This window comes from Phyllobates terribilis, unplaced genomic scaffold (assembly GCF_046119375.1).
Source record: "Phyllobates terribilis strain yellow unplaced genomic scaffold, ASM4611937v1 Scaffold_1__5_contigs__length_1240528914, whole genome shotgun sequence".
NCBI classification, from domain to species: domain Eukaryota; kingdom Metazoa; phylum Chordata; class Amphibia; order Anura; family Dendrobatidae; genus Phyllobates; species Phyllobates terribilis.
Genome location: NW_027362761.1, coordinates 878921245 through 879209602, shown reverse-complemented (window position 1 = coordinate 879209602; position 288358 = coordinate 878921245).

Here is a 288358-nt window from a genome sequence, read left to right as displayed (position 1 = left end):
TTCAGTGGTTTTGTGCTCTAATTTTTGTGCATGTTGGTTTATTGTTTAATTGTTAATGGATGTTTTATATACATAGTCTCTCTCTTTTGTTTTATGCTGACCATGTGAGCGTTATTCCCTAATCATAAAAACTTTACCTCTAAATTTCTAGGATTAAACTGCCTTCGACTAGATTGTTTGAAACTATAATGCAAGATTTTTGTGGCATTAAAGATTTTACTGGCTGTATGGAATTGGATTTAAGATAAATTGGATATGTATTCATTATGAGGATATTTTATATTGATGGAATTTTATTTCCTGTCCTTGATATGATATGTATATATTATTGTGCAAATCATTTGGCATATGAAAAACTTTTGTATATGCTTTTGTGCACCTTGTCAGTTTGGAGCAAGCAAAATCTTTTCCATAGAAAACCACAATGATACAAGGTAAAACTAAAGTATATGAAGAGCATGGCAGGAAATGACTTTTCTTTTGAAATATGTATTTCATGTCAATGATTTATATGCATCTCTTGATTTACTTGAAAGAATTTTATTTACTCTGCGCTGGTAGAAAAACACTTATGCTCCAGATGTTGATTTATTTATTTCATCACATTAAATGCAGGAAATCACAAAGATCATAAAGACACAAACCCTCATTACTAAAAAGTGCTTAAATGGAACATACCAAAACATAGATGTCTGATCCAGCTACATCAAAAGGTAAATCTAGCTAAGCTTAGCTGTTTTGCCTGAAGTTTTTATTTCCAAAAGAGTGGGATTTAGTTAATGTGTTCCTGAGTTCTGTAATGTTGGTTTTTATTACTTTTTTTTGCATATAGATGCCATAAAGAATTCTTTACAATGTCTCTGGCATATGAGTGTTTCCCTCCAAACTTCCTAGAGCAGTTGATACCAAATGCAATAAATAAAGCATTAGTATTAGTAACAAAAAAAATGTGGTTGCGGCTAAATCCAGATATTTTCTTATATTTTATATACCCATTGGGAACTTGCCCAAATCAAGCAAAAGAACGTCCAGCAAAAACCTTGGATTACCCTTGAATGTGTTATAAAAAAGTAGAGATGAGTGGAACTTTAGAAATTCGAATTCGCTTAATATATCTCAAAATTTCCATTTGCAGGGAAAAAAATTTGAGCAAATTGCATACATAAAAAACTCTAATTGCCTGGAAAATATGTATTAAACACTGTGAGCTATCTTTTACAGTCAATTGAACACGTCTTGAGCTTTATAATGCAAACACAGCCTTTTTAATGTCCAAATAATTTACACCTATCTGATTGGGGAAAACAAATGTCAACCAGAGGTAACCAACAGCATATTTAACAGCACATTGTTGTATCAAACTTTTGGTTTACTTAAACTGTATAAACAGCCTAAAAATTATCCCTTTTGGGGAGCATATGCATACATTGTTGTTGTTTATAGACAGGTGTTAGAAACTAAAGAAGCCGTGGCTTTTTCATATGGTTGGATGCAACAATTATCCCTGTTGGGGAATATAAAGAGCCTTTTACTTTGCTAAATAAAGAATCGAGTTTTTTATAAGCTGTCCAAAAATTATCCCTTCAGTAGGGAGACAAAACAGGGGTACTGTACTGTTTTAAATGTGAAGACTTGCCTCTCAACCAGAAGTGAAAAAAATTATCCTTTTTTTTGTGGCCCACAACTGCTTCCCTAATCTCAAAATCATTAGGCAATTACAAAAAGTTTTAATCAAGCTATCAAAAAATTATCCCCTTATTTCTGGAGAAACAAAACAGAGGTACTGTTTTGAACGTGAAGAAGTTTCTGTCCATTTCAAACAATAGTCAGTGTTTGGGCATGGTGACAGCCACTGCACACTATGTACTGAGCTGTAACTGAAGCCACTACGGCTACCTCTCTGACTTAAATCTGGAGGCTGCTGGGAGGAATAAAGTTAATTTCCTCCTGGTATATGGGCTTTCAGTGCTGCAGCCATACAGTTTTAGAATGCTATTAACCTGAAGATTAACCCCTTATCTGCAGGTTCATAGCATTTGGGGCATGACTGGTTCCCCTTAAGTTTCAGGATTATGTTGTTTTTTCTCTTAAAAAAAAAGTTCACGTACCTTTACCAAATTGGATGGGACCAGGAATTCTATGTAGAATCATGTCCCAATAGCAAGTACATGTAATTGACTGCTGTACTCATGTAGCGTGTGCATGCGTCCAATATTAGAGTATTTGGAAAGATAAAAAAATAAGAGGCGCTCCCTGTGTAATACCATTGGCAACAGGTGAAGGTAAGTTGGATGGTTGATTGCTTACTTAATCAGGTTGTGCGCGACACAACCATGTAAGGAGTGATATATAATCCAATTGTGGCTGCTGCTCCGGCCACTGTAGGATAAAACAAGTAAAGGAAAGAGGAGTGTGGTGGATCCCAGACAATGCCACTTACTAGTGTGCAGAATATTAGAGTATTCAAACAATTAAGAGGGCTAAAAAATATATTTATAACAATGCACACAATAAGTAAACACTTGTGTTTAATTTTCAGAATTATGTAGTTTTTTTCTCTTTAAAAAAAGTCCATGTGTCTTGTAGGGATTGGTACTCACTCAGCCATGTTAGAGGTAGGCACAGGTTCACACAGTGATGCAGTCCGCAGGTTCAAACAAACTGGTAGTTTATTTAGTGTCCATAAACCCGTCAGGAAAGAAAATATAACTGCATCTTCCCGGAACACAAAGGTAAAACAAAACAAAACAAAACACAAAATAACCCGTCCATACAGCACTGCCTCAGCCGTTTAAATGAAGCTCTTTACTCTGCCTTCAGCAAGGTCTGAGCAGCACCTGCAAGCCTGCTCACCTTGCACAACACACAGCCAGACTGAGACAGGTGCAGCTGTCTTAAATCAAGCCTTTTAAGACCTGGACTGGAGCTACGAGAGCAGCTGATCCCCCCCCCAGCTCTTTCAGCTGCTTGTAAAACCCGGCCCTTTAATCGGGTCCATTAACTACCTCTCAGCACTATGTGTGCTGGAGCCTTCTTCTCCGAGTCCTACATCACCAAAGCTAGGCACCTTGGGGACACATACCTCCAGTCCACAACCTGTCTAGCTTACATACCCCCCCTGCCCGAATCCAGGGGGCTTGGCACCTTCTGCCACCATACAATAGGGCATCAGCATTCCCATGTTGTTTCCCAGGCCTATGCTCCACCTGGAAACTAAAATCTTGTAGGGCTAGGAACCACCTAGTTACTTGGACATTGTTCCCCTTCTTCTCTCGCATCCACCTCAGTGGGGCATGGTCCGACAGATAGCCAAACATTCTTTTTCCACTAAGGAGTAGTTCTTCTCACACGTGGACAGCTTCTGACATTACAGGGTGTTCCTCCCCATTAATCTCCTGGGACAAACTGCTCCGAGCCTGACATCCGATGAGTCCGTCTGGACCACGAACTCTTTGGAGAAATTGGGTGCCACCAAGACTGGCTGTTTACAGAGAGCCAGTTTTAATTCCTGGATGGACGCTTCAACTTCCTGGGACCACTTAGCCATAGCCGACTTCGTCCCTTTCAGAAGATCCGTCAGCGGGGCTGCTATCAGGGCAAAGTTAGGGACAAATCTTCGATAGTAGCCCACGATGCCTAGAAATGCCCTGACCTGCTTCTTCTAGAGGGGCTGTGGCGAGTTTAAGATCGCCTTGACCTTATTTATTTGTGATACTTGGCTTCCTCCATCCTCATAGCAAATTTCTTTGGGTTGATGGTAAAGCCAGCTTTCCTTACAGCATATGGCTTGCACTTTGCCAAGATGACTTTCCCAGTCCTGGCTGAATATGACAATGTCATGTAGGTAGGCCACTGTATACTTTTTTTGGGGTGCTAAGATCTGGTCCATGGCTCTCTGGAAGGGGGCTGGAGCTCCCTGCAACCCAAATGGCATTCTGACATATTGACAACATCCATATGGCATTGAGAAAGCCGTCTTCTCCTTGGCCTCTTTGGACAGGGGAAATTGCCAGTATCCTTTGGTGAGGTCCAGGGTGGTGATGTACCGAGCGGGTCCTAGCCTTTCAATAAGTTCAACCACCCTAGGCATTGGGTAGGCGTCGAACTTCGAAACCTCATTCAACTTCCAATAGTCGTTGCAAAACCGCCATTCTCAATCTGGTATCGACACCAAGACTATGGGACTAGACCAGCCACTCTTGGACTCTTCAATGACTCCCAGGTTAAGCTTCCGCCTCATTTCTTTTGAGATCACCTCCCTGCGGGCCTCTGGGATCCGGTACGGTTTTAGGTTGACGCGAATATGAGGCTCTGTGAGCTGAGTGAGTCCTGGCAACTCCGAAAACAGGTCTTCATTTCACTGTAGCAACTCTTTGCACTGTTGCTTTTGGGTACATGACAGCGACTCTGCCAACCTTCACATCGGCGTCAGCCTCAGCCACTAAACACGGAGCTTCCACGGGTTCCCTATCTCACCATGGCTTAATCAAGTTAACATGGTAAATTTGGTAGGGCTTCCTCTTCCCCGGATGGTGGATTTTATAGTTGACTTCCCCAACTTTCTCTGCCACCTCATAGGGGCCCTGCCACTTGGCCGTGAACTTGCTCTCCACTGTGTTTAAATGGGGAGAAGCATGTGGAAGCTTGGGGAACTTCCCTGTTGGCGAACAACAGATAGGGAAGCAGACAGTCTCAGTCTCGGCCATCCTTTTTCACTGCTTTTCTCAACATTGTCTTCTAGGTTTTGTTAAACCTCTCGACCAGTCCATCCGTCTGGGGATGGTACATGGAGGTTCTCAGTTGTGCAATCTGCAATGTCTTGCACAATTCCCTCATGACCTTCGACATAAATGGAGTTTCTCGGTCTGTTAGGATCTCCTTAGGCAACCCCATTCTGGAAAATATGTGGACTAACTCCCGGGCTATACACTGGCGGAGGAGTTTCATGGTGGTACGGCCTCCAGATACCGTGTAGCATAATCTAACACCACAACGATATACTGATGCCCTCGGGCGGACTTTACCAGGGACCCCATTAGATCCATTGCTATGCATTCGAATTGGACCATGATGACAGGTAGCGGTACTAGGGGACTGCAGAAGTGGGCCACCGGGGAGGTTAGCTGGCTTGTGGGGCAGGAATGACAATAACTCATTATTTCTCTGTGGCAACCTGGCCAGTAGAATCTCTGGAGGATCCGTTCCTGAGTCTTGTCTGCGCCAAGGTGATCACACAACACATGGGAATGAGCCGTGTCTAACACCCTGAGTCTATAGGGCCCAGGCATTAGCAACTGCTCTATTACCTCACCCCTTGGATTGGTTACTCTGTATAGCAAATCCCCATTCACAGCAAAATGAGGGAACCGACTGTCAGCCTCCAGCTCCTGAGGCACTCCATTTAACACAGTAACATTTTCAAATATCCCTTTCAGAGTTAAATCCCTGAGTTGGGCAGTTCCAAAGTTTCCCTCAGAAACCTCCTGCTCAGGGATATTGGCCTCTGGGGACGCTGCCTCATCCTCATCGCCCACAAACACACACATGGGAAACGCGTCTACTATGGTCTGCGGCAAGGTTTCCTTAGGGGTGATCTGGCTGTCGTCCGAGCAACCAGGTGTCCCCGCTTTCCCCCACATTCCCCAGAATAATGCAAAGTCATGTCGAATTATTATGGGATGTAATAAGTCCTTAACGACCCCCACTTCATGAGATGTGGTGCCACAGTCCGTGTTTACATCCACCCGGGCCACAGGATAATTTTTAGCGTCCCCATGGATACATCGGACACCCACCACCTTCCCAGGAACCAGTCGATGAGGGAGTGTGGCCCTTATCAGGCTCACCAAACTTCCTGAGTCCAATAGTCCAGACACTTGCGACCCGTTTACGGACACTGAGCATGTCTGAGGGCCCTCGCCATGTTGAGGAAAATAGGAGCAAAATAGGAGCAACGCCAGCCTATGTTGCAGTCCATTGGCTCAGAGTTCATGGGACACCGGGCGGCTATATGGCCAGGGGCATAACACCAACAGAGGTTGGAATGGGCTTGATTATCCAGCTGCGATTCAGCTGCCTCCGAGGACTTTGGACGAACACCCAGTGAAGATTTAGTCCTCTTCTTTTGGGAGCCCCAGAAAGGTGATCTAATCCCTGCTTGACCACCCAGGGAACCCTCTACCACCCGGTACCTCTCTACTAGGCGCACCAGCTCGTCTGCATTTTGGGGATCTCCCTGGGCAACCCAGTACTGAATTGGCTTCAGGAGAGAGTGGATAAACCGATCCATGACCACTCTCTCGACCATCTGGGCTGGGGAACAAGTCTCTGGCTGTAGCCACTTCTGTACCAGGTGCAGAAGATCAAACATTTGTGACCGAGGAGGTTTGTCCCTGTGGAAGTCCCAGAGGTGGACTCATTGTGCTTTGACTGCCAGGGTTACGCCCAGCCGCACCAGGATCTCAGCCTTAAGCTTGCTATACTTCTTAGCGTCCTGCAGGGCCAGATCAAAATATGCCTTCTGTGGTTCCCCGGTCAGATATGGAGCTAGAACCTCCGCCCACTGCTCCGGTGGTAGTCTCTCATGGTCCGCCAACCTCTCAAACACTGCCAGGAATGCCTTGACATCATCCCCCGGAGTCATCTTTTAAAATGCCCCTCTCATGGTTTTCCTCACCTGGGTCTCATTGCTTTGGCCTGGAGGTTGTGCTGCTTTTCTGACACGAAGGCCTCTGCCGGGAGCGTCATCTGTTCCTGCTGCTGTTGCTGCTGCTGCATCTGTTGCTGTTGAAGCTGGAACTGTTGTACTAACAATTTGTTGGTCTCTTGTTGAGCTTGCTGCTGATGCATATTCACCTGTATTAGTTGCTTTATCCTGCATGCTGCCTGACGAAGCTTGCTCGCTGGCGGCCTTCACCCAGGACATACATGTTTTCTTGCAGCAGTCACACTGCTCCTTGGGATTTGTGCCCGCATTCTCCACCAATTGTAGGGATTTGTACTCACTCATCCATGTTAGAGGTAGGCACAAGTTCACACAGTGATGCAGTCCACAGGTTCAAACAAACTGGTGGTTTATTTAGTGTCCATAAGACCATCAGGAAACAAAATATAACTGCCTCTTCCCGGCATAAAAAGGTATAACAAAACAAAACTCAAAATAACCAGTCCATACAGCACGGCCTCAGCCACTTAAATTAAGTTCTTTGCTCTGTCTTTAGCTAGGTCTGAGCAGCACCTGCAAGCCTGCTCACCTTGCACAACAGACAGCACACTGAAACAGGTGCAGGTGTCTTAAATCAAGCCTTCCAAGACCTGGACTGGAGATAAGTGAGCAGCTGATCCCCCCAGCTCTTTCAGCTGCTCGTAAAACCCGGCCCTTTAATCCTGGCACATTAACTACCTCTCAGCACTATGTGTGCTGGAGTCTGCTGCTCTGAGTCCTACATCACCGAAGCTTAGCACCTTGGGGACACATACCTCCCGTCCACAACTTGTCCAGCTGCAACCTTGCAGTCTTTATCAGATTGGATAGAACCAGGAAATCTAGTTAGAATCACTTCCCAATAGCAAGCACATGTAACTGGCTGCTCTATTCAGGTGGTGTTTGTACACATCTAATATTAGACTATGGGAGTAATGGAGCCTCAAAAATTATTTTAAACAATGTGCACACTTTGGTGGGTAAACATTTATGTTTAAGTTTCAGGATTTGGGAGATTTCTCTTTAAAAAATGATGGATCTGAAAACACAGGGATCGCACTTTCATTTGCAAACAGAAGCACAGCAACCCTTGAATTCAGATTTAGTTTCAAAATCTTCAATAAGTGGTTTAATATTTTACCTACTTCCCTTCTATGGTGTTACTGTGTGAAAAGAAGCAAACAAAAAAGCAGCTATCAATGTGCTGTCACTGCTGTAAATCACATACTGTATATATCAATGCACAGTCGCACACTGAATGATGCTGATGAGATGCTACAACAGTTCACTGTATATCTTGGATTTCTATTCCCAAACTGAGACTCTCACTCCCATGTTCATTCTGGTACATCAGCATTGAAGTAGTACACCATAAAAACATTAGGACTTTATGCCTATGCTGTGCTCTGAGCACCTATCCCTACACAGAACAGGCAAACAATATCGTTTCTTGACCAGCCTCTGTGTTTTATACTGCCTGTTATAGCCCCCCTGATTGGCTGTGCTACATAATGTGATCAAATTGTTGCAGGGTATTTTAGGGAAGCCACGCCAGATGCCATTTATCTTCACACTGAGTGTATAGCATGTATAAAATAACACTGGGTATTTTTTTTTTTAATTGCGAACCACAAATCGAATCACAAATTCCACTCAAACTTGATCCTACATGAATTGATCTGCTCATCTCTAAACAATATTCAGAAGGTTAATATTTTTCTTTTTGTATGCCTCTCAACCATGCAAAGAAAATAAACAGCTGTTTTATCACACTATGTAGTGAAGGGCAATCCATTTTTTGATTTGTTACATTTGAACTTTTAGATATTGTGCACCATATGTATGAATACTGCCTCTAGCCCAATGGAAGATAAAGGAGAGAAACAAATGGGTATATATAATATATCAGAAAATATTCTATTTTAACCCAATCATGGATCTATTAGAAAAAATTGGACCATCGAAGCAACCATACTACTGAGAAACAAGAGAAACACACTTTGAAATACGGTCAAGTATATCTTGGAAATATTTTTATTAAATTTTAATAAGGAAAGGGGATGAATCACAGAACACAGGAAATATTAAAAACAATGCGGTGGAGGGGCACCAATGGAGAGGGTGCAATAAATAACACAAGATAAGGTATATATAATTTCATTAGACATCCATCAATATAAGCTGCTAAATGATATTTATATGGATAAAGTGCAAGTGTCTAACGATATAATAAAGTACAAATACTGTATGATAATGTATAATGCCAAGTGGCTAATTTCTATAAGGCAAATGATGAATTTAAATAAATCAATAAAGTGAGATATAAACTAGTGTTGAGCAAGCATGCTCGACACTGCTCGTTACTCGCCCGAGCATCACGCTACTCGGGATGTTCGGCGAGCACCGAGCATTTCCGGGTTAATCGGGCGGGAGCTCGGGTCTCCGCCCTGCACGTTTGGCGCTCTTTACAGAGCCAATGAACATGCAGGGATTGCCAGCCAGTCACTGTAATGCCGCAGCCATGTTGCTTGTGGGCATTACAGTGATTGGCTGGCCGCACAGCATCACCTCTAGTATTTAAAACCGGGCGCCGCCATCTTGGACACAGTCGCTCCGGATCAGCCAGTGTAGGGTCAGTGCTGCTGAGTTAGGGAGAGATATATAGTGCGAAATAGGTAGTGTAGGGTCTCTAAAGCCTGCAAAATCAAACAAACGGTCCTTCTCAGGACAAATATCCATCCCAGATATCAGGCAGGCAGGCTGTATAGGAGACGCAGTGGTTATACCAGCAAACGCTGCATTACAGTCCTGTGTGCTCCTGTTGGTCAAATTGCTAGACTTATCACCCCGGCCTCAGAGGCCAGGAAAAATTATTTTTTTTTTCATCTAAATCCTGTTTTGTTTTTTTTTCCTCAGTCAGACAGTACAAATACCCATCTTATTAACCTTTTGGTATTTTTTTCCCCCTCCCAAAAAAAAGTGAGTGTGTCTGTGACTGTTCAGACACCAATATATCTGTTTAAAAGAGTCTGGTGTAGGCCAGAAAAATGAAACTGTGGTTTTGCAGTTCCACAGGTCAAATCTCTGTATTATCCTGTTTTTGGCATTTTTTGCCGTAAAAAAAAAACTGTAATAGTGTCTCCCTGACTGGTCAGACACCAATATATCTGTTTAAAAGAGTCTGGTGTACGCCACATGACTATAACTGCGGTTTTGCAGTTCCACAGATCAAATCTCTGTATTATCCTGGTTTTGGCATTTTTTGCCGTAAAAAAAAACTGTAATAGTGTCTCCGTGACTGGTCAGACACCAATATATCTGTTTAAAAGAGTCTGGTGTAGGCCAGAAAAATAGAACTGTGGTTTTGCAGTTCCACGGGTCAAATCTCTGTATTATCCTGTTTTTGGCATTTTTTGCCGTAAAAAAAAAACAGTAATAGTGTCTCCCTGACTGGTCAGACACCAATATATCTGTTTAAAACAGTCTGGTGTAGGCCAGAAAAATAGAACTGTGGTTTTGCAGTTCCACTGGTCAAATCTCTGTATTATCCTGTTTTTGGCATATTTTGCCGTAAAAAAAACTGTAATAGTGTCTCCATGACTGGTCAGACACCAATATATCTGTTTAAAAGAGTCTTGTGTACGCCACATAACTATAACTGTGGTTTTGCAGTTCCACTGGTCAAATCTCTGTATTATCCTGTTTTTGGCATTTTTTGCCATAAAAAAAAACTGTAATAGTGTCTCCCTGACTGTTTAGACACCAATATATCTGTTTAAAAGAGTCTGGTGTAGGCCAGAAAAATAGAACTGTGGTTTTGCAGTTCCACGGGTCAAATCTCTGTATTATCCTGTTTTTGGCATTTTTTGCCGTAAAAAAGACTGTAATAGTGTCTCCCTGACTGGTCAGACACCAATATATCTGTTTAAAAGAGTCTGGTGTAGGCCAGAAAAATAGAACTGTGGTTTTGCAGTTCCACAAGTCAAGTCTCTGTATTATCCTGTTTTTGGCATTTTTTGCCGTAAAAACAAACAGTAATAGTGTCTCCCTGACTGGTCAGACACCAACATATCTGAACAAAAGAGTCTGGTGTAGGCCAGAAAAATAGAACTGTGGTTTTGCAGTTCCACGTGTCAAATCTCTGTATTATCCTGTTTTGGGCATTTTTTGCCGTAAAAAAAAAACAGTAATAGTGTCTCCCTGACTGGTCAGACACCAATATATCTGTTTAAAAGAGTCTGGTGTAGGCCAGAAAAATAGAACTGTGGTTTTGCAGTTCCACGGGTCAAATCTCTGTATTATCCTGTTTTTGGCATTTTTTGCCGTAAAACAAACTATAATAGTGTTTCCCAGACTGGTCAGACACCAATATATCTGTTTAAATGAGTCTGGTGTAGGCCAGAACAATGGAACTGTGGTTTTGCAGTTACACGGGTCAAATCTCTGTATTATCCTGTTTTTGGCATTTTTTGCCGTAAAAAAACCCCAAAAAAACAGTAATAGTGTCTCCCTGACTGGTCAGACACCAATATATCTGTTTAAAAGAGTCTGGTGTACGCCACATAACTATAACTGTGGTTTCGCAGTTCCATGGTTCAAATCTCTGTATTATCCACTTTTGGGCCTTTTTTACATGAAAAAAAACAGTTTGAGTGTGTCGCTGACTGTTCAGCCCCAAATATATCTGTTTAAAAGAGTCTGGTGTAGGCCAGAAAAATAGAACTGTGGTTTTGCAGTTCCACGGGTCAAATCTTTGTATTATCCTGTTTTGGCATTTTCTGCCGTAAAAAAAACTGTAATAGTGTCTCCCTGACTGGTCAGACACCAATATATCTGTTTAAAAGAGTCTGGTGTAGGCCAGAAAAATAGAACTGTGGTTTTGCAGTTCCACGGGTCAGATCTCTGTATTATCCTGTTTTTGGCATTTTTTGCCATTAAAAAAAACAGTAATAGTGTCTCCCTGACTGGTCAGACACCAGTATATCTGTTTAAAAGAGTCTGGTGTAGGCCAGAAAAATAGAACTGTGGTTTTGCAGTTCCACGGGTAAAATCTCTGTATTATCCTGTTTTTGGCAATTTTTGCCGCAAAAAAAACCAGTAATAGTGTTTCCATGTCTGGTCAGACACCAATATATCTGTTTAAAAGAGTCTGGTGTAGGCCAGAAAAATAGAACTGTGGTTTTGAAGTTCCACGGTTCAAGTCTCTGTATTATCCAGCTTTTTGCCTGTTTTACGTAAAAAAAAAAAAAAAATAGTGTTTTCCTGTCTGTTCAGTCACAAATATATCTGTTTAAAAGATTCTGGTGTAGGCCAGGGAAATAGAACTGTGGTTTTCCTCTTCCACGGTTCTAATCTCCTTTTTATTACCCTTTTTCCATTGATAGTGCGAGTGTAAGCTATTTTACTTAATTTACAATGAGCAAGGTGCGAGGCTAGGGACGTGGAACTGGACGTTCTGGTGATGGTGCGTGTAGAGGAAGGGGCCGTGGCCAAGGTGAAAATGTGCCACAACCAACAGCCACATCTTCTCGCTCCCACTTCTTGACCGAATTACTAGGGAAGCACACTACAACACCAGTATTGCGAACTGATCAGTGTGAACAGGTTATTAATTGGATAGCAGATAATACTTCCAGTTACCTGGGCACCACCACCTCTGGTCTGTCTTTCACACGGTCAAGTTTTAGTAGCCGTGAGTCTCGACCGCATACTCCTCCTCACACTGATGCTCCTTCCTCCCACCTTGCCGAGTGTCGTCAGACAGCAGCTGATCCCACACTTGGACACTCTGAAGAGCTGTTTACTGGTCCATTTCCATATTTGTGCCCCTCGCCTGCTCCGCTTGAAGTGGTGGAAGAGGAGATCCCATGTTGCGATGCCTAAATATTTGAACAGCCATGGCCACAGGAAGTCGACGCTGGCAATTAGTCACAAGAGGTGGACAATGACGAGACACAATTTCCACGAAGTGAGGAGGAGGATCGTGGTGTGCAAGTGGAAGAGGAGGAGGTGGTGGATGATCTAGTAACTGACCCAACGTGGCAGGAGGACACGCAGAGCGAGGCCAGCAGCACACAGGGGGAGGGAGGCAGAGTACCCCAACAGGCAGGAAGAAGCAGTGTGGTGGCCGCACACAGAAGGGAGGCAACAGATCCCTGTAACACCAACACGAGGGACGTTGCCAGTACAATCGGTAGGTCTTCCAGAGTCTGGAATTTTTTTAAAGACTCTCCTGATAACCCCAAAAAGGCCATTTGTACCACCTGCCATGCCAGCATCAGCAGGGGTGACATAGCTACCAGCCTGACCACCACAAGCATGATCAGGCACATGGCAGCAAAGCACCCGACTTTGTGGGGCGAACGCCAGGGTCCACGACCAGTGTCAGCGGGTGTCACCACTGCTTCTTCCGCTGTTGTGCATGTAATAGAACCCCCTGTTGTGCGTGCAAGGCAATCCCCTGTCCATACTGCATGCCAAGATGCCCCCTCCTCTCAGTCTTCACTTGTTATGGCAGTTTCTCAATTAACAGCATCAGCGTCCACTTCCACATCCCACCGCATCGTTCAATTGTCCATATCCCAGAGCTTTGAACGAAAGCGCAAATTCGCAGCCAATGCCCCACAGGCCACAGTCCTAAATTCGCACATTTCACGACTGTTTGCATTGGAAATGCTGCCTTTTTGGCTGGTGGAGACGGGATCCTTCCGTAACCTTATGGCGGTGGCAGTCCCTCGGTACTCGGTCCCAAGCCGACACTATTTTGCCCGGTGTGCCATCCCCGCACTACACAAGCATGTTTCCCAAAACATCTGCCTGACAATGGACACATGGACAAGTGCTTGTGGCCAGGGATGGTACATCTCCCTGACGGCACACTGGGTAAACATAGTTGTAGCCGGGACCCAGTCGGACCTTGGGACAGAACACATCCTCCCCACACCGAGGATTGCGGGCCCTATGTCAGTCAGAGTTGCCCCCACAGTGTACAGCTCCTGCGCATCATCCTCCTCCTCCTCCTCATGTTCAGCCTCCATCTCAGATATCACCACATCAGTTACAAGCTGGAAGCACTGCAGTACTGCCTCAGCCAAGCGGCAACAGGCTGTGCTGAAACTCATAAGCTTAGGTCATAAACCTCACACTGCTTGTGAGTTGTGGACAGCTGTGAAAGAGCAGGCAGATCTGTGGCTGAGACTGCTGAACCTACAGTACATCCAGGCATGGTCGTGTGTGACAATGGCCGTAACCTGGTGGCGGCTCTGAGGCGAGGCGACATCACACACGTACCATGCCTGGCTCATGTGCTTAACCTCGTGGTTCAGCGGTTTCTTAAGTCATACCCTGAGTTTCCAGATCTGCTCGTCAAAGTACGCCACCTGTCAGCTTATTTTCGGAAGTCGGCTACAGCTTCCACCGCCCTTGCTTTGTTCCAGCAGCGTTTGCAGCTTCCGGCACACTGACTGGTGTGTGATGTCCCCAAACGTTGGAACTCTACCCTCCACATGTTGCAAAGGATTTGTGAGCAGAACAGAGCAGTTGTGGAGTACCAGCTGCAACAAGGCCGCCAATATTCAGGTCAGACTCCACACATAAGACCTCAGGAGTGGACCTGGATGTCTGACATATGTACCATCCTGACAAACTTTGAGAAGTCCACCAAGATGGTGAGTGGCGATGATGCCATCATTAGCGTCAGCATCCCACTTGTCTGTCTTTTGCAATGCTCTCTGCAGAGAATTAAAGAAGAGGCATTGCAGCCAGAGTATGATGAGATGGATCAAGAACCCGTAATGGGCGATTACACACAGCCCAGCCTCATCTGATACCAACGTGCATTGGGGGACAGTGAGGGAGAGGAAGAGGAGGAGGAAGAACAGGAGCTGGTATCATACGCTGTAGACGGTAGTGCCTGTACAACTGTCATACAGTCGGTTCAGCGTGGGTGGCCTGAGGACAGGGGGGGGGGAGGAGGAGGAGAGCATGGTCAGTCGTCATCTTGGTGAGGACACGGAAGTCTTGCCCATTACCAGTCTGGCACGCTTGGCTGACATTATGTTACGCTACCTTAACCGTGACCCTCACATTGCCAAAATGTTGGGTGACAGTCATTACTGGTTGATGACACTTTTAGACCCCCGCTACAAGGAGAACTTTCACTCTCTTATTCCTGAGGTGGAGAGGTCTACAAAAATGGGGCAGTACCAGAAGGCCCTTGCTGCAGAACTGTTAAAAAAATTCCCATCTGAACACGCTAGCGGCAGAGGTCACAGTTCGTTGACCAACCAAGGTGTACAGGCGAGAGAGACGCAACTCCAATCCAGCAGAGGCATGGGAACACTGTCAACTTTCTGGGAAAGTTTTTTGAGACCTGCCCAGCTTACAGGCCCTGAGGCGCGGGGTACTCTCACAAAGAGTGGAAAGTTTCAAAGGATGGTGAGGGAGTACCTTGCCGACCGTATCAGCGTCCTCCGTGATTTCTCTGTGCCTTTTAATTATTGGGTATCCAAGCAGGACACTTGGAATGAAATCGCTCTGTACGCCTTGGAGGTCCTGGCCTGCCCTGCCGCTAGCGTGTTATCGGAGCGTGTTTTAGTGCCGCTGGGGGAATTATAGCTGATAAGCGCACTCGCCTGTCAACTGACAATGCTGACAGGCTGACCCTTATCAAAATGAACAAGGGCTGGATTGGGCCAGACTTCTTATCACCACCAAATGACAGCAGAGTGACATAAAGTCAAATACACTATTATTTCGGGAGGTGTATTCCCATGCACCGCTTCACACCCACACATGGGTATACTCTTCCTCAATAAGGCTTTTTTTTGCTCTTCTCCTTATCCTCAGCCTCCACCACCACTATACCACCAGGGTGAGCGTGGTCCGTGTTGCCAGCATTGCAAGTTCCTCCGTCCTAATTTTTGAGAGCTTTTGCTTGGAAGGCATAGGCAAATACTATGGGAGACTCACTCCCCAATAATGGGAATAATGTTTTTAATATACTGTACTGCATGGCTCTTGTAAGGGGCATTAAAACCATCTTGTTAAATGACTCTGACCTCCACGTCTCTTCCAAGGGGCATTTAAACCGTCTTGTTAAGATACTGCAAACTCCACGTCTCTTCCAAGGGGCATTAAAACCATCTTGTTAAGCTAATGCGACCTTCACCACTTTTCCAAGGGGCATTAAAACCGTCTTGTTAAGCTACTGCGACCTCCACGTCTCTTCCAAGGGGCATTGAAACTGTCTTGTTAAGCTAATGCGACCTCCACCACTTTTTCAAGGCACATTAAAATCGTCTTGTTAAGCTACTGCGACCTCTACCACTTTTCCAAAGGGCATTAAATTTGTCTCGTTAAGCTACTGCGACCTCCACCACTTTTCCAAGGGGCATTAAAGCTGTCTTGTTAAGCTACTGTTACCTCCACGACTCTTCCAAGGGCATTAAAACCGTCTTGTTAAGCTACTGCGACATCCACCACTTCTCCAAGGGGCATTAAAACTGTCTTGTTAAGCAACTGTAACCTCCACCTCTCTTTCAAGGGGCATTTAAACCGTCTTTTTAAGCTACTGCAACCTCCACGTCTCTTCCAAGGGGCATAAAAACCGTCCTGTTAAGCTAATGCGACCTCCACCACTTTATCAAGGGCCATTAAAAGCATCTTGTTAAACTACTTCGATCTCCACGTTTCTTCCATGGGGCATTTAAACCGTCTTGTTAAGCTACTGCAACCTCCACGTCTCTTCCAAGGGGCATTAAAACCGTCTTGTTTAGCTAATGCAACTTCCACCACTTTTCCAAGGGGCATTAAAACCGTCTTGTTAAGCTACTGCGACCTCCACCACTTTTCCAAGGGGCATTAAAGCTGTCTTGTTAAGCTACTGCGACCTCCACCACTTTTCCAAGGGGCATTAATGCTGTCTTGTTAAGCTACTGTGACCTCCACCACTCCTCCAAGGGACATTAAATCCATCTTGATAAGCTACTGCAACATCCACCACTTCTCCAAGGGGCATTAAAACCATTTTTTTAAGCTACTGCAACCTCCACATCTCTTCCGAAGGGCATTAAAACCGTCTTGTTAAGCTAATGCGACTCTACCACTTTTCCAAGGGGCAGTAAAATCGTCTTGTTAAGCTACTGCGACCTCTACCACTTTTCCAAAGGGCATTAAAGTTGTCTTGTTAAGCTACTGCGACCTCCACCACTTTTCCAAGGGGCATTAAAGCTGTCTTGTTAAGCTACAGTGACCTCCACGACTCTTCCAAGGGGCATTAAAACCATCTTGTTAAGCTACTGCGACATCCACCACTTCTCCAAGGGGCATTAAAACCATCTTGTTAAGCTACTGTAACCTCCACCTCTCTTCCAAGGGGCATTTAAACCGTCTTGTTAAGCTACTGCCACCTCCACGTCTCTTCCAAGGGGCATTAAAACCATCTTGTTAAGCTAATGCGACCTCCACCACTTTATCAAGGGGCATTAAAATCATCTTGTTAAGCTACTTCGACCTCCACGTTTCTTCCATGCGGCATTGAAACCGTCTTGTTAAGCTACTGAAACCTCCGCGTCTCTTCCAAGGGGCATTAAAACCGTCTTGTTAAGCTAATGCGACCTCCACCACTTTTCCAAGGGGCATTAAAATCGTCTTGTTAAGCTACTGCGACCTCTACCACTTTTCCAAAGGGCATTAAAGTTGTCTCGTTAAGCTACTGCGACCTCCACCACTTTTCCAAGGGGCATTAATGCTGTCTTGTTAAGCTACTGTTACCTCCACGACTCTACCAAGGGCATTAAAACCATCTTCTTAAGCTACTGCGACATCCACCACTTCTCCAAGGGGCATTAAAACCGTTTTGTTAAGCAACTGTAACCTCCACCTCTCTTCCAAGGGGCATTTAAACCGTCTTGTTAAGCTACTGCAACCTCCAAGTCTCTTCCAAGGGGCATAAAAACCGTCCTGTTAAGCTAATGCGACCTCCACCACTTTATCAAGGGGCATTAAAACCATCTTGTTAAGCTACTTCGACCTCCACATTTCTTCCATGGGGCATTTAAACTGTCTTGTTAAGCTACTGCAACCTCCACGTCTCTTCCAAGGGGCATTAAAACCATCTTGTTAAGCTAATGCGACCTCCACCAGTTTTCCAAGGGGCATTAAAACTGTCTTGTTAAGCTACTGCGACCTCCACCACTTTTCCAAGGGGCAATAAAGCTGTCTTGTTAAGCTACTGTGACCTCCACCACTTTTCCAAGGGGCATTAATGCTGTCTTGTTAAGCTACTGTAACCTCCACCACTTCTCCAAGGGGCATTAAATCCGTCTTGTTAAGCTACTGCGACATCCACCACTTCTCCAAGGGGCATTAAAACCATTTTTTTAAATTACTGCAACCTCCACATCTCTTCTGAAGTGCATTAAAACCGTCTTGTTAAGCTAATGCGACCTCTACCACTTTTCCAAGGGGCATTAAAATTGTCTTGTTAAGCTACTGCGACCTCTACCACTTTTCCAAAGGGCATTAAAGTTGTCTTGTTAAGCTACTGCGACCTCCACCACTTTTCCAAGGGGCATTAAAGCTGTCTGGTTAAGCTTCTGTGACCTCCACGACTCTTCCAAGGGGCATTAAAACCATCTTGTTAAGCTACTGCGACATCCACCACTTCTCCAAGGGGCATTAAAACCATCTTGTTAAGTTACTGTAACCTCCACCTCTCTTCCAAGGGGCATTTAAACCGTCTTGTTAAGCTACTGCCACCTCCACGTCTCTTCCAAGGGGCATTAAAACCGTCTTGTTAAGCTAATGCGACCTCCACCACTTTATCAAGGGGCATTAAAACCATCTTGTTAAGCTACTTCGACCTCCACGTTTCTTCCATGCGGCATTGAAACCGTCTTGTTAAGCTACTGCAACCTCCACCTCTCTTCCAAGGAGCATTAAAACCATCTTGTTAAGCTAATGCGACCTCCACCACTTTTCCAAGGGGCATTAAAACCATCTTGTTAAGCTACTGCGACCTCCACCACTTTTCGAAGGGGCATTAAAGCTGTCTTGTTAAGCTACTGCGACCTCCACCACTTTTCCAAGGGGCATTAAAGCTGTCTTGTTAAGCTACTGTGACCTCCACCACTCCTCCAAGGGGCATTAAAACCGTCTTGTTAAGCTACTGCGACATCCACCACTTCTCCAAGGGGCATTAAAACCATCTTATTAAGCTACTACAACCTCCACATCTCTTCCAAAGGGCATTAAAACCATCTTGCTAAGCTAATGCGACCTCTACCACTTTATCAAGGGGCATTAAAAATGTCTTGATAAGCTACTGCGACCTTCACGTCTCTTTCAAGGGGCATTTAAACCATCTTGTTAAGCTACTGAAACCTCCACGTCTCTTCCAAGGGGCATTAAAACCGTCTTGTTAAACCACTCTGACCTCCACGTCTCTTCCAAGGGGCATTAAAACCGTCTTGTTAAGCTTCTGCGACCTCCACCACTTCTCCAAGGGGCATTAAAACCGTCTTATTAAGCTACTGTTACCTTCACCACCCTTCCAAGGGGCATTTAAACCGTCTTGTTAAGCTACTGCAACCTCCTCGTCTTCTCCAAGGGGCATTAAAACCGTCTTGTTAAGCTAATGCGACCTCCACCAGTTATCCAAGGGGCATTAAAGCTGTCTGGTTAAGCTACTGTGACCTCCACGACTCTTCCAAGGGGCATTAAAACCATCTTGTTAAGCTACTGCGACATCCACCACTTCTCCAAGGGGCATTAAAACCATCTTGTTAAGTTACTGTATCCTCCAACTCTCTTCCAAGGGGCATTTAAACCGTCTTGTTAAGCTACTGCCACCTCCACGTCTCTTCCAAGGGGCATTAAAACCGTCTTGTTAAGCTAATGCGACCTCCACCACTTTATCAAGGGGCATTAAAACCATCTTGTTAAGCTACTTCGACCTCCACGTTTCTTCCATGCGGCATTGAAACCGTCTTGTTAAGCTAATGCGACCTCCACCAGTTATCCAAGGGGCATTAAAACTGTCTTGTTAAGCTAATGCGACCTCCATGTCTCTTCCAAGGTGCCTTTAAACAGTCTTGTTAAGCTACTGCAACCTCCACGTCTCTTCGAAAGGACATTAAAACCGTCTTGTTAAGCTAATGCGACCTCCACCACTTCTCCAAGGGGCATTAAAACCATATTGTTAAGCTACTGCGACCTCCACCACTTTTCCAAGGGGCATTAAAGCTGTCTTGTTAAGCTACTGCCACCTCCACCGCTCCTCCAGGGGGCATTAAAACCGTCTTGTTAAACCACTCTAACCTCCACGTCTCTTCCAAGGGGCATTAAAACCATCTTATTAAGCTACAGCAACCTCCACATCTCTTCTAAAGGGCATTAAAACCATCTTGCTAAGCCAATGCGACGTCTACCACTTTATCAAGGGGCATTAAAAATGTCTTGATAAGCTACTGTGACCTTCACGTCTCTTTCAAGGGGTATTTAAACCGTCTTGTTAAGCTACTGAAACCTCCACGTCTCTTCCAAGGTGCATTTAAACAGTCTTGTTAAGCTACTGCAACCTCCACGTCTCTTCGAAAGGGCATTAAAACCGTCTTGTTAAGCTAATGCGACCTCCACCGCTTTTCCAAGGGGCATTAAAACCGTCTTGTTAAGCTACTGCGACCTCCACCACTTTTCCAAGGGACATTAAAGTTGTCTTGTTAAGCTACTGCGACCTCCACCACTTTTCCAAGGGGCATTAAAACTGTCTTGTTAAGATACTGTGACCTCCACCACTCTTAGAAGGGGCATTAAAACCGTCTTGTTAAGTAACTGCGACCTCCACGTCTTTTCCTAGGGGCATTAAAACCGTATTGTTAAGCTTATGCGATCTCCACCACTTTTCCAAGGCGCATTAAAACCGTCTTGTTAAGCTACTGCGACCTCCACCACTTTTCCAAGGGGAAATAAAGCTGTCTTGTTAAGATACTGTGACCCCCACCACTTTTCCAAGGGGCATTAAAGCTGTCTTGTTTAGCTACTGTGTCCTACACAACTCTTCCAAGGGGCATTAAAACCATCTTGTTAAGCTACTGCGACCTCAACCGCTCTTCCAAGGGGCATTAAAACTGTCTTGTTAAGATTCTGTGACCTCCACTGCTCTTCCAAGGGGAATTAAACCATCTTGTTAAGCTTCTGCGACCTCCACCACTTCTCCAAGGGGCATTAAATCCGTCTTGTTAAGCTACTGTAACCTCCACCACTCATCCAAGGGGCATTTAAACCATCTTGTTAAGCTACTGCAACCTCCACGTCTCTTCCAAGGGGCATTAAAACCGTCTTGTTAAGCGAATGCGACCTCCACCACTTTTCCAAGAGGCATTGAAAACGTCTTGCTAAGATACTGCGACCTCCACCACTTTTCCTCGGGGCATTAAAGCTGTCTTGTTAAGCTAGTGCGACCTGCACTACTTTTCCAAGGAGCATTAAAGCTGTCCTGTTAAGCTACTGTGACCTCCACCACTCTTCCAAGGGGCATTAAAACCGTCTTTTTAAGCTACTGTGACCTCCACCGCTCCTCCAAGGGGCATTAAAACCATTTTGTTAAACCACTCTGACCTCCACCTCTCTTCCAAGGGGCATTAAAATCGTCTTGTTAAGCTACTGCAACCTCCACGTCTCTTCCAAAGGGCATTATAACCGTCTTGTTAACCTAATGCGACTTCCACCACTTTTCCAAGGGGCATTAAAACCATCTTGTTAAGCTACTGCGACCTCCACCACTTTTCCAAGGGGCATTAAAACTGTCTTGCTAAGCTTCTGTGACCTCCACCACTCTTCCAAGGGGCATTAAAACCGTCTTGTTAAGCTACTGTGACCTCCACGTCTTTTCCAAGGGGCATTAAAACCGTCTTGTTAAGCTTATGCGACCTCCACCATATTTCCAAGAGGCATTAAAACCGTCTTGTTAAGCTACTGCGACCTCCACCACTTTTCCAAGGGGCATTAAAGCAGTCTTGTTAAGATACTGCAACCTCCACCACTTTTCCAAGGGACATTAAAGCTATCTTGTTAAGCTACTGTGACCTCCACAACTCTTGCAAGGGGCATTAAAACCGTCTTGTTAAGCTACTGCAACCTCCACCACTTTTCCCAGGGGCGTTGATATTGTCTTTTTATTCCACTGCGACCTCCACGTCTCTTCCAAGGGGCATTAAAACCGTCTTGTTAAGCTACTGCGACCTCCTCCACTTCTCCAAGGGACATTAAAACCATCTTGTTAAGCTACTGTAACCTCCACCACTCTTCCAAGGGGCATTTAATCCTTCTTGTTAAGCTACTGCAACCTCCTGGTCTCTTCCAAGGGGCATTAAAACCGTCTTGTTAAGCTAATGCGACCTACACCACTTTTCCAAGAGGCATTAAAACCATCTTGTTAAGCTACTGTGACCTCCACCACTTTTCCAAGGGGCATTAAAGCTGTCTTGTTAAACTACTGCGACCTCCACTATTTTTCCAAGGGGCATTAAAGCTGTCCTGTTAAGCTACTGTAACCTCCACCACTCTTCCAAGGGGCATTTAAACCGTCTTGTTATGCTACTGAAACCTCCTCGTCTTCTCCAAGGGGCATTAAAACTGTCTTGTTATGCTAATGCGACCTCCACCAGTTTTCCAAGGGGCATTAAAACAGTCTTGTTAAGCTACTGCAACCTCCACGTCTCTTCCAAATGGCATTAAAACCGTCTTGTTAAGCTAATGCGACCTCCACCACTTTTCCAAGGGGCATTAAAACAATCTTGTTAAGCTACTGCGACCTCCACCACTCTTCCAAGGGGCATTAAAACCATCTTGTTAAGCTACTGCGACCTCCACCGCTCCTCCAATGGGCATTAAAACCGTCTTGTTAAACCACTCTGACCTCCACGTCTCTTCCAAGGGGCATTAAAACTGTCTTGTTAAGCTTATGCGACCTCCACCACTCTTCCAAGGGGCATTTAAACCATCTTGTTAAGCTACTGCAACCTCCTCGTCTTCTCCAAGGGGCATTAAAACTATCTTATTAAGCTAATGTGACCTCCACCAGTTTTCCAAGGGGCATTAAAACCGTCTTGTTAACCTTCGTCCGGCTGAATAGGTACACTTGTAACTATTCCGTTTTAAAATTGCAATAACTTTTTTTCGAAAAGCCGTAGAGGGCTGAAATTTCGTCACATCTCTGCAGTTTTGGTCCAGAATATATTGGCCAAATTTCAATAAAATATCTCCACCCCATTCCTAGATAAGTGGTCGAGATATTTTTGCATCCATAACAAGCTGCATAGGTACAAATCTACCCTCATATATTTTGAATGAAGATAATACAAGGAAAAAAGAACAATTTTTTTTTTTTTAATGATAATGCTATTTTATTATTATAAACAAGTAAAAAAACTGTTCATTTACATTATAAAAGAAAATGTAAGAAACTTTTTTTTATTGATTTTCTTTGCAAGTAATGCATGTTGTCTTTGCTACCGAGTGTTCATCGCAAATGGGTTTCACACAAACCACACAAGACTTTCTAGTCTTACGTTGTTTTCGCCTCAGGTCTCGGCAGACATAGCAACTACCAACAACAGGGGAGGTTCCACGACTACCGTGAGGTATTTGAGGGCCAGCTGCTGCTTGCGATGCAACCAGAATGCATCGTCCAAGCACCATTTCTACTGCACCTCGAAGAAAATGGTTTCTCATCATCATTCGGTTTGTACTACGGTCTTCAATTGCAGGCATACACAGCTGATTTGCGAGATCTTTCAGGAACTTTCTTTGTTGATCCTTTGTCCTGAAGCTTGGATTGTGTTCTCTGTAGATGATGTAGGATGCTAACCCAGTGACGTCAATCATATTGTAGAAAAATGCCAGAGGCCAACGTAATGTTTGTCGTTTCACAGTGTACTCTCCCAACATTTTATCCATAACATCAACTCCGCCTTTTGTTTTGTTGTAGTATTTTATTATCTCTGGCTTGGCTGCTAGTGTCTCTTCAACTTCTCCCGTCATGTGCATAGATGATAGAAGCACGACTGATTTGTTCTTCTTTGGTACATATGAACAGACTGTTGCATCATGATTGTAGGCAAAATTTGTCGAGTTTACAGGCCTTTCTTTGGCAGGCTGCATGTTGCTAGTTAGGAACCTTTTGTTTTTTCTCACTGTACCAACTATTGTCATGTTCCAGGAGTTCAATACCTTAGCTAGTTCCATGGTTGTAAAGAAGTTATCGGTGGTGACATTTCTTCCAGAGCCTTTATACGAGCTCACTAGGTCCAATACTGTTCGTTCACCAATGTTTACTTGTCGAGGACCATCAGTTGGTTTCCCAGTGTAGAGCTGACCTTGTAATGGGTAGGCGTTTGACGAGTCACAAGCCCAGAAAATCTTTATGCCATATTTAGCTGGTTTTGAAGGTATATACTGGGTAAATTTAGTATGGCCTCTAAATGGAAATAATTGCTCGTCGACGGTGATACAATTATATGGCTTGTAGGCTCTCTCCAGATTTCTGTTCAGCATTGTCCAGATGTCCCGTATTGGTGCAGCTTTATCTGTTTGCACACGTTCTGCACGTGTATTTTCGTTGTCAAATCTGATAAATCTGAGTATCATCTTGAAGCGGTCACGAGACATGGCTGCACGTATAAGAGGCAGAGCAGCAACATTCCACATTTCCTCCAGATTCTCTTTGTTGTCTCTGTGCACACCAGCAGCAATCAGTATGCCCAAAAATGCATGGAGTTCAGTTTCAGTAAATTGCTTGAATGTTTTTTGTGGTGGCCTTTCAGAAGAATCAGGAAAACGTTGTACCAGTTCGTTGTTGTAAGCATCACAAACTCTCTTGGCCTTTCGATTCGTTTCTAATAATATGATTAATATGATGCCACACATCTCGGGAGTCATGATTGACTTGAATAGCTCTTTTGCTGTATACAGGTTGCTGATTGCTGCAGGGCCACCTCTTTGTCGTAGGACATTACGAGATTTTGTTTGTGCATTTGGCAGTGGATCACTACACCATTGAGTTTTATCCTTAGCAGTCCAAATGTCGCCTACACTTTGAGGCACAGACTCATCCTCAACACTTTCGTCTGAGTCGTATTCTTTTTCCTGCTCTATGACCATTTCTTGTTCAATGTCTGAATCTTCTTCAGTAACATCCACTTGTGGTACATAGTTTTCATCATCAGATGCAACATATGGTTCTTCCTCATGCTCAAAATCAGATTCTTCTAGCATTCGCATTATTTCGTCAGACGTAAATCTGTAAATATGAATAAATGAAAAATAAATAATTTTCCGAAATACTACACAATACTACATTATTGGCTTTTCACAAAATGATACTAACCTGCAAACATGTTTTCTTGGATTATGGCGGAAACTAGATCCAGCATCACTATCACTCATGATGACTTGGTAGATGAATTTTGGCTTCGTAATTTAGTTCAGTAACACGTGGCAAGTAGAATGAAACTCGATTCTAAAGTGCAGATAAAAAAGTTAATTATTTCTAGTGATAATTATTTTTACATGTCATTTATATATTATGTAAACCGTATACGGTTTCAGAATTTTCATTCCATCTTCGACTGTTTTTTCGACCAATAGGAAAATTGTAACAGAGCCACCATCTTTATTTTGTGCTGAATATAAGTAAAACATCGTAAAACAATATGTAGATACTAATTATTATCCATTTTTCGTATAAAAATCATACCTATAGTGATAAGTTTCATACAAAATATATGTAAGCCAAGTCCAGGCTCAAAGACAATTTCTGACTGTTATGTCCCCACATTAGGTGAATGAAGGTATAACTGGCTGTTAGATGCTGTGAGACTTTCCTACCTTTGTATCCAAGAAATTGAAGACTTCACAAGCCTAGAAATGTGTGTGCTCACAGCAATGAGATGAACAGCAAAATGGCTACTGAGAGGAGGGAGGCAGGAAGAGAAGTAGAAGCCACTCCCAGTTTGAATCAACTTAATTGACAGCAACATAAGTGAGCAGTAACAACACTGGCCAATAGATATCAGCATAACATTTGTAGCTGAATGAACTTTAGTTTCTGAAACCAAGTAAAGGAGAAAGTCTTCCCACAGTAGAGGTACAATTGTACCTCTGCAGCCTGTTAACGTTGTAAATTTATGCAGCCTGACGAAGGTTAAGCTACTGCGACCTCCACGTCTCTTCCGAGTGGCATTTAAACAGTCTTGTTAAGCTACTGCAACCTCCACGTCTCTTCCAAAGGGCATTAAAACCGTCTTGTTAAGCTAATGCGACCTCCACCACTTTTGCAAGGGGCATTAAAACCGTCTTGTTAAGCTACTGCGACCTCCACCACTTTTCCAAGGGGCATTAAAGCTGTTTTGTTAAGCTACTGTGACCTCCACCACTTTTCCAAGGGGCATTAAAACTGTCTTATTAAGCTACTGTGACCTCCACCACTCTTCCAAGGGGCTTTAAAACCATCTTGTTAAGCTACTGCGACCTCCACGTCTTTTCCAAGGGGCATTAAAACTGTCTTGTTAAGCTTATGCGACCTCCACCACTTTTCCAAGGGGCATTAAAACCGTCTTGTTAAGCTACTGCGACCTCCACCACTTTTCCAAGGGGCATTAAAGCTGTCATGTTAAGATACTGCGACCTCCACCACTTTTCCAAGGGGCATTAAAGCTGTCTTGTTAAGCTACTGTGACCTCCACAAATCTTCCAAGGGGCATTAAAACAATCTTGTTAAGCTACTGCAACTTCCACCGCTCTACCAAGGGGCATTAAAACCATCTTGTTAAGCTACTGCGACCTCCACAGCTCTTCCAAGGGGCATTAAAACCGTCTTGTTAAGCAAATGTGACCTCCACAACTTTTCCCAGGGGCATTGATATTGTCTTTTTATTCCACTGCGACCTCCACGTCTCTTCCAAGGGGCATTAAAACCATCTTGTTAACCTACTGCGACCTCCTCCACTTCTCCAAGGGGCATTAAAAGCGTCTTGTTAAGCTACTGTAACCGCCACCACTCTTCCAAGGGGCATTTAAACCGTCGTGTTAAGCTACTGCAACCTCCACGTCTCTTACAAGGGGCATTAAAACCATCTTGTTAAGCTAATGCGACCTCCACCACTTTTCCAAGAGGCATTAAAACCGTCTTGTTAAGCTACTGTGACCTCCACCACTTTTCCAAGGGGCATTAAAGCTTTCTTGTTAATCTACTGTGACCTCCACCACTCTTCCAAGGGGCATTAAAACCGTCTTATTAAGCTACTGTAACCTCCACCACTCTTTCAAGGGGCATTTAAACCGTCTTGTTATGCTACTGCAACCTCCTCGTCTTCTCCAAGGGGCATTAAAACCGTCTTGTTAAGCTAATGCAACCTCCACCAGTTTTCCAAGGGGCATTAAAACCATCTTGTTAAGCTAGTGTGACCTCCACGTTTCTTCCAAATGCAATTAAAACCGTCTTGTTAAGCTAATGCGACCTCCACCACTTTTCCAAGGGGCATTAAAACTGTCTTGTTAAGCTACTGCGACCTCTACCACTTTTCCAAGGGGCATTAAAGTTGTCTTGTTAAGCTACTGCGACCTACACCACTCTTCCAAGGGGCATTAAAACCGTCTTGTTAAGCTACTGTGATCTCCACGTCTTTTCCAAGGGGCATTAAAACCGTCTTGTTAAGCTTATGCGACCTCCACCACTTTTCCAAGGGGCATTAAAGCTGTCTTGTTAAGATACTGCGACCTCCACAACTTTTCCAAGGGGCATTAAAGCTGTCTTGTTAAGCTACTGCGACCTCCACCGCTCTTCCAAGGGGCATTAAAACCGTCTTGTTAAGCTAATGTGACCTCCACCACTTTTCCCAGGTGCATTTAAACCGTCTTGTTATGCTACTGCAACCTCCTCGTCTTCTCCAAGGGGCATTAAAACCGTCTTGTTAAGCTAATGCAACCTCCACCAGTTTTCCAAGGGGCATTAAAACCATCTTGTTAAGCTAGTGCGACCTCCACGTCTCTTCCAAATGCAATTAAAACCGTCTTGTTAAGCTAATGCGACCTCCACCACTTTTCCAAGGGGCATTAAAACTGTCTTGTTAAGCTACTGCGACCTCTACCACTTTTCCAAGGGGCATTAAAGTTGTCTTGTTAAGCTACTGCGACCTCCACCACTTTTCCAAGGGGCATAAAAACTGTCTTGCTAAGCTACTGTGACCTCCACCACTCTTCCAAGGGGCATTAAAACCGTCTTGTTAAGTTACTGTGATCTCCACGTCTTTTCCAAGGGGCTTTAAAACCGTCTTGTTAAGCTTATGCGACCTCCACCACTTTTCCAAGGGGCATTAAAGCTGTCTTGTTAAGATATTGCGACCTCCACCACTTTTCCAAGGGGCATTAAAGCTGTCTTGTTAAGCTACTGCGACCTCCACCGCTCTTCCAAGGGGCATTAAAACCGTCTTGTTAAGCTAATGTGACCTCCACCACTTTTCCCAGGGGCGTTGATATTGTCTTTTTATTCCACTGCGACCTCCACGTCTCTTCCAAGGGGCATTAAAACCGTCTTGTTAAGCTACTGCGACCTCCTCCACTTCTCCAAGGGGCATTAAAACAGTCTTGTTAAGCTACTGTAACCGCCACCACTCTTCCAAGGGGCATTTAAACCGTCTTGTTAAGCTACTGCAACCTCCACGTCTCTTACAAGGGGCATTAAAACCATATTGTTAAGCTAATGTGACCTCCACCACTTTTCCAAGAGGCATTAAAACCGTCTTGTTAAGCTACTGTGACCTCCACCACTTTTCCAAGGGGCATTAAAGCTGTCTTGTTAAGCTACTGTGACCTCCACCTCTTTTCCAAGGGGCATTAAAGCTGTCTTGTTAATCTACTGCGACCTCCACTACTTTTCCAAGGGGCTTTAAAGCTTTCCTGTTAATCTACTGTGACCTCCACCACTCTTCCAAGGGGCATTAAAACTGTCTTATTAAGCTACTGTAACCTCCACCACTCTTTCAAGGGGCATTTAAACCGTCTTGTTATGCTACTGCAACCTCCTCGTCTTCTCCAAGGGGCATTAAAACCGTCTTGTTAAGCTAATGCAACCTCCACCAGTTTTCCAAGGCGCATTAAAACCATCTTGTTAAGCTACTGCGACCTCCACGTCTCTTCGAAATGGCATTAAAACCGTCTTGTTAAGCTAATGCGACCTCCACCACTTTTCCAAGGGGCATTAAAACTGTCTTGTTAAGGTACTGCGAACTCCACCACTTTTCCAAGGGTTATTAAAGTTGTCTTGTTAAGCTACTGTGACCTCCACAACTCTTCCCAGGGGCATTAAAACTGTCTTGTTAAGCTACTGCGACCTCCATCGCTCTTCCAAGGGGCATTAAAACCATCTTGTTAAGCTACTGCGTCCTCCACCGCTCTTCCAAGGGGCATTAAAACCGTCTTGTTAAGCTAATGCGACCTCCACCACTTTTCCCAGGGGCGTTGATATTGTCTTTTTATTCCACTGCGACCTCCACGTCTTTTACAAGGGGCATTAAAACCGTCTTGTTAAGGTAATGCAACCTCCACCACTTTTCCCAGGGGCATTGATATTGTCTTTTTATTCCACTGCGACCTCCACATCTCTTCCAAGTAGCATTAAAACTGTCTTGTTAAGCTAATGCAACCTCCACCAGTTTTCCAAGGGGCATTAAAACCATCTTGTTAAGCTACTGCGACCTCCACGTGTCTTCCAAATGGCATTAAAACCGTCTTGTTAAGCTAATGCGACCTCCACCACTTTTCCAAGGGGCATTAAAACTGTCTTGTTAAGCTACTGCGACCTCCACCACTTTTCCAAGGGGCATTAAAGTTGTCTTGTTAAGCTTCTGTGACCTCCACAACTCTTCCCAGGGGCATTAAAACTGTCTTGTTAAGCTACTGCGGCCTCCACCACTCTTCCAAGGGGCATTAAAACCATCTTGTTAAGCTACTGCGACCTCCACCGCTCTTCCAAGGGGCATTAAAACAGTCTTGTTAAGCTAATGCGACCTCCACCACATTTCCCAGGGGCGTTGATATTGTCTTTTTATTCCACTGCGACCTCCACGTCTTTTACAAGGGGCATTAAAAGCGTCTTGTTAAGGTAATGCAACCTCCACCACTTTTCCCAGGGGCATTGATATTGTCTTTTTATTCCACTGCGACCTCCACGTCTCTTCCAAGGGGCATTAAAACCGTCTTGTTAAGCTACTTTGACCTCCACCACTCTAACAACAGGCATTAAAACCGTCTTGATAAGCTACTTTGACGTCCACAACTCTACCAAGGGGAATTAAAACCATCTTGATAAGCTACTGCGATCTCCACCACTTTTCCCAGGGGCATTGATATTGTCTTTTTATTCCACTGCGACCTCCACGTCTCTTCCAAGGGGCATTAAAACCATCTTGCTAAGCTACTGCGACCTCCACCACTTTTTCAAGGGGCATTGATATTGTCTTTTTATTCCACTGTGAACTCCACCATTCTTCCAACGGGCATTGCATTTCCTCCTAATTTTAGTCAGCTTTTGCTTTTCAATGCATAGGTGAAAACTAAAGGAGAACCAGTCCCCAATAATGGGTGGAAAGTTTTTAGTATGCTGTAATCCACGTCTGTTTCAAGGGGCATTGCAGTTCCTCATAATTTTTGGAAAGCCTTCCATTCACTGCTTAGTAGAGATGAGCGTTGTTCTACTCGAACTGTTCGCCAATCTCAAATTCGAGCTGTTTTGGGCGGTGTTCGAGCCGTTCGGCGAACACGAACAATTTGAGAAAAATTCGGCTGTTCGAGGTTATGTTCGATAACTGTTCGTGCACCAAAATCATAACTGGATTTTTTCTCAGTAATGATGAAAATTAATGTTAATACGCAGTTTGAGTGTACAGCGGGGTGGGGGGAGGGGCAGGGGATGGATCTATGCAGGAACAATGAAGATCTCCTTTTTTTTTTCTCTTTCCCGCATTTACAGTGGGGAGGTGCAATCTGTCAGCCTATCAGCAGCGCACACACGGAGCGAAGTGCTTTTTTTCACACAAGCAAGTGCATGTGTCATTGGCAGTGTATGTCACATGTCCTTGCCCTATAAGACCAAGCCATTTTCCCCGTCGCCACCATTTTCTCACTGCTGCAGCTGCGTGTTAGACGGCACCGCTGTTGCTGTGTGCGCTATACCTTGTTAATTTCAAGCCAATTTTCGCACAAATCTACAGATAGCTTGGGAGTAGGGAATAGTTGTGATTGCAGTCCTTTTAAGGACTAGGTTACAGCATTTCCTACGACAGGCAGGTCTGTGCTCTTAAATAGATAGATTGTGGGAGTAAAGACTAATTGTAATTGGAGTCCTTTTCAGGACTAGGTTACATCAGTTCCTATCAGTTTTTGCCAGGCAGGTCTGTGCCAGTGCTGTGCAAGTTTTTTTCACAGCATTTGGCTGAATCTAGCAAAGCTAATCCTTTTTGGCCTATTGCAGAGTGTGTTAGTCAGTGGAGTAGCCTATCTGTGTTGCAAGATATACCACCTGTGTATAGAATACCAATTTTTTTACTGCACCTAATGAAGTAAAATCTTTTGGGCATAGCATCATTCTATTAGTCCATCTATACTGACCTCCATCAGGTTGCAAATTGAATATAATTTTTTTCTGCATCCAGCTCTGAAAAAATATTGGGCTTCTAGCTGTGTGTGGGACTTGTTGTATTAGTCCATCTATACTGACCTCCATCAGGTTGCAAACTGAATATATTTTTTTCTGCATCTACCTCTGAAAAAATATTGGGCTTCTAGCTGTGTGTGGGACTTGTTCTATTAATCCATCTATACAGACCTCCATCAGGTTGCAAACTGAATATATTTTTTTCTGCATCTACCTCTGAAAAAATATTGGGCTTCTAGCTGTGTGTGGGACTTGTTCTATTAATCCATCTATACAGACCTCCATCAGGTTGCAAACTGAATATATTTTTTTCTGCATCTACCTCTGAAAAAATTTTGGGCTTCTAGCTGTGTGTGGGACTTGTTGTATTAGTCCATCTATACTGACCTCCATCAGGTTGCAAACTGAATATATTTTTTTCTGCATCTACCTCTGAAAAAATATTGGGCTTCTAGCTGTGTGTGGGACTTGTTCTATTAATCCATCTATACAGACCTCCATCAGGTTGCAAACTGAATATATTGTTTTCTGCATCTACCTCTGAAAAAATATTGGGCTTCTAGCTGTGTGTGGGACTTGTTCTATTAATCCATCTATACAGACCTCCATCAGGTTGCAAACTGAATATATTTTTTTCTGCATCTACCTCTGAAAAAATATTGGGCTTCTAGCTGTGTGTGGGACTTGTTGTATTAGTCCATCTATACTGACCTCCATCAGGTTGCAAACTGAATATATTTTTTTCTGCATCTACCTCTGAAAAAATATTGGGCTTCTAGCTGTGTGTGGGACTTGTTCTATTAATCCATCTATACAGACCTCCATCAGGTTGCAAACTGAATATATTTTTTTCTGCATCTACCTCTGAAAAAATATGTGGCCTTCTAGCAGTGTGTGGGACTTTCTCTATTAGTCCATCTATACTGACCTCCATCAGGTTGCAAACTGAATATAATTTTTTTCTGCATCTAGCTCTGAAAAAATATTTGGCCTTCTAGCAGTGTGTGGGACTTTCTCTATTAGTCCATCTATACTGACCTCCATCAGGTTGCAAATTAAAAATAATTTTTATCTGCATCTACAGTACCTCTGAAAAAATATTTGCGCTTCTAGCTGTGTGTGGGACTTGTTCTATTAGTCCATCTATACTGACCTCCATCAGGTTGCAAATTGAATATAATTTTTATCTGCATCTAGCTCTGAAAAAATATTTGGCCTTCTAGCAGTGTGTGGGACTTTCTCTATTAGTCCATCTATACTGACCTCCATCAGGTTGCAAATTAAAAATAATTTTTATCTGCATCTACAGTACCTCTGAAAAAATATTTGGGCTTCTAGCTGTGTGTGGGACTTGTTCTATTAGTCCATCTATACTGACCTCCATCAGGTTGCAAATTGAATATAATTTTTATCTGCATCTAGCTCTGAACAAATATTTGGCCTTCTAGCAGTGTGTGGGACTTTCTCTATTAGTCCATCTATACTGACCTCCATCAGGTTGCAAATTAAAAATAATTTTTATCTGCATCTAGCTCTGAAAAAATATTTGGCCTTCTAGCAGTGTGTGGGACTTTCTCTATTAGTCCATCTATACTGACCTCCATCAGGTTGCAAACTGAATATAATTTTTTCTGCATCTAGCTCTGAAAAAATATTTGGTCTTCTAGCAGTGTGTGGGACTTTCTCTATTAGTCCATCTATACTGACCTCCATCAGGTTGCAAATTAAAAATAATTTTTATCTTCATCTACAGTACCTCTGAAAAAATATTTGGGCTTCTAGCTGTGTGTGGGACTTGTTCTATTAGTCCATCTATACTGACCTCCATCAGGTTGCAAATTGAATATAATTTTTATCTGCATCTAGCTCTGAAAAAATATTTGGCCTTCTATCAGTGTGTGAGACTTTCTCTATTAGTCCATCTATACTGACCTCCATCAGGTTGCAAACTGAATATATATTTTTTCTGCATCTACCTCTGAAAAAATATTGGGCTTGTAGCTGTGTGTGGGACTTGTTCTATTAATCCATCTATACAGACCTCCATCAGGTTGCAAACTGAATAAAAAAATTTTCTGCATCTACCTCTGAAAAAATATTTGGGCTTCTAGCTGTGTGTGGGACTTGTTCTATTAGTCCATCTATACTGACCTCCATCAGGTTGCAAATTGAATATAATTTTTTTCTGCATCTAACCCAGCCAATAGTTTTGGCCTAATACCACAGTTTGGCCACTCAGCTCTGCTCGGTTCCCATCCATTGTTTTTTTGTGCAAACAACTCCAGAGTTGTGAATTAGTTAACCACCAAAATGAGTGGAAAAAGGCCTGCTGCTGGTGGAAAGGGGAATAGGCGTGTTGGGAAGGGGAAAAAAGGTTGTGTCCGTGGGGTAGGTGTTAAAACAACAGTAACATCTGCAGAAGAAAGACCATCTTCCAGCCAAACTAAAATGTCTACTTCTTTTAGCGGACAATGTGATAAGATCCCTTTCTTATGGCCATGCCAATCGCTACAAATTCCAGATGAGGCACAAAAACAGCAGGTGCTTCAACGGATATCAAGTGCTCCTTTAAGTGGGCTCTCCTCCACATCAACTTCAACATCACAAATACTCCAGTCCTCAAAGGTGTCACCCCAATCGCACTTGCTTCCTCACAGCTCCCAAATCTCCAGCTGCCCGTCTGAGTATGAGGTAGAACAGATGGTTGAGTCTGCAGAGCTGTTTACTCATACTATAGCCTGGGAATCAGAGGTCGACTCCAGCGCTTCTGTGAATCCAGACGAGGAAATGATCTGCACTGATGCCCAGAATCTTTATGAGTCGGATCCAGGACCAGACGCAGAAGGTTCTGACCATAATGTAGACCCTCATTCCCAAACTGTAACTCCTGTTGGTGGAGACAATGAGGAAGACGATGATAAGACTCAAATACCTGATTGGAGCGACAACTTTAGCTTTTTGTCAGGGCAGGAACAGGTTGGCTCTGAGGACGACGGGTGTGATAACGCACAGGGTGATGATGATGAGGTTGGAGATCCCACTTACTGTCAACCCACAGTCTGCCAAGAGATGAGGTCAGCAGAGGAGGTGGAGGAAGATGCTAGTGACGACGAGGTCAGGTTGCGCCTTCCTGGACAGAGACGTAGTACTGGAAGCACGTCAACAACTGCATCCTCAAACACAACTCTGCCTCTCACCACAAGTCGTGGTGGCTCTTCAGGTCGCATGGGTGCTAAGCCTTGCATAGCCTGGGCATTTTTTCAGATCGATAAAGATGACCCAACTCGTGTTATCTGTAACATTTGTCAGCAAAAGCTAAGTAGAGGCCAAAAAATACATAGTTTGAGTACTTCATGCATGAACCGGCACATGGACATGAAGCATAAGTTGCAGTGGGAAGCTCAGTGTGCTACAATGCGGCCTAGCCGGCCGGGCCAACCACCGTCTGCCATATCTTGTGCATCCGCGGCCTCTTCATCCTCTGTGACTGGGGGGACAGCAGTCACACCTGTTTTGGGGCGCAGACCTGCCACCTCTTTACCCGCAACAGCCAGCATGATTGGCAGGTCATCATTTTCTTTGGAGGTGGTAACACCAGCTGGTGTTGAGCGCTGTCCGACATCGATAGCACCACCTTTGGATCAAGGCAACCTAACATGTCCGCCTGCATCTTCCTCACAGACCGGCAGTTTGCCGGGGACACCCTTATCAACCCCGTCTAAGCACAATAGCCAGCCCTCGGTCCCTCAGATGTGGACAAGTAAAAGACCATTTCCTCCTAGCCATGAGAAAGCTAAGAGGTTGAATTTCACCATCTGCAAGCTCTTGGCTACAGAAATGCTGCCTTTCCGCCTGGTGGACACAGAGGATTTTCGAGACCTTATGTCCGTCGCAGTGCCCCAGTACCAGATGCCCAGTCGGCACTACTTCTCAAAGAAAGGTGTGCCTGCGCTCCACCAGCATGTCGCACACAACATCACCGCTTCTTTGAGAAACTCTGTGTGTGACAGGGTGCATTTCACCACAGACACTTGGACGAGTAGGCATGGACAGGGGCGTTACATGTCGCTGACTGGGCACTGGGTAACTATGGTGACAGCAGGACAAGGGGCTGCTGTCCAAGTCTTGCCATCCCCACGAGTTGTGCGTCAATCCTCTTTATGTCAAAGTTCCTCCACTGCTTCTGCCTCCTCAACCTCCTCTCGGTCTTCCACCTGCACCCAAAGCCTGTCTGGTCATGCCACAAGCTTTCTAACTGCGCAGAAGGGATCCTGCACACCTCCTTACTATGCTGGCAGCAGGGCTCAACGTCATCAGGCGGTTTTTACATTGAAATGTCTGGGAAATGTGAGTCACACAGCTGAGGAGTTGTGGTCAGCTCTGGAGAACCAATTTCATGAATGGTTGTCTCCACTGGACCTGAAACCAGGGAAGGCCGTGTGCGACAATGCTGCAAACCTGGGTGCGGCCCTTCGCCGGGGCAATGTCACACACGTGCCTTGTATGGCTCATGTGTTGAACCTGGTTGTCCAGCAATTTTTAGCCCACTATCCCAGACTAGATGGCCTTCTGCAGAGGGCACGGTCGCTGTGTGCTCACTTCCGCCGTTCGCATCCCGCAGCTCAGCGACTTACATCTCTACAGAAGTCGTTGGGCCTGCCACTTCACCGGCTAAAATGCGATGTGCCTACCCGGTGGAATTCAACTCTGCACATGTTGCAGCGACTGTGGCAGCACCGACATGCCCTGGTGCAATACGTTCTGACGTATAGCCTGGGCCAACGAGATCCAGAGGTGGGGCAAATCACGCTGGAGGAGTGGTCTCAGATCAGGGACCTATGCACCCTTCTGCACAGTTTTGAAATGGCGACGAAGATGTTTAGTGCTGACGATGCCATTATCAGCATGACTATTCCGGTGATTTACATGCTGGAGCACATGTTAAACAGAATTCGGAGTCAGGTGGTGGCACAAGAGGAGGTGGAGGAAGTAGAGGAGGAGGAGTTGTATGCGGAAGGGCTAACATCTGCAAGGTCCAGACGGTCGGCAGCACCAAGGCGGCAGGCATGTGAGGGTGGGGGAGATGGTTTTACCAGGGCGCATGGTAGCAGCCAACTAGTGAGGAAGGTGCAGAAGCCCAGGAAGAAGTGGAGGACGAACTGATGGAAGACTCATCAGATGAGGGAGACCTTGATCACATTTCTGTTGTGCGATAATGTAGACAGACTCACGTTCATAAAGATGAACAAATCATGGATCCGAAATGACTTTTCTACCCCTGTGTCATGCTGGGGAGAGTAAAAGCTTGATGATTGGTTAAAATCACCCTACCAACCGTTTTAAGCTTTCAAATTACTAATCATGTTTATCTGTATCTTGGCTGGAAAATAATTTGGGCTTTGTAGCAGTGTGCAGCACTGATTCTATTAGGCCATCTATAATAAGCTCCACCAGATTTAAAATTACTAATCATGTTTATCTGTATCTTGACTGGAAAATAATTTGGGCTTTGTAGCAGTGTGCAGCACTGATCCTATTAGGCCATCTATACTAAAGCTTCACCAGATTTAAAATTAATAATAATTTTTAGCTGCATCTAGCCCGGAAAATAATTTTGGGGCTCCGAGATGCGCAAGACACATAAGTGCCTTCTTGCTGCACTACCTTCAGCATGACCCTCATATTGTCAGAATTCGAAGTAATCATGACTACTGGGTTGCCACACTCTTAGATCCCCCAAACTTTTCGATCAACCTTTTCATTTTAATAAAGACCAAAAAAATGGTCATTTTTGAAATTATAAGCATTAGCAGGTTGTTAGAAACTGAAATCAAACAGTTTTCAACTCAAAACTTTATTCTAGGTGATGCTACATTTTCACATAGGACCCCTTGTTCGAAAGGAGCTTCTGAACTCTCTCGTCCATTGAATTTGTCAGGTTTTGGATGGTTTCTGCTTCAATTGTTTTGCATGAGGACAGAATACCCTCCCAGAGCTGTTGCTTAGATGTGAACTGCCTCCCGCCATCATAGACACTCCTTTTAATGATGCTCCAAAGGTTCTGAATGGGGTAGAGGTCAGGGGAGCATGGGGGTCACACCATAAGTTTGTCCCCTTTTATGCCAATATCAGCCAGAGATGCAGATGTTTTATGTGCAGCATGAGATGGTGCATTATCATGCAGAAAAATGATCTTGCTGTGAAATACACGGTTCTTCTTCTTGAACCATGGCAGGAAGTGCTGTTTGAGAAAATCCACATACATTATGGAGTTCATCTTTAGCGCCTTCAGGGATCCTAAAGGGGCCGACAATCTCTCTCCCCATGATTCCAGCCCAAAACATTACTCCACCTCCTCCTTGTTGGCGCTGTAGCCGTGTTTGCGTGGGGTGTCCATCAACCAGCCATCCTCCACTCCATCCATCTGGACCATCGAGCGCTGCACGGCACTCATCCGTGAACAAAACAGTTTTGAAATCAGTCTTCATGTAATGTTTGGCCCACTGGAGCCGTTTCTGCTTGTGTGAAGTGGATAGAGGAGGTCGACAGGATGGCGTATGCACAGCTGCAAACCTCTGAAGGACCCTGCATCTTGTTGTTCGGGGGACGTTGGAGGCACCAGCAGCTTCAAAAACTTGTCTGCTGCTATGACAAGGCTTTTTTGCCGCTGCTCTTTCAACCTGACGTAATTGCCTGTAGGAAAGAGTCCTCAATTTGCCCTTATCAGCACGCACACGTGTGTACTGTGAATCAGCTACATACTTCTTGATTGCCAAGACACTTCATCCTGATCATCGCACAATGTTGATTGTAGTCATGCCTTGACCTAAACACTCCACAATTTGTTGCTTCTCAGCAGCCGACACATCCTTTTTCTTTCCCATTTTGGCAGAAAATGTAGGCTGCTTAATAATGTGAGACAGCCTTCTTAAGTAGTCTTGCCTTTCATTGGACACACCTGCCAAACTAATTAGCACAGGTGTCTGCAATTGCTTACAGTGATATAAAGAGCCCTGACACACATCACAATCAATGAGTTTAACTGACAAACAAACAAATTCTTCCCTTATCACTCCTAAACACTTTTTGCATAATAATTTGGAACACAGTGTACATGTGTTTTTCCACAAAACACCAGTGGTTCACGTAGTGAATCTTACAGTTCTAACTTGCCAATCGTGGTCTTTATGGAGTTGTTCAATAAAGGGCCCAAAATTAAGATAACATAGATGGCAGAGGTCTCTATGAATAGGAATTCCTAAGTATTTGATACCCTGTGAGGGCCAGGCAAAGGGAAAGTTGGACTGGATGGAATCCTATATGGATTTGGGGAGGGAGACATCGAGGGCCTCAGACTTCGCTGCATTGATTTTAAAATTTGACCATGTAACAAAGTGATCTATTTCAGCCATAACAGCATGGATGGATATATGTGATTGAGTGATATATACTAGGACATCATCAGCAAATAGAGAGCACTTGTACTCGGTGCCTCCCACCTCAATCCACCTAATATTGGGGTTATGGCGAATTGATGAGAGCAGGTGCTCCGTCACTAGGATGTATAAGAGAGGGGACAGAGAACATCCCTGACTTGTCCCATTGGTGATTGTGAAAGGTGATGAAAATGTTCTGACGCGCCCCCTGGGCCTTGGGACACCCGGAGCCGGACCCTTTTTGGTGGAGGCTGGTGGTTGTAGTCTCCGTGGCGGCGACCAGGTTCCGTGGCTCAGGGCGGTCAAACCAGTGGCGGAACTATTTATGTGGTTTTGATGTTTAAATGTCCGACTACGCCACCCGTGGATTGCGGTCAGAGTGAACCGCCGCTCCAGGGCAGACCGCTGAGGCTGGTGTTGTGGGTGCAGCAGAGCGTAGCATAACTCCCCACGGGAGGAGTATAGCCTCAGGGCAGTGTATGCGGAGGATGAGGGTGATGGTGCAGGGCAGCAGCAGTAACGACACGGAGTCAGTGATGCAGTCCAGGGCCTTTACTCACAGTTCTTATTATCCAGACCACGTCTGCAGGTAACGGCTGCCCACGTCGTACTGTGCTCACCAGGTGAGGGGCTCAGACAACTCCCAGATAACTTTGGAGCGCTTCACAGAACCCCCTTTGTGTGTCCTTTGTCTGGCCTTTCTTACCAACCCTTCTGTCCGGCTGCCTCGGGCCTCCTCTTGGTAAACTTGGCGCCAGTTTCCCTGACCCTATGTGGTGCCTTCCTAGCGGGTGTAGCGAGGGGCTGCGCCACATAAAATGTCACAGCCTCCTGTTTCTAGCTGAGGGTCGTTTCCTGTCTCCACTAGTTTCGGGGACCGGTCTCCCCCTTTGGCCTGACCCCTCCACGCAGGTGGATTCGGGCGTGCGGTGGCACCCCTGGGATCCCTTCGTTCCTCGTTCCTGGAGCCTTCTCCGCTCCTCTTCCTTCCTTCTCCCTCTTCCAGGCCTGGGCCTCTGTTACTAGGCCCGCCTCCGGAGCAGAGCTCATGCAGAGCCCCTGCTCCCTGCCACTTCTGCTCAGACTTCTCTGCACTGAACTAAGATGGTGCCCACCTTTTATACTCCCTTCTCAATGCACCCAGGAACTGCTTCCTCCCTGCTCCTGCACTACAGGGTTCCCCTTCCTCAGTGTTCCCTCCCCCCACTCCAGCCAGGGACAGGGACTGTCGTGCCCATCCCAGGGGCATATTGGTCGCCCTGCCCCACGGCAATGTGGTGTAATGCATGCAGGTGTCGGGTCCTGATCCACACTACATCCTTACCTGAGAGTGAGATATCACACCTCTGGGTGAGGTGCAATACCTCTGTAGCAACCGAGCCCTCAGGGTGCTACAGTTCCATTTATCTTCAGCCTAGGTGACGTATTGCGATACAGGGCCGTGATTTTGGCTATAAAAGGGTCCCCTAGACCCCTACCCCAAGCTTTTTAAGAGAATCATATATGGCGTGCCAGGAGACTCTATGGAATGCTTTCTCAGCATCCAACGAGAGTATCTAATTACAAATTTTTAACTGCATCTAGCCCAGGAAATACTTTGTGCCTAGTAGCAGTGTCTGCTAGTCAGCGGATTATCCCGGCTGTTAAACAAGCTACACCACCTGTAGTTTGGACACTTCATTTTTTCAAAGGAAATTCTTCGGGACCACGGGATACTCAGTGAAGAGCATCAGGAGGCACCCCAAGGCATAGGGGCTGGGACTGGCAGTAGGATGCCTTGCGGTGGACAGCCGAGCTCGATCCTTATAAAAGCTTTTTAACTGCAGCAGCTTTAGTGGACGCTACTGGAGCTGGAATTACGCGGCTGCTGGCATGAGACTTGCCCTCCAATAGATCCTTGTAAATGGATTTAAAGTGTATTCATTCAAATTAGAGAGACAATTTAAATTAAAAAGCTTAGAGCTGCCTCCACCACGGGGGGGCTCGCTCGACCCACCAGCGGACAGGCACCAGTATTGGGAGAGGGGGGCTGGCCGTCAGGGTTCACCGCGGCTCTGGCACAAACCCGGCGACGCGGAGGTGGCACGGGCAGGAGCGGACTGAACGTGTCGGCTTCTCACTTTTTGGATTTTAGAAGGGCATGACATGCCTATATCTGTGTCTCCCCCTCCTTTTACTCCTCCACCTCTTTTCTTTTCGCATGACTATATGTACTTGTCACTTTTCCATGTGTTAGTTGTGTCTTCTGAGCAGTTTGTCAGCTTTTGGACACCTTTGAAGGTGTTTTCTATGTGTTTCTATGTGTTTTTGTTTGCCTGCCATTGGTTTTAACGGTGTTCGAAGGTGTTCGACGAACAGCTCGACGAACAGTTCGGCGAACACACGGGTGTTCGACGAACCGAACCGAACTCGAACACTACGGGGGTGGCTCAACACTACTGCTTAGGCCAACAATGCACAGGAGACCCAGCTGCTATAAATGGAAAAAATGGTTTAGTTAAGGTCCTCTGACCTCCATGTCACTTCCAAGGGGCATTGGAGTACCTCTAAATTTTTGGTAGGCATTGCACTCTATAACTGTGTAGCCGAACCTCTCCTTTTGGTACAGAAACATATCCTACTAGACATGTGTGGTTGACTGGCCTGATATTGATGTGAATGTTCCCTGTTCCTCCTGCTCTTTCTCCTTTGCCACCATCTCATCCATCATTCATCACCTGAAGCTTTGTTTTAACGGGAGTCATAGAAATGAGATAGTAGCAGGAAAACATCCAGCAATCCTCGGAGGAGGTAGGATATGCGCCAAAACGCTGACCACCTCAGGCCTAGCCGCTATTACATACATGCGCTTGCATTCCAAGAAAACAAAGCAGATGCTAACTTCTATCATCATCATAATGCTCCTCACCTTGGCACTCTCAACTCCCCTGATGGAAAAGCCAGGGCCCACCGGAGGAGTCTGGTTCTCTGGTGGGCTCGTCCAATGCTGCCCTAAAGCAGGCCGGGCTAAGAAAAGTGTGGGGGATGTTTCAAGAAGAAATAGGGGCGGCTGGGGACCGTTTATGGACACCCGGCCGCCCCCAGGCGGCTGGGGACTGTGTGTGGACACCCGGCCGCGGGGTGACTGGGGGCCGAGTATGGACACCCGGCCGCCTCCTGGAGGCTGGGAACCGAGCGTGGACAGCTGACCGCCGGGCAGCTGGAGACTGAGAATGGATACCAGGCCGCCGACGCAGCCATGACATGGTGGCCGGCGTCTGCTTCCACATGCCTAAAACGCCTAATTTCAAGTGCAAGCAAGCTAGCAGTATGGTATTGCAGCCTGGGGGTGGGTGGGTGGCAGTTTGCACACTTGCGCTTGAATTCCAAGAAAACAAAGCAGATGCTAACTTCTATCATCATCATCATGCTCCTCACCTTGGCACTTTCAACTCCCCTGATGGAGAAGCCAGGGCCCACCGGAGAAGTCTGGTTCTCTGGTGGGCTCATCCAATGCTGCTCTAAAGCAGGCCAGGCTAAGAAATGTGTGGGTGGATGTTCCAAGGAGAAATAGGGGTTGCTGGGGACCGTTTATGGACACCCGGCCGCCCCCAGGCGGCTGGGACCGAGCATGGACACCCGGCCGCCGGGCGCCTGGGGACTAAGTATGGATACCAGGCCGACGACACAGCCATGACATGGTGGCCGGCGTCTGCCTCCACATGCCTAAAAGGCCCAATTTCAAGTGCAAGCAAGATAGCAGTATGGTATTGCAGCCTGGGGGTGGGTGGGTGGCGGGTTGCACACTTACGCTTGCATTCCAAGAAAACAAAGCAGATGCTATCTTCTATCATCATCATCATGCTCCTCACCTTGGCACTCTCAACTCCCCTGATGGAGAAGCCAGGGCCCACCGGAGGAGTCTGGTTCTCTTGTGGGCTCGTCCAATGCTGCCCTAAAGCAGGCCAGGCTAAGAAAAGTGTGGGGGGATGATGTTCCAAGGAGAAATAGGGGCGACCGTTTATGGACACCCGGCCGCCCCCAGGCGGCTGTGGACCGTGCGTGGTCTCCCGGCCGCGGGGCAGCTGGGGACCAAGTTTGGACACCCGGCCGCCGGGCGGCTGGGGACTCAGTATGGATACCAGGCCGCCGATGCAGCTATGACATGGTGGCCGGCGTCTGCCTCCACATGCCTAAAAGGCCCAATTTCAAGTGCAAGCAAGCTACCAGTATGGTATTGCAGCCTGGGGGTGGGTGGGTGGCAGGTTGCACACTTATGCTTGCATTCCAAGAAAACAAAGCAGATGCTAACTTATATCATCATCATCATGCTCCTCACCTTGGCACTTTCAACTCCCCTGATGGAGAAGCCAGGGCCCACCGGAGGAGTCTGGTTCTCTTGTGGGCTCGTCCAATGCTGCCCTAAAGCAGGCCGGGCTAAGAAAAGTGTGGGGGTATGTTCCAAGGAGAAATAAGTGCGGCTGGGGCCCGTTTATGGACACCTGGCCACCCCCAGGCGGCTGGGGACCGAGTGTGGACACCCGGCCGTCCCTGGGCGGCTGGGGACCGAGCGTGGACACCCGGCCGCCGGGCGGCTTGGGATTGAGTATGGATACCTCACTGCCGAAGCAGCCATGAGGTAGTGGCCAGCTTCGGCCTCCTCCAAACTAAAAGGCCCCATTTCAAGTGCAAGCAAGCTAGCAGTATGGTATTGCAGCCTGGGGGTGGGTGGGTGGCAGAACTGCATACTTGCGCTTGCATTGCAAGGAATGGGGAAGGTACAATTGAACACTTCCCTGGGACAAGGACTTGCACGGGGATAGTTGCAAGTATGCATCTTCTGATGCGGAAAGAATCACTTCTGATGGGCACACTTTTAGGCAGTGACCTTGGTGTCAGAGATGCTTCCTGGGGTCTTCCCCATGCTGTTCCCATGTCTTTTCAGCACTGTATGCATGTGTCACACAGCACATGGCCAGATAAGATTGTAAAATGTTAAAATTACCTTTCCCGGTGAATGCATTTGTCACGGTTGAAAGCAATACAAAAGTGCAAAAATGCATAAAAAATGCTACTTGTGAACATAGCCCAAGGTGTGGAGGAGTATTTTTGTTTTTGGTTATTAATTTTACCTTATACACAAGTCTTTACCCTGGAAAGGAAGTTCGTTAACATATTTCACAGGAAAACCGTTTCAGTTTCGTTTTTGAATGTTTTATTGTGAGCCCGTTAAAGTGGCTTAATACCTCTGACCACGTTGTTGACAGCAGTGACCTGGGGGTCAGAAATACTTCCTGTGGCGATCCCCATGCTGTCCCCATGTCTTTTGAGCACTGTCACTATCGTTTTAGGCACTTTTTAGGCTTTCTACAGACTGCCGGTGGTGCCGCCGCTAAAATGCTCGGGTCTCCCATAGACTAACATTGGGCTCGTTGCTCGGGTCGAGCACTCGAGTATCACGGCGAGCTCGGCCCGAGCTTCGAGCATTTTAGTGATTGCTCAACAATAATATAAACCAATAAAATACCAGAAAGATGTATCTAGTGCACAGAAACGGCGATTAAAAATTAGAAACTATTATTGAAGTCCCTCTGTAGGTGGACTCTACAGGGGACCAGGTACAGCAGCCAAAATGTCCATGTCTATGATGCCCAACAGCTACTTACATCCACTATTTATAACAGCACCCTCCTCAATGGTGCACACCCCGACGTGCGTTTCCGCACATCTGCCTTTGTCAGGGGTTTATCCTGTATTTGGCAGTAGGGCCAACCTCATTTTCTACTATAAGAAAATTCTACAGATTATATAACAGCACAGACGTGAAAACAGTTACCTTCAATTTATACATAGCCATTTTGAGGTCAATTTAATTTCACAAAGGGTGTGTTTGCATTAAAAAACTTGAAATGTGTTAGGTGCTATCCTATGAGACCTTAGGGTGTTAAATATGTTTTTTCAGAGCAAATAAAGTACTTGTGACGTGCCAGATATCAATTTTTTGAGAAAAATTTGGTGAAGCTACCGAGTTAAAAAAAAAATTTGCTGAACTCTGGGTGGTAACCCTGTAACTTTGCTATAATGAACAACTTTCATGTGGCAAAATTAATAACACAGCATGTCAGATTAATTTAATTTGTAATTGAAAGTTGAAAACTACTATTATAAAATAATACTACTCAGCTTAAGTGAAAGATTTTTAGTGCAAATAATGAAAATTTATTAAAAGATCTCCTAAAAGAAAGGGTGAATACTGGACTGTCTTAAAGTCAGAAAGTGATCTGCTGAAAAATGTGTGCCATTTTGTGGCTTTGGTATTAATAAATGTATCTAAAAATTGTGGGCCATGTCCGGCTTGACGTAAGTCACATCCACTTTTTTCAGTACTTTTTACAAAAGAAAGGCCAAAAAAAACAAAAAAGTTACATTTTTGTGTAAAATTTTTGAGTGACATTATTTGTGACTCTTTAGGGACTGGTTTAAACTGTAGGTTATAGTGTGTACTCCCTGCAGTATCTATTCAATTTCCTAAAATGGTGTATAAGGTACCTTTTAGGGTATATTTACACACATGGACTTCTACATGCCCCATTTAGACAATGGGAGAGTACAGACTTTTTGGAAACAAATCTTTACTATGTGGATATACATTATAGATAATCTATTACCAGATTTTTGCCACCTAATCTGAGCACAGAAAAATGTATAAAGACCCTAATTCCAGCAATGTGTCACTTACGGGGATCCAAAAGTTTGATATTAATTAGCTATACCAGTGTGCACAGAGACCTCTTGTAACAATCCATATAGTTCATAGGAGGAGGTGCTCAGCTTCTATAGCAGAATAAGGTGCCAGAAAAAGCCACGAAGAAGCGGCACTCACCATTCCATAAAATAGTCCTTTATTCCATATCTCGGGACATAAAGTGGCAAGAAAAGGGAAGCAGGGAGAGTGGAGGACGAAGGCTCTACGGGTCCAGGTATCCAATATGGAATAAAGGACTATTTTATGGAACGGTGAGTGCCGCTTTTTCCTTTCTTTTTATGGCTTACTTACTGGGATGTTGGCTATAGTTTTAATAAAATCACTGGATTATCCACAAGGAGATCTTCACTAGAAGACTAATAAACCTGCTGTCATATAGTCTTCCTTATTAATGAGCTCTGTATAATCTTAACCCCCCCCACTGATTGGCTGACAATCAGTGAGGTGGGCGGGGTTATACAGAGCGCAGAATTCAGAGAACTGGTAAGTTTGCATCTGATTAAACAGATATTTTATCAAAATGGCAGCATATTTTATCAAAATGGCCAGTTAGTGACGCATCACTGGAATCAGGGTGTCTGCCCCTACATCATTCTGCTCTAAGATGGGGTAGCAAAAACCCGGTGACAGATTCCCTTGAATGGTTATACATCTAAGAGCTCCAGCAAGAGACGTTCATCCCGATTTATTCTACAGATTTTATGCCAGAAGGGTGTATTGGACATTTATATTTGGAGACAAATATAAATATGAGATTAAAATTCTAACAGTTTCATCACAATGCCAGAACATGGTGTGAATTTTTCTCTCTTCAATTAGAAGCAAGTGTTTGCTCTACAAAATGTTATAAGCTATTATATGTCCTGCACAACTAGTGCTCAAGCAGCAGAAATACAATATATAGTGCAGGGTCTGCTTCATCACAGAAGCTGACCGACTGCTGAATTAGTATTGCTTTCAGTCATTCTACACAGTAATTTCTGTCACATGATTCTGTGACCACATAATCATCATCAGCTGTTTATGTATAACTATATGTGTTATTTGTCCAGGCAGAGGTCACATAGTTGTATAACCTTATAATTATCAACAAGGCTCTTTACGCCCAGAAATCATGGATGATATTTTTTTCTAGAGAAATGTCCATATTTTCCTATTACAACGCTAACAGTTTAACCTTATATTCATGTCATGCCATATTATGGCTCTAATTTGCTTTTAGGGGAGAATACCTCTGTATATACGACATCCAGTGGTGCATTGCACATGTGGTACCATATGGAAGTCTGTATGCCACTGTGCAGCTTCTCTGCCATATACAAGAGGCCTCAGTTTACATTCCTATATATACAATATATTTATTTCCGTATTTAGAGTAATTATGACTAACAATAGACCAATGAACCAATAATTGTAATAACTATTGTCTAAATTAACAAATATGGTATACTGCCATTATTCACAATTTGCAATAAATGCATACACCACACTTGGAATTGAGAATGCAAATAAATATAAAGGAATTACTAATATTATGGACCTACCAGTGCAAATGCTTTGTTACCCTTAAGGACCAGAGCTTTTTCTGTTTTTGCTTTTTCGTTTTTTGCTCCCCTTGCTCCTGGAGACATAGCGTTTTTATTTTTTGCTCAATATGGCCATGTGAGGGCTTATTTTTTGTGGGACGAGTTGTACTTTTCAACGCCATTACTAGTTTTACCATATCGTGCACGGGAAAACGGGAAAAAAATTCCAAGTGCTGTAAAATTGCAAAAAAAGTGCAATACCACAGTTGTTTTTTTTTTTTTTTTTTACCACGTTCACTGAATGCTAAAACTGACCTACCATTCTTATTCTACAGGTCATTACGAGTTCATAGACACCAAACATGTATAGGTTCTTTTATATTTAAGTGGTGTAAAAAAATTCCAAAATTTTGTAAAAAAAAAAAAAAAAAATAGCGCCATTTTCCGAGACCTGTAACGTCTCCATTTTTCATGATCTGGGGCTGGGTGAGGGCTTATTTTTTGTGCGCCGGGCTGACGTGTTTATTGATAACATTTTGGGGTAGATCCGATGTTTTGATCGCCCGTTATTGCATTTTATTGCAATTTTGCGGTGACCAAAAAACGTAATTCTGGCGTTTAGAATTTTTTTCTCGTTACGCCGTTTACCGATCGGATTAATTCTCTTTTTATATCGATAGATCGGGCGATTCTGAACACGGCAATACCAAATATGTCTATGTAGGTTTTTTTTTTTATATATATATTTTATTTTGAATGGGGCAAAAGGGGGGTGATTTAAACTTTTATATTTTTTTAATTTTTTTTATATTTTTAAAAACTTTTTTTTTTCACTTTTTGCTTGCTTCAATAGTCTCCATAGGAGACTAGAAGCAGCACTTGTTTGATCGGCTCTGCTACATACAGGGGACGAGCAGATCCCCTGCATGCAGCAGAAATGGTCCTGTGCTATGAGCGCCGACCACTAGGTGGCGCTCATAGCGACCAGATCAGGACAACCACAGGCGTCTGCTGCAGACCCTGGGTTGTCATGCCCACCCATTGGTGACTCGCGATCACGTGACGGGGTCGCCGATGGGCGGGGCTTATGACTCGCTACCCGGAAGCGCGCGTTAAATGCCGCTGTCGGAGATTGACAGCGGCATTTAACATGTTAACAGCCGCGGGTGGATCGCGATTCCACCCGGGGCTGTTGCGGGCACATGTCAGCTGTAAGAATCAGCTGAGATGTGCTCGGTTCAGTGCGGGCTCAGTGCAGCAGCCCTCACTGAACCAGGGGATGCCAAATGTGCGTACTAATACGGTATGGGTTGCAAAGGGGTTAAAATATATGTATACAATATATCTCTACTGTCCAGAAGCCAAGTGTCTTTTAGCCATATCCTTCTTGTTCTCATCACGCTTCTGAAAACTCAGTGTGGACAAAACAGAATTCATAATTTTCCTCCATCTTACTTAACCCCTTTACCAGACCTTTCTAAACAATAAATGACATCACGCTTTCCCCTTTATCCATGAACATTGCCTGGGTGTAAACTTTTACTCTGCCTTGTCCTTGAAACCGCACATCCAAGCATTGACCACCTCCTGTCGTTTCCAATTCAAAAATATTTCCAGAATCTGTCCTTCCCTCAACTTTGAATCAACTAAAATGTTAGTGTATGCCCTCATCACCTCCCACCTAAACTATTGCAATATCTTCCTCTATGGTCTACCAAATAACACTGTCAGACCAGTCCAGCCTTACTTCCGCTGCCCAATTAATCCACGTCTTCCTTCACTACCCCTCTATCTCTCCCCTCTGTCAATGTCTTCACTGGTTTTCAATTAACCAGTGAATCCAGTTTAAATTACTAAATGACTTACAAGGCGGTCCATAATCTTTCTCCTCCATACATCTCCAAACGAATCTCGCAATACCTTCCCACACGTACTCTCCTCTGTCCTCGTATATTCCTCACCCAATCGTGCATGTACAAACTGGCAGAAAATGGTCACACACACGAAATAATTAAAAAAAAAATTGGATTTTTTTTGTAACATAGACAATAATAAAAAAAAAACTTTAAAAGTTTGGTATCAACATTACAATTGACCTAGAGTCATGTCGCCTTGTCATTTTTACTGCACAAATGAACATGTATAGACAAAACTCAAAAAATTATCACAAATTAGAATTTTTTTCACCATGTCACATCACTTGGAATTTTTTTTCCTGTAGTTCAATACATTGTATGTTAAAATGAATGGTGTCATCCAAAAAGTCAAACATCCTGCAAGAAACAAATCCTCATATGAAGGAAAATTAAAAAAGTTATTGCTCTTAGAAAATATTGCCAGTGAGAAATTAGGTTAAAAAGACGTACCTCATACATTATTCAGTTTTTTCCACAAATTAACATGCCTTTATTCCAAATAATCAACTTAAATATTTGAAATCATTCTCTTTTAACTGTTTGTATCTCATGTGTAAGGTTACCATTAGGCTTTCCTTATGCTCACCACATCTAGATTCTGGCAGACACCACAAGACTAAGAATGCTTTGGTTGAAGGGGTTGTCCGGTCCAAACTGATAAATCTGCAGTTACTCTGTGTGACTGCAAACTTATGAATCCCTTCAGCGCACCCACTGTGCACTGCGGGGATTTGCCAGTTTCAGACCTGGGATTGAAGGTTATGTATGCCTTATACCTACCACCGACCATATACCAAATGGCATTGTCACTAGATGGGATGCGGCTTTGGCTCAATGCAAGTGTATGAAGGGAGGCCGCACCAACTGGTCGGGGATATTTATAACATATACTGTACATACCCTTCGGTCCCGGGTAGACTTATCAGTTTGGACCAGACAACCCCTTTAAACCCATGCTACTCCAGGATTTAAATGGGTTGTACCATGAAGTAAAGTATATTTTCATCAACACATCTTGGAATAAATATAAACTCCACAATTGAATGTGTTTAAAAAAAAAAGCTCCTGTCCCAAGATAATCTTATAAATGTGCCCCAGTTTTATGGTTGTGTCTGCCCATGCAGAAACAGGTCGGATATACCACAGCTATTGGTCAGAGGAGGAAGCAAAAGACTAAACAGACATTACAGCACAGGATTTCTTTCAGGTAAAATATAGTTAAAAACAGGCAAGGAAATGTTTTACTCACAAAAAGAATCAGCTGTGATCCCCTGCTGTCCAGTCGGTACACTCTGTTTTGCTTCCTCCCCTGTCCAGGAGATGTGGTATGATCAGACTATGTTCCTGTATGGTCAGACACAGCCATTACACAGTACACAGCAGGGGCACATTTATAAGATTATCTCAGCACAGGAACATTTTTTTTAAACACATCCAATTATGGTGACCGGTCGGCAAACCATGTCCTATGAGGAACGGTTGCAGGATTTGGGAATGTTTAGCTTGCAAAAAAGAAGACTGAGAGGAGACTTAATAGCTGTCTACAAATATCTCAAGGGCTGTCACAGTGTAGAAGGATCATCTTTATTCTCATTTGCACAAGGAAAGACTAGAAGCAATGGGATGAAACTGAATGAGAGAAGATACAGATTAGATATTAGAAAAAACTTTTTGACAGGGTGATCAATGAGTGGAACAGGCTGCCACGAGAGGTGGTGAGTTCTCCTTCAATGGACGTCTTCAAACAGAGGCTGGACAGACATCTGTCTGAGATGGTTTAGTGAATCCTGCTTTGAGCAGGGGGTTGGACCAGATGACCCTGGAGGTCCCTTCCAACTCTACCATTCTATTATTCTATGAATTATGGATTTTATTATTCCAAGATATGTTGATGATTAAAATGTACTTTTATTTGTGGCACAACCCCTTTAAATAGCCACTCAAACTATGGGCACACAGAGTTTATCAAGGAGGTCTTGGAACAGAAACTTGCTATGTGCGCACGACTTTTTTAAGCGGATTTTGACTTGGAAACCACCTGAAAAGACTATCAACAAACGTTGAAAAGAATGAACATAACTCATTATATGTAAAAACGACTTTCTGTGCATATGTTCAGGCTTTTGAATGTATTGTAACCACTTCATGTTTCCAAAAATGGCAAGCAGATAAAAGAAGTCACATGCCCATTCTTCTGTAGTATTCCACTTGAAAAACTCCCTCTACTATACAATACAAAAGTCGATGGAAAAAGTCAAAAGACCCCCGGAAAATGACTGGACATTTTTTGGAGCATTTTGCCATTGTTTTTTCTTTAAAATACACTCCTCTTTCTTTATTATTCAATGGAGTGAAAAAAATAATAACTAGAAAATGACAATGAAAAAGACTTCACAGGAGACAAGGGAAAACCCTCCCAAAAACCACCAGCTGAAAAAAAGATCAGAAAAATGCTAAGGAAATTACCAAAAAAAGTTCAAACAAAAAACACTACAAGAAAAAAAAGCACCAGTGTTTCCTGAATTGCCTGCTGCTTGAAAAAGTCATTGTGTTTTTCTGAGTTTAAAAGATGTTGCGTGCACATAGCCACTGAGCAGTACCTCCTAGTTTTTTAAGAGGATTTGTACAGTTTCTGCTCAATGGCTAGGTGCACATGTAGTTTTTAGGAGGGCGGATACTGAGCTAAAACAGAGTAAAATTTCCAAATCCTTCAAATCTTAAAACTTTTCAAGAACTTTGAGTTTCCACTTAGTTTTTGCTGTGCAAACTCAGCAAAAAGACTGTGCTCATGGCCTAACTGTGTTAAAGATGTAGTGTGCACATACCCTAAGGAAATAGAGTTTCCTGAAGCAGTTTTGACTAGAAAACTCATGATTTTTGACAGTAAAAAAAAAATCTTATTGTAAATATGCCCTTATATGTCCTTCAAGAATGGACAGAGCAAAGCTAGGCATCTAAGCATATTAATGCTGATGACTAGTGATGAGTGAGCACTAAAATGCTCGGGTGCTCGTTGCTCGGGTCGAGCAAATTGGAATACTTGGGTGCTCAACCCGAGCAACGAGCCCAATGTAAGTCTATGGGAAACTCAAGCATTTTTCTGGTGGCCCACCCCCACCCGGAGGTCTGCAGAAGGCCTACAAATGGCCCTAATCGATGGGAACAGTGCTGGGAATAGCATGGGGCAGACTCCTGGAAGCATCTCTGACTCCCAGGTCACTGCTGTGAACAATGTTGTCAGGGTATTACTCCACTTTTACGGGCTCACAATAAAACGTACAAAACCTAAGCCAAAATGGATTTTCCTGGGAAAAATGTTAAGGAACATTCTTTCCAGGGTAATGACTTGCATATAAGGCAAAAAAAATAACCGAAAACATGATCAGATACGTCCATACAGTGCTGAAAAGGCATGGGAACAGCAGGGAGAAGACCCCTGGAAACATCTGTGACTCCCAGGTCACTGCCTAAAACTGTGGTCATCAGACGTGATCCTATATTACTGCGGTAATAATAAAGACATTTTTGGCAACGTGACAAATATTAAGCTCCATTTAAAATGGGTAAGGCACGTGGCAAGGGACGGGGAAGTGGACGTAATTGTGATGGTGCACGCAGAAGCCGAGGCTGTGGGCAAGATGAAACTGTGCCTGCTGAGGGAGCACAACAAATACCCACATCATGTCGAACTACTTTCCTGTCCCAATTTCTAGGGGACTGCGGAACACAACTTTTGAAGCCAAAGTAGTGTGAAAAGGTTGTTGCCTGGATAGTAGATAATGCTTCCAGTCAGTTTTCCACCACCACCCTGTCTTCCACACAGTACAGTCTAAGTAGCCGTGAGTCTGGACCACATTATTATTATTATTATTATAATAGCGCCATTTATTCCATGGCGCTTTCCATGTGAAAAAGGGGTATACACTGCAAAAACAATTACAATAATCTTGAACAAAAATGTGACGGCGACTAGTGCAGGAGAGGAGAGAACCAACCGTGAGGGCTCACAGTCTACACAGGATGGGTGAGGATACAGTAGGTGAGGGTAGAGCTGGTTGTGCAGCGGTATGGTGGAGCGAGGGATACTGCAGGATGTACGCTTGTCGGAAGAGGTGGGTCTTCAGGTTCCTTTTGAAGGTTTCAACAGTAGGCGAGAGTCTGATATGTTGGGGTAGAGAGTTCCAGAGTTGGGGGGAGGCACAGGAGAAATCTTGTATGCGATTGTGGGAAGAGAAGATCAGAGGGGAGTAGAGAAGGAGATCTTGTGAGGATCGGAGGTTGGTGCAGGTAAGTACAGGGAGACTAGGTCACAGATGTATGGAAGAGACAGGTTGGCGATAGCTTTGCATTCCAAGGTTAGGATTTTGAACTGGAGTCTCTGGGCAATGGGGAGCCAGTGAAGGGATTGACAGAGAGGAGAGGCCGAGGAATAGAGAAGGGACAGGTGGATTAGTCAGTCAGCAGAGTTAGGGTAGATTGGAGGGGTGCAAGACTGTTAGAAGGGAGGCCACAGGGCAGCAGGTTGCAGTAGTCAAGGCAGGAGATGATGAGGGCATCATCTAGTGTGTTTGCAGTGATTTTTTTTACTTGGAGTTGACATATTCCTCACCCTGATCCTCCTTCCTCCCACGATTCCGAGTGCCCTGAGACAACTAATCCCACACTTGGACACTCTGAAGAGCTGTTTTGTTCATCTTTCCATTTATAGATTCTGGCCTCTCGCCCGGTTCCCTTCAACAGGGGCAGCAGGAAATCGCATGTAGTGATGCCCAAATATTTCAGCAGCCATGGTCACACAAAGGTGACGATGAGAGAGTGCAATTACTGTTGCAAAAGGTGGATGATGATGAGACACAATGGACAAAAGTCAGGAGGAGGACCAGGGTGCGGAAGTGGAAGACAAGGTGGTGGACAATGAAGTCACTGACCCAGCCTGGCAAGGTGACATGCATAGCAAGGACAGCGCAGAGGGGGAGGGAGGCATAGCACCACAACAGGCAGGAACAAGCAGTGGGATGGCCACAGACACAAAGCGGACAACTGTTCCTCGGAACACCAACACGACGGAAGTTGCCAGTCCAACTGTTAGGTCTTCCAGAGTCTGGCTCTTTTTTTAAAGACTGTCCAGTTAACCCCAAAAAGGCCATTTGCAACATATGCCATGCCGGCATCAGCAGGGGCAACAAAACTAGCAGCCTGACCACCCCCAGCATGCTCAGGCACATGACAACAAAGCATCCAACTAGTTTGGGCGAACCCCAGGGTCCAGAAACAGTGACTTCGGGTGACACCACTGCCTGTTCCGCTGTTGTGAGTGCACGCCAATCCCCTGTCCATGGCACATGCGAAGATGACTCCTGCCCTGTGCAGATCTGACTGGGAGATTTCCTTACTTGGAGTTGGCATATTCCTCACAATGATCCTCATTCCTCCCACGATGCCGAGTGTCCAGAGACAACTCATCCCACACTTGGACAGTCCAAAGAGCTGTTCTGTTCATCTTTCCATTTATAGATTCTGGCCTCTGGCTCGGTCTGCTTCAAGTGGGGCAATAGAAGATCGCATGTAGCGATGCCCAAATATTTGAGCAGCCATGGTCACCCGAAGGTGACAGTGGGAAAGTGCAATAACTGTCTCAAGAGGTGAATGATGATGAGACACAATGGACAGAAAGTCAGGAAGAGGACCAGGGTATGTAAGTGTAAGATGAGGTAGTGAACGATGAAGTCGATGGAATGAGCGTCAGGGTCCAGAAACAGTGTCTGCGGGTAACACCACTGCCTCTTTCCCTGTTGTATGTGCACTCTGAGCCTCGGTCCATGATGCAAGCAAAGATGCCTTCCACCCTGCACCTATCATTGCACACTTGAAACCATCACTGTCAGCAACCATGTCCACGTCTTTGTCCCAGCACAGCGTTCAGTTGTCCCTACCCCAGTCCTTTGAATGAAAAGCGCAAATACGCAGCCACCCACCCACAGGCCACAATACTAAACTGACACATTTCTCGACTGCTTGCACTAGAAATTTAGCCTTTAAGGCTCATGGAGGCAGAAGCTTTCCGCAACCTTATGGCAGCGACTGTCCCTCGGTCCTCGGTCCTCAGCCGCCAATATTTCTCCTTGTGTCGTCCCCTCCTTATTCAAGCACGGGTCCCAGAACATTACCCGTTCCCTCACCAGCGCAGTTACTGGAAAGGACCACCTAACCACAGACACATGGAAAAGTGCTTGTGACCAGGGACAGTACATCTCACTGACGGCACACTGGGTTAATATTGTGGAAGCAAGGACCCAGTCGGACCCTGGGACAGAACACGTCTTCCCGACACATAGGATTGAGGGCCCTTGGCCAATCAAGCTTCAACACAATGTTCACAAGGAAGACAGCAACAGTGGTCAGTCTCCTAGACAACGAGCAAATTATTTATGATGATAGAGGCCACTATCTCCTTAGCTTGCTGCTGGTACTTTTCTGTGGGAATGAGCTTGGCTCCAACCAGCCTGGAATATTTCCAGTGAAATGTGGCATGCCCTGGTTTGGCATTAGCACCCAGTATCAGAAGCAAAGCCATCCACAATTTGCTTCTCAAGAATTTTATTTGGTAGACTGAGTGGCTGCCCATACCTTAGTTTCTCACCAAGAAGCTCAAGACACTGAGTGGCAGTAGTTGCAAGTTTCTCTATCATGTTAGATATCAGAGGGAGATCAGAGAGGGAAGCTTGGTGGCTCAGAGTTTAGCATTTGCAGTGCTGGGGTTCTGGGTTCAAATCCCACCAAGGACAACAGCTGCAAGGAGTTTGTATGTTCTACCCAGGTTTGCAGGGGTTTCCCTCAGGTTCTTCGGTTTCGTCCTCAGTAAAAAAGCAGCCATACAGTGTCTGGGAACCTTCACACAGACTTTTCTAAGCCAGAGCTGCTTCTCGGCAGGGTTGAACAGGCCCACCAGAGAACCAAAGAATTCTCCGGTGGGCATTGGCTTCTCCTTCAGGAGACTTCATAATGTAAACCTTGCAGGTCGTGATGATGATAGAGGCCACCATCTCCATAGCTTGCTGCTGGTACTTTTCTGTGGGAATGAGCTTGGCTCCAATCAGCCTGGGATATTTCCAGTGAATTATTGCATTCCATGGTATTAGCAGTGCACCCAGTACCAGAAGCGAAGCCATCCACAATTTCCTTCTCAGGAATTTTATTTGGTAGACTGAGTGGCTGCAAAAACATTAGTTTCTCACAAAGGAGCTGAAGACACTGCGTGGCAGTAGGTGCAAGTTTCTCCAGCATGACCTGTTTGTTATTGTTAAATATCAGAGGGAGAACAGAATTGGGCTTTGCCAAGGTGTCAGATTGCATCTTAAGTCTTATAGACCCTGCTCTTGGGGGCTTATATTCTATAGGATGGTGGGGAAGGAGACAGTAGGTTGGGGGGTTGCAGTAGCTCCAGTGTTGTTGAGGTGGCAGCGAGGTAATGGCAGGCTGTAGGCTGTCTTGAAGAGATGGGTTTTCAGGTTCCATCTGAAGGATCCGAATGTGATGGCTAATCGGATGTGTTGAGGCACAGAATTCCAGAAGATGGGGGATATTCGGGAGAAGTCTTGGAGTTGATTGGGTGAGGAACGAATAAGTGTAAAGGAGAGAAGTAGTTCTTGGGAGGACCGGAGATTACGTAAGGGAATATATCAGGAGATTAGTTCAGAGATGTACGGAGGAGAAAGATTATTGATGGCTTTGTAGGTCAGTGTTAGTAGTTTGAACTGGGTACGCTGAGCAATTGGGAGCCAGTGAAGGGATCTTGTAGATTGCAATCTTATAGATTGCAGGAGCCAGTCCACAGTAAAAAATCAGCCATAGAGTGTCCGGGAACCTTCACACAGACTTTTCTTAGCCAGAATATAATAATGTGAATATAATCAAAAAAATCAGGCTGTATTCTGCTAACAAGCAAATAGAGCAGTAAAATGGTGTACTCTGGATTGCTTTTTAAGCAAATAATCAGGATTAAAAGCAAAAAAAAAAAAAATAGCCCGGATATGTAGGGCTATATGGATATCTGTAACAGCAGCAGCTGCAGACAGAACGTGCAATGGACCCTATTGTGCTGTATACACTGTCCACAAACCCTGCCTGCCTAATCCTGCTATCAGGATTAATATATGCAGCTGGATTAGTCCTCAGAAGGACTGTTAGTTCAGATGGATATATATCTTGCTGTGGAATACCTATACCTAACTAATAAACCGCCAATTCTCTCCTAAGCTCAGCAGCATCTCTCCCTACACTGCCTGTTTCCGGGGTAGACTGTGATGAGCATGGCGGCGCCAGGTCTTATATACACCTGATGACGCTGTGCGGCCAGCCAATCACTGTAATGCCACAACCAACATGGCTATGGCATTACAGTGCATGGCAAGCAATTCCTGCATGTTCATTGACTCTCTAAAGAGCGCCAAACATGCGGGACGAGGACCCGAGCTCCCGCCCGAGCATCCCGAAAATGCTCGAGGAGCGTCGAGCATGTTGAGGAGTGAGATGCTCAGGCGAGGACCGAGCAGTGGCGAGCACGCCTGCTCATCACTACTGATGACTACTGATTGAACAACTTTCAGCCAAATTGACTTCTAAATATTCGTTAATGAGAAGCTGAATAAAAAGCATAACCTAAGAAATGTTACAGGATACATAAGTATAAAAAGTCATATAACTATGTTGTTGATCCAGATTTAACAAATATAATCCAGACTTACAGAACTTATCTTGTAGCCTGCACTATTATAAAAAAAGAAAAAACTTTCAGAAGAATATTTAAGTATTTTATCCTCAATGAGCCTAGACTAATTATACTGGGCAACTTTATTTCTCTTTTGTAACAAAGCTATTTACTGTACATACATTATTGTAAGGACCATTATCTTAAGAGCGCAGTCAGGCGGCTGTATAGCATGGACAACGATCACATCACAGTGCACAGACTGGCCGACGGCTCTCCTGACCAGAGCGTGACAGCAGCATAGAAATACATGCTAGGTCAAGAGAGCCAACGGCCAGTCTGTGCACTGATATGCGATCGTTGTCCATATTAAATGGCCGTCTGACTGCGCCTTAATACTTTCTACTAGGTGAATTTACACAAGGAGAATCTTCTGAGGGGTTGCGTGAATGTGATTTCACATTTCAAGTTATCAAGTTATCTGCGGATAAATACTATGGAGGACAGATATTAATTTCAAATATATGATTTTTTTTCTAAAACACCTGCGTCAAACGAAAGAAGCCTAAGGGTGTAAGAAGATTTAAGATTTTTGTATATATTTTTCTTTGAGGAAATATGTTAATATTATGTCACATGCACATGTTGATTCCACAGATGTGCTGTTATACTATCTGTTCAGTATTAACACCTAAGTGCACACATTGGATTACTAGCACAGCTGCTACTATGAAGTCGAAATCATTTTCTATTAACTTGTATATTTAACATTTTTTTCTGATTTCCTAAATGTCTAATTTTACTTTCTATATCTTTATTAAATCTGATCGACCAGTCAGCTGTATAAACGTGTAGTGTCTCTTAGCTCAACTAAATTCATTTTCTATTTATGTCATATACTAATGTGAATCACATAGTTTAATCCGAATAAACTGGTCTATGAGGAAATGCATCAATAAAGAAAACTAGCTATTGAACCCGTTCTACGCCCGGGTGGCGAGCATTTTTATTGGTATATGGTCTCCCATGCTGGTATGTGCTGCCCCCTTCCTTGTATTTGTGCTGCCCCCATCCTGTCCCCACCATCCAATCCTGATATGCGTGGCACCCCTCACCCCCAATCCTGGTATGCGTGGCACCCCTCACCCCCAATCCTGGTATGCGTGGCACCCCTCACCCCCAATCCTGGTATGCGTGGCACCCCTCACCCCCAATCCTGGTATAGGTGGCACCCCTCAACCCTATCCTGGTGTGTATGGTATCCCTCTTCCTGGTATGCATGGCACCCTATCCCTCACTCCCAATCCCGGTATGCGTGGCACCCCTCACCCCCAATCCCTGTATGCGTGACACCCCTCATCCTTATCCTGGTGTGTATGGTATCCCTCATCCTGGTATGCATGGTACCCCATCCCTCATCCCTATCCTGGTGTGTATGGTATCCCTCATCCTGGTATGCATGGCACCCCATCCCTCATTCCCAATCCTGGTATGCGTGGCACCCCTCACCCCCAATCCGGTATGCATGGCACTCCTCATCCCCAATCCCAGTATGCCTGGCACCCCTCATCCCCAATCCCGGTATGCGTGGCACCCGTTCACACCCAATCCCGGTATGCGTGGCACCCCTCAGCCCCAATCCCGTTAAGGGTGTCACCCCTCACCCTCAATCCCAGTATGCGTGGCACTCCTCACCCACAATCCCAGTATGCATGGCACCCCTCACCCTTCTATGCTTGGCACCCCTCACCCCGGTATGCGTGGCACCCCTCATCCCTATCCTGGTATGTATGGCACCCCTCATCACTAGCCTGGTGTGTATGGTATGCCTCATCCTGGTATGCATGGTACCCCATCCCTCATCCCGGTATGCATGGCACTCCATCCTTCATCCCCAATCCCGGTATGTGTGGCACCCCTCATCCCCAATCCCAGCATGCGTGGCACTCATCATCCCCAATCCCGGCATGCGTGGCACTCATCATCCCCAATCCCGGCTTGCGTGGCACCCCTCATCCCCAATCCCGGCATGCGTGGCACCCCTCATCCCCAATCCCGGCATGCATGGCACCCCTCATCCCCAATCCCGGCATGCGTGGCACCCCTCATCCCCAATCCTTGTATGTGTGGCACCCCTCATCCCCAATCCCGGTATGCATGGCACCCCTCATCCCCAATCCCGGTATGCATGGTCCCCTCACCCCCCAATCCTGGTATGCATGGTCCCCTCACCCCCCAATCCTGGTATGCATGGTCCCCTCACCCCCCAATCCTGGTATGCATGGTCCCCTCACCCCCCAATCCTGGTATGCGTGTTACCCCTCACCCCCCAATCCTGGTATGCGTGTTACCCCTCACCCCCCAATCCCGGCATGCGTGGCACTCATCATCCCCAATCCTGGCTTGCGTGGCACCCCTCATCCCCAATCCCGGCATGCATGGCACCCCTCATCCCAAATCCCGGCATGCGTGGCACCCCTCATCCCCAATCCTTGTATGTGTGGCACCCCTCATCCCCAATCCCGGTATGCATGGCACCCCTCATCCCCAATCCCGGTATGCATGGTCCCCTCACCCCCCAATCCTGGTATGCATGGTCCCCTCACCCCCCAATCCTGGTATGCATGGTCCCCTCACCCCCCAATCCTGGTATGCATGGTCCCCTCACCCCCCAATCCTGGTATGCGTGTTACCCCTCACCCCCCAATCCTGGTATGCGTGTTACCCCTCACCCCCCAATCCCGGCATGCGTGGCACTCATCATCCCCAATCCTGGCTTGCGTGGCACCCCTCATCCCCAATCCCGGCATGCATGGCACCCCTCATCCCAAATCCCGGCATGCGTGGCACCCCTCATCCCCAATCCTTGTATGTGTGGCACCCCTCATCCCCAATCCCGGTATGCGTGGCACCCCTCATCCCCAATCCCGGTATGCATGGTCCCCTCACCCCCAATCCTGGTATGCATGGTCCCCTCACCCCCAATCCTGGTATGCATGGTCCCCTCACCCCCCAATCCTGGTATGCGTGTTACCCCTCACCCCCCAATCCTGGTATGCGTGTTACCCCTCACCCCCCAATCCTGGTATGCGTGGCACCCCTCGCCCCCCAATCCTGGTATACGCGGCACCCCTCACCCCCCAATCCTGGTATGCGTGGCACCCCTCACCCCCCAAATCCTGGTATGCATGGCACCCCTCATGCACCAATCCTGGTATGCGTGGCACCCCTCACCCCCCAATCCTGGTATGCGTGGCACCCCCTCACCCCCCAATCCTGGTATGCGTGGCACCCCTCACCCCCCAATCCTGGTATGCGTGGCACCCCTCACCCCCCAATCCTGGTATGCATGGCACCCCTCACCCCCCAATCCTGGCATGCGTGGCACCCCTCACCCCCCAATCCTGGTATGCGTGGCACCCTTCACTGCCCAATCCTGGTATGCGTGGTACCCCTCACCCCCAATCCTGGTATGCGTGGTACCCCTCACCCCCAATCCTGCTATTTGTGGTACCCCTCACCCCCAATCCCAGTATGCATGGCACCCCTCACCCCTCTATGCTTGGCACCCCTCACCCCGGTATGCATGGCACCCCTCATCCCTATCCTGGTATGTATGGCACCCCTCATCACTAGCCTGGTGTGTATGGTATACCTCATCCTGGTATGCATGGTACCCCATCCCTCATCCCGGTATGCATGGCACTCCATCCCTCATCCCCAATCCCGGTATGTGTGGCACCCCTCATCCACAATCCTGGCATGCGTGGCACTCATCATCCCCAATCCCGGCTTGCGTGGCACCCCTCATCCCCAATCCCGGCATGCGTGGCACCCCTCATCCCCAATCCCGGCATGCATGGCACCCCTCATCCCCAATCCCGGCATGCGTGGCACCCCTCATCCCCAATCCTTGTATGTGTGGCACCCCTCATCCCCAATCCCGGTATGCGTGGCACCCCTCATCCCCAATCCCGCTATGCATGGTCCCCTCACCCCCAAATCCTGGTATGCATGGTCCCCTCACCCCCCAATCCTGGTATGCATGGTCCCCTCACCCCCCAATCCTGGTATGCGTGTTACCCCTCACCCCCCAATCCTGGTATGCGTGTTACCCCTCACCCCCCAATCCAGGTACGCGTGGCACCCTTCACCCCCCAATCCTGGTATGCGTGGCACCCCTCACCCCCCAAATCCTGGTATGCATGGCACCCCTCACGCACCAATCCTGGTATGCGTGGCACCCCTCACCCCCCAATCCTGGTATGCGTGGCACCCCCTCACCCCCCAATCCTGGTATGCGTGGCACCCCTCACCCCCCAATCCTGGTATGCGTGGCACCCCTCACCCCCCAATCCTGGTATGCGTGGCACCCTTCATTGCCCAATCCTGGTATGCGTGGTACCCCTCACCCCCAATCCTGGTATGTGTGGTACCCCTCACCCCCCAATCCTGGTAAAATAAACAGTTATACTCACCTTTCTTCTCTGTACTCCAGCGCTGCTGTGTCCTCTCTGCCGGAGGCCGGGGGAGGGGTGCGGCGCCGGAGCACCGCGCTGTCCGGCGCCATTTTTGCTGAAGACACCGCATATTATTCCTGTGCTTATTTCCTTGTGTTTTTATGTGTTTCATGTATATTTTAATAATGTCTAAGAAAGAAATATATTTTTACATTTATTCTCTGGGTAGTTCAACTTTCTTCTTTGGTTTAATGTTGTTCAGAGTTAAATGTGAGTGAGGCTTTTAGTTGCTTAGAGTTTATCTTGGGTTCCTTTGTTACCTTGCAGACAGGGCTGGACTGGACGTTGGGCAAATCTGCCTGGTGGTTCGTTCCGGCAGTTAGCCACATCGGCCTGCAAAACTTTTATCAATATCAATGTCCTCAGGATGGCCCGCTGTTTGTAGAAGAGACGGAGCCTGCAGTAGATGGGGAATCAGGATTGGGTGAGTATAATTTTTTAATTTATTATCATTATTATCATTATGGGGCCCGGGAGTCAGAGGGGTTGTGGTATAATTATATGGAGGGATATACTGTGGGGATCATCATATTCTGTATAGGGGGCATACCATATATAGGGGCTGTTGGAGGCTTTATACTACGTATACTATGGTAGTTATTTGGCCTCAAACTGTGTACAACGGGGCAGTGGGGCATAGTACTGGGTCTGTGGAGCCATTATACTGTATATAAAAGGCTATGAGATCCTCACACTGTGTATAGGGGCTATTGGCCCCCATACTGTGTATAATGGGGCTGTGGGGCATCATACTGTGTATAGGGGTCTATGGAATGCATTATTCTGTGAATAGGAGCTATGGGGCATCATATTATCTATAAGGGGCTAGGGGGCATCATAATGAGTATATGGGGTTATGGGCCATCATAATGTTTATACAGGGCTGTGGGACATCATACTTTGTAAAAGTGGCTATGGGGTCATCATACTGTGCATTTGGAGCTATGGGGAATTACACTGTGTAAGGGGCTATAGGGATATCCTACTGTGTATGCGAGACTGTAGAGTTATCAAGCTGTATATGAGGAGCTATGGGGGCATCATACTGTGTATGGGGTAGTTGCGTGGGACATCATACTCTGTATGGGGTAAGGAAATGTGGGGCCATCATACTTGTTTGGGGGACATCATATTGTGAATGAGTGGCTGTGGGGGTCATCTTACAATGTGGGGAGCGGTTGAGCCATTATACTGTGTATGGGAGACTGTAGTGGCCATCATTTTAAGAAAACACAATGGAGCAGTCATTATCATTATAGGAAAGCAAAGGGTTATCATTATTATAAGAAAGCAAAGGGAGTGGGGGCATATCTATTTTTATTATTAGGCGGTATAGGGTCACTAATATTATTATAGAAAGCATAGGACAATTATTATTACAAGGCAGCCCAGGGGGATATTACTATATGGGATACTGTATAACTGTAAGGGAAGCGTTCCCCTTATTCCCTTATATAATGTAAGCTTGTGAGTAGGACCCTCACTCTTTATGTAACAGATGAACTATTTAGTACTTTGTAATGTATTTATTATTTGTACATGACCCCGCTTAATTGAAGAGTGCTGCGGAATATGTTGTCACTATATAAATAAAATTATTATTATTGAAATTATTATTAAACAGCATTATTACTATGAGAAAGTACTAGGAACATTATTAGGTGTACAGATAATAGAATGTTACTATGTGGGGCACAAAAGGAGGGCACTATTACTATGAAGATCACAGATAAAGGAATCATTTTTGTCTGCCTTGTGAAAAAAGCTTTCAGACCTTCATTTACCAAAGAAAAAAGCAATTGAAACTCCTGTTTGCTCCTCCTGTGTATAAACACCAAGCAAGGCAGGCATCTGCTCTTAAAAATTGATAATTTCTTGATCGTTTTCACAATTTTTAAGTAGCCTAAAAATTCTGATACTTCAGTGTGTAGTTAAATATGCTGTTGCATACCAATGGTTACCTAATTTGGACATTAATAAGACTGTGTTTGCATTAAAGAGCTCAAAATTAGTTCAATACAGTCTTAGAAGAACTCTGAGTGTCATACACTATTTTCACGACACATTGATGCGTTGTTGTATAGTGATTCACAGTGAATTTATTCAAAGTGAATAAAATTTGGGTGGAAAATCTGTCAAAACCAGCAAATTCGAATTGTTCAATGGCACGATCATCTCTACTAGTCATCATAAAGAAATTGGACATAACACAACTGTGATTGCTCTTTGTAAATATGACGGAATTTTATTTTTCAGTTTGAGTACCTGTGAGGATCTGAGGTTGTTGGTTGTACATAATCACGAAGGCAGGGTAACGATGCAATACCAGGCAATACTCACCATCTCCCAACTTTTGGTTGGACCACAGAATTCGTATCTCCAGCCAGTATAGTTTGTAGTCACAGTCCACGCTCCTACAGACGACAGATAAAGCGATAGAAGCACAGGTATCCAGTAGCAATAGTCCTTAAGAAAATTCCATAGGACATCCATCCATGGTTCCAGGATCTCAGCCTAGATCCTATCCCTTCAATGTCATTCCACCAAATCCTCACTAAACATATGGCTTATTTCCCCCCCTCCCTGGGATCAGCTCCCTGAGCGGGCAGAAGTGTTCACACTCTCCCCCTAAAACATTTGTGTTCATAATCACCTGGGCAGGGTAACGACGCAACAATATTTTATTCCTTCCGTCCATGGTAATACAGCAATTCCAGGTAAATGGCCAAAATACAATTGTCTCAGTCCACAAGATCCCCTCCGCGGGATGGTAGTTCCACTACCTTTGTGCCAGGCAATACTCACTTTCTCCCAACTTTTGGTTGGACCACAGATTTCGTATCTCCAGACAGTATAGTCTGCAGTCACCTTCCATGCTCCTCCAGACGACAGATAAAATGATAAAAGCACAGGTATCCAGTAACAATAGTCCTTAAGAAAATTCCATAGGCCATCCATCCATGGTTTCAGGATCTCAGCCTAGATCCTATCCCTTCGGTGTCATTTCACCAACTCCTCACTAAACATGTGGCTTCTTTTTCTCCCTCCCTGGGATCAGCTCCCTGAGTGGGAAGAAGTGTTTACACTCTCCCCCTTAAACATTTGTGTAAACAATCACCTAGGCAGGGTAACGATGCAACAATATTTTATTCCTTCTGTCCATGGTAATACAGCAATTCCAGGTAAATGGCCAAAATACAATTGTCTCAGTCCACAAGATGCCCTCCCTGGGACGGTAGTTCCACTATCTTTGTACCAGGCAATACTCACTTTCTCCCAACTTTTGGTTGGATCACAGATTTTGTATCTCCAGCCAGTATAGTCTGTAGTCACAGTCCACGCTCCTCCAAATGACAGATAAAACGAGAGAAGCACAGGTATCCAGTAGCAATAGTCATTAAGAAAATTTAAATCCAAATGACAGATCCCACAACTGTAGCGCGTTTATACAGTCCAGTCGGTAACTGATAACCGAAACTCCATAGGCCATCCATGGCTCCAGGATCTCAGCCTAGATCCTATCCCTTCGATGTCATTCCACCAACTCCTCACTAAACATGTGGCTTCTTTTCCCCCCTCCCTGGGATCAGCTCCCTGAGTGGGTAGAAGTGTTCACACCCTCCCCCTTAAACATTTGCTTTTAGCTGAAATAATGAAGAATATTCCAGCAGCCCATCACTGGTGACTACATGTGGGACCCTCTGTGGTGACGGCCCCACTAGGTCACCATCCCCATTCACACAATAAGACTATTGGCTGTTAGAACAATGACTTGAGGCTCCTGAGAAACTAACGAGATTAAAGGAGTGATGGCTTTCCTTGATTACCAATCTTGGGTCTGGCCTTATATATGCAAGATCCAGCCTGCACGTCTTCCTCTGCTTACTGTCGCTAAATGGAAGCATTGATTCCTGAGGCTGAACTGATGAGCAAACAAATCACTAATAAAACACAGCAAGCAAATCACTAATAAAGCATAATAAAGAAATCACTAACAAAACACAATAATAAGATTGACGGAACCGGGCTCCGTGCTGGAAAAAGTCTGCATTCCTTAGAGCCGTGGACTATGATCTACTTGCATTGGTTCAATAGTCTTTAGAAGAAGACCAGCTCCTCACACTACCAATTATTAAGTGCCAAGGAATAAATATTGAAATATGATCACAGTACTTCTTGCTGTTTGATAAATCTGATGCATCTTTAGGCTGTCTAATTTAAAGCCCCCATACACCATAGATGGCTGTTTGACCATACGATGGTTGAGACATTTGTTTGTTCCCTTACACTATATATTGATCCCATACATAGGAGCGCTCACTCTGCAGAGCACTCCTGTGTTCTCTATGAGAGAGCCACTGTCAGACATCTCCAGTGGTGGCTTATCTTATGGAGAACAAGAGGATTGGCTGTAGAATATCGACTGTCCAAAATTGGATTTTTAACTCCCCAAATAATCTGTCTGGAGGCCCCCAAACACATTGGACTTCCGATTACAGCTAGTATGTCACTGACTTGATTTATGATGTTCTCAAAGGCCTGATGAAGCAACAGAAAAACTTGCTCCTGTGACAAAACAGGCAGAGAAATGTGTTACCTCACAGAATAAAGCAGTTGTGAAGCCCCGCTATGTCATCTGTATATTTTCTTATGCTTCCTCAATTTGCCAGGAGTTATGGTATGTGCAGACCATGAACTGAAGCTGCTTTTCAAGACTGGACTCAGCAAATAAGATACATAACAGGGGCAGATTTATAAGATTATCTCAGCACAGGAACATTTTTTAACACATTCAATTGGAGAAATTATAATTCCATGACCTATTGATTAAAATATACTTTGCTCATGGGAAAACCCCTTTTTCTTTTTCTGTGTATGAATAGTAATGGCAGAAACTGTAAAAATGTGCATCTATTCATGTATGTAGCTTTTTATCTATCTATTGATCTATAGTAATGGTAGTAATATGGCTACTGTATATGTTAGAATATATATTACACCGCAATATTTTCCAGTGGTTCAACTAAAATAATTATTAAACAAATGTGATCTAAATATGGTTCAGTAAAACTGTGGAAGATATACAGTAGTAATGTAGATGCTAAAGTTCAGACAATCTGAAATTGTCCTGCTTTTTGTTTGCATTGTTTTACATTCTAATGACCTAAATACCTCAGTACGTTTACCTGCAGTCCTATGTAATAAAAACAAATAACGTTGTTTTCTCCACGATTTGTGCCAAATGACCTTCTCCACATCTGTTTGTATGTACTTTTATATTGCTAAAGTTGTTTCACTTCTTTGGGAACTCAGTATTTTCTTTTAAATGTTGTTAAACAAATGATAGACAGATGCATTCTACAAATCAGGCGAATCACAGTAATGTCTTGATTAATCAAATTTGCCATTTTCACTTCCAATCACCTCAGCTTGTCTTATCTTTGGAAAATGGAGAGATGGGTTGGTAATGTTTACTTCCAGATCATTATCACTTATAACTTAGTGATTTAGCATGAATTGGACAACTAAACATTTTTGCATAAAACAATGTTTTAAGAAACTAAATTCTACATGAATAAATGAAAGTAGATAATCAATCCATTTCAGATACATAATGTTCTTCTTTGAAAGCATTCTCATACTTGTAGGACACTATACAGGTGAATCTCACTAAATTAGAATATCATCAAACAGTTAATTTATTTCAGTTCTTCAATACAAAATGTGAAATTCATATATTATATACAGTCATTACGAACAGAGTGATCTATTTCATGTGTTTATTTTTGTTAATGTTGATAATTATGACTTACAGTCAATGAAAACACAAAAGTCATTATCTCAGTAAATTTGAATAATTAACAAATTAACAAAAAACACCTGCGAAGGCTTCCTACATGTTTAAAAAGTTCCCTTAGTCTGTTTCAGTAGCCTGCACAATCATGGGGAAGAATGCTGACTTGACAGATGTCCAGAAGGCAGTCATTGACACACTAAGTAAATGCAAAGTAAATTTTGCATTTCATTTGGAAATCACAGTCCCAGAGTCTGGAGGAAGAGTGGAGAGGCACACAATACAAGTGGTTTGAGATCTAGTATGAAGCTTCCACAATCAGTGATGGTTTGGGAGCCATGTCATCTGCTGGTGCAGGTCCATGGTGTTTAATCAAGACCAAAGTCAGCGCAGCAGTCTACCAGGAAATTTTAGAGCACTTCATGCTTCCCTCTGCCGACAAGCTTTTTGGATATGGAAATTTCATTCTCCAGCTGGACTTGGCACCTGTCCACACTGCCAAAAGTACCAATACCTGGTTTAAAAACAACAGTATCGCTGTTCTTGATTGGCCAGCAAACTTGCCTGACCTTAACCCCATAGAGAATCTATGGGGTATTGTCAAGAGGAAGATGAGAGACACTAGACTCAACAATGCAGTTGAGCTGAAGGCTGCTATCAAAGCAACCTGGGCTTCCATAACACCTCAGCTGTGCCACAGGCTGATCGCCTCCATGCCACGCCGCATTGATGCAGTAATTGATGCAAAAGGAGCCCCGACCAAGTATTGAGAGCATTTACTGAACATACATTTCAGTAGGCCAACATTTCGGATTTGAAAAACATTTTTCAACCTGTTGTTATAAAGTATTCTAATTTATTGAGATAATGACTTCTGTGTTTCCATTCGCTGTAAGCCATAATTATCAACATTAACAGAAATAAACACTTGAAATAGATCACTCTGTAATGACTCTATATAATATATGATTTACACTTTTTGTTTTGAAGAACTGAAATAAATTAACTTTCTGATGATATTCTAATTTAGTGAGATGCATCTGTATGTATACAGGCTGTAGTGAAGCTTCTAATTTCATGTAATGTTGGTTCCATGCCTTTATTCACCAAGTAAATGATGCTACGGAATAACTATTAGGCACATTCATGGGAAACCACAACACTCACCTGGAAAATAATAGTACTTGGAATAAACCATATAAATAATTAGGTTTTTTTTAACAGAAAATACTTAAGATAGTAGCAATTTCCGCTAAGATTTTAAGTATTTTAAGTGTCTCTATAAAAATGTACTGTAGAGTTTCAGGTATTGACATATGTGGCCATCAATTTGAACTACTGTTAGCACTCATTAGCAGGGGCCATAATAGCTGTCCAAGGTGCTGATGCTCAGAGTTTTAAATAGAAAACGTGATGACATGATTATATACAGTACCTACAACAGAATTCTACTCTATATAGAATTTCATCTTCCATCTAAATAGCATGGCTATCTGAGTGTAGAGGGGCTGGTTGGCCATGGTCCACTCACATGAGAAACCGCCACTCCTAACTGCATTAGCCTTCATAGTATGTCAATGCAGGTTAACTTTGTGGTAGAGCAGAGAGTCAAGGTCTCCCTTCCCTACCATGCTCCTTTCTGTAGGCTGTAGCTCATTTAAGGCCTGCAGCTTACAGAGCAGCAGATGCATGCACAGGATGTCCAAATCCTGGAAGAGATGGCATGATTATGTAACCGAGTCACTCCGCTCACACTCATGGGCTCGTCAGGATCTGGGGTGAGATGAGTATATATGATTGTTTTTATTACTATAAATGGGGAGACTAAGGGGGCATTATAAATGTATGTTCAGGAACACAGAAAGCATTATTACTATACAAGGGGTGACTTGTTACTTTAAGTGGGGGGACTCTGGGGCTATTATTACTGTATGCGGAGTAGCTCCTGGGCCACTAATACTCTATGTGGGAGGCACTCAGGGGTCTTTATAACTATATGTACAGGAGCTCAAGGACATTATTATTATATGTAGGGAACTCAGGGAGCATTAATACTTTTGTTGAAGTATTCAGAGAATTGCTACCATATTTTTCGGACTATTGGACACACCAGACCATAAGACACACTAAAAACTTAGAAGAGGAAAATAGGAAAAAAAAAAGAATTTGAATGTGAAAATGGGGGTCTGTCTTATAGTCCAAATTTAGCCTACTGGAGGTGCAGTGGCGGTGGAGCAGGGTCACAGGAGGCAGGAGCAGGGTCATCACTTCAGGAAGCTGGCAGCGGCAGGAGTGGGATGATTCTGTGGACTCTGGGCTGGGAGGAGGGGCCATTGATCTCCAGGTGGTGGGCTTCAGGAAAATGTCAGCGGTGCGAGGCAGGAGCCAAGTCACCACTGTGCACATTGATCTCCTGGCAGTGGGTTTCAGGAACATGGAGCCGGCGCTGATTAAGATCTCAGCTTGTCATTAAGCATAGATCTAAATTTGCACATGAGCTGGTGCTATTTTCCTCAAGCTCACCGCCGGGAGATCAATAGCTCCTGCCTCGCACCGCCGAGACACCCCCTCCTCCCAGCCCAGGGCCCGCAGCATCACCCCACTCCTGCCACTGACGACTTCCTGCAGTGGCGACCCTGCCTCCTGCGACCCTGCCTCCTGCACCCCCATTTTCCTCCCAAATTTTTGGGGAAAAAAAGTCTGCCTTTTAGTCTGAAAAATATGGTAATTGCTAAGGGACACTCAGGGGTCATTATTAGTGTTGAGCAAGCACTAAAATGCTCGAGTGCTCGAAGCTCGGGCCGAGCTCACCGTGATACTCGGGAGACCCGAGTATTTTTGCGGCGGCACCCCCGGCAGTCTTTTAAAAGCCTAACAAGTGCCCAAAACGATAGTGACAGTGCTCAAATGACATGGGGACAGCATGGGGATCGCCCCAGGAAGCATTTCTGACCCCCAGGTCACTGCTGTCAACAACGTGGTCAGAGGTATTAAGGCACTTTTACGGGCTCACAATAAAACGTTTAAAAACGAAACTGACACGGTTTTCCTGTGAAATATGTTAAGGAAGTTCCTTTCCAGGGTAAAGACTTGTGTATAAGGTAAAATAAATAACCAAAAAAAAAAAATACTCCCCCACACCTTGGGCTATGTTCACAAGTAGCATTTTTTATGCGTTTCTGCACTTTTGTATTGCTTTCAACCGTGACAAACGCATTCACCGGGAAATGTAATTTTAACATTTTACAATCTTATCTGGCCATGTGCTGTGTGACACATGCATACAGTGCTGAAAAGACATGGGAACAGCATAAGGAAGACCCCTGGAAGCATCTCTGACACCCAGGTCACTGGCTAAAAGTGTGCCCATCAGAAGTGATCCTTGCCACATCAGAAGATGCAGACTTGCAACTATCCCCGTGCAAGTACTTGTCCCAGGGCAGTGTTCAATTGTACCTCCCCCATTCCTTGCAATGCAAGCGCAAATAAGCAGCCAACCAACCACCCATCCACCCGCAGGCTACAATACCATACTACTAGCTTTCACTTGAAATGGGGCCTTTTAGTTTGGAGGAGGCCGAAGCTGGCCACTACCTCATGGCTGCTTCAGCAGCGAGGTATCCATACTCAGTCCCCAGCCGCCCGGCGGCGGGGTGTCCACGCTCGGTCCCCAGCCGCCAGGGGGCGGCCGGGTGTCCATACTCGGTCACCAGCCGCCCCGCGGCCGGGTGTCCACACACGGTCCCCAGCCGCCGGGGGCAGCCGGGTGTCCATAAACGTTCCCCAGCCGCCCCTATTTCTCCTGCTACTTTCCCACACACTTTTCTTAGCCTGGCCTGCTTTAGGGCAGCATTGGATGAGCCCACCAGAGAACCAGACTCCTCCGGTGGGCCCTGGCTTCTCCATCAGGGGAGTTGAGAGTGCCAAGGTGAGGAGCATGATGATGATAGAAGTTAGCATCTGCTTTGTTTTCTTGGAATGCAAGCGTAAGTGTGAAACCTGACACCCACCCACCCCCAGGCTGCAATACCATACTGCTAGCTTGCTTGCGCTTGAAATTGGGCCTTTTAGGCATATGGAGGCAGACGCCGGCCACCATGTCATGGCTGCGTCGGCGGCCTGGTATCCATACTCAGTCCCCAGCCGCCCGGCGGTCGGGTGTCAACGCTCGGTCCCCAGCCGCCAGGGAGGAGCCGGGTGTCCATACTCGGTCCCCAGCCGCCCTGGGGCCGGGTGTCCACAAACGGTCCCCAGATGCCTGGGGGAGGCCGGGTGTCCATAAACGGTCCCCAGCCACCCCTATTTCTCCTGCTACTTTCCCACACACTTTTCTTAGCCTGGCCTGCTTTAGGGCAGCATTGGATGAACCCACCAGAGAACCAGACTCCTCCGGTGGGCCCTGGCTTCTCCATCAGGGGAGTTGAGAGTGCCAAGGTGAGGAGCATGATGATGATAGAAGTTAGCATCTGCTTTGTTTTCTTGGAACGCAAGCGTAAGTGTGAAATCTGACACCCACCCACCCCCAGGCTGCAATACCATACTGGTAGCTTGCTTGCACTTGAAATTGGGCCTTTTAGGCATGTGGAGGCAGACGCCGGCCACCATGTCATGGCTGCGTCGGCGGCCTGGTATCCATACTCAGTCCACAGCCGCCAGGTGGCCGCGTGTCCACGCTCGGTCCCCAGCCACCAGGGGGCGGCCGGGTGTCCATACTCTTTCCCCAGCCGCCCCGCGGCCAGGTGTCCACACACGGACCCCAGCTGCCTGGGGGCAGCCAGGTGTCCATAAACGGTCCCCAGTTGCCCCTATTTCTCCTGTTACCTTCACACACACTTTTCTTAGCCTGGCCTGCTTTAGGGCAGCATTGGACGAGCCCACCAGAGAACCAGACTCCTCGGTGGGCCCTGGCTTCTCCATCAGGGGTGATGAGAGTGCCAAGGTGAGGAGCATGATGATGATAGAAGTTAGCATCTGCTTTGCTTTCTTGGAATGCAAGCGTAAGTGTGCAACCTGCCACCCACCCCCAGGCTGCAATACCATACTGCTAGCTTGCTTGCACTTGAAATTGGGCCTTTTAGGCAAGTGGAGGCAGACGCCGGTGAGGAGCATGATGATGATAGAAGTTAGCATCTGCTTTGTTTTCTTGGAATGCAAGCGCATGTATGTAGTAGCGGCTAGGCCTGAGGTGGTCATCGTTTTGGCGCATATCCTACCTCCTCCGAGGATTGCTGGATGTTTTCCTGCTACTATCCCAGTTCTATGACTCCCGTTAAAACAAAGCTTCAGGTGATAAATGATGGATGAGGTGGTGGCAAAGGAGAAAGAGCAGGAGGAACAGGGACCATTCACATCAATATCAGGCCAGTCAACCACACATGTCTTGTAGGATATGTTTCTGTACCAAAAGGAAAGGTTCGGCTACACAGTTATAGGGCATACAGTGAGTGCAATGCCTACCAAAAATTTAGAGGTACTCCAATGCCCCTTGGAAGTGACATGGAAGTCAGAGGGCCTTAGCTAAACCATTTTTTCCATTTATAGCAACTGGGTCTCCTGTGCACTGTTGACCTAAGCAGTGAATGCAAGGCTTTCCAAAAATTATGAGGAACTGCAATGCCCCTTGAAACAGATGTGAATTACAGCGTACTAAAAACCTTCTACCCATTATTGGGGAGAGGGTCTCCCTTAGTGTTAGCCTATGCATTGAAAAGCAAAAGCTGACTAAAATTAGGAGGAAATTCAATGCCCGTTGGAAGAGTCGTGGAGGTCTCAGTACCTTAACAAGACAGTTTTAATGCCCCTTGGAAGAGACGTGGAGGTCGCAGTAGCTTAACAAGATGCTTTTAAGGCCCTTGGAAGAGACGTGGAGGTCGCAGTAGCTTAACAAGACGGTTTTAATGCCCCTTGAAAAAGTGGTGGAGGTCACAGTAGCTTAACAAGACGGTTTGAATGCCCCTTGGAAAAGTGGTGGAGGTCGCAGTAGCTTAACAAGATGGTTTTAATGCCCCTTACAAGAGCCATACAGTACAGCATCTTAAAAACTTTATTCCCATTATTGGGGACTGGGTCTCCCATAGTCTTTGCTTATGCCTTCCAAGCAAAAGCTGCCAAAAATTAGGACGGAGAAACTTGCAATGCCCCTTACAAGAGCCATGCAGTACAGCATATTACAAACATTATTCCCATTATTGGGGAGTGGGTCTCCCATAGTCGTTGCATATGCTTTCCAAGCAAAAGCTGGCAAAAATTAGGACGGAGGAACTTGCAATGCCCCTTACATGAGCCATGCAGTACAGCATATTAAAAACATTATTCCCATTATTGGGGAGTGGGTCTCCCATAATCTTTGCCTATGCCTTCCAAGCAAAGCTGCCAAAAATTAGGACGGAGGAACGTGCAATGCCCCTTACAAGAGCCATGCAGTACAGCATATTACAAACATTATTGACATTATTGGGGAGTGGGTCTCCCATAGTCTTTGCTTATGCCTTCCAAGCAAAAGCTGCCAAAAATTAGGAGGAAATGCAATGCCCATTCGAAGAGTCGTGGAGGTTAGAGTTATTTAAGAAGACGCTTTTAATGCCCCTCGGAAGAGACGTGGATGTCCCAGTAGCCTAACAAGACGGTTTTAATGCCCCTCGGAAGAGACGTGGAGGTCGCAGTAGCTTAACAAGATGGTTTTAATGCCCCTTGGAAAAGTACTGGAGGTCACAGTAGCTTTACAAGACGGTTTTAATGCCCCTTGGAAAAGTGGTGGAGGTCGCAGTATCTTAACAAGATGGTTTTAATGCCCCTTGGAAAAGTGGTGGAGGTCGCAGTAGCTTATCAAGACGGTTTTAATGCCCCTTGGAAGAGACATGGAGGTCCCAGTAGCTTAACAAGACGGTTTTAATGCCCCTCAGATGAGACGTGGAGGTCGCAGTAGTTTAACAAGACGGTTTTAATGCCCCTTGGAAAAGTGGTGGAGGTCGCAATAGCTTAACAAGACGGTTTTAATGCCCCTAGGAAAAGTGGTGGAGGTCGCAGTAGCTTAACAAGATGGTTTTAATGCCCCTCGGTAGAGACGTGGAGGTCTCTGTAGCTGAACAAGACGGTTTTAATGCCCCTTGGAAAAGTGGTGGAGGTCACAGTAGCTTAACAAGACGGTTTTAATGCCCCTCGGAAGAGACGTGGAGGTCCCAGTAGCTTAAAAAGATGGTTTTAATGCCCCTTGGAAAAGTGTTGAAGGTCGCAGTAGCTTAACAAGACGGTTTTAATGCCCCTTGGAAAAGTGGTGGAAGTCACAGTAGCTTAAAAAGACGGTTTTAATGCCCCTCGGTAGAGAAGTGGGGGTCGCAGTAGCTTAACAAGACTGTCTTAATACCCCTTGGAAAAGTGGTGGAGGTCACAATAGCTTAACATGACGGTTTTAATACCCCTTGGAAGAGAAGTGGAGGTCGCAGTAGCTTAACAAGACGGTTTTAATGCCCCTTGGAAAAGTGGTGGAGGTCACAGTAGCTTAACAAGACGGTTTGAATGCCCCTTGGAAAAGTGGTGGAGGTCGCAGTAGCTTAACAAGATGGTTTTAATGCCCCTTACAAGAGCCATACAGTACAGCATCTTAAAAACTTTATTCCCATTATTGGGGACTGGGTCTCCCATAGTCTTTGCTTATGCCTTCCAAGCAAAACCTGCCAAAAATTAGGACGGAGGAACTTGCAATGCCCCTTACAAGAGCCATGCAGTACAGCATATTAAAAACATTATTCCCATTATTGGGGAGTGGGTCTCCCATAGTCTTTGCCTATGCCTTCCAAGCAAAAGCTGCCAAAAATTAGGACGGAGGAACGTGCAATGCTCCTTACAAGAGCCATGCAGGACAGCATATTACAAACATTATTCACATTATTGGGGAGTGAGTCTCCCATAGTTTTTGCTTATGCCTTCCAAGCAAAAGCTGCCAAAAATTAGGAGGAAATGCAATGCCCGTTCGAAGAGTCGTGGAGGTTAGAGTTATTTAAAAAGACGCTTTTAATGCCCCTTGGAAGAGACGTGGAGGTCCCAGTAGCCTAACAAGACGGTTTTAATGCCCCTCGGAAGAGACGTGGAGGTCGCAGTAGCTTAATAAGACGGTTTTAATGCCCCTTGGAAAAGTGGTGGAGGTCACAGTAGCTTAACAAGACGGTTTTATTGCCCCTTGGAAGAGACGTGGAGGTTGCAGTAGCTTAACAAGACGGTGTTAATGCCCCTTGGAAAAATGGTGAAGGTCGCGGTAGCTTAACAATACGGTTTTAATGCCCCTTGGAAAAGTGGTGGAGGTCGCAGAAGCTTAACAAGACTGTTTTAATGCCCCTCGGATGAGACGTGGTGGTCCCCGTAGCTTAAGAAGACTGTTTTAATGCCCCTCGGAAGAGACGTGGAGGTCGCAGTAGCTTAAGAAGATGGTTTTAATGCCCCTTGTAAAAGTGGTGGAGGTCGCAGTAGCTTAACAAGACGGTTTAAATGCCCCTTGGAAGAGACGTGGAGGTCGCAGTAGCTTAACAAGACGGTTTTAATGCCCCTTGGAGAAGTGGTGGAGGTTGCAGTAGCTTAACAAGACGGTTTTAATGCGCCTTGGGAAAGTGGTGGAGGTCACAGTAGCTTAACAAGACGGTTTTAATGCCCCTCGGAAGAGACGTGGAGGTCGCAGTAGCTTAACAAGAAGGTTTTAATGCCCCTTGGAAATGTGGTGGAGGTCGCAGTAGCCTAACAAGATGGTTTTAATGCCCCTTGGAAAAGTGGTGGAGGTCGCAGTAGCTTATCAAGACGGTTTTAATGCCCCTTGGAAGAGACGTAGAGGTCCCAGTAGCTTAACAAGAAGGCTTTAATGCCCCTCGGAAGAGACATGGAGGTCGCAGTAGCTTAACAAGACGGTTTTAATGTCCCTTGGAAAAGTGGTGGAGGTCGCAGTAGCTTAACAAGATGGTTTTAATGTCCCTTGGAAAAGTGGTGGATGTCACAAGACGGTTTTAATGCCCCTCGAAAGAGCCATACAATACAGCATCTTAAAAATATTATTCCCATTATTGGGGAGTGGGACTCCCACAGTCTTTGCTTATGCCTTCCAAGCAAAAGCTGACAAAAATAAGGACGGAGGAACTTTCAATAATGGTAACACGGACCACGGTCACCCTGGTGGTATAGTGGTGGTGGAGGCTGAGGATAAGGAAAAGAACATAAAACAGCCGAAATGAGGAAGCGTATACCCATGTGTGGGTGTGAAGCGGTGCATGTGAATACACCTCCCGAAATAACACACTGGATTTGACTTTATGTTACTCTTCTGTCATTTGGTGGTGATGAGAAGTCTGGTCCAATCCAGCCCTTGTTCATTTTGATAAGAGTCAGCTTGTCAGCATTGTCAGTTGACAGGCGAGTGCGCTTATCAGTCATAATTCCCCCAGCGGCAGTAGAAACACTCTCCGATATCACGCTTGCGGCAGGGCAGGCCAGGACCTCCAAGGCGTACAGAGCGAGTTCATTCCAAGTGTCCATCTTGGATACCCAATAATTAAAAGGCACAGAGGAATCACTGAGGATGCTGGTACGGTCGGCAAGGTCCTCCCTCACCATCTTTTGAAGCTTTCCACTCCTTGTGAGAGTACCCCACGCCTCAGGGTCTGTCCGAAGGGAGGGTCTGAGAAAACTGTCCCAGAATGTTAACAGTGTTCCCCTGCCTCTGCTGGATTGGAGTTGCGTCTGTCTCGCATGTAGGACTTGGTTGGGCAACGAACTGTGACCTCTGCCGCTAGCGTGTTCAGATGGGAATTTTTTTTAACAGTTCTGCAGCAAGGGCCTTCTGGTACTGCCCCATTTTTGTAGACCTCTCCACCTCAGGAATAAAAGAGTGAAAGTTCTCCTTGTAGCGGGGGTCTAATAGTGTCACCAACCAGTAATGACTGTCACCCAACATTATGACAATGTGAGGGTCACGGTTAAGGCAGCGTAACATAAAGTCAGCCATGCGTGCCAGACTGGTAACGGTCAAGACTTCCGTGTCCTCACCAAGATGACGACTGACCATGCTCTCCTCCTCCTCCTCCACCCTGTCCTCAGGCCACCCACGCTGAACCGACGGTATGACAGTTGTACAGGTACTACCGTCTACAGCGCATGATACAAGCTCCTGTTCTTCCTCCTCCTCCTCCTCTCCCTCATTGTCCCCCAATGCACGTTGGGATGAGATGAGGCTGGGCTGTGTGTAATCGACCGCTACGGCTTCTTGATCCATCTCATCATACTCTGGCTGCAATGCCTCCTCTTTAATTCTCTGCAGAGAGCGTTGCAAAAGACAGACAAGTGGAATGCTGACGCTAATGATGGCGTCATCGCCACTCACCCTCTTGGTGGACTCCTCAAAGTTTGTCAAGATGGTACATATGTAAGACATCCAGGTCCACTCGTGAGGTCTTATGTGTAGAGTCTGACCTGAATATCGACGGCCTTGTTGCAGCTGGTACTCCACAACTGCTCTCTTCTGCTCACAAATCCTTTGCAACATGTGGAGGGTAGAGTTCCAACGTGTGGGGACATCACACACCAGTCGGTGTGACGGAAGCTGCAAACGCTGCTGCAACACAGCAAGGGCGGCGGAAGCTGTAGCCGACTTGCGAAAATGAGCTGACAGGCGGCGTACTTTGACGAGCAGATTTGGAAACTCGGGGTACGATTTAAGAAACCGCTGAACCACGAGGTTAAGCACATGAGCCAGGCATGGTACGTGTGTGATCTCGCCTCGCCTCAGAGCCGCCATTGTCACACACGACCATGCCTGGATGTAGGTTCAGTGGTCTCAGCCACAGATCTTCCTGCTCTTTCACAGCTGTCCACAACTCACAAGCAGTGTGAGGTTTCTCACCTAAGCTTATGAGTTTCAGCACAGCCTGTTGCCGCTTGGCGGAGGCAGTACTGCAGTGCTTCCATCTTGTAACTGATGGGGTGATATCTGAGATGGAGTCTGAACATGAGGAGGAGGAGGATGATGCGCAGGAGCTGTACACTGAGGGGGCAACTCTGACTGACATAGGGCCCGCAATCCTCGGCGTGGGGAGGATGTGTTCCATCCCAAGGTCCGACTGGGTCCCGGCTTCCACTATGTTTACCCAGTGTGCCATCAGGGAGATGTACCGTCCCTGGCCACAAGCACTTGTCCACGTTTCCGTGGACTCTCCCAGTAACTGCGTTGTTGAGGACACAGCAGATGTTTTGGGACACGTGCCTCTGTAGTGCGGGGATGGCACACCAGGCAAAATAGTGTCGGCTGGGGACTGAGTACCGAGGGACGGCCACCGCCATAAGGTTGCGGAAAAATTCCATCTACACCAGCCTAAAAGGCAGCATTTCCAATTCAAGGAGTCGTGAAATGTGAGAATTTAGGACTGTGGCCTGTGGGACATTAGCTGCGAATTTCCACTTTCGTTCAAAGGTCTGGGATACGGACAATTGAACGCTGCGGTGGGACGTGGACGTGGACGTTGATGCTGTTTCTTGAGAAACTGCCATAGCAAGTGAAGACTGAGAGGAGGGGGCATGTTTGTATGCAGTATGGACAGGGGATTGCCTTGCACACACAACAGGGGGTTCTATTGCACGCACAACAGCGGAAGAAGCAGTAGTGACACTCGCTGACACTGGTCATGGACCCTAGGGTTCACCCCACAATGTCGGGTGCTTTGCTGCCATGTGCCTGATCATGCTGCTGGTGGTCAGGCTGGTAGTTTTGTCACCCCTGCTGATGCTGGCATGGCAGCTGGTACAAATGGCCTTTTTGGGGTTATCAGCAGAGTCTTTAAAAAAAGCTCATCAAGAGAATGCCAAGAGTGTGCAAAGCAGTCATCAAAGCAAAAGGTGGCTACTTTGAAGAACCTAGAGTATAAGACATATTTTCAGTTGTTTCACACTTTTTTGTTAAGTATATAATTCCACATGTGTTAATTCATAGTTTTGATGCCTTCAGTGTGAATGTACAATTTTCATAGTCATGAAAATACAGAAAAATCTTTAAATGAGAAGGTGTGTCCAAACTTTTGGTCTGTACTGTATTTGTGTCTGAACAATCAGGGAGACACTATTACAGTTTTTTTTTTTACGGCAAAAAATGCCAAAAGCAGGATAATAGAGATTTTTTACCGTGTAACGGCGAAACCACAGTTATAATTTACTGGTGTATACCAGACTCTTCTAAACAGATATATTGGTGTCTGACCAATCAGGAGACACTATTACTGTTTTTCTTTACGGAAAAAATACCAAAAGCTGGATATTAGAAATTTTTTACTGTGGGACGGCAAAACCACAGTTATAATTTACTGGTGTATACCAGACTCTTTTAAACAGATATATTGGTATCTGAACAATCAGGAGACACTATTACTGCTTTTCTTTACGGAAAAAATACCAAAAGCTGGATAATAGAGATTTTTTGCTGTGGGACAGCAAAACCACAGTTATAATTTGCTGGTGTATACCAGACTCTTTTAAACAGATATATTGGTGTCTGAACAATCAGGAGACACTATTACTGTTTTTCTTTATGGAAAAAATACCAAAAAATAGAGATTTTTTACTGTGGGACGGCAAAACCACAGTTATAATTTAATGGTGTATACCAGACTCTTTTAAACAGATATATTGGTGTCTGAACAATCAGGAGACACTATTACTGTTTTTCTTTACGGCAAAAAATGCCAAAAGCAGGATAATACAGAGATTTGACCCGTGGAACTGCAAAACAACAGTTCTATTTCTCGGGCCTACACCAGACAATTTTCAACAGATATATTTGTGTCGTCTGAACATTCAGGAGACATTATTACTGTTTTTCTTTATGTCAAAAAATGGCAAAATCAGGATAATACAGAGATTTGACCCGTGGAACTGCAAAACCACGCTTCTATTTCTCGGGCCTACACCAGACTATTTTCAACAGATATATTTGTGTCTGAACAATCAGGAGACACTATTACTGTTTTTCTTTACGGCAAAAAATGCCAAAAGCAGGATAATACAGAGATTTGACCCGTGGAACTGCAAAGCCACACTTCTATTTCTCGGGCCTACACCAGACTGTTTTCAACAGATATATTTGTGTCTGAACAATCAGGGAGACACTATTACAGTTTTTTTTTTATGGCAAAAAATGCTAAAAGCAGGATAACAGAGATTTTTTACCGTAGAACAGCAAAACCACAGTTATAATTTACTGGTGTATACCAGACTTTTTTAAATATATATATTTGCGGCTGAACAGTGAGCGACACACTCAAACTGTTTTTTTTTAGGTACAAATGGCCCAAAAGTGGATAATACAGAGGTTTGAACCATGGAACTGCAAAACCACACTTCTGTTTCTCTGGCCAACATCAGACTATTTTAAACAGATATATTTGTGTCTGAACAATCAGGGAGACACTATTACAGTGTTTCTTTTAAGGCAAAAAATGCCAAAAGCAGGATAATAGAGATTTTTTACCGTGGAACATCAAAACCATAGTTATAATTTACTGGTGTATACCAGACTTTTTTAAATATATATATTTGCGGCTGAACAGTTAGCGACACACTCAAACTGTTTTTTTTAGGTAAAAATGGCCCAAAAGTGGATATTACAGAGGTTTGAACCGTGGAACTGCAAATCCACACTTCTGTTTCTCTGTCCTACACCAGACTATTTTAAACAGATATATTTGTGTCTGAACTGTCACAGAAACACTTTTTTTTTGGGGGGACGACGACACCAAAAGGTTAATAAGACGGGTATTTGTACAGTGTGAAGGAGGAAAAAAAAAGAGTATTTAGATGAAAAAAAAAAGGATTTTTCCTGGCCCCCCCAGGACCTGGAGCTAAGTCCAGAAATTTCAGCAACAGGAGCACACAGGACTGTAATGCAGCGTTTGCTAGTATAACCACTGCGCCTCCTATACAGCCTACCCACCTGCCTGATATCTGGGATGGAAATTTGTTTGATTTGGCAGGTTTTAGAGACCCTACACTACCTATTTCGCACTACATATCTCTCCCTAACTCAGCAGCACTGACCCTATACTGGCTGATCCGGAACGACTGTGTCCAAGATGGCGGCGCCCAATTTTAAATACTCGAGGTGACGCTGTGCGGCCAGCCAATCACGGTAATGCCTACAACCAACGTGGCTGCGGCATTACAGTGACTGGCTGGCAATCCCTGCTTGTTCATTGGCTCTGTAAAGAGTGCCAAACATGCAGGGCGGAGACCCGAGCTCCCGCCCGAATAACCCGGAAATGCTCGGTGCTCGCCGAATATCCCGAGTAGCGTGATGCTCGGGCGAGTACCGAGCAGTGTTGAGAATGTTCGCTCAACACTAGTCATTATTACTTTTTAGGGACACTAAGGAAACAATATTCATTTTTAAGAGGGCACTAAAAAGGTATTATTACATTATTGGGGAACTCAGGATATTATACCTATCAAAGTGACATGCAAGTGACCTTATTATTATTTTACTGAGGCAAAATGTGGAAACTTACTTTCAGTGCAATCACAGAGGCCATTAATATTTTTTATGGGTAATGTAGAGGCTATAAAGGGGGCATTTTATTATGTAAGGGACAATGATGGACATCATTACTATGTGAGACTCTAAGAAGTGTACTGTTACCATGCCACATAGCAGGTGAAGTAATAAGGACAAATACAGCAGCAGCAGGTACAGGATTGTGGTATCAGCAGGATGGGAAACTTATTCTGGTTGAGTACAAATGGGGGCAGTACTGGAAATGTGATAATGTGTGCGAGCTTGTTTTAAACTCTGCAGACAAGCCATAGCTGGACAAAATAGTTTTACTCATCTGGGCAAGATGGAAGAGATGGGAAAGGGAACAACTCCAATGAGAAAGAATTTTAATTGTAAGTCACTAACTATAACTGTACTGTAATCTCTTAATATGTTCTACAGCACTGATATTTACCACTATACGGTCTCTGTATGGTGGTATTATTGTTGATTATTGTCTAGTGACTTTTTTTTTCAGTAATAGCATATTAATATTCTGCAGTTCTCCTATACTCACTATGATTAGGGTGCTCCACCATAGTTGTAAACTTGGCTACCTAGGTTAGGGGTTTACTCAGGTGCACTTTGACCCCCAATTACCACCATAATAAACCCTTAGCTATATCTCGGAGTGCAATGTATTTATTAAGCTTCTGTCTTGCACAACAGGATATTTCTTTGGCAGATACATTGTAAAAAAAGCTGCTGCTATGATTTGCATAAAGATTTAGACTGTATTCTAGTATATAAAGGTAGGCAAGAATATTAAATGTACCCACTGTATATACATTGAATAGCAGTCGGCCAAATGGTCGCTCACCCTAAAGCTTCCTCTCCTGACTCCCCTGTAAACAGTAACACTCAACTCGACCAAGTGTTTCTGTGTTCTCTGAAAGACTGTTCTGGAGGAGGCTTATCGTCACACAGAGCAAAATAATTGTATCCGTAGAATTATATCCATAGCAACTGCCATCTCCTATCTCAGTAATGGGAAAGTATGTCTTCACTGGATACAGATTTTACCTCAGAATTGAGAAGTTTGATAATAACTGATCAATTCTGTCAGAGAAAGAAGCTAATTTATCTGATAAGACATATTACAAAGATAATTATTTTCATGTGTACTATTGATTTATGAAATAAAAATTAATATGATGGAACCCCTTAAGCCCCAGAGCATTTTCCGTTTTTGCATTTTCGTTTTTGCTCCCCTTGTTCCCAGAGCCATAGCGTTTTTATTTTTTGGTCAATATGGCCATGTGAGGGCTTATCTTTTGCAGGACGAGTTGTACTTTTCAACGCCATTACTAGTTTTACCATATCCTGTACGGGAAAACAGGAAAAAAATTCCAAGTGCGGTAAAATTGCAAAAAAAGTGCAATACCACAGTTGTTTTTTATTTATTTTTTTTACCACGTTCACTGAATGCTAAAACTGACCTGCCCTTCTTATTCTACAGTTCATTATGAGTTCATAGACGCCAAACATGTATAGGTTCTTTTATATTTAAGTGGTGAAAAAAAATTCCAAAATTTGGTAAAAAAAAAAAAAAAAAATAGTGCCATTTTCTAAGACCCGTAGCGTCTCCATTTTTCGTGATCTGGGGCTGGTTGATGGCTTATTTTTTGCGCACCTGGCTGAAGTTTTTATTGAAAACATTTGGGGTAGATCCGATGTTTTGATCGCCCGTTATTGCATTTTATTGCAATTTTGCGGCAACCAAAAAACGTAATTCTGGCGTTTAGAATTTTTTTCTCGTTACGCCGTTTACCGATCGGATTAATTCTTTTTTTATATTGATAGATTGGGCGATTCTGAATGCGGCGATACCAAATATGTGTATGTAGGGTTTTTTTTTTATATTTTATTTTGAATGGGGCGAAAGGGGGGTGATTTAAACTTTTATATTTTTTTTATTTTTTTTATATTTTTAAAAACTTTTATTTTTTATTTTTTGCTTGCTTCAATAGTCTCCATAGGAGACTAGAAGCAGCAACTGTCCGATCGCCTCTGCTACATACAGGGGACGAGCAGGTCCCCTGCATGCAGCAGAAATGGTCCTGTGCTATGAGCGTCGACCACTAGGTGGCGCTCATAGCGACAAGATCATGACAACCACAGGCATCTGCTGCAGACCCTGGGTTGTCATGCCCACACATCGGTGACCCGCGATCACGTGACGGGGTCGCCGGTGGGCGGGGCTTATGACGCGCTACCCGGAAGCGCGCGTTAAATGCCGCTGCCGGAGATTGACAGCGGCATTCAACATGTTAACAGCCGCGGGTGGATCGCGATTCCACCCGGGGCTGTTGCGAGCACATGTCAGCTGTAATAATCAGCTGACATGTGCTCCGTTCAGTGAGGGCTCAGCGCAGCAGCCCTCACTGAACCGGGGGTACGCAAATGTGCGTACTAATACGGCACCGGTAGTTAAGGGGTTAAACATTGTGGGAAGACGACTCACATTGCTGCAGTCGGAAGTAGACACAGGAACAGTTTTATCTGCAGGTTTATTTTGTCCGCATAAAGCATTACAGACTTCAGCAAAATAAACTCAGCCTTGCTGGCATAAAGGTATAACAAAAGATAAATGGTAACACAGTCCATATGTGTACGGCTTCGCCTGCACCAATTCGCAGCACCCTTCAGTTCCTTCTGAGCTGAGTTAAACAGCCTGGAGACTTGTCTCTCCAAACTCACACCCCCAGAAAAAAAACGGACTGAGCATTTAACCTTGCTCAGCCACACCCTGAGGGGGAGGTATGGTGAATGACTCCCTCCCATCTCTATGTCATTCACACAAAACCACTCCCTTCACAATCCTCTCCATTACCTAGGGGCGTCACCAAATGGCTTCATTACTCCAGATAAGCTAAGTAATCACTGTAATGCTTTGACTATAATGCTCTGACTATATTATTACCTGTCCCATCACTCCTGATGAACCTTGTGGTTGCCTTTTGTAAGTCTTTATGTTATAAATAATTTAAAAGATAAGTTATTAAAAGTTACATTTTATTAATGGCTAGAAGTACAGTTAATAGGTATAGGTAATACAGTGATCACCACTGACATTATACACAGGAGCTCTGCATATATTGCATAGAGTTGTGCTGTGTGTGGAGAGAGCTCCTGGGAAGGGAGGAGAGCCAGGCGAAGGTGACCGAGCGGACCGGGAGGACCAGTAGGAGGCGACCGGAGGACGAGCGCAAGAGAGCGCTGTGGCAGCGTGCAGTGCCGGCCAGCGGAGGGTGCCAGGTGGTGGTTACCAGGAGGTGATCAGGAGGACCGGTAAGAGGCGACCGGAGGGACAAGCGCGCTGTGATAGCGTGCAGCGTCCCTAGAGGAGGTGAGTGAGGGGCAGGAGGCCGCGATAAGCGGCCCTACTGAACCCAAGTGTGTACTGTACTGTATTGTATTTGTATCTGTATTGTAATTGTATTGTATTCCCTAGTCCATATTTAATTGATTACCCCCCCGTCCATATTTAAATTGATTCCCCTGAACACCCCCGTCCATATTTAACTGATCCCTCTGACCACATTAAATTGACCCCCCATCCTCATTTAATTGATCCCCGACCACCCCCCGTCCATATTAAAGTGATCCCCCTGACCACATTTAAATGATTGACCCCCCCAGCCCATAATTGATTGATCCCCCTTGTCCTATTTAATAGATTCCCCTTGTCCACTTTTACTCATCCCCAGTCCCTATCTATTTGCCTTATCCCCCACCATATTTAATTAACCCCTGTCCATAATTAATTGATTGATTCCCCAGACCACAATTAATTATTTCCCCAGTCCATATTTATTGATATTATTGATACTTATTGATCCCCAGTCCTTAGTTAATTGACCCACCGTCCATACCTATTTTTTTGCTTTACCCCCATCCTATTTAATTAAACCCCCTGTCCATAATTAATTGATTGAATCCCTAGTCCACAATTAATTATTTCCCCAGTCCATACTTATTGATCCCAGTCCATAGTTAATTGACACACCGTCCACACTTAATTAATCCACCTGACCCACTCAGCTGATCCCCCGTCCATACTTAATTGATACTTAATTGATCCCCCGTCCATACTTAACTGATCCCGCGCCGATATCTAATCGATACACTTGCACATCCCTAATTGATCCCCGTCCATACACCTATATATAAATAATTGTGTTTTGTACTTGTACATATATACTGACTGTATCCCCATATTTAGAATGACGTCCATGTTGGCCGGAGCCGTGCAGTGTACATCTTGCGCAATGTATGCATTCCCTGAGCTACCGCTCAGGGATCCATACTGCTGCGAGAGATGTGAGCATATCGTGCACTTGGAAGCCCAAATCCTGGATCTAAGTGCTCAGATAGCGGTACTGAGGAGCATCGACAACATGGAACGGAGTTTGCTGCTCACCGAGCAGACACTCAATGGGTCAACACTGGGGGTGGAGCTTAGTGGGGAAGCGCAGGCTGAACAGGCAGGGAGCTGGGTAACGGTTAGAAGGGATAGAGGGAAGAAGTATAGGAAGGCTGGTTCAGAACCGGCATTATTGGAGCACGACAGATCCTCTGACCGCCGGGGGAGTGTATGCTCCAGTAATGAGGGGGAGGGGGGAAGTGTAGGGCAGGCTAGACAGGTCCTGGTAGTGGGTGACTCTATTATTAGGGGGACAGACAGGGCAATCTGTCACAAAGACCGGGATCGCCGAACGGTGTGCTGCCTCCCTGGCGCTCGAGTCCGGCACATCGCGGATCGGGTTGACAGGTTACTGGGTGGGGCTGGCGAAGACTCAGCGGTCATGGTCCACATTGGCACCAATGACAAAGTGAGTGGTAGATGGAGGGTCCTTAAAAATGATTTCAGGGATCTAGGTAGGAAGCTTAGGGCAAGGACCTCCAAGGTAGTTTTCTCAGAAATACTACCAATCCCGCGAGCCACACAGGAGCGCCAACGGGAGGTTAGGGAGGTGAATAAGTGGCTAAAGAGTTGGTGCAAGGCAGAAGGGTTTGGGTTCATGGAGAACTGGGCCGACTTCGCTGTCGGCTACAGGCTCTACCGTAGGGACGGGCTGCACCTCAATGGGGAGGGTGCAGCGGTGCTGGGGAAGAAGATGGCTAATAGGTTGGAGGAGTTTTTAAACTAGAGACGGGGGGGGAAACCAAGGAAATAGGTGGGATGTGAGGCAAGCAAGGGGGAAGGGGAGAAGTGAATATAATGAGGGTGGAGAGGGGGGTGGGGATAGTACAGTTAGATCGTTAGAGAAGAATAGGATGCTAAATAACCCCAAAGTTTTATCTTGCATGCTGACCAACGCAAGAAGCCTGACCAATAAGGCGGATGAGCTGCGGGCGCTTATATCGGAGGAGAGGTATGACATCGTAGGTATAACAGAGACTTGGCTAGACGATAGCTACGACTGGGCGGTAAATTTAACAGATTATAGTTTATTTAGAAGGGACCGGAAACAGGGGAAGGGCGGAGGAGTCTGCTTATATGTAAAGTCACGTCTAAAGCCCAGACTAAGGGAAGATATAGGAGAGGGAGAAGAGGGGGTCGAGTCCATGTGGGTAGAGATAGAGGGGGCAAAAAAATAATAATAAAATATTACTGGGGGTCTGCTATAAGCCACCCAATATAACAGAGGAGAATGAGAAACTGCTATTAGGACAAATAGACAAAGTAGCAAAACATAATGAGGTGATTGTAATGGGGGACTTCAACTACCCGGATATTGACTGGGAAACAGAAACCTGTAGATCGCAGAAAGGAAAAAGGTTCTTGACAAATATCAAGGATAATTATCTCTCCCAACTAGTGCAGGAACCAACGAGAGGGAAGGCAGTGTTGGACTTAATATTGACTAATAGGCCTGATAGAATAACTGAGGTACAGATAGGGGGGCACCTAGGTAATAGCGATCATAATATTATCAATTTCAAAATGCCCTTCAGTAGGGTTATCAATAAGGGAACAACTAAAACATTAAACTTTAGGAGGGCGAAGTTTGATCAGCTGAAAGAAAACCTTCAACTTATAGACTGGGACAAAGTTCTTAATCAAGGAAATACGAATAGTAAATGGGAAACCTTCAAAAGAATTCTGAATACTCAGTGCGAGAGGTATATACCGTATGGGAATAAAAGGGCCAGAAATAAGAGGAAACCAATATGGTTGAATAAGAACGTAAAAGGGGCGTTAAATAGCAAAAAAGAGGCATTCAAGAGATTAAAACAGGAAAACAGCAAGGAGGCACTAATGTGTTACAAGGAAAAAACGAGAACCTGCAAAAAACAAATAAAAATAGCAAAGGAGGAAACAGAGAGACGTATTGCTAGGGAAAGTAGATCAAATCCCAAACTGTTCTTTACGTATATAAATAGTAAAAGGATTAAATCGAATAATATTGGACCGATAAAAAGTGATGAAGGCAAAATCATAGAGAAAGATGAGGATAAAGCTAATCTATTAAATAAATTTTTTTCGTCAACTTTCACAAAGGAAAAAGAACTAACAGGCGAAATGAGAAGTGACAAGCTTAATCCTCCACTAAGTATGACAAATCTAACCCAAGCTGGGGTACAGAAACGCCTCAGTAACATTAAAATAAACAAATCACCAGGACCTGATGGCATACACCCACGGGTACTAAGGGAACTAAGTAATGTGATAGACAGACCGTTATATCTTATATTTAAGGACTCTGTTGAGACTGGGTCTGTACCACTTGATTGGCGACAGGCGAATGTAGTGCCAATATTCAAAAAGGGAGCAAAAAGTGACGCCGGAAACTATCGGCCGGTGAGTCTGACGTCCGTTGTGGGCAAAATTTTTGAAGGCTTTATTAATGAGGCAATCATGGAGCATCTTGACGCTAATAATCTATTAACCCCGAACCAACATGGATTCATGAGGAATCGCTCCTGCCAAACAAACCTGATTGACTTCTACTAGGAGGTTAGCTCTCGAGTAGATCAGGGGGAACCAGTGGATGTCGTGTATCTCGACTTCTCAAAAGCGTTCGATAGCGTGCCACATAATAGGTTGGTATACAAAATGAGAATGATGGGGCTGGGGGAAAATGTCTGCAAGTGGGTAGCTAACTGGCTAAAGGATAGAAGGCAGAGGGTGGTTATAAATGGAATATACTCAGATTGGGTAAGCGTCACTAGTGGGGTACCACAGGGGTCTGTACTAGGCCCAATGTTATTTAATATCTTTATTAACGACATAGTCAACGGGATAAATAGTAAAATATCAATATTTGCAGATGACACAAAGTTATGTAAAACAATTAATACAAAAGAGGATAGTGAAGACCTTCAGAGGGATTTGGATAAGCTGGGTAGGTGGAGCATTAAATGGCAAATGAGGTTTAACGAGGAGAAATGTAAGGTCATACATATGGGAAGGAAAAATGGAAGTCACCAGTACTCACTGAATGGGAAATCATTGGGGAATTCAGAGATGGAGAAGGACTTGGGCATCTTGATTGATAGCAAAGTAAATTGGAGTGCCCAAAGTCAGGCCGCTGCTGTAAGGGCAAACAGGGTAATGGGATGTATCAGAAGAGGTATAGCTGCAAAGGATGAGAACATTGTTCTTCCACTGTACAAAGCACTGGTCAGACCACACTTGGAATACTGTGCTCAGTTATGGGCCCCAATATATAGAAAGGATATAAATGAGCTTGAAAAGGTACAAAGGAGGGCAACAAAATTAATAAAGGGAATGGAGGGACTGCAATACCCAGAGAGGTTGGCAAAACTAGGACTATTCAGCCTGGAAAAGAGAAGGTTGAGGGGGGACATAATAAATGTGTACAAATATGTTAGGGGACAGTATAGAGACCTTGCCCGGGATTTGTTCAAAAGGAGGGATATTACGGTAACAAGAGGGCACTCACTAAGACTGGAAGAGAAAAGGTTTCAGCACCAGCATAGGAAGGGGTTCTTTACGGTAAGAGCAGTGAGAATATGGAATTCACTGAGTGAGGAGACGGTAATGTCGGATTCACTACACCAGTTCAAGCGGGGACTGGATGCTTTTCTAGATACCAGGCAGATTTCTGCATATACTTAAAAATAGAATAAAATAGTAGGTTGATACAGGGATTTATTCTGACTGCTGGTTTCAGAGTCGGGAGGGAATTTTTCCTCAGGTGAAGATTGGCTAAATCATTTGGGGTTTTTGCCCTCCTCTGGATCAACTTTAGCAACTACAGAACTTACAGGTCGAACTTGATGGACGCAAGTCTTTATTCGGCTTTACAAACTATGTACTATGTATGTATAGTGTGCAGGTTATACAGTGATCACCAGTGACAATATACACAGGACCTCTGTATATGGTGTATAGTGTGCAGGTTATACAGTGATCACCAGTGTCATTATACACAGGAGCTCTGTATATAGTGTCAGTGTACAGGTAATACAGAGTCTCACCAGTGACATTATACATAGGAGCTTTGTATATAGTGTCAGTGTACAGATACACGGGAGCTCTGTATATAGTGTATACTGTGCTGATTATACAGTGATCACCAGTGACATTATACACAGGTGCTTTGTATATAGTGTCAGTGTACAGGTAATACAGTGATCACCAGTGACATTATACACTGGAGCTCTGTACATAGTATATACTGTATAGTGCTAGTGTACAGGTAATACACTGACTCACCATAGACGTCTATAGTTGAAAATATTCATCTTTGCTTTTCTTCATCCAGTGCAGACCGCCATCACTCCTTCCAGCCAAGACTCTGCAGAAAATAGCACTCAGTTATCTAGAGCACTGCTTCCCGAACACATTACCCAATTTTTCCATTTCTTCTACACAGCTGAATACAGATGTGCACCCACCATTAATATATAATTAGTTATTATGCAAACCACCATTCCAGATATAAATTGTAATCCACCAATCTGCCCCCACTAACTGTAAATAGCCACTTTCCCCACCTAATAATATATATAAATTAATTAGCACCTGAACTCTTTCCCCCAATTCAATATCATTCACTACATCCTCAACGCCCCCCACTCTGTACCTCCCACTCCCCTGATTCATTATATTTACATGCCCCTCCACCCCAATTCATTATGTCATGTCCTCTCTCTCTCCCACCCTCTATTCATTATCAACTACTCTTCCCCACCATCAATCTATCATTATTTACTGCCTCCCTCAATTAAATATCATTTACTGTCTCCCATCCCCCAGCTTCAATACATCATCATTTACTTCCCCACCCTCAAAATTTACCATTATTAGCTCTCCTCTAGTGATGAGCGAATGTGCTCGCCACTGCTCGATATTCACCTGAGCATCACGATGATCGACAAGCTTGGCGCTTGGCGAGAATTTCCGGGTTGCTCAGCGGGAATTGGGTCCCCTCCCTGAATGTTTGGCGCTCTTTAGAGAGACAATGAACATGCAGGGATTGCAATGCCATAGCCATGTTGCTTGTGGGCATTACAGTGATTGGCTGGCCACACAGCATCATCAGGTCTATATAAGACTTGGCGCCGCTATGCTCGTCACAGTCTATCCCGGAAACAGGCAGAGTAGGGAGAAGTGCTGCTGAGTCAGGGAGAGATTTGCTTGTTTAAAGTTAGTATAGGTGTTCCACAACATATATATATATATATATAGTTATATATATATATATCTATATCTGAACTAACAGTCCTTCTGCGGACTAATCCAGCTGCATATATTCAGTGGTGATAGCAGGAGTTAGGCAGGCAGGCAGTGTGTGTGGCAGACTGCAGTGCATATAGCGCAAGAGGGTCCATTGATCATCCTGTCTGCTGCTGTAATAATTACAAATATTTGTAAACATAGCCCCAGATATCAGGGGCCAGGACAAATTTTTTTTTATCTGGTTATTTGCATAGAAAGCAATCTAGAGTACACCATTTTTATGCTCCATTTGCTTGTTAGCACGGCAGAATTTGAACTGAACATGGAAAATATTGGCCTCCTTTTCCATTCTGTTGCAGTGTGTCGGTCAAGCTATTCACACTAGGTGTCTGTGAAGAATAGTATTAGTAAATTACAGGCCTGCAATTTAAAAACGTGGTTCTCTGTCAGACATAACACCTATAAGTGTGTTCCAAAATCAACCATTTCTTCCATTTTCATTTTGTTGCAGTGTGTCGGTCCAGCTATTCACACTAGGTCTTTGTGTAGAATAATATTAGTAAATTAAAGACCTGACATTTAAAACTGTGGTTCTCTATCAGACGTATCACAAATAATTGCATTCCAAAATCAGCCATTTCTCTTGAACGTGTAAAATATTGTCCTCCATTTAAAATGGGCAAGGTGCATGGCAAGGGACTGGGAAGTGGACGTGATGGTGATAGTGCATGCAGAGGCTGAGGCCAAGGACGTGGCCATGGGCAAGCTAAAATTTTGCCACAACAAACACCCACATCTTGTCGCTCGACCTTCCTGTCCCAATTACTAGGAGACCGCAATACACCACTATTGAACCCAGAGCAGTGTCAAAAGGTTGTTGGTTGGATAGCAGATAATGCTTCCAGTCACTATGCCACCACCACTACCACCCTGTCTTCCATACGGTCAAGTCTCAGTAGCCGTGAGTCTGGACCGCATATTCCTCACCCTGATCCTCCTTCCTCCCACCATGCCGAGTGCCCGGAGACAACTGATCCCACACTTGGATACTCAGAAGAGCTGTTCACTTTTCCATTTGTAGATTCAGGACTCTTGCCCGGCCAGCTTCAAGTGAGTCAAGAGGAGAACGCATGTAGCGATGTCCAAATATTTGAGCAGCCACGGTCACACGAAAGCAACAGTAGGAAAACACAATTAATGTCGCAAGAGGTGGTTGATGATAATGATGAGACACAATTGCCAGAAAGTCAGGAGGAGGACCAAGGTGCGGAAGTGGAAGACGAGGTGGTGGATGATATCGTAACTGACCCAACCTGACAGGGGGACATACAAAGTGAGGACAGCAGCACACAGGGGGAGGGAGGCGTAGCACAACAACAGGCAGGAAGAAGCAGGGTTGTGGCCGCAGACACAAGGCAGGAAAGCGTTCCTCGTACCTCCCGCCCTGCATGTGTCATTGCACACTCTCAACTAGTACCATCAGCAAGCACGTCCACGTCCTAGTCCCAGTGCAGCATTCAGTTGTCCCTACCCCAGTCCTTGGAAGGCAAGCGCAAATACGCAGCTAATGCCCCACAGGCCACACTACTAAATTCACACATTTCGCGAATGCTTGCGCTCGAAATGTTGCTTTTTAGGCTCATGGAAGCGGAAGCTTTCCACAACCTGATAGTGGCGGCTGTCCCTTGATACGCAGTCCCCAGCCGCCATTGTTTCTCCCGGTGTGCCGTCCCCGCATTACACGAGCATGTGTCCCACAACATTAGCCGTGCCCTCAACAACGCAATTACTGGGAAAGTCCACCTAACCATGGACACATGGATAAGTGCTTGGGGGCAGGGACAGTACATCTTGCTGACGGCACACTGGGCTAATATAGTGGAAGCTGGGACCCAGTCAGACCTTGGGACAGAACACGTCCTCCTGACGCCGAGGATTGCCGAGGATTGCGGGCCCTGGGTCAATCAGGGTTGCCCCCACAAAAAAATGTGACAAAGGTCACCTATAGCAGTACAAGTACCAATGTTCTTCAAACATTGAAGATCATTTACAAAATGCTATAATGAAAAACAAAATATGCTTTGAAAAAACTGTAAAAATATTTCAGTTGCTGTTGCCAACAATTAAACTAAATTCTAAGCAATAATTAGTCATTCTGAAGCTTAAAATGAACATTTCTTTGGCTCATTGTTTATACAAATATGACAAATATTTTACAATGATCAAACTTTAAATTATTAGGCTGTTTATTATGTTGATTTTAATAAAAAGTACCTGGGTGGCCAGACTCTAATTGTTATGATGAAGCCAAGAAAACCAATACGTAATGTCAAATTTCTAGCAATGACAGCCTAATATCAGTTAAACGGCAAGTCCTAGTTCTCTGCATAATGCCATGGGATTTTAAGACGTTCAGCAGATTCCAGGAACCCGTGTGGTCTGAAATGAGAGAAATTGGTATATAAATAGTAGTCAAGTTAGATTGGAATAAGAAGTGTGCACAACGCCTATCCCAATTTTATAAGAGAAGACTCAAAGCAGCTGAAGCTGAGACTGCTGAATTTAATTATCAAATATTACTGTTTTGTCTCCAAACATGTCCTAGTTTCTCTGAGTTTATTTTACTCATGTTATTGTAAGACCTTGAAACATTCCACATGAAAGGAAGTATTGGATACACGAATCTTGTTTTTCTATTCTTAAGCAGAAAAAAATTCGGCTATGCAGATTTTACTCTTATAAGGGATTAGACATGGCAAAAGTCATCTGTTTGGATGCATATTGCAAACATGAGGGCTTAGCAGAATAAAATTTATGGATTTAAATACTGCAAACTATTACACTCATATGTGCTTGGGATTTTCTTTCTGGGAAACATTAGGGACTTTGAGTACAGTTCTATCAAATAGAGATAATCACTTTAAAGATCAGATCTATGCTGGATGCAAATTTTCAGAAAATAGTAGCAAATTATCGTTAAGCAAATCAGAGCTATTTTGAAGCTATGTGATAGCATGCCATTGCAATGTAAGTCATTCTAATATAGCATTGGCTTCAAACTCCTTTCAGTATTATTTGACTACTTTTACTAAGGGTTAGTGTTGAGAGAGCACTAAAATGCTCGGGTGCTCGAAGCTCGGGCCGAGCTCACCGTGATACTCGGGTGCTCGACCCGAGCAACGAGCCCAATGTTAGTCTATGGGAGACCCGAGCATTTTTGCGGCAGCACCCCCGGCAGTCTGTAGAAAGCCTAAAAAGTGCCAAAAACAATAGTGACAGTGCTCAAATGACATGGGGACAGCATGGGGATCGCCCCAGGAAGCATTTCTGACCCCCAGGTCACTGCTATCAACAACGTGGTCAGAGGTATTAAGCCACTTTGACGGGCTCACAATAAAATGTTCAAAAACGAAACTGAAACTTCTTTCCTGTGAAATATGTTAAGGAACATCCTTTTCAGGGTAAAGACTTGTGTATAAGGTAAAATAAATAACCAAAAACAAAAATACTCCTACACACCTTGGGCTATGTTCACAAGTAGCATTTTTTATGCGTTTTTGCACTTTCGTATTGCTTTCAACCGAGACAAATGCATTCACCGGGAAATGTCATTTTAACATTTTACAACCTTATCTGGCCATGTGCTGTGTGACACATGCATACAGTGCTGAAAAGACATGGGAACAGCATGGGGAAGACCCCTGGAAGCATCTCTGACACCCAGGTCCCTGCCTAAAAGTGTGCCCATCAGAAGTGATCCTTGCCGCATCAGAAGATGCAGACTTGCAACTATCCCCGTGCAAGTCCTTGTCCCAGGGCAGTGTTTCAATTGTACCTCCCCCATTCCTTGCAATGCAGGCGCAAGTATGCAGCCTGCCACCCACCCACCCCAGGCTGCAATACTATACTGCTTGCTTGCACTTGAAATTGGGCCTTTTAGGAATGTGGAGGCGGAATCTGGCCAACACGTCATGGCTGCGTCGGTGGCCTGGTATGGCTCGGTCCTGAGCCGCCCCATGGCCGGGTGCCCACACACGGTCCCCAGCCGCCTGGGGGCGGCCGAGTGTCTATAAACGGTCCCCAGCCGCCCCTATTTGTCCCAGTGCGCGTTATACACAAGTGCGCATACCAAAGCATTACCTGTGCCCTCCCCAGTGCATTTAGTGGGAAGGACAGCCTAACCACAAACACGTGGACAAGTGAATGTGGCCAGGGATGGTCCATCTCACTGACGCCTTCACACTGGGTTAATATTGTGGAAGCCGGGACACAGTTGGACACTGGGATGCAACACGTCCTCTAGACATAGAAGATTGCAGGTCCTGGGTCAATCAGGCTTCAACACAAAGTTCAGAAGGTAGACAGCAGCAGTGGTCGGCCTCCTACACAACGAGTAAATTATTCATGATCATGAGGACATCCATCTCCTTAGCTTTCTGTTCCTTGGAATGCAAGAGCATGTATGTAGTAGCGGCTAGGCCTGAGGTGGTCAGCGTTTTGGCTCATATCCTACCTTCTCCGAGGATTGCTGGATGTTTTCCTGCTACTATCCCAGCCCAGTTCTATGACCCCCGTTAAAACAAAGCTTCAGGTGATGAATGATGGATGAGGTGGTGGTAAAGGAGAAAGAGCAGGAGGAACAGGGACCATTCACATCAATATCAGGCCAGTCAACCACACATATCTTGTAGGATATGTTTCTGTACCAAAAGGAGCTGTTCGGCTACACAGTTAAAGGGCATTCCTACCAAAAATTTCGAGGCACTCCAATGCCCCTTGGAAGTGACATGGAGGTCAGAGGGCCTTAAATAAACCATTTTTTTCCATTTATAGCAACTGGGTCTCCTGTACACTGTTGGCCTAAGCAGTGAATGGAAGGCTTTCCAAAAATTATGAGGAACTGCAATGCCCCTTGAAACAGACGTGGATTACAGGGTACTAAAAACCTTCTACCCATTATTGGGGAGTGGGTCTCCCTTAGTGTTAGCCTATGCATGGAAAAGCAAAAGCTGACTAAAATTAGGAGGAAATGCAATAACCGTTGGAAGAGTCGTGGAGGTTAGAAGTAATTAAAAACAACATTTCAATGCCCCTTGGAAGAGCTGTGGAGTTCAGAGTGGTTTAACAAGACGGTTTTAACACCCCTTGGAAGAGACGTGGAGGTCACAGTAGCTTAACAAGACGGTTTTAATGCCCCTTTGAAGAGACGTGGAGGTCAGAGTGGTTTAACAAGACGGTTTTAATGCCCCTTTGAAGTGACGTGGAGGTCACAGTAGCTTAAGAAGACGGTTTTAATGCCCCTTGGAAGAGACGTGGAGTTCAGAGTGGTTAAACAAGACGGTTTTAATGCCCCTTGGAAGAGACGTGGAGTTCAGAGTGGTTTAACAAGACGGTTTTAATGCCCCTTGGAAGAGACGTGGAGTTCAGAATGGTTTAACAAGACGGTTTTTATGCCCCTTGGAAGAGATGTGGAGGTCACAGTAGCTTAACAAAACGGTTTTAATGCCCCTTGGAAGAGACGTGGAGGTCACAGTAGCTTAACAAGATGGTTTTAATACCCCTTGGAAGAGACGTGGAGGTCACAGTAGCTTAACAAGATGGTTTTAATGCCCTTTGGAAGGCACGTGGAGGTCAGAGTGGTTTAACAAGATGGTTTTAATGCCCCTTGGAAAAGATGTGGAGGTCACAGTAGCTTAACAAGACGGTTTTAATGCCCTTTGGAAGAGACGTGGAGTTCAGAGTGGTTTAACAAGACGGTTTTAATGCCCCTTGGAAGAGACGTGGAGGTCAGAGTGGTTTAACAAGATGGTTTTAATGCCCCTTGGAAGAGACGAGGAGGTCACAGTAGCTTAACAAGACGGTTTTAATGCCCCTTACAAGAGCCATGCAGTACAGCATATTAAAAACATTATTCCCATTATTGGGGAGTGGGTCTCCCATAATCTTTGAGTATGCCTTCCAAGCAAAAACTGCCAAAAATAAGGACGGAGGAATTTGCAATGCCCCTTACAAGAGCCATGCAGTACAGCATATTAAAAACATTATTCCCATTATTGGGGAGTGGGTCTCCCATAGTCTTTGCCTATGCCTTCCAAGCAAAAGCTGCCAAAAATTAGGACAGAGGAACTTGCAATGCTGGCCACACGGACCAACGTCAGCCTGGTGGTATAGTGGTCGTGGAGGCTGAGGATAAGGAGAAGAGCAAAAAACAGCCTAAATGAGGAAGCGTATACCCATGTGTGTGTGTGAAGCGGTGCATGGGAATACACCTCCCAAAATAACACAGTGGATTTGACTTTATGTTACTCTGATGTCATTTGGTGGTGATGAGAAGTCTGGTCCAATCCAGCCCTTGTTCATTTTGATAAGAGTCAGCTTGTCAGCATTGTCAGTTGACAGGCGAGTGCGCTTATCAGTTATAATTCCCCCAGCGGCACTAAAAACACTCTCCGATATCACGCTAGCGGCAGGGCAGGCCAGGACCTCCAAGACGTACAGAACAAGTTCATTCCAAGTGTCCAGCTTGGATACCCAATAATTAAAAGGCACAGAGGAATCACGGAGGATATTGGTACGGTCGGCAAGGTACTCCCTCACCATCTTTTGAAACTTTCCACTCCTTGTGAGAGTACCCCGCGCCTCAGGGCCTGTAAGCTGGGTGTGTCTCAGAAAACTGTCCCAGAACGTTGACAGTGTTCCCCTGCTTCTGCTGGATTGGAGTTGCGCCTCTCTCGTCTGTACACCTTGGTTGGGCAACGAACTGTGACCTCTGCCGCTAGCGTGTTCAGATTGGAATTTTTTTAACAGTTCTGCAGCAAGGGCCTTCTGGTACTGCCCCATTTTTGTAGACCTCTCCACCTCAGGAATAAGAGAGTGTAAGTTCTCTTTGTAGCCGGGGTCTAAAAGTGTTACCAACCAGTAATGACAGTCACCCAACATTTTGACAATGCGAGGGTCACGGTTAAGGCAGAGTAACATAAAGTCAGACATGTGTGACAGACTGGTAATGGGCAAGACTTCTGTGTCCTCACCAAGATGATGACTGACCATGCTCTCCTCCTCCTCCTCCTCCCCCCTGTCCTCAGGCCACCCACGCTGAACCGACGGTATGACAGTTGTATAGGTACTACCGTCTACAGCGCATGATACAAGCTCCTGTTCTTCCTCCTCCTCCTCCTCTCCCTCATTGTCCCCCAATGCACGTTGGGATGAGATGAGGCTGGGCTGTGTGTAATCACCCGCTATGGCTTCTTGATTCATCTCATCATACTCTGGCTGCAATGCCTCCTCTTTAATTCTCTGCAGAGAGCATTGCAAAAGACAGACAAGTGGGATGCTGACGCTAATGATGGCGTCATCACCACTCACCATCTTGGTGGACTCCTCAAAGTTTGTCAGGATGGTACATATGTCAGACATCCATGTCCACTCCTGAGGTCTTATGTGTGGAGTCTGACCTGAATATCGACGGCCTTGTTGCAGCTGGTACTCCACAACTGCTCTGTTCTGCTCACAAATCCTTTGCAACATGTGGAGGGTAGAGTTCCAACGTGTGGGGACATCACACACCAGTCGGTATGCCGGAAGCTGCAAAAGCTGCTGCAACACAGCAAGGGCGGCGGAAGCTGTAGCCGACTTCCGAAAATGAGCTGACAGGCGGCGTACTTTGACGAGCAGATCTGGCAACTCGGAGTACGATTTAAGAAACCGCTGAACCACGAGGTTAAGCACATGAACCAGGCATGGTACGTGTGTGATCTCGCCTTGCCTCAGAGCCGCCACCAGGTTACGGCCATTGTCACACACGACCATGCCTGGATGTAGGTTCAGCGGTCTCAGCCACAGATCTGCCTGCTCTTTCACAGCTGTCCACAACTCACAAGCAGTGTGAGGTTTATCACCTAAGCTTATGCGTTTCAGCACAGCCAGTTGTCGCTTGGCTGAGGCAGTACTGCAGTGCTTCCAGCTTGTAACTGATGTGGTGATATCTGAGATGGAGGCTGAACATGAGGAGGAGGAGGAGGATGATGCGCAGGAGCAGTACACTGTGGGGGCAACTCTGACTGACATAGGGCCTGCATTCCTCGGTGTGGGGAGGATGTGTTCCGTCCCAAGGTCCAACTGGGTCCCGGCTTCCACTATGTTTACCCAGTGTGCCGTCAGGGAGATGTACCGTCCCTGTCCACAAGCACTTGTCCACGTGTCCGTTGTCAGGTGGACTCTCCCAGTAACTGCGTTGTTGAGGGCACGGCAGATGTTTTTGGGACACGTGCTTGTGTAGTGCGGGGATGGCACACCGGGCAAAATAGTCTCGGCTGGGGACCGAGTACCGAGGGACGGCCACCGCCATAAGGTTGCGGAAGGATTCAGTCTCCACCAGCCTAAAAGGCAGCATTTCCAACGGAAGCAGTCGTGAAATGTGCGAATTTAGGACTGTGGCCTGTGGGGCATTGGCTGCGAATTTGCACTTTCGTCCAAAGGTCTGGGATATGGACAATTGAATGCTGCGGTGGGACGTGGACGTGGACGTTGATGCCGTTTCTTGAGAAACTGCCATAACAAGTGAAGACTGAGAGGAGGGGGCATGTTTGCATGCAGTATGGACAGGGGATTGCCTTGCACGCACAACAGGGGGTACTCTTACACGCACAACAGCGGAAGAAGCATTGGTGACACCCGCTGACAGATATATTTGTGTCTGTACAGTCAGCGAGACACTCAAAATGCTTTTTTTTATGCAAAAAAGGCAAAAAAGTGGATAATACAGAGATTTGAAGCGTGGAACTGCAGAACCACAGTTCTCGTTATCTGACCTACACTAGACTCTTTTAAACAGATATATTTGTGTCTGAACAGTCAGCGAGACACTCAAAATGTTTTTTTTTTATGCAGAAAAGGCCAAAAAGTGGATAATATAGAGATTTGAACCGTTGAACTGCAAAACCACAGTTCTAGTTATCTGGCCTACACCAGTCTCTTTTAAACGGATATATTTGTGTCTGAACAGTTAGCGAGACACTCAAAATGTTTTTTTTATGCAAAAAGGTGGATTACACCGAGATTTGAACCATGGGAGAGGAAAACCACAGTTCTAATTATCTGGCCTGCACCAGAATCTTTTAAACAGATATATTTGTGTCTGAACAGTCAGCGAGACACTCAAAATGCTTTTTTTTATTGAAAAAAGACAAAAAAGTGGATAATACAGAGATTTGAACCGTGAAACTGCAAAACCACAGTTCTAGTTATCTGACTTCCGAAAATGAGCTGACAGGCGGCGTACTTTGACGAGCAGATCTGGCAACTCGGGGTACGATTTAAGAAACCGCTGAACCACGAGGTTAAGCACATGAACCAGGCATGGTACGTGTGTGATCCCGCCTTGCCTCAGGGTCGCCACCAGGTTACGGCCATTGTCACACACGACCATGCCTGGATGTAGGCTCAGCGGTCTCAGCCACAGATCTGCCTGCTCTTTCACAGCTGTCCACAACTCAAAAGCAGTGTGAGGTTTATCACCTAAGCTTATGAGTTTCAGCACAGCCTGTTGCCCCTTGGCTGAGGCAGTACTGCAGTGCTTCCAGCTTGTAACTGATGTGGTGATATCTGAGATGGAGGCTGAACATGAGGAGGAGGATGATGCGCAGGAGCTGTACACTGTGGGGGCAACTCTGACTGACATAGGGCCCACAATCTACGGCGTGGGGAGGATGTGTTCCGTCCCAAGGTCCAACTGGGTCCCGGCTTCCACAATGTTTACCCAGTGTGCCGTCAGGGAGATGTACCTTCCCTGTCCACAAGCACTTGTCCACGTGTCCGTTGTCAGGTGGACTCTCCCAGTAACTGCGTTGTTGAGGGCACGGCAGATGTTTTTGGGACACGTGCTTGTGTAGTGCGGGGATGGCACACCGGGCAAAATAGTCTCGGCTGGGGACCGAATACCGAGGGACGGCCACCGCCATAAGGTTGCGGAAGGATTCAGTCTCCACCAGCCTGAAAGGCAGCATTTCCAACGCAAGCAGTCGTGAAATGTGCGAATTTAGGACTGTGGCCTGTGGGGCATTGGCTGCTAATTTGCACTTTCGTCCAAAGGTCTGGGATATGGACAATTGATTGCTGCGGTGGGACGTGGACGTGGATGTTGATGCTGTTTCTTGAGAAACTGCCATAACAAGTGAAGACTGAGAGGAGGGGGCATGTTAGCATGCAGTATGGACAGGGGATTGCCTTGCATGCACAATAGGGGGGACTCTTACACACAACAGCGGAAGAAGCATTGGTGACACCCGCTGACAGATATATTTGTGTCTGTACAGTCAGCGAGACACTCAAAATGCTTTTTTTTATGCAAAAAAGGCAAAAAAAAGTGGATAATACAGAGATTTAAAGCGTGGAACTGCAGAACCACAGTTCTCGTTATCTGGCCTACACTAGACTCTTTTAAACAGATATATTTGTGTCTGAACAGTCAGCGAGACACTCAAAATGTTTTTTTTTTATGCAGAAAAGGCCAAAAAGTGGATAATACAGAGATTTGAACCGTTGAACTGCAAAACCACAGTTCTAGTTATCTGGCCTACACCAGTCTCTTTTAAACGGATATATTTGTGTCTGAACAGTCAGCGAGACACTCAAAATGTTTTTTTTATGCAAAAAGGTGGATTACACCCAGATTTGAACCATGGGAGAGGAAAACCACAGTTCTAGTTATCTGGCCTACACCAGAATCTTTTAAACAGATATATTTGTGTCTGAACAGTCAGCGAGACACTCAAAATGCTTTTTTTTATTGAAAAAAGTCAAAAAAGTGGATAATACAGAGATTTGAACCGTGAAACTGCAAAACCACAGTTCTAGTTATCTGACTTCCGAAAATGAGCTGACAGGCGGCGTACTTTGACGAGCAGGTCTGGCAACTCGGGGTACGATTTAAGAAACCGCTGAACCACGAGGTTAAGCACATGAACCAGGCATGGTACGTGTGTGATCCCGCCTTGCCTCAGGGTCGCCACCAGGTTACGGCCATTGTCACACACGACCATGCCTGGATGTAGGTTCAGCAGTCTCAGCCACAGATCTGCCTGCTCTTTCACAGCTGTCCACAACTCACAAGCAGTGTGAGGTTTATCACCTAAGCTTATGAGTTTCAGCACAGCCTGTTGCCGCTTGGCTGAGGCAGTACTGCAGTGCTTCCAGCTTGTAACTGATGTGGTGATATCTGAGATGGAGGCTGAACATGAGGAGGAGGATGATGCGCAGGAGCTGTACACTGTGGGGGCAACACTGACTGACATAGGGCCCGCAATCCTCAGTGTGGGGAGGATGTGTTCCGTCCCAAGGTCCAACTGGGTCCCGGCTTCCACTATGTTTACCCAGTGTGCCGTCAGGGAGATGTACCGTCCCTGGCCACAAGCACTTGTCCACGTGTCCGTTGTCAGGTGGACTCTCCCAGTAACTGCATTGTTGAGGGCACGGCAGATGTTTTGGGACACGTGCTGGTGTAGTGCGGGGATGGCACACCGGGCAAAATAGTGTTGACTGGGGACTGAGTACCGAGGGACGGCCACCGCCATAAGGCTGCGGAAGGATTCAGTCTCCACCAGCCAAAAAGGCAGCATTTCCAATGCAAGCAGTCGTGAAATGTGCGAATTTAGGACTGTGGCCTGAGGGGCGTTGGCTGCGAATTTGCAGTTTCATTCAAAGGTCTGGGATATGGACAATTGAATGCTGCGGTGCGACGTGGACGTGGACGTTGATGCTGTTTCTTGAGAAACTGCCATAACAAGTGAAGACTGAGAAGAGGGGCCATCTTTGCATGCAGTATGAACAGGGGATTGCCTTGCACGCACAACAGGGGGATTCTCTTACATGCACAACAGCGGAAGAAGCAGTGGTGACACCCGCTGACACTGGTCGTGGACCCTGGGGTTTGCCCCACAAGTCGGGTGCTTTGCTGACATGTGCCTGATCATGCTGGTGGTGGTCAGGCTGGTAGTTTTGTCACCCCTGCTGATGCTGGCCTGGCAGGTGGTACAAATGGCCTTTTTGGGGTTATCCGCAGAGTCATTAAAAAACTTCCAGATTCTAGAAGACCTACTGGTTGTACTGGCAACGTCCCTCATGTTGGTGTTACGGGGAACGGCTGCCCGCCTTCTGTCTGCGGCCACCACACTGCTTCTTCCTGCCTGTTGGGGTACTCTGCCTCCCTCCCCCTGTGTGCTGCTGGCCTTGCTCTGCGTGTCCTCCTGCCACGTTGGGTCAGTTACTAGATCATCCACCACCTCCTCCTCTTCCACTTCTGCACCACGATCCTCCTCCTAACTTCGTGGCAATTGTGTCTCGTCATCGTCCACCTCTTGTGACAAATTGCCAGCGTCGCCTTCCTGTGGCCGTGGCTGTTCAAATATTTGGCCATCGCTACATGGGATCTCCTCTTCCACCACTTCAAGCGAAGCAGGCGAGGGGCCCAAATATGGAAATGGACCAGTGAACAGCTCTTCAGAGTGTTCACCTGGGGGATCAGTTGCTCTCTGACGACACTCGGCATGGTGGGAGGAAGGAGCATCAGGGTGAGGAGGAGTGTGCAGTCGAGACTCACGGCTGCTAACACTAGACCGTGTGGAAGATAGAGGTGGTGGTGCCCAGGTGACTGGAAGTATTATCTGCTATCCAATTAATAACGTATTCACACTGATCAGTTCGCAATAATGGTGCTGTTGTGTGCTTCCCTAGTAATTCGGTCAAGAACTGGGAGCGAGAAGATGTGGCTGTTGGTTGTGGCACACTTTCACCTTGGCCATGGCTCCGTCCTCTGCACGCACCATCACCAGAACGTCCAGTTCCACGTCCCTTGCAACGCGCCTTGCCCATTGTAGATGAAGTAAAATAGCTAACTCTCGCACTATCAATGGCAAAAGGGTAATAAAAAGGAGATTTGAACCGTGGAAGAGGAAAACCACAGCTCTAGCTATCTGGCCTACACCAGACTCTTTTAAACAGATATATTTGTGTCTGAACAGTGAGCGAGACACTCAAAATGTTTTTTTTCATGCAAAAAAGGCAAAAAAGTAGATAATATAGAGATTTGAAACATGGAACTGCAAAACCACAGTTCTAGTTATCTGGCCTACACCAGACTCTTTTAAACATATATATTTGTGTCTGAACACTCACAGACACACTCAAATTTTTTTTTTTGGTGGGGGTGGGGAAATACCAAAAGGTTAATAAGATGGGTATTTGTACAGTCTGACTGAGAAAAAAAAAAAAAAGAGGATTTAGATGAAAAAAAAAGGATTTTTCCTGGTCCCTGAGACCTGGGGCTAAGTCTAGCAATTTGAGCAGCGGTAGCACACAGAACTATAATGCAGTGTTTGTTGGTAGAACCACTGAGTCTCCTATACAGCCTGCCTGCCTGCCTGATATCTGGGATGGATATTAGTCCTGAGAAGGACTGTTTGTTTGATTTAGCAGGCTTTAGAGACCCTACACTACCTATTTTGCACTATATATCTCTCCCTAACTTAGCAGCACTGACCCTACACTGTCTGATCCTGGGCGACTGTGTCCAAGATGGCGGCGCCCGGTTTTAAATACTCGAGGTGACGTTGTGCGGCCAGCCAATCACTGTAATGCTCAGAACCAACATGGCTGCGGCATTACAGTGTGTGGCTGGCAATCCCTGCATGTTTATTGGCTCTGTAAAGAGTGCCAAACATGCAGGGCGGAGACCCGAGCTCCCGCCCGAGTAACCCGGAAATGCTCGGTGCTCGCCGAACATGCCGAGTAGTGAGATGCTCGGGCGAGTACCAAGCAGTGTCGAGCATGCTCTCTCAACACTACTAAGGGTATATTATTCTTCAAGGAAATAAGGCACTGCAGACGTTTCTAAGCAGGAAACCATGTTCAGTTCAGTTCAGTTACTTAGGTAAACTTTGTAGGCACAGTAAGACTTCAACTATTGGCTGCCATGAAACACAATCAACACACATGCTTTATAGAAGTTCACTACTGGATAACCCTTTCTTAACAGCAAAAGTGGACAAAATAAAATTAAATATATACTTAACTCCCAGACCGGTGCTGAACATCTCATCTGATATTGGCTCTGAATTTCTCATCAAGAGACACCTTGAGGCACAATGCTGACATTGGAGGAGTGGTACCAGTCTGGGAGGTAACTATACTCTTTTTTATTGTTATAGCCATTTTAACTTTTAAGAAGTAGTTTTCCAATAGTAGACAACACCTATAAATTAATTCATATTGAAATGATTCCACCACGTCAGCTAATAGAGTGGGCACCTTGGAACAAAACTAACCTTTCTTGTGGAGCAAGCATCCTAGCAATCCAACTCTTTTTTCCTTTTAGTGTAGAATTTTGTCGCTCATTGACATGGCTCCATTACAGTTCTGCTTTTCACAGGGCAAAATTAGACTTACAATACTCAACAGCACTTTCAAATGGAGGCATAACGAGATTTATTTATCCAATCAAGTAAAGATTCAACAGAAAAAAATATATGCTTCATTGGGCTTTGTAAGTACAGAAGTAGCCTTCACTATAGGCAGTTCCTGTATGTACAGCAGTGTGCAGAGATTGTATGGCTCCATACCAGGGAATCATACAGTATCAGTCAAAAGTTCCGATACATCAATTTATGCAATCATTTTCCTTGTTCTTATTAGAATGTTCACATTGTAGATTTTGATTGAAAGCAGCAATACCACAAAGAAACACATATGGAAACTTGAAGTAAAGAAACATGGTTGAAACTAGTATTGAGCGAATTTGTTCGGCATTTCAAATTCGGGTTCATGTTTGGGGTTCCGGCTTGTTCGCGCCAAAAAATCGTCAGCTGAGGGCTGCCATTTGAGTCATCTGATGAGTGCCTCTTTATTTCATTCTTGGATAACCCCTTTAAGGTGGGACACAAAGCTAAGAATTGTAAAAAAGAAAGATAAGGCTGTGGTCAGAATCAAGGCAGGAGCCAATTCAAAGTAGGATGGAATAACGATAACAGATGCCATTATTAAATAGAGAGACATAATAACAGTTTGTTGATAGTTTTTAAATACTGTAACGACAGAAAGTTTGTAGGCTCCCTCTCGATATGTCCAAACTATACAAGACATCTTAAGAGCTTCTTACATTAATGCAAGTAAATATTCTAAACTGTCTTGTTTTCATGTTTAGAAAGCAAAGTCAGATTAATATACTGTTCCATACATCCACTGATTGCATACACCACCCACTGTGACAACGTAAATATTAGTTTTCATACCTATAATGTAACATAACATACTAATGTAACATACAGTTCCCACATACAGTATATTTCATTTCTTTTAAGTTATGTATTTTTGCAATTCTTTTTTGTCTCTTCAACACTAAATAGATTGATCTGTTCCATTATTCATTCATTGACTGAATGACAGACTCTCAAAAGACACATAATCAAGACACTTCCTATGAAGACCGGTGTCACTTTGTGTTTCACAGAAATGAATAGGGTCTCTCTAGTTATTTATCTTTAGCCTTATTTGTGCCCTAAAAAAATACTGCAAAAAATACAAACATCCATTGTAAAAGAAGAAGCGGGTGCCCTGTAATCAAATGAAGTAATGGCGTTTCGCTGTCACCAGATATTGACCTGTCTTCAGGATAGTGAGAGCAAAAAAAGCACTGGTATCTCCATAGGCGGATGGAAGGAGCAGCGTGTAGCTGGAGCTTTGACTGCTGAAGCGAACAGAGAGGCTGCATGATGGAGCTGTGTGCAGGTGGGAATGAGGACACAGGGCTCAGTGTGAGTGGGCTGAGTATGAATTTTGGGTGCAAAGAAGTGTGGATGATGGTATTGTATGGGGGCTGCATGATGGAGGGTTGTATAAGGAAATGGCCACTTCTACTTGTATAAGGCTGCTTATGGGGGGGCTTTCACAGGAAAAGGTTTTATGTTATGCGTGAGGCTGCATGGGGAAGGTGATGATGGGCTGTATAGAGAAGAGGGGGATGATGAGGGTCTGTGTGGAGAGGGGGGATGATGATGGGGGCTGTGAGGAGGGGGGATGATGATGATGGGGGCTGTGAAGAGGGGGGATGATGATGATGGGGGCTGAGTTCTCATACTTAATCTAGGTAGCTATGTGGAAACTCATACTGTACATAGGGAGCTTTGTGGAGGCTCAAACAGTATGTACGGGGCTGTGTGGGGGCTCATACTGTATGTAGGGGCTATATACCTCACGTTTATGGACAATCTGCATGCAAAAAGTGAAATATTTATTAAACAATTAAGGTGAACAAAGGGGCATTACATTTTTTTTAACCCCTTTCTGATGTGAGACGTATCCGTATGTTCATGTGGCCTGGTACTTATTGACCAGGGACGTATGGATATGTCTCGGCGATTTTGCATGCAAAGGCGATCGCTGCCAGGTGTCAGATGCACTGATCCTGCCACTTCAACCCGCTAAATGCTGTGATCGCTGAGATCGCAGCATTTAGCATGCAGGCAGAGGGAAGAAAGCCCCTCTGCCTTTAGATAGGAGTCATTGCGGGATCCCAATCATTGCCATGGTGACCCAATGTCATCATGACAACATCTGGGTCACCAGAGCTAGGAGACTTGATAGATCATGCGCAGCACTGACTGTTTCTATAGTATGGGAATGCTGCTGCATCCCTATACTATACAAGCGATCAGCCTGAAATTAGTGAAAGTTCCATAGTGGGACAAAGTGTAAAAGTAAGAAAAAGTGAAAAAAAGTGAAAAAAAAATTGTAAAAATACTTTTTAAAAAATCACAAAATGATGATAAAAACCTATCCAAATCAGTTCTCATACTTTGCACTGACGAGGGCCAACAGCCTGAAACACCGTGTCTGCAAATTGAGATTCTGATTTGGCTTTTATCCTAAGTCATATTGCACAACTCGTTAAAGGGTTGATTGTGACTTGTAGGATTGCTGCTTCCAATAGGTGGCGCTATAGAGTACAAGTCCTCTTTTTCTCTGAAGAGGCAATTTGCATAATAAAAAAATAAAAATGTATTGTACCCATAAATAAATATTTTTATTTAAAAAAAGTACACATATTTGGTATCGCCACGTTCGGATCGACCTGAGCTATAAAACTGTCCCACTAGTAAACCCCTTCAGTGAACAGCGTAAAAAAAATAAAAAAAACGAGCCAAAAAATATGCTTTTTTCATCATATCGCCAAACAAAAAGTAGAATAAAATGTGATCAAAAAGACAAATGTAAATAAAAATGGTACCACTGAAAACGTCATCTTTTCCCATGAAAAGCAAGCCACCATACAGCTCCATCAGCAGAAAAATAAAAAAGTTATAGGTCTCAGAATAAAGCGATGCAAAAATAATTATTTTTTCTATAAAATAGTTTTTATTGTGTAAAAGCACTAAAACATATAATAGATATAAATTTTGTACCACTGTAATTATAGTGACCCAAAGAAAAAAGCTGCCTTATCAATTTTACCACACGCGAAACAACATAAAACCCCCCCAAAAATTCCTGAATTGCTAGTTTTTGTTCATTCTGCCTAACAAAAACAAGAATAGAAAGCGATCAAAAAATGTTACGTGCCCAAAAATGATACCAATAAAAACTTCTAGTCGTTACACAAGAAACAAGCCATCACATGACTCTGTTGGACGAAATATGGAAAAATTATAACTCTCAAAATGTGGCGATGCAAAAACTAGTTTTTGCAATAAAAAGTGTCTTTTAGTGTGTGACAGCAGCCAAATATAAAAACCTGATATAAATCTGGTATTGCTGTAATCGCACTGACCAGAAGTATAAAGTTGCCTAATTAATTAAAACACACGAGGCACGGCATAAAAAATATATAAAACCAATTCTTCATCTGCTGTTAATTTGTTCATTTTGCCTCCCAAAGATTGCAGTAAGGCTCGGTTCACATTTATCCTGCGCTCTGTACTGAGTGCTTACACCGCGGTTTCTGTGTAAATCTCTGAAATACGTGATTCAGACAGAACACCCGGCGGAAGATTTCCTATAATGAGGCAGATGGAGGCATTGTGGATGCCGTCTGGCCTATGATCTGTCAGCGTCCATCTTTTTATTAGGCATGCATAAAAGTGCCATTGCCCACATTGTTGTGCACTTCTGAAAAGGACAACACTGAAGAGAGGCCAGACGGAGTCCAGAGTAACTCTGCTGCCTCTTTATAGGGGGCTCATCTGAATCATGTCACGCAGAGATTTAGATGTAAACCTGGATATAAGTGTTCAGTGTAAATGTGATCCATAATGTTATGTAAAATGTTCTCAACAAAAGCTTCATCTCAATACACAAAAAAACAAGTCCCCACTCAGGTCCATCATCACTTATCAGAAATATAAGGGCTTTCACATTACTGGTAGCACAAAGGCTCTGGAAAAGTGCCAAGGCTCATCGCCCCCAAAAATAAATTGAGCAAATTCTGCACTCCCAAATCCAAATGCCCCACTCCCTTCTGAGCTCCAGTGTGTGCCTAAACCGCAGTTAGCATCCACATGTTTGTCTGCCTAATTTACAGGTGCGTGTCTCCAGAAGCATGAGCTGGGCACAATGTACTGGTCACTAGAACTTACTGGTTGCTACAACGGCAGTTTGCCATTTTCACTCAGCAACATCCACTGCTGTTTGTTTCTGGAAAAGACCCATTGACTTGAAGGGGATTCTGCTATTGTAGCATTTAGAGGCTCTGTATATGGAGTCCACATACTATTTAAAAAAAATGAATAAATTATTATAAATAATAAATAATTATTAAAAAAATCTGTGCTCCAGGAGGCAAATACATTCTGAGCCCTGCCGTGCGCCCAAGCAATAGTTTTCCCCCGCATATGGAGTATGTGCTTTCTCAGGAGAAATTTCACAACAAACTTTGGGTTCCAATTTCTCCTGTTACCCATTTGAAAATAAAAAAATTGGGGCTAAAAAACATTTTTGTGGGAAAAATGGGATTTTTTATTTTCACAGCTCAATGTTATAAACTTCTGTGAAGCACCTGGGGGTTCAAGGTGTTCACCTCACATCTAGATAAGTTCCCTGAGGGGTATAGTTTCCAAAATGATGTTACTTGTGGAGATTTCCACTGTTTAGGCACATCAGGGGCTCTCCAAATGCGACATGGTGTCCTCTAATCATTCAAGCAAATTTTATATTCAAAAAGTCAAAGGGCGCTCCTTCCCTTCTGAGCCATGCCATGCACCCAAACAGTGGTTTTCCCCCACATATGGGGTATCGGCATGCTCAGAAGAAGTTGCACAACAAATTAAGGCATCCATTTTTTCCTGTTACCCTTGAACAAATAAAAAAAATTGGGTCTAAATAAGTTTTTTGTGAAAAAAAGTTAAATGTTCATTGTTTTTTTCCACATTCCAAAAATTCTTGTGAAGCACCTGAAGGGTTAATAAACTTCTCGAATGTGGTTTAGAGCAGCTTGAGGGGTGCAGTTTTTAGAATGGTGTCACTCTTGAGTATTTTCTATCATAGAGGCCCCTCAAAGTCACTTCAAATGTGATGTGGTCCCTAAAAAAATGGTTTTGTAAATGTTGTTGGAAAAATGAGAAATCGCGTGTGTTTATTAACAATTTTGTGTGACATATCTCTCTGATTTAAGGGCATGAAAATTCAAAGTTTGAAAATTGCAAAATGTTCAAAATGTTCATCAAATTTCCGATTTTTTCACAAATAAACGCCAGTCATATCAAATAAATTTTACCACTATCATGAAGTACAATATGTCCCAAAAAAACACTCTCAAAATCAGTGGGATCCGTTGGAGCGTTCCAGAGCTATTACCTCATAAAGTAACACTGGTCAGAATTGTAAAAATTGGCCTGGTCATTAACGTGCAAATAGTCTTCGGGGGTAAAGAGGTTAAAATGTAAAATTTTTTTGCACATGAACAAATCTCCATAGGAAAATATGTATAGAGATGAAGACAAATTCCTTATGAGCTAAAAATAAGGCTAAACAGCAATAAATAAGAGGGTTACAAAATCAAAAGCCAAACATAACATATACAAAGACAAGAGCATAAATGCAAATGACAGTGTGTAATGGCTGTGAAAAGCCAACAGGTCATAGGCATACAATAGTTAAAAGGTGGAAGTAACTATAAATATAAGAACCAGAACAGGAAAACCAGATAAAAAAATAAGCGTGTGACCTATAGGTTTTAGGAGTAAACCCTAAAAACGGTATAAGGAAGAGAGAGAGAGAAAACCCCATGCGTTATGCCATGTAAATATCTTGAGGCATAAATGTGATACGTAAAATATAGGGAGAAAGAGCAGGTGGAGATGTTTACTTTATCTTCAGGTCATCAACATCAGATGGTGAGGGTTCAACACCCAGTACCTGACTATAACCTCTGGTGGTGGCCGGTTATAAACACATTGAAAGGAGCAGCACTGTGCAACCCCATTCAATGTGTGGTGGCAAGATACTGCAGAACAGATCCTATTCAAGAATGGCTGGCGATGCAATACAGCTCTGTGAAATATGTTTATATCTGGCCACCAGTGGAGCTTATAGACAGCGATCATTGACAGTGTTAAATGTTGGAGCCCCACCAATGTAATATTAATGATCTTTCCTTAGGATTTGTGGTGACCAGACAACCCTTTAAGGCCACTTTCACATGAGATTAAAAGGGCCATATTATAAAGGCGATATTATAACCGAATGTTACAGTAGCCCAACTGCAGGTTTATTGATCAGAAATGACAGCACCAAAAATCCCCATATTATGCTCTTGTAAAACTGTCCTCTTTGTAATAATTTATGCATGGTTATCCATAGGTCTTGACCAATAGCTCATCATAATGAACCACTTTATATAACTCTGTGACAGAAATTCTTGCTGCTTTAGAGTTGTAAGTGGGACCCCTTTCATCTCGGGACCAATAATATGTCTGCCCTGGGTTTCTACTAAAAACACACGTCCACTATGTTAATCAATCTCAAAGTGATTTTTCTTTATGTTGCTCATTATAATGGCAAATGACATATATTTACTGATGAGCGAGCACTAAAATGCTCGGGTACTCGTTGCTCAGGTCGAGCAAATTGGAATACTCGGGTGCTCGACCCGACCAACGAGCTCAATGTAAGTCTATGGGAAACTCGAGCATTTTTCAGGCGGCTCCCCCCGGCGGTCTGCAGAGGGCCTAAAAATTGCCCAAATCGATGGGAACAGTGGTCAAATGACATGGGACAGCATGGGGAAGACCCCTGGAAGCATTTCTGACTCCCAAGTCACTTCTGTCAACAACGTTGTCAGAGGTATTACGCCACGTTTACGGACTCACAATAAAACATACCAAAACTAAACCAAAATGTATTTTCCTGGGAAATATGTTAAGGAACATCCTTTCCATGACATGTACAATGTATATAAAGCAAAATAAATAACCAAAATCAAAAATACTTTGGGCTATGTTCACACATAGCGTTTTTGATGCGTTTTTGCACTTTTGCATTGCTTTCAACCAAGACAAATGCATTCACCAGGAAAATTCATTTTAACATTTTACAACCTTATCTGGCCATGTGGTGTGTGACACATCATCAGACACATGCATACAGTGCTGAAAAGTCATGGGAACAGCATGGGGAAGACCTCTGGAAGAATCTCTGACTCCCAGGTCACTGCCTAAAAGTGTGCCCATCATAAGTGATCCTTGGCGCATGCGAAGATGCCTCCCGCCATGAACCTGTCATTGCAGACTTGCAACAATCACCGTCCACGTCCTTGTCCCACTGCAGCGTTCAGTTGTCCCTACCACATTCCTTGGAATGCAAGCGCAAGTATGCAGGCAGCCAGCCAGCCACCCACCCACCCACAGGCTGCAATACTATACTGCCAAATTTTGACAGCTGCTTGCACTTGAAATGTGGCCTTTTAGGCTCATGGAGGTGGAAGCTTTTCATAACCTCATGCCGGCGGCAGCCGGGTGTCCATACTCGGTCCCCAGCCGTCACTATATTTCCCGGTATCGCCTCCACCTTCCACAAGCACGGGTCCCACAACATTACCCGTGCCCTCCCCAGTGCACTTACTGGGAAGGACCGCCTAACCACAAACACGTGGACAGGTGAATGTGGCCAGGGACGGTACGGAGCCAGTCCACAACTTTTTTTGCTGACAGTTGTATTTAGCTCGGTGAAAGGACTGGCATAGAGGGAAACCCTATCTACCCTGCATGTCATTTCTCACAGAAAGTCCTGTAATGCAGCTTGTTGCAGAAGCAATGACAGCCCGTCCAACATTAACTCGCCCTTGTCAGGGGTGCTTTGACACACACACACACCTTTCTTTGCACATTTAATTTCTTGAATACATAGTTGGACAATGGCCTTATCTGTAATGCGGTTTGAGAAATAACATGCATAAGCATGGCCAATCCACATTAAAAAAGCAGCCATAGAGTGTCCGGGAACCTTCCCCCACACTTTTCTTAGCCAGGGCTGCTTTTTGGCAGGGTTGGATGGGCCCACCAGAGAACCGGAGACTCCTCCGGCGGGCCCTGGCTTCTCCTTCAGGAGAGTTCATAGTGCTGAGGTGAGGCCATGATGATGATAGAGGCCACCATCTGCTTAGTTTTCTGTTACTTGGAATACAAGTGCAAGTATGCAGCCAGCCACCCACCCACCCACAGGCCGGAACACTAAGATGCAAGATTTCTGGGCAGCTTTTTGCACTTGAAATATGGCCTTTTAAGCTCGTGGAGGCGGAAGCTTTTCACAACCTCATGCCGGCGGCGGCCGGGTGTCCATACTTAGTCCCCAGCCACCACTAAGTTTCCCGGTATCGCCTCCGCCTTCCACAAGCACGGGTCCCACAACATTACCCATGCCCTCCTCAGTGTACTTACTGGGAAGGACCGCCTAACCACAAACACGTGGACTGGTGAATGTGGCCAGGGACAGTACGGAGCCAGTCCACAACTTTTTTTGCTGACAGTTGTATTTAGCTCAGTGAAAGGACTGGCATAGAGGGAAACCCTATCTATCCTGGGTGTCATTTCTCACAAGAAGTCCTGTAAAGCTGCTTTCACTTGAAATGTGGCCTTTTAGGCTCGTGGAGGCGGAAGCTTTTCACAACCACATGCCTCATGCCTTGTGTCCATACTCGGTCCCCTGCTGTCACTATTTCTCCCGGTGTTGTCTCCGTCTTCTACAAGCACGGTTCCCTGAACATTACTGCTGGTACTTTTCTGTGGGAATTTGCTTGCCTCCTACCAGCCTGGAATATTTCCAGCAAACTATGGTACGACGCCATGGTTTTAGCACTGCCCCCAGTACCAGTAGCGAACCCATCCCCAATTTCCTTCTCAGGAATTTTATTTGGTAAACTGAGTGGCTGCCCAAATACATTTTCTCACAAAGCATCTGAAGATAGAGTGGCAGTAGGTGCAAGTTTCTCCAGCCTGTTAGATATTAGAGGGTGAACGGCAGCACATTGTATCAGTGGTTAACACTGAAGACTTGCAGCGCTGGGATCCTGGGTTCAAATCCCAGCAAGGACAACATCTGCAAGGACTTTGTATGTTCTCCCCGTGTTTGCATATGTTTCCTCCTCAGTAAAAAAGCAGCCATAGAGTGTCCGGGAACCTTTACACACACTTTTCTTAGCCAGGACTACTTCTTGGCAGGGTTAAACGGTCCCACCAGACAATCCTCTGGTGTGCTTTGGCTTCTACCTCAGGAGAGTTCATGGTAGCACTAACTTTGCAGCTGCTATGGGGCTCTTGAGAGGGGGAGAAAGGTTAGCCCTCAGAATCAAATCCTCTGGTGGGCACAATGTTTTTCAATCTGAAACAGCTTCTCAGTGGGAGTTGTATTTCACCACAGCCATATTCTTTAGCTCGGTGAAAGGACTGGCATAGAGGGAAACCTTATCTACCCCGGCTGTCATTTCTCCATCACCAGGTTCCGCCCATTGTCACACACGACCATGCCTGGCTGTATGCTCAGCGGTGAGAGCCACAGATCAGGCTGCTGTGTTACAGCTTTCAACAACTCTGCAGCGCAGGGCGGTTTGTCAATTAAGCATTAAGCATGTTATCTTCAGCACAGCCTTTTGCCGCTTGGCCAAGGCAGTGCTGCAATGATGTCATCTTGTGACTGATGTGGTCATTTCGGAGATGGAGGAGGAGGTACATGAGCTGAACAATGTGATTACATTGTTGTTAAATTGGTGACGCTGTTTTTTATACTAAAGAAAGATCCTATTGTTTTGTTTTTTTTACATTTTTTTTTAAGACAAATGCATTCACCGGGAAATGTCATTTTAGCATTTTACAACTTTATCTGGCAATGTGGTGTGTGACACATCATCAGACACATCCTGTCTTATTTATGATGGAGGGACTCTTAAAGTCATAAAACCTATTTTTATAGGGACATCAGACTGCTCTTACTATTCTTAAAAGGCCAGCAGTCGGATCTAGATATTGTTAGAGAGCCATCAGCCGGCTATGCTTTGTTGTTCCCATTATTAACAAGTGGGACTCCTATACTGTTATTGCATATCCAGTGACTGCAAGGGATTGCCAAAAGTGTGGACTCAACTCAATACCTCTTTGAAGAGATATAGAGGAGGGTCTCAGTAAAAAAAATGTTCCCATTATAAAGGAGCGGGTCGACTATAGTGGTAATGCCCATGCTGTGACTGCAAGGGCTGCCAAAAATTTGGGAAAAACCCCACTAAGAATTTAAAGACACATAGAGCAGGGCCACAGTAACAAGGTACGACATGCTCCCATTAGAAAGGAGAGGGTCTACTATACAGTTATAGGGTATGCAGTGAGTCCAACGGCTGAAAATTTTAGGAAAAACCCCACTAAGAATTTAAAGACACATGGAACAGGGCCACAGTAACAAGGTACGACATGTTCCCATTAGAAAGGAGAGGGTCTGCTATACAGTTATAGGGTGTGCAGTGAGTCCAACGGCTGACTAATTTTAGGAAAAACCCCACTAAGAATTTAAAGACACATAGAGCAGGGCCACAGTAACAAGGTACGACATGCTCCCATTAGAAAGGAGAGGGTCTACTATACAGTTATAGGGTATGCAGTGAGTCCAACGGCTGAAAATTTTAGGAAAAACCCCACTAAGAATTTAAAGACACATGGAACAGGGCCACAGTAACAAGGTACGACATGTTCCCATTAGAAAGGAGAGGGTCTGCTATACAGTTATAGGGTGTGCAGTGAGTCCAACGGCTGACTAATTTTAGGAAAAACCCCACTAAGAATTTAAAGACACACAGAGCAGGGCCACATTAACAAGGTACGACATGTTCCCATTAGAAAGGAGAGAGTCTGCTATACAGTTATAGGGTATGCAGTGAGTCCAACGGCTGACAATTTTAGGAAAAACCCCACTAAGAATTTAAAGACATACAGCGCAGGGCCACAGTAACAAGGTATGACATGTTCCCATTAGAAAGGAGAGAGTCTGCTATACAGTTATACCGTATGCAGTGAGTACAATGGCTGACCAATTTTAGGAAAAACCCCACTAAGATTTTAAAGACACACAGAGCAGAGCCACAGTAACGACAAATTCCCATTAGAAAGGAGAGAGTCTCCCATAGTGTTGGCCTATGCAGTGAATGCAAGGGCTGCCAAAAATTTGGAGGCACTTCAATGCCCCTTGGAAGAGACGTGGAGGAGGGCCTCATAAAATTTTTTTCCCATTATATAGGAGGGCCTCCTATACTTGTAATGCCCATGCACTAAGTGTATGGGCTGACAAACACTTACCCCTGGGGGGTATACATGAACATACTGTATAAAAAATTTTTTTTACGGGCATCATAAACACCCTTTAAAAAAATTAGGTTGGTGTTGGATCACAGACCACCGTCACCCTGGTGATATGGTGGTGGAGGATGAGGAAAAGGAGGAGGACAAGAGCAAATAGCCAAAATCAGGAAGCGTATACCCATGTGTGGGTGTGAAAAGGTGCATGGGAATACACCTCCCAAGAAAAGACACTGGATTGGAGTTTATGTTACGCTGCTATCATTCGGTGGTGTTGAGAAGTCTGGCCCAATCCAGCCCTTGTTCATTTTTATAAGAGTCAGCCCGTCAGCTTTTTCAGTTGACAGGCGGATGCACTTATCAGTTATAATTCCACCAGCGGCACTAAAAACCCGCTCTGATAAAATGCTGGCGGCAGGGCAGGCCAGGACCTCCAAGGCATAGAGAGCCAGTTCATTCCACGTATCCAGCTTGGATACCCAATAATTATAAGGCACAGCGGAATCACGGAGGACATTGGTATGGTCGGCAAGGTACTCCCTCAGCATCTTCCCAAACTTTGCACTCCTTGTGAGAGTACCCCGCGCCTCAGGGCCTGTCCGATGGGAGGGTCTGAGAAAACTCTCCCAGAACTTTGACAGTGTTCCCCTGCCTCTGCTGGATTGAAGTTGTGTCTCTCTCGCCTGTACTCCATGGTTGTCCAACGAAGTGTGCCCTCTGCCGCCAGCGTTATCAGATGGGAATTTTTTTAATAGTTCCGCAACAAGGGCCTTCTGGTACAGCCCCATTTTTGTAGACCTGTCCACCTCAGGAATAAGAGATATAAAGTTCTCCTTGTAGAGTGGGTCTAGAAGTGTCACCAACCAGTAATGACTGTCACCCAAAATTTTGAGAATGCGAGGGTCACGGGAAAGGCAGCGTAACATAAACTCGGCCATGCGTGCCAGACTACTAACAGGCAAGACTTCCGTGTTCTCACCAAGAGGATGACTGACCATGCTCTCCTCCTCCTCCTCCTCCTCTCTGTCCTCTGGCCATCCACGCTGAACAGACGGTATGACAGCTGTGCAGGTAGTACCGTCTATAGTGCATGAAACTAGCCTGCAATGCATCCTCTTTGATTGTGAGCAGAGAGCGATTCAGAAGACAGAGAAGCGGGATGGTGACGCTAATTATGACGTCATCGCCGCTCACCATCTTGGTGGAGTCCTCAAAGTTTTGGAGGATGGTATATATGTCTGACATCCATGTCCACTCCTGAGGTCTTATGTGTGGAGTCTGAACTGAATACCGACGGCCTTGTTGATGCTGGCACTCAACAACTGCCCTCTTCGGCTCACAAATCCTTCCCAACATCTGCAATGGAGAGTTCCAATGCGTGGGGACTGTTATGATCTGCTACAAGCACTAAGGAAAGACAGGAGATCTGTCCCTACAATAGAACTAAACTGGATTCCTACGATGTAATGGGGAACCTGATCCTGCAATCAGACCCGCTAAAGTCCTGAGCTAGTCTGTACGAAGACCTATACATGCAATGGAGGGATCCCTACAAGAACTAGGGACTGGGATAAAGTTGGACACCTCCTAGCAGAAATTGTAGCAGTAAAAGACAAACACACAACATAGAACATAGAGGTCTAGCAAAACTAACAGAGAAAGGTAACAGAGCACCAAGCTAGCTCAAGAGTAGAAATTACAATGAAGTCCAGCAAGGCCAGGAGGGCGGAGCCGGATTAAATAGGCAAAAAAGGTCATGTGACCAGCAAACTAGAAAAAACCCAACAGGAGAGTTCTAACAGTACCCCCTCTTCTAAGAGGATCCTCCGGATCCCCTAGGCCCGGGCTTATCAGGAAACCTCATGTGAAACGCTCTGACAAGTCTGGAAGCAGAAACATCATCCGCCCTCACCCATGAGTTATCCTCGGGTCCGAAACCCTTCCAAGCGACGAGATACTGCAAACTCCCTCTATACCGTCTAGAATTTAGGATGCGGGAAATTTCATATTCCCCGTCCTCCACCACCGGAGGAACAGTGGCTGATGCGTCACCAACCGACACATCAGCTCTTTTCAACAGAGAAACATGAAACACCGGATTAATCTTCCAGGAGGTAGGAACCTCCAACCTAACAGCAGATTGGTTAACTATCTGAAGCACCTTAAAGGGCCCTACAAACTTGGGACCCAATTTTTTAGAAGGAATCCTCAATCGCAGATTCTTAGAGGACAACCAAACCATGTCACCAATAGCAAACGAAACCTCTTGCCGCTTCCTATCAAAGTACCTCTTAGATTTTTTGTTAGCCTCCTGAAGATTATCACGCACATCCGTCCAAACTCTCTCCAAATCACCGGAAAAACTCTCCTCCTCAGGCACAGCCGATACCAATTTGGAGAATGACCCAAACGACGGATGTCTCCCAGAACAACAAAAAAAAGGCGAACACCCAGCAGAAGAGGATGTATGGTTGTTAAGAGCAAATTCAGCAAGTGGCAGAAACTCAGACCACCCCTCTTGATTGTCTGCCACAAAGCAATGCAAGAACTGCTCAACATCCTGGTTCTTTCTTTCTGTCTGGCCATTAGACTCAGGATGATATCCGGATGAAAACGACAAATGAACTCCCAACCTGTCACAAAAGGCACGCCAAAAACGAGCCACGAACTGAGGTCCCCTATCAGAAACAATGTCAGTAGGAACGCCATGTAGTCTGACAATTTCCTTGACATAGGCCTTAGCGAGTGTCTTAGCGCAAGACAGTTTGATGAAGGGAACCAAGTGACACATCTTGCTAAAACGGTCCACGACCACCCAGATGACCGTGAAACCTTCAGAGGGGGGAAGGTCAGTAATAAAGTCCATAGCCAGATGTGTCCAAGGTGCACTAGGAACCTCCAGAGGGCAAAGCAACCCCGCAGCAGGAGCATGCGAAGACTTAGATCTAGCACACACAGTACATTGACGCACCCACTTAATGACTTCCTTCTGCCATCCAGGCCACCAAAAACTGCGACCCACAAGTCTCTTGGTCTCAGAAATTCCTGGATGACCTGCCAACCGAGACTCATGACACTCAACAAACAAATCTCTCCTAAAGGTCCTAGGCACAAACAACCTCCCATGGGGAGTGTTAGATGGGGCATTCTCCTGAGCTTTAAGAATCTCATCCTTAAAAACGGAGTCCAAAGCAGCAATCACAACACCTTCTTGTAAAATGCTCTCCTCCTCCTCAGCACTGACCATGGGAGAAAAGCTGTGAGACAAAGCATCCGCTTTAACATTCTTGGTACCCTGGATGTAAGTAACGGAAAAATTAAACCGCGAGAAAAAAAGTGCCCACCTAGCCTGACAGGCATTCAAGCGCTTGGCAGCATCAAGATAGATCAGATTTTTATGATCAGTGAAAACCTGAATGGGAAATTCAGCACCTTCCAAGAGTTGACGCCAGTGTTCAAATGCGAGTTTAATAGCCAGCAATTCCCGATTACCAATATCGTAATTAAGTTCAGTCTCAGAAAATTTTTTTGAAAAAAAGGCACAGGGATGTACTCCATCCTTGCTTTCCTGAGACAACACCGCACCGACCTCCACAGAAGAAGCATCAACCTCAACCAAAAACGGCTTAGTCACATCAGGCTGCATAAGGATGGGAGCAGAGGTGAACCTCTCCTTTAGAAACACAAAAGCTTCAATGGCCTCAGAAGTCCACTGAACCGCATTAGCACCTTTCCTGGTGAGATCGGTCAGCGGTTTGACAATAATAGAATTTTTTTTTATGAATTTTCTGTAATAATTGGCGAAACCCAAAAACCTCTGTATCGATTTCAAACCAATAGGCCTAGGTCATTCCTGCACAGCTTGAACTTTAACCGGATCCATCTCAAAACCTTCACTGGAGATAATGTAACCCAAAAAACTAATTCTCTGTACAGCGAACTCACATTTCTCTAGCTTAGCAAAAAGAAAATTGTCCATTAATAACTGTAAAACCTCACATACGCTCCGCCAATGAGACTCCAGATCAGGCGAATAAATCAGAATGTCATCCAAATACACAACCACATTTTTGCCGATCAAAGGTCTAAGGATGTCATTAATAAGATTCTGAAAAAATGCTGGAGCATCGGTAAGACCAAAAGGCATAACCAGATTCTCAAAATGACCCACAGGAGTGTTAAAAGCAGTCTTCCATTCATCACCCTCCTTCATGCGCAACAAATTGTATGCCCCCCGGAGATCAATTTTAGAGAACCACTTGGCCCCCACTAACTGGTTAAACAAATCAGGAATCAATGGCAGTGGGTAAGGATTGCGTACAGTAATTTTATTAATCTCACGAAAATCCAGACAAGGACGTAAACCGCCATCTTTTTTTTTTACAAAAAAAAAATCCAACAGCCACAGGAGACTTGGAAGGCCTAATGTGACCGGCGGCCAAGCTTGTAAATATGTATTCCTCCAAAGCCTTTCTCTCAGGAATAGTAAGATTAAATAAACGACTTTTAGGAAGAGTCGCTCCAGGGACAAATTCAATGGTACAATCATAGTCTCTATGGGGAGGCAAAATTTGTGACTCCTCCTCAGAAAAAACTCTCCAAAAATCCTGAATAGGTACAGGTAATTCCCCTTTTTCCACTGCAGCAATACGTCCGTTACAACACTTGTCATAACATTTAGGGCTCCAGGACTTAATTTCATTGGTAGACCAATCCAGTACAGGATTGTGCAATTTTAACCAGGGCAACCCCAAAATTACTGGAGAAGGCAAATTATTTAATACTACCAAATCCAAATTGTCTTGATGAATACCATTAATAGTGAGGGGAAATTCACAGACCTTGTGAGTAACACTCTTCAAGGGAGAGCCATCAACAGAAACCACAGCAATAGGGGATGACAAAGGTTTAGGTTTTAATTTAAGTTTTTCCAAGAATCCCCCATCAATCACATTCAGAGTATAACCACAATCCACAAATACCCGAAATTCAATTAATTCTTCTTGAGCAGCGGTAGTAGCAGATAGGAATACGCCCTTTGTATTTAAACAGGCTATACGTGCATGACTGACCATTTTTTTTTCTTTGTTCATACAAAGCACACAGTTCTTAATGAAATGACCAGAATTTCCGCAATAGAAGCACAAACCTCCGGAAAGCCTGCGGTCTTTTTCCTGAGAGCGGGGTGCCATCGCCCCAATCTCCATCGGCTCTCCTTTGTCAGCACAGACCCTCTCAAGACTCGGAGCAGACATGGCAGAGGATTTACTCTCATTAACCCTTGCACGCAGTCTCCTGTCCTGCAAGTTTCCAGGTGTGGGATAAGCAATCAGCAAATCCTTAACCCTTTCACCTAGCCCTGCAAGAAACAAACTTTTCAAAGCTGAATCGTTCCACCCCACCTGGGCAGACCACCGACGGAAGTGAGAGCAATATTTTTCCACATTACCTGATCCCTGCCTCAGATGTCTCAATTCAGACTCAGCAGATGAGACACGATCAGGATCATCGTACAACAAACCCAAAGCAGAAAAAAAACTATCCACTGATCTAAAGCACGGATCACTAGGTTGGAGAGAAAAGGCCCATCCCTGAGGATCTTTGCGCAAAAGTGACATTATGAACCCTATGCGCTGTGATTCATCACCAGAGGATCTGGGTCTTAAACGAAAATACAATAAACAAGCATTTTTAAAAGAAAAAAAATCTTGTTGTTCACCAAAAAATAGATCATGCAGAAGTACCTTTGGCTCCACAAAATGTGCTCCAGAACAGCTACTCACGTGTTGTTGGAGCTCGGCCTCCTCCAGAGAGAGTCCCTGCAAGCGTTGAGCCAAATCTTGAACTGAGACCATAATGGAAACTGGAGGTCTTTCCTTAGAGAAATTTTTTTTGGCTGGACTTACTGTTTTGATCTGCTTCAAGCACTAAGGAAAGACAGGAGATCTGTCCCTACAATAGAACTATTGGATCCCTACGATGTAACGGGGAACCTGATCCTGCGATCAGACCCGCTAAAGTCCTCAGCTAGTCTGTACGAAGACCTATAGATGCAAGGGAGGGATCCCTACAAGAACTAGGGACTTCGATAAAGTTGGACACCTCCTAGCAGAAATTGTAGCAGTAAAAGACAAACACACAACATAGAACATAGAGGTCTGAAGACCTAGCAAAACTAACAGAGAAAGGTAACAGAGCACCAAGCTAGCTCAAGAGTAGAAATTACAATGAAGTCCAACAAGGCCAGGAGGGCAGAACCGGATTAAATAGGCAAAAAAGGTCATGTGACCAGCAAACTAGAAAACAACAACAGGAGAGTTCTAACAGGGACATCACACACCTGTCCGTGAGCCAGAAGCTGCAAATGCTGCTGAAACACTGCAAGGGCGGTGGAAGCTGTAGCTGACTTTCTTAAATGGGCACACAGGCGGCGTACTTTAACAAGCAGATCTGGCAGCTCTGGGTAGGATTTGAGAGACCTCTGAACCACGAGGTTAAGCACATTGGCCAGGCATGGTACGTGTGTGAGCTCGCCTCGCCTCAGAGCCGCCACCAGGTTCCGGCCATTGTCACACACAACCATGCCTGGCTATAGGTTCAGCGGTGTGAGCCACAGATCTGCCTGCTCTTTCAGAGCTGTCCACAACTCTTCAGCATTGTGCGGTTTTTCACCTAAGCATATTAGCTTCAGCACAGCCTGTTGCCGCTTGGCCGAGGCAGTGCTGCAGTGCTTCCAGCTTGTGACTGATGTGGTCATTTCGGAGATGGAGGCTGAAGAGGATGAGGTGCAGGAGCTGTAGACCGTGGGGGCAACCCTGATTGACCTAGGGCCCGCAATTCTTGGCGTCGGGAGGACGTGTTCCGTCCCAAGGTCCGACTGGGTCCCGGCTTCCACTATGTTAACCCAGTGTGCCGTCAGCGAGATGTATTGTCCCTGCCCACAAGCACTTGTCCACGTGTCCGTGGTTAGGTGGACTTTACCGGTAACTGCGTTGTTGAGAGCACGGCTAATGTTTTGGGACACGTGCTTGTGTAATGCTGGGACGGCACACCGGGAGAAATAGTGGCGGCTGGGGACTGAGTACCGAGGGACGGCCGCTGCCATCAAGTTGCGGAATGCTTCCATCTCCACGAGCCTAAAAGGCAACATTTAGAGCGCAAGCAGTCGTGAAATGTAAGAATTTAGTAGTGTGGCCTGTGGGGCTTTGGCTGCATATTTGCGCTTGCGTTCCAAGGACTGGGGTATGGACAACTGAACGCTATGCTGGGACAAGGACATGGACGTGCTTCCTGATGCTGCTACTTGAGAGTGTGCAACGACAGGTGCAGGGCAGGAGGCATCTTCGCATGCACCATGGACAGGCGATTGGCTTGCATGCACAACAGTGGAAGAAGCAATGGTGCCACCCGCAGACACTGTTCCTGGACCCTGGGGTTCGGCCCACAGAGTCGGGTGCTTTGCTGCCATGTGAATGATCATGCTGGTGGTGGTCAGGCTGGTCGTTTTGCCACCCCTGCTGATGCTGGCCTGGAAGGTGTTGCAAATGGCCTTTTTGGGGTTATCGGCAGAGTCTTTAAAAAACAACAAGACTCGGGAAGACCTAACAGTTGTACTGGCAAATTCCTTTGTGTTGGTGTTATGGGGAATGGTTGCCTGCCGTCTTTCTGCAGCCACCACATTGCTTCTTCCTGCCTGTTGGGGTGCTCTGCCTCCCTCCCCCTTTGCGCTGCTGTCCTTGCTCCTCATGTCTTCCTGCCAGGTTGGGTCAGTTACTATATCATTCACCAACTCATCTTCTGCTTCCACACCCTGGTCCTCCGCCTGACTTTCTGGCAATTGTGTCTCATCATCGTCCACCTCTTGTGACACTTTACCACCGTCGCCTTCGTGTGACCGTGGTTGCTCAAATATTTGGGCATCGCTACACGCGATCTCCTCTTGCCCCGCTTCAAGTGGACCGGGCGAGAGGCCCAAATCTATAAATGGAAAGTGAACAGCTCTTCAGAGTGTCCAAGTGTGGGATCAGTTGTCTCTGGGTACTCAGCATGGTATGAGGAAGGAGGATCAGGGTGAGGAATATGCGGTCCAGACTCACGGCTGCTGAGACTTGACAGTGTGGAAGACAGGGTGGTTGTGGTGGTGGCTAAGTGACTGGAAGCATTATCCGCTATCCAACCAACAACCTTTTGACACTGCTCTGGGTTCAATAGTGGTGTGCTTTGGTCCCCTAGAAATTGGGACAGGAAGGTCAGGCGAGAAGATGTGCGTGCTTGTTGTGGCACAATTTCGGCTTGCCCACGGCCTTGTCCTCGGCCTCTGCATGCACCATTACCATCACGTCCAGTTCCCCGTCCCTTGCCACGTGCCTTGCCCATTTTAAATGCAGGACAGTATCTTCCACGCTCACTACAAATGACTGAGTTTGGAGCGAATTTATATGTGATCCGTGTGATGGAGAAAACACAGTTTTAAATACCTGGCCTGTAGGTAACTATTTTGAATAGCAATCTGGTGTCAATTGCTTCACTGACACACTGAAAATTTTTTCTAATGGAGGCCAGAAATGGCAGTATTTTCTGAAAACGTATATGTAATCCGTGTGACGGAGAAAACACAGTTTTAAATACCTGGCCTGTAGGTAACTGTTTTGAACAGCAAACCAGTGTCAAAACTTTGCTGACACACCGAAAACATTTTTTAATGGAGGCCAGAAATGGCAGTATTTTCTGAAAACGTATATGTGATCCGTGTGACGGAGAAAACACAGTTTTAAATACCTGGCATGTAGGTAACTGTTTTGAACAGCAAACCAGTGTCAAACACTTTGCTGACACACTGAAAATTATTTTTAATGGAGGCCAGAAATGGCAGTTTTTTCTGAAAACGTATATGTGATCCGTGTGATGGAGAAAACACAGCTTTAATAGATGGATTTTTAGCGCTGTAATATGGAAAGGACCTGGCTTATTCTGCAGTGCCAACAAGCAAATGGGTGCAGAAAAACCGTCTTCTCTGGATTGCTTTTTAAGCAAATAATGAGGATTAAGATGCAAAAAAAATTATTCCTGGCCCCTGAGACCTGGGCCTATTTCCAGAAATATCTAACAGCAGCAGACGACAGAACTGGAATGGAGCCTCTTGTGCTATGTGCACTGCAGTCTGCTATATACACTGCCTGCCTGATATCTCTGCAGATGGATGGATTAGTCCTCAAAAGGACTGTTTGCTAAGATGGATATGTGTAATGTATGGTTTTTCTCCCTACACTACCTAATACACAAGCAAATCTCTCCCTAGCTCAGCAGCAGCTCTCCCTACACTGTCTAATCCGGAGTGACTGTGACGAGCATGGCGGCACCAGGTCTGATATACACCTGATGACGCTGTGCGGCCCGCCAATCACTGTAATGCCAACAGCCAACATGGCTACGACATTACAGTGCATGGCAGGCAATCCCTGCATGTTCATTGGCTCTCTAAAGAGCGACAAACATGCAGGGAGGGGACCCGAGTTCCTGCCCGATCAACCCAGAAATACTCGCCGAGCGCCAAGCTTGTCGAGCACCATGATGCTCGGGTGAGTACCGAGTAGTGGCGAGCACATTCGCTCATCACTACATATATTGCACTAATCATGATAACACAATAATCAATGAACAAAAATGAAAAATACAATAAAATGAACATATTAAAGAAAAATGAAGAGAACCGTTTTCGTTAGCTTTATTTACAGGTAATTTTCAAGAATAACTGTTTATCTTTCCCACTTGACACAATGTAATAGGCCAACTGGGAATTATGATTGATGATGTGCATATGTTATTCCAATGGTACATGATGTATGCTTGTAACATGTTATCCAAGTAATTTCACATTGTTTATACTATTCTGTTGTTTAAAATGAATATAATTACAGTATGTTATGAAAGAAAGTGGTAGATGACTTATTAACACTGTTATTCCATACACGTATAAAAGAATAAAGGACAAACATTTCCAAGTGGATAGCTGTGGTATATATTCTGAAAATGAGGCAAGTTCTACTCACCATACCTATATTTACACACTTTATACCAGTGTTAGACACTTTCTATTTTCAATGGAGTTTATGTCTCTGATTCATCATTTGTGTTTTTTTTTAAGTCACTATCCTTTACTGTCTTGTATTAGTTGTTTTTTTTGGTGCTAAATTCATAAAAAAAATCAAAAATGTTTTGAACTATTTTTGCGACTTTTGACATCAGAAATCGCACGTTGGTGCCAAAAGTAGCAAACATTCCACCAAATACAGAGTGTATTCAAAATCACATCAGGATGGGACTAGAGTGAAATTACAGCAAATTTTGCATGGTTTTAAAAAGTCCCAATTGATGAGCCAGAATTGCTAGTCTCCACCCACAAAGTGGGAAAAAAAATGAGGAGAGCACATTTAACCCCTTAGTGATGGCCAATATGACTTAAAACTGACCTGACATACCATTGAATAGAATCCCCTAATGGGTTAAAATGCAGAAGCTATCAGCTGTACACTATCGCTGATACCCTGCTGCATCAGTCACAAACAGTGTTGACACTGACCATAGCTGTTTAACCTCTTAAATGCTGCTGTCAATTGTGACTACAGCATCTAGATGGTCAACAGAATGTGGGGGCTCCCTCTTTAACCCTATTGACACCCTGAGATTATGATTGTGTGGTCCTGATGTTTGCCATGGCAATTCACAGCCAAAGAATGGCCTAAGAGTTTACCAGCTATAGGGGTCTGTTCGGAAGTTAACAACATTTCAGTGGTAAAAATAGCATTCTTCTTTCCTGTCATGCCACTTTGCATTAATTCCTGAAAAGCATCTGAAGAGTTAATAAACTATCTGATAGCAGTTTTGAATACGTTGAGGGATGCAGTTTTTAAAAAGGTATCACTTTTGGGTGTTTTCCAATATATTGGTACCCCAAAGTCACAATTTTAAACCTTCTAACATTGTGACAAAATAAAAGCACATTTTACAGATGGTATTGATGTAAGGAAGACATGAAGGAAATGTTATTTATTAACTATTTTGTGCATTCTGACTGTCTGGATTTAAGGGAAAATCATTGAAATTTTGAAAATTGCTAATATTTAGAAATTTTTCTCTAACTTCTAATATTTTTTAAAAATAAACGCAAAACATATCAACATAAATTTTCCATTATCATAAAATATAATGTGTCAAGAGAAAACAATCTCTCAATCACTGTGATATGTGTAAAAAAGGCACAAATAGAATAATGAATTACGTGCAAACAAAACAAAAGTGTAAGACATACATACAAAGAAAAATAGGCGTAATGGCAATGATAAAATTGGGTTTATGTATTTTATTTGTTACATGAAATACAGTCTTGTTTTACACAGATTCAAGAACACAGTATGGTTGTGGTATTTTGGTGGCAGAAAGCGAGAGCCCCATTACTAATATATTTTGTTTACCAGGGCTGGCTGACTACTAATTTCACTGGCCATGACGAAAAAATAGACTAGCTTAACTAATGAAATAAGCAACCAGCCCTCTTCGCACACAGCACAGGTCACAAGCCGAAACAGCACTCTATTGAGTGCAAACAAATCAGAAGCAAGCTCAGCATATTAAGATACTCCTAAATTATATTTACTAAAGGTAAATTGTACATTTACAGGTAATTTTTTTAAACTGGACAACACCTGTATTTACCCCTTCCCTCTTAAGCCAATTTTCATTTTTGCGTTTTCATTTTTCTCTTCTCCCTTTTTAAATAGCCATTACTTTTTATTTTTTCACTAACATAGACATATAAGGACTTGTTTATTTGTGAGACAAGATGTAACTTTTAATCACACTATTCATATGACCATATAGAGTAAGGGAACATGGCAAAAAAAATCCAAATGCGGTGAAATGATTAAAAAAATGCAACTCCGCCATATCTTTGGGAAGGAAGATGGGGTTTATTTTTCCAGTGTTTATTTTATAGTAAAAATGACCTGGAAACATAATGATCCAAGTCAGTATGTTTACGGCGATACCAAACATGTAGTTTTTACCATTTCATTGTCCTAAAAGTATAAAAATATTCAGAATTTTGTGAAAAAAAAAAAAAGTGGTATGTGTCACTATTTTCCGAGATCCTCAACATTTTTATATCGTCATCAATGTCGGCTTGATTTTTTTTCATGGAGAGTAAATATCAGCAGATCAAGTAAAATTCAAATTTGCCTGTTAGTGTTTTTTTCCCCCAGGAAATTAGATTCCCGGAAACAGAATCATAGAATGTTAGAGTTGGAAGGGACCTCCAGGGTCATAGTATCCAATCCCCTTCTCAATGCAGGACTCACTGAACCATATCAGACAGATGTCAGGCCAGACCTTAAACTCCACAAAGGTCTGTGAGTGCCAGACTGATGATGTCACTGTTTCCGGTTCTCATGCTGCCCTCGTGAGGACCAGCCGCTGTGTACCGAAGTTCCATTACTGATGTCACCTCAGTTCACAGTGGCTGGGTCTCACGGAGTTCAGCGTCAGACCTGGCTGTAGCTGCTGCACCAGTCTATGGAGCTGTGTTCTCTGAACAGGGCTATATAGACTGGATGAAGAAAAAGGGGATCGTCGTGGGACCTCCATTTGGATTGCAGCGGACCCCTGTGGATTATTTTTTTTCTGGTAATAAATGGGTAAAAGAGGGTAATTGTCGGGGAGTGATTTTTAGAAATAAAGGACTTTTCTGTGTGTTTGTTGACTGCGAGATTAGTAATGGGGGTGTCTGACAGACACTTCTCCATTACTAACCCCTGGTCTTGATGTCAATGGACATTACACAGCTGACATCAACCCCAAAACCATTACCCCAATTGCCACCGCACCAGGGCAATCAGGAAGAGCCGAGGCTAAGCCCCAGAATTGGCGCATCTAATGGATGCCATTAGTCTGCCGAATCTGAACAGTAATACGGACATACAGTATGAAGTCCATATTCGGGGTTCGGTACCGGACACTAGGTATTCAGTACGAACCCCGAACTTTACAGTTAGGGTTCGCTCATCCCTAATCAACATAGTTAAAGGGAACCTGTCAGGTTGGATAACGCTTGTAACCTGCAGATATGTGAGTTAATTGTCAGTTTAATAGTGTTATGAAGGTGCCTTGCTGCAGTACTAAAAGTGTGACACACTGGAGAAAATAAACTTTATTTCTCCCAGGTGATGCTAGATTTTGGTCATGTCGGTTTGCCCAAAGCAATTAGGGTCACTGGGCAATGTATAGCGGTCGGGTACTTTCATAATGCTATTAACCTGCAGATTAACCCTATATCTGCAGGTTAATAGCGTTATCTGACCTGACAGATTCGCTTTAACATCAGAGAAAAATATAAATAAATAATTTATTATTTTCCCCAGAAGCAATTGTACATGTGCAAGTACTTGAAAAATCTATGTTAAAACAACAAAAAGTAAACTGTGAGAAAAGAGAGCTACTTGTTTTGCTTAAAAAATCGGAGAAAACTAAGAGTTGCCGAAAACAGAACCTCTTTAAGCCTCCAGTAAAAATAATAATAACCGAATAGAGTTTGGAGGGGCTCCTCACTTTTTAAATTTGTTCTGTTATTTGCTAGTACAGCATACTTTGTACATTATAGATAAATATGGCTGTTGCTTGATTTTGCTTCTTCCTGTCCCTATCATGGTTGGGCATCCACAAGTTTGATAAAAGATCTTTTTTATATTTATTTTCTAGAAATTGAGGTTTTGTTGAAACTATGTTTTGGCAGTTCCAATAGATTTAATGACAGTAATATTGTGATGTTAAAAAACATTCTTATTCTGAAGAACTTCATACTAGGTGCAGTATTTGCCCCACAACTTTTGTTTCTAGTAATAATACTATAGGCCCTATATAGCAAGACTTTCTAATTGAAAAAAACTAATCCTAATACCTGTAGCAATTAGAAATGATCAAATCAATTCAATGTGAATCCAATTAGAGTTGATTTTTTTCTGAAAATAGCCGGGGATCACGCAAATATCCCACCACTGCCTCCAATTTGTCAGGGAACAGCCGGAAAATCACACAGATATCCCACTGGATGAGGCAATAGCTGCTTTCCCTACTAGGCCGGTTATTGTGCACTTCCCAGTGAACGTATAGTATATACACATCTGATCCCAACATACTGGTATACATATATATATACACTACCGCTCAAAAGTTTGGGGTCACCCAGACAATTTTGTGTTTTCCATGAAAACTCATACTTTTATTTATCAAATGAGTTGCAAAATGAATAGAAAATATAGTCCAGACATTGACAAGGTTAGAAATAATGATTTTTATTTGAAAGAATAATTTTCTCTTTCAAACTTTGCTTTCATCAAAGAATGCTCCCTTTGCAGCAATTACAGCATTGCAGACCTTTGGCATTCTAGCTGTTAATTTGCTGAGGTAATCTTGAGAAATTTCACCCCATGCTTCCTGAAGCTCCTCCCACAAGTTGGATTGGCTTGATGGGCACTTTTTGAGTACCATACGGTCAAGCAGCTCCCACAACAGCTCAATGGGGTTGAGATCTGTTGACTGTGCTGGGCACTCCATTACAGATAGAATACAAGCTGCCTGCTTCTTCCCTAAATAATTCATGCATAATTTGGAGGTGTGCTTTGGGTCATTGTCCTGTTGCAGGATGAAATTGGCTCCAATCAAGTGCTGTCCACAGGGTATGGCATGGCGTTGCAAAATGGAGTGATAGCCTTCCTTATTCAAAATCCCATTTACCTTGTACAAATTTCCCACTTTACCAGCACCAAAGCAACCCCAGACCATCACATTACCTCCACCATGCTTGGCAGATGGCGTCAGGCACTCTTCCAGCATCTTTTCAGTTGTTCTGCGTCTCACAAATGTTCTTCTGTGTGATCCAAAAACCTCAAACTTTGATTCGGCTGTCCATAAAACTTTTTTCCAATCTTCTTCTGTCCAATGTTTGTGTTCTTTTGCCCATATTAATCTTTTCCTTTTATTAGCCAGTCTCAGATATGGCTTTTCTTTGCCACTTTGCCCGGAAGGCCAGCATCCCGGAGTCGCCTCTTCACTGTAGACATTGACACTGGCATTTTGTGTGTTCTATTTAATGAAGCTGCCAGTTGAGGAGCTATGAGGCGTCGATTTCTCAAACTAGAGACTCTAATGTACTTGTCTTGTTGCTCAGTTGTGCAGCGGGCACTCCCACTTCTCTTTCTACTTTGGTTAGAGCCTGTTTGTGCTCTCCTCTGAAGGGAGTAGTACACACCATTGTAGGAAATCTTCAGTTTCTTGGCAACTTCTTGCATGGAATAGCCTTCATTTCTAAGAACAAGAATATAATGTCAAGTTTCACATGAAAGTTCTCTTTTTCTGGTCATTTTGAGAGTTTCATAGAACAAACAAATGTAAGGCTATGTTCTCACGATGCAGAAATGCTCAGGATTTTTTCCTGAGCGTTTCTGCATCTCCCTGGCAGAAAAAAGCGCATGCAGATTGTACATGCGTTTTCTTGCCAGGAACATGCGGAAGTGAAGCGTTCTTCACTTGCATTTCCGCATGCGGGTTGACAAGCACTTTCCAAGCGATTTTAGCATCACTTGGAAAGTGCTTTTCAACTTGGTCACACTACTGTATATAAATCCATGCAACCGGCATGGATTTATATACTGTGACCTAAAGAATGGTTAAAAATTAAAAATAATATCTATACTTACCTTCCGATGGCCCGCGCAGTCTTGATCCCCTCCGTCCCGGCTGCCGACAGCGGTAGACTGAAGGACCTGCCGACGTCAGCGTCGCGTGACCCGTCACATGACTATGACGTCAGTGCAGGTCCTTCATTTCAACGCCAACTGCCGGCAAGCAAGGAGGAGCGCATCGGGGGCCGCCAGAAGGTAAGTCTATATTTATTTTTTATTTTATTCTTTTTTTTACAGTTTTCTATGGTACCTAGGTCCGGAGGAGAGTCTCCTCTTCTCGAGACCTGGGTACCATCCGTATATTAGAACGCATGGAATGCGCATCTACATATACAGTGATGCATAATCCATGCGATCTAATGCAAGTAAATGGAGGCAAAAACGCAGCACTTCCGCAAAATAATTGGTAGTGCTGCGTTTTTTTACGCAATGATAATCCGCAGCGGAAATTTCCGCAGCATGTGCACAGCACATGCGGATTATCATTGGGGAACATGGCAGGCCTTCTACCATGCGTTTTTTAAGCGTTTCTACAGCGTTTTTGCTGCTGCGAAAACGCTTAAAAAACGCATCGTGGGCACACAGCCTTATGCTTCAGATTTTCAACTAGCTCAAAGGAAGGTCAATTTTATAGCTTCTCAAATCAGCCAAACCGTTTTCAGCTGGGCTAACATACTTGTGCAAGGGTTTTCTAGGGTTTTCTACACATCCATTAACCTGCTTACACAGTTAGCAAACACAATGTACCATTAAAACACTGGAGTGGTGGTTGTTGGAAATGGGCCTCTATACACCTATGTAGATATTGCAATAAAAACAAGACGTTTGCAGCTAGAATAGTCATTTACCACATTAACAATGTATAGAGTGTATTTCTGATTCATTTAATGTTAGCTTCATTGTAAAAAAATTTGCTTTTCTTTCAAAAATAATGAAATTTCTAAATGACCCCAAACTTTTGAATGGGTGCCACACCATAAGTTTGTCCCATTTTATGCCCATAGCAGCCAGAGATGCAGATGTGTTATGTGCAGTATGAGACGGGGCATTATCATGCATGAAAATGATCTTGCTGCGGAATGCACGGTTCTTCTTCTTGAACCATGGAAGGAAGTGCTGTTTGAGAAACTCAACATACATTATGGAGTTCATCTTTATCCCTTCAGGGATCCTAAAAGGGCCGACAATCTCTCTCCCCATGATTCCAGCCCAAAACATTACTCCACCTCCTCCTTGTTAGCGCCGTAGCCATGTTTGCATGGGGTGTCCATCAACCAGCCATCCTCCACTCCATCCATCTGGACCATCGAGATCATTTCATGCATGATAATGCCCCGTCTCATGCTGCACATAACACATCTGCATATCTGGCTGCTATGGGCATAAAAGGGGACAAACTTATGGTGTGGCACCCATGCTCCCCTGACCTCAACCCCATTGAGAACCTCTGGAGCATCATCAAAAGGAGTGTCTATGATGGTGGGAGGCAGTTCACATCTAAGCAACAGCTCTGGGAGGGTATTCTGTCCTCATGCAAAACAATTAAAGCAGAAACCATCCAAAACCTGACAAATTCAATGGACGAGAGAGTTCAGAAGCTCCTTTCAAACAAGGGGTCCTATGTGCAAATGTAACATCACCTAGAATAAAGTTTTGAGTTGAAAACTGTTTGATTTCAGTTTATAATAACCTGCTAATGCTTATAATTTCAAAAATGACCATTTTTTTGTTCTTTATTAAAATGAAAAGGTTGAAAACTCTGCTGTGCATAATAATTTGGAACATGCATTTTGAGTGCAGTTTGAGTTTTTTATTTTTTTTAAATATACTGTTATCATAGGCAGTTTGTACAAAAACCTTTCAATTGTACTCTAATAGTTATTTGACTGGAAAATTACAATGACTGCAATTCATATAGGTAATTTGGGAAAATATGAGAAAATATTATTTGCATAATAATTTGGAACACAGTGTATATACTGTATATACTTTTGTACGGTCATCGCCAAGCTCCGTAATAACTAGTGTTGAGAGAGCATGCTCGACACTGCTCGGTACTTGCCCGAGCATCACGCTACTTGGGATGTTCGTCGAGCACCGAGCATTTCCGGGTTACTCGGGCGGGAGCTCGGGTCTCCGCCCTGCATGTTTGGCGCTCTTTACAGAGCCAATGAACATGCAGGGATTGCCAGCCAGTCACTGTAATGCCGCAACTATGTTGGTTGTGGGCATTACATTGATTGGCTGGCCGTACAGTGTCACCTCGAGTATTTAAAACCGGGCGCCGCCATCTTGGACACAGACGGCCGGTATCAGACAGTGTAAGGACAGCGCTGCTGATTTAGGGAGAGATATGTACTGCAAAATATTTAGTGTAGGGTCTGTAAAGGCTGCCAAATCAAACAAACAGTCCTTCTCAAGACTAATATCCATCCCAGATATCAGGTAGGCAGGCAGGCAGGCTGTATAGGAGACTCAGTGGTTATACCAGCAAACGCTACATTACAGTCCTGTGTGCTCCTGTTGCTGAAATTTCTGGACTTAGCTCCAGGTCCTGGGGGGCCAGGAAAAATCCTTTTTTTTTCATCTAAATCCTCATTTTTTTTTCCTTCTTCACACTATACAAATACCCGTCTTTTTAACCTTTTGGTGTCCCCCCCCCCAAACAAAAAATAAAAAATAAAAAAATGGGTGTCTGTGACAGTTCAGACACAAATATATCTGTTTAAAAGAGTCTGGTGTAGGCCAAAGAAATAGAAGTGTGGTTTTGCAGTTCCACGGGTCAAATCTCTGTATTATCCACTTTTGGGCCATTTTTACCTAAAAAAAAAACTGTTTGAGTGTGTCGCTCACTGTTCAGCCGCAAATATATCTATTTAAAAGAGTCTGGTATTCCCCAGTAAATTATAACTGTGGTTTTGTCGCTCCACGGTAAAAAATCTCTATTATCCTGCTTTTGGCATTTTTTGCCGTAAAAAAAAACTGCAATAGTGTCTCCCTGATTGTTCAGACACAAATATATCTGTTTAAAATAGTCTGGTGTAGGCCAGAGAAATAGAAGTGTGGTTTTGCAGTTCCACGGTTCATACCTCTGTATTATCCACTTTTGGGCCATTTTTACTTAAAAAAAAAAGTTTGAGTGTGTCGCTCACTGTTCAGCCGCAAATAAATCAATTTAAAAAAGTCTGGTATACACCAGTAAATTATAACTGTGGTTTTGCCGTTCCACGGTAAAAAATCTCTATTATCCTGCTTTTGGCATTTTTTCCGTAAAGAAAAACAGTAATAGTGTCTCCTGATTGTTCAGACACAAATATATCTGTTTAAATGAGTCTGGTGTAGGCCTGAGAAATAGAAGTGTGGTTTTTCAGTTCCACGGTTCAGACCTCTGTATTATCCACTTTTAGGCCATTTTTACCTAAAAAAAAAAAGTTTGAGTGTGTCGCTCACTGTTCCACCGCAAATATATCTATTTAAAAAAGTCTGGCATACACCAGTAAATTATAACTGTGGTTTTGCCGTTCCACGGTAAAAAATATCTATTATCCAGCTTTTGGCATTTTTTCCGTAAAGAAAAACAGTAATAGTGTCTCCTGATTGTTCAGACACAAATATATCTGTTTAAAAGAGTCTGGTATACACCAGTGAATTATAACTGTGGTTTTGCCGTTCCACGTTAAAAAATCTCTATTATCCAGATTTTGGTATTTTTTCCCATAAAGAAAAACAGTAATAGTTTCTCCCTGATAGTTCAGATTGTTTAAAAGAGTCGGGTGTTGGCCAGAGAAATAGAACTGTAGTTTTCCTCTTCCACGGTTCTAATCTCCTTTTTATTACCCTTTTTCCATTGATAGTGCAAGTGTAAGCTATTTTACTTGATTTACAATGGGCAAGGCGCGTGGCAAGGGACGTGGAACTGGACGTTCTGGTGATGGTTCATGCAGAGGACGGGGCCGTGGCCAAGGTGAAAATGCGCCACAACCAACAGCCACATCTTCTCACTCCCAGTTCTCACTCCCAGTTCTTGACCGAATTACTAGGGAAGCACAGAACAACACCAGTATTGTGACCTGATCAGTGTGAACAGGTTATTAATTGGATAGCAGATAATACTTCCAGTTACCTGGGCACTACCACCTTCGGTCTGTCTTCCACATGGTCATATCTTAGTAGCCGTGAGTCTCGACCGCATACTCCTCCTCACCCTGATGCTCCTTCCTCCCACCATGCCAAGTGTCGTCAGACAGCAACTGATCCCACACTTGGACACTCTGAAGAGCTGTTCACTGGTCCATTTCCAGATTTGTGCCCCTCGCCTGCTCCACTTGAAGTGGTGGAAGAGGAGATCCCATGTAGCGATGCCCAAATATTTGAACAGCCACGGCCACAGGAAGTCGACGCTGGCAATTTGTCACAAGAGGTGGGCGATGACGAGACACAATTGCCAAGAAGTGAGGAGGAGGATCGTAGTGCGCAAGTGGAAGAGGAGGAGGTGGTGGATGATCTAGTAACTGACCCAACGTGGCAGGAGGACATGCAGAGCGAGGCCAGCAGCACACAGGGTGAGGGAGGGAGATTACCCAAACAGGCAGGAAGAAGCAGTGGGGTGGCCGCACACAGAAGGCAGGCAACAGTTCCCCGTAACACCAACACGAGGGACGTTGCCAGTACAACCTGTAGGTCTTCCAGAGTCTGGAATTTTTTTAAAGACTCTGCTGATAACTCCAAAAAGGCCATTTGTACCAGTTGCCATGCCAGCATCAGCAGGGGTGACAAAACTACCAGCCTGACCACGAACAAGCATGATCAGGCACATGGCAGCAAAGCACCCGACTTTGTGGGGTGAACCCCAGGGTCTACGACCAGTGTCAGCGGGTGTCACCACTGCTTCTTCCGCTGTTGTGCATGCAATAGAACCCCCTGTTGTGTGTGCAAGGCACTCCCCTGTCCATACTGCATGCAAAGATGTCCCCTCCTCTCAGTCTTCACTTGTTATGGCAGTTTCTCAAGAAACAGCATCAACGTCCACGTCCACGTCCCACCGCAGCATTCAATTGTCCATATCCCAGACCTTTGAACGAAAGCAGAAATTCGCAGCCAACGCCCCACAGGCCACAGTCCTAAATTCGCACATTTCACGACTGCTTGCGTTGGAAATGCTGTCTTTTAGGCTGGTGGAGACGGAATCCTTCCACAACCTTATGGAGGTGGCCGTCCCTCGGTACTCAGTCCCCAGTCAACACTATTTTGCCCGGTGTGCCATCCCCACACTACACAAGCACGTGTCCCAAAACATCTGCCGTGCCCTCAACAACGCAGTTACTGGGAGAGTCCACCTGACAACGGACACGTGGACAAGTGCTTGTGGCCAGGGACGGTACATCTCCCTGACGGTACACTGGGCAAACATAGTGGAAGCCGGGACCCAGTCAGACCTTGGGACCAAGCGGCAACAGGCTGTGCTGAAACTCATAAGCTTAGGTGAGAAACCTCACACTGCTTCTGAGTTGTGTACAGCTGTGAAAGAGCAGGCAGATCTGTGGCTGAGACCGCTGAACCTACATCCAGGCATGGTCATCTGTGACAATGGCCGTAACCTGGTGGCGGCTTTGAGGTGAGGCGAGATCACACACGTACCATGATTGTCTCATGTGCTTAACCTCGTGGCTCAGCGGTTTCTTAAATCATACCCCGAGTTGCCAGATCTGCTTGTCAAAGTACGCCGCCTGTCAGCTCATTTTCGCAAGTCGGCTACAGCTTCCGCCGTCCTTGCTGTGTTGCAGCAGCTTTTGCAGCTTCCGTCACACCGACTGGTGTGTGATGTCCCCACACGTTGGAACTCTACCCTCCACATGTTGCAAAGGATTTGTGAGCAGAAGAGAGCAGTTGTGGAGTACCAGCTGCAACAAGGCCGTCGATATTCAGGTCATACTCCACACATAAGACCTCAGGAGTGGACATGGATGTTTGACATATGTACCATCTTGACAAACTTTGAGGAGTCCACCAAGATGGTGAGTGGCGATGACGCCATCACTAGCGTCAGCATTCCACTTGTCTGTCTTTTGCAACGCTCTCTGCAGAGAATTAAAGAGGAGGCATTGCAGCCAGAGTATGATGAGATGGATCAAGAAGCTGTAGCGGTCGATTACACACAGCCCACCCTCATCTCATCCCAACGTGCATTGGGGGACAATGAGGGAGAGGAGGAGGAGGAAGAACAGGAGCTGGTATCATGCACTGTAGACGGTAGTACCTATACAACTGTCATACCGTCGGTTCAGCGTGGGTGGCCTGAGGACAGGGGGGAGGAGGAGGAGGAGAGCAAGGTCAGTCATCATCTTCATGAGGACACGGAAGTCTTGCCCGTTACCAGTCTGGCACGCATGGCTGACTTTATGTTACGCTGTCTTAACCGTGACCCTCGCGTTGTCAAAATGTTGGGTGACAGTCATTACTGGTTGGTGACACTTTTAGACCCCCGCTACAAGGAGAACTTTCACTCTCTTATTCCTGAGGTGGAGAGGTCTACAAAAATGGGGCAGTACCAGAAGGCCCTTGCTGCAGAACTGTTAAAAAAATTCCCATCTGAACACGCTAGTGGCAGAGGTCACAGTTCGTTGCCCAACCAAGGCGTACATGCGAGAGAGACGCAACTCCAATCCAGCAGAGGCAGGGAAACACTGTCAACGTTCTGGGACAGTTTTCTCAGACCCTTCCTTCGGACAGACCCTGAGGCGCGGGGTACTCTCACAAGGAGTGGAAAGTTTCAAAAGATGGTGAGGGAGTACCTTGCCGACCGTACCAGCGTCCTCCGTGATTCCTCTGTGCCTTTTAATTATTGGGTATCCAAGCTTGACACTTGGAATGAACTCGCTCTGTACGCCTTGGAGGTCCTGGCCTGCCCTGCCGCTAGCGTGTTATCGGAGCGTGTTTTTAGTGCCGCTGGGGGAATTATAACTGATAAGCGCATTCGCCTGTCAACTGACAATGCTGACAAGCTGACCCTTATCAAAATGAACAAGGGCTGGATTGGGCCAGACTTCTCATCACCACCAAATGAGAGCAGAGTAACAAAAAGTCAAATCCACTGTTATTTCGGGAGCTGTATTCACATGCACCGCTTCACACCCACACATGGGTATACGCTTCCTCATTTCGGCTGTTTTATGTTCTTCTCCTTATCCTCAGCCTCCACCACCACTATACCACCAGGGTGACCGTGGTCCGTGTTGCCATTATTGAAAGTTCCTTTTTGGCAGCTTTTGCTTGGAAGGCATAAGCAAAGACTGTGGGAGACCCACTCCCCAATAATGGGAGTAATATTTTTAAGATGCTGTACTGTATGGCTCTTGTAAGGGGCATTAAAACCGTCTTGTTAAGCTACTATGACCTCCACCACTTTTCCAAGGGGCATTAAAACCGTCTTGTTAAACCACTCTGAACTCCACAGCTCTTCCAAGGGGAATTGAAATGTTGTTATTAATTGACTCTAGCCTCCATGACTCTTCGAACGGGCATTGCATTTCCTCCTAATTTTTGGCTGATTTTGCTTGGAAGGCATAAGCAAAGACTATGGGAGACCCACTCCCCAATAATGGGAATAATGTTTGTAATATGCTGTACTGCATGGCTCTTGTAAGGGTCATTGCAAGTTCATCCATTCTAATTTTTGGCAGCTTTTGCTTGGAAGGCATAAGCAAAGACTATGGGAGACCCACTCCCCAATAATGGGAATAATGTTTGTAATATGCTGTACTGCATGGCTCCTGTAAGGGGCATTGCAAGTTCCTACGTCCTAATTTTTGGCAGCTTTTGCTTGGAAGGCATAAGCAAAGACTATGGGAGACCCACTCCCCAAAAATGGGAATAATGTTTGTAATATGATGTACTGCACTGCATGGCTATTGTAAGGGGCATGGCAAGTTCCTCCGTCCTAATTTTTGGCAGCTTTTGCTTGGAAGGCATAAACAAAGACTATGGGAGACCCACTCCCCAATAATGGGAATAATGTTTGTAATATGCTGGACTGCATTGCTCTTGTAAGGGCATTGCAAGTTCCTCCATCCTAATTTTTGGCAGATTTTGCTTGGAAGACATAAGCAAAGACTATGGGAGACCCACTCCCCAATAATGGGAATAATGTTTTTAAGATGCTGTACTGTATGGCTCTTGTAAGGGGCATTAAAACCGTCTTGTTAAGCTACTGCAACCTCCACCACTTTTCCAAGGGGCATTCACACCGTCTTGTTAAGCTACTGTGACCTCCACCACTTTTCCAAGGGGCATTTAAACCATCTTGTTAAGCTACTGCGACCTCCACGTCTCTTCCGAGGGGCATTAAAACCGTCTTGTTAAGCTACTGTGACCTCCACCACTTTTCCAAGGGGCATTAAAACCGTCTTGTTAAGCTACTGTGACCTCCACCACTTTTCCAAGGGGCATTAAAACCATCTTGTTAAGCTACTGTGACCTCCACGTCTCTTCAAAGGGGCATTAAAAGCGTCTTAAACCACTCTGAACTCCACAGCTCTCCCAAGGGGCATTGAAATGTTGTTTTTAATTACCTCTAACCTCCACGACTCTTCCAACGGGCATTGCATTTCCTCCTAATTTTAGTCAGCTTTTGCTTTTCAATGCAAAGGCGAAAACTAAGGGAGACCCACTCCCCAATAATGGGTAGATGGTTTTTAGTATGCTGTAATCCACGTCTGTTTCAAGGGGCATTGCAGTTCCTCATAATTTTTGGAAAGCATTCCATTCACTGCTTAGGCCAACAGTGTACAGGAGACCCAGTTGCTATAAATGGAAAAAACGGTTTAGTTAAGGCCCTCTGACCTCCATGTCACTTCCAAGGGGCATTGGAGTGCCTCAAAATTTTTGGTAGGCATTGTACTCACTGTATGCTCTATAACTGTGTAGCCGAACCGCTCCTTTTTGTACAGAAACATATCCTACAAGACATGTGTGGTTGACTGGCCTGGTATTGATGTGAATGGTCCCTGTTCCTCCTGCTCTTTCTCCTTTGCCACCATCTTATCCATCATTTATCACCTGAAGCTTTGTTTTAACGGGAGTCATAGAACTGGGATAGTAGCAGGAAAACATCCAGTAATCCTCGAAGGAGGTAGAATATGCGCCAGAACGCTGACCACCTCAGGCCTAGCCGCTACTACATACATGCGCTTGCATTCCAAGAAAACAAAGCCGATGCTAACTTCTATCATCATCATCATGCTCCTCACCTTGGCACTCTCAACTTCCCTGATGGAGAAGCCAGGGCCCACCGGAGGAGTCTGGTTCTCTGGTGGGCTCATCCAATGCTGCCCTAAAGCAGGCCAGGCTAAGAAAAGTGTGGGGGAAGGTGACAGGAGAAATAGGGGCAGCTGGGGACCGTTTATGGACACCCGGCTTCCCCCAGTCAGCTGGGGACCGTGTGTGGACACCCGGCCACGGGGCAGCTGGGGACCGAGTATGGACACCCGGCCGCCCCCTGGCGGCTGGGGACCGAGCGTGGACACCCGGCTGCCGGGCGGCTGGGGACTGAGTATGGATACCTCGCTGCCGAAGCAGCCATGAGGTAGTGGCCAGCTTCGGCCTCCTCCAAACTAAAAGGCCCCATTTCAAGTGAAAGCTAGCAGTATGGTATTGCAGCCTGCCGGTGGGTGGGTGGTAGGCTGCATATTTGCGCTTGCATTGCAAGGAATGGGGGAGGTGCAATTGAACACTGTCCTGGGACAAGGACTTGCACGGGGATAGTTGCAAGTCTGCATCTTCTGATGCGGCAAGGATCACTTCTGATGGGCACACTTTTAGGCAGTGACCTGGGAGTCAGAGATGCTTCCAGGGGTCTTCCCCATGCTGTTCCCATGTCTTTTCAGCACTGTATGCATGTGTCACACAGCACATCGCCAGATAAGATTTTAAAATGTTAAAATGACATTTCCTGGTGAATGCATTTGTCACGGTTGAAAGCAATACAAAAGTGCAAAAACGTATGAAAAATGCTACTTGTGACCATAGCCCAAGGTGTGGAGGAGTATTTTCGTTTTTTGGTTATTTATTTTACCTCATACACAAGTCTATACCCTGGAAAGGAAATTCCTCAACATATTTCACAGGAAAACCGTTTCAGTTTCGTTTTTGAACATTTTATTGTGAGTCCGTAAAAGTGGCTTAATACCTCTGACCACGTTGTGGACAGCAGTGACCTGGGGGTCAGAAATGCTTCCTGGGGCGATCCCCATGCTGCCCTCATGTCTTTTGAGCACTGTCACTATCGTTTTGGGCACTCTTTAGGCTTTCTACAGACTGCCGGGGCTGCCGCCGCAAAAATGCTCGGGTCTCCCATAGACTAACATTGGGCTCGTTGCTCGGGTCGAGCAGTCGAGTATCACGGTGAGCTCAGCCCGAGCTTTGAGCACCCGAGCATTTTAGTGCTCGCTCAACACTAGTAATAACCACAGAAAACAATAGCTGCCACCACCAATTGTTTATACAGGTCGATTGTACATCTCTTTCTTTGCCCTAATGTCACAGAAATGGTGCAGATTTTTGCAGAGGGGAGCGATCTGATCAGAAAATAGTGTAGTCCTACAGCGATCTGTGTCTCCGAGCTCTGAACAATGACAATAATTCAGAATCTTCAGAATTTAGCAGGTACAAGCCACTCTGTTTCGTGACCTCAGATGGGGGCTGGTAGATGGGTTGATGCACAGGTACTAAAAATTATGAGATCCCCAGTCTGCCCTCTTGGAGGTCCTGGAGATATTAATGCTATATTTCCTATCTTGATGTTACCTTTCTTTATATAGGAGACATAGCATATCCAACTTTGTCCATCTGTCCGATATCACTTCATGGCTGATCAGCAGGCCACACTGCAGCAAGTAAATGCATTGCATTTGTGCCGGGTCCACGAAGCAGAAAATATGTCTCCCATAACTATAGGGCCTACGCCTGGCACAAAATAAACCAATATTCATATCTGTTATCCGGTGCTAGGCATCATTGGCCAAACCTTGCTTTTAGTAAAGGAAGCTTATTTACCCAGGTGAAAAAGGTACCACCTCACAGCCTCCGTGTCCAGACTTCATGTCTGCTCTCCATCAGATAACCTACTTCAATTACATGTTCACAGCAGGGGGTCATAGAGCAAAAAATGAGTCAGATGGAGTGTTAGAGTGCTACCTCTTACTGTTTCATATGCAATTTATCATGAAGCCATGCTTCTATGCTCAATATGAGGGTCACATGTTCCCTGTCAAGAGATGGTTTAGAGATAAGTCCTATTTTACCATTAAATTTATGATAAATTTTATAAAATTCACAGGTCCCACTCCCAACCAATTTGAAAACTTGCGATTTAATTCATACGGATCAACAAAAAAATGCCTTCCACCATTTTACACACTGCAGAAGACTGCATCACCCACAAGAGGTTGCATATTGCCTCTTTAGAGAGAAAGAGGACTTGAGCCAACAATCAGATCTCATGCTTTGTACTGAGGAGGGGAAACACCCCGAAACACCATGTGTGCAAATTAAAATTCTGATTTGGCTTTTATCCTAAGTCATATAGCACGGCTCGTTTAAGGGTCTAAACTGACTTTTAAGATTGCTACCTGCAATAGGTGTCACTAGAGTTCAAATCCTTTTGATCTTTGAAGAGGCAATTTGTATATTTAATTTTCCAGAGGAGCATTGCATGGCCAATAAGTCTCATTACACTGGCATGTCTGGTATGTTACTCTCCACAAAGAGAGATGTTACCCCTTAAATCACAGAAGGTTGACTTGACCTCAGACGCGACCACACAGGGTTCACTGTAATGACTTGCAGCTATCACATCACATGGTATAGCGCTGCAATCAGAAGGAACTATCATTGCCTGTACAAAAACTCAAGCATTGAAGGTAGAAGACATTTTAGGGTTATTGAGGATAGTGAGAGTTTGTCAGAGCTCCCAGCTCAGCAATAGACATAGGAAGATATAACCATAAAACATTGAGCAGATGCTTTATAGAGATGAGCAAGCACTAAAATGCTCGAATGCTCGTTACTCAAATTGAGCAATTTCTAATGCATGGGTGCTTGTTTCGAGTAACGAGTATAATGGGAGTCAATGAGAAATCCAAGCATTTTTGCCGGCAGACCCTACAAGAAGGTCTGTGGGGCAGTGAAAATGTTGAAATAGATGGAAAAAGTGCTGAATGGAAGGAAAACAGCATGAGGAAGACCCCTGGAAGCATCTCTGACTCCCAGTTCGCTGCTGAGAACAATGGTGTCACACTTTTACTCCACTTTAAGGACTGACAATAAAACATTCAAATTCGATCAGAAATTGGAGTTCACAGGAAAAAATGTTTAAGAAACATTGTTTCCTGTATAATGACTTGTATATAAGGCAACATTTAAAAAGGATTTAAAAAAATATGTTAATTTAAGTAACCCAAAATTGAATTTTTTATTAAAAAATTGGAAATTTCAGTGTAATTTATGAAGGAAGCAAGAAGTGCCAAAAATTAGGGACTCAGGGGGACTTAGATACACCCTGTATTAGACCTAAAGGAGGGCCTCATACACATTCTGTTCAAACTGTAATGTAGTGGTACTCCTAGACTCATAAAGGTTATGCACTAAATGCATATCCCGGTCAAAATTACAAGCAGGATCATCCATATGTCCTTGAAGGCACCAACTGTAGTGCCATAAAAAAATAATAAAGTGTAGTTGTGGTACTTCTATACTCATTAAGGCTTTGCACAAAGTGGAAAGCCAAGTAACAATTATAAGTACGTCATCCAGTTATTTATAGACCCTTTCAAATATTGAACATTAAAAACACTCTATGTGCTGTTGTCATCTGCTGGTGTGGAAAAGTCGGGTCTAATGCAAGCTTTATTCATTGTTATCAGAGTGAGCATGGCAACATTTTCTTTTGACAGGCAAAAGTGCTGGTCTGATATGACTCCTCCAAGGGCACTAAAAACCTGCTCAGACAAGACACTAGCGGCGAGGCAGCAAAACACCTCCAAGGCATAGAGTGACAGCTCATGCCAGGTGTCCAGCTTTGAGACCAAGTAGTTGAGAGTCGCTGATTTGCTGGTTTGGTCGGCCAGGTATTGCTTGGCCATCTTTAAAAACTTTTTCATCCTTGTCAAGAATATCAAGTCATCAGACCCTGAATGCAGGGCTGGTGTCATGAAATTGGCCAAGGCCTTTGACCGTGTACCTCTGCCTCTGCTGTGTGTCTCCTTTACCGCTCCTCCTTGGTTGGGCAAGGAAGCCTGCTCCCTGCCGCTAGCGTCTGTTGGGAATTTTTTCAACATATTTTCTCCAATGGACTTGTATAGCACCATTTAAGAACACCACTCTGCCTCAGGAAGAAGTGATGCAAAGTTCTCCTTGTAGCATGTGTCTAGCAGGGTGAGCAACCAGTAAATGTAATGTGAGGGTCATGGGAAAGGCAGTGGTACATAAAGTCATCCATATGTGCTAAGTAGTGATGAGTGAATATGTTCGAAATCCGATCTCCAAACTTAAGTTCGACACGAATGTGGCACATTCGGATTCGTGATCGAAAAGGCGAGAAAAATTTGTTAAATTCAGGAAAATCAATTGATTTTGAAATTGATTCCACTTTGCTGGTGTCTGCCACTAATTTTTGGAAATTTGGGGAATCCTGATTGGGTCTCCATCTATTGGGTTGGCTGTAGTGGAAGTGGTGTTGGTCCCCATTACACTACTTCCACTCTAGTGAAATTGATGCCACTTTGTTGGTTTTAGGCCCTAATTTATTAAAATGTGAACACTCCTAATTGGGTCTCCATCTATTGGGTTGGCTGTAGTGGAAGACGTTTTGGTCTCCATTATACTACTTCTACTCTAGTGAAACTGATGGCACTTTGCTGGTGTTAGGCCCTAATTTAGGGAAATGTGAACACTCCTGGTTAGGTCTCCATCTCCTGGGTTGGTCGTAGTGGAAGAGGTTGTGGTCTCAATCCATTTGTATAGTTATACTGTAGTGAAATTAATTATTTGGTGCAGATAAAGTTCTCCACAAACATGATAAATAGAGATGAGCGGTGTTCGACTCGAACTGTTCGCCAATCTCAAATTCGAGCTGTTTTGGGCAGTGTTCGAGCCATTCAGCGAACACGAACAATTTGAAAAAAATTCGGCTGTTCGAGGTTATGTTCGATAACTGTTCGTGCACCAAAATCATAACTGGATTTTTTCTCAGTAATGCCGAAAATTAATGTTAATACGCAGTTTGAGTGTACAGCGGGGCGGGGGGAGGGGCAGGGGATGGATCTCTGCATAAATAATGAAGATCTCCATTTTTTTTTCTCTTTCCCGCATTTACAGTGGGGAGGTGCAATCTGTCAGCCTATCAGCAGCGCACACACGGAGCGAACTGCTTTTTTTCACACAAGCAAGGGCATGTGTCATTGGCAGTGTATGTCACATGTCCTTGCCCTATAAGACCCAGCCATTTTCCCCGTCGTCACCATTTTCTCACTGCTGCAGCTGCGTGTTAGACGGCACTGCTGTTGCTGTGTGCGCTCTGCTTTGTTAATTTCAAGCCAATTTTCGCACAAATTTACAGATAGCTTGGGAGTAGGGAGTAGAGATGAGCGTTGTTCTACTCGAACTGTTCGCCAATTTCAAATTCGAGCTGTTTTGGGCGGTGTTCGAGCCGTTCGGCGAACACGAACAATTTGATAAAAATTCGGCTGTTCGAGGTTATGCTCGATAACTGTTCGTGCACCAAAATCATAACTGGATTTTTTCTCAGTAATGATGAAAATTATTGTTAATACGCAGTTTGAGTGTACAGCGGGGTGGGGGGAGGGGCAGGGGATGGATCTCTGCAGGAACAATGAAGATCTCCATTTTTTTTTCTCTTTCCCGCATTTGCAGTGGGGAGGTGCAATCTGTCAGCCTATCAGCAGCGCACACACGGAGCGAAGTGCTTTTTTTCACACAAGCAAGGGCATGTGTCATTGGCAGTGTATGTCACATGTCCTTGCCCTATAAGACCAAGCCATTTTCCCCGTCGGCACCATTTTCTCACTGCTGCAGCTGCGTGTTAGACGGCACCGCTGTTGCTGTGTGCGCTATACCTTGTTAATTTCCAGCCAATTTTCGCACAAATATACAGATAGCTTGGGAGTAGGGAATAATTGTGATTGCAGTCCTTTTAAGGACTAGGTTACAGCATTTCCTACGACTTTTATCAGGGAGGTCTGTGCTCTTAAATAGATAGGTTGTGGGAGTAAAGACTAATTGTAATTGGAGTCCTTTTCAGGACTAGGTTACATCAGTTCCTATCAGTTTTTGCCAGGCAGGTCTGTGCCAGTGCTGTGCAAGTTTTTTTTCACAGCATTTGGCTGAATCTAGCAAAGCTAATCCTTTTTGGCCTATTGCAGAGTGTGTTAGTCAGTGGAGTAGCCTATCTGTGTTGCAAGATATACCACCTGTGTATAGAATACCAATTTTTTTACTGCACCTAGTGAAGTAAAATCTTTTGGGCATAGCATCATTCTATTAGTCCATCTATACTGACCTCCATCAGGTTGCAAATTAAAACTAATTTTTATCTGCATCTACAGTACCTCTGAAAAAATATTTGGGCTTCTAGCTGTGTGTGGGACTTGTATTAGTCCATCTATACTGACCTCCATCAGGTTGCAAACTGAATATATTTTTTTCTGCATCTACCTCTGAAAAAATATTGGGCTTCTAGCTGTGTGTGGGTCTTGTTCTATTAATCCATCTATACTGACCTCCATCAGGTTTCAAAATGAATATAATTTTTTTCTGCATCTAGCTCTGAAAAAATATTTGGCCTTCTAGCAGTGTGTCGGACTTTCTCTATTAGTCCATCTATACTGACCTCCATCAGGTTGCAAATTAAAACTAATTTTTATCTGCATCTACAGTACCTCTGAAAAAATATTTGGGCTTCTAGCTGTGTGTGGGACTTGTTGTATTAGTCCATCTATACTGACCTCCATCAGGTTGCAAATTAAAACTAATTTTTATCTGCATCTACAGTACCTCTGAAAAAATATTTGGGCTTCTAGCTGTGTGTGGGACTTGTTGTATTAGTCCATCTATACTGACCTCCATCAGGTTGCAAACTGAATATATTTTTTTCTGCATCTACCTCTGAAAAAATATTTGGGCTTCTAGCTGTGTGTGGGACTTGTTGTATTAGTCCATCTATACTGACCTCCATCAGGTTGCAAACTGAATATATTTTTTTCTGCATCTACCTCTGAAAAAATATTGGGCTTCTAGCTGTGTGTGGGACTTGTATTAGTCCATCTATACTGACCTCCATCAGGTTGCAAACTGAATATATTTTTTTCTGCATCTACCTCTGAAAAAATATTGGGCTTCTAGCTGTGTGTGGGTCTTGTTCTATTAATCCATCTATACTGACCTCCATCAGGTTGCAAACTGAATATAATTTTTTTCTGCATCTAGCTCTGAAAAAATATTTGGCCTTCTAGCAGTGTGTCGGACTTTCTCTATTAGTCCATCTATACTGACCTCCATCAGGTTGCAAATTAAAACTAATTTTTATCTGCATCTACAGTACCTCTGAAAAAATATTTGGGCTTCTAGCTGTGTGTGGGACTTATTGTATTAGTCCATCTATACTGACCTCCATCAGGTTGCAAACTGAATATATTTTTTTCTGCATCTACCTCTGAAAAAATATTTGGGCTTCTAGCTGTGTGTGGGACTTGTTGTATTAGTCCATCTATACTGACCTCCATCAGGTTGCAAACTGAATATATTTTTTTCTGCATCTACCTCTGAAAAAATATTGGGCTTCTAGCTGTGTGTGGGACTTGTTGTATTAGTCCATCTATACTGACCTCCATCAGGTTGCAAACTGAATATATTTTTTTCTGCATCTACCTCTGAAAAAATATTGCGCTTCTAGCTGTGTGTGGGTCTTGTTCTATTAATCCATCTATACTGACCTCCATCAGGTTGCAAACTGAATATAATTTTTTCTGCATCTAGCTCTGAAAAAATATTTGACCTTCTAGCAGTGTGTCGGACTTTCTCTATTAGTCCATCTATACTGACCTCCATCAGGTTGCAAATTAAAACTAATTTTTATCTGCATCTACAGTACCTCTGAAAAAATATTTGGGCTTCTAGCTGTGTGTGGGACTTGTTGTATTAGTCCATCTATACTGACCTCCATCAGGTTGCAAATTAAAACTAATTTTTATCTGCATCTACAGTACCTCTGAAAAAATATTTGGGCTTCTAGCTGTGTGTGGGACTTGTTGTATTAGTCCATCTATACTGACCTCCATCAGGTTGCAAACTGAATATATTTTTTTCTGCATCTACCTCTGAAAAAATATTGGGCTTCTAGCTGTGTGTGGGTCTTGTTCTATTAATCCATCTATACTGACCTCCATCAGGTTGCAAACTGAATATAATTTTTTTCTGCATCTAGCTCTGAAAAAATATTTGGCCTTCTAGCAGTGTGTCGGACTTTCTCTATTAGTCCATCTATACTGACCTCCATCAGGTTGCAAATTAAAACTAATTTTTATCTGCATCTACAGTACCTCTGAAAAAATATTTGGGCTTCTAGCTGTGTGTGGGACTTGTTGTATTAGTCCATCTATACTGACCTCCATCAGGTTGCAAATTAAAACTAATTTTTATCTGCATCTACAGTACCTCTGAAAAAATATTTGGGCTTCTAGCTGTGTGTGGGACTTGTTGTATTAGTCCATCTATACTGACCTCCATCAGGTTGCAAACTGAATATATTTTTTTCTGCATCTACCTCTGAAAAAATATTTGGGCTTCTAGCTGTGTGTGGGACTTGTTGTATTAGTCCATCTATACTGACCTCCATCAGGTTGCAAACTGAATATATTTTTTTCTGCATCTACCTCTGAAAAAATATTGGGCTTCTAGCTGTGTGTGGGACTTGTTGTATTAGTCCATCTATACTGACCTCCATCAGGTTGCAAACTGAATATATTTTTTTCTGCATCTACCTCTGAAAAAATATTGGGCTTCTAGCTGTGTGTGGGTCTTGTTCTATTAATCCATCTATACTGACCTCCATCAGGTTGCAAACTGAATATAATTTTTTTCTGCATCTAGCTCTGAAAAAATATTTGGCCTTCTAGCAGTGTGTCGGACTTTCTCTATTAGTCCATCTATACTGACCTCCATCAGGTTGCAAATGAAAACAAATTTTTATCTGCATCTACAGTACCTCTGAAAAAATATTTGGGCTTCTAGCTTTGTGTGGGACTTGTTGTATTAGTCCATCTATACTGACCTCCATCAGGTTGCAAATTAAAACTAATTTTTATCTGCATCTACAGTATCTCTGAAAAAATATTTGGGCTTCTAGCTGTGTGTGGGACTTGTTGTATTAGTCCATCTATACTGACCTCCATCAGGTTGCAAACTGAATATATTTTTTTCTGCATCTACCTCTGAAAAAATATTGGGCTTCTAGCTGTGTGTGGGTCTTGTTCTATTAATCCATCTATACTGACCTCCATCAGGTTGCAAACTGAATATAATTTTTTTCTGCATCTAGCTCTGAAAAAATATTTGGCCTTCTAGCAGTGTGTCGGACTTTCTCTATTAGTCCATCTATACTGACCTCCATCAGGTTGCAAATTAAAACTAATTTTTATCTGCATCTACAGTACCTCTGAAAAATATTTGGGCTTCTAGCTGTGTGTGGGACTTGTTGTATTAGTCCATCTATACTGACCTCCATCAGGTTGCAAATTAAAACTAATTTTTATCTGCATCTACAGTACCTCTGAAAAAATATTTGGGCTTCTAGCTGTGTGTGGGACTTGTTGTATTAGTCCATCTATACTGACCTCCATCAGGTTGCAAACTGAATATATTTTTTTCTGCATCTACCTCTGAAAAAATATTTGGGCTTCTAGCTGTGTGTGGGACTTGTTGTATTAGTCCATCTATACTGACCTCCATCAGGTTGCAAACTGAATATATTTTTTTCTGCATCTACCTCTGAAAAAATATTGGGCTTCTAGCTGTGTGTGGGACTTGTTGTATTAGTCCATCTATACTGACCTCCATCAGGTTGCAAACTGAATATATTTTTTTCTGCATCTACCTCTGAAAAAATATTGGGCTTCTAGCTGTGTGTGTGTCTTGTTCTATTAATCCATCTATACTGACCTCCATCAGGTTGCAAACTGAATATAATTTTTTTCTGCATCTAGCTCTGAAAAAATATTTGGCCTTCTAGCAGTGTGTCGGACTTTCTCTATTAGTCCATCTATACTGACCTCCATCAGGTTGCAAATTAAAACAAATTTTTATCTGCATCTACAGTACCTCTGAAAAAATATTTGGGCTTCTAGCTGTGTGTGGGACTTGTTGTATTAGTCCATCTATACTGACCTCCATCAGGTTGCAAATTAAAACTAGTTTTTATCTGCATCTACAGTACCTCTGAAAAAATATTTGGGCTTCTAGCTGTGTGTGGGACTTGTTGTATTAGTCCATCTATACTGACCTCCATCAGGTTGCAAATTAAAAATAATTTTTATCTGCATCTACAGTACCTCTGAAAAAATATTTGGGCTTCTAGCTGTGTGTGGGACTTGTTGTATTAGTCCATCTATACTGACCTCCATCAGGTTGCAAATTAAAAATAATTTTTATCTGCATCTACAGTACCTCTGAAAAAATATTTGGGCTTCTAGCTGTGTGTGGGACTTTTTGTATTAGTCCATCTATACTGACCTCCATCAGGTTGCAAACTGAATATATTTTTTTCTGCATCTACCTCTGAAAAAATATTTGGTCTTCTAGCTGTGTGTGGGACTTGTTGTATTAGTCCATCTATACTGACCTCCATCAGGTTGCAAACTGAATATATTTTTTTCTGCATCTACCTCTGAAAAAATATTGGGCTTCTAGCTGTGTGTGGGACTTGTTGTATTAGTCCATCTTTACTGACCTCCATCAGGTTGCAAACTGAATATATTTTTTTCTGCATCTACCTCTGAAAAAATATTGGGCTTCTAGCTGTGTGTGGGTCTTGTTCTATTAATCCATCTATACTGACCTCCATCAGGTTGCAAACTGAATATAATTTTTTTCTGCATCTAGCTCTGAAAAAATATTTGGCCTTCTAGCAGTGTGTCGGACTTTCTCTATTAGTCCATCTATACTGACCTCCATCAGGTTGCAAATTAAAACTAATTTTTATCTGCATCTACAGTACCTCTGAAAAAATATTTGGGCTTCTAGCTGTGTGTGGGACTTGTTGTATTAGTCCATCTATACTGACCTCCATCAGGTTGCAAATTAAAACTAATTTTTATCTGCATCTACAGTACCTCTGAAAAAATATTTGGGCTTCTAGCTGTGTGTGGGACTTGTTGTATTAGTCCATCTATACTGACCTCCATCAGGTTGCAAACTGAATATATTTTTTTCTGCATCTACCTCTGAAAAAATATTTGGGCTTCTAGCTGTGTGTGGGTCTTGTTCTATTAATCCATCTATACTGACCTCCATCAGGTTGCAAACTGAATATAATTTTTTTCTGCATCTAGCTCTGAAAAAATATTTGGCCTTCTAGCAGTGTGTCGGACTTTCTCTATTAGTCCATCTATACTGACCTCCATCAGGTTGCAAATTAAAACTAATTTTTATCTGCATCTACAGTACCTCTGAAAAAATATTTGGGCTTCTAGCTGTGTGTGGGACTTGTTGTATTAGTCCATCTATACTGACCTCCATCAGGTTGCAAATTAAAAATAATTTTTATCTGCATCTACAGGACCTCTGAAAAAATATTTGGGCTTCTAGCTGTGTGTGGGACTTGTTGTATTAGTCCATCTATACTGACCTCCATCAGGTTGCAAACTGAATATATTTTTTTCTGCATCTACCTCTGAAAAAATATTTGGGCTTCTAGCTGTGTGTGGGTCTTGTTCTATTAATCCATCTATACTGACCTCCATCAGGTTGCAAACTGAATATAATTTTTTTCTGCATCTAGCTCTGAAAAAATATTTGGCCTTCTAGCAGTGTGTCGGACTTTCTCTATTAGTCCATCTATACTGACCTCCATCAGGTTGCAAATTAAAACTAATTTTTATCTGCATCTACAGTACCTCTGAAAAAATATTTGGGCTTCTAGCTGTGTGTGGGACTTGTTGTATTACTCCATCTATACTGACCTCCATCAGGTTGCAAATTAAAAATAATTTTTATCTGCATCTACAGGACCTCTGAAAAAATATTTGGGCTTCTAGCTGTGTGTGGGACTTGTTGTATTAGTCCATCTATACTGACCTCCATCAGGTTGCAAACTGAATATATTTTTTTCTGCATCTACCTCTGAAAAAATATTTGGGCTTCTAGCTGTGTGTGGGACTTGTTGTATTAGTCCATCTATACTGACCTCCATCAGGTTGCAAACTGAATATATTTTTTTCTGCATCTACCTCTGAAAAAATATTGGGCTTCTAGCTGTGTGTGGGACTTGTTGTATTAGTCCATCTATACTGACCTCCATCAGGTTGCAAACTGAATATTTTTTTTTCTGCATCTACCTCTGAAAAAATATTGGGCTTCTAGCTGTGTGTGGGACTTGTTGTATTAGTCCATCTATACTGACCTCCATCAGGTTGCAAACTGAATATATTTTTTTCTGCATCTAACCCAGCCAATAGTTTTGGCCTAATACCACAGTTTGGCCACTCAGCTCTGCTCGGTTACCATCCATTGTTTTTTTGTGCAAACAACTCCAGAGTTGTGAATTAGTTAACCACCAAAATGAGTGGAAAAAGGCCTGCTGCCTGTGGAAAGGGGAATAGGCGTGTTGGGAAGAGGAAAAAAGGTTGTGTCCGTGGGGTAGGTGTTAAAGCAACAGTAACATCTGCAGAAGAAAGACCATCTTCCAGCCAAACTAAAATGTCTACTTCTTTTAGCGGACAATGTGATAAGATCCCTTTCTTACGGCCACGCCAATCGCTACAAATTCCAGATGAGGCACAAAAACAGCAGGTGCTTCAACGGATATCAAGTGCTCCTTTAAGTGGGCTCTCCTCCACATCAACTTCAACATCACAAATACTCCAGTCCTCAAAGGTGTCACCCAAATCGCACTTGCTTCCTCACAGCTCCCAAATCTCCAGCTGCCCGTCTGAGTATGAGGTAGAACAGATGGTTGAGTCTGCAAAGCTGTTTACTCATACTATAGCTTGGGAATCAGAGGTCGACTCCAGCGCTTCTGTGAATCCAGACGAGGAAATGATCTGCACTGATGCCCAGAATCTTTATGAGTCGGATCCAGGACCAGACGCAGAAGGTTCTGACCATAATGTAGACCCTCATTCCCAAACTGTAACTCCTGTTGGTGGAGACAATAAGGAAGACGATGATAAGACTCAAATACCTGATTGGAGCGACAACTTTAGTTTTTTGTCAGGGCAGGAACAGGTTGGCTCTGAGGACGACGGGTGTGATAACACACAGGGTGATGATGATGAGGTTGGAGATCCCACTTACTGTCAACCCACAGTCAGCCTAGAGATGAGGTCAGCAGAGGAGGTGGAGGAAGATGCTAGTGACGACGAGGTCAGGTTGCGCCTTCCTGGACAGAGACGTAGTACTGGAAGCACGTCAACAACTGCATCCTCAAACACAACTCTGCCTCTCACCACAAGTCGTGGTGGCTCTTCAGGTCGCATAGGTGCTAAGCCTTGCATAGCCTGGGCATTTTTTCAGATCGATAAAGATGACCCAACTCGTGTTATCTGTAACATTTGTCAGCAAAAGCTAAGTAGAGGCCAAAAAATACATAGTTTGAGTACTTCATGCATGAACCGGCACATGGACATGAAGCATAAGTTGCAGTGGGAAGCTCAGTGTGCTACAATGCGGCCTAGCCGGCCGGGCCAACCACCGTCTGCCATATCTTGTGCATCCGCGGCCTCTTCATCCTCTGTGACTGGGGGGACAGCAGTCACACCTGTTTTGGGGCGCAGACCTGCCACCTCTTTACCCGCAACAGCCAGCGTGATTGGCAGGTCATCATTTTCTTTGGAGGTGGTAACAGCAGCTGGTGTTGAGCGCTGTCCGACATCGATAGCACCACCTTTGGATCAAGGCAACCTAACATGTCCGCCTGCATCTTCCTCACAGACCGGCAGTTTGCCGGGGACACCCTTATCAACCCCGTCTAAGCACAATAGCCAGCCCTCGGTCCCTCAGATGTGGACAAGTAAAAGACCATTTCCTCCTAGCCATGAGAAAGCTAAGAGGTTGAATTTCACCATCTGCAAGCTCTTGGCTACAGAAATGCTGCCTTTCCGCCTGGTGGACACAGAGGATTTTCGAGACCTTATGTCTGTCGCAGTGCCCCAGTACCAGATGCCCAGTCGGCACTACTTCTCAAAGAAAGGTGTGCCTGCGCTCCACCAGCATGTCGCACACAACATCACCGCTTCTTTGAGAAACTCTGTGTGTGACAGGGTGCATTTCACCACAGACACTTGGACGAGTAGGCATGGACAGGGGCGTTACATGTCGCTGACTGGGCACTGGGTAACTATGGTGACAGCAGGACAAGGGGCTGCTGTCCAAGTCTTGCCGTCCCCACGAGTTGTGCGTCAATCCTCTTTATGTCAAAGTTCCTCCACTGCTTCTGCCTCCTCAACCTCCTCTCGGTCTTCCACCTGCACCCAAAGCCTGTCTGGTCATGCCACAAGCTTTCTAACTGCGCAGAAGGGATCCTGCACACCTCCTTACTATGCTGGCAGTAGGGCTCAACGTCATCAGGCGGTTTTTACATTGAAATGTCTGGGAAATGTGATTCACACAGCTGAGGAGTATTGGTCAGCTCTGGAGAACCAATTTCATGAATGGTTGTCTCCACTGGACCTGAAACCAGGGAAGGCCGTGTGCGACAATGCTGCAAACCTGGGTGCGGCCCTTCGCCGGGGCAATGTCACACACGTGCCTTGTATGGCTCACGTGTTGAACCTGGTTGTCCAGCAATTTTTAGCCCACTATCCCAGACTAGATGGCCTTCTGCAGAGGGCACGGTCGCTGTGTGCTCACTTCCGCCGTTCGCATCCCGCAGCTCAGCGACTTACATCTCTACAGAAGTCGTTGGGCCTGCCACTTCACCGGCTAAAATGCGATGTGCCTACCCGGTCGAATTCAACTCTGCACATGTTGCAGCGACTGTGGCAGCACCGACAAGCCCTGGTGCAATACGTTCTGACGTATAGCCTGGGCCAACGAGATTCAGAGGTGGGGCAAATCACGCTGGAGGAGTGGTCTCAGATCAGGGACCTATGCACCCTTCTGCACAGTTTTGAAATGGCGACGAAGATGTTTAGTGCTGACGATGCCATTATCAGCATGACTATTCCGGTGATTTACATGCTGGAGCACATGTTAAACAGAATTCGGAGTCAGGTGGTGGCACAAGAGGAGGTGGAGGAAGTAGAGGAGGAGGAGTTGTATGCGGAAGGGCTAACATCTGCAAGGTCCAGACGGTCGGCAGCACCAAGGCGGCAGGCATGTGAGGGTGGGGGAGATGGTTTTACCAGGGTGCATGGTAGCAGCCAAACTAGTGAGGAAGGTGCAGGAGCCCAGGAAGAAGTGGAGGACGAACTGATGGAAGACTCATCAGATGAGGGAGACCTTGATCACATTTCTGTTGTGCGAGGTTGGGGGGAGAGGACAGAGGAAGGAAGCATGATTGTTACCTCGCCACCAACACAACAGGGACTTGGTGCTCCTGGATGTGCAACACACATGAGTGCCTTCTTGCTGCACTACCTGCAACATGACCCTCGAATTGTGAGAATTAGAAATAATCCTGACTACTGGGTTGCCACACTGTTAGATCCCCGGTACAAAAGTAAATTTGCAGAAATTATTCCTGCCATAGAAAGGGATGCACGCATGCAGGAGTATCAGCAGAGACTGTTGCAGAATCTTACATGTGCTTTTCCACAAAATACCAGTGGTGCACGTAGTGAATCTCACAGTTCCAACTTGCCAACCGTGGGACCGTCAAGTGTTCAGCACTCAAACCGTAACAGAACCACAGTATCTGGTGGTAACATCAATTTTGCGGAATCATTTCACCACTTTTTTAGCCCATCCTTTGCAAGGCCACAGGAGACAAGAAGTCTGACACATAGTCAACGCCTAGAGACAATGGTACAGGAGTATCTCCAAGTAAACATTGAAGCCACGACTGTGTCACTGGACCCTTGCTCTTTTTGGGCTTCCAATCTGGATAAATGGCCGGAGCTAGCCACTTACGCCTTGGAGATCTTGTCATGCCCCGCAGCCAGCGTTCTGTCTGAACGTGTGTTCAGCGCTGCTGGTGGTGTGCTGACAGATAAGCGCACACGGCTCTCCACTGATAATGTAGACAGACTCACGTTCATAAAGATGAACAAATCATGGATCCGAAATGACTTTTCTACCCCTGTGTCATCCTGGGGAGAGTAAAAGCTTGATGATTGTTTAAAATCACCCTACCAACCGTTTTAAGCTTTCAAATTACTAATCATGTTTATCTGTATCTTGACTGGAAAATAATTTGGGCATTGTAGCAGTGTGCAGCACTGATCCTATTAGGCCATCTATAATAAGCTCCACCAGATTTAAAATTAAAAATAATTTTTAGCTGCATCTAGCCCGGAAAATAATTTTGGGGCTCCGAGATGCGCAAGACACATAAGTGCCTTCTTGCTGCACTACCTGCAGCATGACCCTAATTTTGTCAGAATTCGAAGTAATCATGACTACTGGGTTGCCACACTCTTAGATCCCCCAAACTTTTCGATCAACCTTTTCATTTTAATAAAGACCAAAAAAATGGTCATTTTTGAAATTATAAGCATTAGCAGGTTGTTAGAAACTGAAATCAAACAGTTTTCAACTCAAAACTTTATTCTAGGTGATGTTACATTTTCACATAGGACCCCTTGTTCGAAAGGAGCTTCTGAACTCTCTCGTCCATTGAATTTGTCAGGTTTTGGATGGTTTCTGCTTCAATTGTTTTGCATGAGGACAGAATACCCTCCCAGAGCTGTTGCTTAGATGTGAACTGCCTCCCGCCATCATAGACACTCCTTTTAATGATGCTCCAAAGGTTCTGAATGGGGTAGAGGTCAGGGGAGCATGGGGGTCACACCATAAGTTTGTCCCCTTTTATGCCCATATCAGCCAGAGATGCAGATGTTTTATGTGCAGCATGAGATGGTGCATTATCATGCAGAAAAATGATCTTGCTGTGAAATACACGGTTCTTCTTCTTGAACCATGGCAAGAAGTGCTGTTTGAGAAAATCCACATACATTATGGAGTTCATCTTTAGCGCCTTCAGGGATCCTAAAGGGGCCGACAATCTCTCTCCCCATGATTCCAGCCCAAAACATTACTCCACCTCCTCCTTGTTGGCGCTGTAGCCGTGTTTGCGTGGGGTGTCCATCAACCAGCCATCCTCCACTCCATCCATCTGGACCATCGAGCGCTGCACGGCACTCATCCGTGAACAAAACAGTTTTGAAATCAGTCTTCATGTAATGTTTGGCCCACTGGAGCCGTTTCTGCTTGTGTGAAGTGGATAGAGGAGGTCGACAGGATGGCGTATGCACAGCTGCAAACCTCTGAAGGACCCTGCATCTTGTTGTTCGGGGGACGTTGGAGGCACAAGCAGCTTCAAAAACTTGTCTGCTGCTATGACAAGGCTTTTTTGCCGCTGCTCTTTCAACCTGACGTAATTGCCTGTAGGAAAGAGTCCTCAATTTGCCCTTATCAGCACGCACACGTGTGTACTGTGAATCAGCTACATACTTCTTGATTGCCAAGACACTTCATCCTGATCATCGCACAATGTTGATTGTAGTCATGCCTTGACCTAAACACTCCACAATTTGTTGCTTCTCAGCAGCCGACACATCCTTTTTCTTTCCCATTTTGGCAGAAAATGTAGGCTGCTGAATAATGTGAGAGAGCCTTCTTAAGTAGTCTTGCCTTTCATTGGACACACCTGCCAAACTAATTAGCACTGGTGTCTGCAATTGCTTACAGTGATATAAAGAGCCCTGACACACATCACCATCAATGAGTTTAACTGACAAACAAACAAATTCTTCCCTTATCACTCCTTAACACTTTTTGCATAATAATTTGGAACACAGTGTACATGTGCTTTTCCACAAAACACCAGTGGTTCACGTAGTGAATCTTACAGTTCTAACTTGCCAACCGTGGTCTGTATGGAGTTGTTCAATAAAGGGCCCAAAATTAAGATAACATAGATGGGAGAGGTCTCTATGAATAGGAATTCCTAAGTATTTGATACCCTGTGAGGGCCAGGCAAAGGGAAAGTTGGACTGGATGGAATCCTATATGGATTTGGGGAGGGAGACATCGAGGGCCTCAGACTTCGCTGCATTGATTTTAAAATTTGACCATGTAACAAAGTGATCTATTTCAGCCATAACAGCATGGATGGATATATGTGATTGAGTGATATATACTAGGACATCATCAGCAAATAGAGAGCACTTGTACTCGGTGCCTCCCACCTCAATCCACCTAATATTGGGGTTATGGCGAATTGATGAGAGCAGGTGCTCCGTCACTAGGATGTATAAGAGAGGGGACAGAGAACATCCCTGCCTTGTCCCATTGGTGATTGCGAAAGGTGATGAAAATGTTCTGACGCGCCCCCTGGGCCTTGGGACACCCGGAGCCGGACCCTTTTTGGTGGATGCTGGTGGTTGTAGTCTCCGTGGCGGCAACCCGGTTCCGTGGCTCAGGGCGGTCAAACCAGTGGCGGAACTATTTATGTGGTTTTGATGTTTAAATGTCCGACTACGCCACCCGTGGATTGCGGTCAGAGTGAACCGCCGCTCCAGGGCAGACCGCTGAGGCTGGTGTTGTGGGTGCAGCAGAGCGTAGCATAACTCCCCACGGGAGGAGTATAGCCTCAGGGCAGTGTATGCGGAGGATGGGGGTGATGGTGCAGGGCAGCAGCAGTAATGACACGGAGTCAGTGATGCAGTCCAGGGCCTTTACTCACAGTTCTTATTATCCAGACCACGTCTGCAGGTAACGGCTGCCCACGTCGTACTGTGCTCACCAGGTGAGGGGCTCAGACAACTCCCAGATAACTTTGGAGTGCTTCACAGGACCCCCTTTGTGTGTCCTTTGTCTGGCCTTTCTTACCAACCCTTCTGTCCGGCTGCCTCGGGCCTCCTCTTGGTAAACTTGGCGCCAGTTTCCCTGACCCTATGTGGTGCCTTCATAGCGGGTGTAGCGAGGGGCTGCGCCACATAAAATGTCACAGCCTCCTGTTTCTAGCTGAGGGTCGTTTCCTGCCTCCACTAGTTTCGGGGACCGGTCTCCCCCTTTGGCCTGACCCCTCCACGCAGGTGGATTCTGGCGTGCGGTGGCGACTCACCCGTCCGCACCCCTGAGATCCCTTCGTTCCTCGTTCCTGGAGCCTTCTCCGCTCCTCTTCCTTCCTTCTCCCTCTTCCAGGCCTGGGCCTCTGTTACTAGGCCCGCCTCCGGAGCAGAGCTCATGCAGAGCCCCTGCTCCCTGCCACTTCTGCTCAGACTTCTCTGCACTGAACTAAGATGGTGCCCACCTTTTATACTCCCTTCTCAATGCACCCAGGAACTGCTTCCTCCCTGCTCCTGCACTACAGGGTTCCCCTTCCTCAGTGTTCCCTCCCCCCACTCCAGCCAGGGACAGGGACTGTCGTGCCCATCTCAGGGGCATATTGGTCGCCCTGCCCCACGGCAATGTGGTGTAATGCATGCAGGTGTCGGGTCCTGATCCACACTACATCCTTACCTGAGAGTGAGATATCACACCTCTGGGTGAGGTGCAATACCTCTGTAGCAACCGAGCCCTCAGGGTGCTACAGTTCCATTTATCTTCAGCCTAGGTGATGTATTGCGATACAGGGCCGTGATTTTGGCTATAAAAGGGTCCCCTAGACCCCTACCCCAAGCTTTTTAAGAGAATCATATATGGCGTGCCAGGAGACTCTATGGAATGCTTTCTCAGCATCCAACGAGAGTATCTAATTACAAATTTTTAACTGCATCTAGCCCAGGAAATACTTTGTGCCTAGTAGCAGGGTCTGCTAGTCAGCGGATTATCCCGGCTGTTAAGCAAGCTACACCACCTGTAGTTTGGACACTTCATTTTTTCAAAGGAAATGCTTCGGGACCACGGGATACTCAGTGAAGAGCATCAGGAGGCACCCCAAGGCATAGGGGCTGGGACTGGCAGTAGGATGCCTTGCGGTGGACAGCCGAGCTCGATCCTTATAAAAGCTTTTTAACTGCAGCAGCTTTAGTGGACGCTACTGGAGCTGGAATTACGCGGCTGCTGGCATGAGACTTGCCCTCCAATAGATCCTTGTAAATGGATTTAAAGTGTATTCATTCAAATTAGAGAGACAATTTAAATTAAAAAGCTTAGAGCAGCCTCCACCACAGGGGGGCTCGCTCGACCCACCAGCGGACAGGCACCAGTATTGGGAGAGGGGGGCTGGCCATCAGGGTTCACCGCTGCTCTGGCACAAACCCGGCGACACGGAGGTGGCACGGGCAGGAGCGGACTGGCCGTGTCGGCTTCTCACTTTTTGGATTTTAGAAGGGCATGACATGCCTATATCTGTGTCTCCCCCTCCTTTTACTCCTCCACCTCTTTTATTTTCGCATGACTATATGTACTTGTCACTTTTCCATGTGTTAGTTATGTCTTCTGAGCAGTTTGTCAGCTTTTGGACACCTTTGAAGGTGTTTTCTATGTGTTTCTATGTGTTTTTGTTTGCCTGCCATTGGTTTTAACGGTGTTCGAAGGTGTTCGACGAACAGTTCGACGAACAGTTCGGCGAACACACGGGTGTTCGACGAACCGAACCGAACTCGAACACTACGGGGGTGGCTCAACACTAGTAGGGAGTAGATGTGATTGCAGTCCTTTTAAGGACTAGGTTACATCATTTCCTACGACTTTTATCAGGCATGTCTGTGCTCTTAAATAGGTTGGGAGTAAAGACTAATTGTAATTGCAGTCCTTTTCAGGGCTAGGTTACATCAGTTCCTATCACTTTTATCAGGCAGGTCTGTGCTCTTAAATAGATAGGTTGGGAGTAAAGACTAATTGTAATTGCAGTCCTTTTGAGGGCTAGGTTACATCATTTCCTATCACTTTTTGCCAGGCAGGTCTGTTTTAGTGCTGTGCAAGTTTTTTTCACAGCATTTGGCTAAATCTAGCAAAGCAAATCCTTTTTGGCCTCTTGCAGTGTGTGTTAGTCAGCGGAGTAGCCTATCTGTGTTGCAAGCTACACCACCTGTGTATAGAATACCAATTTTTTTTCTGCACCTAGTGAAGTAAAACATTTTGGGCATAGTATCATTCTATTAGTCCATCTATACTAACCTCCACCAGGTTGCAAATTCAAAATAATTTTTATCTGCATCTAGCTCTGAAAAAATATTTCCGCTTGTAGCAGTGTGTGGGACTTGTTCTATTAGTCCATCTATACTAACCTCCACCAGGTTGCAAATTCAAAATAATTTTTATCTGCATCTAGCTCTGAAAAAATATTTGGGCTTGTAGCAGTGTGTGGGACTTGTTCTATTAGTCCATCTATACTAACCTCCACCAGGTTTCAAATTTAAAATAATTTTTATCTGCATCTAGCTCTGAAAAAATATTTGGGCTTGTAGCAGTGTGTGGGACTTGTTCTATTAGTCCATCTATACTAACCTCCACCACCTGTGTATGTAATAAAATTGTTTTACTGCATCTAACCCAGCCAATACTTTTGGGCTTTTACCACAGTTTGGCCACTCAGTTCTGCTCGGTTCCCGTCCTTTGTTTTTTGTGCAAACAACTCCAGAGTTGTCAATTAGTTAACCACCAAAATGAGTGGAAACAGGCCTGCTGCTGGTGGAAAGGGGAATAGGCATGTTGGGAAGGGAAAAAAGGTTGTGTCCGTGGGGTAGGTGTTAAAGCAACAGTAACATCTGCAGAAGAAAGACCATCTTCCAGTCAAACTAAGATGTCTACTTCTTTTAGCGGACAATGTGATAAGATCCCTTTCTTACGGCCACGCCAATCGATACAAATTCCAGATGAGGCACAAAAACAGCAGGTGCTTCAACGGATATCAAGTGCTCCTTTAAGTGGGCTCTCCTCCACCTCAACTTCAACATCACAAATACTCCAGTCCTCAGAGGTGTCACCCCAATCGCACTTGCTTCCTCACAGCTCCCAAGTCTCCAGCTGCCCGTCTGAGTACGGGGTAGAACAGATGGTTGAGTCTGCAGAGCTGTTTACTCATACTATAGCCTGGGAATCAGAGGTCGGCTCCAGAGCTTCTGTGAATCCAGACGAGGAAATGATCTGCACTGATGCCCAGAATCTTTATGAGTCGGATCCAGGACAAGACGCACAAGGTTCTGACCATAATGTAGACCCTCATTCCCAAACTGTAACTCCTGTTGGTGGAGACAATGAGGAAGACGATGATGAGACTCAAATACCTGATTGGAGCGACAACTTTAGTTTTTTGTCAGGGCAGGAAGAGGTTGGCTCTGAGGACGACGGGTGTGATAACACACATGGTGATGATGATGAGGTTGGAGATCCCACTTACTGTCAACCCACAGTCAGCCAGTCGATGAGGTCAGCAGAGGAGGTGGAGGAGGATGCTAGGGACGACGAGGTCAGGTTGCGCCTTCCTGGACAGAGACGTAGTACTGGAAGCACGTCAACAACTGCATCCTCAAACACCACTCTGCCTCTGACCACAAGTCGTGGTGGCTCTTCAGGTCGCATGGGTGCAAAGCCTTGCATAGCTTGGACATTTTTTCAGATCGATAAAGATGAAGTATGCATGAACCGGCACATGGATATGAAGCATAAGTTGCAGTGGGAAGCTCACTGTGCTACAATGCGGCCTAGCCGGCCGGGCCAACCACCGTCTGCCACATCTTGTGCATCCACGGCCTCTTCATCCTCTGTGACTGGGGGGACAGCAGTCACACCTGTTTTGGGACGCAGACCGGCCACCTCTTTACCCGCAACAGCTAGCGTGATTGGCAGGTCATCATTTTCTTTTGAGGTGGAAACACCAGCTGGTGTTGAGCGCTGTCCGACATCGATAGCACCACCTTTGGATCAAGGCAACCTAACATGTCCGCCTGCATCTTCCTCACAGACCGGCAGTTTGCCGGGGACACCCTTCTCAACCCCGTCTAAGCACAACAGCCAGCCCTCGGTCCCTCAGATGTGGACAAGTAAAAGACCATTTCCTCCTAGCCATGAGAAAGCTAAGAGGTTGAATTTCACCATCTGCAAGCTCTTGGCTACAGAAATGCTGCCTTTCCGCATGGTGGACACAGAGGATTTTCGAGACCTTATGTCCGTCGCAGTGCCCCAGTACCAGATGCCCAGTCGGCACTTCTTCTCATAGAAAGGTGTGCCTGCGCTCCACCAGCATGTCGCAGACAACATCACCGCTTCTTTGAGAAACTCTGTTTGTGACAGGGTGCATTTCACCACAGACACTTGGACGAGTAGGCATGGACAGGGGCGTTACATGTCGCTGACTGGGCAATGGGTAACTATGGTGACAGCAGGACAAGGGGCTGCTGTCCAAGTCTTGCCATCCCCACGAGTTGTGCGTCAATCCTCTTTATCTCAAAGTTCCTCCACTGCTTCTGCCTCCTCAACCTCCTCTCGGTCCTCCACCTGCACCCAAAGTCTGTCTAGTCATGCCACAAGCTTTCTAACTGTGCAGAAGGGATCCTGCACACCTCCTTACTATGCTGGCAGCAGGGCTCAACGTCATCAGGTGGTTTTTACTTTGAAATGTCTGGGAAATGAGGAGCTGTGGTCAGCTCTGGAGTACCAGTTTCATCAATGGTTGTCTCCACTGGACCTGAAACCAGGGAAGGCCGTGTTTAAAAAAAACACAACACCCAGAATAAAGTCCTTTAATTGAAATAAACACACAATTCTTTATTGTTCTAAATTAAACCATACTTACCGTCACGCCCATTCCTGCTGAAGCCAACGATCTCCTGAAATAAAAGAAAAATAATAAACCAACATCATCCTTACCTTTCCATGGTTCCCATGACAGCTTCAGCTCTGCTACATCGAGATGACTGGCTGGACCGCAGCAGAACGCTGCCATCCAGCCTGTCATCCCAAAGACACTGAGAAGCGCAGGCTTGCTTGCGCTCCACAGTGTCTCTCTGTGAGGGCATCCAGATGAGCCGAGTTAATGTCCAATGAACTCGGCTCACCTCATGCACGTCACTGACAGCGTGGGAAAATTCTCCTGCACTCAGCGCTTCAGCGTGGGAGAATTCTCACGCTGAAGCGCTGAGTGCAGGAGAATTTTCCCACGCTGTCAGTGACGTGCATGAGGTGAACTGAGTTCATTGGACATGAGCTCACCTCATGCATGTCACTGACAGCGTGGGAGAATTCTCCTGCACTCAGCGCTTCAGCGTGAGAATTTTCCCACGCTGTCAGTGACGTGCATGAGGTGTGCCGAGTTCATTGGACATGAACTCGGCTCATCTGGATGCCGTCACAGAGAGACGCTGAGGAGCGCAAGCAAGCCTGCGCTTCTCAGTGTCTGTGGGATGACAGGCTGGATGGCAGCTTTCTGCTGTGGTCCAGCCTGTCATCTCGATGTAGCAGAGCTGAAGCTGTCGTGGGAACCATGGAAAGGTAAGGATTATGTTGCTTTATTATTTTTCTTTTATTGCAGGGGATCGTTGGCTTCAGCTGGAATGGGCGTGATTGTAAGTATGGTTTAATTTAGAACAATAAAGAATTGTGTCTTTATTTCAATTAAAGGACTTTATTCTGGGTGTTTGTGTTTTTTTTTAACTTTGACTACGGGGTTAGTAATGGGGGTATCTTATAGACGCCTCTCCATTACTAACCTGGGCTTGATGTCAGCTGGCATTATAAGCTGACATCAACCCCAGCCCTATTACCCCACTGCCACCGCTACAGGGCAGTGGGAAGAGCGAGGCTAAGTGCCAGAATTGGCGCATCCTATGGATGCGCCATTTCTGGGGCGGCTGACGGCTGGTGTTTCTAGCCTGGGAGGGGGCCAATATTCATGGCACCCTTCCTGGGCTATTAATATCAGCCCCCAGCTGTCTGCCTAGCCTTTGCTAGCTAATAAAATAGGGGGGACCCCACGTCATTTTTTTGGGGGGTCCCCCATTTTAATAGCTAGTAAAGGCTAGGTATTCAGCTGGGGGCTGATATTAGTAGCCTGGGAAGCTCCGTTGGTATTACCCCCTTCCCAGGCTTCAAACATCTGCCCCAGCCGTCTGCTTAACCTCCGCTAGAGCCTAAAATTAAGGGGAACCCCACGCCAATTTTTTTTAAAATAAATCCTTTATTTTAACACTAAATGACAAGTACAGTAATCAACACTATCACTGTACTTATTATATATGTGACTGACATGTTTCTATCTATCTAATCTATGTGTGATGCTCTATTCCTTCCATTCTAAATTGTCGGGTACCGCTGCTGATTTGCCGGCCGGCTTTTTTAAAGAGACAGTGCATGAAAACACTATTATTTTTTTAAATAAATCCTTTACACTAAATGACAAGTACAGTAAGCAACACTGTCACTGTACTTCATATATATGTGACTGACATGTTTCTATCTATCTAATCTATGTGTGAAGCTCTATTCTTTCGGTTCTAAATTGTCGGGTACCGGTGTACGCCGCTGCTGAATTGCCGGCTTTTCATGTTTCACTGTGATCACAGTTCCCATCGATTTGGGCAATCACTCTAATGCCACAACCACCATGGCTGTGGCATTACAGTGAGTGGCAGACAATCCCTGCATGATTGGTGCTCTAAATAGCGCCAGACATGCAGGACACGCTTTTGGTGCACGAACAGTTATCGAACATAACCTCGAACAGCCTAATTTTTTGCAAATCGTTCGGGTTCGTCGAACAACTCGAACACCGCCCAAAACAGCTCGAATTTGAGATTGGCGAACAGTTCTAGTCGAACACCGCTCATCTCTATTCAGCACTCAAAACGTAGCAGAAACACAGTATCTGCTGGTAACATCAATTTTGCAGAATCATGTCACCACTTTTTTAAGCCCATCCTTTGCAAGGCCACAGGAGACAAGAAGTCTGACACATAGTCAACGCCTAGAGACGATGGTACAGGTGTATCTCCAAGTAAACATTGAAGCCATGACTGTGTCACTGGACCCTTGCTCTTTTTGGGCTTCCAATCAGGATAAATGGCCGGAGCTCGCCACTTACGCCTTGGAGATCTTGTCATGCCCTGCAGCCAGCGTTCTGTCTGAACGTGTGTTCAGCGCTGCTGGTGGTGTGCTGACAGATAAGCGCACACGGCTCTCCACTGATAATGTAGACAGACTTACGTTCATAAAGATGAACAAATCATGGATCTGAAAGGACTTTTTTACCCCTGTGTCATCCTGGGGAGAGTAAAAGCTTGATGATTTGTTAAAATCACCTCACCAACCGTTTTAAGCTTTCAAATTACTAATCATGTTTATCTGTATCGTGGCTGGAAAATAATTTGGGCCTTGTAGCAGTTTGCAGTACTGATTCTATTAGGCCATCTATACTAAGCTCCTCCAGCTTTCAAATTAATAATAATTTTTAGCTGCATCTAGCCCGGAAAATAATTTTGGGGCTCCTAGATGTGCAAGAGACATGAGTGCCTTCTTGCTGCACTACCTGCAACATGACCCTCAGATTGTCAGAATTCGAAATAATCCTGACTACTGGGTTGCCACACTCTTAGATCCCCCACACTCTTCGATCAACCTTTTCATTTTAATAAAGAACAAAAAAATGGTCATTTTTGAAATTATAAGCATTATCAGGTTATTAGAAACTGAAATCAAACAGTTTTCAACTCAAAACTTTACTCTAGGTGATGTTACATTTGCACATAGGACCCCTTGTTCGAAAGGAGCTTCTGAACTCTCTCGTCCATTGAATTTGTCAGGTTTTGGATGGTTTCTGCTTCAATTGTTTTGCATGAGGACAGAATACCCTCCCAGAGCTGTTGCTTAGATGTGAACGGTCTCCCGCCATCATAGACACTCCTTTTGATGATGCTCCAGAGGTTCTGAATGGGGTTGAGGTCAGGGGAGCATGGGGGTCACACCATAAGTTTGTCCCCTTTTATGCCCCTATCAGCCAGAGATGCAGATGTGTTATGTGCAGCTTGAGCCGGTGCATTATCATGCATGAAAATGATCTTGCTGCGGAATACACGGTTCTTCTTCTTGAACCATGGCAGGAAGTGCTGTTTGAGAAACTCCACATACATTATGGAGTTCATCTTTACCCCTTCAGGGATCCTAAAGGGGCCGACAATCTCTCTCCCCATGATTCCAGCCCAAAACATTACTCCACCTCCTCCTTGTTGGCGCCGTAGCCGTGTTTGCGTGGGGTGTCCATCAACCAGCCATCCTCCACATAATCCATCTGGACCATCAAGCGTTGCACGGCACTCATCGGTGAACAAAGCCGTTTTGAAGTCAGTCTTCATGTATTGTTTGGCCCACTGGAGCCGTTTCTGCTTGTGTGAAGTGGATAGAGGAGGTCGACAGGATGGCTTACGCACAGCTGCAAACCTCTGAAGGACTCTGCATCTTGTTGTTCGGAGGATGTTGGAGGCACCGGCAGCTTGAAAAACTTGTCTGCTGGTATGACAAGGCTTTTTTGCCGCTGCTCTTTTAACCTGATGTAATTGACTGTAGGAAAGAATCCTCAATTTTCCCTTATCAGCACGCACACGTGTGTTCTGTGAATCAGCTACATACTTCTTGATTCTGCGATGATCAGGATGAAGTGTCTTGGCAATGTTGATTGTAGTCATGCCTTGACTTAAACACTCCACAATTTCTTGCTTCTCAGCAGCCGACACATCCTTTTTCTTTCCCATTTTGGCAGAAAATGTAGGCTGCTTAGTAATGTGGGACAGCCTTCTTAAGTACAGTCATGGCACAAAGTATTGAGAATGACACCAAAATTATATTTTCACATGATCTGCTGGCCTCTGGTTTTGATTAGTGTTTGTCTGATGTTTATATCACATACAGAAATATAATTGCAATCATAATATGAGTACCAATAGGTTATATTGACAGTTAGAATGAGTTAATGCAGCAAGTCAATATTTGCAGTGTTGCCCCTTCTTCTTCAAGACCTCTGTAATTCTCCCTGGCATGCTCTCAATCAACTTTTGGACCAAATCCTGACTGATAGCAGTCCATTCTTGCATAATCAATGCTTGCATTTTGCCAGAATTTGTTGGTTTTTGTTTGTCCACCCGTCTCTTGATGATTGACCACAAGTTCTCAATGGGATTAAGATCTGGGGAGTTTCCAGGCCATGGACCCAAAATCTCTATGTTTTGTTCCATGAGCCATTTAGTTATCACCTTTGCTTTATGGCAAGGTGCTCCATCATGCTGGAAAAGGCATTGTTGGGCGCCAAACTGCTCTTGGACGGTTGGGAGAAGTTGCTCTTGGAGGATATTCTGGTACCATTCTTTATTCATGGCTCTGTTTTTAGGCAAGACTGTGAGTGAGCCGATTCCCTTGGCTGAGAAGCAACCCCACACATGAATGGTTTCAGGATGCTTTACAGTTGGCATGAGACAAGACTGGTGGTAGCGCTCACCTCTTCTTCTCCGAATAAGCTGTTTTCCAGATGTCCCAAACAATCGAAAAGGGGATTCATCAGAGAAAATGACTTTGCCCCTGTCCTCAGCAGTCCACTCCCTGTATCTTTTGCAGAATATCAGTCGGTCCCTGATGTTTTTTCTGGAGAGAAGTGGCTTCTTTGCTGCCCTCCTTGAATCCAGCCCTTGCTCAAAGAGTCTCCGCCTCACAGTGCGTGCAGAAGCACTCACACCAGCCTGCTGCCATTCCTGAGCAAGCTCGGCACTGCTGGTAGTCCAATCCCGCAGCTGAAACAGTTTTAAGATACGGTCCTGGCGCTTGCTGGTCTTTCTTGGGCGCCCTGGAGCCTTTTTGACAACAATGGAAGCTCTCTCCTTGAAGTTCTTGATGATGCGATAGATTGTTGACTGAGGTGCAATCTTTGTAGCTGCGATACTCTTCCCTGTTAGGCCATTTTTGTGCAGTGCAATGATGGCTGCACGTGTTTCTTTAGAGATAACCATGGTTAACTGAAGAGAAACAATGATACCAAGAACCAGCCTCCTTTTAAAGTGTCCAGTGATGTCATTCTTACTTAATCATGACTGATTGATCGCCAGCCCTGTCCTCATCAACACCCACACCTGTGTTAATGGATCAATCACTAAAACGATGTTAGCTGCTCCTTTTAAGGCAGGACTGCAATGATGTTGAAATGTGTTTTGGGGGTTAAAGTTCATTTTCTGGGCAAATATTGACTTTGCAAGTACAGTAATTGCTGTTAAGCTGATCACTCTTTGACATTCAGGAGTATATGCAAATTGCCATTACAAAAAAATGAAGCAGTAAACTTTAGAAAAATTACTATTTGTCTCATTCTCAATACTTTTGGCCATGACTGTAGTCTTGCCTTTCATTGGACACACCTGCCAAGCTAATTAGCACAGGTGTCTGCAATTGCTTACAGTGATATAAAGAGGCCTGACACACATCACCATCAATGAGTTTAACTGACAAACAAAAAAAATCTTACCTTATCACTCCTAAACACTATTTGCGTAATAATTTGGAACACAGTGTACATGTGCTTTTCCACAAAACACCAGTGGTTCACATAGTGAATCTTACAGTTCTAACTTGCCAACCGTGGTCTGTATGGAGTTGTTCAATAAAGGGCCCAAAATTAAGATAACATAGACGGGAGAGGTCTCTATGAATACGAATTCCTAAGTATTTGATACCCTGTGAGGGCAAGGCAAAGGGAAAGTTGGACTGGATGGAATCCTGTATGGATTTGGGGAGGGAGACATCGAGGGCCTCAGACTTTGCTGCATTGATTTTAAAATTTGACCATGTAACAAAGTGATATATTTCAGCCATAACAGCAGGGATGGATATATGTGATTGAGTGATATATACTAGGACATCATCAGCAAATGCAGAGCACTTGTACTCGGTGCCTCCCACCTCAATCCACCTAATCTTGGGGTTATGGCGAATTGATGAGAGCAGGTGCTCCGTCACTAGGATGTATAAGAGAGGGGACAGAGGACATCCCTACCTTGTCCCATTGGTGATTATGAAAGGTGATTAAAATGTTCCATTTATCTTCAGCCTAGGTGACGTATTGCGATACAGGGCCGTGATGTTGCCTATAAAAGGGTCCCCTAGACCCCTACCCCAAGCTTTTTAAGAGATTAATATATGGCATGCCAGGAGACTCTATGGAATGCTTTCTCAGCGTCCAACGAGAGTATCTAATTACAAATTTTTAAATGCATCTAGCCCAGGAAATACTTTGTGACTAGTACAGTGTCTGCTAGTCAGCGGATTATCCCAGCTGTTAAGCAAGCTACACCACTTGTAGTTTGGACACTTAATTTTTTCAAAGGAAATGGTTCGGGCCAACGGGACACTCAGTGAAGAGCATCGGGGAGGCACCCCAAGGCACAGGGGCTGGGACTGGCGATAGGACGCCTTGCGGTGGACCGCCAAGCTTGATCCTTATAAAAGCTTTTTAACTGCAGCAGCTTTAGTGGACGCTACTGGAGCTGGAATTACCGCGGCTGCTGGCATGAGACTTGCCCTTCAATAGATCCTTGTAAAAGGATTTAAAGTGTACTCATTCAAATTAGAGAGACAATTTAAATTAAAAAGATTACACCTGCCTCCCCCGCAGGGTGGCTCGCTCGACCCACCAGCGGACAGGCACCAGTATTGGGAGATGGGGGCTGGCCGCCAGAGTCCACCGCGGCTCTGTCACAAACCCGGCGACACGGAGGTCGCACGGGCAGGAACGGACTGGCCGTGTCGGCTTCGCACTTTTTTGGTTTTAGAAGGGCATGACATGCCTATATCTGTGTCTCCCCCTCCTTTTACTCCTCCACCTCTTTTCTTTTCGCATGACTATATGTACTTGTCACTTTTCCATGTGTTAGTTGTGTCTTCTGAGAAGTTTGTCAGCTTTTGGACACCTTTGAAGGTGTTTTCTATGTGTTTCTATGTGTTTTTGTTTGCCTGCCGTTGGTTTCAACGGTGTTCGACGGTGTTCGATGAACAGTTTGACGAACAGTTCGGCGTACATATGGGTGTTCGACGCACCGAACCGAACTCGAACACTACGGGGGTGGCTCAACACTAGTCGTGTTGGCTCTTCAGGTCGCATGGGTGCTAAGCCTTGAATAGCCTGGGCATTTTTTCAGATCGATAAGGATGACCCAACTCGTGTTATCTGTAACATTTGTCAGCAAAAGCTAAGTAGAGGCCAAAAAATACATAGTTTGAGTACTTCATGCATGAACCGGCACATGGATATGAAGCATAAGTTGCAGTGGGAAGCTCACTGTGCTACAATGCGGCCTAGCCGGCCGGGCCAACCACCGTCTGCCACATCTGGTGAATCCGCGGCCTCTTCATACTCTGTGACTGGGGGGACAGCAGTCACACCTGTTTTGGGACGCAGACCTGCCACCTCTTTACCTGCAACAGCCAGCGTGATTGGCAGGTCATCATTTTCATTGGAGGTGGAAACACCAGCTGGTGTTGAGCGCTGTCCGACATCGATAGCACCACCTTTGGATCAAGGCAACCTAACATGTCCGCCTGCATCTTCCTCACAGACTGGCAGTTTGCCGGGGACACCCTTCTCAAACCCGTCTAAGCACAACAGCCAGCCCTCGGTCCCTCAGATGTGGAAAAGTAAAAGACCATTTCCTCCTAGCCATGAGAAAGCTAAGAGGTTGAATTTCACCATCTGCAAGCTCTTGGCTACAGAAATGCTGCCTTTCCGCCTGGTGGACACTTTGGATTTTAACCCCTTAATAACATCTGACGTACTAATACGCGTCTGTGCCCTGGGACTTAAGAGCCAGACCCGTATTAGTACGTCATCGCGATCGCGCGCGCACACAGGCTGTGCGGGCGTGATAGCCACCGGGTGTCAGCTGATTGTCATAGCTGACACCCGGTACTATGTGCAGGGGGCGGTCCTGCACCGCTCCCAGCACATTAACCCCTGCGATGCTGCAATCGAAGTCGATCGCAGCCGATCGCAACATTGCGGGGGCAAGGGGAGGTGATCGCAGATACTCACCTCCTCTTCCGGCTTCCAGCGCTTTCTGCAAAGGCTTCCCGGGTGTTGCCATGACGATCCGATGTCGTCATGACAACATCCGGGTCACTAGACAGCAGGAAGATTGTTTGGACATGCGCAGTGCATCTCCAAACAATCTTCTCACTGTGCAACGCTGATAGCCTGTATGACACAGGGATGGTGCTGCATTCCTGTGCCATGCAGGCGATCAGAGAAAAAAAAGTGAAAGTCCAATAGTGGGGCAAAGTAATAAAGTATAAAAACTGTCAGTAAGTGAAAAAAAAAAAAATGCAAAAATATAAAAAAAAAATAAATAAAATAATCCACCAAAAATAAAAATATAATGTACCCATCAATAAATATTATTATAAAAAAAAAAAAAAAAAAACAGTAAAAGTACACATATTTGGTATCGCCGCGTCCGGAACAACCTGACCTATAAAACTGTCCCACTAGTTAACCCCTTCAGTGAACACGGTAAAAAAAAAAAAAAAAATGAAGCAAAAAACAATGCTTTATCACCATACCGCCAAATAAAAAATGCAATAACACGCGATCAAAAAGACGAATATAAATAAAAATTGTACCAGTGAAAACGTCATCTCGTCCTGCAAAAAACAAGCTGACAAACAGCTCCATCAGCCAAAAAATAAAAAAGTTATAGCTCTCAGAATAAAGCTATGCTAAAAAATATTTTTTTCTATAAAATTGCTTTTATTATGTAAAAGTGCAAAACATAGAAAAACGATATAAATGTGGCACCGCTGTAAACGTACTGACCCGAAGAATAAAGCTGCCTTAGCACTTTTACCACACGCGGAACAGAATAAAAAAAAAAAAAACAATTCCTGAATTGTTGGTTTTTGTTTATTCTGCCTCCCAAAAATCGGAATAGAAAGCGATCACAAAATGTCACGTGCCTGAAAATGGCACCAATAACAATGTCAACTCATCCCGCAAAAAACGAGCCATCACATGACTGTCTGCCAAAATCTGGAAAAATTATAGCTCTCAAAATATGGCGATGCAAAAACTAGATTTTACAAAAAATGCGTCTTTTTGTGTATGACAGCTGTCAGTCATAAAAACCCCATATGATTCTGGTATTGCTGTAATCACACCGACCCGAAGAATAAAGTCGTCTAATCACTTATACCGCACGAGGAACGGCGTCAAAAATAAACTCTTGGGTTTGGATTGGGCTAGGGTTAGGGCTGGGTTTGGGGTTAGGGTTGTGCTAGGGTTAGGGTTGTGCTAGGTTTAGGGTTGTGCTACGGTTAGGGTTGTGCTACGGTTAGGGTTGTGCTACGGTTAGGGTTGTGCTACGGTTAGGGCTGGGGTTGGGGTTAGGGTTGGGGTTAGGGTTGTGATGGGGTTGGGATTTTTTTCAAAAGTAAGAAAAAAGATGACGATATGGCGTCTAGTGTTGAGCGCAAGTGCTCGCTACTTGAGTTTGCATCGGGTGCTCTGGTATGCATTGAGTATCGTGGGTATTTGAGTGACATGCTCGAGTCTCTGCCCCATATGCTTCGCGGCCAAAAAAACTTTACGGGGATTGCCTGCCATGCACGAGCGATCCCCGCATGGTTTTTTTTGGGTGTCTAATAACTGTGAAACATGCGGAGCAGGGACTCGAGCATGTCACTCGAGCACACGCTGTACATGGTACATACCTGAGTACCCGATGCAAACTCAAGAAGCGAGCACTTGCGCTCAAGACTAATGACAACTTATTCAATATGATAACCTAATGTGAACAAATTCTGTGTCGTACCTCTGGGTTCAAAATGTTCACTATACACCTTAATAAAATCCTTGAGGGGTATAGTTTCCAAAATGGGGTCACTTGTGGGGGAGCTCCACTGTTTAGGCACATCACGGGCTCTCCAAACGCGACATGGTGTCCGCTAACAAATTGAATGGAAAATCGGCTCAAATTGTTAGCGGACGCCATGTTGCGTTTGGAGAGCTACTGCGTGCACAAACATTGGAGCTCCCCCACAAGTGACCCCATTTTGGAAACTAGACCCCCCAAGGCACCTATCTAGATGCATAGTGAGCACTTGGAACCCCCAGGTGCTTCACAAATTGATTCGTAAAAATGAAAAAGTGAAAAAAAAACACTTTTTCATATTTATGAATCAATTTGTGAAACACCTGGGGGTTCCAAGTGCTCACTTTGCATCTAGATAGGTGCCTTGGGGGGTCTAGTTTCCAAAATGGGGTCACTTGTGGGGGAGCTCCAATGTTTGGGCACACAGGGACTCTCCAAATGCAACATGGTATCCGCTAACAAATTGTCGGCTCAAATTGTTAGCGGACATCATGTTGCGTTTGGAGAGCCCCTGTGTGCCCAAACATTGGAGCTCCCCCACAAGTGACCCCATTTTGGAAACTAGACCCCCCAAGGCACCTATCTAGATTCATAGTGAGCACTTGGAACCCCCAGGTGTTTCACAAATTGATTCATAAATATGAAAAAGTGTTTTTTTTTTTCACTTTCTCATTTTTACGAATCAATTTGTGAAGCACCTGGGGGTTCCAAGTGCTCACTATGCATCTAGATAGGTGCCTTGGGGGGTCTAGTTTCCAAAATAGGGTCACTTGTGGGGGAGCTCCAATGTTTGGGCACACAGGGGCTCTCCAAACGCAACATGATGTCCGCTAACAATTTGAGCCGACAATTTGCAAGCGGATACCATGTTGCATTTGGAGAGTCCCTGTGTGCCCAAACATTGGAGCTCCCCCACAAGTGACCCCATTTTGGAAACTAGAACCCCCAAGGCACCTATCTAGATGCATAGTGAGCACTTGGAACCCCCAGGTGTTTCACAAATTGATTCATAAATATGAAAAAGTGTTTTTTTTTCACTTTTTCATTTTTACGAATCAATTTGTGTAGCACCTGGGGGTTCTAAGTGCTCACTATGCATCTAGATAGGTGCCTTGGGGTGTCTAGTTTCCAAAATGGGATCACTTGTGGGGGAGCTCCAAAGTTTGGGCACACAGGGGCTCTCCAAACGCGACATGGTGTCCTCTAGCAAATTGAATGGAAAATCGGCTCAAATTGTTAGCGGACGCCATGTTGCGTTTGGAGAGCTACTGCGTGCACAAACATTGGAGCTCCCCCACAAGTGACCCTATTTTGGAAACTAGACCCCCCAAGGCACCTATCTAGGTGCATAGTGAGCACTTGGAACCTCCAGGTGCTTCACAAATTGATTCGTAAAAATGAAAAAGTGAAAAAAAAAACACTTTTTCATATTTATGAATCAATTTGTGAAACACCTTGGGGTTCCAAGTGCTCACTATGCATCTAGATAGGTGCCTTGGGGGGTCTAGTTTCCAAAATGGGGTCACTTGTGGGGGAGCTCCAATGTTTGGGCACACAGGGACTCTCCAAATGCAACATGGTATCCTCTAACAAATTGTCGGCTCAAATTGTTAGCGGACATCATGTTGCGTTTGGAGAGACCCTGTGTGCCCAAACATTGGAGCTCTCCCACAAGTGACCCCATTTTGGAAACTATACCCCTCAAGGCACCTATCTAGATGCATAGTGAGCACTTGGAACCCCCAGGTGCTTCACAAATTGATTCATAAAAATGAAAAAGTGTTTTTTTTTTCACTTTTTCATTTTTACGAATCAATTTGTGAAGCACCTGGGGGTTTCAAGTGCTTACTATGCATCTAGATAGGTGCCTTGGGGGGTCTAGTTTCCAAAATGGGGTCACTTGTGGGGGAGCTCCAATGTTTGGGCACACAGGGGCTCTCCAAACACAACATGGCGTCCGCTAATTATTCAAGCAAATTTTACAATCAAAAAGTCAAATGGCGCTCCTTCCCTTCAGAGCCCTGCCGTGCGCCAAAACAGTGTTTTTTCCCCACATATTGGGTATCGGCGTGCCCAGGGGAAATTGCACAACAAATTTTGAGGTCCATTTTTTCTTGTTACCTCTGTGAAAATAAAAAAAATTGGGTCTAAAGTAACATTTTTGTGAAAAAAGTTAAATGTTCATTTTTTTCTTCCACATTCAAAAAATTCCTGTGAAGCACCTAAAGGGTTAATAAAGTTCTTTAATGTGGTTTTGAGCACCTTGACGGGTGCAGTTTTTAGAATGGTGTCACTTTTGGGTATTTTCTGTCATAAAGACCTCTCAAAGTGACTTCAATTGTGATGTGGTCCCTAAAAAAATGGTTTTGTAAATTTTGTTGGAAAAATGAGAAATCGCTGATCAACTTTTAACCCTTATAGCTCAATAACAAAAAAAAAATTTGATTCCAAAATCGTGCTGATGTAAAGTAGACATGTGGGAAATGTTATTTATTAACTCTTTTGTGTGACATATCTCTCTGATTTAAGGGCATAAAAATTCAAATTTTGAAAATTGCAAAATTTTCTAAATTTTCACCAAATTTCCATTTTTTTCACAAATAAACGCAAGTGGTATCAAAGAAATTTTGCCACAATAATGAAGTACAATATGTCACGAAAAAACAATCTCAGAATCAGGGGGATCCGTTGAAGCGTTCCAGAGTAATTACCTCATAAAGTGACAGTGGTCAGAATTGTAAAAATTGTCCTTGTCATTAACGTGCAAACCACCCTCGGAGCTTAAGGGGTTAAAGACCTTATGTCCGTCACAGTGCCCCAGTACCAGATGCCCAGTTGGCACTACTTCTCAAAGAAAGGTGTGCCTGCGCTCCACCAGCATGTCGCACACAACATCACCGCTTCTTTGAGAAACTCTGTGTGTGACAGTCAGCTCTGGAGAACCAGTTTCATCAATGGTTGTCTCCACTGGACCTGAAACCAGGGAAGGCCGTGTGCGACAATGCTGCAAACCTGGGTGCGGCCCTTCGCCGGAGCAATGTCACACACGTGTCTTGTATGGCTCACGTGTTGAACCTGGTTGTCCAGCAATTTTTAGCCCACTATCCCGGACTAGATGGCCTTCTGCAGAGGGCACGGTCGCTGTGTGCTCACTTCCGCCGTTCGTATCCCGCAGCTCAGCGACTTACATCTCTACAGAAGTCGTTGGGCCTGCCACTTCACTGGCTTAAATGAGATGTGCCTACCCAGTGGAATTCAACTCTGCACATGTTGCAGCGACTGTGGCAGCACCGACAAGCCCTGGTGCAATATGTTCTGACGTATAGCCTGGGCCAACGAGATCCAGAGGTGGGACAAATGGAGGAGTGGTCTCAGATCAGCGACCTATGCACCCTTCTGCACAGTTTTGAAATGGCGACGAAGATGTTTAGTGCTGACGATGCCATTATCAGCATGACTATTCCGGTGATTTACATGCTGGAGCACATGTTAAACAGAATTCGAGTCAGGTGATGGCACAAGAGGAGGTGGAGGAAGTAGAGGAGGTGGAGTTGTATGCGGAAGGGCAAACATCTGCAAGGTCCAGACGGTCGGCAGCACCAAGGCGGCAGGCATGTGAGGGTGGGGGAGATGGTTTTACCAGGGCGCATGGTAGCAGCCAAACTAGTGAGGAAGGTGCAGGAGCCCAGGAAGAAGTGGAGGACGAACTGATGGAAGACTCATCAGATGAGGGAGACCTTGATCACATTTCTGTTGTGCCACGTTGGGGGGAGAGGGCAGAGGAAGGAAGCATGATTGTTACCTCGCCACCAACACAACAGGGACTAGGTGCTCCTGGATGCTCAAGACACATGAGTGCCTTCTTGCTGCACTACCTGCAACATGACCCTCGAATTGTGAGAATTAGAAATAATCCTGACTACTGGGTTGCCACACTGTTAGATCCCCGGTACAAAAGTAAATTTGCAGAAATTATTGCTGCCATAGAAAGGGATGCACGCATGCAGGAGTATCAGCAGAGACTGTTGCAGAATCTTACATGTGCTTTTCCACAAAACACCAGTGGTGCACGTAGTGAATCTCACAGTTCCAACTTGCCAACCGTGGGACCGTCGAGTGTTCAGCCCTCAAAACGTAACAGAAACACAGTATCTGCTGGTAACATCAATTTTGCGGAATAATTTCACCACTTTTTTAGCCCATCCTTTGCAAGGCCACAGGAGAAAAGAAGTCTGACACATAGTCCACGCCTAGAGACAATGGTACAGGAGTATCTCCAAGTAAACATTGAAGTCATGACTGTGTCACTGGACCCTTGCTCTTTTTGGGCTTCCAATCTGGATAAATGGCCGGAGCTCGCCACTTACGCCTTAGAGATGTTGTCATGCCCCACAGCCAGCGTTCTGTCTGAACGTGTGTTCAGCGCTGCTGGTGGTGTGCTGACAGATAAGCGCACGCGGCTCTCCACTGATAATGTAGACAGACTCACGTTCATAAAGATGAACAAATCATGGATCCGAAAGGACTTTTCAACCCCTGTGTCATCCTGGGGAGAGTAAAAGCTTGATGATTTCTTAATATCACCTCACCAACCGTTTTAAGCTTTCAAATTACTAATCATGTTTAGCTGTATCTTGGCTGGAAAATAATTTGGGGCTTGTAGCAGTGTGCAGTACTGATTCTATTAGGCCATCTATACTAAACTCCACCAGATTTAAAATTGCTAATCATGTTTAGCTGTATCTTGGCTGGAAAATAATTTGGGCCTTGTAGCAGTGTGCAGTACTGATTCTATTAGGCCATCTATACTAAACTCCACGAGATTTAAAATTACTAATCATGTTTATCCCTATCTTGGCTGGAAAATAATTTGGGCCTTGTAGCAGTGTGCAGTACTGATTCTATTAGGCCATCTATACTAAACTCCACCAGATTTAAAATTACTAATCATGTTTATCTGTATCTTGGCTGGAAAATAATTTGGGCCTTGTAGCAGTGTGCAGTACTGATTCTATTAGGCCATCTATGCTAAACTCCACCAGATTTAAAATTACTAATCATGTTTATCTGTATCTTGGCTGGAAATTAATTTGGGCCTTGTAGCAGTGTGCAGTACTGATTCTATTAGGCCATCTATACTAAGCTCCACCAGCTATCAAATTAATAATAATTTTTAGCTGCATCTAGCCCGGAAAATAATTTTGGGGCTCCTAGATGCGCAAGACACATGAGTGCCTTCTTGCTGCACTACCTGCAACATGACCCTCAGATTGTCAGAATTCGAAATAATCCTGACTACTGGGTTGCCACACTCTTAGATCCCCCACACTCTTCGATCAACCTTTTAATTTTAATAAAGAACAAAAAAATGGTCATTTTTGAAATTATAAGCATTTGCAGGTTATTATAAACTGAAATCAAACAGTTTTCAACTCAAAACTTTATTCTAGGTGATGTTACATTTGAACATAGGACCCCTTGTTAGAAAGTAGCTTCTGAACTCTCTCGTCCATTGAATTTGTCAGGTTTTGGATGGTTTCTGCTTCAATTGTTTTGCATGACGACAGAATACCCTCCCAGAGCTGTTGCTTAGATATGAACTGCCTCCCGCCATCATAGACACTCCTTTTGATGATGCTCCAGAGGTTCTCAATGGGTTTGAGGTCAGGGGAGAATGGGGGTCACACCATAAGTTTGTCCCCTTTTATGCCCATATCAGCCAGAGATGCAGATGTGTTTTGTGCAGCATGAGACGGTACATTATCATGCATGAAAATGATCTTGCTGCGGAATACACGGTTCTTCTTCTTGAACCATGGCTGTAAGTGCTGTTTGAGAAACTCCACATACTTTATGGAGTTCATCTTTATTAGTGTTGAGCCACCCCCGTAATGTTCGAGTTCGGTTCGGTTCGTCGAACACCCTTGTGTTCGCCGAACTGTTCGTCGAACTGTTCGTCAAACACCTTCGAACACCGTTAAAACCAATGGCAGGCAAACAAAAACACATAGAAACACATAGAAAACACCTTCAAAGGTGTCCAAAAGCTGACAAACTGCTCAGAAGACATAACTAACACATGGAAAAGTGACAAGTACATATAGTCATGCGAAAAGAAAAGAGGTGGAGGAGTAAAAGGAGGGGGAGACACAGATATAGGCATGTCATGCCCTTCTAAAATCCAAAAAGTGAGAAGCCGACACGGCCAGCCCGTTCCTGCACGTGCCACCGCCGTGTCGCCGGGTTTGTGCCAGAGCCGCGGTGGACCCTGACGGCCAGCCCCCATCTCCCAATACTGGTGCCTGTCCGCTGGTGGGTCGAGCGAGCCCCACTGTGGTGGAGGCAGCTCTAAGCTTTTTAATTTAAATTGTCTCTCTAATTTGAATGAATACACTTTAAATCCTTTTACAAGGATCTATTGGAGGGCAAGTCTCATGCCAGCAGCCGCGTAATTCCAGCTCCAGTAGCGTCCACTAAAGCTGCAGCAGTTAAAAAAGCTTTTATAAGGATTGAGCTCGGCTGTCCACCGCAAGGCATCCTACTGCCAGTCCCAGCCCCTATGCCTTGGGGTGCCTCCTGATGCTCTTCACTGAGTATCCCGTGGTCCCGAAGAATTTCCTTTGAAAAAATTAAGTGTCCAAACTACAGGTGGTGTAGCTTGCTTAACAGCCGGGATAATCCGCTGACTAGAAGACACTGCAACTAGGCACAAAGTATTTCGTGGGCTAGATGCAGTTAAAAATTTGTAATTAGATACTCTCGTTGGATGCTGAGAAAGCATTCCATAGAGTCTCCTGGCACGCCATATATTATTCTCTTAAAAAGCTTGTAGTAGGGGTCTAGGGGACCCTTTTATAGCCAAAATCATGGCCCTGTATCGCAATACGTCACCTAGGCTGAAGATAAATGGAACTTTAGCACCCTGAGGGCTCGGTTGCTACAGAGGTATTGCACCTCACCCAGAGGTGTGATATCTCACTCTCAGGTAAGGATGAAGTATGGATCAGGACCCGACACCTGCATGCATTACACCACATTGCCGTGGGGCAGGGCGACCAATATGCCCCTGAGATGGGCACGACAGTCCCTGTCCCTGGCTGGAGTGGGGGGAGGGAACACTGAGGAAGGGGAACCCTGTAGTGCAGGAGCAGGGAGGAAGCAGTTCCTGGTTGCATTGAGAAGGGAGTATAAAAGGTGGGCACCATCTTAGTTCAGTGCAGAGAAGTCTGAGCAGAAGTGACAGGGAGCAGGGGCTCTGCATGAGCTCTGCTCCAGAGGCGGGCCTAGTAACAGAGGCCCAGGCCTGGAAGAGGGAGAAGGAAGGAAGAGGAGTGGAGAAGGCTCCAGGAACGAGGAACAAAGGGATCCCAGGGGTGCGGACGGGCGAGTCGCCACCGCACGCCCGAATCCACCTGCGTGGAGGGGTCAGGCCAAAGGGAGAGATCGGTCCCCGAAACTAGTGGAGGAGGGAAATGACCCTCAGCTAGAAACCAGAGGCTGTGACATTTTATGTGGCGCAGCCCCTCGCTACACCCGCTAGGAAGGCACCACATAGGGTCAGGGAAACTGGCGCCAAGTTTACCAAGAGGAGGCCCGAGGCAGCCGGACAGAAGGGTTGGTAAGAAAGGCCAGACAAAGGACATACAAAGGGGGTCCTGTGAAGCGCTCCAGAGTTATCTGGGAGTTGTCTGAGCCCCTCACCTGGTGAGCACAGTACGACGTGGGCAGCCGTTACCTGCAGAATTGGTCTGGATAATAAGAACTGTGAGTAAAGGCCCTGGACTGCATCACTGACTCCGTGTCGTTACTACTGCTGCCCTGCATCATCACCCCCATCCTCCGCATTCACTGCCCTGAGGCTATACTCCTCCCATGGGGAGTTTTTCTACGCTCTGCTGCACCCACAACACCAGCCTCAGTGGTCTGCCCTGCAGCGGCGGTTCACTCTGACCACAATCCACGGGTGGCGTAGTCGGACATTTAAACATCCAAACCACATAAATAGTTCCGCCACTGGTTTGACAGCCCTGAGCCACGGAACCGGGTCTCCGCCAAGGAGACTACAACCACCAGCATCCACCAAAAAGGTCCGGCTCCGGGTGTCCCAAGGCCCAGGGGGCGCATCAGAACATTTTCATCACCTTTCATAATCACCAATGGGACAAGGCAGGGATGTCCTCTGTCCCCTCTCTTATACATCCTAGTGACGGAGCACCTGCTCTCATCAATTCACCATAACCCCAAGATTAGGTGGATTGAGGTGGGAGGCACCGAGTACAAGTGCTCTCTATTTGCTGATGATGTCCTAGTATATATCACTCAATCAAATATATCCGTCCCTGCTGTTATGGCTGAAATAGATCACTTTGTTACATGGTCAATTTTTAAAATCAATACAGCGAAGTCTGAGGCCCTCGATGTCTCCCTCCCCAAATCCATACAGGATTCCATCCAGTCCAACTTTCCCTTTGCCTGGCCCTCACAGGGTATCAAATACTTAGGAATTCCTATTCATAGAGACCTCTCCCGTCTATGTTATCTTAATTTTGGGCCCTTTATTGAACAACTCCATATAGACCACGGTTGGCAAGTTAGAACTGTAAGATTCACTACGTGAACCACTGGTGTTTTGTGGAAAAGCAAATGTACACTGTGTTCCAAATTATTATGCAAAAAGTGTTTAGGAGTGATAAGGGAAGAATTTGTGTGTTTGTTAGTTAAACTCATTGATGGTGATGTGTGTCAGGGCTTTTTATATCACTGTAAGCAATTGCAGACACCTGTGCTAATTAGTTTGGCAGGTGTGTCCAATGAAAGGCAAGACTACTTAAGAAGGCTGTCCCACATTATTAAGCAGCCTACATTTTCTGCCAAAATGGGAAAGAAAAAGGATGTGTCGGCTGCTGAGAAGCAATAAATTGTGGAATGTTTAGGTCAAGGCATGACTACAATCAACATTGTGCGATGATCAGGATGAAGTGTCTTGGCAATCAAGAAGTATGTAACTGATTCACAGTACACACGTGTGCGTGCTGATAAGGGCAAATTGAGGACTCTTTCCTACAGGCAATTAAGTCAGATTAAAAGAGCAGCGGCAAAAAAGCCTTGTCATAGCAGCAGACAAGTTTTTGAAGCTGCTTGTGCCTCCAACGTCCCCCGAACAACAAGATGCAGGGTCCTTCAGAGGTTTGGAGCTGTGCGTACGCCATCCTGTCGACCTCCTCTATCCACTGCACACAAGCAGAAACGGCTCCAGTGGGCCAAACAATACATGAAGACTGATTTCAAAACTGTTTTGTTCACGGATGAGTGCCGTGCAACACTCGATGGTCCAGATGGATGGAGTGGAGGATGGCTGGTTGATGGACACCCCACGCAAACACGGCTACAGCGCCAACAAGGAGGAGGTGGAGTAATGTTTGGGCTGGAATCATGGGGAGAGAGATTGTCGGCCCCTTTAGGATCCCTGAAGGGGTAAAGATGAACCCCATAATATATGTGGAGTTTCTCAAACAGCACTTCATGCCATGGTTCAAGAAGAAGAACCGTGTATTCCACAGCAAGATCATTTTCATGCATGATAATGCACCGTCTCATGCTGCACATAACACATCTGCATCTCTGGCTGATATGGGCATAAAAGGGGACAAACTTATGGTGTGACCCCCATGCTCCCCTGACCTCTACCCCATTCAGAACCTCTGGAGCATCATCAAAAGGAGTGTCTATGATGGCGGGAGGCAGTTCACATCTAAGCAACAGCTCTGGGAGGGTATTCTGTCCTCATGCAAAACAATTGAAGCAGAAACCATCCAAAACCTGACAAATTCAATGGACAAGCGAGTTCAGAAGCTCCTTTCGAACAAGGGGTCCTATGTGCAAATGTAACATCACCTAGAATAAAGTTTTGAGTTGAAAACTGTTTGATTTCAGTTTCTAACAACCTGCTAATGCTTATAATTTCAAAAATGACCATTTCTTTTGTCTTTATTAAAATGAAAAGGTTGATCGAAGAGTGTGGGGGATCTAAGAGTGTGGCAACCCAGTAGTCAGGATTACTTCGAATTCTGACAATCTGAGGGTCATGTTGCAGGTAGCGCAGCAAGAAGGCACTTATGTGTCTTGTGCATCTCGGAGCCCCAAAATTATTTTCCGGGCTAGATGCAGCTAAAAATTATTATTAATTTGAAAGCTGGTGGAGCTTAGTATAGATGGCCTAATAGAATCAGTACTGCACACTGCTACAAAGCCCAAATTATTTTCCAGCCAAGGTACAGATAAACATAATTAGTAATTTTAAATCTGGTGGAGCTTAGTATAGATGGCCTAATAGAATCAGTACTGCACACTGCTACAAGGCCCAAATTATTTTCCAGCCAAGATACAGATAAACATGATTAGTAATTTAAAAGCTTAAAACGGTTGGTGAGGTGATTTTAACCAATCATCAAGCTTTTACTCTCCCCAGGATGACACAGGGGTAGAAAAGTCATTTCGGATCCATGATTTGTTCATCTTTATGAACGTGAGTCTGTCTACATTATCAGTGGAGAGCCACGTGCGCTTATCTGTCAGCACACCACCAGCAGCGCTGAACACACGTTCAGACAGAACGCTGGCTGCGGGGCATGACAACATCTCCAAGGCGTAAGTGGCTAGCTCCGGCCATTTATCCAGACTTCTTGTCTCCTGTGGCCTTGCAAAGGATGGGCTAAAAAGTGGTGAAATGATTCCGCAAAATTGATGTTACCAACAGATACTGTGTTTCTGTTACGGTTTGAGTGCTGAACACTCGACGGTCCCACGGTTGGCAAGTTGGAACTGTGAGATTCACTACGTGCACCACTGGTGTTTTATGGAAAACACATGTAAGATTCTGCAACAGTCTCTGCTGATACTCCTGCATGCGTGCATCCCTTTCTATGCAAGGAATAATTTCTGCAAATTTACTTTTGTACCGGCGATCTAACAGTGTGGCAACCCAGTAGTCAGGATTATTTCTAATTCTCACAATTCGAGGGTCATGTTGCAGGTAGTGCAGCAAGAATGCTTCCTTCCTCTGTCCTCTCCCCCCAACCTCGCACAACAGAAATGTGATCAAGGTCTCCCTCATCTGATGAGTCTTCCATCAGTTCGTCCTCCACTTCTTCCTGGGCTCCTGCACCTTCCTCACTAGTTTGGCTGCTACCATGCGCCCTGGTAAAACCATCTCCCCCACCCTCACATGCCTGCCGCCTTGTGCTGCCGACCGTCTGGACCTTGCAGATGTTAGCCCTTCCGCATACAACTCCTCCTCCTCTACTTCCTCCACCTCCTCTTGTGCCACCACCTGACTCCGAATTCTGTTTAACATGTGCTCCAGCATGTAAATCACCGGAATAGTCATGCTGATAATGGCATCGTCAGCACTAAACATCTTCATCGCCATTTCAAAACTGTGCAGAAGGGTGCATAGGTCCCTGATCTGAGACCACTCCTCCAGCGTGATTTGCCCCTCCTCTGGATCTTGTTGGCCCAGGCTATACGTCAGAACGTATTGCACCAGGGCTTGTCGGTGCTGCCACAGTCGCTGCAACATGTGCAGAGTTGAATTCCACCGGGTAGGCACATCGCATTTTAGACGGTGAAGTGGCAGGCCCAACGACTTCTGTAGAGATGTACGTCGCTAAGCTGCGGGAAGCGAACGGCGGAAGTGAGCACACAGCGACCCTGTCCTCTGCAGAAGGCCATCTAGTCTGGGATAGTGGGCTAAAAATTGCTGGACAACCAGGTTCAACACGTGAGCCATACAAGGCACGTGTGTGACATTGCCACGGCGAAGGGCCGCACCCAGGTTTGCAGCATTGTCGCACACGGCCTTCCCTGGTTTCAGGTCCAGTGGAGACAACCATTCATGAAATTGGTTCTCCAGAGCTGACCACAACTCCTCAGCTGTGTGACTCACATTTCCCAGACATTTCAAAGTAAAAACCGCCTGATGACGTTGAGCCCTGCTGCCAGCATAGTACGGAGGTGTGCAGCATCCCTTCTGCGCAGTTAGAAAGCTTGTGGCATGACCAGACAGGCTTTGGGTGCAGGTGGAGGACCGACAGGAGGTTGAGGAGGCAGAAGCAGTGGAGGAACTTTGAGATAAAGAGGATTGACGCACAACTCGTGGGGACAGCAAGACTTGGACAGCATCCCCTTGTCCTGCTGTCACCATAGTTACCCAGTGCCCAGTCAGCGACATGTAATGTCAATGTCCATGCCTACTCGTCCAAGTGTCTGTTGTGAAAGACATCCTGTCACACACAGAGTTTCTCAAAGAAGCGGTGATGTTGTGTGCGACATGCTGGTGGAGCGCAGGCACACCTTTCTTTGAGAAGTAGTGCCGACTGGGCATCTGGTACTGGGGCACTGCGATGGACATAAGGTCTCGAAAATCCTCTGTGTCCACCAGGTGGAAAGGCAGCATTTCTGTAGCCAAGAGCTTGCAGATGGTGAAATTCAACCTCTTAGCTTTCTCATGGCTAGGAGGAAATGGTCTTTTACTTGTCCACATCTGAGGGACCGAGGGCTGGCTGTTGTGCTTAGACGGGGTTGATAAGGGTGTCCCCAGCAAACTTACGATCTGTGAGGAAGATGCAGGCGGACATGTTAGGTTGCCTTGATCCAAAGGTGGTGCTATCGATGTCGGACAGCGCTCAACACCAGCTGGTGTTACCACCTCCAAAGAAAATGATCACCTGTCAATCACGCTGGCTGTTGCGGGTAAAGAGGTGGCAGGTCTGCGTTCCAAAACAGGTGTGACTGCTGTCCCCCCAGTCACAGAGGATGAAGAGGCCGCGGATGCCCAAGATGTGGCAGACGGTGGTTGGCCCGGCCGGCTAGGCCGCATTGTAGCACAGTGAGCTTCCCACTGCAACTTATGCTTCATGTCCATGTGCCGGTTCATTCATGAAGTACTCAAACTATGTATTTTTTGGCCTCTACTTAGCTTTTGCTGACAAATGTTACAGATAACACGAGTTGGGTTATCTTTATCGATCTGAAAAAATGCCCAGGCTATGCAATGCTTATCACCCATGCGACCTGAAGAGCCACCACGACTTGTGGTGAGAGGCAGAGTTGTGTTTGAGGATGTAGTTGTTGACGTCCTTCCAGTACTATGTCTCTGTCCAGGAAGGCGCAACCTGACCTCGTCGTCACTAGCATTCTCCTCCACCTCCTCTGCTGACCTCATCTCTTGGCTGACTTTGGGTTGACAGTAAGTGGGATCTCCAACCTCATCATCATCACCCTGTGTGTTATCACACCCGTCGTCCTCAGAGCCAACCTGTTCCTGCCCTGACAAAAAACTAAAGTTGTCGCTCCAATCAGGTATTTGAGTCTCATCATCGTCTTCCTCATTGTCTCCACCAACAGGAGTTACAGTTTGGGAATAAGGGTCTACATTATGGTCAGAACCTTCTGCATCTGGTCCTGGATCCAACTCATAAAGATTCTGGGCCTCAGTGCAGATCATTTCCTCGTCTGGATTCACAGAAGCGCTGGAGCCGACCTCTGATTCCCAGGCTATAGTATGAGTAAACAGCTCTGCAGACTCAACCATCTGTTCTACCTCATACTCAGACGGGCAGCTGGAGATTTGGGAGCTGTGAGGAAGCAAGTGCGATTGGGGTGACACCTCTGAGGACTGGAGTATTTGTGATGTTGAAGTTGATGTGAAGGAGAGCCCACTTAAAGGAGCACTTGATATCCGTTGAAGCACCTGCTGTTTTTGTGCCTCATCTGGAATTTGTAGCGATTGACGTGGCCGTGAGAAAGGGATCTTATCACATTGTCCGCTAAAAGAAGTAGACATTTTACTTTGGCTGGAAGATGGTCTTTCTTCTGCAGATGTTACTGTTGCTTTAACACCTACCCCACGGACACAACCTTTTTTCCCCTTCCCAACACGCCTATTCCCCTTTCCACCAGCAGCAGGCCTTTTTCCACTCATTTTGGTGGTTAACTAATTCACAACTCTGGAGTTGTTTGCACAAAAAAACAATGGATGGGAACCGAGCAGAGCTGAGTGGCCAAACTGTGGCATTAGGCCAAAATTAATGGCTGGGTTAGATGCAGAAAAAAATTATATTCAATTTGCAACCTGATGGAGGTCAGTATAGATGGACTAATAGACCAAGTCCCACACACTGCTAGAAGCCCAAATATTTTTTCAGAGCTAGATGCAGAAAAAAATTATATTCAATTTGCAACCTGATGGAGGTCAGTATAGATGGACTAATAGACCAAGTCCCACACACTGCTAGAAGCCCAAATATTTTTTCAGAGCTAGATGCAGATAAAAATTATTTTTAATTTGCAACCTGATGGAGGTTAGTAGAGATGGACTATTAGACCAAGTCCCACACACTGCTAGAAGCCCAAATATTTTTTCAGAGCTAGATGCAGAAAAAAATTATATTCAATTTGCAACCTGATGGAGGTCAGTATAGATGGACTAATAGACCAAGTCCCACACACTGCTAGAAGCCCAAATATTTTTGCAGAGCTAGATGCAGAAAAATATTATATTGAATTTGCAACTCGATGGATGTCTATATAGATGGACTAATAGACCAAGTCACACACACTGCTAGAAGCCCAAATATTTTTTCAGAGCTAGATGCAGAAAAAAATTATATTGAATTTGCAACCTGATGGAGGTCAGTATAGATGGACTAATAGACCAAGTCGCACACACTGCTAGAAGCCCAAATATTTTTTCAGAGCTAGATGCAGAAAAAAATTATATTCAATTTGCAACCTGGTTGAGGTCAGTATAGATGGACTAATAGAACAAGTCCCACACACTGCTAGAAGCCCAAATATTTTTTCATAGCTAGATGCTGAAAAAATTATATTCAATTTGAAACCTGATGGAGGTCAGTATAGATGGACTAATAGAAAGATGCTATGCCCGAAAGGTTTTTCTTCACTAGGTGCAGTAAAAAAATTGGTATTCTATACACAGGTGGTGTAGCTTGCAACACAGATAGGCTACTCCACTGACTAACACACTCTGCAATAGGCCAAAAAGGATTAGCTTTGCTAGATTTAGCCAAATGCTGTGAAAAAAACTTGCACAGCACTGGCACAGACCTGCCTGGCAAAAACTGATAGGAACTGATGTAACTTAGTCCTGAAAAGGACTGCAATTACAATTAGTCTTTACTCCCAACCTATCTATTTAAGAGCACAGACCTGCCTGATAAAAGTCGTAGGAAATGCTGTAATCTAGTCCTTAAAAGGACTGCAATCACAACTATTCCCTACTCCCAAGCTATCTGTAGATTTGTGCGAAAATTAGCTTGAAATTAACAAGGTATAGCGCACAAAGCATCAGCGGTGCCGTCTAACACGCAGCTGCAGCAGTGAGGAAATGGTGGCGATGGGGAAAATGGCTGGGTCTTATAGGGCAGGGACATATGACATACATTGCCAATGACACATGCCCTTGCTTGTGTGAAAAAAAGCAGTTCGCTCCGTGTGTGCGCTGCTGATAGGCTGACAGATTGCACCTCCCCACTGTAAATGCGGGAAAGAGAAAAAAAAATGGAGATCTTCATTATTCCTGCAGAGATCCATCCCCTGCCCCTTCCCCCGCCCCGCTGTACACTCAAACTGCGTATTAACATTAATTTTCATCATTACTGAGAAAAAATCCAGTTATGATTTTGGTGCACGAACAGTTATCGAACATAACCTCGAACAGCCGAATTTTTTTCAAATCGTTCGTGTTCGCCGAACGGCTCGAACACCGCCCAAAACAGCTCGAATTTGAGATTGGGAACAGTTCGAGTCGAACAACGCTCATCTCTAATCTTTACCCCTTCAGGGATCCTAAAGGGGCCGACAATCTCTCTCCCCATGATTCCAGCCCAAACATTACTCCACCTCCTCCTTGTTGGCGCCGTAGCCGTGTTGCATGGGGTGTCCATCAACCAGCCATCCTCCACTCCATCCATCTGGACCATCGAGCGTTGCACGGCACTCATCGGTGAACAAAACAGTTTTGAAGTCAGTCTTCATGTATTGCTTGGCCCACTGGAGCCGTTTCTGATTGTGTACAGTGGACAGAGGAGGTCGACAGGATGGCTTACGCACAGCTGCAAACCTCTGAAGGACCCTGCATCTTGTTGTTCGGGGGACGTTGGAGGCACCAGAAGCTTCAAAAACTTGTCTGCTGGTATGACAAGGCTTTTTTGCTGCTGCTCTTTTAACCTGACGTAATTGCCTGAAGGAAAAAGTCCTCAATTTTCCCTTATCAACACGCACACGTGTGTAATGTGAATCAGCTACATACTTCTTGTGCGTTGATCAGGATGAAGTGTCTTGGCAATGTTGATTGTAGTCATGCCTTGACCTAAACACTCCACAATTTGTTGCTTCTCAGCAGCCGACACATCCTTTTTCTTTCCCATTTTGGCAGAAAATGTAGGCTGCTTAATAATGTGGAACAGCCTTCTTAAGTAGTCTTGCCTTTCATTGGACACACCTGCCAAACTAATTAGCACAGGTGTCTGCAATTGCTTATAGTGATATAAAGAGCCCTGACACACATCACCATCAAAGAGTTTAACTGACAAACAAAAAAATTCTTACCTTATCACTCCTAAACACTATTTGCATAATAATTTGGAACACAGTGTTCATGTGCTTTTCCACAAAACACCAGTGGTTCACGTAGTGAATCTTACAGTTCTAACTTGCCAACCGTGGTCTGTATGGAGTTGTTCAATAAAGGGCCCAAAATTAAGATAACATAGATGGGAGAGGTCTCTATGAATACGAATTCCTAAGTATTTGATACCCTGTGAGGGCCAGGCAAAGGGAAAGTTGGACTGGATGGAATCCTGTATGGATTTGGGGAGGGAGACATCGAGGGCCTCAGACTTCACTGCATTGATTTTAAAATTTGACCATGTAACAAAGTGATCTATTTCAGCCATAACAGCAGGGATGGATATATGTGATTGAGTGATATATACTAGGACATCATCAGCAAATGCAGAGCAATTGTACACGATGCCTCCCACCTCAATCCACCTAATATTGGGGTTATGGCGAATTGATGAGAGCAGGTGCTCCATCACTAAGATGTATAAGAGAGGGGACAGAGGACATCCTTGCCTTGTCCCATTGGTGATTATGAAAGGTGATGAAAATGTTCCATTTATCTTCAGCCTAGGTGACGTATTGCGATACAGGGCCGTGATTTTGCCTATAAAAGGGTCCCCTAGACCCCTACCCCAAGCTTTTTAAGAGAATAATATATGGCGTGCCAGGAGACTCTATGGAATGCTTTCTCAACATCCAACGAGAGTATCTAATTACAAATTTTTATCTGCATCTAGCCCAGGAAATACTTTGTGCCTAGTAGCAGTGTCTGCTAGTCAGCGGATTATCCCAGCTGTTAAGCAAGCTACACCACCTGTAGTGTGCACACTTAATTTTTTCAAAGGAAATGGTTCGGGCCCCTGGGACACTCAGTGAAGAGCATCGGGGAGGAACCCCAAGGCACAGGGGTTGGGACTGGCGGTAGGACACCTTGCGGTGGACCGCCAAGCTCGATCCTTATAAAAGCTTTTTAACTGCAGCAGCTTTAGTGGATGCTACTGGAGCTGGAATTACTGTGGCTGCTGGCATGAGACTTGCCCTTCAATAGATCCTTGTAAAAGGATTTAAAGTGTACTCATTCAAATTAGAGAGACAATTTAAATTAAAAAGATTAGACCTGCCTCCACCGCAGGGGGGCTCGCTCTACCCACCAGCGGACAGGCACCAGTATTGGGAGAGGGGGGCTGGCCGTCAGGGTCCACCGCGGCTCTGGCACAAACCCGGCGATACGGAGGTCGCACGGGCAGGAACGGACTGGCCGTGTCGGCTTCGCACTTTTTTGGTTTTAAAAGGGTATGACATGCCTATATCTGTGTCTCCCCCTCCTTTTACTCCTCCACCTCTTTTCTTTTCGCATGACTATATGTACTTGTCACTTTTCCATGTGTTAGTTGTGTCTTCTGAGCAGTTTGTCAGCTTTTGGACACCTGTGAAGTGTTTTCTATGTGTTTTCTATGTGTTTCTATGTGTTTTTGTTTGCCTGCCATTGCTTTTAACGGTGTTCGACGGTGTTCGACGAACAGTTCGACGAACAGTTCGGCGAACATACGGGTGTTCGACGAACCGAACCAAACTCGAACACTACGGGGGTGGCTCAACACTAATGATAAACTCAAAATTGGTTTTCAATAAACAACCAGCAGCCGCCCCATCAAAAGCATCTGCTGCTTCCTCCTCCTCCTCCTCTGTTACCATGCCAAGTATTGTAATGCAGGTCTCCGATCGCAGAACCTGCGGTTGTATACTCACTGCAGTCAGGCTGAGTGAGAGCCTGTCAGCTGTAACAGAAGCGGACATGCCTGCTGTGTTTGTTTCACTGAGCACACCACATGTTTCTCAATCCACCGAAACATCTCCTCCAACACCTCACTCACGGCATAGCAGTTTGTCCGTTTCACTGTACTCCGCCCTCTCTTAGCACTGCAGCCAGCCCTCGTTCCCGCAGTTGTGGTCACGTAAAAGATTGCTTACTCCTACACATGACAAAGCTAAGAGGTTGAACTTCACCATCTCCAATCTGTAGGCCACGGAAAGGTCTTAGGCCCTAATGTTCTTAAATGTGAACAGTCCTGATTGTGTCTCCTTCTACTGGGTTGGCTGTACTGGAAGAGGTGTCGGTCCTAATTACACTATTTCTACTGTAGTGAAATTGATGCCACTTTGCTGGTGTCTGCCACTAATTTTTTGAAATATAGAGAATCCTGATTGGGTCTCCATCTATTGGGTTTGGCTGTAGTGGAAGAGTTATCGGTCACCATTATACTAGTTCCACTCTAGTGAAATTAATTCTTTGGTGCAGATATTTTTGTCACAGGGGTACACAAGATATAATCGAAATTGGTTTTCTTAGTACCGTGGCATATAAAGCAGGCTATATTTCATCTTTTCATTTTTCGGTGCTGATATTGTTCTCCATACAGGGGTACACATTAGTAATGAGAGAGCACTAAATGTGCTCAACTTTGTAGTTCAGCAGTTTCTCAAAACCTACCCAGATCTGCCAGAGCTGCTTCTGAAAGTACAACTTGTGTGTGCCCATTTCAGAAAGTCAGCTATAGCTTCCTCCACCCTGGCAGGTCTTCAGCAGCGTTTGCAGCTTCCAGCTCACTGACTGTTGTGCGATGTCACCACATGTTGGAAATCAACATTGCAGATGTTTGGAAGGATTTGTGAGCAGCAGAGGGCAGTTGTTGAGTACCAGCTTCAACACGCCCATCGACATTCAGGTCAGCCTCCGCACATAAGAGCTGATGAGTGGGCATGGATGTCTGACATCTGTGCCATCCTCCAAAACTTTGAGGACTCCACCAAGATGGTGAGCGACAATGACACCATAATTAGCATCACCATCCCGCTTTTCTGTCTACTGAAACGCTCGGAGCTTACAGTTAAAGAGGAAGCATTGCAGGCGGAGCAAGGAACTATGCAGCCCAGCCTCATCTCATCTCAATGCGGATTTGGTGATAATGAGGAGGAGGATGAGGAGGAGAACGTGGAAAGTCGTCCTCTTAGGGAGGACAGGGAAGTCTTGGCTGTCTTGGAAGTCTTGATACCCCTCTTTCAGTCTGTGGGAAAGCTGTTTCGCTTAAGGAACTTCAGTGGCCTAAACCGTGGCTTTGCTTATGCACGTTATTTCTCAAAACGCATTGCAGATCAGGCCATTGTCCAACTCTGTAGTGATTAAATTCAAGGCGTAAAGAAAGATCTTTGTCTGTGACTAAGCACCATCGAGAAGTGTGAGCTGATGTTGGACGGGCTGTCATTGCTTATGCTGCAAGCTGCATTAGAGGACTTCCTGGGAGAAATGACAGCCGGAGTAAATACAGTTTCCCTCTATGCCAGTCCTTTCACCGAGCTAAAGAATATGGCTGTGGTGAAATACAACTCTCACTGAGAAGTGTCAGACTGAAGAACATTGGGGCCACCAGAAGATTTGATTCTGAGGGACCACCTTTCTCCCCCGCTAAAAAGCCCCATAGAAGCTGCAAGATTTGCGCTATGAACTCTTCTGATGGAGAAGCCAGGGCCCACCGAAGGATTCTCTGGTTCTCTGGTGGGCCCATCCAACCCTGCAGAGAAGCATCCCTGGCAAAGAAAAGTGTGTGGAAAGGTTCCCGGACACTCTATGGCTGTTTTTTTTTTACTGTGGACTGACTCTGTACCGTCCCTGGCCTCATTCACTTGTCCACATGATTGTGGTTAGGCGGTCCTTCCATGTAAGTGCACTGGGGAGGGCACGGGTAATGTTCTGGGACCCGTGCTTGTGGAAGGCGGGGGCGGCACCGGGAGAAATAGTGGCGGCTGGAGACCAAGTATGGAGACCCGGCCGCTGCCGCCATGATGTTGTGAAAAGCTTCCGCCTCCACGAGCCTAAAAGGCAACATTTTAAGTGCAAGCAGCTGTCCAGAAATGTAGCAGTTTAGTATTGTGGCCTGTGGGTGGGTGGCTGGCTGCATACTTGCGCTTGCATTCCAAGTAACAGAGAACTAAGAAGATGGATGACCTCATCATCATCACAACCTGAAAGGTTTGCAGTGTGAACTCTCCTGAAGGAGAAGCCAGGGCCCACCAGAGGATTCTCTGGTTCTCTGGTGGGCCCGTCCAACCCTGCCAAGAAGCAGCCCTGGCTAAGAAAAGTGTGTGAGAAGGTTCCCGGACACTCTATGGCTGCTTTTTTACTGAGGGGGAAACAAACGCAAACATGGGGAGAATACACAAAATCCTTGCAGATGTTGTCCTTGCTGTGATTTGAACCCAGGATCCCAGAACTGCAAGGCTTCAGTGCTAACCACTGAGCCACTGTGCTGCCGTTCACCCTCTGATATCTAACATGCTGGAGAAACTTGCACCTACTGCCACTCTGTATCTTCACCTCCTTTGTGAGAAACTAATGTATTTGGGCAGCCACTCAGTCTACCAAATAAAATTCCTGAGAAGGAAATTGGGGATGGCTTTACTACTGGTACTGGGGGCACTGCTAATACCATGGCGTCGTACCATAGTTCTCTGTAAATATTCCAAGCTGGTAGGAGCCAAGCAGATTCTCACAGAAAAGTACCAGCAGTAATGTTCTTGGACCTGTGCTTGTGGAAGGCGGACATGACACCAGGAGAAATAGTGGCGGATGGGGAGCGAGTATGGAGACCCGTCTGCCGCTGCCATGAGGTTGTGAAAAGCTTCCACCTCCACAAGCCTAAAAGGCAACATTTCAAGTGCAAGCAGCTGTCCAGAAATATGCCAGTTTAGTATTGCGGCCTGTGGGTGGGTGGCTGGCTGTATAATTGTGCTTTACAAGTAACAGAAAACTAAGGAGTTGGATGGCCTCATCATCATCACAATCTGCAAGGTTTGCGCTATGAACTCTCCTGATAGAGAAGCCAGGTCCCACCGGAGGATTCTCCAGTGCTCTGGTGTGCCCGTCCAACCCTGCCGAGAAGCATCCGTGGCTAAGAAAAATGTTTGTCTGATATCTAACAATAACAAACAGGTCATGCTGGAGAAAATTGCACCTACTGCCACTCAGTGTCTTCAGCTCCTTTGTGAGAAACTAATATTTGCTCATTAAGTCTACCAAATAAAATTCCTAACGTACGGAAATTGTGGATGGCTTTGCTTCTGGTAATGGATGCTAATACCAAACCGTGGCGTGCCATTCACTGGATATTCCTGGCTGGTTGGAGACAAGCTCATTCCCACAGAAAAGTACCAGCAAGCTAAGGAGATGGTGGCCTCTATCATCATGAAGGAGTTTGCTCGTTGTCTAGTAGTCTGGCTTTTATACTAAAGATCTTGATCATTTTTATAGTTTTAAGTGAGCACACAGAGACCGTGGTTTCTGCAGCAGTGCATCCAGGCCGGGATAGTGGCGGAGAAATTGCTGTACCATCAGGTTGAGGATACGAGCCATGCAAGGCACGTGTCTGAGGTTGCCCTGCGCCGGCATAGGGCTGCCACCGGGTTTGCACGATTATTGCACATGGCCTTCCCTTGCTCCAGGTTCAGTGGAGACAGCCATTGCTCAAACTCGGCCTGTAGAGCTGTTCACAACTCTTCAGCTGTATGACTGCGATCTCCATGGCATATTAATTTTAACACTGCCTGATTGCAGTGAAACCTGGCTGCGCAGTACAGAGGTGGGGGGATTCTCTCTGCACTGTTGGAACATGTGGCTCAGTAATGCAGAGGTTGAGGGTGCAGGTGGAGGCCCTAGAGGAGGTGGAGGATGCAGAAGCACTGGAGGAAGTGTTAGATACAGAGGTTTGTCCAGCAAGCCTTGGGGATTCCAACACTTGCTGTCTAGTGACACCTTGGTGTCTAGTGGTTTAGTTCTACAACCCTAGCTGTTTAGAAGGTTAGTTTTCCAATCCCTGTTGTCTTATTAGTTTAGTTCTCCAACCCCTGTTGTATACAGTATTAGTTTAGTTCTCCATGTTCTGGTGTGTATTTATTTCTTTCTCCAAAGCATCCATTCCCACCCCAAGCTGTTAACATCTGGTGACGAGGGTTTGGATTCTTCTCGGACCCTTGGGCATCGCTACACATGCTTTCCCCCTCTTGAGTCTTTGAAGCTTTGGATTAGACCTCTGATGCCCCATAATAGAATGTGTGAACAACTCTGCAGACTCGCTCATCTGTGCTTCCCCATAGTCAGTTGGCCGGTTGGAGAGTTGTGACGTGGGTGAAAACAGGGGTAATTGGGGTGCCACCTCTGAGGACTGTACTGTGTGTGATGTTAAGGTGGAGGAAGAGGAGCAGAGGCCACTTGATGCAGTGCTTATCATCTACTGGAGCCCATGTTCTTACTGCCCCTCATCTACAAGGCGTACTGCTGTGCGACTGCCAAAGAAAGGGAGTGGAGTCCAGCAACAGAAGTTTTCAAAATGCTGCACAATTGCTCACTGCAGCAAAACAAACCTGCTCTCATCTCTCATATCATACGTGTCTCACAACCCTAAACATCTATTCAGTACTTTCAAGTCGCTGCTCTGTCCACCAGTTCCCCCTCCCTCTTCTCTCCTCTCATCTCAGCTGAAGACTTAGCCTCATTCTTCAAGCAGAAGATTGACAACATAGGGCAAATCTTTTGCTTAAAGTCCCAATTGCCCCTTCTCATAACGACTCAACTGTCCTCCTCCAAAACCAGCTTCTCCGCCATCACGGAAGATTATCTTTACTTTCCAAATCACATCTCACCACCTGTGAACTTGACCTAATACTATCCCACCTCATTCCAAACCGTACCACAATCTTCATCCCAAGCCTAACCCTCCTCTTCTACTTGTCACTAACAATTGGCATCTTCCCCTCATGATTCAAACATACCTTGATCACACCCATCCTCCAAAAGCCCTCCCTTAACCCATCCTATGTTTAGCTATCGCCCCATCTCGCTTCTCCCCTATGCCTCCAAACTACTAAATCAACACGTCTATCTTGAACTGTCCTCCCACCTCTCCTCCTGCTCCCTCTTTGACCACTTACAATCAGGCTTCCGACCTCACCATTCCACTGAAACTGCCCTGGTTAAAGTCACCAATGACCTACTAACTGCCAAATCCAAGCCAGACTACTCTGTCTTCCTCCTACTAGACCTGTCATCTGCCTTCAACACAGAAGACCATACCCTCTTACCACAGACTCTCATCTCTCGACATCACAGACTTGGCCCTGTCTTGGATCTTTTCATACCTAACCGGCAGGACATTCAGAGTCTCCCGCTCACACACAACCTTCTCATCCCACCTCCTATGTGTTGGTGTCCCCTAAGGTTCAGTTGTAGGACCCAGGCTCTTCTCCATCTACACCTTCGGCCTGGGACAGCTCATGGTCTCACGGCTTTCAGTATCACCTCTATGCTGATAACACACAGATCTACCTCTCTGGACCTGATATCACCTCCTTACTAACTAGAATCCCATAATGTGAGTCCTGTATTTAATCTTTCTTCTCTGCTAGATTTGTAAAAATTAACATGGATAAAACAGAATGCATCATCTTTCCACCATCTCATTCACCCCCCCAACTGACCTATCCATCAAAGATAATTGCTGCCCACTCTCCCCAGTCCTGCAAGCTTGACTCTGATCTGTTCTTCAAATGTCAGATCCAAGCCCTTTCGACATGCTGCTGACTCCAACTCCAAAGTATCTCGGAGATCCACACATTCCTCAACCATGAATCTAGAAAAACACCAGTGCACGACCTCATCATCTCCCACCTGTCTCCTCCATACAAGTGTGACCTAGTCTCACTGTACTAGTTACCTGCATGCAACCTCCCATCCTTCCAAGATCTCCTTCTCTACTTTCCTCTTATCTCTTCTTGTCACGATTAGTGTTGAGCCACCCCCGTAGTGTTCGAGTTCGGTTCGTCGAACACCCGTGTGTTCGTCGAACTGTTCGTCGAACACCTTCGAACACCGTTAAAACCAATGGCAGGCAAACAAAAACACATAGAAACACATAGAAAACACCTTCAAAGGTGTCCAAAAGCTGACAAACTGCTCAGAAGACACAACTAACACATGGAAAAGTGACAAGTACATATAGTCATGTGAAAAGAAAAGAGGTGGAGGAGTAAAAGGAGGGGGAGACACAGATATAGGCATGTCATGCCCTTCAAAAATCCAAAAAGTGAGAAGCCGAGACGGCCAGTCCGCTCCTGCCCGTGCCACCTCCGTGTCGCCGGGTTTGTGCCAGAGCCGCGGTGAACCCTGACGGCCAGCCCCCCTCTCCCAATACTGGTGCCTGTCCGCTGGTGGGTCGAGAGAGCCCCCCTGTGGTGGAGGCAGCTCTAAGCTTTTTAATTTAAATTGTCCCTCTAATTTGAATGAATACACTTTAAATCCATTTACAAGGATCTATTGGAGGGCAAGTCTCATGCCAGCAGCCGCGTAATTCCAGCTCCAGTAGCGTCCACTAAAGCTGCTGCAGTTAAAAAGCTTTTATAAGGATCGAGCTCGGCTGTCCACCGCAAGGCATCCTACTGCCAGTCCCAGCCCCTATGCCTTGGGGTGCCTCCTGATGCTCTTCACTGAGTATCCCGTGGTCCCGAAGCATTTCCTTTGAAAAAATTAAGTGTCCAAACTACAGGTGGTGTAGCTTGCTTAACAGCCGGGATAATCCGCTGACTAGCAGACACTGCTACTAGGCACAAAGTATTTCCTGGGATAGATGCAGTTAAAAATTTGTAAGTAGATACTCTCGTTGGATGCTGAGAAAGCATTCCATAGAGTCTCCTGGCACGCCATATATGATTCTCTTAAAAAGCTTGGGGTAGGGGTCTAGGGGACCCTTTTATAGCCAAAATCACGGCCCTGTATCACAATACGTCACCTAGGCTGAAGATAAATGGAACTGTAGCACCGAGGGCTCGGTTGCTACAGACGTATTGCACCTCACCCAGAGGTGTGATATCTCACTCTCAGATAAGGATGGAGTGTGGATCAGGACCCGACACCTGCATGCATTACACCACATTGCCGTGGGGCAGGGCGACCAATATGCCCCTGAGATGGGCACGACAGTCCCTGTCCCTGGCTGGAGTGGGGGGAGGGAACACTGAGGAAGGGGAACCCTGCAGTGCAGGAGCAGGGAGGAAGCAGTTCCTGGGTGCATTGAGAAGGGAGTATAAAAGGTGGGCACCATCTTAGTTCAGTGCAGAGAAGTCTGAGCAGAAGTGGCAGGTAGCAGGGGCTCTGCATGAGCTCTGCTCCGGAGGCGGGCCTAGTTACAGAGGCCCAGGCCTGCAAGAGGGAGAAGGAAGGAAGAGGAGCGGAGAAGGCTCCAGGAACGAGGAATGAAGGGATCCCAGGGGTGCGGACGGGCGAGTCGCCACCGCACGCCCGAATCCACCTGCGTGGAGGGGTCAGGCCAAAGGGGGAGACCGGTCCCCGAACTAGTGGAGGCAGGAAACGACCCTCAGCTAGAAACCGGAGGCTCTGACATTTTATGTGGCGCAGCCCCTTGCTCCACCCGCTAGGAAGGCACCACATAGGGTCAGGGAAACTGGCGCCAAGTTTACCAAGAGGAGGCCCGAGGCAGCCGGACAGAAGTGTTGGTAAGAAAGGCCAGACAAAGGACACACAAAGGGGGTCCTGTGAAGCGCTCCAAAGTTATCTGGGAGTTGTCTGAGCCCCTCACCTGGTGAGCACAGTACGACGTGGGCAGCCGTTACCTGCAGACGTGGTCTGGATAATAAGAACTGTGAGTAAAGGCCCTGAACTGCATCACTGACTCCGTGTCGTTACTGCTGCTGCCCTGCACCATCACCCCCATCCTCCGCATACACTGCCCTGAGGCTATACTCCTCCCGTGGGGAGTTATGCTACGCTCTGCTGCACCCACAACACCAGCCTTAGCGGTCTGCCCTGTAGCGGCGGTTCACTCTGACCGCAATCCACGGGTGGCGTAGTCGGACAATTAAACATCAAAACCACATAAATAGTTCCGCCACTGGTTTGACCGCCCTGAGCCACGGAACCGGATCGCCGCCACGAAGACTACAACCACCAGCATCCACCAAAAAGGGTCCGGCTCCGGGTGTCCCAAGGCCCAGGGGGTGCGTCAGAACATTTTCATCACCTTTCACAATCACCAATGGGACAAGGCAGGGATGTCCTCTGTCCCCTCTCTTATACATCCTAGTGACGGAGCACCTGCTCTCATCAATTCGCCATAACCCCAATATTAGGTGGATTGAGGTGGGAGGCACCGAGTACAAGTGCTCTCTATTTGCTGATGATGTCCTAGTATATATCACTCAATCACATATATCCATCCCTGCTGTTATGGCTGAAATAGATCACTTTGTTACATGGTAAAATTTTAAAATCAATGCAGCGAAGTCTGAGGCCCTCGATGTCTCCCTCCCTAAATCCAAATAGGAATCCATCCAGTCCAACTTTCCCTTTGCCTGGCCCTCACAGGGTATCAAATACTTAGGAATTCCTATTCATAGAGACCTCTCCCATCTATGTTATCTTAATTTTGGGCCCTTTATTGAACAATTCCATACAGACCACGGTTGGCAAGTTAGAACTGTAAGATTCACTACGTGAACCACTGGTGTTTTGTGGAAAAGCACATGTACACCGCGTTCCAAATTATTATGCAAAAAGTGTTTAGGAGTGATAAGGGAAGAATTTGTTTGTTTGTCAGTTAAACTCATTGATGGTGATGTGTGTCAGGGCTCTTTATATCACTGTAAGCAATTGCAGACACCTGTGCTAATTAGTTTGGCAGGTGTGTCCAATGAAAGGCAAGACTACTTAAGAAGGCTCTCTCACATTATTAAGCAGCCTACATTTTCTGCCAAAATGGGAAAGAAAAAGGATGTGTCGGCTGCTGAGAAGCAACAAATTGTGGAGTGTTTAGGTCAAGGCATGACTACAATCAACATTGTGCGATGATCAGGATGAAGTGTCTTGGCAATCAAGAAGTATGTAGCTGATTCACAGTACACACGTGTGCGTGCTGATAAGGGCAAATTGAGGACTCTTTCCTACAGGCAATTACGTCAGGTTGAAAGAGCAGCGGCAAAAAAGCCTTGTCATAGCAGCAGACAAGTTTTTGAAGCTGCTTGTGCCTCCAACGTCCCCCGAACAACAAGATGCAGGGTCCTTCAGAGGTTTGCAGCTGTGCATACGCCATCCTGTCGACCTCCTCTATCCACTTCACACAAGCAGAAACGGCTCCAGTGGGCCAAACATTACATGAAGACTGATTTCAAAACTGTTTTGTTCACGGATGAGTGCCGTGCAGCGCTCGATGGTCCAGATGAATGGAGTGGAGGATGGCTGGTTGACGGACACCCCACGCAAACACGGCTACAGCGCCAACAAGGAGGAGGTGGAGTAATGTTTTGGGCTGGAATCATGGGGAGAGAGATTGTCGGCCCCTTTAGGATCCCTGAAGGCGCTAAAGATGAACTCCATAATGTATGTGGATTTTCTCAAACAGCACTTCCTGCCATGGTTCAAGAAGAAGAACCGTGTATTTCACAGCAAGATCATTTTTCTGCATGATAATGCACCATCTCATGCTGCACATAAAACATCTGCATCTCTGGCTGATATGGGCATAAAAGGGGACAAACTTATGGTGTGACCCCCATGCTCCCCTGACCTCTACCCCATTCAGAACCTTTGGAGCATCATTAAAAGGAGTGTCTATGATGGCGGGAGGCAGTTCACATCTAAGCAACAGCTCTGGGAGGGTATTCTGTCCTCATGCAAAACAATTGAAGCAGAAACCATCCAAAACCTGACAAATTCAATGGACGAGAGAGTTCAGAAGCTCCTTTCGAACAAGGGGTCCTATGTGAAAATGTAACATCACCTAGAATAAAGTTTTGAGTTGAAAACTGTTTGATTTCAGTTTCTAACAACCTGCTAATGCTTATAATTTCAAAAATGACCATTTTTTTGGTCTTTATTAAAATGAAAAGGTTGATCGAAAAGTTTGGGGGATCTAAGAGTGCGGCAACCCAGTAGTCATGATTACTTCGAATTCTGACAATATGAGGGTCATGCTGCAGGTAGTGCAGCAAGAAGGCACTTATGTGTCTTGCGCATCTCGGAGCCCCAAAATTATTTTCCGGGCTAGATGCAGCTAAAAATTATTTTTAATTTTAAATCTGGTGAAGCTTATTATAGATGGCCTAATAGGATCAGTGCTGCACACTGCTACAAAGCCCAAATTATTTTCCAGTCAAGATACAGATAAACATGATTAGTAATTTGAAAGCTTAAAACGGTTGGTAGGGTGATTTTAACCAATCATCAAGCTTTTACTCTCCCCAGGATGACACAGGGGTAGAAAAGTCGTTTCGGATCCATGATTTGTTCATCTTTATGAACGTGAGTCTGTCTACATTATCAGTGGAGAGCCGCGTGCGCTTATCTGTCAGCACACCACCAGCAGCGCTGAACACACGTTCAGACAGAACGCTGGCTGCGGGGCATGACAAGATCTCCAAGGCGTAAGTGGCTAGCTCCGGCCATTTATCCAGATTGGAAGCCCAAAAAGAGCAAGGGTCCAGTGACACAGTCGTGGCTTCAATGTTTACTTGGAGATACTCCTGTACCATCGTCTCTAGGCGTTGACTATGTGTCAGACTTCTTGTCTCCTGTGGCCTTGCAAAGGATGGGCTAAAAAAGTGGTGAAATGATTCCGCAAAATTGATGTTACCAGCAGATACTGTGGTTCTGTTACGGTTTGAGTGCTGAACACTTGACGGTCCCACGGTTGGCAAGTTGGAACTGTGAGATTCACTACGTGCACCACTGGTATTTTGTGGAAAAGCACATGTAAGATTCTGCAACAGTCTCTGCTGATACTCCTGCATGCGTGCATCCCTTTCTATGGCAGGAATAATTTCTGCAAATTTACTTTTGTACCGGGGATCTAACAGTGTGGCAACCCAGTAGTCAGGATTATTTCTAATTCTCACAATTCGAGGGTCATGTTGCAGGTAGTGCAGCAAGAAGGCACTCATGTGTGTTGCGCATCCAGGAGCACCAAGTCCCTGTTGTGTTGGTGGCGAGGTAACAATCATGCTTCCTTCCTCTGTCCTCTCCCCCCAACCTCGCACAACAGAAATGTGATCAAGGTCTCCCTCATCTGATGAGTCTTCCATCAGTTCGTCCTCCACTTCTTCCTGGGCTCCTGCACCTTCCTCACTAGTTTGGCTGCTACCATGCGCCCTGGTAAAATCATCTCCCCCACCCTCACATGCCTGCCGCCTTGGTGCTGCCGACCGTCTGGACCTTGCAGATGTTAGCCCTTCCGCATACAACTCCTCCTCCTCTACTTCCTCCACCTCCTCTTGTGCCACCACCTGACTCCGAATTCTGTTTAACATGTGCTCCAGCATGTAAATCACCGGAATAGTCATGCTGATAATGGCATCGTCAGCACTAAACATCTTCGTCGCCATTTCAAAACTGTGCAGAAGGGTGCATAGGTCCCTGATCTGAGACCACTCCTCCAGCGTGATTTGCCCCACCTCTGAATCTCGTTGGCCCAGGCTATACGTCAGAACGTATTGCACCAGGGCTTGTCGGTGCTGCCACAGTCGCTGCAACATGTGCAGAGTTGAATTCCACCGGGTAGGCACATCGCATTTTAGCCGGTGAAGTGGCAGGCCCAACGACTTCTGTAGAGATGTAAGTCGCTGAGCTGCGGGATGCGAACGGCGGAAGTGAGCACACAGCGACCGTGCCCTCTGCAGAAGGCCATCTAGTCTGGGATAGTGGGCTAAAAATTGCTGGACAACCAGGTTCAACACGTGAGCCATACAAGGCACGTGTGTGACATTGCCCCGGCGAAGGGCCGCACCCAGGTTTGCAGCATTGTCGCACACGGCCTTCCCTGGTTTCAGGTCCAGTGTAGACAACCATTCATGAAATTGGTTCTCCAGAGCTGACCACAACTCCTCAGCTGTGTGACTCACATTTCCCAGACATTTCAATGTAAAAACCGCCTGATGACGTTGAGCCCTACTGCCAGCATAGTAAGGAGGTGTGCAGGATCCCTTCTGCGCAGTTAGAAAGCTTGTGGCATGACCAGACAGGCTTTGGGTGCAGGTGGAAGACCGAGAGGAGGTTGAGGAGGCAGAAGCAGTGGAGGAACTTTGACATAAAGAGGATTGACGCACAACTCGTGGGGACGGCAAGACTTGGACAGCAGCCCCTTGTCCTGCTGTCACCATAGTTACCCAGTGCCCAGTCAGCGACATGTAACGCCCCTGTCCATGCCTACTCGTCCAAGTGTCTGTGGTGAAATGCACCCTGTCACACACAGAGTTTCTCAAAGAAGCGGTGATGTTGTGTGCGACATGCTGGTGGAGCGCAGGCACACCTTTCTTTGAGAAGTAGTGCCGACTGGGCATCTGGTACTGGGGCACTGCGACGGACATAAGGTCTCGAAAATCCTCTGTGTCCACCAGGCGGAAAGGCAGCATTTCTGTAGCCAAGAGCTTGCAGATGGTGAAATTCAACCTCTTAGCTTTCTCATGGCTAGGAGGAAATGGTCTTTTACTTGTCCACATCTGAGGGACCGAGGGCTGGCTATTGTGCTTAGACGGGGTTGATAAGGGTGTCCCCGGCAAACTGCCGGTCTGTGAGGAAGATGCAGGCGGACATGTTAGGTTGCCTTGATCCAAAGGTGGTGCTATCGATGTCGGACAGCGCTCAAGACCAGCTGGTGTTACCACCTCCAAAGAAAATGATGACCTGCCAATTACGCTGGCTGTTGCGGGTAAAGAAGTGGCAGGTCTGCGCCCCAAAACAGGTGTGACTGCTGTCCCCCCAGTCACAGAGGATGAAGAGGCCGCGGATGCACAAGATATGGCAGACGGTGGTTGGCCCGGCCGGCTAGGCCGCATTGTAGCACACTGAGCTTCCCACTGCAACTTATGCTTCATGTCCATGTGCCGGTTCATGCATGAAGTACTCAAACTATGTATTTTTTGGCCTCTACTTAGCTTTTGCTGACAAATGTTACAGATAACACGAGTTGGGTCATCTTTATCGATCTGAAAAAATGCCCAGGCTATGCAAGGCTTAGCACCCATGCGACCTGAAGAGCCACCACGACTTGTGGTGAGAGGCAGAGTTGTGTTTGAGGATGCAGTTGTTGACGTGCTTCCAGTACTACGTCTCTGTCCAGGAAGGCGCAACCTGACCTCGTCGTCAATAGCATCTTCCTCCACCTCCTCTGCTGACCTCATCTCTTGGCTGACTGTGGGTTGACAGTAAGTGGGATCTCCGACCTCATCATCATCACCCTGTGCGTTATCACACCCGTCATCCTCAGAGCCAACCTGTTCCTGCCCTGACAAAAAACTAAAGTTGTCGCTCCAATCAGGTATTTGAGTCTTATCATCGTCTTCCTCATTGTCTCCACCAACAGGAGTTACAGTTTGGGAATGAGGGTCTACATTATGGTCAGAACCTTCTGCGTCTGGTCCTGGATCCGACTCATAAAGATTCTGGGCATCAGTGCAGATCATTTCCTCGTCTGGATTCACAGAAGCGCTGGAGTCGACCTCTGATTCCCAGGCTATAGTATGAGTAAACAGCTCTGCAGACTCAACCATCTGTTCTACCTCATACTCAGACGGGCAGCTGGAGATTTGGGAGCTGTGAGGAAGCAAGTGCGATTTGGGTGACACCTTTGAGGACTGGAGTATTTGTGATGTTGAAGTTGATGTGGAGGAGATCCCACTTAAAGGAGCACTTGATATCCGTTGAAGCACCTGCTGTTTTTGTGCCTCATCTGGAATTTGTAGCGATTGGCGTGGCCGTAAGAAAGGGATCTTATCACATTGTCCGCTAAAAGAAGTAGACATTTTAGTTTGGCTGGAAGATGGTCTTTCTTCTGCACCTACCCCACGGACACAACCTTTTTTCCCCTTCCCAACACGCCTATTCCCCATTCCACCAGCAGCAGGCCTTTTTCCACTCATTTTGGTGGTTAACTAATTCACAACTCTGGAGTTGTTTGCACAAAAAAACAGTGGATGGTAACCGAGCAGAGCTGAGTGGCCAAACTGTGGTATTAGGCCAAAACTATTGGCTGGGTTAGATGCAGAAAAAAATTATTTTTAATTTGCAACCTGATGGAGGTCAGTATAGATGGACTAATAGACCAAGTCCCACACACCGCTAGAAGCCCAAATATTTTTTCAGAGCTAGATGCAGAAATTTTTTTTATTCAATTTGCAACCTGATGGAGGTCAGTATAGATGGACTAATAGACCAAGTCCCACACACTGCTAGAAGCCCAAATATTTTTTCAGAGCTAGATGCAGAAAAAAATTATTTTTAATTTGCAACCTGATGGAGGTCAGTATAGATGGACTAATAGACCAAGTCCCACACACCGCTAGAAGCCCAAATATTTTTTCAGAGCTAGATGCAGAAAAAAATTATATTCAATTTGCAACCTGCTGGAGGTCAGTATAGAAGGACTAATAGAACAAGTCCCACACACTGCTAGAAGCCCAAATATTTTTTCAGAGCTAAATGAAGAAAAAAATTATTTTTAATTTGCAACCTGATGGAGGTCAGTATAGATGGACTAATAGACCAAGTCCCACACACTGCTAGAAGCCCAAATATTTTTTCAGAGCTAGATGCAGAAAAAAATTATTTTTAATTTGCAACCTGATGGAGGTCAGTATAGATGGACTAATAGAACAAGTCCCACACGCTGCTAGAAGCCCAAATATTTTTTCAGAGATAAATGAAGAAAAAAATTATTTTTAATTTGCAACCTGATGGAGGTCAGTATAGATGGACTAATAGACCAAGTCCCACACACTGCTAGAAGCCCAAATATTTTTTCAGAGCTAGATGCAGAAAAAAATTATTTTTAATTTGCAACCTGATGGAGGTCAGTATAGATGGACTAATAGACCAAATCCCACACACCGCTAGAAGCCCAAATATTTTTTCAGAGCTAGATGCAGAAAAAAATTATATTCAATTTGCAACCTGCTGGAGGTCAGTATAGAAGGACTAATAGAACAAGTCCCACACACTGCTAGAAGCCCAAATATTTTTTCAGAGCTAAATGAAGAAAAAAATTATTTTTAATTTGCAACCTGATGGAGGTCAGTATAGATGGACTAATAGACCAAGTCCCACACACTGCTAGAAGCCCAAATATTTTTTCAGAGCTAGATGCAGAAAAAAATTATTTTTAATTTGCAACCTGATGGAGGTCAGTATAGATGGACTAATAGACCAAGTCCCACACACCGCTAGAAGCCCAAATATTTTTTCAGAGCTAGATGCAGAAAATTTTTTTATTCAATTTGCAACCTGATGGAGGTCAGTATAGATGGACTAATAGACCAAGTCCCACACACTGCTAGAAGCCCAAATATTTTTTCAGAGCTAGATGCAGAAAAAAATTATTTTTAATTTGCAACCTGATGGAGGTCAGTATAGATGGACTAATAGAACAAGTCCCACACGCTGCTAGAAGCCCAAATATTTTTTCAGAGATAAATGAAGAAAAAAATTATTTTTAATTTGCAACCTGATGGAGGTCAGTATAGATGGACTAATAGACCAAGTCCCACACACTGCTAGAAGCCCAAATATTTTTTCAGAGCTAGATGCAGAAAAAAATTATTTTTAATTTGCAACCTGATGGAGGTCAGTATAGATGGACTAATAGAATGATGCTATGCCCAAAAGATTTTACTTCACTAGGTGCAGTAAAAAAATTGGTATTCTATACACAGGTGGTATATCTTGCAACACAGATAGGCTACTCCACTGACTAACACACTCTGCAATAGGCCAAAAAGGATTAGCTTTAGTAGATTCAGCCAAATGCTGTGAAAAAAACTTGCACAGCACTGGCACAGACCTGCCTGGCAAAAACTGATAGGAACTGATGTAACCTAGTCCTGAAAAGGACTCCAATTACAATTAGTCTTTACTCCCACAATCTATCTATTTAAGAGCACAGACCTGCTTGATAAAAGTCGTAGGAAATGCTGTAACCTAGTCCTTAAAAGGACTGCAATCACAACTATTCCCTACTCCCAAGCTATCTGTATATTTGTGCGAAAATTGGCTTGAAATTAACAAGGTATAGCGCACACAGCAACAGCGGTGCCGTCTAACACGCAGCTGCAGCAGTGAGAAAATGGTGGCGACGGGGAAAATGGCTTGGTCTTATAGGGCAAGGACATGTGACATACACTGCCAATCACACATGCCCTTGCTTGTGTGAAAAAAAGCACTTCGCTCCGTGTGTGCGCTGCTGATAGGCTGACAGATTGCACCTCCCCACTGCAAATGCGGGAAAGAGAAAAAAAAATGGAGATCTTCATTGTTCCTGCAGAGATCCATTCCCTGCCCCTCCCCCCGCCCCGCTGTACACTCAAACTGCGTATTAACATTAATTTTCATCATTACTGAGAAAAAATCCAGTTATGATTTTGGTGCACGAACAGTTATCGAACATAACCTCGAACAGCCGAATTTTTCTCAAATTGTTCGTGTTCGCCGACCGGCTCGAACACCGCCCAAAACAGCTCGAATTTGAGATTGGCGAACAGTTCGAGTAGAACAACGCTCATCTCTAGTCACGATCGCATGCAAGATTTGTCCCGTGCATCTCCGCTACTGTGTAACTCTGTACCTCAACACATCAGACTCTTGCCTAACGTGCAAACCTTGAAAAGGAAGCTGAAGACCCACTTCTTGTGACAAGCGTACAATCTGCGGTAAGCTTCGCTCCTGCATACCACTGCATGACTAGCTGTACCCTGATTTACTGTATCCTCACCCATCCCATTGTTTGTGCGCACTCGTGGGCAGGGTCCCCTCTCCTCTTGTACCAGTCAGTGAGTCACCGACGGTGACTCCTTTTCACATGTAAAGCGCCACGGAATAAATGTCACTGTAATAGTAATAATAATTATAGTACTTGTACTCTGGATCAATTGATGGCACTTTCCAGGTGTCTACCCCTAATTAGATGTGTTTTGGCAGCTTTTGGGCCCATTTGAAGGTGTTGTGTATGTGGGGTTTTTTTGCCCCCCATTGAATCCTATGGCGTTCGGTAACATTTGACGAATAAATCGGCAAATATTGCAAATTCGGCCATCGTAATCCGAATCGAATATTGAAACATTTGCTCATCTCTAGTGCTAAGCTCCCTACAGCCAACACTTCCCTGTCTCCACCATAAGGATGACCTTCCATCTCCTTCTCCTCCTCCTCCCTCTCTGCCTCCTCATTCCCATCCTCAGCCCAACCACGTAGGAGAGATGGGACAAACGTTGTGTGGGTACTAGCCTATGTTGCGCTAGCCACCAGCTCCTGTTCCTCCTCTTCCTTCTCCTCCTCCTCATTGTTACCCAATCTGCGCTGAGCAGATGTGATCAGGCTGGACTGGGTAGAATCTCTCTGTTTCATGTCTTCCTCCATCTCCACCTGGTCCACACGCATAGGTTCATGTTTAATTGTGAGCAGCGACTGTTTAAGTAGGCACAGAAGTGAGATCATTGTGCTGACTATGGTGCCATCGCCACTCACTATCTTTGTTTTTTCTTCAAAGTCTTGGAGAACCACACAAAAGTCAGACATCCATGCGCACTCTTTAGTTGTTATGTTTGGAGGCTGACCAGAATACCGACGGGCGTGTTAGAGCTGGTATTCCGCAACTGGCCTCTGCAGCTCACAAAGGCTTGCCAGCATGTGCAGTGTGGAGTTCCAGTGCATGGACACGTTGCACACCTGTCGGTGAACTGGCACTTGAATGCGCTACTGCAGCACTGTAGATGACTTGCAGAAATTGGCGCTGACGTGGCGTACCTTGATCAGAAGCTCTGGCAAATCTGGGTATGATTTCAGAAACCACTGAACTACCAAGTTGAGCACATGTGCCAAGCATGGTACATGTGTGAGCTTGCCAAGCTTCACAGCCACCTCCAGGATACGCCCATTATCACACACGACCATTATCACACACGACCATGCCTGGTTGGAGGTTCAGCATCAAAAACCACAGATCGATCTGGTCTGCTATTCTTTTTTTAACTCTGCCTCTGTGTTTTTTGTCTCCTAGACAAATTATCTTCAGCTGAGCCTGCTGCTGCTTCGCTGAGGCAGTGCTGCAGAGATAGCATATCGAAGATGGAGGATGAAGAGGAGCAGGAGGGGGTGAAGGAACTGCTGTAGAAGGTGGAGGAAGCCCTGATAGAAGTAGGGCAGCAATCCTCAGTGTCGATAACACATGTGCCATGGCAGGGTGGGACTCGGCCCTGGCTTCCAATGTTCACCCAGGGTGGAGTCAGAAAAATGTAGCGGCCCTGGGCACAATAGCTTGTCCACGTGTCATGTCGTTAAGTGGACAATGCCAGTAAGTGCTTTGGTAAGGGCATGGGTGATGTTCCTGGACACGTGCTGTTACAAGGCGGGCACGCCACATCGGGCGATAAAGTTGCGACTGGATATCGAGTATCAAGGGATGGCTGCCGCCATAAGTCGGCAGAAATCTTCCATGCCAACAAGCCTAAGTTGTAACATTTCCATGGCAAGCAGCCTAGAAATGTGCCCGTTTAGTGTTTGGGCCTGTGGGTGGATGACTGGAAACTTTCTCTTTCGTTCCAAGGCCTGGGGTAGGGATACCTAAACGCTGTGCTTGGACTAGGATTTAGAAGTGCCTGATGGTGTCTCAGAATGTGTAAGGACAGGTGCAGGGCGAGAGGCATCTGTGCCAGTATCATGGACAGGGGATTGGGAAGCACCTAGCACAGGGAAAGAGGCAGTGGTGTCACCCGCTGGTACCAATGATGGACTCAGGCGTTCGGTCCACCGAGTTGGGTGCTTAGATGATATGTGCCTAATCATGCTTGTGGTGGTTAGACTCTTAGTGGTCAGGCACCTGCTGATCTTGGCTTGGCACAGGTTGCAAATGACCGTTTTGTTTTTCTCAGAAATCTCTTTAAAGAAGTCCCAGACTGGGGAACACCTAACTCTTTGACGGAGATATTCACTAGTGTCAGTGCTCTGCGGAACACTTGCATATCTTCTCCCTCTGGTCACCCTACTGCCTCATCCTGCCTATTTCGGTGCTGCCGATCCCTCTTTCTCAGCACTGCTGGCCTCCTTCTGCATGCCAGCTTCCCAAGTTGGGTCGGTGACTTCGTCATCAACCACCTCGTCTTCCACCGCAGCACCCTGGTCCTCTGGACTTGATAACTTAACAACATGATTTAGCGGCAACTGTGTCTCATCATCATCTTCCTCCTTAGACAAAATTTGTTGGTCCCCACCGTCATCTTCTTGTGGCCGTGGCTGCTCTAAGTTTTATGTATCCCTAAACAGCATGTCCTCCTTCCCCTCTTGGAGCATGCAGGTTCAAGAGATGATGTTGTAAAGAGCTCCTCAGAGTGTCCTAGTGTCCTGTGGAAGACTGGGTGGTGCAACCAAGGATGCTGGAAGCATTATCTGCTATTCAACCGACCACCTGTTTGCACTGCTCTGGCTTCAAAAGTAGTATGCTGTGCCCTTCTGCAAAGTGGGACAGGAACTTATGTGTCATGGATAGGCATGTTTCTTCTGCTCCACCAACAGGCGTAGTAGCACCTGCTCCACATCCTCAATGTCTGCGTGCACCATCATCAGCACTTCCACTTCCCTATCCCTTACTGCATGCCTTATGCATTTTCTAATTGCTAGGTCTCTTGAAACCCAAGTTTATTATTAATAAAAGAAAAAAATTGGTCACCTGCAGCAGTCAAAGCGGTTTTTGGGAGTTTAATACCACCGTAATGTGACAGAAAACATGCAAAAGTGTATGGATGACAAATTCAATCCAGAAAAATCCTTCAATGCTTTTTTGGAGTGTTATATGCCACAGATACTGTATGTAGCACAAAGCACATAATACTGTATGGGAGAGAAATTTAACCCAGCAAAAATTTTGAACACTTTTCCGGAGTGTTATATATCAGAAAAATGTACCCCAGACCACGGAACAGTGTATCGGTGAGAAATTTAACCCAGCAAATTTTTTGAATACTTTTTGGAGTGTTATATATCACAGAAATGTACCCGAGATCACGGAAAAGTGTATGGGTGGTGAGAATTTTAAATGCTTTTTTGAAATGATAGATATCACCCGTTATGTACCCCAGACCACGGAATACTGTATGTGTGAGAAATTTAATCCATCTAACTTTTTTAATGCTTTTTTGGAGTGTTATATATCACAGAAAGTACCCCAGACCACAGACTACTGTATGGGTGAGAAATTTAACCCAGCAAAATTTTTGAATGCTTTTTTTGAAATGATAGATATCACCAGTGGTGTTGAGCATTCCGATACTGAAATATCGGGTATCGACCGATATTCGCGGTATCGGAGTTCCGATACTGAGTTCCGATACTTTTAGAATATTGAATACCGGAATTGGAAGTTCCCGTAATGCCTGCGCTCTGCAGTGTCTCTGAAGGATGACAAGCTGGATGGCAGCGCTCAGCTGCGATCCAGCCTGTCATCAGAATGCCATCCCAGCGTGAGAGAATTCTCCTGCGCTCACGGCAAGCGCAGGAGAATTTTCCCACGCTGTCAGTGACGTGCATGAGGTGAGCTGAGTTCATTGGACATGACTAGTGTAGAGCCACCCCCGTAGTGTTCGGATTCGGTTTGGTTCGTCAAACACCGGTATGTTCGTGGAACTGTTCGTCGAACACCTTAGAACACTGTCGAACACCGTCGAACACCGTTAAAACCAATGGCAGGCAAATAAAAACACATAGAAAACACCTTCAAAGGTGTCCAAAAGCTGACAAACTGCTCAGAAGACACTCTCTTTAAAAAAGCCGGCAGGCAATTCAGCATTGGTACCCGACAATTTAGAACAAAAAGAATAGAGCATCACACATAGATTCGATAGATAGAAACATGTCAGTCACATATATAAGAAGTACAGTGACAGTGTTGATTACTGTACTTGTCATTTAGTGTTAAAGGATTTATTAAAAAAAATAATAGTGTTTTCATGCACCGTCTCTTTAAAAATCCGGCTGGCAATTCAGCATCAGTACCCGACAATTTAGAACAGAAAGAATAGAGCATCACACATAGATTAGATAGATAGAAACATGACAGTCACATATATAATAAGTACAGTGATAGTGTTGATTACTGTACTTGTCATTTAGTTTTAAAATAAAGGATTTATTGAAAAAAAATTGGCGTGGGGCTCCCCGTAATTTTAGTCTCTAGCGGAGGTTAAGCAGACGGCTGGGGCAGATGTTTGAAGCCTGGGAAGGGGGTAATACCCACGGAGCTTCCCAGGCTACTAATATCAGCCCCCAGCTGAATACCTAGCCTTTACTAGCTATTAAAATGGGGGATCCCCCAAAAAAATGATGTGGGGTCCCCCCTATTTTAATAGCTAGCAAATGCTAGGCAAACAGCTGGGGGCTGATATTAATAGCCCAGGAAGGGTGCCATGAATATTGGCCCCCTCCCAGGCTAGAAACACTAGCCGTCAGCCACGCCAGAAATGGTGCATCCATAGGATACGCCAATTCTGGAACTTTGCCTCGCTCTTCCCACTGCCTTGTAGCGGTGGCAGTGGGGTAATAGGGCTGGGGTTGATGTCAGCTTATAATGCCAGCTGACATCAAGCCCAGGTTAGTAATGGAGAGGGGTATATAAGACACCCCCATTACTAACCCCATAGTCAAAGTTAAAAAAAAACACAACACCCAGAATGAAGTCCTTAAATTGAAATAAACACACAATTCTTTATTGTTGTAAATTAAACCATACTTACCACCACGCCCATTCCAGCTGAAGCCAACGATCTCCTGCAATAAAAATAAAATAATAAACCAACATCATCCTTACCTTTCCATGGTTCCCAGGACGGCTCTAGCTCTTCTACATTGACATGAAAGGCTGGATCGCAGCCGAAAGCTTCCATCCAGCTTGCCATGCCGCAGACACTGAGAAACACGGGCATGCTTGCGCTCCTCAGTGTCTGGCTGTGACGGCATCCAGATGAGCCGAGATCATGTCCAATGAACTCAGCTCACCTCATGCACATCACTGACAGCGTGGGAGAATTCTCCTGCGCATGCGGTGAGCGTGAGAGAATTCTCCTGCGCTCACGGTAAGGGCAGGAGAATTCTCCCACGCTGTCAGTGACGTGCATGAGGTGAGCTGTGTTCATTAGACATGAACTCGGCTCATCTGGATGCCGTCACAGCCAGACACTGAGGAACGCAAGCATGCCTGCGCTTCTCAGTGTCTGCGGCATGGCAAGCTGGATGGAAGCTTTCGGCTGCGATCCAGCCTGTCATGTGAATGTAGCAGAGCTGGAGCCATCCTGGGAACCATGGAAAGGTAAGGATGAGGTTGCTTTATTATTTTACTTTTATTGCAGAAGACATTGGCTTCATCTGGAATGGGCATGATGGTAAGTATGGTTTAATTTAGAACAATAAAGAATTGTGTGTTTATTTCAATTAAAGGACTTTATTCTGGGTGTTGTGTTTTTTTTTAACTTTGACTATGGGGTTTGTAATGGGGGTGTCTTATAGACGCCTCTCCATTACTAACCTGGGGTTGATGTCAGCTGGCATTATAAGCTGACATCAACCCCAGCCCTATTACCCCACTGCCACCCCTACAGGGCAGTGGAAAGAGCAAGGATAAGTGCCAGAATTGGCGCATCCTATGGATGCGCCATTTCTGGGGCAGCTGACGGCTGGTGTTTCTAGCCTGGGAGGGGACCAATATTCATGGCACCCTTCCTGGGCTATTAATATCAGCCCCCAGCTGTCTACCTAGCCTTTGCTAGCTATTAAAATAGGGGGGACCCACGTCATTTTTTTGGGGGTCCCCCATTTTAATAGCTAGTAAAGGCTAGGTATTCAGCTGGGGGCTGATATTAGTAGCCTGGTAAGCTCCGTGGGTATTATCCCCTTCCCAGGCTTCAAACATCTGACCCAGCCGTCTGCTTAACCTCCGCTAGAGACTAAAATTACGGGGAACCCCACGCCAATTTTTTTTTTAATAAATCCTTTATTTTAACACTAAATGACAAGTACAGTAATCAACACTATCACTGTACTTCTTATATATGTGGCAGACATGTTTCTATGTATCTAATCTATGTGCGATGCTCTATTCTTTCTGTTCTAAATTGTCAGGTACCGATGCTGAATTGCCGGCCGGCTTTTTTAAAGAGACGGTGCATGAAAACACTATAATTTCTTTTAATAAATCCTTTAACACTAAATGACAAGTACAGTAAGCAACACTGTCACTGTACTTCTTATATATGTGACTGACATGTTTCTATCTATCTAATCTATGTTTGATGCTCTATTCTTTCTGTTCTAAATTGTCGGGTACTGGTGTATGCGGCTGCTGAATTGCCGGCTTTTCATGTAATACATTCTACATTATTCTTAGTTGTTTTCCTTCATGTAGAGTTAACCTACAAGGAAAGAAAGGGTTTATTTTCATTCCGATATTTATGTCCCATTGACTTGCATTGGTTTCTGGTATCGGAATCGGCGATATCCGATATTTTTTGGGTATCGGTCCGATCCAATCCGATCCAATATTTCCCGATATCGGAATGTATCGCTCAACACTAATCACCAGTAATGTACCCTAGACCACGGAATACTGTATGGGTGAGAAATTTAACCCAGCTAACTTTGTTAATGCTTTTTTGGCGTGTTATATGTCACAAAAAAGTACCCCAGATCACAGACTACTGTGTGGGTGAGAAATTTAACACAGCAAAAAATGTTAACGCTTTTTTGAAATATTATATATATCATGTACCCCAGACCACAGAATACTGTATTGGTAAGAAATTTAACCTAGCAACATTTTTTAATGATTTTTTGAGTGCTGTATGTCACAGAAATCTACTCCAAACCACAAAATAGTGTATGGGTGAGAAATTTAACCCAGCAACATTTTTTAACTCTTTTTTGAATGTTATATATCACAAAAATGTACCCCATACCACGGAATAGTGTATTGGTGAGAAATTTAATCCAGAAAAAAATTTCAACGCTTTTGGGAGTGTTATATGGCACATAAATGTACCCAGAGCACAGAATACTCTGAAAATGAGCAATTTAATCCAGCCAAACATTTTCAACACTTTTTTGGAGTGTTATATAACACAAAAATGTACCACAAAGCACATAATACTTGATGGATCAAAATAAATAAAATTTTTTCACCCAGAAATAAAAGGCCGCAAGTAGAGTTGAGCGAACATGCTCGACACTGCTCGGTACTCGCCCGAGCATCACGCTACTCGGGATGTTCGGTGAGCACCGAGCATTTCCGGGTTACTCGGGCGGGAGCTCGGGTCTCCGCCCTGCATGTTTGGCGCTCTTTTCAGAGCCAATGAACATGCAGGGATTGCCAGCCAGTCACTGTAATGCTGCAGCCATGTTGGTTGTGGGCATTACAGTGATTGGCTGGCCGCACAGTGTCACCTCGAGTATTTAAAACCGGGCGCCGCCATCTTGGACACAGTCGCTCCGGATTCGACAGTGTAGGGACAGCGCTGCTCATTTACGGAGAGATATAAACTGCGAAATAGTTAGTGTAGGGACTGTAAAGACTGCCAGAACAAACAAACAGTCCTTTTCAGGACTAATATCCATCCCAGATACCAGGCAGGCAGGCTGTATAGGACACACAGTGGTTATACCAGCAAACGCTGCATTACAGTCCTGTGTGCTCCTGTTGCTGAAATTGCTGGACTTAGCACCAGGTGTCGGGGGCCAGGAAAAATCCTTTTTTTTTCATCTAAATCCTCCTTTTTTTTCCTCTTAACATTGTACAAATACCCGTCTTATTAACCTTTTGGTGTGTCCCTCCCCCCCCCCAAAAAAAGCGTGTCTTTGATTTTTCAGACACAAATTTAACTGTTGAAAATAGTCTGGTGTAGGCTAGAGAAACAGAATGTTGTTGTTTTGCACTTCCACGGTTCAAACCTCTGTATTATCCATTTTGGGCCATTTGTATCTAAAAAAAAAAACAGTTTGAGTGTGTCGCTCACTGTTCAGCCGCAAATATCTCTATTTAAACAAGTGTGGTATACCCCAGTAAACAATAACTGTGGTTTTGCCATCCCACGGTAAAAAATCTATATTATTCAGGTTTTGGTATATTTTCCGTAAAGAAAAACAGTAGTGTCTCCTGACTGTTGTGACACAAAAATAGATCTGTTGAAAATAGTCTTGTGTAGGCCCGGCATCCCAGTGTGGTTTCACAGTTCCACGGGTCAAATCGCTGTACTATCCAGTTTTGGGCCTTTGGTATCTAAAAAAAAAGCAGTTTGAGTGTGTTGCTCACTGTTCAGCCGCAAATATCTCTAATAAAAAAGTGTGGTATACCCCAGTAAACAATAACTGTGGTTTTGCCATCACACGGTAAAAAATCTCTATTATTCAGGTTTTGGTATCTTTTCCGTAAAGAAAAACAGTAGTGTCTCCTGACTGTTGTGACACAAAAATATATCTGTTGAAAATAGTCTTGTGTAGGCCTGACATCCCAGTGTGGTTTCGCAGTTCCATGGGTCAAATCGCTGTACTATCCAGTTTTGGGCCTTTGGTATCTAAAAAAAAAGCAGTTTGAGTGTGTCGCTCACTGTTCAGCCGCAAATATCTCTATTTAAAAAAGTGTGGTATACCCCAGTAAACAATAACTGTGGTTTTGCCATCCCACGGTAAAAAATCTCTATTATTCAGCTTTTGGTAGTTTTTTCCGTAAAGAAAAACAGTAGTGTCTCCTGACTGTTGTGACACAAAAATATATCTGTTGAAAATAGTCTTGTGTAGGCCCGACATCCCAGTGTGGTTTCGCAGTTCCATGGGTCAAATCTCTGTACTATACAGTTTTGGGCCTTTGGTATCTAAAAAAAAAGCAGTTTGAGTGTGTCGTTCACTGTTCAGCCGCAAATATCTCTATTTAAAAAAGTGTGGTATACCCCAGTAAACAATAACTGTGGTTTTGCCATCCCACGGTAAAAAATCTCTATTATTCAGCTTTTGGTAATTTTTTCCGTAAAGAAAAACAATAGTGTCTCCAAACTGTTGAGACACAAAAATATATCTGTTGAAAATAGTCTTGTGTAGGCCCGACATCCCAGTGTGGTTTCGCAGTTCCATGGGTCAAATCGCTGTACTATCCAGTTTTGGGCCTTTGGTATCTAAAAAAAAAGCAGTTTGAGTGTGTCGCTCACTGTTCAGCCGCAAATATCTCTATTTAAAAAACTGTGGTATACCCCAGTAAACAATAACTGTGGTTTTGCCATCCCACGGTAAAAAATCTCTATTATTCTGGTTTTGGTATATTTTCCCGTAAAGAAAAACAGTAGTGTCTCCTGACTGTTGTGACACAAAAATATATCTGTTGAAAATAGTCTTGTGTAGGCCCGACATCCCAGTGTGGTTTCGCAGTTCCACGGGTCAAATCGCTGTACTATCCAGTTTTGGGCCTTTGGTATTTAAAAAAAAAAGCAGTTTGAGTGTGTCGCTCACTGTTCAGCCGCAAATATCTCTATTTAAAAGAGTGTGGTATACCCCAGTAAACAATAACTGTGGTTTTGCCATCCCACGGTAAAAAATCTCTATTATTCAGCTTTTGGTAGTTTTTTCCGTAAAGAAAAACAGTAGTGTCTCCTGACTGTTGTGACAAAAAAATATATCTGTTGAAAATAGTCTTGTGTAGGCCCGACATCCCAGTGTGGTTTCGCAGTTCCATGGGTCAAATCGCTGTACTATCCCGTTTTGGGCCTTTGGTATCTAAAAAAAAAGCAGTTTGAGTGTGTCGCTCACTGTTCAGCCGCAAATATCTCTATTTAAAAAAGTGTGTCATACCCCAGTAAACAATAACTGTGGTTTTGCCATCCCATGGTAAAAAATCTCTATTATTCAGCTTTTGGTAGTTTTTTCCGTAAAGAAAAACAGTAGTGTCTCCTGACTGTTGAGACACAAAAATATATCTGTTGAAAATAGTCTTGTGTAGGCCCTACATCCCAGTGTGGTTTCGCAGTTCCATGGGTCAAATCGCTGTACTATCCAGTTTTGGGCCTTTGGTATCTAAAAAAAAAGCAGTTTGAGTGTGTCGCTCACTGTTCAGCCGCAAATATCTCTATTTAAAAAACTGTGGTATACCCCAGTAAACAATAACTGTGGTTTTGCCATCCCACGGTAAAAAATCTCTATTATTCAGCTTTTGGTATATTTTCCGTAAAGATAAACAGTAGCGTCTCCTGACTGTTGTGACACAAAAATATATCTGTTGAAAATAGTCTTGTGTAGGCCTGACATCCCAGTGTGGTTTCGCAGTTCCATGGGTCAAATCGCTGTACTATCCAGTTTTGGGCCTTTGGTATCTAAAAAAAAAGCAGTTTGAGTGTGTCGCTCACTGTTCAGCCGCAAATATCTCTATTTAAAAAAGTGTGGTATACCCCAGTAAACAATAACTGTGGTTTTGCCATCCCACGGTAAAAAATCTCTATTATTCAGCTTTTGGTAGTTTTTTCCGTAAAGAAAAACAGTAGTGTCTCCTGACTGTTGTGACACAAAAATATATCTGTTGAAAATAGTCTTGTGTAGGCCCGACATCCCAGTGTGGTTTCGCAGTTCCATGGGTCAAATCTCTGTACTATCCAGTTTTGGGCCTTTGGTATCTAAAAAAAAAGCAGTTTGAGTGTGTCGTTCACTGTTCAGCCGCAAATATCTCTATTTAAAAAAGTGTGGTATACCCCAGTAAACAATAACTGTGGTTTTGCAATCCCACGGTAAAAAATCTCTATTATTCAGCTTTTGGTAGTTTTTTCCGTAAAGAAAAACAGTAGTGTCTCCTGACTGTTGTGACACAAAAATATATCTGTTGAAAATAGTCTTGTGTAGGCCCGACATCCCAGTGTGGTTTCGCAGTTCCATGGGTCAAATCGCTGTACTATCCAGTTTTGGGCCTTTGGTATCTAAAAAAAAAGCAGTTTGAGTGTGTCGCTCACTGTTCAGCCGCAAATATCTCTATTTAAAAAAGTGTGGCATACCCCAGTAAACAATAACTGTGGTTTTGCCATCCCACGGTAAAAAATCTCTATTATTCAGCTTTTGGTAGTTTTTTCCGTAAAGAAAAACAGTAATGTCTCCAAACTGTTGAGACACAAAAATATATCTGTTGAAAATAGTCTTGTGTAGGCCCGACATCCCAGTGTGGTTTCGCAGTTCCATGGGTCAAATCGCTGTACTATCCAGTTTTGGGCCTTTGGTATCTAAAAAAAAAGCAGTTTGAGTGTGTCGCTCACTGTTCAGCCACAAATATCTCTATTTAAAAAAGTGTGGTATACCCCAGTAAACAATAACTGTGGTTTTGCCATCCCACGGTAAAAAATCTCTATTATTCAGCTTTTGGTATATTTTCCGTAAAGAAAAACAGTAGCGTCTCCTGACTGTTGTAACACAAAAATATATCTGTTGAAAATAGTCTTGTGTAGACCCGACATCCCAGTGTGGTTTCGCAGTTCCATGGGTCAAATCGCTGTACTATCCAGTTTTGGGCCTTTGGTATCTTAAAAAAAAGCAGTTTGAGTGTGTCGCTCACTGTTCAGCCGCAAATATCTCTATTTAAAAAAGTGTGGTATACCCCAGTAAACAATAACTGTGGTTTTGCCATCCCATGGTAAAAAATCTCTATTATTCAGCTTTTGGTAGTTTTTTCCGTAAAGAAAAACAGTAGTGTTTCCTGACTGTTGTGACACAAAAATATATCTGTTGAAAATAGTCTTGTGTAGGCCCGACATCCCAGTGTGGTTTCGCAGTTCCATGGGTCAAATCTCTGTACTATCCAGTTTTGGGCCTTTGGTATCTAAAAAAAAAGCAGTTTGAGTGTGTCGTTCACTGTTCAGCCGCAAATATCTCTATTTAAAAAAGTGTGATATACCCCAGTAAACAATAACTGTGGTTTTGCCATCCCACGGTAAAAAATCTCTATTATTCAGCTTTTGGTAGTTTTTTCCGTAAAGAAAAACAGTAGTGTCTCCTGACTGTTGTGACACAAAAATATATCTGTTGAAAATAGTCTTGTGTAGGCCCGACATCCCAGTGTGGTTTCGCAGTTCCATGGGTCAAATCGCTGTACTATCCAGTTTTGGGCCTTTGGTATCTAAAAAAAAAGCAGTTTGAGTGTGTCGCTCACTGTTCAGCCGCAAATATCTCTATTTAAAAAAGTGTGGTATACCCCAGTAAACAATAACTGTGGATTTCCTCTTCCACGGTTCTAATCTACTCTTTATTACCCTTTTTTCCATTGATAGTGCAAGTGTAAGCTATTTTACTTCATTTGCAATGGGCAAGGCGCGTGGCAAGGGACGTGGAAGTGGACGTTCTGGTGATGGTTCGTGCAGAGGACAGGGCCGTGGCCAAGGTGAAAATGTGCCTCAACCAACAGCCACATCTTCTCGCTCCCACTTCTTGACCGAGTTACTATGGAAGCACAGAACAACACCAGTATTGAGAACTGATCAGTGTGAACAGGTTATTAATTGGATAGCAGATAATACTTCCAGTTACCTGGGCACCACCACCTCCGGTCTGTGTTCCACACGGTCAACTCTTAGTAGCCGTGAGTCTCGACCGCATACTCCGCCTCACCCTGATGCTCCTTCCTCCCACCATGCCGAGTGTCGTCAGCAAGTGATCCCACACTTGGACACTCTGAAGAGCTGTTCACTGGTCCATTTCCATATTTGGGCCCCTCGCCTGATACGCTTGAAGTGGTGGAAGAGGAGATCCCATGTTGCGATGCCCAAATATTTGAACAACCACGGCCACAGGAAGTCGACGTTGGCAATCTGTCACAAGAGGTGGACAATGACGAGACACAATTGCCAGGAAGTGAGGAGGAGGATCGTGGTGCGCAAGTGGAAGCGGAGGAGGTGGTGGATGATCTAGTAACTGACCCAACGTGGAAGGAGGACATGCAGAGTGAGGCCAGCAGCACACAGGGGGAGGGAGGCCGAGTACCCCAACAGGCAGGAAGAAGCAGTGTGGTGGCCGCAGATAGAAGGCAGGCAACCGTTCCCCGTAACACCAACACGAGGGACGTTGCCAGTACCAGCGGTAGGTCTTCCAGAGTCTGGAATTTTTTTAAAGACTCTGCTGATAACCCCAAAAAGGCCATATGTTCCACCTGCCATGCCAGCATCAGCAGGGGTGACAAAACTACCAGCCTGACCAACACCAGCATGATCAGGCACATGGCAGCAAAGCACCCGACTTTGTGGGGCGAAACCCTGGGTCCACGACCAGTGTCAGCGGGTGTCACCACTGCTTCTTCCACTGTTGTGCGTGCAATAGAACCCCCTGTTGTGTGTGCAAGGCAATCCCCTGTCCATACTGCATGTAAAGATGCCCCCTCCTCTCAGTCTTCACTTGTTATGGCAGTTTCTCAAGAAACAGCATCAACGTCCACGTCCACGTCCCACCGCAGCGTTCAGTTGTCCATATCCCAGACCTTTGACCGAAAGCGGAAATTCGCAGCTAACGCCCCACAGGCCACAGTCCTAAATTCGCACATTTCACGACTGCTTGCATTGGAAATGCTGCCATTTAGGCTGGTGGAGACGGAATCCTTCCGCAATCTTATGGCAGTGGCCGTCCCTCGGGACTCGGTCCCCAGCCGACACTATTTTGGCCGGTGTGCCATCCCCGCACTACACAAGCACGTGTCCCAAAGCATCTGCCGTGCCCTCAACAACGCAGTTACTGGGAGAGTCCACCTGACAACGGACACGTGGACAAGTGCTTGTGGCCAGGGATGGTACATCTCTCTGACTGCACACTGGGTAAACATAGTGGAAGCCGGGACCCAGTCGGACCTTGGGACGGAACACATCCTCCCCACACCGAGGATTGCGGGCCCTATGTCAGTCAGAGTTGCCCCCACAGTGTACAGCTCCTGCGCATCCTCCTCCTCCTCCTCCTCCTCATGTTCAGCCTCCATCTCAGATATCACCACATCAGTTACAAGCTGGAAGCATTGCAGTACTGCCTCAGCCAAGCGGCAACAGGCTGAAACTCATAAGCTTAGGTGATAAACCTCACACTGCTTGTGAGTTGTGGACAGCTGTGAAAGAGCAAGCAGATCTGTGGCTGAGACCGCTGAACCTACATCCTGGCATGGTCGTGTGTGACAATGGCCGTAACCTGGTGGCGGCTCTGAGGCGAGGTGAGATCACACACGTACCATGCCTGGCTCATGTGCTTAACCTCGTGGTTCAGCGGTTTCTTAAATCGTACCCCGAGTTGCCAGATCTGTTCGTGAAAGTACGCCGCCTGTCAGCTCATTTTCGCAAGTCGGCTACAGCTTCCGCCGCCCTTGCTGTGCTGCAGCAGCGTTTGCAGCTTCCTGCACACTGACTGGTGTGTGATGTCCCCACACGTTGGAACTCTACCCTCCACATGTTGCAAAGGATTTGTGAGCAGAAGAGAGCAGTGGTGGAGTACCAGCTGCAACAAGGCCATCGATATTCAGGTCAGACTCCACACATAAGACCTCAGGAGTGGACCTGGATGTCTGACATATGTACCATCCTGACAAACTTTGAGGAGGCCACCAAGATGGTGAGTGGCGATGACGCCATCATTCGTGTCAGCATCCCACTTGTCTGTCTTTTGCAACGCTCTCTGCAGAGAATTAAAGAGGAGGCATTGCAGCCAGAGTATGATGAGATGGATCAAGAAGCCGTAGCGGGCGATTACACACAGCCCAGCCTCATCTCATCCCAACGTGCATTGGGGGACAATGAGGGAGAGGAGGAGGAGGATGAGGAGAAGGAAGAACAGGAGCTACTATCATGCGTTGTAGACGGTAGTACCTGTACAAGTGTCATACCGTCGGTTCAGCGTGGGTGGCCTGAGGATAGGGGGGAGGAGGAAGAGGAGGAGGAGGAGGAGAGCATGGTCAGTCGTCATCTTGGTGAGGACACGGAAATCTTGCCCGTTACCAGTCTGGCACGCATGGCTGACTTTATGTTACACTGCCTTAACCGTGACCCTCGCGTTGTCAAAATGTTGGGTGACAGTCATTACTGGTTGGTGACACTTGTAGACCCCCGCTACAAGGAGAACTTTCACTCTCTTATTCCTGAGGTGGAGAGGTCTACAAAAATGGGCCAGTACCAGAAGGCCCTTGCTGCAGAACTCTTAAAAAAATTCCCATCTGAACACGCTAGCGGCAGAGGTCACAGTTCGTTGCCCAACCAAGGCGTACAGGCGAGAGAGATGCAACTCCAATCCAGCAGAGGCAGGGGAACACTGTCAATGTTCTGGGACAGTTTTCTGAGACACGCCCAGCTTACAGGCCCTGAGGCGCGGGGTACTCTTACAAGGAGTGGAAAGTTTCAAAAGATGGTGAGGGAGTACCTTGCCGACCGTACCAGCGTCCTCCGTGATTCCTCTGTGCCTTTTAATTATTGGGTATCCAAGCTGGACACTTGGAATGAACTCGCTCTGTACACCTTGGAGGTCCTGGCCTGCCCTGCCACTAGTGTGTTATCGGAGCGTGTTTTTAGTGCCGCTGGGGGAATTATAACTGATAAGCGCACTCGCCTGTCAACTGACAATGCTGACAAGCTGACACTTATCAAAATGAACAAGGGCTGGATTGGGCCAGACTTCTCATCACCACCAAATGACAGCAGAGTAACATAAAGTCAAATCCACTGTGTTATTTCGGGAGGTGTATTCACATGCACCGCTTCACACCCACACATGGGTATACGCTTCCTCATTTCGACTGTTTTATCTTCTTCTCCTTATCCTCAGCCTCCACCACCACTATACCACCAGGGTGCCAGCATTGCAAGTTCCTCCGTCCTTATTTTTGGCAGCTTTTGCTTGCACGGCATAAGCAAATACTATGGGACACCCACTCCCCAATAATGGGACTTATGTTTGTAATATGCTGTACTGCATGGCTCTTGTAAGGGGCATTGCAAGTTGCTCCGTCCTAATTTTTGGCAGCTTTTGCTTAGAAATCATAAGCAAATACTATGGGAGACCCACTCCTCAATAATGGGACTTATGTTTGTAATATGCTGTACTGCATGGCTCTTGTAAGGGGCATTGCAAGTTGCTCCATCCTAATTTTTGGCAGCTTTTGCTTGCAAGGCATAAGCAAATACTATGGGACACCCACTCCCCAATAATGGGACTTATGTTTGTAATATGCTGTACTGCATGGCTCTTGTAAGGGGCATTGCAAGTTGCTCCGTCCTAATTTTTGGCAGCTTTTGCTTGCAAGGCATAAGCAAATACTATGGGAGACCCACTCCCCAATAATGGGACTTATGTTTGTAATATGCTGTACTGCATGGCTCTTGTAAGGGGCATTGCAAGTTGCTCCGTCCTAATTTTTGGCAGCTTTTGCTTGCAAGGCATAAGCAAATACTATGGGAGACCCACTCCCCAATAATGGGACTTATGTTTGTAATATGCTGTACTGCATGGCTCTTGTAAGGGGCATTGCAAGTTGCTCCATCCTAATTTTTGGCAGCTTTTGCTTGCAAGGCATAAGCAAATACTATGGGAGACCCACTCCCCAATAATGTGACGCGCCCCCTGGGCCGTGTGAACACGTGTGTGGGATACCCGGTGCTGGGTCTCTGGGGTCTGTAGTCTCCGTGGCGGTGACCCGGTCCCGTGGCTCAGGCTGGTCAAACCAGTGGCAGTCTTTCTTAGGTTTTGAGGTTAATTGTCCGACTGCGTCACCCGTGGATTGCGGTCAGGGAGTACCACCGCTGCGAGGCAGACCGCTGAGGCTGGTGTTGTGTGCACAGCAGAGAATGGGATAACTCCCAACGGGAGGAGTATAGCCTCAGGGCAGTGAGTGTGGATGATGGGGGTGATGGTGCACGAGCGCAGCAGGAACGACTCAGAGTCTTTGCAGTGCAGTTCAGGGTCTTTACTGATGATTATAAGGTAGACCCTCCCGGGAGTACTGGCTAGCATAAGAGGCCTGGTCAGTCTGTGAGCAAGCAGGAGTTCCCCTGGCCAGGTGGAGTTGTAGGCCTCCCCGTCTGTCTGCACTCTTCCTGGCTACCTTGCTGTAAGCGGGTAGAAGTAGCCCACGTCCCTGAGTGTACATTGTACATTGTAGTGCTCACCCGTATGGCTGGTGACTTGGGGCCTTCTGTTAGCCTCCGCTCCACGATGGCTGTGCTGGTCCCTTGCTTGTGACTGAGCCTCCGGGCTTCTATGGCCAGAGGACCTGAAATCCCTTGCCGGCTGGTTTCTGCTGCTGGATATATAAGTCCTCACAGCCTCGGACTCCTGTGTCCGGTTCCTATTGTCTTCTGCCAGGGCAAGCTCTGCTCAGCTTCCAGCCCCTGGTCTTTAGATCCTAGCTCCTACAGAGCTCCTTGCTGCTACTTTCCCTTGCTCTCACTCTGACTCTGACTGTTCTCTGTTCTCTGACTCACTCAACCCCGCCCCAGATCCAGTTTATAAGGGCAGAATTCTCCCCTCCCAGGATTGGGGCAGGAGGATGTTGCATGTTTAAGGGATCCTGACCAGGAAACCTCCCACTTGCTCTCCGACGTAATATCTCTATTACTGTGGTGACCAGACCCCTGGGGTGCCACACATGGCTCTTGTAAGGGGCATTGCAGTTCCTCATAATTTTTGGAAAGCCTTCCGTTCACTGCTTAGGCCAACAGTGCACAGGAGACCCAGTTGCTATAAATGGAAAAAAAGGTTTGGTTAACGCCCTCTGACCTCCATGTCATTTCCAAGGGGCATTGGAGTGCCTCGAAATTTTTGGTAGGCATTGCACTCACTGTATGCCCTATAACTGTGTAGCCGAACCGCTCCTTTTGTTACAGAAACATATCCTACAAGACATATCTGGTTGACTGGCCTGATATTGATGTGAATGGTCCCTATTCCTCCTGCTCTTTCTCCTTTGCCACTACCTCATCCATCATTTATCACCTGAAGCTTTGTTTTAACGGGAGTCATAGAACTTGGATAGTAGCAGGAAAACATCCAGCAATCATCGGAGGAGGTAGGATATGCGCCAAAACGCTGACTACCTCAGGCCTAGCCGCTACTACATACATGCGCTTGCATTACAACAAAACAAAGCAGATGCTAACTTCTATCATCCTCATCATGCTCCTCACCTTGGCACTCTCAACTCCCCTGATGGAGAAGCCAGGGCCCACCGGAGGAGTCTGATAGTCCGGTGGGCTCGGCCAATGCTGCCCTAAAGCAGGCCAGGCTAAGAAAAGTGTGGTAAAGGTTACCGGGACAAATAGGGGTGGCTGGGGACCGAGTATGGACACCCGGCCACCCCCTGGAGGCTGGGGAGCAAGCGGGGACTCCTGGCCACCAGGCGGCTGGGGACTGAGTATGGATATCAGGCCGCTGACACAGCCATGGTGTGGTGGCCAGATTCCGCCTCCACATGCCTAAAAGGCCCAATTTAAAGTGCAAGCAAGCAGTATGGTATTGCAGCCTGGGGGTGGGTGGGTGGCAGGCTGCATACTTGCGCTTCCATTGCAAGGAATGGGAGAGGTACAATTGAACACTGCCCTGGGACAAGGACTTGAATGGGGATAGTTGCAAGTCCGCAACGACAGGTGCAAGGTGGGAGGCATCTTAGCATGTACCATGAACAGGGGTTTGGCATGCACACACTACAGCGGAATAGGCTCTCCTTCCCACTAAATGCACTGGGGAGGGCACAGGTAATGTTTTGGTATACGCGCTTAATCTTATGTATAAGGCACACCTGGACAAATAGGGGCAGCTGGGGACTGAGTATGGATACCTCGCTGCCGAAGCAGCCATGAGGTAGTGGCCAGCTTCGGCCTCCTCCAAACTAAAAGGCCCCATTTCAAGTGCAAGCTAGCAGTATGGAATTGCAGTCTGGGGGTGGGTGGGTGGCAGGCTGCACACTTACACTTGCATTAAAAGAAAACATAGCAGATGCTAACTTCTGTCATCATCATCATGCTCCTCACCTTTGCACTCTCAACTCCACCGATGGAGAAGTCAGGGCCCACCGGAGGAGTCTGGTTCTCTGGTGGGCTCGTCCAATGCTGGCTAAAGCAGGCCGGGCTAAGAAAAGTGTGTGGGGGGATGTTCCAAGGAGAAATAGGGGCGGCTGGGGACCGTTTATGGACGCCCGGCTGCCCCCAGGCGGCTGGGGACCGCGGGGCGGCTGGGGACCGAGTATGGACACCCGGCCGCCAGGCGGCTGGGGACTGAGTATGGATTCCAGGCCGCCAACACAGCCATGACGTGGTGGCCAGATTCCGCCTCCACCTGCCTAAAAGGCCCAATTTCAAGCTCAAGCAAGCGATCAGTATGGTATTGCAGCCTGGGGGTGGGTGGGTGGCAGGCTGCATACTTGCGCTTGTATTGCAAGGAATGGGGGAGGTACAATTGAACACTGCCCTGGGACTAGAACTTGCATGGGTATAGTTGCAAGTCTGCATCTTCTGATGCGGCAAGGATCACTTATGATGTGCACACTTTTAGACAGTGACCTGGGAGTCAGAGATGCTTCCAGGGGTCTTCCCCATGCTGTTCCCATGTCTTTTCAGCACTTTATGCATGTGTCACACAGCACATGGCCAGATAAGGTTGTAAAATGTTAAAATGACATTTCCCGGTGAATGCATTTGTCATAGTTGAAAGCAATACAAAAGTGCAAAAACGCATAAAAAATGCTACTTGTGAACATAGCCGAAGGTGTGGAGGAGTATTTTTGTTTTTGGTCATTTATTTTAACTTATACACAAGTCTTTTCCCTGGAAAGGATGTTCCTTAACATATTTCACAGGAAAAAAGTTTCACTTTCGTTTTTGAACGTTTTATTGTGAGCCCGTAAAAGTGGCTTAATACCTCTGACCACGTTGTTGACAGCAGTGACCTGGGGGTCAGAAATGCTTCCTGGGGAGATCCCCATGCTGTCCCCATGTCATTTGAGCACTGTCACTATCGTTTTGGGCACTTGTTAGGCTTTTAAAAGACTGCCGGGGGTGCCGCCGCAAAAATGCTCGAGTCTCCCATAGACTAACATTGGGCTCGTTGCTCGGGTCGAGCACCCGAGTTTCACGGCGAGCTTGGCCCGAGCTTCGAGCACCCGAGCATTTTAGTGCTCGCTCAACACTAGCCGCAAGCTATATATTTTGCATGGGACTGTAAAGCCCTAATCCCTGCCTACAGTTTGTATTGTGCCACTCTCCCTGCTCCTGCAACTCTCTCTCCCTCCCTAGACTAAATGCAGAATGTATGTGATACAAAGAGCAAAGCAAAGGATTAGCCCCGACAATGGCTCTTAGTATGATGGTTCAGCTTCAGCATCAGTATCAACACTACAGGACTCTTATTCATTATACTGTGCACACACACGCCTGGGACAAGCACTCTCTCCCTCCAATACGAACTCTTACAGAGCTGTGTAATAGCATCAGTGTGCCGAGCAGGGCGATGACTGTTCTTTTGTAATCCCTGATGCTGTCATACGGCCTTCCAATCACAGTAATGCCGCTACCAAGATGGCTACGGCATTACAGAGACTCACACGCAATCCCCGCATGCTTATTGGCTGTGTAACAGGCACCAAACATGCAGGACGGAGATTCAAGTTTGAAATCAATCACCGTCGAGTAGCGAACACATCTGAGCACCCAGATACTTGAGTGATAGCCGAGTATCACCGAGCACGTTCTCTCATCCATACTGCTTTATTCTTGTAATTTGCAGAAGAAGGCTTCAAGTATAAAAAAAAATTCTCATCTATTGAGGTACACTGACAAGCAAAAGGGTAACAATGTTTTAGATTTTTAACTTTCAGGCTCCATATCTCACCATCCACTACTGCTTCAAACGTGAGACTACCATCATTTTATAGGCAATCATCTTGGCTATCTCATAAATAAATTGATTTATTTTGCATATGATTAATTATGCAGATTCTTGTCATGTCACTGCATTGTTACTGTTTTACTCCTAAAAATCTAAATTTTCATTATTTTGTTGGTATTTTGTAAATCCACCTTTTGGCTTCCAACACTGCCTGAATCCTTCTGGGTATGCTCTCAATCATATTCCAGCATGTCTCGACCAAAATCTGATTCCAGGTCTCTTCAACAAGTTCCCAAAATTTGTGCATACTGGTCGATTCACTTGCGTATGTATACAGGTTTTTCTTCAACTCTACCCACAAGTATTCAATTGGGGTGAGATATGGAGATTGTGGGGGCCAAACCAGCACCTCTACTTCTTTGCTATTGAACCATTTCTTCGCCAATCTCAACGTCTGCTTTGGGTTGTTGTCCTGCTGGATCACTAAGTCGTCCTTTTCATACCCATAGTACTTGAGTGTACAAAGTAACTGGTCTTGTAGGATACTCACATATAGCTCAACATTGAGACCACCATCGATCCTGGTCAAGTTTCCAACGCCTTTGGCTGTAAAACAGCCTCATATCATCAGGCTTCCTCCACTGAACTTGACAGTTTCTTGATCTGTTAGCCCCTTTTTCTCTTGTTTCTTCCAGAACCATTTGCACCCATGAGAACCTAGTCTATTGACTTTTGTCTCATTGCTCCAAAGCACCCATTTCCAATATTCTATTGTCCACTTTTTGTACTTTTTTGCAAACTTGAGCCAACGCTTCTTATGATGATATTGGAGTCAAGGCTTCTTCACCTTTTTTCGGGCCACCATTCCAGACTTGTGTAACATGCATCTCTCGGTGCTTACATGGGCATCTGTGATCTCACTATGACAAAGCATATGAGCTACCTCCACTGCCATGTTTGTTGCACCAGAACTGATAGACCTCGTGATGAGCCGACTTGTTGACTTCGATATTTTGTCTACATGTCCACCTCCTGGCTTTTGAATGAATGGACAGACTTAATTTTGTATTCTTCCAACTGTCATGGCACTGACATGATGCAGTTTGGCAATTATCTTTCCCGAGAGAACGCTATCGATGAGCTAAATGATGCTGTTTCTCTTTTCTTGGGAAATGTTCTTCATGGCTGCTCCTCAATTCAAACCAGTGACCTTTCTCTTCAGAATCAACCAAATAACACACTGAGCCATTAGGGAATGAGAACAGGTTGTAATTTGTAGTATTCAGGTAGAAAAAGATTTTTCCACCACCAGGAGCAAAACAGTAACAATGCAGTGACATGACAAGCATCTGCATAACTAATCATATGCTAAATAGTTGTATGTCAAAATTATGTATGAGATAGCCAAGATGAAGTTATATAAAATTATGGTAGTTTCACATTAAAAGCAGTAGTGGATGGTGAGATATGGAGCCTGAAATCGAAAGTTCAAAACATTGTTACCCTTTTGCTCGTCAGTGTAAGTGGATCTGTCACCAGATTCCAAAAAACAAACTGCATATTTTACTAATGAGATATTTTAGACTTGATAAGGTTAGGGAACTTAATTTGAAAATCTATATCAGAATAGCTGTATAATGTTTAATAAAAGTTTAACTCAATCGTAGCCCACCCAGCCTGACTAACAGCTCCTCAATGTGTCTCGTACTGCTGAGATCTCACACTACTCAATACAAGCTGCAGCTGTCAGTCCAGCTCGGTGGCGACTGAATACGTTTAGATATTCAAAAATACATGGATTTTCAAAATAAACACACCAGTCAAATTACGTCTGAGAAATGTAGCTAGTAATATATACAGTGTGTATGGTGGAATCTGGTGACAGATCCTCTTTAAATCAGCGTTGAGTGTTTATTGCAACATATTCTTCTAGACATAATACACTGAGATCAGCTGATCTGAACTAAGTATTTTCAAATGTCCAATTCAGCCAGGGCATTTATTCATGTCCAAATCCTCAAGGGCATGGTTTCTTTTGCCAGGTATCTTGATAGAATATTGGCGTGATCCATACATTAAAAAAACACGCAATCTTACTTGGAAGACTGCAGTTTTTTGCAGTCATATAAGGTAAGAACTTTCATTTGCCTTTTAGCTTGTTGTTCCCACCTCCAATATTCCACATCTAATACTGGGAATGATTCCATCAACACTATTCCAGTGTGTAATATTCTGAATAAATCCTGCATATTTTGGCAAATATCTGATTTGTCCTTATTGTACACATTTATTTCTGAAACTTAAAATGACTAGTTTGTTACAAAACATCATATAATAGCATGTGTTCACTCTCCCTCTGATACATTTTCCAAGATCTTGAATGGTTATACAAGAAAATATAGCTTTATAAAAAAAATATTCCCCTTATGAAAATGTTGGATGCATGGTAAATGATTTAATATAGTTTCAAGAAAAAGTAGGTGAACTCTCTAGAATCGCCTATATTTCTGCTTTTATTGCTAGTCAAATGATATCTAATTCAGAAATACACACTTCTCAAGATTGAGATTGCAACACCAAAAAGGAAAAGTTGTGGAATTATGGAAATAACAACAGGATTATATTACTTCTGACAGTGACACTGTCAGTTGGGGTTAGTCTTCTTTAAAGAATAGTCTGTCTGATCACAAATAGCTAAGAATGATAATTTTTGGAATTTTTTAATGTTAAAAAAAATTGAAAAGTTTGTAATTTTTAGTTGTTATTTAATGGGCTGTTGGTTAGTGCTGGGTTCCCATCCATTTCTATGATGTGGTCACTTTGACATTATTAAAGCTGTGTTGGTGTTAAAAAGCTTTAAAGGGTTTGGATACAATCCTAGGAGACCTTAAAATGACGTACTCATCCATACAGGACAATTGGATGCTTTGCAGTATTTTGATTTGAGTTAAATCAATGTGCTGAGAATCAAATAGTTTTGAAAAATTTGTTGAACCCATCAATTTGAATTTCAAAAGATTTGACTATCTCTACTACGGAAAACTGTGGAAAAGGAAAAATATCTCTTTTCACATGTCTATTGACAAACACCGAACAGTATACATTTGTAGTATAGAAATACACTACAAAAGAAGCCACTTGTGTCCAAAAAAACTGAATTGAACGGCTAAGTATGCAAAGCTTCCAAGAAATATTGATGAACTGAAATACATTTCAGGGAGAAATAGTTAAAAATTTCTTCTCAATGTTCTGCAAATGTTATTTGCAGTTATTGGACATATTAAGCTGAGGTGATTGCTCCTTCTGTGAAATCTACCATTTCAAAAGTTCACTTACTATTTCTTGTATTAGATACAGAAAGCTAAATGGCTTCAATGGGTTCTGTTACTTTTTCTTACAACTGTATAAAGGCTCATGCACATAACAGCGTGGTATGCAGAAAGCACATTGAGTTTCTATAGATTTATACTGCAGAATTGTATGCACTTCAAGTAACTAGAATATTAATGGTGCGATAAAATAGAGCTTACCTATGGAAATATTGCTGTGGCATGTACATCTAAGCTCCTATATGTGATTGAGGTTCCTGATTTTATTGCGGCTATTATTGCGGCATTTACAGTAGCTTGTGACAACTGCAAAATATAATTTCATCAGTATTAGATTGCTATCATGGGTAATTGATTAATTTCCATTATTTCTGGGAAGGTTTTCTTTAGTTTTAAAGAGAAATTGGTATCTAACTCATAGACGATGGGTCACGTGCCACAGCCAGCACAGGGGTCAGGTTAGCTTGACAGACTGGGTGGCATGGGCATAAAATTGTAGGTTATCAGTGAAACTGTGGATGGGTGGGATTTCGGTTACTTTGATAATTATACTGTGCTTGTTTTCAAAAACCACACAGTCCAGCTGTCATTGTGACCAGGAACTTTTGCCTATTGTTAGCTACTAGCTATGCTAATTTTAAGGCTTATTCTGCAGCATTAGCAAGCCAAAATGGATGGTGTCTTGGCCAGATCGGCAGCTAAACTGTCTAGTAGGACCTTTCAGTTGTTAGATCACTAGGTGGGTATATTACCAGGCTGAAATGGTTCATAATGTCAAAATTAGTTTATTAGTTCATTAGGAGAATGCCAAGGTATGTATTGTGCAAGTGAGGCTGGACTGGTAGGGTGTGCAGAGCCCATGTGTGCTGAGTACACTGTGCTCAGTACCTTGGCTGGCAAGGAGCATTTTCTTTCTCACTGTGCAACTTCATTTAGGGCCTAAATGACATTGGTAAGCATTGCTGACAAATTCAAATTAATACTCTCAACATGCTATATAGATCAAAATGCTTCACATTTTTCAGGTGTCAAAATAAAATGTAGGAAACTGCAATCACCTAGGTTGCAAAACAATTGACAACAGAATCACAACAACAGTGAAGTACACTGTACAAAAAAGGTCACCTAGCCATGATATAGATTCTTGCTTCTGTCTTTCCGTGGTGCAACACTGCATGGAAGAATTGCTGACTGTTTTTCCTTAGTATAATGGACAAGATAATATTTATTTATTTCTTTTCCAACATATTCCAGAGCTACTGTATATATAGAAAGCCCATTCATTTTGTAATATCATTTTTTGTTGGAGTGTTGGAGGAAATCAGACGATCCAGAGAAAATCTACACAAATGCTGGTAAAACATAAAAACTCAATGAAGATCTTGCCCTTGGTCACATTGAAATCCAGGTCTCTGGTGCGGCTAGAGAACAACCACTAAGCCACCATGCTGCCCACAGATCCACCATACTGAAGACATACAGTAAAAGAGCAAAATAAAGGAAAATTGGGACAACTCAAGGGCACCAAATATAATAAATAATCAGATATAGGAACGATAATATATAAATATATGCAAAATTTTATTATTCTCAAGACATAAAAAATAGAACATTCTTATAAAAAACATGATTAAAAAACACATAGGACAAAAAAACAGAAAGAAAAAATCACCCAAAAAAAAAGGAAAAAAATGATAAATAAGCATAACAATAATATATCATAAATCTGTGCACAATCGGTATATATCAATAATGATGGTACATAATTCCAAATATCACTAGAGCATATATGGCATGATACAAATAAATAAATTAATCAAGGAGCATAGTAAAAATATATAAGCTCCACTATCTAAGCCCATAAATGAATCAAGTATATAATAATAATAATATAGGAATAAAGACAGTACCAAATAAATAGTAGAGATGCACAGAGAAAAGTAAAAGAAGTATAAATAACCTACGTGTTACGCCAAATGTTTATGGCTTCATCAGGGGTGTAATGTTGGTGTCCCAGATGCTGGAGGTATATATACTAAAAGAAAGTCAAAAATCCCAAATGGACAAGGTAGAGTGGTTGAGGACAAAGTATGAGATGGATTATGAAAGGTTAAAATAATTTCAAAGTCCACATATCAAGCAGTAATGAGAGGATCCCAGGAAGTAGTCCCATATCTCTCTAATAAACATAGAGAGGTAAATCTCACACTGGCACAGAAACGAGCTATCCGTTCTCTTCAAAACAATCGCCTGTTCGTCATAAAGGAGGCGGACAAGGGTGGGAACGTGGTACTTTGGTCAGTTGAGCTATACCTCTCTGAAGCTAAAAGACAGCTCAATAACAGAAATTTCTATTTGGCACTTCCTTCGGATCCTACTCCGATATTTAAGAGGAAACTCGATCGTATTTTGGAACGAGCCTTTGGCAATTCTGTTATAGACAAAAATGAGAGAGATTTCTTAACTACCCCCAAACCAGTCACACCTACCTTCTATCTTCTCCCGAAGGTGCATAAGTCTCTTACTGCTCCTCCGGGTAGACCTATTGTGGCTGGCATTGGGGGTCTTAATGAAAAACCCTGTGAATATGTGGATTTCTACCTGCAACCGCATGTGCTTGGGTTGAAATCTTATATTCGTGATAAGATGCATCTGCTTAACCAGTTGGAGGGACTCCAGGTCCCGCCTGACACCTTATTGGTGTCCTTGGACATGGAGTCCCTCTACACTATTATTCCACACAATATGGGCTTGGCGGCTGTCTCCTCATTTTTGCGGGATCCTGAATTTCGTGAACCTCTGCATTGTTCTTTCTTGCTTGACCTGTTATCTTACATTTTGGAACAAAACTATTTTATTTTTGATTGTTCCTACTATAGGCAGGTCTCCGGTACCGCGATGGGTGCGCGTTGTGCCCCTTCGTTTGCCAACCTTTTCCTGGGTTGGTGGGAGGGGGAGCATGTGTACCCGTCGGCGGAATTCCGAGGTCATGTCTTTAGGTGGTTCAGGTACATCGATGATGTGCTCATGTTGTGGACTGGCCCAGAACAAGGCTGCATTGATTTCATTACTCTCTTAAATAATAATTCGCTTAATATTCATCTCACATACAAAATTTCTGCGGTCAGCATTGACTTCCTTACACTGGACAATCAAGGTATTCGATCCAATCTATTTTGTAAGAGTACATCAACGAACAATATTTTGCACTTCAGTAGCTTCCACCCAATGCATCTTAAACGGGGGATTCCCTATAGTCAACTGATAAGAACTAAGCGTAATTGTAGTAACTCTATTGATTTTACCTCACAGGCCAATGATTTAACCTGTCGTCTGAAAGCCAGAGGTTATCCAAAGAAAATCCTTAACAATGCAAGGAACAAAGTGAATACTTTAAATAGGTCTGATCTTTTACGACCTAGACCTAAGAAAGAGGACTCTGCAATCCATTTGATCACCGAATATAACAATCAGTGGAGGGATCTCCATTCTATTCTATACAAAAATTGGTCTATCCTACTATCGGAGCCAAAATTGCATCATTTGATCCCTACTAGACCTTTACTAACTGCAAAGAAAGCCAGAAGTCTTAGGGACAACTTGGTATCCAGTCATTTTAAGCGGCCAACAACAAAGCTGAATAGGGGAGTTGTACCCCAAGGATCCCATGCTTGTGGGAATTGCAATATTTGCCCTTTTATGCCATCTATCTACACTTTCTCTAATCCAACAGATAAACAGGACTTTCATTTAAAGTCTTTTATCAACTGCCGGACCAAAAATGTTATTTATGCTCTGGTTTGTCCATGTCCTCTCGTGTACATTGGCCAGACATCACAAGAACTACGTAAACGTATACAACAACACTTGTCAAATATAGCGCTGGCAGAGATTCATCTTAAAGCACAAAAGCAAATTTCGTCTGTTGCCATGCACTATTTACAACATCACTGTAGCAAGACTGCTGGAACTACCATTTGCGGTCTGGATCGACTTCCTCACAATATCCGGGGAGGTGACACAACACTGGCTCTATTACGTCTTGAATCGAGATGGATTTATAGAATGAAGTGTGTTTCCCCTAAAGGAATCAATGAGGATCTCTTATTCACCGGCTTCTACAAACGATAGGACCAAATGTAAAATCAGTACTGGTTTTATTATGGCAGGGACATCTCTTTGATGTCTGAGCCATTTTTTATGGCTGCCCTATTTAAAACATTCGTTCAGCATGTAAATGTGAACCATTTAATTATTTACTGTATGGTAATATTATCTTGGTATTTGACTAATATTTCATGTGCTTTGTACCCTTTATTGTTGGATTCTCTTTCTAGATAAATGTGATGCTATACAGTATTTTGCATAGTTGGACCTGCCTGCTTATAGATATATCCTCTTCTACCCTTTGCTCTAACATGCCTCCAGCACTGTTGCCCGTGTTATTATACAGTACTTTGCATTTCTGGATCTGTCTGTTTATAGATATAACCTTTTCCATCCCTTATTCTCACATGCCTCCCAGCACTGCTGTCTGTTTTCGTATACAGCACTCTGCACTGTTGGATTTACCTGTTCATATATATATCCTTTTCCATCTCTTGTTCTTGCATACCTCCAGCACTGCTGTCTTAATTTTTATACAGTACTTTGCCCTGTTGGACCTGCTTGTTTGTAGATCTATCCTTTTCCATCCCCTGTTCTCACATACCTCCAGCGCCTTTTTTTTTTTTTTTTGTGCTGTTATACATGTCTGTGGGTATATCCTCATATCTTCTTTCTATTGGTCTGCATGTCTGCTTCCCCTCTTTAGTTATTTACTTTATGGTACTATTACTTTAGCATTTGACTTGTGTCTCATCTGTTTTGATACTTCATGGGGGCGTAATCAGGTTGGCATAGTTTAATTTCATTTAAACATCTAGATTTCTATATTGCTGTAGCTGCCAGACTTGCCTCTATATAGATTTATTCCTTTCCATTTTCCGTTCCCACATGCCTTTAGCGCTGCCGTCTGTGCTGATGCACATGTCTGTAGGTGTATTCTTGCACCTTCTTCCTATTGGTCTGCATCCCTGCCTCCCTTCCCTTGCCAGTGCGCTCCAACGTGGAACGCATGGCTGAGGTGATCTATTTCCGGTCTCTGCTCTTCTGTGTCGTCACTTCTGGGATTCCCTGGTCACGTGCATCATATTGATGCTTGCGTGCTGGAAAATCCCCTGACTGTCTGGGCACTTCCTGGTCTGTGTGTGCGGTGGTGCGTTCCACTGTGAACCGCACGCCATTCCCCTCCAGCCAGGTGCAGACTTCATTATGAAACACAGTTTGTTTGCACATGTTCTCAATGGAAACTACTAAAACATGGATATGGGACTACTTCCTGGGATCCTCTCATTACTGCTTGATATGTGGACTTTGAAATTATTTTAACCTTTCATAATCCATCTCATACTTTGTCCTCAACCTCTCCACCTTGTCCATTTGGGATTTTTGACTTTCTTTTAGTATATATACCTCCAGCATCTGGGACACCAACATTACACCCCTGATGAAGCCATAAACATTTGGCGTAACGCGTAGGTTATTTATACTTCTTTTTCCTTTTCTCTGTGCATCTCTACTATTTATTTGGTACTGTCTTTATTCCTATATTATTATTATTATATACTTGATTCATTTATGGGCTTAGATAGTGGAGCTTATATATTTTTACTATGCTCCTTGATTAATTTATTTATTTGTATCATGCCATATATGCTCTAGTGATATTTGGAATTATGTACCATCATTATTGATATATACCGATTGTGCACAGATTTATGATATATTATTGTTATGCTTATTTATCATTCTTTTCCTTTTTTTTGGGTGATTTTTTCTTTCTGTTTTTTGTCCTATGTGTTTTTTAATCATGTTTTTTATAAGAATGTTCTATTTTGTATGTCTTGAGAATAATAAAATTTTGCATATATTTATATATTATCGTTCCTATATCTGATTATTTATTATATTTGGTGCCCTTGAGTTGTCCCAATTTTCCTTTATTTTGCTCTTTTGCATTTATGGGGACATTAGCTCAAATATATAGCATAAATTTAGTGTGGTGCTAGGTCTGCCCCCCATTTCTTGAAGACATACAGTAGACAGAGCTTTATAATATACTTTCTTATATTAACAGACAATAAGGTTTTTTTTCCGATGGTGACTATTTGGTTTTCTCATTCTCTGTACTGTGGCTGCTATGGCTAGCTAAGTAATTTTTTACTTTAAAAAAAACTTTGGATACATTTGGCCTCATATATTTTTCATCATTACATTATTTTCCAGTTACATATATACTGCAAGAAAAATGAATGTGAGAACATTTATCATTATTTCTCATCGGGATGTCAAGACACTTCTGCAGCTAAACATCTCGGTTTATGAAATCAGCACAGCTTTTTGTTTGATTTACTGCTTGTTTTTTGTGCATAGGGAAAAGACACATTGAGTATCTAAAGTTTACTTTCCACATACAGGCTTTGATTGGCTGTACATGATGTCATATTCACATTTGCTTGTCACAATCCTTAGGAAATGCCAGATTAGGCCACTTTTGTCTATTTGCTTTATAGCTTACATTTCATTATTGTCATAAGACTCACCAGGAAATGTATTTCTAGGGGATTATTGAAGTTCTCATGAGATTGGAATCACCTGGCCTTGGTCTCAATCCCTGACAATATGTTTCAGGCATGCAAGCCAATTTAAATGATCTTCCCATATTGTGTTTTGCTACAGAATATGACTGATGGTAACTTCTGCTATACAATTTAATGTGAATTATTTCCATTATCTCCAGCAGCGTCAACTCTATACAGGAATGATAAGAATTAGTGCAGACAATTTTTATTTCTTACATATGCCTCTTCCTGTATGACTGTCTCGTACCTATGGGCAAATCGTTTAGGAAGTATTTAAGACAATTAATAAATCACAAGGCAACAAATACCCAATATTGGGCAATGAATAGCTTAAATGAAAAGTATTTTTGGTTAACATGAACAAATAGACCATTTTACTGAATACTTATTCTAGATGCCTCCTTGGAATAGTTTTCTAAATTCTTCTCCCTGTGAACATGCACTTTCTTAACAATTTAAACAGCCCACTCAAGATTCTATAGCCATTGGGGGTATACTCCTGGAGAAATAGACCGAGGGGATCTAGAGCAGGGATGTGGTGAATACTGTTTTTTGGTATCAGCACAGCTTTTTGTTTGATTTACTGCTTCTTTATTGTTCAGGGTTGTTGACTACTGGTTTAATTTAATAAATTCACTTTAACATGTGACAGCGGCATGTCATTGAATCATTGGTGGAGTTATGTGCCCCTTTGACTTTTAGTTCTGACATCTGTCATAGCATTTAAAGGGCTTCAAATTAAAAAGTGAAGGAGTGGACAAGGAGCCATTTGTAATGGTTAATGTATGTTCCAGCTTACTGGCTCTTGATTGCACACAAAAAAATTCTCTATGACGAGACAGATGTTTAATAAAATCAAAGGCTTTTTTTTTAAAGCCTACCATCAGTGAACTTCTGTAAAATCACTATGTACATTTAGGTTCATTAATTCTAAATTAAAAGTTAGTGCACAATTATTTCAATGCCTAAATTCCTACAGCTCTTTACCTCCCCAATGCTGATATACAGTACACAGATAGATAAAGGTTAAAGAGGTTTTCCATGGGATAAAACTGTTTTTCAAACAGTAGCAATATGTGAACTAACATACTGTAATGTACCTTGATTGAAAATTCATGTGATCAAAGGCATTTTGCTATATTCTCTGCACTGTTCAAGCTGCACACCTTCGGACCAGAACCCTGAGCAAATTTTGCATCTTTTGTAGCATGGCTAATTTTTCTACCAGTTCTCTATCTCACAAGTTTTCCAGGTCAGTGACCAGGTTTAATAAAAGTGGGAAGTCAATCCTGCTCACATTATTCTCGTGCCACTCCCTGAGCAAGCGGCATAAAGTGGTCAAATCTAACTGAGTTTTTAATCAAGGTAAATTATTTAACATTTAGCTACACAAAATTTTAATCATCAAAATTAAAGTTTTAATTTTAGTTTCACCAATTTCTATTATTTGAAAAAAAAATTATTCCCTGGAAAACCAATTTGAATGTCTCATTAAGCTCTCTGTAGAAAAAGCCTGTTAGATATTAAATTAGAGCAGTTTTTGCACCATCAGCTCGAAAAGATGCCTCCTACAGACTAGGCACTAGTCACTTTTTCTAGCAGATTCCAGAGGAACCCTGGTCTTTACCCTTTAACCCCTGTATAGTTATCTGGACTTTCAACCCCAATTCCTAAAAAAGTTGGGACACTGTGTAAAATTTAAAGAAAACAAGCAATGATTTGGAAATCTCTTATAGCCATATTTTATTGGAACAATTTCAGAAAAATGTTCTTCAATATAAAATTGCAAAGACTTTAAATACTTTGCCAGCTACAGTAAATAATATCATCAAGAGATGCATACATTCTGGAGACATCCATGTCCACAAGGGACAAAGCCAATGCTCATGATCTACGGGCCCTCAGGCGACACTGCATTTAAAACAGGTATGAGTCGGTCATGTGAATCACTGCATGGGCTCAGGAATACTTCCAGAAATAGAGTACACGGTGCAATTTTCAAATGCAAGTTAAAGCTTTAACATGTAAAGAAAAGCCATAATCCACAAACACTGCCGTCTTCTCTGGGCCTAATTTAAAATGGACTGAGGCAAAATGGAAAACTGTTCTGTGTCAGAATAATAAAAAAATTAAACTCTTTCTGGAAACCACAGATGCCATTTCCTGGGGACTCAAGAGGAGAGGGACCATCCAGCTTGTATTCAGCGCACAGTTCATCTGCATCTCTGATGGTATGGGGCTGCAATAGTGCTTGTGGAATGAGTAGCTTACACATCTTGAAAGGCACCATCAATGCTGAGAATTTTATAGAGGTTTTAGAAAAACACATGTTCCCATCCAACGTATATTTGAGGAATGACTTTGCATATTTCAGCAAAACAATGCTAAACCACATACTGCATCCATCACAACAGCTTCACAAAAGAAGAGTACAGGTGATGAACTGGCTGTCTGCAGTTCAGAACTTTCTCTTAAAAAAACATTTGGTACATTATGAAAGAAAAAATCTGACAAAAAAGACCCAGAAATGTTGACCAAACTAGACTCCTACATCAGAGAAAAATGGGACAATATTCTTCTCCCAAAAATTCAGCAATTGGTGTGCTCACTTTACAGACATTTACAGACTTTTATAAAAAGAAGAAGAAATACTACATAATGGTAGAGATGGTCCTGTCCCAACTTTTTTGAAATGTGCTACTGTCATCAAATCCTAAATTACTTTTTTTTTTTAATGAAATGCAAAAATATATAACTTTCAACTTCTTTGTTCTGTTGTGTAAATCGGTGGATCCCCTGGTGGGCCTCTCCCCTATGCGCACATTAGTTTTAGCAGTGAACAGGGTTGAGGACCTTCCCTTATCACTACATCTTGTTGTTTACCAGTGCAGGGAGCAGGTAAAGAAAAGGACAGGAAGTAGCAGAGCAAACAAGTAACAGAGAAAAGAGCAAACAGAAGTAAGAAGCAGAGAGGAAGGAGCAGAGCAAACAAGGAACTGAGAGCAGAGCAAACTGAAAAACAGAGAGAACATGAACAGAATAACAGCCAGGAGGCTGCTGTCTGTTTTCGTATACAGCACTCTGCACTGTTGGATTTACCTGTTCATAGATATATCCTTTTCCATCTCTTGTTCTTGCATACCTCCAGCACTGCTGTCTTAATTTTTATACAGTACTTTGCACTGTTGGACCTGCCTGTTTGTAGATCTATCCTTTTCCATCCCCTGTTCTCACATACCTCCAGCGCCTTTTTTTTTTTTTGTGCTGTTATACATGTCTGTGGGTATATCCTCATATCTTCTTTCTATTGGTCTGCATGTCTGCTTCCCCTCTTTAGTTATTTACTTTATGGTACTATTACTTTAGCATTTGACTTGTGTCTCATCTGTTTTGATACTTCATGGGGGCGTAATCAGGTTGGCATAGTTTAATTCCATTTAAACATCCAGATTTCTATATTGCTGTAGCTGCCAGACTTGCCTCTATATAGATTTATTCCTTTCCATTTTCCGCTCCCACATGCCTTTAGCGCTGCCGTCTGTGCCGTCTCATGCTGCACATAACACATCTGCATCTCTGGCTGCTATGGACATAAAAGGGGACAAACTTATGGTGTGGCACCCATGCTCCCCTGACCTCAACCCCATTGAGAACCTCTGGAGCATCATCAAAAGGAGTGTCTATGATGGCGGGAGGCAGTTCACATCTAAGCAACAGCTCTGGGAGGGTATTCTGTCTTCATGCAAAACAATTGGAAGCAGAAACCATCCAAAACCTGACAAATTCAATGGACGAGAGAGTTCAGAAGCTCCTTTCGAACAAGGGGTCCTATGTGCAAATGTAACATCACCTAGAATAAAGTTTTGAGTTGAAAACTGTTTGATTTCAGTTTGTAATAACCTGCTAATGCTTATAATTTCAAAAATTACCATTTTTTTGTTCTTTATTAAAATGAAAAGGTTGAATACTCTGCTGTGCATAATAATTTGGAACATGCATTTTGAGTGCAGTTTGAGTTTTTTATTTTTTTAAAAATATACTGTTATCATAGGCAGTTTGTACAAAAACCTTTCAATTGTACTCTAATAGTTATTTGACTGGAAAATTACAATGACTGCAATTCATATAGGTAATTTGGGAAAATCTGAGAAAATATTATTGGCATAATAATTTGGAACACAGTGTATTTTATAGAAGCATTACTAAGAAAATATAGAAATTTTTATATATTTGTATTTTATTATTTTTGTGGATGCAGAAATGTATCACTAATTACTAGGAGGCACTTTGGTTGGATAATTTTTTAGTACTCTTTACTATGGCATTTTTTTGGGGGTAGTATTATAATATCTGTATCTCTTTTTTTACTGTGGGGAGCATTGTGTGTATGACAGAACTGCAGGGAACTTTCTGTATGGACCTGTGAACTGAGATTACTGGGAGACGCTTTGTATCTGGAAGCCTCCAGAATTTTATGGCATTGTTACTGATGGCCAGTCCTTAGGTATCAGGCATTGTTACTGATGGCCTGTCCTTAGGCATCAGGCATTGTTATTGATGGCCAGTCCCTAGGCATCAGGCATTGTTACTGATGGCCAGTCCTTAGGTGTCAGGCATTGTTGCTGATGGCCAGGCTTCAAACAGCTGGATATAAACAATTGGGAAAAGTGTCAGAGAGTACAGATTTTTTATGTTGCAGACCGTCAATACAGGGTCTTAGACCACCATCTTTTTTAGGCTATGTGCCCACGCTGCGGAAATGAAGCAGAAATTTTCTGCTTCATTTCTGCATGTCCTCTCCCGGATAAATGCATGCAGAATTCCGCACGCGTTTATCGTGCGTTTATCGCGCAATTTCCACATGCGGAATTGCCTTGCGTTTTTTATTGCACTGCAAAGGCAATTAAAATTAATGAACATGCTGCGGATTTTTCCCCGCAGCAAAAATGCTGCGGAAAAATCCGCAGCATGGGCATTGAACTTGCGTAATCACATTGGGGACCATGGGGGGTGGATAACAGCGTTTCACAAGTGTTTACGCTGCTTAAATTCCGCAGCATATCCGCTTGAAAAACGCTACGTGGGCACATAGCCTTACCAACAAAAAAGAAACTTGTCTCAGCTGGAGATGTGGAAGATTTCGTTAACCCTTTTTGCACTCTGTCTGCTATATAACCTTTCATAACCTGACATTCCGGACTCAAAAGATTATATAATTCCCATTGGGCTAGAGGGATTTTGGTGCCAGATCTCTTGGATAATCACTTACTCCATAAAAAGTTACTTTTTAAGATTCAGACCCAGTTTTTTAGATCCAGACACAATGACTGTGACAAGGCTGCATATCTTCTACTATATATCTGCAATATAGCAAGAAATGATAACTTTCTGTGAATCTCTGGTAAATTTGTTTAGCACAGAAATCACAATGTAGTGCTAAATCCATCACCCATCGGATATCACTGGCGCCTGACGGACCACATTAATTTATAATGTGGTTTGTCGGGTTTCTTCAAGTTGACCAATGTTTTGACAAGAAAATTAGTAATATTTACATGCAAGACCAGTACATGTAATTCCAAAAATCACTTTGTTCTACGCTCCAATTTAAAAAAGAATATGAAAAGGGTGTATGGTATAATATACATTTACTAAACAAGAAAAATGTTTTGCTGATTACTCACAGATTCCGTAAACAGGCATCAGTAGGTAGTTACATTGGTACATCCTATTTAACAATAGAAATATGTGTAGGACATTTAGTAAAGCTAGAGACTGAAAGTGATCGTAGTCCTCAGGAATTAACCCCTTCACTCCCCTTTGTTTTTGCGCTTTTTTTTTCCTCCCTTTCTGCCAAAAGTCATAACTTTTTGATTTTCCTTCCACATAGCTGTATGAGGGATTGTGTTTTTGTGGATTGAGTTGTAGTTGTGAAAGACGCAATTCATTGTACCACTGAATGTACTGAAAATGGGACAACAATTCCACGTGTGCTGAAATTGGGAAAAAATGCAATTCATCCATGTTTTTTTGTGTTTTTAAGGCGAACATTCTGTGTTACTCTGAATCATAATTTTACAGGTCAGAATGACATCAATACCAAGCTTGTATAGATTTATTTTCATTTAAGTGGAGGAAAAAATTCTGAAATTAGTAGAAGAAAATTTGGGGGTTTATGTCGCCATTTTCTAAGACCAATAACATTTTTGTTTTTCCATTGATTGAGCTAAGTCATGGCTTGTGTTTTGCATGATAAGCTATCAGTTTTATTGATACCATTTTTATATATATATAATGTTTTTATCTGTTTTATTGCACTCTTTAGAGATGAGTAGTGACCAATAAAAAACACATTTCTGTTTTTTTTAATTTTTTTTTCTTGTTGCGACGTTTACCGATCAAGCGTATTGCTTTCAGACTTTTATGAACGTGGAACGTAGAAATATCACGTGTGTGCTTTTTTATTTGTTTAACTGCTTGTCTCCTTAGGGGACTTAAACCTGCGATCATCAGATCACTTATGCTATAAACTGCAATACAACAGTATTGCAGTACATAGAATAAATCATTGTCTTCTTTGAAGCTCATTCAACCCATTGGCACCCTGTAATTGTGTCACAGAGCGAAGATGGAAGCCAGTAAGAGCACACAGACATGCATATTCCATTTAAATACCAGTGTCAGAGATTGGTTAACATCCGTGGAAATGCTTAGCTTTGGCGACTGGAGCTCATCTCAGAGACAGATGCCAGCTATTTAATTTTTCTAGTATCTGCTGCATGTGGAGAAAGATCTTCTCCTGAGCTCTTTCCACACTTGATCACCCTCGCAATCATGTGCATGTACATCTTTTGCTAAGGGGTTAAAACGTATTGTAACGCTGTTGGGTGAATGTAACACTGATTGGTTCTGGACCCACTGCTCCACAGGACAGGATTACCCTGGAGGGGCATGACTAGGTGTCTACCGGGTCTTCAATAGGGTCTCAGATAGTGAGGATAGGCTGGGCTGCCGGTAGACACTAGGTACCTCTCCAGGGCAGCAGCAGCTGATCGGAGAGTCAGAGATGCAGGTACGGGGTACAGGAGGGCCAGACAGAGGAGTAGTCAGACAGCCCGAGGTCGGGGCATGCAGCACAGGTTCAGGATACGTAGCCAAGGTCAGGAGCGGAGAGGTCAGACAGGACGGGTATACAAGCCCTGTCAGTAATGGGCAAATCAATAGTAACAAACACAAAACAGGACTCTAGCAGATGAACTGATCAGGAACCAACATTCACTCAAGGAGTGGTGGGAGGAGATGCCTAATAAAGAGCCTGTTGGCATGAGATAGGCCGGGGAACCTAATCTCTGCTGGACACAGCAGGGTTAAATTCATGCAGAGATGAGCCACAGCCCCTAAAGCCAAATGGAAACACATTCAGATGCAGCAGTGCTGAGGAATACTGCAAAAGGCAAAACTCAGTGAGCCGGCCTGACACGAGGGGAAGCCACGTGGTGACCACGGTGAGTAGGGTGGTGCTGAGGAGGCATGCGAGTTACTGCAGTGACACATAGTGCTAACTCCTACAGGATAGCTGCAATAGACTTTGATTTAATAAAATGGATTCAACATGTACATGTCTTGTATTTTATTTTTTCATTCTTACACTTTTAGGATGGCCTCTAACTGACCAAATGGCTGTGGGCTACTTCTGCACATGGGCTTGTGGGAGCGGTCCTAATGCCTTAATGTTCATTCTGCCCCTGATATAGTTCTTCTTATTCAAGGTAAGACACATATATTTATATATAGTTTCATACAAAATTTAAAAACTGTATTTTTTTCTGCCAAAGTCACGTGAAAATGACACTATTGATACATGACCCCACTGTGTATTTCTGAGCTGACTCTGTTTACACATTTATTCTTGCTCTGCCACTTCCAATCAAAACTTTTTTCTGGTGTTTAAACCATCTGCCTAATTAATCTCAGCCTTGACACTGTCCAAATAAACATCTTGATAATGCGAGATGTTAAATCTGCTGTCTTTCAAGTGACTTTGTGCTCCAAATGTGTTTAAATCTCAGTTGACTTAATTAAAGCAAAAGCAAAAAATATACATCTGAGCGTCGTCTAAAGTAAAAAAAAAATGCAATTAACGTTAAACCAGTGCAGCTAATACTAATGTTTTTGGCAGTCTTCAGTGTTAGTAAAGTTGACCTCAATTGAGCTGAACCCATAACAGACACTTGTTATTCCTCCTGGAGGAAGAGTGACACACTTTGGGATATTTAGGTTAATTATACAGTGCACTGATAATAAACAGTTTGGTGTAATTAATAAAATGTGGGCAATCCTACAAGCAATTTTCATTTGTGACTACACTATAAACCAATGTAATTTTTCTAAATGAAACTAAATTTTTAAATGGGATCAGAGCCTTGACATGTGTTATTGTATTGTATATATTTGGTCTTTAAACAATATCATGTCGATGTACTTTAGGAGACCAGGATAGAGTTTCTTTAAAAATAAACACTTTTGTTTTAGAGGTCAACTAATACAAGCTTACAGTAAAAATGTACTGACTTTAAAGGAAATACTTTAGAGGAGTTATAAATTACAGTTTTATTTTACGTAAATGGGAATTTTAATTCCCTACCACAAACAAGGCAAATTCTCAGAAGTTCTAATTCAAATAATGTTCTTTTTGCCTTATTGCAAACAAAAAACAAGAATATTTTACAACAACAATTATTACATTTAGGGATATATACTAATAGGTGCCTTACAACAAGTTTCACATTAGCAGCTAAAGATGGGAAGTGTTGATCTCAATGGTTTATGGATGACATAATCTAAGCCTAAGATCAGTTTTAGACAGACACATTTTGAAAGCTAAAAGTAGGTTTCTGGCATTATGGAAATCATTTAATCAATGTATTAAGAAAAGTTATACACTTTTATAACTTAACTTCTGTTTCAACAAGCTTGACACTCATGTTCAGATGGAGACACAAAACTAATCACAGTGAACAGCAACCGAATAGGCTTCATTTTCAGACATCACCACTTGATAGAATAATAGTAGCATTGTCTGTCCTGTTGGTTTGCTTCCTGTTTTCATAGAGTCTGGCCAAAGTCTGTAGAATTAACACACCATACAGTGTGATAGGCCATCAATAGTGATGAGCGAACGTGCTCGCCACTGATTGGTACTCGCTCGAGCATCACTGTGCTCGACGAGCTCAGAGCTCGCTGAGTATTTCCGGGTTGCTCAGGCGGGAACTCGGGTCCCCTCCCGGCATGTTTGGTGCTGTTTAGAGAGCCAATGAACATGCAGGGATTGCCTGCCATGCACTGTAATGCCGTAGCCATGTTGGTTGTGGGCATTACAGTGATTGGCTGGCCACACAGCATCATCAGGTGTATATAAGACCAGGTGCTGCCATGCTCGTCACAGTCTACTCCGGAACTAGGCAGAGTAGGAAGAGCTGCTGCGTCAGGGAGAGATTTGCTGCTTCATAGTTAGTATAGGTATTCCACAACATATAGATATATCCAACTGAAATAACAGTTCTTCTGAGGACTAATTCAGCTGCATATATTCAGTGGTGATAGCAGGAATTAGATAGGCAGGCAGTGTATGTGGCAGACTGCAGTGCATATAGTGCAAGAGGGTCCATTGAACGTTCCTTCTGCTGTTCTTACAGATATTTGTAGACATAGCCCCAGATATCAGGAGCCAGGGAATTTTTTTTTTTATCTTAATCCTGGTAATTTGCTTAAAAAGCAATCCAGAGTACACCATTTTTCTGCTCCATTTGCTTGTTCTCACTGCAGAATAAAGCCAGATCTGTTCCACATTTCAGCGATAAAAATCCAGAAATTTAAACTGAACGTGGAAAATATTTACCTCCTTTTCCATTCTGTTGCAGTGTGTCAGTGAAGCTATTCACACTAGGTGTCTGTAAGGATATTATTAGCAAATAACAGGCCTGCTTTTTAAAACCGTGGTTCTCTGTCAGACATAACACCTATAAGAGTGTTCCAAAATCAGACATTACTGCCATTTTCATTCTGATGCAGTGTGTCGTTCAAGCTATTCACACTTGGTGTCTGTGAAGAATAGTATTAGCAAATTACAGGTCTGCTATTTAAAACTGTGGCTCTCTGTCAGACGCATCACATATAACTGCATTCCAAAATCAGCCATTTCTCATGAACGTGGAATATATTGTCCTCCATTAAAAATGGGCAAGGGTGCGTGGCAAGGGATGGGGAAGTGGACGTGATGGTGATGGTGCATGCAGAGGCTGAGGACATGGCCGTGGGCAAGCTGAAATTGTGCCACAACAAACACCGACATCTTATCGACCTTCCTGTCCCAATTACTAGGGGCCCGCAGAACACTACTATTGAACACAAAGTAGAGTCAAAAGGTTGTTGGTTGGATAGCAGATAATGTTTCCAGTCACTTTGCCACCACCACCACCACCCTGTCTTCCGCACGGTCAAGTCTCAGTAGCCGTGAGTCGGGACTGCATATTCCTCACCCTGATCCTCCTTCCTCCCACCATGCCGAGTGCCCGGAGACAACTGATCCCACACTTGGACACTCAGAAGAGCTGTTTACTTTTCCATTTGTAGATTCGGGCCTCTCGGCCGGTAAGCTTCAAGCGAGTCAAGAGGAGAACGCGTGTAGCGATGCCCAAATATTGGAGCAGCCACGGTCACACAAAGGCGATGGTGGGAAAGTGCAATTACTGTCGCAAGAAGTGGATGATGATGATGATGAGACACAATTTTCATAAAGTTAGGAGGAGGACCAGGGTGAGGAAGTAGAAGACGAGGTGGTGTATGATATAGTAACTGACCCAACCTGGAAGGGGACATGCAGAGGGAGGACAGCAGCACATAGGGGGAGGGAGGCGTAGCACAACAACAGGCAGGAAGAAGCAGTGTGGTGGCCGCAGACACAAGACAGTAAAGCGTTCCTTGTAACACCAACATGACGGAAGTTGCCAGTACAACTGTTAGGTCTTCCTGAGTCTGGTTATTTTTTAAAGACACTGCAGATAACCTCATGAAGGCCATTTGCACCACCAGCCAGGCCAGCATCAGCAAGGGTAGCAAAACTAGCAGTCTGACCACCACCAGCATGATCAGGCACATGGCAGCAAAGCACCCAACTAAGTGGACCGAACCCCAGGGTCCAGCAACAGTGTCTGCGGGTGACACCATTGCTTGTTCCGCTGTTGTGCGTGCACTCCAATCCCCTGTCCATGGCACATGTGAAGATGCCTCCCGCCCTGCACCTGTCGTTGCACACTCTCAACTAGCACCATCAGCAAGCACGTCCACGTCCTTCTCCCAGCGCAGCATTCAGTTGTCCCTACTCCAGTCCTTGGAATGCAAGCGCAAATACGCAGCCAACGCCCCACAGGCCACACTACTAAATTCATAAATTTCGAGAATGCTTGCGCTCGAAATGTTGCCTTTTAGGCTCGTGGAGACAGAAGCTTTCCACAACCTTATGGCAGTGGCCATCCCCCAGTGCTCGGTCCCCAGCCACCACTATTTTTCCTTGTGTGCCGTCCCCGCATTACACGAGCACGTGTCCCACAACATTAGCCGTGCCTAACGCAGTTACTGGGAAAGTCCACCTAACCACGGACACGTGGAGAAGTGCTTGTAGGCAGGGACGGTACATCTCGCTGATGGCACACTGGGTTAATATAGTGGAAGCCAGAATCCAGTCAGACCTTGGGACGGAACACGTCCTCCCGACGCCGAGGATTGCGGGCCCTGGGTCAATCAGGGTTGCTCCCACATTCTACAGCTCCTGCACCTCCTCCTCCTCTTCAGCCTCCATCTTCAAAATGACCACATCAGTTGCAAGCTGGAAGCACTGCAGCACTGCCTCGGCCAAGCGGCAACAGGCTGTGCTGAAACTAATATGCTTAGGTGACAAACCGAACAACGCTGAAGAGTTGTGGACTGCTCTGAAAGAGCAGGCAGATCTGTTCCTGACACCGCTGAACCTACAGCCAGGCATGGTCATGTGTGACAATGGCCGGAACCTGGTGGCGGCTCTGAGGCGAGGCAAGCTCACACATTTACCATGCCTGGCCCATGTGCTTTACCTCGTGGTTCAGGGGTTTCTCAAAACCTACCCGGATCTGTAAGGTCTGCTTATCAAAGTACGCCGCCTGTGTGCCCATTTTAGAAAGTCAGCTACAGCTTCTGCCATCCTTGCTGTGTTTCAGCAGCATTTGCAGCTTGCAGCTCACCGACTGATCTGAGATGTCCCCACACGTTGGAACTCTACATTGCAGATGTTGGGAAGGATTTTTGAGCAGAAGTAGCACAGGGCAGTTGTTGACTACCAAAATCAACAAGGCCGTCAGTATTCAGTTCAGACTCCACACATAAAACCTCAGGAGTGGACATGGATGTCAGACATATGCACCATACTCCAAAATTTTGAGGACTCCACCAAGATGGTGAGCGGCGATGATGCCATAACTTACGTCACCATCCCACTTCTCTGTCTTCTGAAACGCTCTCTGCTCATAATTAAAGAGGATGCATTGCAGATGGAGCACGATGAGATAGAGCAAGGAACCATACAGGGTGATTACACACAGCCCAGCCTCATCTCATCCCAACGTGGATTGGGTGACGATGAGGAAGAGGAGGAGCAGGAAGAACAGGAACTAGTTTCCTGCGCTATAGATGGTACTACCTGCACAACTGTCATACTGTCTGTTCAGTGTGAATGGCCTGAGGACAGGGAGGAGGAGGAAGCGGAGGAGGATGAGAAGGAGAGCATGGTCAGTCATCCTCTTGGTGAGGACACGGAAGTTTTGCCTCTTTGCAGTCTGGCACACATGGCTGAGTTTATGTTACGCTGCCTTTCCCGTGACCCTCGCGTCATTATTGGTTGGTGACACTTCTAGACCCATTCTACAGGGAGAACTTTCTGTCTCTTATTCCTGAGGCGGACAGGCCTCATAAAATGGTGGAGCACGAGAAGGCCCTTGTTGCGGAATTATTTAAAATATTCCCATCTGAAAACGCTGGCGGCAGAGGTCACAGTTCATTGGACAACCAAGGAGTACAGGCGACAGAGATACAAATGTAATTGAGCAGAGGCAGAGGAACACTGTCAAAATTCTGGAACAGTTTTCTCAGACCCTCCCATTGCACAAGCCCTGATGCGCGGGGTACTCTTTCAAGGAGGGAAAAGTTGCGGAAGATGCTGAGGGAGTACCTTGCCGACCTTACCAATGTCTTCCGTAATTCCTCTGTGCCTTATAATTATTGGGTATCCAAGCTGGACAGAACTGGCTCTCTATGCCTTGGAGGTCCTTGCCTGCCCTGCCGCTAGCGTTTTGTCAGAGTGGGTTTTTAGTGCCGCCGGTGGAATTATAACCGATAGGCGCATCCGCCTGTCAACTGAAAATGCTGAAAGGCTGACTCCTATAAAAATGAACAAGGACTGGATTGGGCCAGACTTCTCAACACCACCGAATGATAGCAGCGTAACATAAACTCAAATCCAGTGTCTTTTTTTTGGAGGTCTAACTCTATTCCCATGCTCCTCTGTCTTCACACCCTGACATGGGTATACGCTTCCTTATTTTGTCTATTTGCTCTTGTCCTCCTCCTTCTCTGCATCCTCATCCTCCACCACCAGATCACCACCATATGTACCATATCAACATATCTACGTCTCTTGCAAGGGACATTGGAGTTACTCAAAATTTTTGGCAGCCATTGCTTCACTGCATAGGCAAACAGTATGGGAGACCCACTTCCTAATAATGGGAACATTGTTTTCAGGAGGCCCTCCGACCTCTACGTCTCTTGCAAGGGGCTTTGGAGCTCCTCCAAATTTTTGGCAGCCGTTGCTTCACTGCATAGGCAAACAGTATGGGAGACATAGTGCTCATACTGCTTCATTCTTAGCAGGGGAGCACATTCATATCACACCTCTTTGTGATATAAATGTGCTCCCCTGCTAAGAATAAAGCAGTGTGAGCAACACTAGTATTCACTGGCTACCAATGAGGCAGTGAAAGAAAGGAGCTGGAATTCAGTTTTCAGGCAGTAACCTGTGTTATAGGCTTTAATATTTGAGGGAGTTACCTGTAGTATATTTCAAGGTGCTCTGGATGAATGAGGGCTATATTGATGTTTAGAGAGCTCTGCGATAAGGTTCTATATTAGGCATTTGGGCTACTGTGCAATATATAATTGATTGCACTTTACTAAGGGGGTGTTTTATCTCCCTTTTGGTTTGTGTTCCCCCTTTATCTATGCCCTCTCTTTTCAGCTGGGGATTTGGAATAGAATGTGATAGTAAGTTTAGCACCTCTATACATTATGAGTGGATGCTGAACATTTAGTTGTCCTTCTTAGGTCTATTAATATCCATGGTGTGTCCTGCTTGTGCAGGCACACTCTGGTGGACTGCCCCCAAGCACGGTGGATTGAGTTTATTGTTAGTTTCATATATCATTAAAAGTTATATTTTATCATTTGTTCCACTTCAGTCAGTGAGGTATTTAATATTTTTTGTGGTAAATTCTGAGTTGATAGGTCCACTTTCAGTGACTAATCACCATTACAGAGCCCTATTAACCTCTGAATAAGTCATTGAAGTCACAAGTTTGAACACAACTTTAGAAAATTGCATAGCTTCATTACACTTTATCTGGATGAAACTAGAAATCACTTTAATCTTTACTACTTAAAAAAATCTAACAGTTTTGCTTGAATATATAATTCAAAAAAATGATCTATCCTTCCACTGAACAATATATAAGCTCCACAAAATAATGATAGCAGTTTATTTGTTGGTTTGAAATAAGAACATTTATTATAAGAACAGGATATTTTATTATATTGTGCCAATATGTTCAAAATACTTTCAAGCAAACATCATGGTGAACTATAGACTATGGCTTTCTGACAGATTTAAGCATGAGAGAAAAACTGGACAACAGGTTGAAATATGAAAGACTAACTTGTTCGATTCAGCTGGAACCCTTATCTGATATACTGTGGTTTAGGAGCCAATGTTAAGATTTCCTTGCTTTGGAGAAAAACATATAAATAAAAAATAAATACACAGTCAATCAGAAGATTGCTCCGAGAATCATACTAACTGTCGCTTCTGGTTTAGCTTAATCCCATAGTATTTCCCAGTACTGTCTCTGCCCAAGGTAAATGACCACATGATGCACACGTCCCAACTTCTGAAGGAAAGAAAGAGGGATAATGATACCCATTTATAATTTCTTTCTACTCTGGCAGAAGGAAATGTAGAAGGGGATGGTGGCAGTGAGGGACATTCAGCAGATACCCCAGACTACAGGGCGTAGACCCAAATTCGAGACTGTCAGCTGTATCCGGAACGCATGAGACGAGAAATGAGTAGATCGATACACAGGTCTCTGATCCCACATTCAGGTTAGTGCTACCTGGCATCTGGACGGAAGGTTCAAAAAATCTCTTACTTTATGGCGTCCCCTGCACGGCTTTTGATAAGCCAGGGATGGCGCGATGTCATCTGTGCATCATTCTCATCTCTAATTGGGTCCCATGGATTTATTTTTTGTTCATTTGTAGTGGTAGCAGCAATGAACTTTCTCAATCTTCAATATATAACATATGGCTTTTTGGTGTCTGTAAGGCCGTGTTCAAACGTTGCATAAATACTGTGTTTTTTGTTTTTTTTGCAGGTGTCCACACCAAACTACACAATAACAATCTTCTCTGGTTGCATTTTTGTTTGTACTTTTACTCATTTTTCCCCTTATTTGATGCTTTTTTGGGTGCAGATATGAAGCTGCATTTTTGTACTACAGAAAAGCTTTGATTCTGCACTTAAAAAATGACCTGCAGTTTTTTACATGCGTTTTTTTAGGCTCCACATAGAAGCCTCTAGGGAAAAAAAGCACAGGAACCACACAGTTCAACAGCGTCTTTAGAGTCACAGTTGACGGAGTTTTCATGAAATCACATCCACTTTGCTTGGACAGTTAAACACAGCAGAAAAAGCAGCAGAAAATAAGCAGCATTTACGCTAAATGTGAACACGGCCTAAATGTCCATGCAAAAGTAGATGTGATTTCATTAAATCTCTGCCCTCCATGCATCTAAAGATGTTGCTGAACTATGCAGTTTTGGTGCTTTTTTTCTATATATGCAAATTGCCTTTTTAGAGATGGGACTTGGACTCCATAGTGCCACCTATTGGAAGCAGCAATCCTACAAGTCACAATTGACCCTTGAAAGAGTCTTGCAATATGACTTAGAATAACTGCCAAATCAGAATGTCAATTTGCAGAGACGGTGTTTTGGGCTATTAGCCCTCGTCAGTGCAAACTATGAGAACTGATTTGGCTAGATGAGAGGATCTGGACTGAGGTCTAAGAGGTAATATTTCTCCTTGTGGAGAGTGACATACCAGCTCTGACATGCCAAGGTAATGAGGTTTAATCGCCATGCATGTGACTCGCCCCCTGGGCCGTGGGGTACCCGGAACCGGGCTTCAGTGTTTTAAATGTCCGACTACGCCACCCGTGGATTGCGGTCAGGGATAACCGCCGCTGCAGGGCAGGCCACTGGGGCTGGTGTTGGTGTGCAGCACAGAGGTAGAATAACTCCCCACGGGAGGAGTGTAGCCCCAGGGTAGTATAGGTGGATGTTGGGGGTGATAGTTCCGTCCGCAACGATCAGAATGCAGAGTCCGCTTAAGCAGTTCAGGGTCTTTATTATAACAGATGGTAATGACCCAACAACAGTACCGGCTAGAAGGGGACCTGGATGTCTGAGAACACTCGGGAAGCCCCTCTGGTCAGGGTGAGGGTGTAGGCCTACCGTGCTCTCTAAGCTCTTTCTGACTATTTCCCCCTTTAGTGGTAAAGTAGCCCACGTCCCTGAGCGTGCCGTGTATTCTCACCCGTATGGCTTGCAACTTGGGCTCTTTTTACCTCTGGCCTCTCTTGGCTTTGCTGGTCCCTTCTGTTGTGGCGGAGCCTCCGGGCTTCTTAGGCCAAGGGACATGAAATCCCTCGCGGATTGGTTCTCTGCTGCTGGACTTAGAGTCTTTACAGCCTCGGACCCCAATGTCCGGTAGATTATTCTCCCTCTTTGCCAGGACAGGCTCTCGGCGCCGTACATCCCTGGCTAGCAGTTCCTCCACTGCCTCACGACCTGACCTCCTCAGCTACAGCTGAACTGTCCCTCCTTCTCTGGGACTAGTCTCACTCCTGAGCTAGGTCGTCCAGTTCTCCCTAACCCTGCCCCCAGTTCCAGCTTTTATAGGGGCAGCCAGCTCCCCCTACTGGCCTGGGACAGGAGGTGCTGTATGCTAATTGTCCCTAACCAGGGAACCTCCCTCCTGCTCTCAGACACAGCCTTTATTATTTGTGGCATCCAGGCCTGGGGTGACACACATGCTCCTCTGGGAAATTGAATTTCCAAATTCCCTCTTCAGAGAGAAACAGGACTTGTACTCTATAGCGCTAGCTATTGGAAGGAGCAATTCTACAAGTCACTATTTACTCTTTAACCACTTCGCACCAGAGCCTGTTTTTGCCTTCGTGACAGGGCCAATTTTTTCAATTCTGACCACTGTCACTTTATGAAGTAATTACTCTGGAACGCTTCAACGGATTCCCCTGATTCTGAGACTGTTTTTTTGTGACATACTGTACTTCATGATAGTAGTAAAATTTCTTTGATATCACTTGCGTTTATTTGTGAAAAAATTGGAAATTTGGAGAAAGTTTTGAAAATTTTGCAATTTTCAAACTTTGAAATTTCATGCCCTTAAATCAGAGAGATATGTCACCCAAAATAGTTAATAAATAACATTTCCCACATGTATACTTTACATCAGCACAATTTTGGAACCAAAATTTTTTTTTGTTAGGGAGCTATAAAAGTTGACCAGCGATTTCTCATTTTTCCAACAAAATTTTCAAAAACATTTTTTTAGGGACCACATCATATTTGAAGTCACTTTGAGGGGTCTTTGTGACAGAAAATACCCAAAAGTGACACCATTATAAAAACTGCATCCCTCAAGGTGCTCAAAAGCACATTCAAGAACTTTATTAACCCTTCAGGTGCTTCACAGAAATTTTTGGAATGTGGAAGAAAAAAATTAACATTTAACTTTTTTCACAAAAATGTTATTTTAGACCCAATTTTTTTATTTTCACAGGGGTAACAGGAAAAAATGGACCCCAAAATTTTTTGTGCAATTTCTCTTGAGCGCGCTGATACCCCTTATGTGAGGGAAAACCACTGTTTGGGCGCACTGCAGGGTTCGGAAGGGAAGGAGCACCATTAGACTTTTTGAATGTAAAATTTGTCTGAATAATTAGCAGATGCCATGTTGCGTTTGGAGAGCCCCTGATGTTCCTAAACAGTGGAAACCCCCCACAAGTGCCACCATTTTGGAAACTAGACCCTTTAGGGAACTTATCTAGATGTGTGGTGAGCACCTTGAACCCCAAGGTGCTTCACAGAAGTTTATAATATCGAGCTGTAAAAATAAAATTTTCACATTTTTCCCACAAAAACGTTTTTCATCCCTTAATTTTGCATTATCATAAGGGTAATAGGATAAATTGCACCATGAAATTTGTTGTGCAATTTCTCCTGAACACGCCAATACCCCATATGTGGAGGCAAACCACTGTTTGGGCGCACGGCAGAGTTTGAAAGGGAAGAAGCGCCATTTGACTTTTTGAATGTAAAATTTGTTTGAATAATTAGCGGACGCCATGTTGCATTTGGAGAGCCCCTGATGTGCCTAAACAGTGGAAACCCCCCACAAGTGCCACCATTTTGGAAACTAGACCCCTTAGGGAACTTATCTAGATGTGTGGTGAGCACCTTGAACCCCAAGGTGCTTCACAGAAGTTTATAATAATGAGCTGTAAAAATAAAATTTTCACATTTTTCCCACAAAAACGTTTTTCATCCCTTAATTTTGCATTATGATAAGGGTAATAGGATAAATTGCGCCATGAAATTTGTTGTGCAATTTCTCCTGAACACGCTGATACCCCATATGTGGAGACAAACCACTGTTTGGGCTCATGGCAGGGTTTGAAAGGGAAGGAGCGCCATTTGACTTTTTGAATGTAAAATTTGTTTGAATAATTAGCGGACGCCATGTTGCATTTGGGGAGCCCCTGATGTGCCTAAACAGTGGAAACCCCCCACAAGTGACACCATTTTGGAAACTAGACCCCTTAGGGAACTTATCTAGATGTGTGGTGAGCACCTTGATCCCCAAGGTGCTTCACAGAAGGTTATAATAATGAGCTGTAAAAATAAAATTTTCACATTTTTCCGACAAAAACGTTTTTCATCCCTTAATTTTGCATTATCATAAGGGTAATAGGATAAATTGCACAATGAAATTTGTTGTGCAATTTCTCCTGAGTACGCCGATTCCCCATATGTGGGGGAAAACCACTGCTTTGGTGTACGGCAGGGTTCGGAAGAGAAAGGAGCGCTATGTTAGCTGGGATAGGTTGCAGACACCATGTCACATTTGAAGAGTCGCTGACATGCTGAAACAGCAGAAACCCCCACAAGTGACCCCATTTTGTAAACTACACCTCTCAAGGAATTCATCTAGGGAAGTAGTGAGTATTTTTTAATTTTTAAATTTATACCATTGGGCAGTGAAAAAAGAATAATTATATTTTTACCACAAAAAAATGTTTTACCCTCAGATTTTACATTTTCACACAGGGCAATGGCTAAAAATGGTGCCGAAATGTGTCACACAATTTCTTCTAAAAGTGTCAATATTCCATATGTGGCTGTATCGTACCGCTCAGCCATACGGCGAGATCTGGGGGGGACAGAGCGCTATTTGACAATTGGAGAGCAAATTATTGTAGACTAGGCATTTGGATTTGGGAGCACAAAATTTTCTGAATTTCTTTTGGGGGGCAAGGGCCATTTCGCTTTTCCAGAGCCTTTCTGCTACCAGTAACTTGGAAGTCCCTTATATTTTTAACAGATGACGGACCTGAGTGGGGACTAGCTTTTTTTGAGGACTGAGTTGAAGCTTTTATTGGGAACATTTTACGTAACATTTATCCGGCGCTCTAGGCTGAACACTTACATCGGGGTTTCCATCTAAATTTCCAAGTAATGTAATTCAGATGAAACCCCTGCGGGATCCATTCACTGTAATGAGGCAGCAGAGTTACTCTGGACTCCGTCTGGCCTCTGTTTAGCGGTGTCCTTTTTTCAGAAGTGCACAAAACTTTGGCCAACCGCACTTTTATGCACGCCTAAAACAAATGACACCGTGGGATCACAGGCCAGACGGCATCCACAGTGGCCTATATCTGCCTCATTACAGGGAATCTTCCGTCATGGGTTCCGGCTGAATCACATATTTCAGAGATTTACATGGAAACTCTGGCGTAAGTGCTCAGCGCAGAGTGCAGGATAAATGTGAGCAGAGCCTTACTGCGATCTTTGGGAGACATAATAAACAAATCAGTAGCAGGTGAAGAATTGGTTTTATTTATTTTTTACGCTGTTCCTCGTGTGATATAACTGATTAGATTACTTTCTTCTTCGGGTCGGTGCGATTACAGAGATACCAGAATTATCTCGGGTTTTTCTGACTGACAGCTGTCACACACTAAGAGACGCTTTTTTTTGCAAAATCTAGTTTTTGCATCACCATATTTTGAGAGCTATAATTTTTCCATATTTCGGCCGACAGAGTCATGTGATGGCTTGTTTTTTGCGGGACGAGTTGACATTTTTATTGGTACCATTTTTGGGTACGTGACATTTTTTGATCGCTTTTTATTCCGTTTTTTGGGAGGTAAAATTAACAAAAACCAACAATTCAGGAATTGTTTTTTGAGTTTTTTTTTTATGCCGTTCTGCGTGTGGTAAAAGTGATCAGGCAGCGTTATTCTTCGGGTCAGTACGTTTACAGTGATACTACACTTACTGTATATTTTTTTATGTTTTGGCGCTTTTACACAATAAAACAATTTTATAGAAAAAATATTTTTTTTGCATTGCTTTATTCTGAGCGCTATAACTTTTTTATTTTTCAGCTGATGGAGCTGTATGGTGGCTTTTTTTTCGCGGAACAAGATGACGTTTTCAGCGGTACCATTTTTATTTCCATTTTGCTTTTTGATCGCATTTTTTTCCACTTTTTGTTTGGCAATATGATGAAAAAGCATATTTTTTTGCTCCGTTTTTTATTTATTTTTATTACGGTGTGCACAGAAGGAGTTAATTAGTGTGATAGTTTTATAGATCAGGTTGTTTCGGACGCGGCGATACCAAATATGTGTACTTTTTTTGGTTTTGCATAAATATACGGATTTATTTGTTTAATATTTTATTTATTTATTTTTATTTATTTTGTGATTTTTTTTTTTAACAGTTTAAAAACATTTTTTTTACCTTTTTTTTTAAATTTTTACTTAGTCCCTGTATGGGACATTAATTTTTATTTTTCTGATCTCTGATCTCATGTAATGTAATAGACATGTATTACATTACATGAGATCTTCGCTGACTGTTTCACAGTCAGTGTTTCCTGCCAGGCTTCAGCTGCAGGCTGACCCTGGCAGGACACCATATATGGCAGATCTGGAGGCGGTCATGTGACCTCCAGCTGCCATAGCAACGTCAGGTCCTGGAAGGTATCAGGGGTCGTCGGAGAGGTAAGTAAGACGACCCCCTCTCCTCTATCTTCTATATGCCGCGATCACTATAGATCGCGGCATATAGAACATAGCAAAGGGTTAACATCATTGGGACCTGATCCAATCAGGTCCCGATGATGTCCCCTGTCAGAGCTAATGCTCTGCACCGGAATCGCAGCGCTTGCAGGACCCTGGGGGTCCTGAGCGCTGCGAGACCACCCACCGTTTTTAAACGTCGGCGCTGCACAGAGCCCAGCAAGCGCCGACGTTTATCTACAGTGGGCGGTCGGGAACCGGTTAATGAGTCGTGCAATTTGACTTAGGATAAAAGCCAAATCAGAATCTCAATTTGCAGACACGGTGATTTTGGCCCTCATCAGTGCAAAGTATGAGAACTGATTTGGCTAGGTAAGAGGCTCTGGACTGAGGTCTAAGGGGTAACATTTCTAAGGGGTAATGTTTTTCTCTATAGGCTTTTCTTCTCTATAGGAGCTTGAAAAAAACGCATGTGAAAAAACAACAATGTTTAGTTTTTGAGTGCAGAATGAAAGCTTTTCTTTACTATTAAAAAAGTGTTGAAAACGCTGCTTGAAATCTGCACCAAAAAACATTAAATAAGGGAGAAAATGCATAAAAACACTTAGAAAAATGCAATAATCAGAGAAGATTATTATCGTATCGTGTGGTCTGGACACCTGCAGAAAACGTGCAGAAAAAAATGTACAAAAAACAGAGCTTTTACGCTAATTGTGAACATGGCCTTAGCGTTACATGTTTATAAAAAATTGTATGGGTTTAATTAATAGAGAAAAAAATTAATCTCACCATTTTTTTTGCGCCATTTACCTATCACCATAAATAATCTGATCGCTATGTTATGTGGGTCATTACAATTACTCAGACACCAAACATGTCTTTTATTTGCTGATTTGTGATCTTTATTATTTTTTTAAAAAAGCACATCAATAATGACATTACTGTAATTCTTTTTCATTCTTTTTTACTAATTTTATATGACAAAAAAAATCTTTATTTTACCTCTAGAATACAAGGACATAGAAACACACTTCAAGTATACAAATCAAGTATACCAATTTTTCTACTATTCATCAATGCAGCCTGTGGCTTATAGCTTTAGCTGCTGCCTGCAATGATATAGGTTCTGGGTGCGATCCCCGGGGAGACCAGATGTCAAGAAGTAATTGATTTTCATTAGTTTTTAGCAGTTTTATTGGAACCAAAAAAATCTGAAAAAATGCACTGCTATATACAATGTATCTCTATGTACCAGTTTAATCTGTCTGTGGAAGAAGAAGAAGAAGATGATGAAGAATCTGGACAAAGCCCTGACCTGCCGGGACTGACCCCTCAAATCAGAACAGTCTTGCTCACCGAATCCAGGACTGCTGGGAGCTATGCATAATGTAAAAGAAAAATAGGACATAACGGACCATGCCACCTGGTTCAATTCACTTCATGGTCCAGTTTTGATACTGACATGCAAATTGTATGCTCTATCAGTGGTGATCAGGAGTTGCCATGAATACTGAAAATGGTCTGTAGACATGCAGCCCCTTATGCAGTGAGTAATGATGCACAATGTGTTCTTACACTTTTTCAGCAATTTATGTTAAAGTATTGGAGCTTGGATCAGATGGGATAGATTTTTGCTTTCCATGTGCATCACTGAGCTTTAGGTGCCCATGATCCTGACACGGTTTTACCAGTTTAATCAAATCCTGAGGACTAATAGCAACACTCAAGACCAGGAAGAAGCGCGTATCAGATGTGAAATGACTTTTGTGCTATTGTGGATGTGACTCGCCCCCTGGGCCGTGGGGCACTCGGAACCGGGCAATAGGGAGACGATGGGGGTAGTAGTGGCGACCCGATCCCGTGGCTCAGGGTGGTCAGACCGGTGGCAGTCTTTTAGATGTTTTAGATTATGTCCGACTACGCCACCCGTGGATTGCGGTTATTAGGAACCGCCGCTGCAGGGCAGACCGCTGGGGCCGATGATGTGTGCAGCTGGGATGGTGTGACTCCCCATGGGAAGAGTGTGGCCTCAGGGCAGTGTAGTGGATGGTGGGAGTGATGGTGGTGAGAGTCCCAGTACCGGTAGTGCCGGAGGGGCGAAAAAGCACACAGACAACGTACTGCAGTCCAGGGTCTTTACTCACGGTTAATATCCAAGTCACTTCTGCAGGGAATGACTGCCCGAGCCGTGCGGCGTTCACCAGGTGAGGGGCTCGGTCAACTCCCAGGCAGTTCAGGAGTATGGCTCAAGACCCCTTTTTGTCCTTTCTCTGGCCTGCCTCACCAGTGACCCACTTTTGTCCAGCTGCCGTGGACTTGTGCGGTTAAACGTGGGCCCCGTCCTCCGCTGTCCTATATGGTGCCTTCCTAGCAGGTTTGATGAGGTGTCGCACCAATAAATGATCACGACGTCCGGTCTTTGGCTGAGGGTAGTTTCTCCTCCACCAACTTGGGATCCGGCACCCTTAATCTGCCTGACCCTTCACCCTGGATTCTCGTGGGTTCTTAGGGTCCCTTCCACCTCCTTGTTCCTGAGCCCTTCTGTTTCTCTCTCTTCTCCTTCTTTCCTGTTCTGTCTTCTCCTCCTTCCCTTGGCCTCTTCTCCAGGCCCACTTCTCCTTCTCCTCTCAGGCTCTGGGCTTTTCTCTAGGCCTGCCTCTGAGCAGAGCTCCTACAGAGCCTCTGCTCCCAGTCTTCTCTGACTGGACTTCTCTTCTTCTACTCTCAGAACTAAGATGGTGCCCACCTTATATACCTCCCTCTGACCATGAGCCCAGGTGACCAGCAACCAATGGGCTCCTTCCTACGCTCAGGAACCAACCCCTATCTGCCCCTACAGCACTGGGTGTTCCACCCCCCTCCCCACTCCAGACAGGGACATAGTCGGTCGTGCCTGCACTTCTGTCTAGTGGGAACACCGTTGAGCTGTCCCTCGGAAATGGGGTGTGTGTGCTGTATGCAGCTAACTGAGCCCTGGTCCATACTCCATCCTTACCTGGGAGTGGAATATCACACCTCTGGTCTGAGGTGCAATACCCCTGTAGCGGCCGAACCCTCGGGGCGCTACATTCCCCCCTGGTAAAGCACAGCACGTCCTCGGGCTGGAAAAGAGCAAAAACAGTTAATTACAGGACATGCAAAACTTTTTAAAACTTTTCACATCAGAAAACAGGCAACATGGTTCAATTCCCTTTATGGGAAACGCTTTTCTTTTCTTGTCACACTATTATAAAACGCTTACTTTTACTTCTGGAACTCTTTTCACATATAAACACTATTAGAAAACATTCACATTACTATCTAGCAGCATATAAAAACTTTTCATATAAAACATTTACAGGAAAACATTTTTACAACACATTCTTGGATCCTGGCGGCGGTGCAACTTGCGACCAGGTGTGCACTCTTCTAGTAAGTGCTGGAACTTTGGCAAACTTGTAAACACGAGGGACTTGCTGTTCCGAGGTAGACGTGGTAGTCTTTTTATAAAACCAGTAGGGGGCGCTTTAGGAAGCGCAACTATATACAAGGGATTGACCGCTCTCAGTCCTCGGCCAGTTTTGGGAAGGGAATGGCTGCTCACAGTCCTCAGCCTGGTAGGGGATGAGGGGCACACAGGTAACAGTCTCTTCACAGTAATCAGTTCTCTGTACCCTGACGGGTAACTATTAGAGATGAGCGGTGTTCGACTAGAACTGTTCGCCAATCTCAAATTCGAGCTGTTTTGGGCGGTGTTCGAGTTGTTCGACGAACCCGAACGATTTGCAAAAAATTCGGCTGTTCGAGGTTATGTTCGATAACTGTTCGTGCACCAAAAGCGTGTCCTGCATGTCTGGCGCTATTTAGAGCACCAATCATGCAGGGATTGTCTGCCACTCACTGTAATGCCACAGCCATGGTGGTTGTGGCATTACAGTGATTGCCCAAATCGATGGGAACAGTGCCAACAGTGAAACATGAAAAGCCGGCAATTCATCAGCGGCATACACCGGTACCCGACAATTTAGAACCGAAAGAATAGAGCTTCACACATAGATTAGATAGATAGAAACATGTCAGCCACATATATATGAAGTACAGTGACAGTGTTGCTTACTGTACTTGTCATTTAGTGTAAAGGATTTATCAAAAAAAATAATAGTGTTTTCATGCACCGTCTCTTTAAAAAAGCCGGCCGGCAATTCAGCATCTGTACCCGACAATTTAGAATAGAAAGAATAGAGAATCACACATAGATTAGATAGATAGAAACATGTCAGTCACATATATATGAAGTACAGTGATAGTGTTGGTTACTGTACTTGTCATTTAGTATTAAAATAAAGGATTTATTATTAAAAAAATTGGCGTGGGGTTCCCCTTAATTTTAGGCTCTAGCGGAGGTTAAGCAGACGGCTGGGGCAGATGTTTGAAGCCTGGGAAGGGGGTAATACCCACGGAGCTTCCCAGGCTACTAATATCAGCCCCCAGCTGAATACATAGCCTTTACTAGCTATTAAAATGGGGGACACCCCAAAAAAAATGACGTGGGGTCCCCCCTAATTTAATAGCTAGCAAAGGCTAGGCAGACAGCTGGGGGCTGATATTAATAGCCCAGGAAGGGAGCCATGAATATTGGCCCCCTCCCAGGCTAGAAACACCAGCCGTCAGCCGCCCCAGAAATGGCGCATCCATAGGATGCGCCAATTCTGGCACTTAGCCTCGCTCTTCCACGCTGCCCTGGTGCGGTGGCAGGGGGTAATAGGGTTGGGGTTGATGTCAGCTTATAATGCCAGCTGACATCAAGCCCAGGTTAGTAATGGAGAGGCGTCTATAAGACACCCCCATTACTAACCCGATAGTCAAAGTTAAAAAAAAACACAAACACCCAGAATAAAGTCCTTTAATTGAAATAAAGACACAATCCTTTATTGTTCTAAATTAAACCATACTTACCGTCACGCCCATTCCAGCTGAAGCCAACGATCTCCTGCAATAAAAGAAAAATAATAAAGCAACCTCATCCTTACCTTTCCATGGTTCCCACGACAGCTTCAGCTCTGCTACATCGAGATGACAGGCTGGACCGCAGCAGAACGCTGCCATCCAGCCTCTCATCCCGCAGACACTGAGAAGCGCAGGCATGCTTGCGCTGCTCAGCGTCTCTCTGTGACGACATCCAGATGAGCCGAGTTCATGTCCAATGAACTCGGCTCACCTCATGCACGTCACTGACAGCGTGGGAAAATTCTCACGCTGAAGCGGTGAGTGCAGGAGAATTCTCCCACGCTGTCAGTGACGTGCATAAGGTGAGCTCATGTCCAATGAACTCAGCTCACCTCCTGCACGTCACTGACAGCGTGGGAGAATTCTCCTGCACTCAGCGCTTCAGCGTGAGAATTCTCCCACGCTGAAGCGCTGAGTGCAGGAGAATTTTCCCACGCTGTCAGTGACGTGCATAAGGTGAGCTCATGTCCAATGAACTCAGCTCACCTCCTGCACGTCACTGACAGCGTGGGAGAATTCTCCTGCACTCAGCGCTTCAGCGTGAGAATTCTCCCACGCTGAAGCGCTGAGTGCAGGAGAATTTTCCCACGCTGTCAGTGACGTGCATGAGGTGAGCCGAGTTCATTGGACATTAACTCGGCTCATCTGGATGCCCTCACAGAGAGACACTGTGGAGCGCAAGCAAGCCTGCGCTTCTCAGTGTCTGCGGGATGAGAGGCTGGATGGCAGCGTTCTGCTGCGGTCCAGCCTGTCATCTCGATGTAGCAGAGCTGAAGCTGTCATGGGAACCATGGAAAGGTAAGGATGATGTTGCTTTATTATTTTTCTTTTATTTCAGGAGATCGTTGGCTTCAGCTGGAATGGGCGTGATGGTAAGTATGGTTTAATTTAGAACAATAAAGAATTGTGTGTTTATTTCAATTAAAGGACTTTTTTCTGGGTGTTGTGTTTTTTTTAAATACTTTACTAGAAATTCATGGTGGTCATGTCTAATATTGGCGTGACCCCATGAATTTCGGGCTTAGGGCCAGCTGATAATGCCAAGCTGGCCCTAACCCCTTTATTACCCAGTGAGCCACCGCATCAGGGCCCTGGATGAGTTGGGTACAGCGCCAGAAGATGGCGCTTCTATGAACGCGCCATTTTCCGGGGTGGCTGCGGACTGCAATTTGCAGCGGGGGTGGCCCAGAAAGCTTGGGCCTCCCTGCGCTGCGGATTCCAGCCCCCAGCTGCCTAGTTGTACCTGGCTGGACACAAAAACAGGGCGAAGCCCCACGTCAATTTTCTTTAAATTATTTCATGAAATAATTAAGAAAAAAAGGGCTTCCCTATATTGTTGTGTCCGGCCAGGTACAAATAGGCAGCTGGTGGTTGGGGGCAGCCCGTTCCTGCCTGCTGTACCTGGCTGGACACAAATATAGTGCGAAGCCCCACGTCAATTTTTTTTAAATTATTTCATGAATTTCCTGAAATAATTTAAAAAAATTGAAGTGGGGCTTCGCACTATATTTGTGTCCAGCCAGGTACAGCAGGCAGGAACGGGCTGCCCCCATCCACCAGCTGCCTATTTGTACCTGGCCGGACACAACAATATAGGGAAGCCCTTTTTTTCTTAATTATTTCATGAATTTCATGAAATAATTAAAAAAAAAGTACGTGGGGCTTCGCCCTATTTTTGTGTCCAGCCAGGTACAACTAGGCAGCTGGGGGCTGGAATCTGCAGCGCAGGGAGGCCCAAGCTTTCTGGGCCCCCCCCCGCTACAAATTGCAGTCCGCAGCCACCCCGGAAAATGGCGCGTTCATAGAAGCGCCATCTTCTGGCGCTGTACCCAACTCATCCAGGGCCCTGGTGCGGTGGCTCACTGGGTAATAAAGGGGTTAGGGCCAGCTTGGTATTATCAGCTGGCCCCAAGCCCAAAATTCATGGGGTCACGCCAGTATTAGACATGACCGCCATGAATTTCTAGTAAAGTATTTAAAAAAAACACAACACCCAGAATAAAGTCCTTTAATTGAAATAAAGACACAATTCTTTATTGTTCTAAATTAAACCATACTTACCATCACACCCATTCCAGCTGAAGCCAACGATCTCCTGCAATAAAAGAAAAATAATAAAGCAACCTCATCCTTACCTTTCCATGGTTCCCACGACAGCTTCAGCTCTGCTACATCGAGATGACTGGCTGGACCGCAGCAGAACGCTGCCATCCAGTCTGTCATCCCGCAGACACTGAGAAGCGCACGCATGCTTGCGCTCCTCACTGTCTCGCTGTGACGGCATCCAGATGAGCCGAGGTCATGTCCAATGAACTCGGCTCACCTCATGCACGTCACTGACAGCGTGGGAAAATTCTCACGCTGAAGTGCTGAGTGCAGGAGAATTCTCCCACGCTGTCAGTGATGTGCATGAGGTGAGCTCATGTCCAATGAACTCAGCTCACCTCCTGCACGTCACTGACAGCGTGGGAAAATTCTCCTGCAATCAGCGCTTCAGCGTGAGAATTTTCCCACGCTGTCAGTGACGTGCATGAGGTGAGCCGAGTTCATTGGACATGAACTCGGCTCATCTGGATGTCGTCACAGAGAGACGCTGAGCAGCGCAAGCAAGCCTGCGCTTCTCAGTGTCTGCGGGATGACAGGCTGGATGGCAGCGTTCTGCTGCGGTCCAGCCTGTCATCTCGATGTAGCAGAGCTGAAGCTGTCGTGGGAACCATGGAAAGGTAAGGATGAGGTTGCTTTATTATTTTTCTTTTATTGCAGGAGATCGTTGGCTTCAGCTGGAATGGGCGTGACGGTAAGTATGGTTTAATTTAGAACAATAAAGAATTGTGTCTTTATTTCAATTAAAGGACTTTATTCTGGGTGTTTGTGTTTTTTTTAACTTTGACTATGGGGTTAGTAATGGGGGTGTCTTATAGACGCCTCTCCATTACTAACCTGGGCTTGATGTCAGCTGGCATTATAAGCTGACATCAACCCCAACCCTATTACCCCCTGCCACCGCACCAGGGCAGCGTGGAAGAGCGAGGCTAAGTGCCAGAATTGGCGCATCCTATGAATGCGCCATTTCTGGGGCGGCTGACGGCTGGTGTTTCTAGCCTGGGAGGGGGCCAATATTCATGGCTCTCTTCCTGGGCTATTAATATCAGCCCCCAGCTGTCTGCCTAGCCTTTGCTAGCTATTAAATTAGGGGGGACCCCACGTCATTTTTTTTGGGGGGTCCCCCATTTTAATAGCTAGTAAAGGCTATGTATTCAGCTGGGGGCTGATATTAGTAGCCTGGGAAGCTCCGTGGGTATTACCCCCTTCCCAGGCTTCAAACATCTGCCCCAGCTGTCTGCTTAACCTCCGCTAGAGCCTAAAATTAAGGGGAACCCCACGCCAATTTTTTTAATAATAAATCCTTTATTTTAATACTAAATGACAAGTACAGTAACCAACACTATCACTGTACTTCATATATATGTGACTGACATGTTTCTATCTATCTAATCTATGTGTGATGCTCTATCTTTCTGTTCTAAATTGTCGGGTACCGCTGCTGAATTGCCGGCCGGCTTTTTTAAAGAGACAGTGCATGAAAACGCTATTATTTTTTTAAATAAATCCTTTACACTAAATGACAAGTACAGTAACCAACACTGTCACTGTGCTTCTTATATGTGTGACTGACATGTTTCTATCTATCTAATCTATGTGTGATGCTCTATTCCTTCTTGTCTAAATTGTCGGGTACCGGTGTATGCCGCTGCTGAATTTGCCGGCCGGCTTTTTTAAAGAGAGTGTCTTCTGAGCAGTTTGTCAGCTTTTGGACACCTTTGCAGGTGTTTTCTATGTGTTTCTATGTGTTTTTGTTTGCCTGCCATTGGTTTTAACGGTGTTCGACGGTGTTCTAAGGTGTTCAACGAACAGTTCGACGAACAGTTCCTCGAACATCCCGGTGTTCGACGAACCGAACCGAACCCGAACACTACGGGGGTGGCTCAACACTAGTAACTATGTACACAGGTACTTTGCTACTTACTAGTTGCGGTGTCCTCCATATGCTCCTTCTTCCTCCTCATATGGTTCTTCAGACCCGTCCGGGTCCTCTTGGCTCTCCTCATAGCCGCGGTGTTGTAGTTCCTCCTCAGTGAGCCGATGAACATGTAGGGCGTACGGTCCTTTTGCACCTACATGGCTGGTAAAGGTGACCACATCACCAGGGTACAAGTCACGGCCACGATGTCCCTCAGGTAGATGACTCTCAACGTCCCTGCGGGTCACAAAGACGTCGCCTGCGGTTTCTGGGCCCCTGATGAAACCCCAGCCGTTTTCCATGTGGAATTTGACTATGGTCCCGGTGATTCGGGGACCACGGGCTGCTCGGGGGTCTTGGCGGGCCTTGCGTTTCTGTTCGGCACTCTGGGCCTGCAGCCGCTCCTCTCTGACGCGCCTCTCTCGTCGTTCCCGCTCAAAGGTCGCCAGTTGCTGATGACAGGCCTCCAGACGACGGATCGCGTCTGCCCGGGTCTCCTGAGTGAACCCCATCAAGTTCTCGCCGGCGGGGTCCCACTCAAATTGGACGTCCTCCAGTGGGGGTAGGGTGACCTCTACGGGTTCTGGAGCCGGTATCAGAGGCTCACGCGGGGGCTGGGTTTTCCATGGCTGACTGCTGGTCACTTCATCCGGCCACTCCAGCGGCAGTCCATCCGGACCGGAACGATGTGCAATCAGGTCCACACCCAGCCGTGGTATAGTAGAGGGACCTGATCTGGGAGCAGCGCCCGGGGGCACTCGGCCTTGCGACCAGGCCGGGGGTCTCTTGGCTGCGCTAGGTGGCAGTCCCGTCCGGGACAGGGGCGCAGGCTTAGCAATGGCGCCCGGGTCATCCAGGCCTTGCGACCGGGCCTATGACGCTTCTCGCTTTACGGCGCCCGGGGTCAAGGGGCGTGGAACCGGGCGGGGCATGGCCGCGGCGCTCGCCGCTTGAGGCCTAGCTGGGAGCAGTGGCGGCGCGGCAACAGGTGCAGTGAGTGGGGCTTCGGGTGCTGCGACGGGAGGCTGGGGCAGGCTTGCGGTTGCTGGGCCTGGGGTGGTGACGTCCCCTTCACTTGCCTCAGTCCTCATGGCTCCCTCCGCGGCGTCGCCTCCGGTCCTCTCTCCTCCTGCGCCGTCCTCAGAGGCAGGCAAACTCCGGGGTGCGGTTGAGGCTTGTCGCTGGTGGATTCCAGCCTGCCGGGCCAGTTCTTCTCTCCACTCGCTGAGCGCACCCCGCTGCGCTTGGACCATCCTCCTCTCCAGATCCTCCAGTGCAGCTTGCGCACGCTCCGGTTCCTGGGGGAGCTGCGCTAAGACCTCTGCTAAGCTGCAGGGCGGTTCGGCCCGCAGCTGACTTCGGGCCAGGAGGCTGGTGCTGCTGAAGGCGTCCATTCCCGGGTGCGGTCTGTCTGGACTGATCCAGACCACCCCCTGCCCCGCAGTTTTCTTCTCTTTCCGCCCCCATGGGGGGTGGTCCTGGGGCATTCTGCTGACAATCACTCTCAGGGGCAGCCCCCCCACTTTGATTGATATCTCCACAGCCGCGCTCATGGCTGTTGGGGGTAGGCTCCTTCTTTGGCGCCATTCTGGGACCTGGCCCACGATGGGAGGCGGCCTCCTGTGGTCTTTTGGCGCGAACATTATGGCGCTCGTTCTTCTGGGGCGGGCGCCATCTTTAGTACAATGCAACAGTCTCTTTTCAGGCGCGCAGTACCCGTTGTTAGCGGGCACGAAATCCTGCCGACTACGCCAAAGCTGACTCACCCCCTGGGCCGTGGGGCACTCGGAACCGGGCAATAGGGAGACGATGGGGGTAGTAGTGGCGACCCGGTCCCGTGGCTCAGGGTGGTCAGACCGGTGGCAGTCTTTTAGATGTTTTAGATTATGTCCGACTACGCCACCCGTGGATTGCGGTTATTAGGAACCGCCGCTGCAGGGCAGACCGCTGGGGCCGATGATGTACGCAGCTGGGATGGTGTGACTCCCCATGGGAAGAGTGCGGCCCCAGGGCAGTGTAGTGGATGGTGGGAGTGATGGTGGTGAGAGTCCCAGTACCGGTAGTGCCGGAGGGGCGAAAAAGCACACAGACAACGTACTGCAGTCCAGGGTCTTTACTCACGGTTAATATCCAAGTCACTTCTGCAGGGAATGACTGCCCGAGCCGTGCGGCGTTCACCAGGTGAGGGGCTCGGTCAACTCCCAGGCAGTTCAGGAGTATGGCTCAAGACTAGAGATGAGCGTTGTTCTACTCGAACTGTTCGCCAATCTCAAATTCGAGCTGTTTTGGGCGGTGTTCGAGCCGTTCGGCGAACACGAACAATTTGAGAAAAATTCGGCTGTTCGAGGTTATGTTCGATAACTGTTCGTGCACCAAAATCATAACTGGATTTTTTCTCAGTAATGATGAAAATTAATGTTAATACGCAGTTTGAGTGTACAGCGGGGTGGGGGGAGGGGCAGGGGATGGATCTCTGCAGGAACAATGAAGATCTCCATTTTTTTTTCTCTTTCCCGCATTTACAGTGGGGAGGTGCAATCTGTCAGCCTATCAGCAGCGCACACACGGAGCGAAGTGCTTTTTTTCACACAAGCAAGGGCATGTGTCATTGGCAGTGTATGTCACATGTCCTTGCCCTATAAGACCAAGCCATTTTCCCCGTCGCCACCATTTTCTCACTGCTGCAGCTGCGTGTTAGACGGCACCGCTGTTGCTGTGTGCGCTATACCTTGTTAATTTCAAGCCAATTTTCGCACAAATCTACAGATAGCTTGGGAGTAGGGAATAGTTGTGATTGCAGTCCTTTTAAGGACTAGGTTACAGCATTTCCTACGACTTTTATCAGGCAGGTCTGTGCTCTTAAATAGATAGATTGTGGGAGTAAAGACTAATTGTAATTGGAGTCCTTTTCAGGACTAGGTTACATCAGTTCCTATCAGTTTTTGCCAGGCAGGTCAGTGCCAGTGCTGTGCAAGTTTTTTTCACAGCATTTGGCTGAATCTAGCAAAGCTAATCCTTTTTGGCCTATTGCAGAGTGTGTTAGTCAGTGGAGTAGCCTATCTGTGTTACAAGATATACCACCTGTGTATAGAATACCAATTTTTTTACTGCACCTAGTGAAGTAAAATCTTTTGGGCATAGCATCGTTCTATTAGTCCATCTATACTGACCTCCATCAGGTTGCAAATTGAATATAATTTTTTTCTGCATCTAGCTCTGAAAAAATATTGGGCTTCTAGCTGTGTGTGGGACTTGTTGTACTAGTCCATCTATACTGACCTCCATCAGGTTGCAAACTGCATATATTTTTTTCTTCATCTACCTCTGAAAAAATATTGGGCTTCTAGCTGTGTGTGGGACTTGTTCTATTAACCATCTATACAGACCTCCATAAGGTTGCAAACTGAATATATTTTTTTCTGCATCTACCTCTGAAAAAATATTTGGCCTTCTAGCTGTGTGTGGGACTTGTTCTATTAGTCCATCTATACTGACCTCCATAAGGTTGCAAACTGAATATAATTTTTTTCTGCATCTACCTCTGAAAAAATATTTGGCCTTCTAGCTGTGTGTGGGACTTGTTCTATTAGTCCATCTATACTGACCTCCATAAGGTTGCAAACTGAATATAATTTTTTTCTGCATCTACCTCTGAAAAAATATTTGGCCTTCTAGCTGTGTGTGGGACTTGTTCTATTAGTCCATCTATACTGACCTCCATAAGGTTGCAAACTGAATATAATTTTTTTCTGCATCTACCTCTGAAAAAATATTTGGCCATTTAGCTGTGTGTGGGACTTGTTCTATTAGTCCATCTATACTGACCTCCATCAGGTTGCAAATTGAATATAATTTTTTTCTGCATCTAGCTCTGAAAAAATATTGGGCTTCTAGCTGTGTGTGGGACTTGTTGTACTAGTCCATCTATACTGACCTACATCAGGTTGCAAACTGCATATATTTTTTTCTTCATCTACCTCTGAAAAAATATTGGGCTTCTAGCTGTGTGTGGGACTTGTTCTATTAATCCATCTATACAGACCTCCATCAGGTTGCAAACTGAATATATTTTTTTCTGCATCTACCTCTGAAAAAATATTGGGCTTCTAGCTGTGTGTGGGACTTGTTCTATTAATCCATATATACAGACCTCCATCAGGTTGCAAACTGAATATATTTTTTTCTGTATCTACCTCTGAAAAAATATTGGGCTTCTAGCTGTGTGTGGGACTTGTTGTATTAGTCCATCTATACTGACCTCCATAAGGTTGCAAACTGAATATAATTTTTTTCTGCATCTACCTCTGAAAAAATATTGGGCTTCTAGCTGTGTGTGGGACTTGTTGTATTAGTCCATCTATACTGACCTCCATAAGGTTGCAAACTGAATATAATTTTTTTCTGCATCTACCTCTGACAAAGTATTTGGCCTTCTAGCTGTGTGTGGGACTTGTTCTATTAGACCATCTATACTGACCTCCATAAGGTTGCAAACTGAATATAATTTTTTTCTGCATCTACCTCTGATAAAATATTTGGCCTTCTAGCTGTGTGTGGGACTTGTTCTATTAGTCCATCTATACTGACCTCCATCAGGTTGCAAACTGCATATATTTTTTTCTTCATCTACCTCTGAAAAAATATTGGGCTTCTAGCTGTGTGTGGGACTTGTTCTATTGATCCATCTATACAGACCTCCATCAGGTTGCAAACTGAATATATTTTTTTCTGCATCTACCTCTGAAAAAATATTTGGCCTTCTAGCTGTGTGTGGGACTTGTTCTATTAGTCCATCTATACTGACCTCCATAAGGTTGCAAACTGAATATAATTTTTTTCTGCATCTACCTCTGAAAAAATATTTGGCCTTCTAGCTGTGTGTGGGACTTGTTCTATTAGTCCATCTATACTGACCTCCATAAGGTTGCAAACTGAATATAATTTTTTCTGCATCTACCTCTGAAAAAATATTTGGCCTTCTAGCTGTGTGTGGGACTTGTTCTATTAGTCCATCTATACTGACCTCCATAAGGTTGCAAACTGAATATAATTTTTTTCTGCATCTACCTCTGACAAAATATTTGGCCTTCTAGCTGTGTGTGGGACTTGTTCTATTAGTCCATCTATACTGACCTCCATAAGGTTGCAAACTGAATATAATATTTTTCTGCATCTACCTCTGAAAAAATATTTGGCCTTCTAGCTGTGTGTGGGACTTGTTTTATTAGTCCATCTATACTGACCTCCATAAGGTTGCAAACTGAATATAATTTTTTTCTGCATCTACCTCTGAAAAAATATTTGGCCTTCTAGCTGTGTGTGGGACTTGTTCTATTAGTCCATCTATACTGACCTCCATAAGGTTGCAAACTGAATATAATTTTTTTCTGCATCTACCTCTGAAAAAATATTTGGCCTTCTAGCTGTGTGTGGGACATGTTCTATTAGTCCATCTATACTGACCTCCATAAGGTTGCAAACTGAATATAATTTTTTTCTGCATCTACCTCTGAAAAAATATTTGGCCTTCTAGCTGTGTGTGGGACTTGTTCTATTAGTCCATCTATACAGACCTCCATCAGGTTGCAAATTGAATATAATTTTTTTCTGCATCTAACCCAGCCGATAGTTTTGGCCTAATACCACAGTTTGGCCACTCAGCTCTGCTCGGTTCCCATCCATTGTTTTTTTGTGCAAACAACTCCAGAGTTGTGAATTAGTTAACCACCAAAATGAGTGGAAAAAGGCCTGCTGCTGGTGGAAAGGGGAATAGGCGTGTTGGGAAGGGGAAAAAAGGTTGTGTCCATGGGGTAGGTGTTAAAGCAACAGTAACATCTGCAGAAGAAAGACCATCTTCCAGCCAAACTAAAATGTCTACTTCTTTTAGCGGACAATGTGATAAGATCCCTTTCTTACGGCCACGCCAATCGCTACAAATTCCAGATGAGGCACAAAAACAGCAGGTGCTTCAACGGATATCAAGTGCTCCTTTAAGTGGGCTCTCTTCCACATCAACTTCAACATCACAAATACTCCAGTCCTCAAAGGTGTCACCCCAATCGCACTTGCTTCCTCACAGCTCCCAAATCTCCAGCTGCCCGTCTGAGTATGAGGTAGAACAGATGGTTGAGTCTGCAGAGCTGTTTACTCATACTATAGCCTGGGAATCAGAGGTCGACTCCAGCGCTTCTGTGAATCCAGACGAGGAAATGATCTGCACTGATGCCCAGAATCTTTATGTGTCGGATCCAGGACCAGACGCAGAAGGTTCTGACCATAATGTAGACCCTCATTCCCAAACTGTAACTCCTGTTGGTGGAGACAATGAGGCAGACGATGATAAGACTCAAATACCTGATTGGAGCGACAACTTTAGTTTTTTGTCAGGGCAGGAACAGGTTGGCTCTGAGGACGACGGGTGTGATAACGCACAGGGTGATGATGATGAGGTTGGAGATCCCACTTACTGTCAACCCACAGTCAGCCAAGAGATGAGGTCAGCAGAGGAGGTGGAGGAAGATGCTAGTGACGACGAGGTCAGGTTGCGCCTTCCTGGACAGAGACGTAGTACTGGAAGCACGTCAACAACTGCATCCTCAAACACAACTCTGCCTCACACCACAAGTCGTGGTGGCTCTTCAGGTCGCATGGGTGCTAAGCCTTGCATAGCCTGGGCATTTTTTCAGATCGATAAAGATGACCCAACTCGTGTTATCTGTAACATTTGTCAGCAAAAGCTAAGTAGAGGCCAAAAAATACATAGTTTGAGTACTTCATGCATGAACCGGCACATGGACATGAAGCATAAGTTGCAGTGGGAAGCTCAGTGTGCTACAATGCGGCCTAGCCGGCCGGGCCAGCCACCGTCTCCCATATCTTGTGCATCCGCGGCCTCTTCATCCTCTGTGACTGGGGGGACAGCAGTCACACCTGTTTTGGGGCGCAGACCTGCCACCTCTTTACCCGCAACAGCCAGCGTGATTGTCAGGTCATCATTTTCTTTGGAGGTGGTAACACCAGCTGGTGTTGAGCGCTGTCCGACATCGATAGCACCACCTTTGGATCAAGGCAACCTAACATGTCCGCCTGCATCTTCCTCACAGACCGGCAGTTTGCCGGGGACACCCTTATCAACCCCGTCTAAGCACAATAGCCAGCCCTCGGTCCCTCAGATGTGGACAAGTAAAAGATCATTTCCTCCTAGCCATGAGAAAGCTAAGAGGTTGAATTTCACCATCTGCAAGCTCTTGGCTACAGAAATGCTGCCTTTCCGCCTGGTGGACATAGAGGATTTTCGAGACCTTATGTCCGTCGCAGTGCCCCAGTACCAGATGCCCAGTCGGCACTACTTCTCAAAGAAAGGTGTGCCTGCGCTCCACCAGAATGTCGCACACAACATCACCGCTTCTTTGAGAAACTCTGTGTGTGACAGGGTGCATTTCACCACAGAAACTTGGACGAGTAGGCATGGACAGGGGCTGACTGGGCACTGGGTAACTATGGTGACAGCAGGACAAGGGGCTGCTGTCCAAGTCTTGCCGTCCCCACGAGTTGTGCGTCAATCCTCTTTATGTCAAAGTTCCTCCACTGCTTCTGCCTCCTCAACCTCCTCTCGGTCCTCCACCTGCACCCAAAGCCTGTCTGGTCATGCCACAAGCTTTCTAACTGCGCAGAAGGGATCCTGCACACCTCCTTACTATGCTGGCAGTAGGGCTCAACGTCATCAGGCGGTTTTTACATTGAAATGTCTGGGAAATGTGAGTCACACAGCTGAGGAGTTGTGGTCAGCTCTGGAGAACCAATTTCATGAATGGTTGTCTCCACTGGACCTGAAACTAGGGAAGGCCGTGTGCGACAATGCTGCAAACCTGGGTGCGGCCCTTCGCCGGGGCAATGTCACACACGTGCCTTGTATGGCTCACGTGTTGAACCTGGTTGTCCAGCAATTTTTAGCCCACTATCCCAGACTAAATGGCCTTCTGCAGAGGGCACGGTCGCTGTGTGCTCACTTCCGCCATTCGCATCCCGCAGCTCAGCGACTTACATCTCTACAGAAGTCGTTGGGCCTGCCACTTCACCGGCTAAAATGCGATGTGCCTACCCGGTGGAATTCAACTCTGCACATGTTGCAGCGACTGTGGCAGCACCGACAAGCCCTGGTGCAATACGTTCTGACGTATAGCCTGGGCCAACGAGATTCAGAGGTGGGGCAAATCACGCTGGAGGAGTGGTCTCAGATCAGGGACCTATGCACCCTTCTGCACAGTTTTGAAATGGCGACGAAGATGTTTAGTGCTGACGATGCCATTATCAGCATGACTATTCCGGTGATTTACATGCTGGAGCACATGTTAAACAGAATTCGGAGTCAGGTGGTGGCACAAGAGGAGGTGGAGGAAGTAGAGGAGGAGGAGTTGTATGCGGAAGGGCTAACATCTGCAAGGTCCAGACGGTCGGCAGCACCAAGGCGGCAGGCATGTGAGGATGGGGGACATGGTTTTACCAGGGTGCATGGTAGCAGCCAAACTAGTGAGGAACGTGCAGGAGCCCAGGAAGAAGTGGAGGACGAACTGATGGAAGACTCATCAGATGAGGGAGACCTTGATCACATTTCTGTTGTGCGAGGTTGGGGGGAGAGGACAGAGGAAGGAAGCATGATTGTTACCTCGCCACCAACACAACAGGGACTTGGTGCTCCTGGATGCGCAACACACATGAGTGCCTTCTTGCTGCACTACCTGCAACATGACCCTCGAATTGTGAGAATTAGAAATAATCCTGACTACTGGGTTGCCACACTGTTAGATCCCCGGTACAAAAGTAAATTTGCAGAAATTATTCCTGCCATAGAAAGGGATGCACGCATGCAGGAGTATCAGCAGAGACTGTTGCAGAATCTTACATGTGCTTTTCCACAAAATACCAGTGGTGCACGTAGTGAATCTCACAGTTCCAACTTGCCAACCGTGGGACCGTCAAGTGTTCAGCACTCAAACCGTAACAGAACCACAGTATCTGCTGGTAACATCAATTTTGCGGAATCATTTCACCACTTTTTTAGCCCATCCTTTGCAAGGCCACAGGAGACAAGAAGTCTGACACATAGTCAACGCCTAGAGACGATGGTACAGGAGTATCTCCAAGTAAGCATTGAAGCCACGACTGTGTCACTGGACCCTTGCTCTTTTTGGGCTTCCAATCTGGATAAATGGCCGGAGCTAGCCACTTACGCCTTGGAGATCTTGTCATGCCCCGCAGCCAGCGTTCTGTCTGAACGTGTGTTCAGCGCTGCTGGTGGTGTGCTGACAGATAAGCGCACGCGGCTCTCCACTGATAATGTAGACAGACTCACGTTCATAACGATGAACAAATCATGGATCCGAAACGACTTTTCTACCCCTGTGTCATCCTGGGGAGAGTAAAAGCTTGATGATTGGTTAAAATCACCCTACCAACCGTTTTAAGCTTTCAAATTACTAATCATGTTTATCTGTATCTTGGCTGGAAAATAATTTGGGCTTTGTAGCAGTGTGCAGCACTGATTCTATTAGGCCATCTATAATAAGCTCCACCAGATTTAAAATTACTAATCATGTTTATCTGTATCTTGACTGGAAAATAATTTGGGCTTTGTAGCAGTGTGCAGCACTGATCCTATTAGGCCATCTCTACTAAAGCTTCACCAGATTTAAAATTAATAATAATTTTTAGCTGCATCTAGCCCGGAAAATAATTTTGGGGCTCCGAGATGCGCAAGACACATAAGTGCCTTCTTGCTGCACTACCTGCAGCATGACCCTCATATTGTCAGAATTCGAAGTAGTCATGACTACTGGGTTGCCACACTCTTAGATCCCCCAAACTTTTCGATCAACCTTTTCATTTTAATAAAGACCAAAAAAATGGTCATTTTTGAAATTATAAGCATTAGCAGGTTGTTAGAAACTGAAATCAAACAGTTTTCAACTCAAAACTTTATTCTAGGTGATGTTACATTTTCTCATAGGATCCCTTGTTCGAAAGGAGCTTCTGAACTCTCTCGTCCATTGAATTTGTCAGGTTTTGGATGGTTTCTGCTTCAATTGTTTTGCATGAGGACAGAATACCCTCCCAGAGCTGTTGCTTAGATGTGAACTGCCTCCCGCCATCATAGACACTCCTTTTAATGATGCTCCAAAGGTTCTGAATGGGGTAGAGGTCAGGGGAGCATGGGGGTCACACCATAAGTTTGTCCCCTTTTATGCCCATATCAGCCAGAGATGCAGATGTTTTATGTGCAGCATGAGATGGTGCATTATCATGCAGAAAAATGATCTTGCTGTGAAATACACGGTTCTTCTTCTTGAACCATGGCAGGAAGTGCTGTTTGAGAAAATCCACATACATTATGGAGTTCATCTTTAGCGCCTTCAGGGATCCTAAAGGGGCCGACAATCTCTCTCCCCATGATTCCAGCCCAAAACATTACTCCACCTCCTCCTTGTTGGCGCTGTAGCCGTGTTTGCGTGGGGTGTCCATCAACCAGCCATCCTCCACTCCATCCATCTGGACCATCGAGCGCTGCACGGCACTCATCCGTGAACAAAACAGTTTTGAAATCAGTCTTCATGTAATGTTTGGCCCACTGGAGCCGTTTCTGCTTGTGTGAAGTGGATAGAGGAGGTCGACAGGATGGCGTATGCACAGCTGCAAACCTCTGAAGGACCATGCATCTTGTTGTTCGGGGGACGTTGGAGGCACAAGCAGCTTCAAAAACTTGTCTGCTGCTATGACAAGGCTTTTTTGCCGCTGCTCTTTCAACCTGACGTAATTGCCTGTAGGAAAGAGTCCTCAATTTGCCCTTATCAGCACGCACACGTGTGTACTGTGAATCAGCTACATACTTCTTGATTGCCAAGACACTTCATCCTGATCATCGCACAATGTTGATTGTAGTCATGCCTTGACCTAAACACTCCACAATTTGTTGCTTCTCAGCAGCTGACACATCCTTTTTCTTTCCCATTTTGGCAGAAAATGTAGGCTGCTTAATAATGTGAGAGAGCCTTCTTAAGTAGTCTTGCCTTTCATTGGACACACCTGCCAAACTAATTAGCACAGGTGTCTGCAATTGCTTACAGTGATATAAAGAGCCCTGACACACATCACCATCAATGAGTTTAACTGACAAACAAACAAATTCTTCCCTTATCACTCCTAAACACTTTTTGCATAATAATTTGGAACGCAGTGTACATGTGCTTTTCCACAAAACACCAGTGGTTCACGTAGTGAATCTTACAGTTCTAACTTGCCAACCGTGGTCTGTATGGAGTTGTTCAATAAAGGGCCCAAAATTAAGATAACATAGATGGGAGAGGTCTCTATGAATAGGAATTCCTAAGTATTTGATACCCTGTGAGGGCCAGGCAAAGGGAAAGTTGGACTGGATGGAATCCTATATGGATTTGGGGAGGGAGACATCGAGGGCCTCAGACTTCGCTGCATTGATTTTAAAATTTGACCATGTAACAAAGTGATCTATTTCAGCCATAACAGCATGGATGGATATATGTGATTGAGTGATATATACTAGGACATCATCAGCAAATAGAGAGCACTTGTACTCGGTGCCTCCCACCTCAATCCACCTAATATTGGGGTTATGGCGAATTGATGAGAGCAGGTGCTCCGTCACTAGGATGTATAAGAGAGGGGACAGAGGACATCCCTGCCTTGTCCCATTGGTGATTGTGAAAGGTGATGAAAATGTTCTGACGCACCCCCTGGGCCTTGGGACACCCGGAGCCGGACCCTTTTTGGTGGATGCTGGTGGTTGTAGTCTTCGTGGCGGCGACCCGGTTCCGTGGCTCAGGGTGGTCAAACCAGTGGCGGAACTATTTATGTGGTTTTGATGTTTAAATGTCCGACTACGCCACCCGTGGATTGCGGTCAGAGTGAACCGCCGCTACAGGGCAGACCGCTGAGGCTGGTGTTGTGGGTGCAGCAGAGCGTAGCATAACTCCCCACGGGAGGAGTATAGCCTCAGGGCAGTGTATGCGGAGGATGGGGGTGATGGTGCAGGGCAGCAGCAGTAACGACACGGAGTCAGTGATGCAGTTCAGGGCCTTTACTCACAGTTCTTATTATCCAGACCACGTCTGCAGGTAACGGCTGCCCACGTCGTACTGTGCTCACCAGGTGAGTGGCTCAGACAACTCCCAGATAACTTTGGAGCGCTTCACAGGACCCCCTTTGTGTGTCCTTTGTCTGGCCTTTCTTACCAACACTTCTGTCCGGCTGCCTCGGGCCTCCTCATGGTAAACTTGGCGCCAGTTTCCCTGACCCTATGTGGTGCCTTCCTAGCGGGTGTAGCGAGGGGCTGCGCCACATAAAATGTCAGAGCCTCCGGTTTCTAGCTGAGGGTCGTTTCCTGCCTCCACTAGTTTGGGGACCGGTCTCCCCCTTTGGCCTGACCCCTCCACGCAGGTGGATTCGGGCGTGCGGTGGCGACTCGCCCGTCCGCACCCCTGGGATCCCTTCATTCCTCGTTCCTGGAGCCTTCTCCGCTCCTCTTCCTTCCTTCTCCCTCTTGCAGGCCTGGGCCTCTGTTACTAGGCCCGCCTCCGGAGCAGAGCTCATGCAGAGCCCCTGCTCCCTGCCACTTCTGCTCAGACTTCTCTGCACTGAACTAAGATGGTGCCCACCTTTTATACTCCCTTCTCAATGCACCCAGGAACTGCTTCCTCCCTGCTCCTGCACTACAGGGTTCCCCTTCCTCAGTGTTCCCTCCCCCCACTCCAGCCAGGGACAGGGACTGTCGTGCCCATCTCAGGGGCATATTGGTCGCCCTGCCCCACGGCAATGTGGTGTAATGCATGCAGGTGTCGGGTCCTGGTCCACACTCCATCCTTACCTGAGAGTGAGATATCACACCTCTGGGTGAGGTGCAATACGTCTGTAGCAACCGAGCCCTCAGGGTGCTACAGTTCCATTTATCTTCAGCCTAGGTGACGTATTGTGATACAGGGCCGTGATTTTGGCTATAAAAGGGTCCCCTAGACCCCTACCCCAAGCTTTTTAAGAGAATCATATATGGCGTGCCAGGAGACTCTATGGAATGCTTTCTCAGCATCCAACGAGAGTATCTACTTACAAATTTTTAACTGCATCTAGCCCAGGAAATACTTTGTGCCTAGTAGCAGTGTCTGCTAGTCAGCGGATTATCCCGGCTGTTAAGCAAGCTACACCACCTGTAGTTTGGACACTTAATTTTTTCAAAGGAAATGCTTCGGGACCACGGGATACTCAGTGAAGAGCATCAGGAGGCACGCCAAGGAATAGGGGCTGGGACTGGCAGTAGGATGCCTTGCGGTGGACAGCCGAGCTCGATCCTTATAAAAGCTTTTTAACTGCAGCAGCTTTAGTGGACGCTACTGGAGCTGGAATTACGCGGCTGCTGGCATGAGACTTGCCCTCCAATAGAGCCTTGTAAATGGATTTAAAGTGTATTCATTCAAATTAGAGAGACAATTTAAATTAAAAAACTTAGAGCTGCCTCCACCACAGGGGGGCTCGCTCGACCCACCAGCGGACAGGCACCAGTATTGGGAGAGGGGGGCTGGCCGTCAGGGTTCACCGCGACTCTGGCACAAACCCGGCGACACGGAGGTGGCACGGGCAGGAGCGGACTGAACGTGTCGGCTTCTCACTTTTTGGATTTTAGAAGGGCATGACATGCCTATATCTGTGTCTCCCCCTCATTTTACTCCTCCACCTCTTTTCTTTTCTCATGACTATATGTACTTGTCACTTTTCCATGTGTTAGTTGTGTCTTCTGAGCAGTTTGTCAGCTTTTGGACACCTTTGAAGGTGTTTTCTATGTGTTTCTATGTGTTTTCGTTTGCCTGCCATTGGTTTTAACGGTGTTCGAAGGTGTTCGACGAACAGTTCGACGAACAGTTCGGCGAACACACGGGTGTTCGACGAACCGAACCGAACTCGAACACTAC